Consider the following 254,728-nt stretch of genomic DNA (forward strand, 5'->3'; position numbering starts at 1 on the left):
AGATACGATGCAAGTCAAATACGTCGGGACTCCTAGTGTGTATTTTCATCTCAATCACTGAGGGAAAAAAAATTGGTTTGGGTTTCTAGCTGGGGCCTCCTGCTTCTCGCCTCGGATGGGAAGATTGAATGCTTGCAGGGAGCGGACCCCCCAGTGGTGTCTCTCTGGGGTTCAGACAGACATCAAAGTTAATCCGTTCTCTGATCTAAGCAAAATGGTGACGAGGCTTTCCTGGGACAGCAGCCTCACTAATTGTGCCACTGCAGCCGGCAGAGGTATTTTTAGAATCTTGTGGATTCTCAAGAAGTATCATTACTTTCTGCAGGAAAACAGTCAGAAGCGTGGGCTTCGGAACCAAGCGAAACTCAGGCAGGACCTTTGGATCCTGCATGTTTGTGTGATGGTGGGGACTGCTTTGTCCCTCGAGCACTTTGTGGCTCTGTATTTATACAGGTGAGTACCTGCCCAGATGTATAAATAGTTCCAATTCTGATCACTTGTGAAGCGTTTTTTCTTTCACCTGTTCTTTACTTGCATAAGCTTTACCCTAATGTCCAACTTGGTTTATTTCTCACTACACAGTGTACTTCCCAGTGTCTTTCTGTACAGGGCCAGCATTTCAACCCAAGTTCTCAGAGACACAAGACCAGTATTCCACCTCACAGATCTTTTGTTCTGTTTTGTTGTTGATTTGGCCCATACCGGCAGTGCTCAGGGCTTATTCCTGACTCTGTGCTCAGGAATCAATGCAGGCCGTACACCAGGCACCAGACACAATGCCGGAACTGAATGGAGCTCAGCCTCATGCAAGGCAAGCACCTTAGCCCTGGAATATCTCTTGGGACCCCATCTCACAGTCTTTTTTTTTTTTTGCTTTTTCAGTCACACCCGGTGATGCTTAGGGGTTACTCCTGGCTCTGCACTCAGGAATTACTCCTGGCAGTGCTTGGGGGATCACATGGGATGGTGGGAATCAAACCTGGGTCAGCCACATGCAAGGCAAATACCCACTGTGCTATCACTCCAACCTCTCATCTCACAGTCTTAACTGGGATCTTTACGACTTCCAGAACAAGGTGTCCAGACCTAGCTCATGTGCCTGGTGGATGACTTCAGAATCCAAGACATCCTTGCCTGGGCTGGGGAGCTTGCATAGGGGGTTAGGCACAACGCCAACATGGATTCAACCCCCCAATACTGTGTGATCTCTTAAGCACAGCACGGAGTGACTCCTGAGCACAAAAGCTGGCGTCACCCCCCAAGCACCTCTGGATGTGATCTAGACCCTCAACCCCTCAAGGCATACTTGCTTCTGCCTCTCTCCACCCTCACTGCACCTGACTTCCCTTCACCTCAACTTCCTAACACATGATCCAAGCCACCTCTTCCCTGCCTGTGCAGCCTCCCTCCTGGGGTGTTCGTGGCACAGTCTTCTGAAGCCAGAGTGTGGTCCTGTGGGATGGAGTCGGCTGTTACCCTGTGAGCCAGACCCTGTCACTTAGTTGCTCCCTTGCTGTCCTCCAGGCAGAAGTTGCCCAAGGACAGATTCCTGAGACAGAGCCCATTGGTAAAACTGGCTGGTACAATGCACGTTTGAAGCCCAGTTCAAGCCTCTCTATAAAGTTTTAGGATTTGTGGGGGGCTGGTACAAAGGGACAAAGCTTGTGATTAAGGTTTCTGCCTCCCCATGAGGAGAACATTGCCCTTTTCCTCCTTCTCTTTTCTTGTCCATTTGTTTCTTTTTGGTTTGGAGGGTGGGCCACATCTGGCCATGATCAGCGCTTACTCCTGGTTCTATGCACAGGGATTACCCCTGTGAGGCTTGGGGAGACTCCTGTGGTTCTGGGAATTAAACAGGGGTTGGCTGTGTGCAAGGCAAGTGCTTAAACTCTGCCTAGATCTTTCCAGCCCCTCTTTTTTGCCTCATGGTCTCTTAGGGCAGATTTAGACAACAGCATTGTACCCTAGCACTCTCCCCAAGCACTATTATTTTGCCTGGCCCTCAGGCTCTGCTCAACAAGGCCACTGCCACCTCCAAGGGTCTCTACTAGTTCTCAATATCTAGGTCATCAAATTCTGTACCCATGAGCCCACTAGATGGAAACAGTGGGGCCATCAGATATGGAACACACTCTAAGGTCCAAACCCTCTGCCCTGATGCAGACCGGGCTGGCATACCCCATTCTCCTCCTGTGGAATTTCCACTGGAAAGGTCCAGAGAGTTGGGTAGAGGGAGAAACAGCCAGCCAGCTGCAGGGGGAGCAATAGTGGCAGCGGTGAGGAGGGCCGTGAGCAAACCCAGGTGATGAGTCAGCTTCTGCTCCTTGCTGCAAGGGACAAGAATTGCCGGGGAATCTCAGGAAGCTGAGAGCAGTGGACCGGAATGAAAATGAAGATCCACGCGTCCTGGCTGCAGAGAGGCTGCAAGATGCTCTAAGCCCAGGGATGCAAGGGTTTCAGACATTCCTTCTTTTTTCCTTTCAATGCCCGCTCTGCAGCAGATACTGTTGTAAGCAGTGGACCAAGCGCTTGCCCTCAGGGAGCTTCCATTCTCCTTGGGGAGGAAACTAAGGAATAGACTCATGTTGAGTGGGACTGGTTGGTGGTTTCTTATAGAAACTTACTCCATGGGCCCGCTCAAAGACATGCTTCTTGGCATTGATCCAAAGATGCTGAAAACTGGGACAGTCCCCAAAACTGCACGTGGATATTGGTGGGTCCTCTGTTCTTAGCTGCCCAAACTTAGACACTCCCAAAAGACCCTTCAATGGGTGGATGGATAAACTAACTCTGGTACATTCAGATGATGGGATATTATTTAATGATTAGGAAAAATTAGGTCTATTGAGACCCTTCAGGGCATATGACAAGAGAAAGAAGCCAATCTGGAAAGGCCATCTATGGTATGATTTCTACTATCTGCTTCTCTAGAAAAGGCAAGATTGTGGAGACCAGTTTAAGACTTGATAGTTGCTAGAGTTTAGAGGAAAGGGCAGGACAGAGTAGAGCAGAGAAGACTTTTAGTGAAGATGCTCTGCGTGAAACAGTGATGATGGGTACACATCATGCTATCTTTATCCAAAATCACAGAATGTACTACACCAAGCGTGAACCCTGATGGAAACTATGGTCTTTGGATGTTAATGTGTTTTAATTGGTTCATGGTTTGTAACAAATGTCCCACTCTGAGGGGTGTTGATGAGGTAGGGGTGCTATACGTTTATAGGGATAAAGGACCTCTAGAAATGGCATTATCTGCCCAGTTTTTATGGGACCCTAAAACTGCTCTAGAAAATAGTCCTGTTTTTCAGGGATCTTTATCTTAATAATTTAAAATAAAGAGCTCACATAGTGATTACTGTAGTTTAAAGAACCTGTGGAGAGACTGGAGAGATAGTACAGTGTATAAGGCATGTGTACAATTCTTGCATGCAGCCAACGTGGGTTCAACCCAGTCTCATCACGTAGGGTCCCCTGAGTATCACCAGGGATTACATCTGAGCAGAGTCAGGTCCCTGAGTGCCACTGGGTGTGGCTTAAATACTTACCCCTCTAAAAAATTTAAAAAGTAAAACAATGTAAGGAGACGTGGAGTGAATGACTGGGAGAAGGGAGTACTGAGTGCTGGGAGGAATCCCAGAGCAGGTAAGGGACGTGGTGGGCCAAGGACAACTCTGGATTCTGAGTAGCTGGCGGAGCCCTGACTAGAGAGAAGGAGGGAGCCCCCGGACCGTTTGGAGAATGAGTAATCCCTTGACGGGACCCTCTCCAGAGCCCCCATGTGCTCTTCTGACAATAGTAAGGAGATTGCTGGGTTTGGAAGGAAAGTCGGTAGTCAGGACAAGATCAACAGGCTGTGAGATCCTCTGGCCTCAGAGGACTCAGGGTTTTGCATGGCAGGGAGCCCCGGAGTAGGGGAGGCCCTGAGCAAACCTCCAGGCCCCTGAGCTCCTGGGAAGCCCAGCATCTCACTGGGTTGTGGCGCAGAGACTCCTGCCTCTCTTCCTCAAGGCACTCCATGGCTTCCCGCGGAGCCCCTGGACTCAGAAGAGCAGGAATGAGCTTCCTGCCAGGCGACCTGACAGACAGGACAGGCCATGAGCCCGTGAGCCGCTCTCTCAGCCTCTCTCTCCCGCTTCCGACTGTTCCCTGGCCTCCTCTCTGAGAGACCTGTCCCAGGAGTGGGTGCTGGCCCCGCCTGCTGGCCTGTCCACCCCCTCTCTGGGGACTGCTCTAGCTCCTGTCTCTCTCAGGAATGACGTTCTGCTGAGAGCCTGTGGCCTACGTCCTCCCTCAGGGTCCTCTCCGGATCCCAGTCTGTGAGAAAACCCTCCAACATCACTTCGTTGGTAACGGCTCTACTCAACTCCCCTGTGGGTGATTTATAGATGGCGGGTGAACTCCCCCCAACTTCCTCTTTAAAAAAAAATCAATTGATTATCTCCCCAAATGCCCTGGGTCTGTAGGCCATCTGCATTCCAGCCGAAGGCCTCTGGAGTGTTCGCTGGAGGACTCACTTCCAGGGCTGAGGGACAGTTGGTGCTCAGCCAGGGTTGTTGATGCAGGCACAGAAAGGGGACACCTTTCAGCGTGATGGCTCCAAGGAAAGCATCCTTCATCCCCAAATCGGGAGGAAGCCAAAAGGCTTCTGATAAAGTGGTGGCAACATAGATGGCACCCAGAGGGCTGGGGAGCTAAGCGTTCCATGCAGGCCTGGGTTCCATGTGTCCCCCCGCCCAGGCACCATCAAGAGTGATCTCTGATCACTGCTGAGTATCCCCCCCCCCAAAATAAGAAGGCACTGGAGTCATTTCAGCTGCCTCCACTGGTCAAAGACCAGGCTGTGCTGGTCAGAGCCACAGGGCAGCAGGTAAAGCACTTGCCTTGCATGCAGGCAACCCAGGTTAAATCCCTGGCTCCTCCCATGGTCACCTGTCTCTCGCCAAGAGTGATCCCTGAGCACAGAGCCAGGAGTAAACCCCAACCACCACCCCCTGAGTACCTTCCCACAAAAAAGCCCAAACAAACAAAGCAAAACAAAACCAAAGCCAGGTTGTGGTCCAGTTTGGTGGTTGGGGAAGGAGGGGCCTGCCGTTAGTGGTGGCGGCAGTTTCAGGGGGTCCTGGGGCACCTCTAATCCAGTCCACTCTCATGTACTTCTCCATTTAGGTGATTGCAGTGTGTTATAATGGTTTACCCTGAGACTCGAGTGCTGTGATTTATTCTTGTTTGTTTGTTTGTTTTTATTTTGGGTCACACCAGCAGTGCTCAGGGTTTACCCCTGGTTCTGCACTAAGGAATCACTCCTGGCGGGCTCGGGGGACTATATGGAGTGCGGGGGATTGAACCCAGGTCGGCCGCGTGCAAGGCAAATGCCCTGCCCACTGTACTATCATTCCAATCCTGATGTTCTTGTTACACTCCAAATGAGCCTCCCCTCGACATCATCGTTGATGTTGTTGCAATGATAGTCAGGGGCTGGGGGGTGTCACACACGACCCCCAACTGTGGTGCTCACCTGGGTTGCCCACCAGGTTGCTTGTACATGGGCTTGCTGGGACCCACCCGGTTGAGTTAAGGGTGACTGTGTTTCTTGGCAGTGCTCCCAGGATTCCTCGGTACTCACACCTGTTGGCCAGAGGTCTCACTTCCTGGCTGTGCTGCTCACACATCTTTCCAGTTGTGGTGCTCATTGACGTCTCATTGCTTTCTGGTTCACTCACTCCTGGTGAGCTGCAGCAGGAATTTGCTTGGGTTCCAGTGATCACGGACAGCAGAGGCTGACAGACTCAAAAAAAAAGGATGGCGCTTGGCATACATGGAACACTGAGGATTTGAACTTGTTTGCATTTGTTTGCAAGGCAGGCATGCTAAGTCCTCATGCTATTCCTCTGGGTCCTACTTATATTAAAAGGATCATCATCATCATTATTGGTTTAGGGGCCACTCCAAGAGGTGCTTAGAGCTACTCTGGCTCTGTGTTCAGGGACCATTCCTGGCAGTATTCGGGGACCATCTGTTGTGCCAGGAATTAAACTGGGGTTGTCCACATCCAAGGCTAGCTCCTCACCCACAGTACTATCTCTCCAGCCCCTGTATTGCAGTGATTTATATCTATCTCACACGCTAGATTTAAAGTACCAGAAGAGAGATTACAGTTTATTTAATCCAATTATTTCAGTGAAATAACTTATCAAAACAGCAACGGACATACTCAGTGGCTACTATGTGTTGATGTCGTCTAGTTAGCTATATGCAAGAGCTTGGGATATAGGTCAGTAGTAGAACCCTTACTTCTCATATGCAAGGCCCTGAGTTCAATTGTTGGCATTGCGGGGGAAAAAAAAGTGTGTGTGTGTGTGTGTAAAATCAAGCACATGGTCTCATCTAATGTTTACTTGGATAGAGCTTATCCCATTGTGTAGATTCGAAAACTGAGGCACACAGTGTTTCACTCTTGCCCAGAGTCACCTAAATAGTAAATAGCTGAGCCTGGAATGGAGCCGGTGTTCTCCGTTTTTTTTTTTCTTCTGCCATCTCTCCATCTTAGCACCAAGAAAATATGCTCAAGTCATTGTGTGCCGTGGTCATCATTCAAGTGTCGGGTAGAGGGCAAGAGAGGCAGGAGGGAGGGAAGGAGGGCAGTCTGGAATGAGTGGTGAGGCTCCCAGTGTCCCTCTCACCCAGCACCTAGAGGCCTTCCCAGCTGGACAGAGCACCATGCGCTTGGAAACACAGCAAGAATGGGAGAATTGATTGGCTCTGAGTGGCCGATGCGAAACTTTCCTGCAAGATTCCAATTTCCTCTCTGCCAAGATAAGTGATGGAGGTTTATGGTTCATGTTCGAACATATCCGCCCAGGCCAGGGACCTACATCCCACTCAGAATTTCTGGCCCACTTCTTTCCGACTGGCAGGGGATAGAGATTTACTCGCCCATCAAGAACAACCATCATCTCCTCGCTCGGCAAGGTCCTCATTTAGAAGACTCGGCAGTTAGTCGGCGAATATCAATCTTTGTGTTCAAGGTCCCTCTCCATGAAGAAGGGGACAGGAAACCTAAAATCAGGGGCAGCTTCATGTCTAGGGAGATGGCAAAGGAAAGTTCAATATTTTTGCCCACCAACATCTCCATCCTCTGCTCAAGTGTTGCACCGTTTGGGTGACTATAACAAAAAGCTGTAGACTGCTGGCTGGTAAACCTCAATGTTCTTCCCTGTTCCGGAGAATGGGGAGAACAAGACAGAACTATCAGCACAGCTGGACCTTTGTCTGATTTGCAGTCTGCACTTCCTCGAGTGGTAGAAAGGATGAGGGCGCTCACGGGAGTCCCTATTACAAGACACAAGCCCAGTCAACCAGGGTTTTTCCTCTCCTGACTTCAATAACTCCAGAAGGCCCCGGCCCCTAATGCTATTACCCTGGGAAAAAGGATTTCAACACTTGGGTGGGGGGAGGGGCACACGCATTCAGAGCTTGCAGGTCCTTCCTCCTGGAGATGGGGAACAGCTAGTGCGAAACTATGAATTCCTCGGCTTCTCTCATCTGTAGCCCCACACAGATCATGGGACCCATCTCTAAGCTTGACGCCCCATTTACAAAGGACGTCCTCTCCCTGCCAAGGCTGGCCACACATTTGGATATTGCATAGCCACTGTTTCTTTGCTACTTCAAGGACACAATTTTGCAGGCTGGGTGTACCGTACGAACTACAAGAAGGCGGTAAGCTTGGGCAGTGGACACAGGCGTTCTAAACTCATCCCAGTCAACTAACCTTACTCCAGAGCCTGGAAGAGGGCACATCTGCTTCTAAAAATACCCCTTTAAGATCGCAGGGAGGTGGATATGATGGAACACTAACAATGCGGAAATCCCTTTTGAAAATAACAGTGACTCGGGTAGTAGTAAGGTCCATCTGAAATGTCACTGGACTACCTGGAAGACTACAAGCACCCCATTCTGAAAACACAGCTCTCCTACTTGGAATGAGTTTCTATGTTGAACCTCTACTTTGGGGACCTTATTTTCCACCATTGCCCCATCCTGGTTCCCAGCACATAAGTTCCCTACCAGTTCTTGAACAGTCACTTCTGGTCTGGGGGACACAGCCAGGTGCACATTGCTTCTATCCATTCATCCCCTCATTTTCTTTACTCCAGCACTCAAGCCCCCTGCTCACACGCTCATCTCCGCCCCTCACTCTGCAGATGGTCTAAGCAATGTGCTTTACCTCCTCCCTGCTCCATAACAGGGAGGGTCTCCAGAACCTTCAGGAAAACTTAGTGCATAGTAAATGCTCAATAAATATTTGTTGAATGGTGGGAGGTATTCGTTTCCTGTGGTGTACTCCGGGTATTTGAGAGATGGGATTTCCCAGGGAAGATACCCAGGAGTGAAAGTCACCTCCTCTGGGAAAGTTTAGGGATACCCTTGCTTCTCATTAATTATTTAATTACCTTCCAAGCTTGGGATTTCAGGGAGATTAAAAATCTCCCTTTTTATGTTTTCCCATTGTCACAGGGACATGCTCTCAGGCCTAATCAGAGCACCTGTGTCTCTCACACTGCTCCCGGCGTCTGGTCTCCCTGTAGGATTAGTGGCACAAGGCAGCATCTGCAGACTGTTACCAGTGGAGGTGGCATCTTTTGAGATTTTAATTAATGAAATTCCCCCCTCCCTTTTTCATTCATGGTCAAGATTTTGATTAACTTATAAATAGGAGCTTTGTCTTGTCCAGGAGAGATCAGAGGGGGATGCTGAGGGGTGGCAGAGAGGCCTGGGCTATCCTGAGGCACCAGAGAGTGAGGCTGCTCTGCCAACTGCTGGCCCTCCTACCCCCGACCACGCCTCTCGTGAGAGGAGGGACACGCAGCACTGCCTGTGTCAGGCCAGGACTGGAGCTTCTGCTTATAAGACATTTCTTTCTTTCTGTAACATCATTGCTGTGGGCACAGTGGGTGGGGGTGGGGGCTGGGAGTGAGGGGGGGCACTTCTCAGTGGGGAGAGCCCAGCAGGCCGCAGCTCGCTTTGGCGTTCTGTCACTTGGGCACCTTCCCCTTGGCATTTGGGCTTCCATCCAGGCTGTCTCAGCGCTTCAGAGCCGCCATGGCCTGGAAATAGTTCATCCACAGAGCTGACTTGGCAGCAGAGGCTGCGCGGCCAAGCGGCAGAGCGGAGCCCACCGCTGCCCTGCCAGTGGCCCTCACCTCTCCCGTCCCACCAGAGCTCTCACAGTCATGGGAGAAACTGTCTTCAGATGCAGTTTTGCAGCGGCACAGAACCTGGGCTTGAAACCCACTCGGAGCCTTCTATTGTTCCCGCGACGTGGGGGCTGACAGCTTCACCTGCCTCACCAGGGCATTCGATGGGAGACTGCATGCAAATTGTTCGGCAGAGTAAATGTTGAGTCCGAGGGACAGCTGGGGGGTTGAGCCCGTGCTTTGTGTGAGGGAGGCCTGGTTTCATACCTGGCACCGTATGTTTCCCCCAGGTACTGTCCACTGTAGCACTTTCCTCCCTTTGTTCATCGATTTGCTCAAGCGGGCACCAGTAATGTCTCCATTGAGACTTGTTACTGTTTTTGGCATATCGAATATGCCACGGGAGCTTGCCAGGCTCTGCCGTGCGGACAGGATACTCTGGGTAGTTTGCTGGCTCTCTGAGAGGGGCAGAGGAATAGAGCCCGGGTTAGCCGCGTGCAAGGCAAACACCCTACCCGCTATACTATCGCTCTGTCCCGGGCACCACCACAAATAATGCCCCCCCACACACACCCAAGAGAAGAGCTGGGAATGGATTCTGATTACCACTGGGTGTGACCCCACAAAGGTCAGCAAACGCTGCCTGTTGCTCTCAGTGTGAATTCTTGGTGTTGCACCTTAGTGAGCTGATCTGCCTCTGAAATTGGTGTCTAATTGTCATACAGCTGCATGAAGACCTGTCCACACCAATAGGCAATCCTCAGATACCTGTAAAATATCTGAGAATTCCGCTCCTCTCTGCTCCATTCTTGATATTTTCTACCCAGAGATCATATCAGATTCCACAACATGACACCTTTGCCTCCCAAGAACACCTTCCACTCCAGACACCGGTGGCAAATGGAGACTCTTCCCTTCATATCCAACCTCTGAGGTGCCTACCTCTTCTCCTTCTAGCTCAGTGAACTGACAGAACAGACCATACGCCCCAGGAAATGGTTTACTCACTAGGTCACAGATTTGTCACCAAGGATCTAACTCAGGAACCACCAAACAGAAGAGATGCAAAGGACTGGATATGGGGAAAGGGTGAAAAGCTTCCCCATTCTCTCCATGCACAGCATTCTCCCCCAAATCTCCACATGTTCACCGGCCTGAAGGTCTCCAAGTCCTCTCTTTGTAGGGGTTTGTGTAGACAGTACTATGTTAGCACGGTTGATGCACTCCTTGACCTCTGGCATTGAACTCCGTCTCTAGTCCCAGTCTCCTTCTTTCCTGAAGGGCTGGAAGTGGTACCAAGTAGCCTGGATGGTTCTCCTCCAATCAGCTCTCATCCTCGGGTGCTTCTAGGGTCAGATCAGTCACACAAGAAGAGATCCTTTCACCACTCCCAATACTAGGGAAATTCCAAGGGTTTAGGGAAAGCTTCATCCAGGATGTGGACGAAGACCAAATATGTATAAGAACCTCTATCTATTAGAAAGACCTATTGTGGGAATCTGTTTTTTTTTTTTAAATAGCTTTATTTAAGAAATGTGAGAGGAAGGTGAAGGGAGAGAGGGACACACACAGAACGGGGTGGGGGGGTGGGGGGAGAGAGAGAGAGAGAGAGAGAGAGAGAGAGAGAGAGAGAGAGAGAGAGAGAGAGTCCCAAGCTGGGATGCCTGAGAGTTCCAGGCAAGTGGGCTCAAGTCTATGTCTCTTATAAATGACAGTATCACAACCTCTCCTGAGCCACCGTTCCCTCATGAGTTCCTCGTGGGTAAAATGAGGGTAACACCTTTAGTGGTTGTCTAATGATGAAATGAGAATGAAGATAAGTTGTCGTCACTTACCTGCGCTTCCCTAGCTGGAATTCTCGTTACAGAATTTTTTCTCCCTAATAACCCATACGACAGAGATTCAGCTAAGACCGTCTATCACTTCCTCATTCACCCAGCACTTTCTGATCAGCAGCTCTTTGCTAGGCCTATGCTACACGTGAGGCTAGAAGCCAACAGGATGTGCCTGGCTTCAGCCTGTCCATGCGGAGACCTTGCTAATTTCATCAAGCAGCCACTTACATCTACCCCCAACCGTGAAGTCAAGTTGAATTCCTCATAAAACCCTGCACACGGACATGCTGTCTGAATTACTTCTTCTTCTTCTTTTTAATGTAGAGAGATGGACTGAGGAGGGCTGTATGCAAACATTGCTGGGATTTCGTTTTTATTTTTTTAAAGAGCAAATAGGAAATGATTATTGCATGAGTGACCGGACAGTCGTCCCTCAGGGGAAAATATTTCCCAGTTTGCTTAGAGTAGCAAAAAGAGGGGGGAAAAAGATTTGATGATTATTTCAAATCTGTCTCCCCCTGGGAAATTAAACCTGAGTTATAGGGTATTTTTCATAAAGCAGAGTCTCGCATAAAACTAACAAGTTTTAAAAAAAAAGAACATAGTGAGGCAGAGGGGATGGAGTCGGACGGGGCTGCCCTGAGTAGGGGTCCTGGGATCACCCCAACATGTCCTCTGACCCCACGCCACCCCACTTCCAACTCTGTGGAGCCGGGGTGTACCTAAGAGGAGTTGCCCACCCTGGCCAAGTTCCCCCTCCTTGCAGGCAGGCCCCAGCGTCAACAGCTGAAATATTGGTAGGTCTTTGCATCTCTGTCCCTCCCAGTGGCACCATCCCAGGCAACTCATAATTGCTGCTCCGTGAGGACCACAGACGGTGGGATTCCTAAGTGGCGGCCAGTTGTAATACGGAAGCCAGCATTCTGTTTTTATTGTTTTAAAAATGAGAACATAGAGCTAGAGTAATAGTACAGCGGGGAGGGTGTTTGCCTTGCACATGGCTGACTTGTGTTCAATCTCCGCATCCCATATGGTTCCTCTCATCCTCCCCCCCCCCCACCCCCACCGCCCCGGCACTGCCAGGAGTAATTCCTGAGTGCAGTCAGGAGTAATCCCTGAGCATCGCTGGTGTGACCCAAAAAAGGCAAAAAGAAAAAAAAAACCGAACAACAACAACAACAACAGAAAAATGAGAACATGAGCCAGCAGACAGCTCCAGGATTAAAGTGCATCCTGGGCATACAGCTGACCCTGGTTCAGTCTTAGGACCATATGGTGCCCTAAGACCCACCAGGAGCAAACCCAAGTACAGAGCCAGGGGTAGCCACTGAACACAACTGGGAGGGGCCCAATGACCCAGTTAATCAATCAATCTATATGAAAATGAGTGGTGGTACTTAACCCTGTCTTTTAATCTTCTGTCCTGTGGACAGTATGAAGGATTAGGGGAGCATTTTCTATTGCTATTTCACCAGAACCCCCTTTTCTGTAGAGTGCTCATGCCAGCATATACTCTTGCTGTCCAGCCCACTCACATGACCCAGAATGAATGAGTCATGACTGCGCCAGGGATGTTACCCTTTCACTACTGTGACTGGTTCCAATGGGCACGTGATCCAAATCCAGCAAATCAGGAGTTTTGGATTGTTTCTTCTGCAATGGAGGAAGCCCATGTCTTTCCAGTTAGTCTGAGGTTTCTGGGAGCCATGCAAGGAGAGCCTGCTTGGAAAAGAGAAAGTTCCCTTGACAGCATTGTTTGCATCCTGATCAAACCCTACCTGAAGCCAACTCACCATGCCTTTATGAATTCTCTGCACCCTGAGTGTTTCTGGAATGTCATTTGAATAGTGGTCACTGCCAACCAAAAGTGCTCTGACTCGTACAGTTAGAGTACCTGCCTTACTTTACTCCACAAACCTCCAAGTACTGCAACGATAGATTTAAAGCAACATAAATAACTGTGAATTAGAGGGCAGTAGGCAGTTTGGATTCTCCTTAAGAAGAACACCTCCTGTTTACTGAACACCCATGATGTGTCAGGCATTTTTAAAAAAGAAGGCACGATCGACAAAGTTGTTCATGGTTGAGCTTTAGGTGTACAATGTGGCACCCTCAGTCCCACCACCAGTGTCAACTTCCCTCCACCGGTGTCCCCAGGTTCCCTCCCACACACAGAGCAGCTTGAACTGAGAGTATGAAGTGAATACGCTGGGGCTGGTCCATCGGACTGTCTCAGGGATGACACCTCCCCAGGCTCATCACCATCAGCCAAAGGCAATCCCCCAAGAGGATACCTTGAAGCCCTGTCCCCTGGGGTCTGTGAATTCTTTGGGAATGGGGTCTAACAGACACCATAGAGTTAGATAAGGTCATGTGCAGGCCTGGCCCTAATCACTAGAAGGGGGCCCTTCAAGAGCCCAGACACAGGGAGGACAGCGGGTGATGAAGGAGGCCAAGGTCGGCTCACTCGAGGACAAGCCAGGGATCTCCTTGGGTGTGGAGTCTAGATGCCAGGACAGAGGCCTGGGATATGTCTACCTGCAACTGAAGGCACCCTCTCTGCCCAATACCCTCATTTCGAGTTCCTGACCCATGGCCAGAACTGTGCCCAGGGCTCCAGCTCTAGAAATTTGAGCTGGTTTGACTCTTGCTCTGCCCACAGCATACTCACAGAGAATGGACCCCCACACCTTCACGCACACAGAGTCCAACCTACCTGCCCATCACATCCCTCAGCCGGTCGCAGCATCCCACCCTCACCCTACCAGTCCCAGTGTGCCCCAGAGCAGAACCTGCCCTGAGTGATAAATCTCTCCTCACCTGCCGTCTGGATACACTCTGCCCCCCAGACGCCTGAAGCCCTACTATTTGCTTTGGACAGGTCAGTACCTAGAGCCGTGGACACTTAATACTGGGGTGTGGTCCTTCCTTCCATTCCAAGATGATTGTGTTTCCAGGATGCATGTCTCCTGATCACGCCTTTGTGGTTGGGTCAGAGCCATTCCTTTATGTGTGTACTTAATGACACGAGGCAGGCAAACAGCCCTGGAGACTAGGCGGTATGGCACTGTTATTTGACCAGCCCTCACCTCCTCCCTCCCAGTCTGGGCGCCTGTCCCAGGAGGAAGAGGCGAGGAAGCAGGTGGGGAGAATGCAAGTCTGATTGCTCAGTGACGTGCCCAGGCAGTGAGACGCTCGCCTCTGGACCCGCTGTCTGCATTTCCAGCCAGTGCAGCTTCCTCATTTTGACTCTCTCTCTTGAGGCCCCCAGAACTTGTGGATTCAAATACAGTCACCTGCTTCTGTATTAGAAGGGCAAAAGGTCAATGTGTGGAAACTGGCAATCCCTTAGTGGCCAAAGGATTCCCTGTGGTGGGTGAACTTCAAAGTTCCCTGCTCCCAAGGAAGGAGCGAAGTTAGGCAGCGGTTTCCCTGCCGCCAGCTTCTCCCCAGCCTGCCTCTATGGCAGGCACTTGCATTCACTCTCTCTGTATGTCTCTCTCTCTCTCTCAGTGTCTCTCTCTCTGTCTCTCTCTCTCTCTCTCTCATACACACACACACACACACACACACACACATGATCATTTCCAACTATCTTTGTCATAGCGGTCCCTTCTCTATCCCAATTGAGGAGATTTATGTTCAAGGGGACAAGGAATGTGACTCAGTAGTGGACACTTTACTCTTTGCACATGAGGGGTCCTAGCTTCTATTCCAAGCACTGTAAACTTAATATATATATGTATATATATATTTTCATATTCTAGGACCCGGAGGATAGAACAGCAGCTAGGGAGTTTGCCTCACGCACAGTTGGCCCTAGTTCTATCCCTGGCACCACCATACCGTGCTCCAAGCATTGCCAGAGATCTCTCCTGAGCACAGAACTGGGAATAGCCCCTGAGCACCCCTAGAGGTGGCCCCCAAACCCAGTAATAAATATAGACCTGCTTTTAAATTTTTTCTTTTAAATCCCTTGACAAGAGAAAGGAAAAATCTTTCAAGAGAGGTGTGGGCTTCTGCAGAGAAGAAACAGCCCCGGAAAGCTTTAGGCAAAGGGTCTATATGGCTTTTCTCCAAGTTCCCTCGGCCTGGAGCTCTTGTGTGCAGATCAGAGCCGGGGTTGCCTTTGAACTCTGCCGGCCGGTTTTCATCTTCTTCTCAGGGTCTCTGGTCCTGCAGAAACTTCTCTTCTTTTGACAGGTCCAAGCTTCTCCCCGCCTCCCCACTTTGGGCTGGCCCCTTCCAAGTCTCATCCTCCTTAGTCCCTGTGGACTCAACCCCCAGGGGAGCAGCCTTTTTGCCTTGGATCTGACACAGGGCTGTTCACAGAGCAGCGGCTCTTCAGATCCTGTCTTGGTTTTATTGCTTCCCCAAATTTATTCCCAAGGAGTCTCCCTGCCTATCTGCCTGCCTGCAGACCTCAGTTGGAACAAAGGCTTTATTCTGACTGTGCATGGTGACCCCAGGGTGCTCTTGTCAGGCCGGGGGGTTAGGAATTTGGGAAATGCAAATCAATGGGTTACCATCTCACACCAGTGGATATGGCACATACCAAGAAGTCCAGAAATGGCCTGTGTTGAGAAAGGAACCCTCATCCGTGGTGGGTGGGAATGTCATATAATTTTGCCTCTATGGAAGGCACAATGTAGATCTCTCTAAAAGATGGGAATAGAACTCCCATATGACAGAGCGATGCCACTTCTTGGCATCTACCCCCTAAACACAAAACATTAATTTGAAAGCATGTATGTATGTTCATTGCATGCTCTGAACAATAGCTAATATATGTTAACAAAGCCCACCCACGGATGAAGGAATCAAGAAGTTGTGATATGTACACACAATGAAATACTATGCAGCTGTAAGAAAGGATAAAATCATACAATTTTCAGCAACATGGGTGGACTTAAAAGATATCATGCTGAGTGAAGTAAGTCAGAAGGAAAGGAACAGATGCAGAATGATAACTCTCATGGGTGGGATTTAAAGATACATAGTAAGGTAGCAACAAAAGGTCAAAGGCAATATGAGAGAACTGCCCATGAAACTGAGTCTGTGAGCATGGAAGGATTGAAAGGGAGGAACCTTGGGGTGCTTGAGAGAGGAAGGTGGGTACCCTGATGATGAGTGCGGTACTGAAATTATGTACATGGGAAATGATCATTAACAACATTGTAAATCACAGCACCTCAGTCAATAAAAAAGAAAGAAAAAGAAAAATCTTTTTAAATGTTTAAGTGTTAAGAAAAGAGGAATTTGGGCTACCAGGATGGGGATCGGACGGCCAGTTGGCTGTGACTTTGGGAGGAATTTCCCAAATTCCTCTTTGGGAAGCTCAGTTAACCTCTCTGAGCATCGATCTCTCCTCTGTAAATCTAGTTGTTAGAACATATCAATGAGCTGGCATGGTATTGGAGTGCTCAGTATGGATTAAGAAGAGGAATATTACTGTTTGCTGTGACTGGCTAAGAGGACTGATCTGCCTCCAGAGCTCAGGATGCCAAAGTTGCCCCTTGCAGGGGTCCTGGGTACCTTATGCCAGTTGTTTCCCACCCTGGTCTCTCGTCAGTGAATGCAAGACAGGCTGCTGTACATTGGCAGTGTCACATGCATATTACTAAAGCCCTTCACAGATGCCTCAGAGAGGCCTCTCCGCCCCCACACTCATAGCCAAGAACCCCCAAAGTCCTACCTTAGATCAAGAAATCTAGGGGATACCCTTAGATTTGCCTTCTGGGAGGAAGGAGGACAGAAGAAGCTTTACAGACTCCATAAGTCTCTATTTCTCCAACCAAAAAGTCCAGAGAGATGGAAAAAGAAATAAAGATATAGAGCTATGAAGATACAAGAAGGAGGGAGAAATAGGGATAGAGAGATAAAGAGGGAGAGGGAGATGGAGAGATAGAAATAAAGAGAGAAGCAAAGAGATGGAGATGAAGTCTTCTGTTTTTATTATTCACTTGGAAAAGGGAAGTTGAGCAGGTCAATTCTGTGTGAATTGTTTTACAAGATGATGGGAAAGAAAGGAGAATAAATCTGTGAGCTATAGAAGGGAACCTGATCTGGAAGCTATTGACCTCCTACACAGGGAGGTAAAACAGAATCACTTTTAAAATCCCACACAGGGGCTGGAGTGATAGCACAGTGGGTAGGGCATTTGCCTTGCACGCAGCCGACCCAAGTTCAATTCCCAGCATCCCATATGGTCCCCTGAGCACCACCAGGAGTAATTCCTGAGTGTAGAGCCAGGAGTAACCCCTGTGCATCGCCAGGTGTGACCCAAAAAGAAAAAAAATTTAAAATACCACACAACATGCTGCATTCCACTGTGTGGTTCATTGTCTTGTTACCTGTTGTTCCGTCATAAGCCACTTCAAAGTTGGGCAACTTGCAGTGATGACTATTTGATTTGCTCCTGAATCTGGGGTTTGCAGCTGGTGAAGGGCTCAGCAGGGAGGTTCTTCTGCCTCATCTCCTCCGGAATCACCTATGACAGTTGCACACACAAGGGACTGTCCTACTCAGTTCAGGTGACTGTAACAGATATACCAAAGGTTTTATGGACTAAACCTCAGAAATACACTCCTTACTGTTCTGGAGGCTAGAAAGACCAGGGAAAAGGTATCAGCTGACTTACTGACAACTCCTCTGTGTTCATAAGACAACTTTTCTCTGAGGTCCTCTCCAGGTAGATAGAGCTCATCTCTCATGTCTCATAAGAACACTACTCCCATTCATAAGGACTCCATCCTCAAGACCTAATTACCTCCCCCCAGGACCCTAACTCCACAGTTTGAGGATTAGGGCTCATCATGTGAATTGCAGGGAAGACGAAGACAAACATTCACTCCATAGCACTGGAATAGATAGTCCAAGATGGTCTCGCTCACACATATAAGGTTGGTACTTGTTGTTCACAGAGTTCCTCTTTCTTTTTGACTTTTCAACTTCAAGTTGGCTAGTCTGGACTTCCTTGCCTGTGTCCTAAGAAGTAAGACATAAGCCCAGAATTGTGGATCATTGGGAAAGCACATGCTTTGCAAGAATGAAACCTGGGTTCAATCCCTGGCATGGTGTGGGACGGAAGGAGGCAAGTAAGAGGGAAGCTACAAAACTCCTCTTAAGAATTTTAGCTCAGGGGCTGGAGTGATAGCACAGTGAGTAGGATGTTTCCCTTGCACGCGGCCGACCTGGGTTTGATTCCCGGCATCCCATATGGTCCCCTGAGCACTTCCAGGAGTGATTCCTGAGTGCAGAGCCAGGAGTAACCTCTGAGCATTGCCAGGTGTGACCCGAAAAGAAAAAAAAAAGAATTTTAGCTCAGAAGCTGACCAAACATCCCTTTGGCAAAACAGCTTGCAAAGCGTTGTTACACTCAAGGTCAGGAGACATTGACTACACCACTTGATAGGAGGTGATGCCTAGTGATGTAAGCAAAGGGTTCTGCATGCATGTTATGGACAACTTTGCAAACAATGACATTCAAGAGCAAATGAATCTAGCAGTGCAATAGGTGAGCGATGTCTGGGCATGTCAATGGGGGTGATGATCCTGATCAGAGCCAGAGATCAGAGGACATGCAAAGACATGTTTATTTCACCTTCTGATAGAAATATCATGGGGCAGGAATTTGGACTCAGCTTGATTCAAAATCGAGTCTAACAAGAAACCCCCCTACAAGCACAACAAACCTCTACAGAAAGATGGCACAAAACCCCATGACAAAAATTTCTCTCAATGTCAATGGTCTAAATGCACCAATTAAGAGACACGGTATGGCAAAATGGATTAGAAAACTGAACCCAACATTCTTCTGCCTACAAGAAACACATCTGGACAGTCAGAGCAAACACAGACTCAAAGTCAAAGGATGAAAAACAATCCTTCAAGCAAACAGCTTCCTCAAAAAAGCTGGAGTGGCCATACTAGTATCCGACAACATAGACTTCAGCTGAAAAAGATTTGAAGGGGACAGTGAAGGCCATTTTTTAATAATCAAGGGAAATGTACATCAGGAAGAAATCACGTGCCTAAACATATACACACCCAACGAGGGTCCAGCAAAATACTTAAAACAAATTCTAATAGATTTCAAGGAGGACATTGGTAGCAACACAATAGGAGTTGGAGACTTCAACACTGCCCTATCACCTCTTGATAGATCAACCAGACTAAAACTCAGCAAGGAAAAACTGGTTTTGAAGGAAGAAATGGAAGAGAGAAGGCTAATACACGTACACAGGGTTTTATTCCCCACAAAACTGAAAATACATTCTTTTCCAGTGCTCATATGGAACATTCTCCAAAATAGACCACGTGCTGGGCCACAAAACATACCTCAATAGAATCAGAAAGTTAGAAATTGTATCAACTCTCTTTTCAGACCACGATAAACTGAAGATAGAAGTTAATCACACACAGAAACAAATAATCAAATCAAACACCTGGAAATTAAACAACTCAGTGTTGAACAACATGTGTGTCAGGGAGGAAATGAAGGAAGAAATCAAAAGGTACCTAGAAACAAATGAGAATGAAGACATGAGCTACCAGAACTTGTGGGATGCAGCTAAAGCAGTATTGAGGGGAAAATTTATAGCTCTTCAGCATTCCTCAGAAAGGAAGAAAGGGCCCACATAAATAACCCGACTTCACAGCTCAGGATCTTAGAAAAAGACCAATAAAAGGAGCCCAAACCAGGCAGAAGGAAGGAAGTGATAAAACTTAGAGCAGAAATTAACGACAAACAAAAAAAAAAACAATCCAAAAGATCAATGAAACAAAGAGCTGGTTCTTTGAGAAAATAAACAAGATTGATAAACTACTAGCAAGACTCACAAGGAAAGAGAGAGAGAACCCTAATAAACCGAATCACAAATGAAAAGGGGGACATCACAACAGAAACCAAAGAAATTCAAAAGATCATCAGAGATTACTTTGAAAGTCTGTATGCACGAAATAAGAGAACCTAGAAGAAATGGATACATTCTAGATTCTTATAACCTCCCAAGGCTGAGCCAAGAAGATTTGGAATACCTGAATAGACCTATCATTATCAAGGAAATTGAAACAGTAATCAAAAGTCTTCTCCCCCCCCAAAAAAAGACCTCAGGTCCCAATGGATTCACTAGCAAATTATTCCAAACTCTTAAAAAGGATCTATTGCCAGTCCTTTTCAAGCTTTTCCAGGAAACTAGAGAAACATAAACTCTTCCAAATAGTTTCTATGAGGCACATATCACCCTGATACCAAAAACAAACAGAGACACCACAAAAAAAAAAAAAAAGAAAATTACAGGCCCATATCCTTGATGAACATGGATGGAAAGATCCTCAACAAAATATTAGCAAATATATCCAGCAATTCATCAAAAAGATCATACATCACGACCAAGTGGGATTCATCTCGGGGACGCAAGGATGGTTTAACATTTTCAAGTCAATCAATATAATCCATCATATCAAAAAAATAAAAGAAAAAAATAATATGATCATATCAATAGATGCAGAGAAAGCATTTGATAAGATCCAGCACCCCTTTATGATGAACACTTCAAGCAAAATGGGAATTGAGGGAACTTTCCTCAATATAGTCAAAGCCATCTACCACAAGCCCTGGCAAGCATTATCCTTAATGGGGAAAAACTAAGAGCCTACCCTCTAAGATCAGGGACAAGACAAGGATGCCCACTCTCACCACTACTATTCAATATAGTACTAGAAGTACTTGCCATAGCAGTTAGGCAAGAAAAAGATATCAAGGGCATCCAAATAGGAAAGAAAGAAATCAAACTCTCACTATTTGCAGATGACATAATACTATATTTAAAGAACCTTAAAGCTTCTACCAAGAAGCTCCTAGAAACAATAGACTTGTATAGTAAAATACAGGCTATAAAATCAATACCCCAAGTCCATGGTTTTCCTATAAGCAAATAATGAGAGAGAAGAAAGTGATGTGAAAAAGGCAATCGCGTTCACAATCATGCCTCATAAAATCAAGTATCTTGGAATCAGCTTAACTAAGGAGGTAGAGGATCTCTATAAAGAAAACTACAAAACACTACTTCAAGAAATAAAAGAGGAAAAAAGAAAAAAAGAAATAAAAGAGGACACGAGGAAATGGAAACACATCACCTGCTCATGGGTTGAGAGAATTAACATTATCAAAATAGCAATACTTCCCAAAGCATTATACAGATTCAATGTGATCCCTATAAGGGTACCCATGACATTCTTCAAAGAAATCGATCAAATACTCCTGAAATTCACATAGAACAATAAGCTCCCATGAATAGCTAAAGCAGTTCTTGGGGGGAAAAGTGATGGGGGACAGCAGCGAGTCCTGGACAGCACCACAGCACTGGAGATCCACTGGAGCCCCATACTGAGCCAATTTCACTGGGGCATCCCTGATGGAGCAGGTGCATTTTCCCCAATTACTCCAGATGGAACCCCGGCGACAAAGAGCTTCTACAAGTAAGGCCCAGGTATGTGGGTTCCAGGACGAAATTTCCAAGCCACACTGCAGCAGAGGCACCAGGCTGTCCCTCTCTGGCTCTCTGCCCACTCCACGGCTTGGTTGTCACACCCACAAGCTTTTGATGGGGACCATCTTAGTGCACCAATAGCCCTGCTCCAGAGACTTCCAATTTTTTTTTTTGCTTTTTGGGTCACACCCAGCAATGCTCAGAGGTTACTCCTAGCTTTGCACTCAGGAATTACTCCTGGTGGTGCTTGGGGGACCATATGGGATGCCGGGGATTGAACCCGGGTCGTCCGCGTGCAAGGCAAACGCCCTACCCGCTGTGCTATCACTCCGGCCCCCCAGAGACTCCCAATTGAATCCGCAAAGGATATAGTGCCCTACAGAGATTTCTCTGGAATCCAGCCATTTACAGTGTGAGATTCCATAAGTGCACAGCCACAAAGCATCTCTGCGAACTCTCATGATATGCAAAATGAGCAATGGAAAATAAATTATCTAGTGTCTGCCCCTGGCAGGAATGGTGATGGAAAAATTCGGGCAAAACATAATGCCCAAAAAGTAGAGAGAGAGTATTGGGGAAATTGTCTGCCATAGAGGCAGGGTGAGGACTGGGATGGGGTGGGTGGTAATACCGGGGAAATTGCTGGTGGAAAATGTGCACTAGTGGAGGATGGGTGTTCGATTATTGTATGGTTGAATCTCAAACATGAAAGCTTTGTAACTATCTCACAGTGATTCAATAAAATAAAACAAATTATAAAAAAAGATGGGGGTATCACTTTCCCCAACTTCAAACTGTACTGCAAAGCGGTAGTAATTAAAACAGCATGGTATTGGGGAAAAAGCATATCCACAGACCATGGAATAGGGTTGAACATCCTTACACACACCCTCAAATATATGAGCATATAATCTTTGATGAGGGAGAAAGAAAGAAATGTGGAGTGGAGCAAGGAAAGGCTCTTGAATTAATGAACCTGGCAAAACTGGACAGCTACATGCAAAAAAAAAAAAATGGGCTCAGACCGCTACCTAACAGTATGCACAAAAATCAGATCAAAATGGATTAGAGACCTCAACATCATACCAGAATCCATAAGGTACATTGAAGAAAATGTTAGCAAAAGCCTCTACGACATTGAAGCTAAAGATATCTTCAAGGATGAAACACCATTGACCAAGCAAGTGGAAGCATAGATAAACAAATGGGTCTATCTTAAACTAAGAAGCTTCTGCACCTCAAAAGAAAGTGTCCAGAATAGAAAGACAGTTTACAGAATGGGAAAGGACATTTGCCCAATACCCTTCCAATAAGGGATTAATATCAAGGATATACAAGGCACTGAACTCCAAGAAGAAAACATCCAATCCCATCTGAAAATGGGGTGATGAAATGAAGAGAAACTTTCTCAAAGAAGAAATATGAACGGCCAAAAGGCATATGAAAAAAAATTGCTCTTCATCACTAATCATCAGGGGGATGCAGATAAAAACAACAATGAAATATCATCTCACACGACAGACTGGCACACATCCAAAAGAACAAAAGCAACCGGTTTTGTCGTGGATGTGGGGAGAAAGGGACTCTCCTTCACTGTTGGTGAGAATGCTGACTGGTCCGGCCTAGAAAAACTAGAAATTGAGCTCCCATTTGACCCAGCAATATTCTGGGAATATATCCTGGAGATGCAAAAAGATAAGTAGAAGTGACATTTGCACTTGTATGTTTATGGCAGCACTATTTACAATAGCCAGAATCTAGAAAAGAAACCCTAGTGCCCAAGAACAGATGACTGGTTAAAGAAACTTTGGTACATCTACACAATGGAATACTATGCGGCTGTTAGAAAAGATGAAATCATGAAATTTGCATGTAAGTGGATCAACATGGAGAGTATCAGGCTAAGAAATAAGTCAGAAAGAGATATACAGACAGAATGACTGAACTCATCTGTGGAATATATTAACATAATATGAGACTAACACCTAAGGATATTAGAGATAAGGGTTAGGAGGATCGCTCCATGGCTTGGAAGCCGATCTCATGTTTGGGAGAAAAGGTAACTGGGATGGAGAAGAGACTACTAAGCAAATGATGGTTGGAGGTATTGCTTAGGATGGTAGATGTGTGCTGAAAGTGGACTATGGGCCAAACATGATGGCCACTTAGTACGGGCATTATAAAACATAACATCCAAAAGGAGAGAAAGAGTAAGAGGGCATGTGCCTGCCATGAGAAGTAGGGGATGGGAAAAGATGGCGGGGAGGGATACTGGGAACATTAGTGATGGAGAATGGTCACTGGTGGAGGGATGGGTACTTGAACATTGTTTGGCTGAAATACAATCATGAAAGTTTGTAAGTCTGTAACTGTATCTCACAGTGATTCATTTTTAAAAAAAAATCTAGTCTATGCATTTTCTCCTATGAGATGGGATATTTAACTCAACTCTATTAACAGCAATGGTATCTGGATGGTCCTGCTAATTCATGTTCTTAGAATTTCCTTGGCAGAACTACATTTTGGAAGGGGCGTTGCCAAGGATCAAACCCAGGGCCTCACATGAAAGGCAGGTACTCAATTACAGAGTCACTTCTCCCCAATTTTTATTTTTCACCTTTTTTCTTTTCCCTTATGGATTTTATTCTCTCACAGATGGAATCTTGGGTTAATACCAAGGATTGATCCACAATTCATAAATTTGTTCTGTTGGGTTCATTGTTTCAAATTGTGACAATTAATAGATTTCAAAGACTTAATAGGAGTGCTGCCTTATCACATAATAAACTTGTTACACACATAGCCGACAGGTGGTAATTTATTATTATCCTGTCCCTGATAAGAGTCGTGCCATGCACCAGGGGTCCCTAATAAACATTAGCTGTAACAACATAAGCAGTGGAAGAAAGTTTATCCCCCTTGTATCTCAATCAACCATTCATAATGTATTCTTCTAGGATCACCGTGTCTATTTTGTGTTCATTTTATCAATGATATGTCGTGGGGAAGCAGGGCTGTGTGTCTTGACTTACCGCTAGTTTAAATGTCCCAATTAATCCTGCCACCATGTTTCACTTAGCAGGGCAAGTCATAATATTTTTCTGTCCCTGCAGTGAAAGACTGCAATAAGTTGATCTTGCTAACAAGAGATAATTATTAGCTTCCTCAAGAATGTTACCATTTATGCATTGCTAAGCGTTCCAGGAGGATTAATATGTCTATGAATTTTGGACAAGACAAGGTAGACCGGCAGAGAGAGAAAAAATAACTGTCCTCGCTCTATTTGCATATCAATCATGGGTCATTTGTTCATGTTGCCTGTATTTCAGTGGTGACACTGAGAATTAATGCCCCTCTGCTTACTAGCACACCCAATTTCAAGTCGGAACACAGACATGTAGGCAGCCACAAGGGTTCAGAAGCAACTTCTTCATGGGGGGAGTGCTTCTCTGAAAAGTTTGACAGGGAAACGGAAGACTTTTTGAATCTCAGTTTATTGATCCTTCTTCCTCAGATAAGCAAAACTTATCCTTCTCGCTCTTGAGATTGGTACAGGTCCTGTTTCTACTTTTTGTTGGTGTTTGCATCTCTGGTTGGAAACAGAGAGGGCAAGGGGATTTAAAATCCAACAGAGGATTGCTGAGGGTCTAGCTGCGGGTTCAAGATAAATGGAAATTTTCTAAAACCCTGGTATCCATTCAGACCTCACTTTCACTAGACACCCCAACCAGACTGTTTAGATGCCTGCACTCAAATCATTGCATTTATGAGCCAGACCCACACCCCACAACTGCCACCATGTAAGCTTATTTATTGGCCCAGCTTTAGACTTTTGATAAACCTCAGAAGAAATCAGCGAGCTGCAAAAATTCATTGAAGTTCAGGTCTCCTGGCTTAAAACTCTGGAGTGCCCTCAGGAGGCAGCGGGCTGAGTCCCTGTCCTACCAAAGTCCCGGCAGCTACACTCATACCTCAGCAGTTAACACCATGCCAACTGCTCAACTCTACCACCCAGGCTCTGCAAACACCGAACTGCTGAAAACCTCAGGTACACCGGGATTCAGGCTGAAAACTCTGGGATCTTCTCAGAGTGGGGGCAGGCAGCTCCCTTCAACTCCTCCCCCTCATACTTCTGAAAGCCCTGGCAGCCACACCCACACTCCACAACCACTGCCATGTAAACTCGTTGCCTAGTTAAATATTCTAGCATTTCTGGAGCACCAGACCACGTTTGTATGTGACATCTCCAAACTCTACAATGCTGACGTTTCAGTAGGAGCACACCATATTATATGAGGTATTAAATAGGTGCCAAGTAAACTCAATAAACAAAAATGTTAATATAGAAGGGTCATCTAGTAAAAACAGTTTAGCTAACCTTCAGACAAAAACTTAACATCCCCATGGTGAGATAACAATTTTCACAAATTCTTTTACCCAAGTTTTTTTTTGATAATTTCATAGTAGTTTAGTTGAAACAAGCAAAATGAAATATTTTGTGCCTGCTAAGGGCACAGGCTTGAGAGTGGTAGGAAAAATGGGGACAACAGTGGGTGCAAGGTCACATGAATGATAAGATTGGTGTTGGAATATTGAATGCCTGTAACAAATGCATCATGAATGACTTGGTAAACCAAGGTGTTTAAATAAAGGGGTGAAATAAAAGAACTGAAATTACTTCATTATATTTTCAGTGAATTCTTCTACCCAAGGAAACTTTAGATAGACCCCCACACAATGAGGCAAATGTTCAAATATCCTATATATTTGAGCTTGGAATGTGGCTGTGCTCATTGAAAGCTTTTGAAAGTTCAAGTTCAAACATTTATTGACCTTCAAAGTTCAAAGCGCGACATCTTATCAGGACATCTTTTATGACATCTTATGATCTCATTCCTACTTTGGACAAACTTGCAGGCTATCGAATGTAGCCTGCCCACAGGGCAGAGTCTGGCAAACTCCCCGTGGCGTACCAAATATGCCAAATACCAGTAACAATGATGGGTCTCATTCTCCTAAAGAGCCTTGAATATAATCTCAGGGTTAGGATGAAAGAGACGTTACTGGGGCCTGCTCGAGGCAATCGACGAATAACAGGATGATGAAATGAAAAAATGAAAGTTCTTATTCAGGCTAGATGTATGGTGGGCTTTGGGAATATGAGGACTTCGCAGTCTAGATGATGGAACTTATAATAGGGTCCAGCCGAGAGGATTTTGTTGCCCTGGTCCCAGGAAAAGGACATCAGGGTGGGCCTCCTGGAGGAAGTAACCCCTCCAGCCAGACAAAAAAATCAAGCAGTGGTGATCTATGAACTTTCAGTTCTACAGGGTTCCAGACTGTAGAGCCTGACCCAGAAGAGGCATGGGGAGCCTTCCAGAGCCTGCTTCAGACAGTGGGGTGCTCAAACCAGCTTTTAAAAGACAGTTCTATTTGCATTGGGAGGAGTGGACATGGATGAACATCTAAGGTTGGATCGCCAAGAATTTGAACCTCAACCCATTTCTCAGTAGTGTTGGAGAAAATGCTAATAGGCCAGGGGCAGCTGTGGTCTCCACTCTCCTGGAGGAGTCTTGGGTCTGAGAGCACCCCCATCCCCGGGCCTCCCCAACACATGGTTTCAGCCGAGGACTGTCTCCAGAGGGAAGGTGACACTTCCCTAGTTACTGCAGGTGAAAACACCTGTGCTTTTCTCCCAGGAAATTCCCAGGAGAAGGGAGCAGATGTCAGGAGTTACAGCCTCATTTAGGGCAGCCTCCCTCCTGCAACCCCCAGGCTCCTTCCAAAGTAGAAGCCTTTTGCATCTTCCATCGCGAGGAGGTGGGAGACTGTGGTTTGCCCTTGCCAGACGGGAAAGCACGGATCAGCTCTTCTAATGGAAAACGCATTAGGCTTTCTAGAAAGAGTGGCGAGGGAAGAGGATGAGAACAGGACATTATCGGCAGCTTTGTGGAAGGCAAGACCTAGAGATATATCCATCACCCCGTGAAGAAAAACGAAGGAAAGCATCCAGAATGCAGAATTTGAGGGACAGGGTGTGGGATTGGCATCCCTGAGAAGGAGGTGCCAGGCCAGGCAGGGACAGGGCTGTGCCACCATTCTAAAAATAAAGCAGCTCTGTTTCCACGGGAGGCACTCACGGTAATTTGCAAACATTTGCAGGCAAGAGTTCCCGGGCTGCACTGCAGGCAAAGCTCCCACTGACTTTACAGGGAGCTCCCTGGGGATGCACAGCTAGGGAGGCCGTGACTCTGGGTGATTAAGACTTACAACACCCTAGTTAGGGAGAAATCTCCCCCGGGAGAATTACCAGGTTGCAGCCCTAGGTGGGTGAGTGGGAGGTGCTTTACGACCCACTTGAGTCTTGGTTAATATTTCTCTACTTTCTGACATCAAAGGATGACCTCTTTCTGATGAGGGGGACCAACTGCACTGCCCTCAGTGGAGTCTGTGCTACTTACTGATGAGGGGGTGAGTACCCCAGTGTGGTGTGCCAGAGGAGTCTGGGAGGACAATCTCCAGGTTCTCTGTGGCCTCTGGGTTCATTCACCAATCAACTGTCCCCCTTTGGATGGAGAAGGGAAGAGAGTAAAATAGGAGGTGCACCAAGCTTCACTGTTTACCAAATTTCACCAGGTGCTAACCTCTGGGATGAGTCCAAAGGATTCTAGAGCACATTATGACCTCACAGAACCCCAAATCATGCAGAAGAGGCACCTGTCTTCCAGTCTAAAACACCTCCCAAACCTAGGGCTGGAGCTATGATAGTACAGGAGTTACGGCACTTGCTTTGCATGCAGCCATTTTTCCAACCTGCTTCTATCCCTAGTACCCCATATAGTCCTTGGAGCACCACCAGGGGTTACTCCTGAGCACAGAACCGGGAATAGCTCCTGAGTACTGTTGGGTGTGGCCCCCAAACATCCCTCCCCACTAAAAGGTCTTATTATGAACCAGAGAAAAAGCATAGGGTTTTTTCACATAGCCATCCCCAGTACAATCCCTGGCCCCACTGCATATGGTCCTGGAGTAGTGCCAGGAGAGATCCCTGAGCCCAGAATAAGGCCCGAGCACTTCTTGGTGAGGTCCAAAGGGGAGAGAATGAGAGCGAGCGAGTGAACGAGAGAGAGAGAGAGAGAGAGAGAGAATACTTCCAAACTGGGGTTGGCAGCACAACTTTGGAATTGAATCCTGGATCAGCTTTTCTGACTGTGTGACCTTAGGCAAATTGGACAAATTGTGCCCTCATTTTCTTGTGTGTAAGATGAAGATAATAATACCTACCCTCATAAAAAATCATTGTAAATCACTGAAGAGCTTAAAACAGGGTCATTGCTCAATGCAGTGTGAGCAAAGCAGCCACTTAGAGAGAATTCACTGCTTTCTTCTTTTCTCCTCTACTCCACAAAAAAGCTACCATCATCATCATCATCACCATCATCATCATCATCATCATCATCATCATCATCATCATCATCTCAAACCCATTTTCACATCAGGGAAGTGGAGGCTCCGAGAAGTGAAGTCATCTTGAAGAAAGCCACAAAGCAAAGAAATGACAGGGCTGGGATTTATATTTTGAGCCAAAGCACTTAGATCTGATTCCATACTGTGCTTCTCTAATGAAACCCCTAAGGGAGCAGTTAGGTTACATGCACTGTCTTTTTTTTCTCCTTTGATGGGGGGGGGGCACACCCAGCAGTGCTTAGGGCTTTCTCTTGGCCCTGTGCTCATGGCACACTCCTGGCAGGGCTTGGGAGACCATCTGCAGTACCGGATGGAACCAGGGTCAGCACACTGCAGAGCAAACACTTCTCCTGCACTAGCTCTCCATCCCTGTTTCTTTTCTTTTTTTCCTGCAGTGGTAAGCTCTTACGTGCGGGCCTCAAACCAGTCCTCTGGCTATTTTTTTCCAACGATAGGACCTATTCCAGGAATAGGACCAAGAGCCCCACACCTGCAAGGTGAGCTCCCTCCCCAGCTCACCACCCATCTTACGAGCCAGGAGCTGGGAAAGCTTGTACAAATGAACATTTGCAATGGACTTTGATGATAGAAAACACTGAGACTGAGCTATAATGAGCCAAAATGTTATTTCCTTCTCATACCATCAACAATTCCATCCCCCTGTTTAGCCACCCTGCCTTATAAACAACCGTTGTCAATCATAATTATAATGTACATGTTATCAATAAAACATGACAAAAATATGGCATTTATTCTCCCTCTTATTATATAAGCACCTATAGAATAGTCTTAATTTTGCTTCTTGACCTACAAAACCAGAAATACCTCCTTGCTGCCCCTTTATAGAAAGAGTCGGCCAATGTCTGGGGTTTCAAATCCCTACCAGGCATCTTTCTTATTTAAGAATAAGGGGTTTGAGTCACCGAAGGATTAATTGATGCCTGTCAGGTCACAGAGCTAGATAGAGTGGAGCTAGGATTGAAAATCCTGCAGCCTTATCCCAAGCCGAGGCTCTGAACCCCGTTCCCGCCAAATACTGGGGGAAAGAAGCTAAAGGAAGGGATGGTATTGCCAGAACTTTGGAAAAAGGAAGGAAGAGGAGACCCCATAGCTGCCCCAACGCACGGGGCTATGGATAGCATGGGGATGAACCTTGCTTCCCGGAAAAGGATCCCTGGCCTGGGCATATTCAGTGTTGCAGAAAAGCCTAGGCAGATCTGGGAACTGAGTGTGGGATAAAGGGCACTTCCGGCTTGGACTAAAGTCACTGGAGCTGCCTGGGGCACAGAGGGAGCTGCCTGGGAGGAGGATGGGTAGCAAGGCCTGGGTTCAGGAGCCAGCAGGGAAGTTGGGTACCTTGCATTAGCATGGAGGCACAAGCTCATGGGAAGTAAGACTAATGGGCAGCAAAAAGAGAGAACAAAAGGGAGTGCCTTGCCACAGAGGCAGGGTGAGATGGGGGGATGAGGGGTGGGAGGGATACTGGGATCATTGGTGGTGGAGAATGGGCACTGGTGGAGGGATGGGTACTCCATCATTGATCACTTGACTTCCCATTAATCATCGATTTGCTCGAGTGGGCACCAGTAATGTCTCCATTTGTCCCTGTCGTGTGCTAGTGTAGCCCAATGGCGTCTGTTCGTTCTAGGAACATGAAGAGCCTCAAACCGATCGTTCAGGGTCTTGACGAAGAATTCTGACCATCTGGTAGGTGGGCGGCCACGTGGTCTTTTGACGTCCCGTGGAATCCAGTTGGTAACGGCTCTAGTCCAGCGGACGTCTCCAAATCTCATTACGTGTCCAGCCCACTCGATCACTGCATAACTGAAACCCAAGCACAAAAATTTTTAAGTCTACAACTGTACCTCATGGTGTTTCACTAATAAAAATTAAAAAAAAAAAAGACTAATGGGCAGGCTTGATCCCTCTGTGAAGAATGGTTGACCACGCTTCTCAGAAGGGAGTTGAGGTTGGAGCTCCTCTCTCTTTGAGACCCTGGAGTGCCAGGCAATTGGAAGCTTAGTCTGGGTTGCAGGGATCCTGACCAAGGGAAGAAAATTTGCTTTTTTGCAAAGGGAGACCGAGGTTGTCATATAAACTCTAGACACATGCGCACACACATACTGCAATGGATCATAAAGGGTATATTTTTAAAATGCAGTGTGTACATTAATTGACACCGGATGATGTGATTAGCTTCGGGAGGCTGTCAGCTTAAAGCATGAAGATTTCCACACCAAAGCAGAGGGAAGAGGCGCAGTGTAACTGAGGACGCAGGAAGAATTTCTTTTCAGTCAAGTTCCAAAAAAAAAAAAAAATCCCAAAACAAAGGAAAAAAAGCAGGCTCTGATTACATAATTTCTACCTGAGAAAGTGAGAAATCTTTGATTATCTATTTATGCCCCGCCAGACCTGGGGCCCAGAGGAAATCAGACGAGTCTAAGAGAAACTAATTTCCACTGCTTCTCCTCCCCTTCACGGCCTGCATAACCTTGAGGAGCTGGGCTGTTCATGCTTTGCTTCGGGTTGGAGATCTCCAGGAAGGAGCAGCACAGAGTGAAACCAAATGAGGGGCAGGGTGGGACACTTCAACCACTAAACACAGGGGCCGGAGCACTAGTGCAACGGGGAGGGCATTTGCCTTGCACGTGGCTGACCCAGGTTCTATCCCTGTCTACCTATATGATAGCCCCAAGCACTGCCAGGAATAATTCCTGAGCACAGAGACAGGAGTAACCCTGAGCATTTCCAGGTGTGGTCCCCAAACAACAGCAGCAACAACAACAACAAAAGGGGAGGAATAAAGCAATACCCCCAGCTGAGGGGAGTCCCACAAACCTATGTTTCCCTGAGAATTCTCAGGCCAATGTGGAAGAAAAGAAGTGGTGTGAAGATTAGAGGTTCCATCAAGTGATGGGTGTGGGCTTGGGGGATTTGGGCTTGGCCTTTGCTTGGGCTATGAAATGTAAGTATACAAAAGTCACCTTGCTGCCTCCGCTGCCTTGCTGCTCCCCACACAGGGCTAGGACAGGGAGGGAGGTCCTGGGTGAACCACCGCTCATTTGTCTGTCTGTCCTGTGCCCGGTGATAGACGCCACCGCTCATTGGTCTGTCTGTCCTGCGCCCTGACCTGTCTGGTCATTCCTTTGCAGTTGAGCAGAGCAGCATCTGGGATGATGCAGAGGGGTTCACGCAACATCCGAAGGTGTTTCGCTCCAACCCCACCCGCCTTTGCTGGGAGGGAAGTGATGCCAAGTCTGCCCAGTCCTGCTCCGTGGATTTCACTCTGTGATGGGTCACCCCTGCAAGTGCTTGGGTTTCAGGGAATAAATCATCACTTTCATGTTCTAAATGGAACTGGGGGCCAATGAGATCAACAAGAGTCTGCAAAGAGGAAAGAAGAAAATGTAATGTGGTCCACAGAGGAAAAAAGAAAATGTAACGTGGTCCACAGCTAGTCCCAGAGCAGGCTTTTCACGTGACATCTTTCAACACACACACACACACACACACACACACACACACACACACACACAGGCTGCATAAATACCCAACAGCTGTGTAAACTAAAACAATTATCCTTCCTGATTTGAAGGGTGCACAGAATGTAGGTGGAGGAGAGATTTGTATATTTACCTCTGAACCTGATTTGATTTTAATATCATTCTGTCATTTATGAACAGTTCCCCAGCGCCTTGTCAGGAAGAGTCGCTTATTAAGCCACTGAAAGTATCTGATAAAAATAGCAGACAATCTAAACTGTGAATCATTCCACGGAACCCCAGTGGCCCGAGCTCAACCGGATTCTGTGCCGAGTGAAACAATTGTGCAAACATGTGCTCAGCATCTTTGGCGTGGATGATTCGATGCCAGCCATGGGGTGAACAAAGATTAATAAGGCAGAGCCTGATCTGAAAGGCCTTCGCAACTCAGTGGGGAAGGAGCAAATAGCTTTGGAAAATACACTATAAGGTTAAACCATTAGAGATCAATTAGAAGGACTCAGATATTGTATTGATGAAGCCTAGGTCTGTAAAGAGAGTGCAAAAGATTAAAAAAAAAAGTGAAGAAAATTAACCCAGCCCAGAGGCACTAGGGAAATTTTGAGGCAGAGACATTTGGCATCTTGAAGGGTGAGTAAGAGATGCAGGTTGAAGATTCGGCTGGGCAGAGGAAGAGCATGGACATGAGCTGGGAGCCTGGATGCGGAGCTGAGATGGGGGCAGAAAGACTGTGTTGGGGAACCTGGTGTGTGTGTGTGTGTGTGTGTGTGTGTGTGTGTGTGTGTGTGTGTGGTCAAGGATGAGGCGAGGATATCAGGGCCAGCACCGGGGGGAATGAACCTCTGCAGGTTTTCAGCCAGAAAGGCAAGAGCAGATGCATGTATTGGGGGCGCCTCATCGAGTGGCACTCAAGGGCCATTCCTGACTGTGTGCTCAGGAGAGAGCCCTGGCAATGCTCAGGAGACCTTCACTCTGCCAAGGGTTAAACCAGGCTCTGCTGCACGCAATCCCTGCGCTATGTCCCTGGTCGCAGAGGCACATGGCAGAGCCTCTCACATCACACTCGCCACAGGCCTCTGAGCGTTGGCGTCGAAAGGAAGCTGCAGCCTAGAGTTCTCTGCTTTGTCTTGGGACCATTTCCACTTAGATCAGGGGTCTGCAAACGACCAGTCACAGTCGCTACTGGCCCACCCCTCTGGTTTCATATAAAAGAGTTTGACTGGACACAGTCAAGACTTCCAGAGGCAGGATTGGCCCCTCCGGCTCTCACTCCAGCTGCCTGCAGAGCCGGGCTAGGTAGTGGCCACAAAAGCTGTTTCACGGGAAACGGGCATGATTGGGTACTTCACTTGAAAAGTACTGACCTGGCCCTGAGGTGTGTGAGAGGCTTGGTCAGTTCCCCAGCAGTCCCAAAGAGGTAACTGAAAGAGTTGGCTTTCGTTCTGCTTGGGGGGTTCTCCCCACAGTGCTCGGGAGACAATGCAGTACTAGGGTTGAATTCAGTCTACCTGACAAGCATGTGCTCAGCCCTGTGCACTCTTTGTGTGTGTGAGTGTGTGTGTGTGTGTGTGCGCGTGTGTGTGTGTGTGTGTGTGTATACAAGAACCTCTCTGTCTCTGTCTCTGGTTTCTTCTTTTCCCATGTGCTCAGAATCAGTGCTCTGTGCCCCCACAGCAGTAAGCAATGGATTCAGGCCAAGAGGGACCGCCCTCTGCTTCTTCTCTGCAGGAGTCCAGCAGTCATGCCATGGCAGGGTGGTCACCGCAGAGAGTGGCACCTTTCCCTGTGTCCTCGGGGCAGGAGGGAATGGATAAGGCAATTGTGTTGATGGTCAAACAGCGGTTCCCCAAGTGCATACGTTACTAGACCAACATCAATCCATCTTAGCCAGCTTGCTAAGGCATCTCTGAAGCTTCTCGACTTCCTCTTGGCCTGTCCGCATTTTTATTGGCACCAATAAATCGGACTCATATGGTTTATCACTGCGCCGTTTGTCCATAGGCTATAACTAAGGGGCCACTAGAATTAGTGTGTTAGGTCAGAATCGATGTTCCCCAAATTCCAGCTAGAACAGTGACCAAAATGGGCTCTCTGCCAGAGCGATGGTTTCCCCTAAGCGAGGACTCAGAGGCTCCTGCAACCCACCCCTAACACCCAGGGGGGCAGGAGAACTAAAGGGGACCTGCTGGCCTGTCACAGTCCCCCATCTTAGGAGTTAACTACAGTCAAGCTAACAAACCCTGTGCGTGTCCCCATGCCTTGACAAGTGTTCCTTCGTCACCACCTGCACATTCAGATCCAAGTTCAGAAGGCTTTGAATCCCCCGAGATTGCCCCACGGGGCGCGCCAGCCCTAAGCACCCTCCACCCCCAGCTCATGACCCAACTTGCTATTTTTGAACCTGCTCCTGCACTCCGCAGCTTCTCGCCAGTGCTGCCTCTTCACTGTGCCACCAGCCCTCGCTGTCACAGGGTGCCTGCATCCCGTTCTGCCCTCTGGCTCCAGTCGTTAACCCAACCTTGGCTTCCTCTGCTGATTATTCTGTTTCCCGTCTCTGTGGGCGAGTGTTTACTCTTGGCCCAGACCCCAGGCAATCATGTCCCTGAAGGAGTGAGACCCCCCCACCCCCACCCCTCCAACCTACCTCCAGGTTTTATTTTGTTTGGGGCCACAGTCAGCTCGACTCAGAACTTACTCCTGGTTTTGTGCTCCGGGATCACTCTTGGAGGGCTCTGGAAAACGTAGGGATGCCGGGAATCAACACAGGTCAGCTTCATGCAAGGCCAGCAACCTCCCCACTGTATGATCTACTGGTCTGGCCTCCAGATTGCTGGACTATATGAAACCCATTCCCAGTACCGAGCACACTGATGTGTCCTGAACAGACAAAAGAGAAATGCAGACTGGGGGCGGGGGGGGGGGGGGTTCTGGAGGGATAGGACAGCAGGGAGAGCACTTGCCATACAGGTGGTCCACCTGGGTTTGATCCCCAGCACACCCTACATGGTTCCTTGAGTCTCTCCAGGAGGGATCCCTAATTGCAGGGCCAAGAGTAAGCCCTGAACACTGCCAGATGTGACCACCCCATCCTCTCTTGCAGAAAAAAAAACCCCACAGATTTCAGCAAATTAATTGTCAAGTAACAAGCCATGGACCTTTGTTTTGTTTTCTAATTCTGCGAAGTTGATTTTCAGAGGGTCCTCAGACTTTTCCCAAGTGCTTTCATCACTAAAATAGGACATATGTATCACACAGTTCCCTCCTCCCCCAGGACACAAGCATGCAAAAGCAGTTTCTGAAATTATCTCCTGGCATAGGAACCCCCAGGTAAACAAGCGCCCCAGAAGCCCCAGCCTCTGTGGACCATCTCCCCCAAGGAGAGCAACTGCGCCCCTGAGTCCCGGCGCTGCTATTCCGGTCTGCCTGGTTTGGGAGGTTATGTAAATGGAACCAGACACTATTAATTGCTGCGGATGGTTCTTTCCCTCCATATGCCTGTGGGATTCCTCTCTGATGCAGGTGCAGACGGGTCCACTCATTTTCATGGCCACTTGTGCACGCTATTTATCTATTATTTATACATCGCATTGTTGGTGGGCATTCAGGGAGAAGCCAGTGGTTATTATGGCTAATACTGCCGTGAACATGCTTGTAAACATCTGTTGGTGCACCTGACATGAATCTGAGACCAGATACCTCCAGAGATGGAGGGTGGAGTGAGGGATGGCGTCTTCAGAGCAGTTGAGACACAAACTCTTTCCCAGAGGGGTTCTCCCCACCTGGGTGCCCTCCTTTCAACTGTGACAGTTCTCTTGGCTCTCCATTTTCACGGTTTTATTTTATTTTTTCAAATTCTTCTCCTCTGTAGAGCCATATTTGTTTCCATGTTGAAATATTAGACTAGGGGCTGGAGCGATAGCACAGCGGGTATGGGCATTTGCCTTGCATGCGTCTGACCCAGGTTCAATTCCCAGCATCCCATATAGTCCCCCTAGCACTTCCAGGAGTAATTCCTGAGTCCAGAGCCAGGAGTAACCCATGTGCAAAAAGAAAAAAAAAAGAAAAAAGAAAGTATTAGACTTGAGCCACAGAGATAGTACAGGAGGTAAGGTGCTTGCCTTGAATGGAACCAGGTTCCATTCCTGGCACCACAAATGGTTCCCTAACCCCCACCTACGGTCATTCCTGAGTAGAGATCCAGGAATAGCCACTCTGTACTTCAGGCTGGGATCCCGCCTCCAAAACGCTTGACGCCTCCATCCCAACCTCAAAGCATCTCGACCTGGAAATGCTTCTCAAGTTCGTGCCAAGTTTTCTTCTGTGACTTCACCTGCCCTGAGTGGCAGGAGCTGAGTTATAGGTCAATCAAGCTAACCTGGAGGTGATTCGCTCAGAGTCATGCCCTTCTTACCTTTTACCTAGTGATTCAGCGTCCTCCTGCCACCCCCTGTCTCCAGAGTTCCTCCTTCACTTGGGCTAAATATGAAGCTGACCTTCAATCCATTTTGCTGGGACAGCATTTATCTGAATAATCTCCTTTGATCGCCGCAGCTTTGTCTATTTGTCACTTAGATTAGCCTCTCAGTCCTTCCGAGAAAACGGATCATATACTTCTTTAATATATATCTCCATCACCTACAAGAATATCTGGGACCCCCTTAGGGAGCAATCAGTATTTGCTAACCGACAGACTGGCTCGGTGTAGCTTAAAATCCATCTTTATTTTTATATGATAGTTTAAGTGATTTAATGAGTGGTTGTCACTGACAAGGCACTTGGGGACTGTGCATAAAATGACATAATAATATAAAAATAAAGCTTTGCTCAGAGACCACTATGCAGGATGGCCTCCCCTCTACGCACTGCTCTTTATGCAAGAGAAAACAATCCTTGCTTGGGCCAAGTACAATTGTTTTCATTGATAAAAAAGAAGTAAATCCACAGTCCCTTCCCTCGCCTTATTTGAATGTGTGCACAAACAGGACTCATCTATAATATTCATTTCAGCAATGAATATGCAGAAAGCACTGCGTCTCTTTATTGAGGGATTTTAAACATTGCAGTCAGGTTCATCGTGGTGACTGCGGGCTTTTACATCGAAGACAGACTCATTTCTCAAAGTCATATTTAAATATCTCAAACGCTCCCGTTGGCCTCCTGGGGTTGCGCAATATACAACTGAAGAAGGAAGGGTAACCTCACCCGCCACCCCTACATGCAAAGACATGGTGCAGATGTGTTTGGTTCACCTGTACGAAGCTGAGGGCAGGAACAAGGGATTTCCAGGGGAACGGAGTCTACTGTGAGCTTGGATGAGGCTGCATCTGGGGCAGAGTGGGGGTTTGTTCCTGAGCTTAAAGACCCTTCCAGTGAGCCATACCTTTCTCCCCGCCCCTCCCCCTGCCACATGTGTTCCGCAGACAAGCTTCTCGCCTGCTCCTTTCAACAACCTGAAGAAGACCTCGTTCTGACCATCTGGATGGTTTCCTGGACTGAAGCACACCCACAGTTTCAAAGATGGGGCCTTTGCTCCCGGGCTAAGCACTTTGGGTGGTTTCTTTATTCTTTTTGTTGTGATTCTCTGCCTCTATCTTCATCTTTCAGTCTCTCTGTCTTTCTCTGTCTCTGTCTCTCTGTCTCTTTCTCTCTCTCTCTCTCTCTCTCTCTCTCTCTCTCTCTCTTAATCTCTCTCTTTCTCTCTCTCTCTCTCCCTTCCTTTGCTAGATGCTCGGACAACAAATCCGAAACATGTACTCTAGTATTGAATTCGGGGATCCAAGGACACTGCCGTGTCCCCGCCAGACATTATTCTAACAGGCACAGTCCCACGTTGCCAATCTGTGTCAGGGTGCTCAGAAGGACGGACACTGCAGGACAGGGAGGCGGATGAGGATTTATTTTACTGAGAGAGGTCCGAGCCCAGGGTGCTTGGGCAAGGAGGACTGGGCTGCTACCCATGTGGGCCAACTGATCCTCCACTAGGGGAAGTAAACTACAGCTGAGGAACTTGTGCAAAGGTCCTTAGGGGTAGAGGGCGTGGCTTCCTGCCTTTTGCCAGCAGGAGGGAGGAATGGCACACAGGACTTAGGCCAGCTTTGATGTTGTCCGAGCAGCAGCAGCGTGGACGCCAGGACGGTTGGGGGGCCGGAAGGAAGCTGATTCCACAGCGGGGATGGGGAGGGCTCGGAGGCGCTAAGGAAGGGGCTCAGGACTCCCCGCACGGCCTCTGCGCAGGCTGCCGCTGTCGCTTGATCAATTACAGGTGTCCCCCTGACAGCTGTTAGCTGTCAGGCTGGCTGGTCTCGCAGGCCTGAGTGGATAATAGGGCGGCTTCTCAGGGGTGGCAGAGGGACACACTTCAGTGGGCCGCAGCCGCTGCCATCTCTGCACACAATGAGCCCGTTTGGGCAGGGAGCGGACGCAGGCGCGGCTGCAGATGCGAGAGGTTGAGCTCAGCGGGGAAGCCTGGGTTCAATCATCGCCCCACACCCAAGAGCAGTCCACGCTCCCCTGGCAGGTAACCAACCTGCGGACCTTTGTGTGCTCAGGCTTTCGCTCACCGCTGTGATGAAAGGTCGGCACACCCCCAAACTGAAGAAGTTCTTGCCTGGATTGACACAGCTAATAATAGACACGTCGCCGGAGTATCTTCTCACGCAGGTGTGCAATGTTTGCCGAGCCCAAGGATCTAGGGAAATATTTGGGGAGCAAGCTGTGGCCATACCTTGTGCGCTGAGAAAACAATAGGGCCGGGAGACGCAAGGATGCTGGGCTGAGGAAGGAAGGGAACTGTGTTCTTTAGAGAGCAGGGTTCTCAGCTTCCGCACAACTCAGAGCTGGAATCCACCAAGTCTTGGGGTATGAGGGTCTGAGAATCAACAGGCCCCTACCCATTCTGTGCCAGTCACACACCGCCCCCACTTCCAGTGACAACCTGAGATATCATCAGATAGGGCCAAAATAGCACCCAAGAAGCCCAAGTCTGATCCCTGGCACTGCATGCCCAGCCCACTGCGTGTGGCACTGGTGGTCTCCAAGCACTGCATCAGCACATCTGAGCACCCAACCAGGCAGAGTGTTGCTGGAGTAGCCCCCCACGAAAGTTCCCCGGGGAACAAAATAGTCTCCCAATTTTGAGTCATTGTTAATAAGGGAACTGCAATGAATCTCGGTGGAGAATTCTGTGAAATAAAAACAAGAATTCACAATCATCTGGAGCTTGTTTTACTGTCTGTAGCACTGTCCTCTCGTTGTTCATCGGTTTGCTCTAGCGGGTCCAGGAACGTCTCCGTTGTGAAACTTGTTACTGTTTTTGGCATGTCGAATACGCCACAGGGAGCTTGCCAGGCTCTGCCATGCGAGTGGGATACTCTCAGTAGCTTGCTGGGCTTTCTGAGAGGGACGGAGGAATCGAACCCAGGCCGGCCGTGTGCAAAGCAAATGCCCTACCCGCTGTGCTATTCTCTAGAATGTGGCATTTCCACGTAAAATCAGTTTTCCTTTTTCCCAGGGTGTTTCTCTCATTGTATTCTCCCCCTGCATCCATTACTCCCTGTCTGTCTTCTGTACTTAGACACAGGCAGGGCAGGAAAATGACCCTATTCGAATCTTTCTCAACGTTCCCCATGAAGGGGCTCATCCCTTTCAATTCACTGTTGGATGTTATGCTTGCGATTTTGCAAGTCAACTTTTTTAACATGGAGTTCCTAATGAAAAAAAAAAGTCCTTGCCTTTTCTCCCTCTGCAGAGGAGCCAGAAAAGAAAAGTTGTTTGCTCCGGAGAGGTCAAATCTGCCTCTCTATCTCTGCCTTGGATGAGAGATGGGAAGGAATTAAAAGCTAAAACACAATCATTGGGATGCTTAGCGATGGCTGGGAGGGATTGGGAAAGCTCTGGACCACTTCCCAAGAGACTAGAGGCCCCTGCCCTCTGCTCATGTAGACATTACTGTCTTGTTGGGCTGCCCCTGAGCCAGACCCCTGGAGACACTTGGCTTCCACCTCTTATTGTGCTGTTCATGTGACCTTGAAAATGACCCAACTCTCCTTGGACCTTCCCTGTCCTTTCTCTGAAAAGAAAAAAAAATCAAAGCAGTGAGTGCAGCCTCATGGGCGAACTATAAGGTTTAATGAGACCCAGGAGGGAGGGGGGCTTGCACTATAGTTTGAGGTTACTTCTTTGCTGGATGCTGCCAAGGCCTTTCTTGGTATTTTGCCTATTTTTGTTGTTGCTGTTGTTGTTAAATTGGTTAGGTAGGCAGATGCTTCTTCAATATAATTGGAGGTGCTGGATTTAGAAGGATCATGAAAATGACAGGTAGTCACCCTAAATTTAAACCTGGTAAGTTGAGATGAAATACAAAGGACTTTAAACGTCTTTTACTTATAGATCCGGATGTCCTTATCGATGACAAAAATAAAATGTCGTAAATTATAAAACACGTGCAAAAGACATTGAAGTGTCTTTATAGAGAATTTATAGTTGTTTGCTCTCTATATGAAATATATAAAATAGATTTAAATGGTGTTTGTGTACATAATAGAGATAGCAGAATATCGTGGGGTAGTGCTTTAATGTGAATAATAGCAAAATACTGCCTGAAATATTAATAATACCATGACTTACACGATTTAAAAAAGCTTTGGGTATTTTTAGATGAGAAAGTATAAGCCGTAGCTACTCAAAATGTGAATGGCATTAGAAAACCGAATCTGTCAGAAAACCAGAGACAGAAGTTACCCCAGGCAGCTCACATGTTTATCTTGGGGAACGAGAATTTATCTACAGCCCCTGAAGGAGCATGGGGAGAGGGCTGGCTTTGTTTTGTTTTGTGGTCTGTGCTGCTGGAAATAGAAAGATTAGGCAGGAAAACGTTGGTTCATTTATATTAAGGCTGAAGACTAATCTCTAACTAAAGTTAAAATGAACCAGCTGAACCTGCAGTTGGTGCGAAGGGGATGCCAGTCAGACGAAGAATCTAGTCTCTGAAACTAGAGCTTGAGTTTGGAGCATTCCAAAGACAGCAGCGTGGAGGTTTGTTTAAGAGAATTAAAAAAAAAAAAAGGCAGGGTATGAGGCACTCAGAAGTGCACCTTGGTGCCAGGCACGGTTAAGACTTTTATCCCATGCAAAATGATACTAATCACCTCATGGTGGAATCGTTTGCAAAGCCCTTCCCGGCTGCCTTCTCATTTCATCCTTAGAACTACCCAGCAATGCCTGGCATCATTTTCAAAGGATCAAGGCGGCTCAGAAGGGTTGAGGGACTTGCTCAGAGGTGATAGGGAATTGTTAGAGAATAATTCCATCCCACACACTAAGTTGTTTTTCTTTAAAAAGAAAAAAATTAAAATTCCCTTTGTTTTATATATATATATTTACACTACAAAAGGAACCTACATAAAATATATAAAGGTAAAACTATATGTATATTATATATTGATATGACTATAAAGGAATATATATTATATTATAATATATAACAAAGGAAATTATAAAGATAAAAATAAAATAAATATTGAGGGATCAAGGATATGGTTTAGCAGTATAACATTAGCCTTGCATATGGAAGGCCCTGGGTTGAATCCCCAGCACCAACAAAATAAAACAAATATTGGAAACAATCAGGATTTCAGTGCATAAGGAAATTGTTAGTGTGGCTTTGTTTGCTTAAAACAAAACCAAAAAATTTCTTCCCTTCTAACTCATCATCGTTTCTATTTCAGTTTGAATTTCCTGCTAGTAGTCTTGGGGTAATATAGGCTTTTTGTTTCAAAAAAGGTAAGAAAAGCAGTTATGGGGGGCAGGGAAGTATGGGAGGGAACCCAGGAACACTGGTGGAGGGAAGTTGACACCAGTGGTCGGATTGGTCCTATAATGTTGTATGTCTAAAATTCTGTAGCACTGCACTGTAGCTCTGTCTTCCCATTGTTCATCGATTTGCTCGAGCGGGCACCAGTAACGTCTCCATTGTGAGACTTGGTTTTTTTTTTTTTTTGGGCATACGAAATACGTCACGGGGAGCTTGACAGACTTTGCTGTGCGGGCAGGATACTCTCAGTAGCTATAAAACTCAACTACAACTATGAATAACTTTGTAAATCAGGGTGCTTTAATTAAAAATAAAAAGTGTCAAAAAGGAAAAAGCAGTCGTTCTCTCCCGCCAAACTTCCTGCGGGTTAGTTGGCTAAACTCTCACCAAGAGTGGTCAATTATATACTGTTCAGCCATATGTCGAGGAGCATCTTGCTGTTAATGTCCAATGTCTCCTCAAAGACTCTCCCTGTCCTCCTTCACGCATGGGTTTGCGCTTCAGCTTTTCCATGCAGAGAGCAGAAATCTCTCTAGTTGACCGAGGAAGCTTGGTTTTGCAGGGCTTCTTTACCTTAATTGCATATAAGATCCACTGAACAGATTTAAAAAATACCGGAAGTGTGGGTTCCACCCTCAGAGAAGATTCTGGTGTGATTTTTGGGTTTATTTGAAAGAACATAAGGAATTTTCAAAGCTCTCCAGGTGATTGAAATAAGAAGGCGCATTCAGAAAGCTTCTCGTTTATGGTATTGAATTTTTCTCGTGGTGCTAGGTATTGAGCTCAGAGCCTCATACATGCGGAGCAAGTGTTCTACCGTTGAGCCGCTTCCCCTGTGAAGTCGTGGTCTATGAAGACATTTATCTGGGGGATGGTGTTCACCCACCACCTCTAAGCCGCTGCTTCTCTCACTTCTCGTTTGTTTTTTATTGTTTTGTTTTGCTTTTTTCCCTCCTAAGTGTTTTGTTTTTGCCCTCCAGTGACTTGGCAGATACACTTAGACTTTCTGGAGATGCTAAAACCATATTTCTTTTTCCCTTTTCTTTTACTTTATTTTTTTAAAACCATATTTCTTAAAGAATTTTTTTTTTTGTAAAGGTGTCCTGCCAACTGTGCATAGAGGATGTAATTTTAGGAGCACAAAATATGTTTGGACACAACTTCAAGTGATTGCTTATCATTTGGTGCTTGGTCTTTGCAGTTTCATTTATTTAAGGCTGCGTTCAATGTTTTGGGTTTGAAATACTGTCTTTTATGTCTTTCTTGAAGGCAATTTTTAAAAATGTGTACCACATTCAACTTTTTCTGAGTAATCCTCTTCCTCAAAATATCTTTGATTTCTAAAGTAACTCATGCCCATTTGCTATCTACCAACCACCTACCTACCCATCAATCGCCATTTGCATCAGAAATTTCCAACTTTCTTGACCTACCTCCTCCTTTTTGAACAAAAAAGGAAAGAAATATCACTCAGTGGCCCCCTCCTGGAAATCTACCTTAAGTCAACTAACAAAAGGCACCCCTGAATTGTACCTGAGACTACAGCTGATTTCCCCCTGTGCTCCCCACCTTTGGTCCAGCACCCCTGGTGGGGTGTGGAATCTCCCACTTTGGGAAACATTACTCTGTATATTCCGAAAATGCTTCCCCTGGAAGGTGTTTGGACTGAGCTGTGTAGTATTCACTCCCAGGAGCTGTTCTTGGCCATGAGGCCTCAGCCGAGTTGCCCGAGGAAGCTTCTTGCAAAAGGAGCTATGCAGTGCTGAAAGTAGGCTATAGACCAAGCATGATGGCCACTCAATGCCTCCTTTGCAAACCACAACACCCAATCGGAGAGAGAGAACAAAAGGGAATGCCCTGCCACAGAGGCAGGGTGGGATGGGGGCGATGGGGGATGGGAGGGATACTGGGACCCCTGGTGGTGGGAAATGGGCACTGGTGGAGGGATGGGTATTTCACTTAATCACTTAATCACTTAACTTCCCATTAGTCGCAGATTTGCTCGAGCGGGCGCCAGTAACATCTCCATTTGTCCCTGTTGCGTGCTAGTGTAGCTCAATGGCATCTGTTCGCTCTGGGAACATGAAGAGCCTCAAACCGATCGTTCATGACCTTGATGAAGAAGTCTGACCACCTGGTAGGTGGGCGGCCACGTGGTCTTTTGACATCCCGTGGAATCCAGTCGGTAACAGCTCTAGTCCAGGGGTCGTCTTTAAGTCTCATTACGTGACCAGCCCATCTGATTTTTGACACCTTGCCAAATGAGACAGCGTCCCTGATTCTTGATCGTCGACGGATGTCGGAACTCTGGATTCTTTCTCTCATTTGAGTGAAACGTGATATTCCAAGCATAGCTCTTTCTACTCTTCTTTGGGAGACCTGAATAGCGTTCTCATCCTGCACTACCTCCACTACCCAGCCGCCGCCACACTCCAGGATGCTTTCCGGACCCGCGCGGCCGCAAAGCGGCTGCGCGACACATCACAAGACACTAAATACCCATCTTCCAGAATTGTCGTACCATATTTGATAGGGTTCAAATATGGTAACACCTACGAGGGCGATTAGAGGTCGCCCCAAAAGCCTCTATCCCTCTCGGAAAGACTGGCAAGCTACCAAGAGTATTCCGCCCGCACGGAAGAGCCTGGCAAGCTATCTGTTGTGTATTCGATATGCCAAAACCATTAACTACAACTGGTCTCATTCACCTGATGGGTATTTGATCATTGTATAATTGAAACCCAAACACAAAAATTTATAAGTCTACAACTGTACCTCATGGTGTCTCACTAATAAAAATTTAAAAATAAATAAATAAATTTTAAAAAGGAGAGATGCAGGGGCTTGCGAGACGGTGTGGCAGTAAGGAACCTGCCTTCCATTCTGCAACTCTTGTTTTGACACTGGGCACTGCATAAGGTCTCTGAGCTCCAGCGGGAGCAGCCCCCAGCATGCAGCTGGAAATTACCCCTGAACCCTGCCAGGCATGGCCTTGATCCTCAGCCCCAAACACACACACACCATAAAACAAAAAGGGTGGCCAGAATCACCAGCACATTCTTCCTCTTACAGAGCAATTGTTGCTCCTACACTTCACGTGCATTTGAGAGTTCATTATTAAATATGTTTGCAGAGCACACGGGACTTCCTGAAAAGGCATACAAATGAATAATTAAAGTTTAAGCAGCTTCTTTGCCGCATTCTTCCTGAACTGCCCCCTTTCTCAGGGAGTGAAATTCTGTTTCTCGTTTTGGTGCCTTCTCTTCAACTACTTCCATCGGATTCTGTTGCCCCATCCAGCCCGCTCCGTGGGTGCAGAGGTATGGTGGCCACCAGGTCAATCACAGTGATTTAGCATCAGATCTATAGTAAAGACTTTCATTTACGCCTGCGGGCATCACCCAGGCTGCGAACTCTAAGGTGAGATGAATAATTAGATAATGATTGGAATGTGCTGGGAAAATGAGGAAACAGGTTAGGAAACGCCATGCAAGCATGGTCCTCGCGGGGAGGGAACCCTGGTCTCGCCGACTTCTTTTCTCTTGTCTGTTTCAAGGAAAGGAGAGCTCTTCGGTGCTCTACAAAGTCCAGCAGTCCAGTGGAATGCCTCCTGCGGGCCAGAGTCGGCTCCTGGATCAGAAGCAAACAAGGAGCTGGCCACTGACAAGCAAGGGCATGAAAGTTGCTAGAATTCTCTTGGAAGGAAGAGTGGATCCATTTAGATGACCAACAAGGACCAATGGCGTTGCTTCTGGCCAACTCTGGCTATCCTTTACCCGAGATTAGGAGGAATTAGGGAACAGTTCACATCCATCCCGCTCTACCCAATCCAGTTTATTTACACTGTAATCTTACTGCAGGGCACAAGAGGTAAGATGAGCTGCTCTTATCAATTAATAGCTGGAGAAGAAAAAAAGAGAGAGAGAGAGATTTCAAGTTCAATGTGAGAGCTATTTATTCCCAAACACTACAGAAGGGAAGAGGCCACTCCCCAGTTCTGCTGGGGAGAGGGGCTGAGGGGGGCTGAGTGGGTTTCCCCCGCTTTCCCTCTTAAGAATTTGAATTACTGTGCAATCTTGGATTTTTCTGGTGACCTGGGTTAAAGCCCTAGGGCTAAGGCAGTCCTATAATGGATCTATTTCTGAATTGTTCAGCACTATTGGAGTTTAAAACAGCAGTCATGGTACATGCATATAATGAGGCCTGGGCTCCCTCCAGCATGGGGGCAGAGGGAGGGATGGAGAAGGGTGTGGGATGGGAAAGGCCTCTGCAAGTACCAAGGAAAACAAGGCCCTCCCCGGTCCCCTTCCAGAGTCCTCTAAGACCCCGTACCAGTAGACACAGAAGTTGCTTTAGGACGATGAAGAGAATCAGCAAGAGGTTTTCACGCTCTCCCCCCCAAATCTCCCAGCCTTTCTTGCTTCGTCCCACACTGCCTGCTAGCCCCACACCCCACGTTTAAAAATTCCTTTTCTGTGTAAAGGCCTCATTCCACATATGAATACCTCTGGGAGGCATAACACATTCTCTTTACCAATCATTAATAATTTAATGTTTGTTCGACAAACATTTGTTGTTGGTTGAATTTATTCATAATGCAAGTTCATCAGAGTCCGGGAGTGAGAAGGTGCCTTGAAGCCAATGGTGCCTTGCTCCTGGTAGCAAGCCCACCACGCTAGAACCCCAGAGGACTGACTTGGGTGGGGGAGCTCCCAGCTACTTCCTGTCCCGAGTGCTCTCCCTCCAGAGTCATGGGAATGGGCACCCACCAGAGTGGTAAGGGGGAGTGACTGTGTGTGTGGTGGGGTGGGGAGGGATGTCACCGAGGAGAGTCTGAACCACAACAGAAGAAACATGGATCTTCACCAATGAGCTCAACAAGGGCCTTGCTGGATTTGTTTTGTGGATTTGGGTCATGGTTCCAGAACTCACAGAGACAAGGATACAGTGGGTGTGTAACAACGCAAAAAGCTCCAGGGACAATGATAATCTGGGTGTTGGTGTGGCAGGACCAGGGAAGAAAGAACTATAAACTGGGTGGCATGAAGAACAAAATTGTTTCATCTCTCGACCCTGGGAAGGCAGGAGTCTAAAAGAAGGTTTTAGAAGGCATTTCCTTTGGGGGACCTCTAGATAAGGACACTCCTCAGAAACTCCAGTTTCTGGGGTCCCTGGACCTTTCTTGACTGGTGGCAGCCTCCATTCCAGCTCAGCTTCCACTCCGCGCTGGCCATTTCTGCCATGTCTTCACAGTATGGGCCCTCTGTGCACCCCCTGGCCAAATTTCATCCTGTTTATGGTCAATGGTCCTCTTGAGTGAGGGCCCATCTTAGAGTGAGGCATCTAAGCTTGATGTTGTCTGGCAAGACTCTGTTCAAATAAGACCATAGTCAAAGGCAGCAGGGCTGAGAACTCTAGAGAGCCTTTCTGAGGTCTTCACTGGGACCCTCATTGGATGGAGGAGATCAGAGTGAATGGCTATGCAGAAGTGAACTCTCCTGGGTGTGACGATGGGGGACTCGGCAGGGCTCTGCAAGGGCCCTTTCTCCCAACCATCAGATCACCCACTAAGAATTTCAGCTTAGGGATGCTGAGGCCTGGTCTATGGCATGAGGACAAAGGAGGGTGGAGAATAAAGAAAAATGAGGTCAAAGGCACTAAAGACATAGCGTACGCCATCCACAGGGATGCCCGCCTCTACCTAATCCAGAGCCCAAGAAAGTCAGGTGACCTCAGCTACCTCAGGTTCTAATCTAGGATTCCCAGAGTGGGACCTGCAGTAAAGCAATACCTGGTCACCAAAGGCACAAAGAGAACAGAACTCTCAGGCTCACACATCCCTTTCTATCTTTCATCTTCGTGAGCCATGGGAAGTCACTGATGAAGAAACACTTTTCTAAGCCCAGTAAGGTATTAAGCGCTGCGCCATTCTGAGGGTAGATAAGCTTCCTGAAACACCCCTCCACCCACCCTTGGAAAATGGGCTCTGGAGGATCTAAGGACTTTCGCATTTTTCCTCTTTTTCATTTTTGGGGATTTGCCCAGGTAAGAACTACCCTCTAGTTGATTAGAACCACAAATCTAAATTTCAGTTCTGGACCGAATAGTAATTTTCCCCGACAGTTTGAATAAATCATCCAATCTGCTTCGGTTTCAACTATTTTCAGCATTTCTATTTTAATCATTCATTTTTGCTGCTTAGGACCCCAGAGTCACTGAGCCCAAATGTGACTTAATTGGGGACAAAAGGCAGGAGGTGGAGGCTGCTCTGGGCACCAAATAGGAGTTAAACAGGCTTGAACTCCAGGTTGAAATATTTGGTACCGCTCAAGTGACATGTTCTCATGAGTCACGACTCCAGGGACTTGACCTACTCTAGCCAGGCAGGTCACAGAATTTGCCCAACTGTAACTATGGTAAATTAGAAGTGCTTCTCACATAAGGAGAGAATTAAACCTTCATCTCAGATTGAACTGCAAGCAGAGGAATACGATGAACTAGGTAGCTGATCCGTGAACACACAGGTCGATGATAGTAGTAATGACTAATAAGATGGGCAGAGAATGTGTTCTGTCCCCTCTTTACTTTGCATGCCAGGAAGCTCAAAAATAACTGTATAGTTCAGGTGCGCTATTAACAAGAGCCTGGGGTGATGTTTCAGTTAGTCTTCATTATAAACCAACAACCACCCAAATCCAGTGACTCAAAGCAACCATTTATTTTTATCTGTTGGGGTTCAGTGAGTTGACCGGACAGAGATAGACATTTCATGCTTGGAGATTCTTACGTAGTTCCAGTTGGCTGGAGGCTAGGGTTGACTCATTTATAGACCCAATGAGGCTACTGGGTCAAGATGGTTTGCTCATTTGAGTGTCTGACTCCTGGTGAAGAGGTGGGCTAGGCAACTCCCCCCATTGCTAGACCGATTCCTCCGGGATGGGAGGAATGAGGATATCCCTTCCTTCAGGGTTCTGTGTAGTGTGGGGGATATGAAGGAGAGGGGTCACCTTTGGATGCTCACTCTCCGATAAGCAGATATAAATCATTTATTTATTTATTTATTTATTTACTATTTTCCATGACCTCATGCTGGATGCAGTTTCTTTGTGAGCCTTCTTTGGAAGTCAGCAATAGACAGTCCACCCAGACAGTCATTGATTCTTGTCTAGGGCCTGATCACTGATCATCTGTCCTCCTGGTCCTCTGCTAGCTGCTTTCCCCGGAACAGGCAAATAGGAACAAGGGCAATTTGGAAGTCTGCAGTTTGCACTGGCGTGAAGATGAAGGTGGGAAGACACCTGTGTCCTGGTCCACATGACATAACTGCTGGCCAGGGCTTGCCTGCTACAGCCAGTTTTACTCAAAAGCACCTGGCAAAGACCTACAGCTTTACCTTCAGGTGGGACACCCCAATGTGTACCACCTTGCTGCTTTTACACCCCCTGCCACTTTGATGGCTGTTGGGGTCGGGGAGAGAAGTGCTCATGGTGAGACAAATAGACCCCTGCCCACGGTTCAAATAGGCTCACTTCAGGCAGGCAAACACCAGAGAGCTCGAGCTGCCAAGGGGAAGCTGAGTCTAGGTGACATGACAGAATCACAGGACGCATTTAGGATGTCCTTGAGATGCTCATAGACTTGCTTGGTAACTCTGGGAATTTACTCCAAATGGGCGCATGCCCTGAGGTGGTCCAGATCCTGCTTTGCAAAATGACTCATTTGGGAAGTTCTGCTTCTGGACTGAAATGCCCCAACCCCATAACACGGAGCGCTTGCCTTTGTTCCGGGGCCCGGTCTGTGGAGCACAAGTTCAACTGTATGCTGGTGACACCATATTCTGCCTCTTCTCAGGAGTGCTGCTCGGGTTTTCACTGGCTTTTGCTGAGAATTTCTGCAACACTGGGGGCCCTGGTCTTTTGAGCAAACTTGGCCCTGCCTCCTCCTGATTGTGGACTTGATCTTTAAAAAGAGCAACTTCTTCACCTGTGAAATGAGACAGTGCCTACCTCTTGGGGCTGTGATGGTATGAAAGGAATGAAGGCAGCAAAGTCATATTGAATGACCATCTTAAAAGGACATCTCAGAACACGAGAGGTAGTGTCAGAGGAAGTAAGGGGCTTGCCTAGCATACAGCTACAGCCACGACCCTGGTTCGAGTCCTGGCATGGCATTTAATTCCCTGAGCATCACCAGGATGGCCAAGGGGCACAGAGACAGATAGAACTCCCCCAACCCAAACCAAAAATAATTTTTTTTAAAATAAAAGGACATCACAGAGGCAAAGCTGTCGAGAGCTGAGAGAAGGGTCCTCTAGAAAGGATCCTAGAGAAGCCTCCTTCTCTGGGTGAGAGACCCAAGTGCGGCTGCCCTTGACATTTCTTGTTCCTTGGTATTGTATATTATCAGAGAGACTAAAAGCTCTAAGTCGATGCTAATGGCTGCTGGAGTATCTCGAGTTCAGCTGCAGGATGCAGACACTCAATACTGCCAGGACGTGTTGATCCACCCAAGGTCCCCAAGTGTGCTTGTGAGATGGAGCTCTCTCATCCACTGCCTGAACTTGACCTCTTTGTACCCCCTCATGCTGTCCACCTGCTCCTTCCCAGGGGAACTGCACATCCTTCCCTGGCTTCTCTGCACTGCACCCCTTAGCTGCAACAGATTCCTCTTTACCTGCACACTCCAAGATAACCTTCCACTTTGGGAATCTGTGTTCTTGACCCTCCACCTTTCGAAGGACTTTTCGTCCTTCAGTATCCAGATACGTCTGTGCTTTCTCTGCCTGATGTGCCTCCCGACCAAGCCAGGACCTCCAGGGATGGCAGGAGGGGCCTTTGCAGCTGAGCCCAGGCTGACTGGACAGCTGCCTGATGGAGAGAGAGCTCAGGCGAAGAGAGAGGGTTCTAGTCAGCTGTCTGTACCCAGCCAGGGAAGCTCAGCTCACCATACTCTCTATCAGAGGGCTGAGGGGGCCCAAGAGTGGATTTCCCCCTCTGACTCTTGCCCAAGCCCGACCTCCCTCCTGAGAGCTGCTCTTTAGGGTGGGGGGGAGGGGTGAGTGCTCCTGATGCCCAGGGAGGAGCTGGGCCAACAGAAGCTGTCTGCTTTTTTTTCCAGCTCGGGATGGGGGTAGAATCCAGCTGAATACGCACCTATTCGGAAGGGCAAAGAGCCAAAAATAACTAGGAGCAACAGCATTTCATCTGACAGGCCCAGAAATAGAGCTTGTTCCAAGCATGCCGGGCTAGAGACCCAGTGAATCCAAGACCTTCAGCGTTTCTGTAGAAAGACACAGAGAAACGGGCAGCTCACACTGGTGCTCTCAGGCCCTCTTCACCACAACTTCTCAAAACAAGAGCTTGGACCCAGGGAGAGAGAGTGCAGAATCAGAGGCTTGAAGTTGCAAAGACAGGGGTCTGCCCGTGAGGAGGTTAGTGTGGCAGCTGAAGGAATGTTCCCAGGATAGAAAGAGTAAGATGTGAGTGAAAATGGAAGATGCAAACCAGGAAGAAGAGACAGAAAGTGTATATGGGGAAGAGAAAACCATGGCAAGGAGGGCATAAAAAAATGGAATCGAAAATTGTGCTGGGGGGCCAGAGTGATAGTACAGCAGGTAAGGTGCTTGCCTCACACATGGTTGACCCAGATTCAATCCCCAGCCATTCAATATGGTCCCCTGAGCTGAGCTCTCCAAGAGTGATCCCTGAGCACAGAGCAAGAAATTGGCCTTGAGCATGGCTGGGTGTGGCCCCCAAAACAAAAATAAAAATGGTGCTGAATTAAGGTGGATCCTGGGGAGCAATCTTTTTTTTTTAATTGATTCACTGAGATAGACCCTTACAAAACTGCTCAAGATTAGGTTTCAGTTATACAGTGTTTCAACACCCATCCCTCCACAGTGTACATTTCCCAGCACAAGGGTCTGAGGAGAAATTTGACCACAAAAAAAAAAAAACATTTTGGGGTCAAAATATGGAGTGTATAATAAGGAGACAACAACCTTCACCTCTTTTTTTTTTTTAAAGTAGGTGGAGGGCACACCCAGCTGTGCTCAGGACTTTCTCCAGGCTGCGCACTCAGGAATTACTCCTGGAAGTGCTTAGAGGACCACATGAGATGCCAGGGATCGAACCCTGGTCGGCCATGTGCCAGGCAAGTACCCCACCTGCTGTACTATCTCTCCAGCCCCATCTTCTTCTTTTACAATAGTTTAGTAAACATGACTACAGTGTGTTTTTATTTATGACATTGATGTACAAAGTCACTGTACCTTCCCACCACCCGGTGCCCAGTATTGTAGTCTACTCTTCTGTTTTTGTTTTCTTCTCTTTTATTTTGCTGAAAAAGGCAAAAAAGTCACGGTTCATTCATCTTTATTCTGAACGTCTGATCTTGCAGAAAGGAAGGAAGGGGAGGGTGCAGGGAAAAAGACCAGGATTTCAAAGAACTCTGGCTATGGGGGGGAAAATGAGGAGGTCATAATAAATGACACACAGAAAGGAAGATAGGAAGGAAAGAAGGGAGAGAGACAGGGAAAGGGAGAACATATGCAAAAAGGCAAGAGGAAGAGGATGGATTTGACTTTATTTCATAAATGTGTGTCAGGACTTTCTGTGGAAGGCATGGTAAATACATAGAGCTGATCGCAAAACAGCTTCTGCTTTAAAGGAGTTTACAGTTTTCAGAGGAGAACTGGTCTACCACCTAAGGCAGGCTTCAGCCACTGCACTGAGCTATAGGCAATGCTGAGACATGAGAGACAGGTTCTTAGAGCGGCTCCCATCTTCCTCGCCTTCCGTGGTCTATTGTCTCTCCAGGAGCCTTTTACTTTCAAATCCATAGTTACCTAGAAATGTGGTCTCCAAGAGCTGGTGTGGACAGTGCTAGTCCCAAGGTAAATTTCTACTGGTCTACAGCCAAGTGGGACAAAGATAAATTGGGAGCTTTCCTACAAGCAAATTTTATTCCCTTTGGAGGACTGTCTTTGCTTATAAGTAATGCCCATCTTGATTTTTCTTATTGTTGTTTTGGTAAGGGCTGGAGCGATAGCACAGTGGGTAGAGCGGTTGTCTTGCAAGCAGCCGACCTAGCTGACCCAAGTTCGATTCTTCCACCCCTCTCAGAGAGCCCGGCAAGCTACCGAGAGTATCTTGCCCACACAGCAAAGCCTGGCAAGCGACCTGTGACGTACTCAATATGCCAAACACAGTAACAAATGTCACAATGGAGATGTTACTGGGCCCGCTCGAGCAAATCGATGAACAACAGGAGGACAGTGACAGTGACAGTGACAGTTGTTGTTGTTGGTAAGGGCTAGAGTGATAGCACAGCGGGTAGGGAGTTTGTCTTGCACGTGGCTGACCCAAGTTCAATTCCTCCGCCCCTCTCGGAGAGCCTGGCAAGCTACCGAGAGTATCTCACCCTCATGGCAAAGCCTGGCAAGTTCCCCGTGACATATTTGATATGCCAAACACAGTAACAACGAGTCTCACAATGTTACTGGGCCTGTTCAAGCAAATCGATGAACAACAGGAGGACAGTGTTACAGTGCAGTGCTACAGTTGTTGGTAAAGAAAAATAAAAGGCCCTGTCTTTTTTCACAAAATCATGTGGGGCATTTTTTTCCCCCCTGTGGATGTGGAGTTTGATTTTGTTGAGTAATTTCTTTTTTTTGTGGATGTGGGGTTTGATGTTGTTGAGTACTTATTTTTGTGAAAGTGGGGTTTGATTTTGTTGCGTATTTCTTTACGTGGCATATCGAATACTCTCGGTAGCTTGCCGGGCTCTCCGAGAGGGGCGGAGGAATCGAACTCGGGTCGGCCATGTTGGCCGCTTATAAGGCGAACGCCCTACCGCTGTATTCGATATGCCAGACACAGTAACAACAAAGTCTCCAATGGAGACGTTACTGGGCCCGCTCGAGCAAATCGACGATCAACGGGAGGGCCTTTACCTTTACCTTTTCTTTACGTGGCAAGTGAATAGTTGACCTATTACCTTGGTCCCTGAGATCTTATTGACCTGCAGCCACTCGAGAGTCTGAGAACCAGTGGCCTAGAAAGCCACTCTGTGCTCACAAACACTGTCCTCCCATTGTTCATCGATTTACTCGAGCAGGCCCAGTAACGTGTCCACTTTCTGAGACTTGTTGTTACTGTGTTTGGCACATTGAACACATCACGGGTAGCTTCCCAGGCTTTGCTGTGCGGGTGAGATACTCTCGGTAGTTTGCCAGCCTCTCCGAGAGTGTCGGGGGAATCGAACCCAGCTCGGCCAGGCTGGCTGCGCGCAAGGCAAATGCCCTACCCCTGTGCTACCCTGTGCTCATGCAGCAGGCAAATTCAGTGAATGTTCCTGCGTGTTTTTTTTTTCCAGCCCCTTTCCCTCATACCCTCTGGGTACTCATACCATGGAGCAGAGCCTCGAACATCCTTCCTCAAGGCCTGGCCTCTGTGGCGATTGGGGTGTGTGTGTGATGAAGAGTGGCTCTCACTGTTCCCTGGTAGGACCTGTCATCAATGAATCAAGATGCAAATGCGCGGCCGTGCCAGATCCATACCCTCTGCACACACAGGCGTCGGCTCATTTGAGTGGTATGTTCAAACTTAATTTAAACCAATTGTCAAGGTAGAATTGTCAGCCCTTCCACACAGCCGTGGCCAAGAAGGATCTTTTTTTAAATAAAGGGCTTTCTTCTGAAATCAGACCACACCCTCCGAATTACTGACTCCCAAGCAAGAGGCCAGGGTGTTAACTGATTCTATCTTCCGGATCAAAATGTCACACTCTCCAGTGAATAGAAATCCATCCCCACTCTTCCTCTGCCCCTCTCCAATCCAGAATTAATCAGTCGGGCTGGCAGCGCTGGCCCCGGGGCCCTGCGGCAGCTTACAGGGCCTTTTTAGCAGATTGAATTGTGTTTGGGTAGCTTTTCTGCAGGCCTGCGGTTCCTCACCCAAAGGGTATTCCTGCCCCCCTCTGGATTTCCAGGGATCCAGGCAGTGGTGCTGTGGGGTGAAGAGGAGCCACCGAGGAAGTGCACACACCCAGTTATGCAACAACCCATTTCCCACCACGCTGCGACGCCAGGTAGGTAAATTCACCCCTTCTGGCTCCCGTGGCTTGGAACACTCTCAGTCCATGAATTCTGATCACAGACAACCTGAGGAAACCATATGGTTTACTGAAGACCAGCCCCAACCATGAGCCTCTGGACTCTGAGAGGCCTGGTGGAGGCCACAGAAATAGGTGCAAAGCTCCTTTCTCCAGAATTCTCCACACTCACCTCCCCTTCTCCGCATCCCATGTTAAAAAGCCTCAACTCTACTTGGACCTGAAAGGAAAACTAGGGACACCCAGATTTTTCATTCCCGTGGACATATCAGAGATGAAATGACTTGTTCCCTCACACAAGAGAACTGGAAGCACTTTGGGTCTGTGGAGTGTGGCAGGAACGGTGGAGACGTCTGTCAGACAGAGAACCGCCTCCCAGGCCGGGGATGCAAGAGGCACAGAAACCCACTCTCCTGTTAGCTAATGGGTCTGGAAATGAGGTGTCTGGGGTGGTGGTGGGTGCTGCACCCACCGAATGGAGAATTCTGGTGGGACCAGCTATAGAGTGATGGGTGCTATAACAAAGCAAGCTCTGGGGGGGGGGGGGGGGGGTTAGGGTGCAGGCTGGAGGTTGAAAGCCAGCACCAGGAGCAAGGAGCAAGGACCCCTTGGTCCCCCACTCCCCTTCCACATCCCACCCCATGCTCCACAACACTCAGGTGACCTAAAAAACAGGTCGGGATGACTCAGCTCAGCTGAGTCGGCCAGCGAGGCCAGGCTTGCACCCAGACGGCAAAGGGCATGTTCAGGCACAGGGGATTCCCAAACAGGTCGAACCACGCAGCCTGGGCATCCGTGGGCCAGCGCCACCGCCAGCCACCCTCTCCCACTTTTCACCTACCGCCGCCGTGGCACGTCCGCTGGGCAAGGGCTGTGCGCTCCCCAACTGGGAATCTATTCTTAGTTTCCAATCCGCACACATCCACCAGTGCCAAGGGAAGCCTGTGCGAACTTTCAAAGGTGCCTTAACTGTTTCAGACAGCATCCGCCGGCCCGAGTTCTCTGCGCCACCAGATCCGCGCCGCGGGGCGGCCGGCTGGGGGTCCCGCCTTCCCGCCGCGCCCCTCCACGGGGCGGCAGAGCCCCGCTGGGCTGGTGAGAGCCGCCAGTCCGCAAGGCCAAAAAGGGGGTGTCTAAAAAAAAAATCTTTTTTTTTTATAAAGCTTTTCGCACACTTCAAGAGCCTCGTCCCCCCTCCACCCCATTCCCGCTCCGTTGGGTGCTGGAGGAAAATTGCTGGGGGGGGGGGGGGGTCGGTCTACTGAATCCACGTTCATTTCGGTCCCAAGTAGAAATGGGGTCTCAGGGCTGCAAATCAAACAGGAACCCGCGTTGGGCGCCTGTACTCTGGACAATTAAAACAAAGAGCGCGGCGGCGGCGGCGGCGGCGGCGGCGGCGGCACAAAACCCTCCGGGAAGCCGCCAGATCCGCGCGCGACCAACCAGCCGGCAGGGTGGGGCGCTGCCCGCACCCCACAACAGGACCGCAGGGAGGCGGCCCCACCCTGCAGGCAGGTGGACAGGTCGACAGGTGGAGGTGGCCAGGGGTCAAAATCCACCCGGAAAGGAATGCGAGTCGGGTCCCTGCGGGGCGCGGGGCTCGGGGGGTCCCCCGCGCCCCGCGGGAACGGCCCCCTCCCTCGCGCACAGAAGCACCGACCCCCTCACCCCCCACCCAGTGCCCCGGCGGGAACCGGACTGCGCGCCCCGCCGCAGGAGTGGGTGGGAGAGGGCGAGCGGGAAAGGACGGGGCTGGAAAAGTGGGGGGGAGGAGGCAGAGAGGGGCCGGGAAGAAAGAGCGGAGAGTGGGCGCCGGGCGGGGGGGCCGCGCGCGGGAACGGGGGCCGGGGCGGGGAGGGGGCTCCCGCCGGGGCGGCGCGCGCGGGAGCGGGGCGGGGAGGCCGGGGGAGCGGGGGGCGCCCCCGGCGGGAGGCCGGGCCGGGCCGGGCGGAGGGAGGGGACGGGCTGCGGGCGGGGAGGAGCCGCGCTCGGGGCTGGGGCTGGCGGGGGCGGCGGCGGCGGGTCCGGCGGCTGCAGGTGGCCCCGCGCGCGCGGCGGCGGCGGCGGCGGCGGCGGCGGCGGCGGCCGGGCCGGCCGGGGGCGGGCGGGAAGGTGGCGCCTCGGGCGGGGGCCGGTCCCTGCACCAGGTGACCTGTTCCGGCCGGGATCCGGGCGGCCTGGCCATGCAGCGGCGCGGCGCGGGGCTCGGGTGGCCGCGGCGGCAGCAGCGGCGGCAGCAGCAGCGGCGGCGGCAGCAGCAGCAGCAGCAGCGGCGGCGGCGGCTGCCGGCACCCCCGCCGCCCGCGCCCGGCACCCGGGCCGCAGCCATGGGCCCCCCGGGCCTCGGCGGCCGCCCTGCCTGCACGCTGCTCCTCCTCTGCTACCTGGTGAGCGCCGGATCCCCGCCGGGTCCTGGCTGGCGCGCGGGGGACGCGGGCGGGGGCGGCTCGGGCGCGGCGAGTTTGGGCTGCGCGCGGGGCGCGCGGGGCACCTGGGCTGGGGCGGGGGCCGGGGCCGCGGGAGGAGTGGACGGGACTTGCCGCGCGGGGGACGGTGCACGGGACTTGCTCGCTCGCTCGGGTCCCTTCCTCGCCTTCCTGCGCTCGCGGGGGATCCCGATCGGGCTGGCCTGGACACCCCGTCCGGCCCGGGTCCGGTGCCCGCACTCCTCCCCGGAGCCTCTCGCTCTCCCGCCTTCCCTCCCGCCTTCCCCTCCCCTCCCCTTCCCTTCCCTTCCCTTCCCCGGACCCCGCGCCGCGCCGGCTGCTCCCGCCCCTCCCCAGCGCATCCTGCCGGCTCCCGGCACGGTCTTCTAGCAGCTCTCGCCCTCCCGGCGCCCAACTTCGCCTCTCTCTGCTTTCCGCGGAAGCCACACCGCCTCGGCGCGCCTTTCAGTTTCCACCCGGTCCTCACGGCCCGGACCGTTTTTTTTTTTTTTGGTTTGTTTTTTGTTTTGTTTTGTTTTCCTTCTGCCCAACGCGCCGGGCGCTGCACCTCGCCTTGCCAGCGCGCTTCAACTCCGGCGTGGTCACTCCAGCCAAGTTGCAGAGGGCCGGGAAGAATTGGAGTTCTTTTGTAACAGGCTTTTGCCGCCCTCCCGGCGACTTGAGCAGCTTCTTTGAACGCTGTCCTTTCATTGAATGCCGGTCCCAGTGTGCACACTTCTTGGCTTCTGCCTCGGTGGTCGACTAAACGGCAGGAATCTGTTTCCCCCCTCCGTGCTCCCCCCTCCCAAATCACTCCTTAAAATGCCAGAGTGATTAGACCCTCAGAACCAGGGGAGAGACTCCCCCGTCCGTTCCTTTGATGGCATTCCTTGCTCTGCTCTGAATTTCCCCAAACAATAGTACATTCACGGAAGGAAGGTGATAACCCTCGGCTAGCCAGCTACCTTACGGTCCAAGATCTTGCAGAAACCTGGGGTTATCGCGCTATATATTACCGTAAATAAATGAAATGGAAAGTGCTGAATCATGAAACTGATGTAATAGGAAAATCACAGAATGCCAAAAATAATTTTTTTGTTTTTTGAGCAATGTCATTGTCCAGAATTCTTTTTTCTTTTTCCTTTTTTTTTTGGGCATTATCATTATTTGGAGCCTCTCTGCTTCAAAGTGAAAAACTGCTTAGCAGATGCTGGCATGAGTTGGATTCGATTCCAAGGAAATGTTTCACCCAAGTTTCTTTTAACACTCTTTGCTTCTTGGGTGTTTCGTTTCTTGAAGCAAAAAAGGTGTAAAAATGCAAATTGTCATTCTGCTTGTGCGTCTACCTGTTGAGCCAGCCTTGCTTTTTCCTCTCATACAATTAGCCCTACCACGTTTTGCCTTTGGATTTGCTTCCTGTTCTCCCAAGAAGTTGTCAGTGTGCATGAATGATTTTATTTTCGCCCCTGAGATATTATTATTTAATATTTACGCCACAGGGACACAGCACACAGGCTCATAAATAAAAACTGCCAGCATAAATGACAGGGTTTCAGCTTAAACAGATGATCCCCTTCCACATGGCGCGGGGATCAGTGGTTACCCACAGAGGCAGAAATGATAGAGTAGAGCAGTGCATGAAACATGAATGCACAGGTGGTCCGGAAAGTTCCACGTGGAAACCCTAAGGCCTGGCAAGGCATGACCACTTGGTGAAGGTTCCAAGAACTTGGAGTAGGCAGAGGCTGGAGGCTTCGCGGTATGGCAGCACAGAGACAGCGACTGGAATGGGTCTGAGCTCCCTGCTGACCACACAGTGGACTTAGAACAGCACCGACAGAGGAGGAATGAGGCTGTGGCTCTTAGAGAGTGAGATGGTCAGGGAGGGTTCTGATAAGACGGCAAAGAGGACCGGAGCTTGGAAGACGTAAGCGGAGCGTGGGGGACTGTGCGGAGAGATGGAGGGAAAGGATTTGGTAACTTTCACGGGGAGATGTCTGTGATTCCTGACTCAACTGACTTCAGCTGGGCTTTGGAGATGCTGCAGCAAAAGAGAAATCTCAATAAGCAAAAAACCCACTCGGCCATGGGATATGCTTTTGCAAAGTTCAGGAGGCCTGTGGTGGTGGGGGGGCGGGGAAGGAGGGGGAGTCTTTTTTCCCAAAGATCCTGCCCTTTGCTAAGGGATTTTTCCTTTGAGGTCTGTGCTCCTTAACATACAGCTTCTCTCTCTCTCTCTCTCTCTCTCTTTCTCTCTCTCTCCTTTTTCTGGTTTTGGTGCCACACCGGCAGTGCTCATGGGCTGCTCTCTGCTCTGGGCTTTGGTGGGGAGGGGCTTTGCTCCTGGTGGCACTCAGAGAGGACCCTGTGGTGCTGGGGGACTGCATCTGGGCCTCTGACATGCAAAGCCTGTCAGCCGATCGAGCAATCTCTTGGGCCCCTAACGTACTGCTTCTTAGCCTCGGGGAGGTTCAGTGTGCAAATTAAGGAAAACAGAAGCATCTGCACGAAACGGAAGAAAACCACGAAGCAATGAAATATGCACACTTTGTGTTTGAGCTCATCAGGGAATATGAGAACGTAGAGTGGGCGGGTGGAGGTTAAAGATAGTGGAGAGTCGCCAGCAGGGGCTCAGGGTTACGTGAGCCACCACAGGGACAACGCACTCCCAGAGTCTGGAAGCCTAAAGGATAAAATGGTTTCCGCTGTGCTCAGTCCTTTTTAATACATTGTTCCATTGTTCATCTTCTCAATGACTCCACAAAGGAGCCGCAACCATGATCCACAGTGTGAGGAGTGAACTGAAGTTCAGAGAGGGTAAGTCAGTTACCCCAGGCCACACAGGAAGTCTGAGCCTGAAATCTAAGTCTTTGCCTCCAGAGCCCCAATTCTGAGTCTCGCCAGCTTATTGCCTTCTGGACTTTGCTGCTGGTAACCCAGTCCCCTCATGCATAGATGCATGGGCCATTAGCAGAGCTCCTGCAATTAGCCGCACCGTGCAGCTAGCCAGGATGTGAGGTCATGTCTAAAGTAGCCTAAAATATACAACGCAGGAAGCACCGGCCACAGAATAGGATCAGGATGTTAAAGAAGGGGAGGAGGGGAAAAAATAAAGGTAAACACAGAAAAGAGTTGGGCCTCTGTGGTGGCAAGGGAAAGGATTGGACTGGATAGGGTGCAGAGACAGCCGTCGGGGTGAGTACTTTGGGTTGGTCTGAATGTGTTGTCAAACGTAGAGCTGAAAGTTGCCGGGTGAAGTGTTGTGATGGGAAGCCATTCCCATGTGGTGTCGTCCCGACGCGTGTCCCTGGGTTGCAGGCAGAGGCCAGCTTTCTGAGCCTGCGTGCTGGAGCAGGGTCCCCGGGCTGGGACGGAGTCACCTTCCAGAGGCAGCGCAGAGCTGTGACTGTAGCAGGGAGACTGCCACCACGTGAATAATGGTGACGGGGCCTGAGAGATAAGTCACAGCCCAGGGCCGGGAGATTTCTCCTGAGAAGATGAGCCTGTTCCAGCCGCTGCCGGGACCGTGGTCCCCAGAGGTCAAGACGCTAAGGGCAGAGGGCTTTGAAAGTGACCACTAAGAACCGCTCGCAGAGCCGGGCTGCAGGACACGGCTCACTGGCCCTGCTGTCCCATGGAGGACCCTCACCTTCCTCCAGGCTTTTCTGGAATAGCTGGAGGTCGTCCCAGCCCTGGGCCTGATGGTGGCGTTGTGAAAGACAGCTCTGTCCTTTCCCTAGCACGGGTCTGGAAGGTCTGACTGTTGCCTTCAATGAGCAAAAAAACTGGATCTCGCAAAATCGCCAGTGTTGATGTCAGCTGTAGAGGGGAGATATTCACAGTGGGAATCTGTACTTGTTGGACGTGCTGATGACGAAAAAGTAAGGGGATGTGAGCAGCCCAGTGGGTCTGGGGACCTCTGGGTGGACAGCAGCACTGGCTAGAGAAATCTTAATCGGTGACCACAGTCCGTGGTTCTCTAAAAGTGCGCCTTCGACCCCTCCTCGCTGGCTGGCTGGAGGGGTGGGTTCCAGGCCAACTTGTGCCTGAGCCCTTCTGGGCGTGGAGAATCCAGGGCCTCACCCCTCCTGGGCAGACCTAGAAGGCCCCCAGCTTGCTGTTTGTCTTCTCTGTCCCCTGTTCCCCCCCCCCCCCCCCCCCCGCCTCCCTACTGCTGGAAGGGGAGTCAGGAAGGATCCTGTTTGGGAAGGAAACTGGGGGTCCGGGGGAGGGGTGAGGGAGTGGGGAAAGGTAGAAAAAAGTCATTTCACACAGATGGTGAAGGATTCGGACCATAGCAGCCTGGTGTGTGTCCAGAGACCCTGTGTATTGGCTCACGGCATTTTCCTGAGGTTGGGGGTTGGGGGGGGGGGCTGTGAGCAGAAGGGTGGTGATGAGTGAATTACCTGGTACCACTGCCTTGTCTCAGTCATGCCTGAGGGAAAGTTTCTTCCCGTGCTCAGTGTGACTGTGACTCTCCCTCCCTCCTCCCAAGGTGCAGCTGCTGATGGAATTTGAGACTTGACCTTTTCACTGCCAAGATGGGAGGGTGGAAACGGTTCCCCTAGATACCACCCCCCCGCCCCCGTACCCCCACCCCTGGATCTGTGACCAGTGTTCAGGTGGGTGAATTGAGGGCATCATGGGGATTCCTGGCAGGCAGGCAGGCAGGCAGGCAAGCAGCTGACTCTCCATGGCTTTGGGCTTGCAGTTGCTGTGGATTGGAAGTTTGTGTTTGCATTGGGCGCTGCTTTCCTTGGGACAGGCTCCTCTGCGCCTCTCAGGCCATTTCCTTGGTGATAACACTGGCCCACTCCCACCCCTCACTGAGAGGGAGAATGAGGTTCTATGAGGAAGAAGAGTTAGAAAGACTGACCCTAAGTGTGCCCAGGGCGGGCCCCGGGAAGTGCTCTGGGAAAGTTTGGTTACCTCCACAATGATCAGAGTTGGAGAGAAGCAGCGGATCACCTCGTGTGAACGCAGGGAGAGGGCCGGAGCAGGGGGTGCTGAGTCTCACGCGGATGCAGTGTACCCCCAGCCCCACTCTGGGGGGGGCTGCAGGGGCTCAGTGGTTGGCTGGCCGCGGAGGCATTCGTTCAGCCCGTTTTGGGTTTGGAGCCCAGATTGACATCACTGCCCATTCTGCCTAATTGCATGCTTTGTTGACATCAACAGAATTGGTGCTTATTTCTTGTCAGCAGAAATGGGGAAGGCAGGCCTTTTAAGCCAAGACAATTACCTTTTTGACCTATGGAAAGTTTGATCCAGCCAGTGTGAAGGAAAGGCAGGCCTGCCAAGGTTTCCTTCGGCGCCTGACGGATGGACCCGAAGGAGAACAACCCTCAGTCTTTGTTTGCCTAGCAGACACCCCCTTCCCGCCCCCCGGGCCGGTGTCAGTGAACTTTCCATCCGGAGCCAGGAAGGGTTGAAAAGGGTTTCCAGCCACTCTGTCTGTCCCCTCCTTTCTGTAACCCAGAGGAATAGGGGACAAGATCCAAGTTTGCTCCACTCTGGAGCAAGGGAGGGCGCGTGGAATAGCGTGTCTTATTGATTTTGTTGGAAGGGATCAGACACAGACATCCTAGAAGAAGTTTAGGCAGTATCGATAGATTTTCTTTCTCATCCAGGAGATACATACATTTATCTCTTTCTTGATCCCTTGGCTGAATGAAAATGCAGGATCTGTAATTCAGGGTTGGTTTTTTTTTTTTTTTGTCTGTTCTCATCATCAACACGCACTCGAGAATGTGTATGGCTCATACACGTTGACACAGAAGACACGAAGTCTTCAGGTTCTGTGACTGGGGGTGGTGGTGTCAGCGGTGACTTCACTGAGGTTTGGCTTGGGGGTAGGAGGCAGGGTGAGGGCTTGGCGGTGCTCTGAGGTCAGAGATCAGAGATCAGGGACCCCTGAGGTATACCATACTCTGTGGCTGCCTCAATGGCTCCTTTGAGAGTCAGATCCGCCCCCGCTTCCAGGCCCCGCTTCACCATATCTTGCTTAAATTTGCAGTCCATTTTGCCTTGGAAAGCCATGTCTTCCCAAAGCCTGCATAGAATTGCAGATCTTTCAACCTCCCAAACAGGTCCACACCAGCCCTGTTCAGTCCTGGTCATGGGAACTGGAAAGAACTTTGCCAAATGAGAAGGGGCCTCGGGGAGAAAGTGGAGTACAGAAAAGTTTGAACATTGAATCCCAGGCGCGGGGAGAGAGCCGAGGCCCAGGGATGCGGACTTCCTCTGCGCAAGGACCAGAGTTCTATCCCTGGCACTACATGCTCCCCCCCTGCCCCCCCCCCCCGCCTCCCGCCTTCAGATGGGGCCCTGGGGGCACCCGGAAGCCCTAGACCTGAGCAGCTTGTATTGTGGGGCCGACCACTGCATCATATGTGAACCCAACCTCCTGAGCATTGCTTGAGAGTCCCTTTCTTCAAATCCAACTTGTCTTTTTGGACTTTCTGTTAGTTGGTTTCATTTGGGGATCACACTTGCTATGCTCATACCTGTTTTACTCCTGGCTCTGTGCTCAGGGATCACTCCTGGAGGGTTTGGCAGACTGTATTGGTGCCAGGGATTGAAGCTGGGCCCCGCCATGGGCAAGGCAAGCCACCCTACCCACTGTGCTATCTCTCCTGTGTCCCCACTTGTCTTTGTGGTGTGGAGAATTAGAAAAGTTCTAGAATGTAAGGACTTTGTATCCAAAACATTTGGAGTCCATTAAAGTTGAGAGAAGTCCCCTGGCAATGGGTCAGGTGGGTGACTTCCTGCACCTTAGTCCCCCAAGTCTGCTGAAGGCCCTCCTCCAGGGCCTGGTGAGATGCAAAAGGCTGTCAGGAAGGTGGTTAATGAGGCCGGCTGGAAGAGGGAGGCTGTGGCCAGACCCGTCAGATCAAAGTTGTCATAAATATCAGAGAAGGGTGGCGGGGATCCCAGATGACAGCGAGTCCTTTGGTAAGGTCTATGTAAGGTCCCCAGAGCTCCGAACAGTGGCCAGGGGTGGACAGGTGCGGTTCCTGTATGCCCACAATTGTAACTTTATTATTTCAGTAGGAGATACCAGAATCCCTCTCTGCGCCAAGCTCACTTGAGAAGCTGGAGACAGAACAATGAATAAGACATGGACTCTGACCTCATAATTTCTAAACAAAGAAGGAGAATGTGGGTAATTTTTAGCTTCGACTAATGCAACCTGGCATGTGAAAATACCTATGAAGGTTGGACACGTGTCATGCCTGTAGCTGAGACTCTTCAAGTTAATTGCCTTATTTTCCTGGCAGGAAGCAGCTCATAACCACACACATGACTTGAGCCAGGAAATCAGCTTCAGCTTAATCAATATTTAGAGTGTGATGTGTGGCTAATCGGCGTTGGGTTTGTACATAACAGAGGTAACCACAGCTGATGACAGAGCAGCTGCCCGCTGGGTCAGCTCCAGCCCACAGGAGACCAGTTTCCTGAATGCCAAGTGACCTCAAAGGCCGCAAACTGTGATGCTTCCTGAGGGACTGGCACCATACCAGCCCCACAGGGGGACCTGAAGACCCTCCTTGGGAGAATAGCTCACCCTACCCTAATTAGACGTTGCCCCCATTCCCAACATCCTCCCTCCACAGCTACTTGGTCTTCTCTGCTTCTTGAATGATTCCTCTGAGACCATAGTTGCAGACCTACCTCTCTTGGCTTGGCCCTTGGGCCCGTCATGTGATAAAGACCTACTCAGGTCTTTATTGAGAGAAACAATAGCCAGATATTAGCCAGGGACCAGCCCTAGGGAACCTTCGCAGAGTAACAAATCAAGCCCCATTAGCAGCACATGGATGAAATTATGCCTAATTGGATTATTTGTCTCAGTGCTCCTATGTGATCATTTCTTTTAAAAACATTATCTCCTATCACTTTGTGTTCTTCAAAACGCCACCAAGAGAAGCCTGATCAGAGAGAACAGCTCTCTGCAGTCTAACCCAGGGACCATTCCAGTCGGCAACCTGGTTTTGCAGACAGAGCTGTGTGGTAGGGGCTGAGACTATCCGCAACTTACGCCTTCTCCCTGGCTGTCTTCTTGATGTGCTGCAGAATGGCGTGGTTGTGATGGACATCAGGTGACCTCAAAACCTAAAATATGTACCATATGGCCCTTGTACACAGGAAAGCATGCTGACCTCAAATCCAGAATAATGTCAGAAATACGAGGTGAGCCACAGATGGAAGCCAAAGACATCATTTCCAATGCTCCAGTAGTCCCACATGAAAAGTAAACAGGAGAAGTAAAATTAATTGGTGTAATATATTTTCTTGAATAATGCCGTAACACTATCCTGTCAACATGCAGTCAGGCTAAAGTGATGGTTCCGATATTGCCCAGCCTATTTTCAGAAAATCGTCTCTGAATTCAAGTGTCTTTCAGACTCGGAACATATAGCCGTCTGGGCCAGCACATTATGAAAGCTTAATGTGAATTGTGGCCTGTCTCTGGAGCCCAGAGGTCTTGAGCTCAGAAACAAACTTGTAATGTACTGTTTCTGCACTTTAGACTTGAAAGCAGGTGAAAATACAGTCATCTTCATATGCATAGATGGCGCTTTTCTTGAAGGCCAAATTTTGAAGGTGGGTTCTAGAGAGGGGACAGGTATTCTGTTCCATCCCACATCTTCATCCATCACTCCCGATCTCCAAACCAGTGATTCCTTGTACTGGACAGTCACGAGTTGCCAAAGAGAATTGAATCCGCACTCGGCACACTGCTCTAAGCAATACAGAAAAGTGGACCCATGCATTCTCTCTCTTTTTTGTTTGTTTGTTTGTTTTTTGGGTCACATCTGGCGATGCACAGGGGTTACTCCTGGCTTTGCACTCAGGAATTACTGCTGGTGGTGCTCAGGGGACCATATGGGATGCTGGGAATCAAACCCAATCGGCCGAGTGCAAGGCAAACGCCCTACCTGCTGTGCTATCGCTCCAGCATTCTCAAGCAGCCTTTCCCTCAGCATTCTGTTTGAAAGGGATTGTCAGCATTAAAAAAAAGGGGGGGGGGGGGAGAGAAAAATTTGAATTCTTATAAAATAAAAATGGGAATATTTGAGATATAATACATTTAGGGGCCCTGGCACAGCCCAGAAGCCAGAGGCACACACGCTGCATGCTCAAGGCCCCGAGTTGAGTCCCCTGCACCGTATGCCCCACCAGGCACTGCTGCGTGGCTCTAACCAGGGCTGCCCGGCCAGACCCCGGCATCCAACCATTCGATTCAGTCCACCAAGTGTTGCCAGAAGTGGCTCCTAGGGGCTGGAGTGATAGCACAGCAGGTAGGGCGTTTGGCCAACCTGGGTTCGATTCCCAGTATCCCATATGGTCTCCTGAGCACCGCCAGGAGTAATTTCTGAGTGCAGAGCCAGGAGTAACCCCTGAGCATCTCCAGGTGTGACCCAAAAAGAAAAAAAAAAGTGTCTCCTAGACTCCCACCTCAGGTGTTGTTACAGAGCTCCTCCTGACCCCCCACAAATAAGTAAAATTTGGGTCAGGGATATGATCCAAGTACTGGAGCACACGCTTTGTGTGCGGGAGCCCTGGGGTTCAATTCCCTACCCAGCCTGGTTCTTCGAGTGTGAGTGCATGTGGCCCCCAAACTAAAAATAAATAACAAATGATACAACACTCGAAAGTAATGAGGAGGAGGTGGGAAGCCATTCTTGGAGAAGAACAAACTGTGATGTGTTAACTTAGCACAGCATCTCCTGGGCTCGGTTCTGTGTTGTCTCGCTGATTTTCTGTGTCTCATGCGTGGCATCAGAGAAAGGAAGCACGGGGCGTTTGCAAGTGGGGAGGTCCACCGGTCACTGGCCAGGTTCAGCCTCCAGCAGCACCATCTTCCCGGGCAGAGAAGCTCTTCTGAGCGTAGTTGCTTGGCTGGTTCGCTTGGGAGGAGGGCCAGCTTCTCTAGAATGAATGAACGGCGGTGGAGAGATAGTACAGCGGTTAGGGTGTTTGCCTTCGCACAGCCTACTCCGGTTCGATCCCCGGCATCCCTTATGGTTCCCCTGAGCACTGCCAGGGGTAATTCCTGAGTGCAGAGTCAGGAGTAACTCCTGAGCATCGCCGGCTGTGACCCCAAAAATAAAAAATAAAATAGAACGGGTGAACGGTGCTGATTTGTTTTTTGTTTGGGGGAGGAGTCACACCCAGCAGTGTGACTCTCTGTGATCACTCCTGGGTCACATGTAGTGCCAGGGATCGAACCCGGGTCAGCCGCATGCCAGGCCATGGCCCTTTCCGCTGTCCTGTCTTTCCGGCCTTCTTGGCGCTTCTTTGGGGTCCGTGTTTGGTGTTACCCCGTTCCTGGAAAGGCTGACCAGGGCCCAGGAGTAGCCGGAAAGTTTTGTCTTGCTGTGGTGTGTCTGTGAGGTGGAGATGTGGGTGTGTAGAAGAGGGAGCTGCCGGAGGCAGGGCTTGGGTGTGGGGTGCTGGAACCCCCCATACCCCTATCTCCCCTTCCTCTTCTGAAACCTGGGGCGGGCGGGCGGGCTATCAGCCAGGGCTCGGCCCCTCTGAGCTTCCCTACTTATAATTATGCGATTATTTTTATATTTATTCCCCTCCCCCAGCCCTGTAATTTGCAAGAATAAATGAGAACATTAAAAAAAAAAGGAATGAAAAGAAAACCCTGTCACGGGGGCGGACAGTTTGGTCTGCGTCCCTGCTTACATCTTCCTTCCCACAGGGTTCCCAGGGCAGATGAAAAGGAAGGGCCGGCCCTTCTCCCGCCTGCCTCTGGGGGCCTTGGCGGTTTGCCTTCCCATCGGGGGCCCCTGTTGCAGCTTGCCTTCCTCCCACACACTTCCCCCTTTCCTGTGCTCGGGATCCCGTAACAGTGGGACTTCCGGGGTTGTGTTGGTGCCTGAGGATGGCACAGGATCTGAACTCGCCACCCTGTGCTTTGCTGGGCAGACGTTTTAAGCCACTGAGCTCCTTCCAGCCCCTTGCTCCAGTTTTTGGAATTTCCAGGAGGCCTCAAATTCAGAAGAGCAGGAAGGGAGTATGATCCCGGCCTTCCTCTTACCTCATCTCCCTGCACCCCTATGTGGATTCAAGCAAATAGGTGAAGTGTTTCCTTTGGGGAAAATGATCTCCCAGCCCTGCTCCTGAACCCTGCTTTAAAGGGCCAGGGTGATAGCACAGTGAGTAGGGTGTTTGTCTTGCAGGTTTGTTTCCTGGCACCCTGTAAGATCCCCCTAGCCTCCTCCAGGAGTGATTCCTGAGAACAGAGCCAGGAGGAAGGCCTCAGGACTGCTGGGTGTGGCAACCCAAACCACAAACAAGCAAAAAATGAATAAACGCTCACCTTTTGGAGGCCACCCATGAACCGCAGAGGAAGATCTTGTTTGCATAGCTGCATAGTCTTCATGGAAGGAAACACTTGTGTGGTTGTGTGTGTGTGTTGGGGGGGGGGGGGGGGGGTGTAGGTCTGGTCCACACCTGACGGTGCTTAGAGGCTACTCCTGACTGTGCTCGGGAGTCACTCCTGGTGGTGCTGAGAGATCACCATGAACAACTCAGCGGACCATGTAGTAATGGGGACTGGGCAAGAGCAACCCTTGTATATCCTCTCAGGCACTGACTCACCTCTGCGGCCCTCTTGTGACGGCGGGTTCCCCGAGCTGCAGGGAGGGGCCGTGTTTGTGCAGACTCGGGAAGGACGATCAGGCCTGAGGCTGGGTGTTCTTATGCTCGCACAGGAACCACAGGAGCACTGGCCCCAGGGTGCTCCCTGCAGCCGTGCACAATGAGGCTTGATTCTGACCTGGTCCAATGGGTCAGACATGGTATCTTGGCTTCCCTTGCCGTGAGGAAGAAGAAATTTACTGGTGAGCTGTGTCCCTTGCTCCCCGCTCTGGTTTGTCTGCACGGTTTCTCCTGGCTGTTGGTGCTTGATTTATACGCTTATTCCATTCCTCCCACGCAGTGCTCGAAACCTCACCTTGATGGCCCGACCCCACTTCCCAGGTTCCTCCTGGAACTTGTGCCTGCAGGGAGAGAGCCAGGCCCACTCTCTCAGGATGAGAAAGCACAAAAGTAAAAACAAACAAACAAACAAACAAAATAACCCACACAGCTAAGAATCGTTCTTGGAACACGTGGCAGCAGAGCACCAGGCACCCAGGAGTGATCTCTGGCAGTAAACCCCTCTGGCGGGTCTGCGCCTCCTCTGGCCTGCAGGTCCTGGTGAGAGGCAGCTCCCGGGAGGGAGACTCTGCTTGGGTCCCTCTGGGGTGCTCTGTGAGCACGCCTCATGCCTGGGTGACCTCTGACCAATCCTCCACCCCCATTTGAAGTCCGGGCAATGGCGTGAAAATGCCCGGCACCGTGGCAGGCCCACTGCTCCCAGGTCTGTGCGGAGCCAGTTCCTCCCTTCAGAAACCCTCTCTGGAGTGATGAGCACATTGTGTTGTGAAAGTCCCTTTCTGATCAGCAGATGCTACTGAGTCTGGGGAGAGACTTGAATGTGGCCTCATCATCATTCGTGTCTGCTGCGGGTGTGCCTGTTTCTGTAATTGTGTGGCCGTGATGGGGACATCTTGTACATTCATGCCTTTATGTAGAGGAAATGTGCGTGTGTGTGTGCTAACGTGTGTGTATGTGTGTGTGTGTGTATGTGTGTGTGGTGGGTGGGGGGGTGCTGGAGATGATCCCAGGTCCATACACGTGTGGAGCACACATCATCCCACTGAGTCACGTTCCTGGCCCCTGTAGATTGATTTTTTTTTTCAAAACCCAGAAAAATAATGAATGATTCATAGATGTGGTAATCTGATGCTTTTTTGGGGAGAACCTTCTCTATTTTTTTTTTGCTTTTGAGGGTCACAGCTGGCAATGCACAGGGGTTCCTCCTGGCTCATGCACTCAGGAATTACTCCTGGCGGTGCTCAGGGGGCCATATGGGATGCTGGGAATCGAACCCGGGTCGACCGCGTGCAAGGCAAACACCCTACCCGCTGTGCTATCGCTCCAGCCCCACCTTCTCTATTTTCTATGTGCTGTTTGCTTTTCAGAATTTCACGCCGTCGCTTGGCAGGCAGACGTCCCTGACCACGTCGGTGATCCCCCAGACTGAGCAGCGTCTGGCGTACGAAGACTTCATTTCCTTCACCGTCTTCGAAGGCAACGTGCGCAACATCTCTGAGGTCTCGGTGGAGTATCTGTGCTCGCAGCCTTGCATCGTCAACCTGGAAGCCCTGGTCTCGTCGGAGTTCCGGAGCAGCATCCCTGTGTACAAGAAGAGGTGGAAGAACGAGAAACACCTCCACACCAGCCGCACCCAGGTGGTGCACGTGAAGTTCCCGAGCATCATGGTCTACAGGGACGACTACTTCATCCGGCACTCCATCGCCGTGTCCGCCGTCATCCTGCGCGCCTGGATCACTCACCGCTCGCGCGGCGGGGCCCTGGACGTCAAGGCGGAGGAGAACGTGCTGCACGCGGTGGCCAAGAACTACACTCTGCTCAAGTCCGTGCCGCCCTTCAAGCGCCCGTTCAAAGACCATCAGGTGTGCCTTGAGTGGAACATGGACTATATCTGGAACCTGCGGGCAAACCAGATCCCTCAGTGCCCTCTGGAAAACGGTAGGTCCTTGGCCCCGTGGAGAGGAGTCCATTCCCTTTTATGTATTTATTTTTTAGAATAATACAGAAGTTAGTGGTGCTCAGAGGTGTCCGGGGCTGCAGCCAGTGGTGCTTGGGAAGTCATGAAGCACCGAGCCCTGAACCCCCGAGCCCCTGAACCTCCACATTAGCACTCTGGCTCCCTGCCCCACTGCCACTCCTGTTTCTTTCTTTCTTTTATTTTTTTAAATAATGTAGGGTACTGCTATTAGTTCAGCCATTGAATTGGGCATGAACTCCACATTACTGTTTTATTTTATTGTATCACCGTGAGATAGAGTTACAAAGCTTTCACGTTTAAAATTCAGCCATACAATGATGGAACACCCATCCCTCCACCAGTGCACATTTTCCAACCACCAATATCCCCAGTATATCCCCCCTCCCACCACCACCACCACACACACATATCCCAGTCCTTACCCTGCCTGTATGGCATACAATTTCCCCAATATTCTCTCTCTAATTTGGGGCATTATGTTTTGCTCGAATTTCCCCACCACCATTCGAGCCTACCTGCCAGGGACAGACACTAGATAATATATTTTCCATAGCTCATTTTGAATATCCTGAGAGCTCATGCAGCTGTGATTGTAAATATAAATTTCTAGATTGTAAATGGTTGGGTTCCAGAGACATCTCTGTGTGGCACTAATCCATTTTGGGATTCAATTGGGAGTCTCTGGGCTAAGGCTGTTGGTGTGCTAAGATGGCATCCTGAGGCAAATTGTGGGCATGACAGCCAGTCTTCTGGGCGGGTGGGGACCCGGGGAGGGACAGCCCAGGTCCTCTGCCACCATGTGGCCTGGAGATTTAGTCCTGAACTCACATACTGAGGGCCTTGCTTGTGGAAGCTCTTGGTCACCGGGATTCCATCTGGAGTAGGCGGGGAGATTGCACCTGCTCCATCTGGGATGCCCTGGTGAAACTGGCCCCATATGGGGCCCGGAGAGATCTCCAGCACTGTGCTACTCTTGTTTCTTCAGAGCCCCTGTCCCTTGAGAAGATGGCAGAGAAAATTTTATCCTAGTAAGGGGAGTGTAGAGGGCAGGGGAAGAAATGGCGGAAGAGGGAAGCCTGTCATTGGGGAGTTTGGAGACAGAGGGGTGGAGAGAGCTGGAAGGGCCATTTGGATGGGAGCTGGGGCTTGGCAGGGGAGACCCGGGCCGGTTTTTTGTGGGAAAGGTGTGCACAGACCCTGGAATCTCCCTGTTTTTGCCCCTCAACAGCCCCTCCAGTGTTGGTTACGTTTATTTGGGGGTGGGGGTGGTGCCGGGGTTCAAACCCACGGCCTTCCACGTGCTCTTTTGTAGAGCGACATCCCCCGCCCAAGTGCTGGTTATTTCTCAGGGAGGTGCTCGGTCCTGGAGGAGACGGGCGAGGTCGCAGGTCTCAGACGGAACAAGAAACAGTGAGAGGAGGAAGGTGGTCACACACACTGCTGTTAGACCACACTCACTCACCTGGGCTCGACTCCCAGCTGTTTTCCTTTCTGTTCGGGCTGTTTCTTTGAGAACCACACCTGGTTGCACTCCAGGATTAGTCCTGGCTCTGTGTTTAGGGATCACTCTTGGCTCTGTGCTCAGGGATCACCTTTGGCTCTGTGCTCAGGGATCTCCCCGTACTCTGTGCTCAGGGATCATCCCTGGCTTGGTGCTTAGGGATTACTCCTGGATTTGTGCTCAGGGATCACTCTTGGCTTGGTGTTTAGGGATTACTCCTGGCTTTGTGCACAGGGATCACTCTTGGCTTGGTGTTTAGGAATTATTCCTGGCTTTGTGCTCAGGGATCACTTCTGGCTTGGTGTTTAGGGATTACTCCTGGCGTTGTGCTCAGGGATCACTCCTGACAGTGCTCAGGAGACCATCTGGGCTGCTGGGGATTGTGCGTAGGTCAGCTGTGTGCAGAGCAGAACCTTCCCCACACTGCTCTCTGCTCCTTTCAGCCCTTGTAACTGTGGAATTCTCTGAGCTCAGTTTTCTTCTTCATAAAACGGGGATAATTACTACCCAGGCCTCCAAGCGGTCTTGCAAGAATGAAATGAGATGCAGTTTGCTCAGCCACATAATTAGCGTCGGGACAATAGTAGCGTATTAAGAGTTCAAGCTGCATCGTGTCCTAAATGCCCAAATGGCCACAGCCCCCCAAGGGTCCAACACAGGGTGCCCTGTGCCCCTTCTCACCCCCTCCCCCTTACACATCGGGGCTGGAGATCTCTGGCTACACCCACTTCCAAGGGGTCTGACGTTCTCTTGGTTTGAAGGGTGTCTCTCTGCGAGGATGCAGAGCGCCTCCTCAATCTTCTCCCCATCCTGCGTTGGGGAGCCAGCCCAAGTGTGCTCAGCCCTCGCCCCACCCCTGGTGGAGAGCATGTCTGTGAGGCTGCACCACTGTTGCCTGAGCTCTTACTGCAAATGCTCATTCCCGGGCACCCCACGTTTCCCACTCAGCTAAGACTTCCTGGGGGCACTGCCCTGGAACCAGTGCATAAAGTACATTTCCCCAAGACTGAGGTGCCCTAAAACTGGAGGACCTGGGGGGTGCACAGAACTGATGGGATTCTGGCCTATGTTACTGTCACTGAACCCCCCACCAACCCAGGGCAGGCCAGGGCAGGCCTGACACCTCCAGTCTCTAAGGCACTGGGCAGGGGGACCTGAGAGAAAACAATAACTAGGGGTATTTCAGAGACCACCCTCAAACAATCCAGCATCTAACGGAAACTTACGACGGGGTCAGAGGTCACCTGGCATTGAACCAGCACCATTTCCAAGCAATTATAGAGTCATAGGCAGTTGGGGAGGTGGTGTGGTTCCCTCTGCCCTTCCCCTAAGGGTGACGATATCCAGAACACAGTGCGGTGTGAGAACCAGGCTCTAGCTCACACCGCACAGACCAAACCGAGTTGTGCATTCTTTCAGGTCCTTCCAAGAGGACTTCTTTTCTGTCCTATGTGGTTCTGATAGGCGATTCTCCATGTCCACCTTATTCCACAGTTTGCGCTTCTTTATTGTGTGTGTGTGTGTGTGTGTGTGTGTGTGTGTGTAGCAGTGCTCAGGGGATCCAAGGGCCTTTTTCTGGCTGTATTTGGCTACTAGGCCAGTCCATTCTGTGCTTATGCCTCCTAAGGCCACGCCAGGAGATATTGGGGGCTGCCATGGGGTACTCGGGGTCTAAACTCGGGTCCTTGACCAGGCCACAGCCCTGAGCCCCTGAGCCCCCTGCTATCTTCCTGTCCCCATGTGATCCTTTAAAAATCAAGACATCTCGAAGAAGATGGATTTCCTCTCTCCCTTCCTTCCGCACGTGGGTTTTGGTGAGGGAGACTGGGAGGTCCCTGGATGTCGGAAGGTGTCAGGCTGCATTTGGGTGATCCACGTGCACTCTTCCTGCCGGGAGCTCCCCACGTTAGCTTCTGCCGGGGCTGCCTGGTATGGGGATGCCTCATTTGTTGGGGAGAAGGAGTCCTGGGGTGCAGCATACAGTCCCAGCTTGGGTTTGCTTTCAGTTCTGTCAGGCCGTAATGATTCCAGTTCATGTTTGGCAAGTCCCATATTTGTCACGGAAGAATGGCTGAATTGTAGGCTGCAAGTTTCCCGATGAAGTCCTTTACAAACTGCCTGGGTTCTGAGGGGGCCCGAACAGAACCCCCTGAGAGGGTTGAGCTGCCTTTTCTTTCTTTTGTTATTTCTTCCCCAAGTCTCCTGATTCAGGAATAGCACCATGGAATTTTTTCTCTCCACCTTCGTTAGACCATTACTTTGGGGGTAAGAAGAAATCGAACAAAAGCCTTAGAGCAGAGGAAAAATTCTTTTAGAGCCACTGGGGGGGGGGGGGGGAGGGTGAGGAGGCGGAGCTCCATGCAAGGCTGGGATCATTCACTAGAAAGGGAGGGGAACTTTTTCCTCCTCCCCCTCCCTTTAAAAGACAAGTGGAGGGGCTGAAGAGATAGCCTAGCGGGTAGGGGGCTGGCCTGCATGTGGCCAGCGTGGCTTCTATCCCAGACACCACTTATGGTCCCCCCAGCCTCGCCAAGCGTGATCCCTGAGCATAGAGTCCCCCAAACCAGTCAAAAATAAAGAAATTCAAATGAGAGGGACCAGAGAGGTAGTCCAGAGGGTAAGACGTTTGCTTTGAATGAGCCTGACCCGGGTTGGATTTTGGGCATCCCATATGGCCTCCTGAGTTCACCAAGAGTGTTCGCTGACTGCAGAGCCAGGAGTAACCCCTGAGCTCCACTGGGTGTGCACCCCTCTCTGCTCCCTGCCCCAGACAGATGAGAAGAGCACCTGTCTCAGCCGTGCAAAGTGATGGTGGCCTTGATTCTTGGCTCTTGAACTTGACTTTGGGGCGGAAGGGGTGGGTCTCTGGCTTTTCTTAGCTTCCTGACTTGGCTCCAGATGAACCAGAGTGGAATCAGGACGCCCTGATGGCATCTGGGAGCGTGTGTGCACGTGCATGTATGTGCGTGCGTGTGTGTGTGTGTGCGTGCGCGCGCGTGCGCGCGCCTGGCTCAGTCACCATCTATCTCCTCCTCCTAGGGATCTGAGTCTTGCTTTCATTTTCTTTTTCATTTAGAGAGGAGGCGTGTCCAGATTTACACACACTGGCCTAGCGGCCAGACTGTGACCCGCCCCCTGCCCCCAGACCATCGTCCCCTCTAGAGGGTGGGCAGGGGTGTGACTTGCCCTGGCGGGGCAGCTGACTACCTCCCCTCCTCCTGGGTCAGGAGGTAGCAGCCTGGTACGTGCCCAGGCCGGGCCACGTGGCTTCCAGCTGGCCATCCGTGGCTGTGCTCACTGCCCTTCGTTTCCCGGGGGCGAGGCCTCCGATGCCCGCTACTGTGCCAGTCCCGTCACGTGCGCCCGGCTCATGAGGCAAAGGAATGAAACCAAGGCCGCCGGGGTGTCCTAGCTGGCACAGCTTCCAGAGAGAGGTCAGACTCGGCTCCTGCTGCCACCTGGGCCGGGCAGCCGCTGCCCCTTCTGGTTTCTGCACGTTTGCGTCATTGCCCCATAGAGCAGCCCCGGGGAGCCGCTCCTTACCGCCCCTGCAGGCCGATCTTCCCATTGCAGGGGGAGGAGGGGGTCCAAAGAACCCCCCCCTTACTGGGCCTCCCTCAGTGCCCACTTCCGCTCACCTGTTCCACCCGATTGCACAGGTGGGCTCGCCCACCTGGAACGACCCTGTACCCCGAGCGGTTCCTCTGGCTGTTCACCCCGCCCCCCCCACACACCTCCTGGAGCCCTCCCAGGGCCGGACGTCATCAGAGGCGGCCTCTAATCTGGGGCTCCGCCCACCCTGGCGGCCAGGCCCAGCCATGGTCAGCCCAAGGTTATCCACCTAGGTTTCCCCTCCAGCCTTATCACCACCGGATATGGCAATTAACTTTATCTCATTGCTTGTTTGCCCATGGGGTGTCTCCCTACTCGCAAGCTGGCAACGTGGGGTGGGGGTGGGGGGATTGATTCTGGCCAGTGTGGAGACTCTGCCCTTTGAAGGGTAAGGGACCCTAGTTCGGGGGCAGAGGCCTTTCCTGCTTCGCTTTCTGTTGCCAGCACCACTGTGCCTGCATCTTCCTCCGTGGTCACTCTTGGGAGCGGGGCTGCTTGGGTGCTGCTTGTCGTCCTGGAGAGGGCACTGGCTGTTTCCTGCTGGACCCCCACTGCACCCATGGCCCCGGGTCCGAGTATCCCTGGTGCCTGCGCATGGGAGCTCCAGGCCCTGCCTGCCCTCCCAGCTTTCAGCCTGTGACTCCTCAGGAACTAAACGGGTCCGTTTAGGGCAAAGCTGCTGGGTCCCCTCCCCCCTCCCTACAACCCCCCACTCATAGCTTCCTGGCAGGACCATACTGATACTTAAGCGGCCAGTTCATCTTGTCCAGCTGTCTGTTTTCTGATTCTTTCTGACCCCTGCGTTGGGAGACGAACTCAAGATGGACTGTGGCTCAGGAAAGGCCCTGGGTGCCTTCCCAAGCTCTGTGACCACGGGGTGATGCAGCCACAATAATAACTATCCTCTCGTTGTTTATCGATTTGCTCGAGTGGGCACCAGTAATGTCTCCATTGTGAGACTTGTTACTTGCATATTGAATACACCACGGGGAGCTTGCCGTGTGGGCGGGACACTTTCGGTAGCTTGCCGGACTTTCCGAGAGCGATGGAGGAATCGAACCCTGGTCGGCCACATGCAAGGCAGCTGTGCTATCGCTCCAGCCCCTAATAATAACAATAATACAAGCCCTCCAAATAGAAAAGGAAAAGGAAAAGCATGAACTCTCTCTTTTGACTTCCTCTAGCCCTGTGAGTCTCCATCCCACTCTGCCCAAGGCTGTATATCGTGTTCGATTTAATTAAACAGATCCACCAAGTACTGATTCGCTACACGCTCACTATTCTTCTTCCGGCGGCCATTCCCAATGGTGTTGGGGGGAGGATACCTTTTGGGAGATTGTCTCTGGGGTGCCTACATGCAGAGATGCACTTGGACACAGGTTTCTTTCCTGGAGGGTGAAGTCTGCTCTCGTCCAGGCTGCTGGTGGAAACTGTTAGTGAGCGGGTGGGCATGGTGAGGCATAGTGAGTGTTTTATTCCACTGCCCAGTGCTGTCTTGGCATACTCAGAGAACTCGGAGAGACTGAGTCGCGTGGCTGAAGTCACCCAGCAGTATGGGATGGAGCTGGTATATGGACACAGGGAGTTTGGCTCCCAGATGCTACGTGTCACCCTTAAAGACCCAGCGGGGTGATGTCACGGGGGCCATTCATTTGCTGAATCGCAAGAGGGAGCATCCTCACCGAGGAGGTGCCCTTTGCAGGGAGACCTGATGACTGGGTAGGGCTTTCCTAGTCAGAGAAGAAATGGCCCTGGGCAGGGCAGCTGGGCAACAGGAAACTCAGGAACTGCCCCAGCACATGGAGGAGAAGAAGTAGCCTGTGGTGTGCGTGTGCGTGCGTGTGCGTGTGTGTGCGTGTGTGCGTGTGCGTGTGTGTGTGCGTGTGTGTGTGTGTGTGTGTGTGTGTGTGTGGTGGGGTGATGGGCAAGTGATGGGCAAATGCCTTTTACCTTGTGGACCAACTGGGAGTGGTTAGGGTTGGCTGAGCAGATGATGGTGTTGAGGGAGGAGAGTCTGTGCCGAGCCTGCCCCCGGCTGGGAATGGTGCAAGCAGGGTGGGTTCTGGAGGAACCACACCCCAGGCGAGTGGGCTACTGGGGAAGGAAAGTGGAGGGGCGGGTCAGGGGATCCAGACAGAGGAAGGTTCATATTTTATTTATTCAGGTTTTAATTTTATTAATTGGGGGGAGGGGGCTCCCCCCAGCTATTCTCAGCCCAAGCTGCTGGACGTGCATTGCAAGGAGCTGAGGAGGGGGTGCTGCCGGGTGCTGGAGGTCACGCAGGCCAGCCCACAGGTGCACGGGGACCCGTGGAACCACACCCTGTGGTGCTCAGGAGAGTCCAGTGCTGCCTCCTACCCCCAGAGAGTTTTTATTTCTTTTTAAGTTATCAGTTTTTTTTTTAAATTTTTTATCAGTGAAACACCATGAGGCACAGTCGCAGACTTACAAATTTTTGTGCTTGGGTCTCAGTTATACAATGATCGAGTACCCATCCCTCCACCAGCGCCCACTCTCCACCACCACCGATTCCAGCATCCCTCCCACCCACCTATCCCACCCTGCCTCTGTGGCAGGGCATTCCCCTTTGTTCTCTCTCTCTCTCTCTCTCTCTCTCTCTCTCTCTCTCTCTCTCTCTCTCTCTCTCTCTCTCTCTCCCCTTTTGGGTGCTGTGGTTTGCAAAAGAGGCATTGAGTGGCAATCATGTTCGGTCTATAGTCTGCTTTCAGCATGCATCTCTCATTCTGGGAGGATCCTCCCAATACCCTTCATTTGGTGCTCCCTTCTCTATCTGAGCTGCCTTTACCCCTAGAGTGTGTGCCTGGCCTCCAAGCCATGGAGTAAATCTCCTGGTACTTATCTCAGCTATTCTTGGGTGTAGTCTCCTATTTTGTTACTTTATGTTCCCCAGATGAATGCAATCTTTCTATGTCTGTCCCTTTCTTTCTGACTCATTTCGCTTAGCATGATACTTTCCATGTAGTACCATTTGTATGTAAATTTCTCATAACAGTCACCTGGAGAGTTTTTCAGTGCCATGCCAAGGGGTTCTGAGCTCCTGGTTCTCATCAACGCTTCCTGGATCTTTCCTCTTAGGTGGGAAGCACGGCCGACTTCTTTCTTCCCTAAAAATTCATTCTTCAGATTCAGTGCTTTGGTGTTTTATTCGTTTTGTTTTTGGTTTTGGCCACGCCCAACAGTGCTCAGGGGGTACTCCTGTCTCTGCCCTCAGGAATTCCTCCTGGTGAGCCTGGGGGACTATACGGGATGCCTGAATAGAACCCAGGTTGGCCACGTGCAAGGCAAACGCCCTCCCCGCAGTACTAGCTCTCTGACCTGACCCAATGCATTGGAAGCTCAGTTTCTCCTATTCCCATTCCACCCCAGCGGAAGAGGAGAGGTCTCTGGCAAACGTGGAGCCCGGCTTTAGCACTCGCTCGCTGCTGACCTACGGTTCATCGATGCAATGGGACTGTCCAAGCCCAGGACAAGCGGGTGCTTTTGGAAGTTAGAATAACCACCTTGTTGGCGTGGAAAGGGCTCCCCACTTCCTTCCCTTTGGTTATTGTTGTCCTGTGTGCGGCTCAGTGCTCACACACTTGGATGCCAGGCTTGCCTTGGTGGTGGCACCAGGGATCAGCCACACTGGGTATGTGGGAGGGTGCCAAGGGTCAAACTCATGGCTCCATGCCTGCCAGGCGTGCACTCTTCCCTGAGCCGCTTCCTGGGCCCCTCTGTGGCACATAAAGAGAGCAGAGGCAGCTTGACGCTTCCCCTGTAAGCTAATCACGGTAGTTTGGACTTTTCATGAACGGCCCTAACTCGGGCCTGGCACGCATGGCCCTGCATGGCCTTCAGCACCCCCCTGTCCATGCACCCGGCGGTCTCAGTTCCTTCGCAGCACGCCTTGGGGGTGGGGGTGGGGGACACTATCTTGTCTGCGGGCTGACCACCACGTTCAGGGCTGTTTCTCTGCAGTCCGTGCGTTCTGCGTCTTGGCTGGACTGCCTGCCTTCCAGGAAGAGGCTCACGCAGCCCTACCCTGGGCTCTTTGGGAAATGCTGAATTTTCTTTTTCTTTTTTTTTTTTCCTTTTTGACAGTTGCTGCTAGTATCTTTTCATTTTTATTTTTATTTATTATTTTTTTAAATTTTTATTAGTGAAACACCATGAGGTACAGTTGTAGACTTACAGATTTTTGCACTTGGGTTTCAGTTATACAATGATCAAGTACCCATCCCTCCACCAGTGCCCATTTTTCACCACCCTGGGTCCCAGTATCCCTCCCACCCCCGATCCCTCCCATCCCACCCTGTCTCTGTGGCAGGGCACTCCCTTTTGTTCTCTCTCTACTTTTGGGTGCTGTGGTTTGCAAAAGAGGCACTGAGTGGCAATCATGTTCGGTCGATAGTCTACTTTCAGCATGCTTCTCCCATCCTGGGAGGATCCTCCCAATACCCTTTATTTGGTGCTCCCTTCTCTATCTGAGCTGCCTTTTCCCCTAGCATGAGTGGCTGACCTCCAAGCCATGGAGTGAACCTCCTGGTACTTATCTCAACTATTCTTGGGTGTTAGTCTCCTATTTTGTTATTTTATATTCCCCAGATGAGATTGCATTCATTTGTATCACTGTCATCTGATTATTCATCGATTTCCTCGAGCGGGCACCAGTAACGTCTCCATTCGTCCTAGTCCTGAGATTTTCGCAAGTGCCACATTGGAAGCTCTTTCAGGGTCAGGGGAATGAGAACCATCATTGTTACTGGGTTTTGGCATATCGAATATGCCACGGGGAGCTTGCCAGACTCTGCCGTATGGGCAGGATACTATCGGTAACCTGCCGGGTTCATTTGTGGGATATGAAAAATATGGTGTGAGGCTTATGTCCAAGGCCAGGTAAAACAGGGCCAGGAGGACTGGTCAGAGGTTGGAAGCTTGCCACAAGTGTGTGGGAAACGAAGGGCAGTTAGGATGGAGAAGAAACCAGCAAGACAATAATAGTTAGAAAAAAATCACTCTGGATAAGAACCAAGTGTTGAAATTGAAAGTAGGTAAAGGGATATTACATGATAACCTTTCAGTATCTGTATTGCAAACCGTAATTCCCAAAAGGAGAGGGGGGGAGAGAGAGAGAGAGAGAGAGAGGAGAGAGGAGACAGAGAGAGAGAGAGAGAGAGAGCAGAAAGTGCATGTGATAGAGACAGATGGGGTTGGGTGCAGGAGGGAAATTGGGGACATTGGTGGTGGGAAATGGCCACTTGTCAAGGGACGGGTGTTGGAACATTACATAACTGAAACCCAATCATGAACAACTTTGTGTATCTCACTGTGATTTCACTTCACTTATCACTTAATCCCCGTTATTCATCGATTTATTCGAGCGGGTGCCAGTAATGTCTCCATTCATCCCGGTTGCGTGCTAGCGTAGCCCAATGGTATCTGTTCGTTTTAGGAACATGTAGAGCCTCAAACCGATCATTTAGGGTCTTGACGAAGAAGTCTGACCATCTTATAGGTGGGCGTCCACGTGATCTTTTTATTTACTTTTTATTTACTTTTCTCTAAATTTTCAGGGTACCTTAAAAAAAATATCTCACTGTGATTTAATTAAAAAAATATTTTTTAAAAAAATTAGACCATGCAAAGGGGTTGGGGGAAGCCTGAGGTGACCTGCACTCGGCCAGTGCTCCCTGCCTGGGACCGAGGTCTGCGCTGTCCTCTGTGCTGCTCAGGGTCCCGGGAGAGACTTTTGCTTGGGAACCAGGAGGTGCCCTTTGCTCTCGTCTGGGCTGTCTGACCTCACTGTTCTCAGGGGCTGATCCCAGGACCAGTTAACTTGGCCCGTCCCCCACCCCCACGCCCCGAAGGCCGCCAGGACAAGGAGCCCAGTGTCCTTGGACATACTCGCACCTACGTCTGGAGGCTGAGCGAGTGGCAGGAGGGTTTATTTTCTCCTTCCCAGTCCCACGGTGGGGGGTGGCCCAGGCTGCCTCAGTAACCTTCCTCACTGCCTTGTGTCCTTCGGGGTGGCCAATGGGGGGCCCGTCCTAGCCTAAATGGTGATGCTAGCAAGGTTTTTGTTTTGTTTTGTTTTGTTTTTTGGGTTTCGGGTTTTGACCATAAAGGAAAAAGATCTGGTCCTCCGAGTCTCTCTGAAGGCCCGTGTCTGGGCAGGGCTGAGGTTCCCTTGCTCCGGGCTTGTCTCTCCAGCTCACCTGCTCTTGGTTTCTCTCTTTCCATTTCTGCCCAGACTTGGGGTCCTGTCTGCTCACTGAATCCAGGCTCATCCCTCTGTGATGGCCTGAGGGGCCCAGCTGCATCCTTGGGGTGTTTTGAAGATACATCCTACCTGCGGCTTTGGTTTTGTTGTTGTTTTTGGACATACCCACAGTTGCTCAGGGCTTACTCCTGGCTCTGTGCTCAGCTATCACTCCTAGGGCTGCAAGGGGACGGGGGGGACGGGTGCGGGGAGGCAACCTCTAGGTGTGCAGTCAGTGGATCAGACTGGGTTGGCTGCATGCAAGGCAAGCGCCCTGTGCACTGTGCTATCTCTCCGGCCCCCCTACCTAGGGCTTTGGGGTGTAGAAATGATACCTCTGGTTTCTTCCGAAGATCAGGGTGGATGTGAGGGACCTGACCAGTAGATCCCAAGACTGGGCTACGGGGATCCCACCCACACCCAAGTATCTGACTCTGGAGTAATAGTTAAAGTAGTTTTCCAGGAAGATCGAGGGGTCCCTATCTGGGTGTTTGGGCACTGCCTAAAGCAAGGTCCCCCCTGCCCCATGCCCCAGAAGGTGGAGTTTGGTGCGGTGGAGCTTGGAGGTTCCAGGTGGCAAAGCCAGGCTCACCAGTATGGACATGTTTGGGTGTCATCATAGCCAGCACAACTCACAGACCGGGCCAGCTGGACATCAGCCCTGAATTCTCTGCAGGGCTTATGAGCTGGGATCTGGTATTGTACAAAGTCCGCTGGGGGTGGGGAGATAGGGCAAAGGCTAGGATGCATGGTTTGCATACCAGAGGCCTGGAGCTGATCGCCAACACACATCCCTAAGCACTCCTGGGAGAGACCCTCCTGCATTGAGCTTAGAGTAGCCCCTGAGTAGTGCCATGTGTGCTCGGTGAAAAGAAAAAGCCCGCTGGTTCACGGCAGAAGGTTTGAGTTCTTCACAGAGCCCTTATATAATCTGCAGTGAGAGATTATGCTTCCCTTATCTCCAAATGAAAGACTTTGCAGCAGTTATCTCAAGCTCCTTCTTACTCTAAAAGTTGTAGCACTGTAGCACTGTTGTCCTGTTGTTAATCGATTTGTTCGAGTGGGCACCAGTAACGTCTCCATTGTGAGACTTGTTGTTACTGCTTTTGGCATATCGAATATGCCATGGGGGGCTTGCCAGGCTCTGCCATGCGAGTGGGATACTCTCGGTAGCTTGCTGGCCTCTCCGAGAGGGGCGGAGGAATTGAACCTGGGTCGGCTGCGTGCAAGGCAAACACCCTGCCCGCTGTGGTGTTGCTCCACTCTAAAAGTTAAGGACATAAAATGGCCAAACAGTCCAGAAGGTGGGTACCAGCTGGAATGGCCTTCCTGATGACCCTGATGCCTCAGAGGCCTTTCCTTTGTCCTGGCCTCCAGACAAACCGGAGTTGCCTTTGGAGAAGAGGTAGGAAGGAGGAAGGCTATTCTTTGGGGCTGAGTCATGTGATGTGTAGTCTAGAATTGTGGGCAGTGTCAGAGGAAAGACACGGGTTCGAATTGTGATCTGACCGCATCGCAATCAGGTTCCTGCTTTCCCCCACTCTCTTCCTCGCTCACTGTCAGTGGACCCTTTGTCCAGCACTGGGCATTCTTCCTGGTTCTGGGGATGAGACAATCGGTAAAATGAAGTGCTTACAACCTTAAAACTTAGGTGCTGGAGCGAAGAGGTAAGTGACTTACCTTTTTTTTTTCTTTTTTGAGTCACATCCAGCGATGCACAGGGGTTGCTCCTGGCTCTACACTTAGGAATTACTCCTGGCAATGCTTGGGGGACCATATGTGATGCCAGGGATCAAACCCAGGTCAACCACATGCAGGGCAAATGCCTTACCTGCTGTGCTATCGCTCTGGCCCCCGCTGCCTAACCTCTTTGATTTTTTTTTTGTTTTTGTTTATTTGTTTGTTTGTTTTTCCTTTTTGGGTCACACTCGGCAATGCACAGGGGTTAATCGTGGCTCTGCACTCAGGAATTACTCCTGGCGGTGCTCAGGGGACCACCACATGGGATGCTGGGAATTGAACCCAGGTCAGCCGTGTGCAAGGCAAACGCCCTACCCGCTGTGCTTTCGCTCCAGCCCCTGCTTAACCTCTTTGAACCTCCATTTTTCTACCTGTAAATTCTTTTATTATTAATTTAGGGGGAGCTTTGCATCAGAACTGCAGTGGTGGTGGTGGTGGTGGTGGATGACATCCAGGATGACACCCAGAGGTGCTCAGGCAGCTGCGCAGTGACAGGGAGCAAACCAAGGCATGCATTCCAGCCCTTTGAGCTAGTTCTCTGGCCTTCTACCTATAAGGGTTTTGCTGCTGTTGTTTTTGTTTCATTTTGTTTTTTTTTCTTTTTGTGGGGGAGAGACATCTGCAGTGCTTGGAGGCTACTCTCTGCAGAGTGCTCAGGGGTTGTTCCTGGTAACACTCAGGGCACCATGGGACGTCAGGGATTGAAACAAACCGTGCATGCAGCACTTGAACCATGGTAGCCTTTGATGGTGAACATCCCAGCTACCCTTCCACTTCTTCCCCGTACCTCTGACAGGCAGCTCCCATCACTGATAACTGTCCAGGCAGCCCCAGTTACTAGAAATTAGCTGTTCCTGTTATCCTGGCTTCCATATCGAAAGTCCTTTTTGTTCCAGATTTCATTCTTTTTATTTCTAATTAAATGGGAAGACCATTCGGTTGAATGAAAATGAACTCCAAATCCTTGAACCACGGAAGTTTGAGGTTTCACAAGGAAACACCATGGCTTTGGTTGGGTTGGAATTGAGAGGTGTGTGCTTTTTGCAAAAGGTTGTTAGATCTCTGGGTCTTAGATTTTTCTTCCTCCATAGACTTTGGCTGCAAATTCTTCTCTTAACAGGCTTTACTTTGATCCCTCATAAAGGAGAGACTCATCAACATTCACTTTTAACTCTTTTCCCTTTAAAGTTCTCCTTCGTGAGACCGCCTCTTGCTGGAGATAGGTTGGGCAGAATCAGATTTTGCTAGTTTTGAAAAAGGTTTCAGCTACACTCTGGAAAACTCAGCAGCAATCACCAGGGAGGCCTCCTGGGGCTAATCTGGCTCTCTGGTCTCCCAAGTTCCACTAACACTCAGAGCCCAGCCAAGGTTGGCTGAAATCAACCTCATGGAGATTTCCCCCCTGGTTTCCAAAGCCCCTTTCCCTAGTTCCGTGACTAAGCCAACTCCCCACCCCACAACAGCCCAAGTCCTAAATCACAGTGGAAAGAGGTGTGAAGTATTGCTCTTGGAGCGGATCCCTCCTTCTGGGTTTCCAAATGCATCTCTGGCTACCACAAAGCAGGGAGATGGGCAGGTACCGGGAGAAGGTTGGCTTATTTAATTTTGCGAGATATATACTCAGGAACTGGAGCGATAGCACAACGGGTAGGGCGTTTGCCTTGCACGCGGCCGACCCTGGTTCAATTCCTCCATCCCTCTCGGAGAGCCCGGCAAGCTACTGAGAGTATCCCACCCGCATGGCAGAGCCTGGCAAGCTCCCTGTGGCGTATTCGAAATGCCAAACACAGTAACAAGAAGTCTCACAATGGAAATGTTACTGGTGCCCACTCTAGCAAATTGATGAACTACGGGACGACAGTGCTACAGTGCTATATACTCAAGGTTAGAGATGATGAGAATGTTGCTCATACCATATAAGAAGGTGCCAGACATCCCTGTCTTGGGGTGGGGGGGAATCGGTTCTCCCATTGAGCACTGAGAGTTGGCGTATCCAGTATCCCAGGTTGGGGCACCCATAATTCTTTTTTTCCTCCCCTCTCCTGCCCTCCCCTCCCTTCTTCTTTCCTCCCCTCCCCCTCCCCTCCCTTGTTCCTAGGATTGAACCCATACAAGGCAAGTGCTCTGTTACTGAGATGCATCCTTATCCCCCAAATACATGATTTCTTATCATGGATGTTTAAACCAGGAACTATTTTAAGGACCAGAGGGAAGTCATTGAGCTGGAATGCAGGTTTGGCCTAACAGATGCCCAGATTCCACCCCCAGCACCACATGGTCCTCCGAGTATTACTGGGAGAGACCCCAAACTCTGGCACTGAGCTGGGAGTAACCCCAGTACGGCTGGATGTAACCCTAAACTAAAAACAAAGCAACTACAATCAAACCGTATTTCAAGAAAGAGGAAAGCCCTTCCTTCTCCTAGGTTGAGTTTCGTGAGTTAATTTTCCCCTCGGCATGAAATGGCAGAGGACGAGGGGCAATGGAAAATTAAAAAAAAATTTCTCATCTGTTCTGTGTGTAGACCACTCCTGGTAGTGCATAGGGCTTATTCCTGGCTCTGTGCTCAGGGGTCACTCCTGAGGGGGCTCGAGGGTCACATGTGATGTCAGGGGATTGTATCTGGATCAGCCATGTGCAAGGCAAGCACTCTGTCCATTGTACTACTGCTCCTGCCGATAAAAGAAATATTTCTTAGCCTTACTTCAAGTAAGTAAGTAAGTAAGTAAAGGCCCTCCCATTGACCATCGATTTGCTCGAGCGGGCCCAGTAACGTCTCCATTGGAGACTTTGTTGTTACTGTGTCTGGCATATCGAATACTCTCGGTAGCTTGCCGGGCTCTCCGAGAGGGGCGGAGGAATCGAACTCGGGTCAGCCATGTTGGCTGTGTGCAAGGCAAATGCCCTACCGCTGTGCTCTCGCTCCAGCCAAGTAGTTGGTTTTAAAAGGAGCTGAAATAACTTGTCTCTCTCTGCTATCAACACCCTTCTAGAGTCACAGAATTCTTCCTCGTTTGGTAAATAAAGTGGAAGACTCCCTGTCTTGTTAGTAATCTCTGCACAGAGAACTGCTCTGTGGATGATGGAGAATTTGCAGAAAAGGGAAAGTAGGCAGTGCAGGGTTGGGTGTAGCCAGGCAGGAGAGCACTTGCTTTGCACAAGCGAGGTCCTGGTTTTGAGTCCCAGCACCACTCAAACAGCAGAAACCCCAGAACCAAAACAGTGCGATTTTAAGAGACTGAATTCTGAAACCAAACTATTCGAGCTGAATTCCAGCTGCCTCCCCTTATTATCTTACCCTTTCTGCAGCTCAGTTTTTGCACCTGTTAAGCAGGAATAATAATAGAGCCAACTAGACTGAATCACAGAACTGGAGGCTCAGTTGTGAAATGAAGTGAGAGTAGTCTTGTAATATGCTTTGTATATTGACCTGGCATCTCTGAAGCATGAAGCAAGCATGTTATTATTGGGGCAGTGTGCCTCCATTTTCCTCATCTGTAAACTGGGCTAATGATGAAATGCAGTTCACTATAATATATATTTTGCATGCACATTATGTATAGATTATATATGCTTATAGAGAGTACATGTTTTTGAATGTTTATGTCAGTTTTTACAGCATTGTGGATTATGACTGAATGAAATATTAATTTTTACATTAGAATACAAATTCAAAATACTCCCCTCTGAGCCAGAGAGATAGTAGAGTGGAAAAGGCATTTGCCTTGCTCACGGTTGGCCCTGGTTCGATTCTTGGCACCCCGTGTAGTCCCCCAAGCACCACAGGAGTGATCCCTGAGCACGAGCCAGGAGTAAGCCCAGAACACTGCCAGATGTGGGCCCAAAACCAAATCAAACCAAAAAGAACAAAATACTCTTTATTTGAAGAGGGAAAGAACGTTGGGTCAGTGGTGGAGGGATGATCACTGGTGCTGGGTTTGGAGCTGGAGCAATGAATGTCTTAAATTCTGTTACCAACAGCTTTGAAAATCACAGATCCAAAATGAAAACAAACAAAACCCTCCCCATAGCAGGGCAGTAGGGGAAGAAGCAGAAGGCATCTGAGCTGAGATATTTCTTTTCTTTTTTTAAAATTTTTATTAGTGAAACACCATGAGGTACAGTTGTAGACTTACAAATTTTTGTGCTTGGGTTTCAGTTATACAGTGATGGAATACCCATCCCTCCACCAGTGCCCATTCTCCACCACCACTGATTCCAGTATCCCTCCCAACCCCCATCCCCCTCATCCCACTCTGCCTCTGTGGCATCCCTTTTGTTCTCTCTCTCCTTTTGGGTGTTGTGGTTTGCAAAAGAGGCATTGAGTGGCAATCATGTTTGGTCTATAGTCTACTCTCAGCATGCATCTCCCATCCTGGGAGGATCCTCCCAACACCCTTTATTTTGTTCTGTGACCTGGAACAAATGACGTTGCCTCTCTCTGCCTTGGGCTTTCCATCTGTAGAATGGGATGCAGAATAGACGGTGCTTTACAGGACTGTGCAGCTCTGAGGGGTCTCCTCCGATGTTAGCAGCACCCAGCAGCTCTGCACGGTTCAATCAGTGTTCATCTCTTTGCAGATGGTTTCATTGAAATGTTTGATTGGCACTGGCCAGAGGGTTCCTGTGCTTTTTGGAAGCCCTGCTTTTCAGGAGATAATTGAAAGGCAACTCTCTTGCTGTTTGCAGATGTGGTTCCCCTCCTGGGCTTTTTCTACGCCTCCAGTGGAGAAAACACAGGCATCGTGAAGAAGTTCCTGAGGTTTCAGAACCGAGAGCTGGAAGCGACCCGAGGCCAGCGGATAGATTACCCGATGTAAGAATGCGCAGGTGGGGGGTAGGGGTGGGGAGCCCGGGAGGACCTACCTGAGCAGGCTGGTAGCATCTGGTAGGAAGACATAGCTTTGCAATTTACTTTGGGAAAATGTTGAGGAGATTTACAGTTTCAGTGGAATTTCTGGTCCTGAAAACCTCATCTTGTTCTTGAATTATTCTGGGTTTCGTAATCCTCAGCTGAGACTTTTTAGGTCAGTCCCAGGAACCATGTGGGCAGGGAAGCCGAGTGTGTGAGCCCTTGCAAAGCTCCAGGCGCAGCTAGCTAGCTAGCGGCAGGCCAGATTGCAGCCTCTTCCTTTTCCGTCTTGGAAGATTGGACCGAGCTGCTTGAAATCTCCCAGTTTCTGATTTCCTCCATTGATTTCTGTGGAAACACACACACACACACACACACACACACACACACACACACACGCACAAACATTTTTTTTCCCCTTCTACTGAATTGAAGTTGTTGCAAATGGTTCCTGTTTCACCTCCAACCGGATGGATTTAGCAGGGTGATTTAATTCTTCCCATGCTGCTGGCTGTAGAAAGATCTTGAGTCACTTTACTGAGCGTATGTTCTTGCTAAGCTTCCTTGTAATAACTTATCTTCATGAGCTTGCTCAGCTGGGTGGGTCAGGAGGGAGCTGTGTGGCTCCATCTGTTTGCATATCTTACCACTGATTTGGAGGCCAAATTACAAAGCCCAGAATATTCTAAGAAGGACTCCTTTGGATGGATTTCCCCTCCACCTGTCCCCCAGAGCTTGGAGCTGTTGCCACTTTAACCCAAACGGAGAATTAGTTACTGGGCGAATAAAGAGTTCCCTTGCACTTGTTTTGGACCCAGATCGTGTTTCATGTGCAAAATGCAATGGTTCCCAGCTCTTTCTCTTTGAACTGCCTGTCACTCGGCCGATGTGAAGCATCAAACCAGTGTTGAGCAAATATTTGTTGAATGATTGATGGTTCACATTGGTTAAATCTGTCCTAGTTCAGTTGACTACTGTTCTTTTAGTCTCACTCACAAATCACTGATGTACAGTGGGGTGTGTGGGTTTGTGTTTGTGTGTGCGTGTGTGTGCATGTATGCGTGCATGCGTGTATGTATGTTTATGTGTGTGTGCGTGTGTGCATATGTGTGTGCATGTACGTGCATATATGTGTGCGCGCGTGTGTGTTTGTGTGTGTGTGTGTGTTTTATCAACTGAAATAGCCCAGTCCAGAAATGGAACAATTAGATTAGTGGATTCATTTTGGCCAGCGAGAACTGAGCTACGGAGCACCCTAATGTGTGCATTAGCGTCTTGTATTTGTCTCTCAGCATACTGCCGTGGCATTTACAGACGATGACATTTTTCTGCCTCCTTAGGGCTTTTATCTTTGAAAGAAACAAAATTGCTCAAAGAGCCCTAATTATGTTTTTTCTTTTAATCATCAAAAATTAGAATAGCTTCTTATCAAATCACCTCTTATTAAAATCCCGCTTTTAATTCTATGTCTGGCTTTATAAGCCTTAATCAAGAATTCAGATGCAGGCATGCAAGTGGCTGAATGAGACATAGGAACAGTTTTAGGGGCTAAGGAGAATGTTGGTTTGATACAATGATGCTTCGCTCCTGTCTTCTGCAGTTTCTATAACCACCTCCTTTGTCTCAAAAATCAAGCTTTGCAAGCTGATCTCCCATGATGAACACAGAGGCAAATTCAGCCCTTCAGTTGGGAAGAAAGCAATTTTCTTGGTCATTGTTAACTCTAATTACCTGTTCTTGGATGATATCAATCTGCAGAATCTCTTCCCCTCATTCTTCCAGGTTTACGGTTTCATTGTGGCTTTATTTACTCCATTATTGCAAGGCCAACCTCTGTGGGATTCTGTACTTTGTGGATTCAAATGAGATGTATGGGACGCCTTCTGTGTTTCTTACAGAAGAGGGTAAGTACGAAACAGAGTCCTTTAAATGCTATTGGTGTCGTCTGATGCTCTATGGGACAATATGGCTGTCGAGAATAAGGACGATACTGTCAGAATGGTGGTTCACAGAGAGTGATGGTTTCCAAATGTGAGGGTGAAGTGGGAAAAGAAATTTCTTTTCTCCAGGAAGCTTCAAACAGATGTCTTATTTTCAAGAGAATGCACATAGGTCTTTTTTACTTTGGGTTGAAAGGAAGAAGGAAAATGATCTGGTCTTATCACTTTTTAGGGCAATTGTTGAAAAAAGGGTTCAGCCACTTCTTTTACTCAGAAGTATTTTGTGTCATTTCCATGAGCTGTAATTTTCCTTTTAGGCCACTTGCATATTCAGATGCATCTTGTCAGAGGAGAAGACCTTGCTGTCAAGACAAAATTCACCGTGCCCTTGAAGGAATGGTTTCGACTCGATGTCTCTTTCAACGGAGGCCAGGTACTGCACCCACGTCCCGGGGAGTCTTGGGTGACTTAGTCTCAGCCTCTCGTGGGGCGCAGCTTTACTCTCAAGTCGGGAGAGAGAAACTCGGGCCCAACACATTGGCTAAATGTGAACCGGTTTGTCATGATGCACTTTTTAAGATCCGACGTGCGTAGGTGAAAGCTGAAACCGTCAGACTCCCGTTCGATTTGCTAACTTTTAAAGTTATTCTTGAGATCATCTTTAGGAGGGTACAGAATAGAGCCAGCTCCAGAGACACCATCATCTGAGCAATTCAATCTTTTCTTCCTCGAGTGAGCAAGGCTTTGCGGAGATCAGCATTAAAACAGCACTGGCTATGTTTATATGCTATTAAGAGAGCTTCGGCTCTCCCTCCCCACCCCCACCTTTCAGGAAATTTATTGGTTAGTTCAGTCAGGAAATGGTTTGATGCATTTGGCCATTGGAACAATTGATTATGTTTGGCCTTAAACAGACAAATAATAACCAACCAACTCTAGTGATGATACTGGTGGGATGGAGGAACCGTCCCCACTTTGTTCTATAAAACACTGTACATACTGTTTTAAGCTCTCATAATGCTGATTTTATGGGTTCTGGCAAATCTGTTGTTGTAATTGAAGACAATTTCATTTCTCTGTAGACAGGATGCCAAAATCTGCCACTTCCCTCTGGTTACTTCATCCTCTCAACAGCTTTTTTTATTGATTTCGTGTTTTGTTTTGTTTTTCTTTCCCCCTAGAAACAAAACTGAAGGTAGGTTTTGTTTGTCTTGTGAATTCGATGATACACAGGCTTGCCTGGGTGTTTAGGTTTATCACGTATCTTGTTTCTGTAGAGAAAAGAAATCTGGTGGGCCTGAGTGGCCTCCTGGAGAGGGTTCTGTTCAGTGAGAGCTGGTAGTTGTCAGGGTGGGTGCACGTTTGAGTCCTTGAGAGAGTGGAGACGACATAACAGTGGGCCCTGCTGGACCTTCTCAGCTCCCCTGAGGCTCGAGAGGGCCTTCCAACCTAGAGGCTGCTGCCATCTAAGGAAATCAGCCCTGGATTTGTGTGTCTCTTAGGCATGAGATCACCCAAGTAAACTGCAGATCTTATTTTGCACCTGCTGTATGCAGGGCACTGTGCCCAAGGAGATGATAAGCTATTTCTGGAAATCACACAAAGCAGGTGAAGGCATGTTAGAAGATGTTGCACCTAATTGGCAAGTGACTCATATTGACTCAGAGATGGGAGCGCGCCTCCAATGCTGGTATGTGGGGAGGGGGGGGAGGGGGGGAGGAGGGAGACAGTTTCCTCTAGAATGTTCCCATTGAAGGGCATAATTGAAATGAATAAATGGAAAAGGAGGTATCTGAGCACCTCTGTGAGAGTTGAGAGAGTGACCTGCTCAGTAGAAATGTCCATATCCTAGAGAAGGAAAGAGGAAGAGGAAGAAGAATCTTTAAACGTGGAATGTAGAGCAAATTTTGAACTTGAAGTCAGAATAAAAGGCCAGTTAAAGCATAAAGAAGAATTAGCAAGACCTGATGGGGTCTAGAGGCAAAAGAAGAAGTGTTTTCAAATAAACTTTACTTTATCCTCACTGGTCTCCCTACTTTATGTTGCTTCCCAAATAGTAATCATTTTCCTACAGAGTATTCACTCCCTGATAATTATGGCTCTGGCTACATGGAACAAGAAGTGGGCTAAATGTAAATGGTCGTTGGCTCAGAGATACAACTGATGGAAGTGATTTTCTTCTTTAAGTCGAGATGCTGTATATGGCAGAACCTGGCTGGTCTCTGCCAGACGCAGTGATGTGGCCACTCCTTTGAAAATCTATTTTGACCTGCATATTTCTTACACACTTGCTCAGCATTAGCCTGAGGGAAGTAAAAATAATCCCTAGAGTCCAAGACATAAGCAGAAACAAGACCCATGAAAAATCCTTCTGGGGCCGGAGCAATAGCAGCAGGTAAGGCATTAGCCTTGCACACGAACAACCTAGGTTCGATTCCCAATCTTTCATGTGGCCCCTCCACCCCTACCAGGAGTGATCCAAGACCAAACATCATCACCACTGATAGAATGACGGTTCTCCTGTTCAGGGGAGGCTCAGAGCCCAGAACTTTCAGAACCCCAGAACTTTCAGCGCCAGTCATCATTCCCTCACACTCTCAGGGCAAAACTCTTTGTTGCATCTCCTTTCGGGCAACTTCCTCAACCTTTCTATGCGATGATCATTTAAATGCAAACACAGCACATGAAACTTTGGCTTGATGTTGGGAAGAATCTATAGCACACCCTGGGAAATGCATGGTAGAGATTTTTGGACTACATCAAGTCATTTGCAGGGATTACATTTCTTAAGTCTTTAAATGTATGCAGGACCAAGCAGCTGTTCAATTTTTTTTGGCAGAAACTGATCAGGCAAAATCAGTTTAATGCCCCACCTTTGATGAGTGATTTATACCCAGGATTCTGTTTATCATGTGGGATGTGCAGATGTAACTGATCTTTATATCTTTGTAGATAGAAATAACCACCAGTACTGGCCAGGATTTGAAAAGCTACCATAATCAGACCATTAGGTAAGTGTACATTTGCTTTTTTTTGGCAGGGGAGAGGTTTGGGTCAGACCCAGTGAGGCTCAGTATTTGGGGGTCACTCCTGGTGGTGCTTGGGGACCACTAGGTATGGGGTGGTATGGATGCCGGGGATTAAGCACCTTACTTTCCATACTATATCTCTGAATCCAATTGTAATTTTTTTTAACAAAAAAAAAAATAGAGTATACTGCCCGCATGGCAGAGCCTGGCAAGCTCCCCATGGCGTATTCGATATGCCAAAAACAGTAACAAGTCTCACCATGGAGACATTACTGGTGCCCGCTCGAGCAAATCGATGAACAACGGGAGGACAGTGCAGTGCTACAAATCTTCACCTTAAAAAAAAGTGGTGCTGGGGATTGAACCTGGGCTTCGTGCATGCGAGGTATGTACTTTGCCACTGAGCCACATTCCTAGCCAGGAATGTTTATCCGTTAGCCCTCAACCTGCCTGTGCTTGCACAAACCTCCCTCCGTTTCTCCAAGAGCAGAGTGCAGTGGTTACTAATCCTTATCCTTTTTGTTTTTTCCATTGAGCACAAATTCCTCCTGTTTCCCCCCACAATCTTTTTTCTATGCAAAGAAACTAGTTCTTTCTCCAGATCTCATTGTAAATTCTTCCTTTCATGGCACTTTGTAATTCATTTTCTTTGAAAATTATCTTCTACAGAGGATTCCGCAAAATAAATCAAGGTATTAATGTTGCTTTGTTGAGAATGGTTGGTACCTCTGGCCCTAGTATAAAGCATAAAAGCAGACAGTCTTCATATTTATGTTCATAATCTAAATTTGAAATGTATGCAACAATTGATATTGGTGTAACTTTTCATCCTTATATAACATTCTCTACCCGAGTTGCAGAAATGGAACATTGGGTCTCTTGCTTTGTATTTCATGATTTTTAAATTTGATTTTATACTCCCATAGAGTGGGTTTTATGGCGGCAAGACCAAAGGCAGCCTTCTTTAAGAACTCAGTTTATTTCATCCGTGCTCTACTTTATATGCACATACATATCATATCACATATACAATTAATAGAGAATCTAATAGGATATATTTAGTATAATGGAATGAGTTGTATTGTTAAATGTTTCAGAGTATGGCTAAAGAAGACAAATGAAAACGACCAGCTTTGTATGTATTATTAAAAAAAAAGTATCAGGCGTTCTCAGTACTTGACTGGTGGGTGTTAATTGTGCCCCCCCCCCCCCCCGCTTGTCTTGTCACCAGCCCAGAGCAGAAGGACACCTCTCCACACTGGGTCCCTTCTCTCAGAATCCCCATTTAACCTATTTGTATGGAAACCAATTATGAACGAAAGGAAAGCAGGGAAGTGGTGGGAAGGGGCTTAGGAGACCAACCTCTCCACGATTTTTTTTTTCCCCTTCTCCTCACCTTTGCTGTTTACAGTGAAGTCCAACTCATTTCTTTTTGGCCCTGCGCACCTAGGGCCAATAAATTCTTATTCTCACGACCAGATTAAAGGATTAGAGTTAGATGGAGAGGCTAAAGCAGTGTTATTCCATAGCCTGCAAAGCGAAGGTCAGGGGTGCCCTGATCGCTGTATTGACGCAGAGAGCCCCAAGAACAGAGTCAAAGCCTTAAATGCGCCCAGTAGATTTAGAGCAGTTGGAAAGATTCGCCGTCTAGAGGTTAGTTACATAACAGGTGACAGAGGGCTCTGAAGATTTCCAGTTCTGAGACCTGGGTGTTTGTGGTCTGCGGAGAAGCCTGTAAAATGGTGTGTCGGCTGGGAACATGGGCTTTATGGAGGATGGGGGGGGGGGGTTGGGGGTCACACCTGGCAGTGCTCAGGGCTGACTCCTGGCTCTGCACTCAGGGATCACTCCTGGCAGGCTCAGGGGGCCATCTGGGGAGCTGGGGATTGAACCTGGGTTGGGGACTGGAGCAATAGCACAGCAGGTAGGGCGTTTGCCTTGTACGCGGCCAACCCGGGTTCGAATCACAGCATCCCATATGGTCCCCCAAGCACCGCCAGGAGTAATTCCTGAGTGCAGAGCCAGGAGTAACCCCTTTGTATTGCTGGATGTGACCCAAAAAGCAATAACTAAGTAAATAACTAACTAAATAAAAAGACTTAAAAAAATAAAAAAAGAACCTGGGTCGGTCAAGTGCAAGACAAGTGCCCATACGTTCTACTCTCTCTGGCCCAAGGCTGGAGCATCTTCAAATAATCCCTTCCCCTTTCTTCCCTGACTTTCGCACACATCCTTAGGATGTCACTGACAACCAATTCCATTTCCCCCAATTGAATTTCATGGTTTCTTTTTTTGTTTTCTCTGGGAAGGCTTCCTGGCCGCTGAAATCCCAGGCCTCTCCGGGCTGACGTGATAGATGGGGGGATCGCAGTATGATTCAGAGACGCAAATGCCTTGTGCATAAAATTGAACGACACTCTCCTCCCCCCAAGCAAAAAATCCCCCAACCTCAAATGCCTCACTGTAGGGGTTTGCTAGAGCTGTCAGAAGGGAGGGAGAGTCACACCCTGGGGGGTTCCACGGCTGCAAGGATGGGGCCAGGAGATGGCTGGAGGGCTGACGCCTGCGTTGTCTGCAGAAGTGCTGGTCTGAGCCCTGGCTCTGTGGCGTTCCCCAGCAGTGCCAGCGTCTGCCTTCCGAGAGGCAGAAGCTCTGCAGGCCGCGCTCTGTGCAGGAGGCCACGGGAAGGCTCTGTCCAGGTCTCTCTCCAGCTCCTGACAGTTGCCCACTCCACACTGCAGAGGAAGTGCTTGTTCACTCTGCTGCTCGCCGAGGCTTGCGTTTGGTGAGTCGTGGCACTGGCACAGTGGGCCCCCACCAAGGGTCTCACTCTCAGGGCGACCCCACCACCTTGCTCTGTGGCTCACGCAGCATTGCGGGTGTGGTGCTTTCTGGAACTTGGACCTCTCGTTGTGGTACTCACCCACACTCGGCTGTGATGCGGTAGGAGCCGCTTTTGGCATCAGCAAAGCTACCAGGCTGAAAACAGCAGAGCCAGCCAGGATCAGGGTCGGAGCATGGGGCACATGGGGTATTCAAACTGGTCACCGTTTGTTTGCAACACAGACCCTGAGCCCTGTGCTTGTCCTTCAGGCCAGTGTCTCTGTTTCTAAGGAAGGGCACAGTATAAACGACCTGTGGTTCAGACTTAACAGAAGAGGAGATGCAATTTAACACATAATAGTAACTCTGATAAGTAATATTTATGGTTTATTTATTTATTTATTTATGCTCTTTGGGACACACCCGGCGATGCACAGGGGTTACTCCTGGCTTTACACTCAGGAATCACTCCTGGCAGTGCTCGGGGGACCATATGGGAGGCAGGGAATTGAACCCGGTCTGCCATGTGCAAGGCAAACACCCTACCCACTGTGCTATTGCTCCAGTCCATATTTATGTTTTTTTATTTAGGGGCCACACCTGCCAGTACTCAAGGGCCACTCCTGGCTCTGTGCTCAGGAACCATGCCTGACATTGCTTGGGGGCCTATATGTGGTATTGGAATTTGAACCCGATTCATGACTACAGCCTTATGCTAGGCAAGCTCCTTTACCTTTATATTATCTCTTGACCCTTCTAATTCACTGTGTGTTTTTGTTGTTGTTGGTTTGTTAGTCTTGATTTAGGGCCATACCCTGATTTACTCAGGGCTTTCTTCTGGCTCGGCACTCAGGGGTCACTCCTAGTGGGACTCTGGGAAACATAAGTGGGGCCTGGAATCGAACCCAGGCCGGCTGCTGCCAAGGCAAGCACCCTTCCCTCTGTAATCTTGCTCCATCCTTAATGCAACGTTTTAATTTTTATTATTTTTAAATTTATTTTTATTTTATTTACTTTTTGTATCATACCCAGCGATGCTCAGGGGTTACTCCTGGCTCTACACTCAGGAATTATTCCTGGCAGTGCTCGGAGGACCCTATGGGATGCTGGGAATCCAACCTGGGTTGGCTGTGTGCAAGGCAAACACCCTACCCGCTGTGCCATCGCTCCAGTGTAACATTTTTAAAAAGAAAAAAAATCGTAGAAAAATGCACAATGAACAAGATAATCAACACGTTAAGTAACTGCAGAATTGGTATGTGATCATATAGGATTTCAGCTCTCAGGACTGATTTTTTTTCTTTTTTTTTATGTAGGAGTACTGCTATTTATTCAGCCACTGATTAGCTGATTGAATTAGGCATGAACTCCACCTTGCTTTTTTTTCATGATTTATAATTTTATTTATTGAATCACCTTGAGAGAAGTTACAAAGCTTTTGGGTTTAAGTCTCGGTCGTACAATGAAACACCCGTACCTTCACCAGTGCCCATTCTCCACCACCAAAACCCCAGTATACCCCCATCCCGCACCCTCTCCCCTACCTGTGGGGCAGATGATTTTCAAATTACTCTCTCTCTACTTTGATTACATTCAATATTTTGACACCAGACCCACCATTATTATTTGGGATTTTACCCCCAACACTCAGATCTGCTGAAAAGGCAGCAGTAGACAATTTGTTTTCTATTGCTGGTTAAGAATAACATATGATGTCATGTGGCTACAGTAGTGGCCGCACGATTTTGAAATTCCAAAATTTTAACACTTAAATCTGGAGGGATTGCTGCCCAAACCTGCTAGGTTCTGAGATTTGTTCCTGAGTCTCTGGGATCAGGCCGTTAAGCAGCTTGATCAGGAGCCAGAAAGGCCGTTCATGGGTGGTGACTTGAGGTCTCGTTGGGATGGGAAAGAAAGGGCCGGCTCCACCCCCATCCTGTGAGACCCCACGTGTCTCGTCACTGCGGGCCCATACCTGACTGTTCAAGAGTCTCTGGTGGATGGTGGCCACCGAGCCGCCAAGGGGGAGCAGGTGGAGGGACAGCACCCTTTCCCCCCCTGGGGTGGCCCGGCGACAGTAACCTACTGTGGGGTTGGACGCATTTCTGCCAAAAGCCTCTGGGTTCCGAGATTTGTTTCTGAGTCACTGGCATCATGGCCATTAAGCAGCTTGACCAGGAGCCAGAGAGGCTGTTCCTGGGCGGCAACTTGGGGTCTCTTTGGGATGGGGAGGAAAGGGCTGGCTCCACCCCCATCCTGTGAGGCCCCACGCGTCTCGTCACTGTGGGCCCAAACCTGACTGTCCAGTGGCCTCTGGAGGATGACGGCCACTGGGCGCCAGGGGGAACAGGCCAAGGCACGAAACCTATTCCCACCTGGGGTGGCCTGGCGCTGTAACCTACTGCAGGGACCGGATGCATTTCTGCCAAAAGCCATTGGATTTCGAGATTTGTTTCTGAGTCTGGGATCATGGCCGTTAAGCAGTTCGATCACGAACCAGAGAGGCCATGCCTTCAATTATATAGCTGAGCCAGATGGGTGGTTTTTTGGGTGTGTCTCCCACGTACCTAACTTTTGGCCGTTTACTTTCTTGGTAAACTTTGCCCCAAGTTTTTGGTGTCTGGCCAAAGTCACAGCATCAATTTTGGGGTATCTGGAAGTCTGAAGGCTCCATCAGACTGCTGATGCACTCGCCTCACAGGTACAGATTGACCTGCTGGCGGCACCGTACCCCCTCAGGTCTGATTTTCAAGTAGCACTGCATTGTAGCACTGTAGCACTATTATCCAATTGTTCATCAATTTACTCGAGCGGGCACCAGTAATGTCTCCATTGTGAGACTTGTTGTTACTGTTTTTGGCATTTTGGATAGGCCATGAGTAGCTTGCCAGGCTCTTCCATGCAGGCAGGATACTCTCGTAGTTTGCCGGGCTCTCTGAGAGGGACGGAGGGATCAAACCTGGCTCGGCCGCGTGCAAGGCAAACGCTCTACCTGCTGTGCCATCACTTCATCCCATGTACTTGAAAAGTACATGGATTTTCAAGTACTGCCTGAAACTCATCTTCCCCGGGAAAGCACTGCTGTGATCGCAGACATTGTTGGCAGCCCCCCACCCAAGCAGGCCCCTCTGCACCACCTCGGCTGCTTTCCTGCACTCCTTGGGGTCAGCTCACTCAGCACCACCCCCAGCAGATCGATGCAGCCCCCCTGGCATCCCCTGGGTAGGCATGTGCCATCCCCCTTCCAGCCTGAGCTGTGCCAAGAACGAAATAGCTAACATTCCAGTGGTTATAGGAGATCCCAGGGACTCCGCGAAGCCTCCTGTTTTATTTGTTCTTGTCCTGTAAACATAATGATACGTGTGAGCCCACAAAGGTGTTGGAGGCAGAGCCGTAACTCGGCGTTAGGAAGTGCAGTGCTATGCAGGAATGGAAGGGTCCTGGTGACACCAGGGGACGAGTCACGAGCTCCGGGTCTGCAGAGCATTCAGTCATTCTTTCCATCATTCATTCTTCAGTCATTTGTTCACTCCCCACTTTGTCATTCGTCTGTGATATCAGACACAGTGCTGAACTCTGGGATATAATGACCCACAGACCACACAGGTGGTTCCTGTCCTCCTGGAAGAAAAAATCGAACAGAGAAAGATAGACTTTTGTTTGTTTGTTTTATTTTTTTTCTTTGCCATGTAAAGATTCAAACTCAGGTCTCCCATGCACAAGGCATGTCCTCTACCACTGAGCCACACCCCCGACCCCCTTCTATAATTTTGATTTTACTTTTTGGATGGGTTGGAGCAATAGTACAGTGGGAAGGGCGTTTGCCTTGCACGCAGCCAACCTGGCTGACCCAGGTTCAATTCCTCCACCCCTCTTGGAGAGTCCGGCAAGCTACCGAGTGTATCTCGCCCGCACGGCAAAGCCTGGCAAGCTACCCGTGACGTATTCGATATGCCAAACACAGTAACAAGTGTCACAATGGAGACATTACTGGACCCGCTCGAGCAAATCGATGAACAATGGGAGGACAGTGACAGTGACTTTTTGGACAGTGCTTCAGAGCTATTCCTGACTTAATGATTGGAGTCGGTCGGGGGCGGGGGGGGGGGGGGGGGGGGAGTCACTCTCCAGGGTGCTCTGAGGACTCTTTGTTTCTGGGAATAAAACTTAGCTCCTCATTTGCCTTGCACGTGGCTGGCTTGGGTTCAATCCCTATTACCCCCTATGGTCCTCCAACCCCACCAGGAGTGATCCCTGAGCACAAAGCCAGGAGTAAGCCCTGAGCACCACTTGTGTGTTGCTCCCCCAGACCCCCGCCCCATAAGCAAGCCAACCTGCACCCCTGCAGGCAAAACATGTGCTCAGCCTCTGGAGTTCTTTCTTTCTCACCCCCCAGATCACTTTTAACTTTTTTGAAAAATTTGTTTTTATTTCATTTGGAGCGGCTGGAGTGATAGCACAGACGGTAGGGCATTTGCCTTGCACACGGCTGACCCGGGTTCGATTCCTCTGTCCCTCTCAGAAAGCCCGGCAAGCTACCGAGAGTATCCCATCTGCACGGCAGAGCCTGGCAAGCTCCCCGTGGCGTATTTGATATGCCAAAGACAGTAACAACAAGTCTCACAATGGAGACGTTACTGGTGCCTGCTTGAGTAAATTGATGAACAACGGAAGGACAGTGCTACAGTGCTACTTTTTTTGAGACAGATACTTACATTCAGAAATAAATTAAAAATGGCACACTATGGTGGACGTTGGTAAGGATAGAAGTGCCATGGCTTGAGAAAATAAGAAATGACTTGGAATGCAGTTCCTGTCCCAACACTTAAGATGAGTCTGAGTCCGTGGGCTGAGGGGCAGCTTACTTGAGGCTCTGAGCTCCCCTACTGGAGGCCCTTGCCCTGGAACTGGCTCCTGATTTGGAGGGATATGGTCTGTCAGTGGAGAGATGCTTTGGAAGGGGCACTCGCCTCCATCCAGGGAAGGGCAGAGACAGTTGGCCAGCTTGTCTGAAGGGCTTGGAAGGGACCAGCTTGAGCTTTGAAGGATTTTAGCTCTGCTTTAGTGTCGGCAGAATTGATGGCCATCAGGCAATGTATATGACAAGGCATCTCTTGTGGCCTTTGTGCAGCCACTGGGAATTTTAGAGGAGAAAAATGAAGAGGCATAGACGTGTCTGGAAGAAGCCCAGCCAGAGAAATCTATTATTTATTCAAAGAACCTGAAATTGTAACCTGGTATCACAGGGACCATGTAATCTATACTTCCTGAAACAAACAAACAACAAAAAAAATCAAAACATGGGCTTGAGCCATGGTACAGTGGGGAGGGCACTTTCCTTTCACATGGCTGACCCAGGTTTGGTCCCTGGCATTTTAAGCCCACCAGGAATGGTGAGCACAAGGCCAGGAGTAACCCCTAAGCATCGCCAGGTGTGGCTCCAAAACAAACAATTCAAAACCAAGATCTTCCCCCTTCCCCAAATAGATACTATAAGTATTTTATTTTTATTCGAGAATAGAAACGTATGTTCAGTTGCCAGCATTCCGAGATAGGGTCTTTCCTTGGCTTATGAATCTGGAGTCGCTGTAATCTTGCATTGAACAGCCCCCATCTTGTTTCTTCCAAAGGAGGGCCGCTGGCCAGCCTCCGGGCCACTGAGATGCTCCCGCATCCTTCTCCAATATTTCCCCAGCTTTTCAAATTTCACAACACATTTAAAAGTAACTGTGCCTCCCTGACCTTAGCCCAAATATTCCACACGTTACTTTGTTGGTGGTGGTGGTATATGTCGGGAGTGGATATTTACTGTGGGTGCACCAGAGATCCGGTTAGGCACGTGGGTGGGGCTGGGCCTCAAACTCAGCCTCAGATAACTGGACAAAGAAACTGTGGTGCATATACACAGTGGGACATTACTCAGCCATCAGAAGAGATAAAGTCATAGAATTTGCTGCTCCATGGAGGGACCCGGAGAGGATCGGGCTGGGTGAAGTTAGTCAGAGGGAGAAAGACCTCCACAGAATGATCTTTCTCATATGCGGGATACAAAGACACATATAGGGGAATAATAAATACCCAAATGCAGTGGAAACAAAGAACACGAGAACTGGTATTCAGTAGGAAACATGCACTGGGTGGGGTAGGGGTGTGGTGGAGTGGGCAGTGGCGGGGGATAGGACACGGAAAATATGGTGGAGAGTGGGTGCTGAAAGGTTTTATGCATGAAACCCTATCAGCATTATTGGAAGTCACAGTGCAAAAAGAGCATTTTTTTTTTTAAAGTGCCTTTCGTAAAAGCAGGGTGGGAAGCAAATGTGAGACGCGTTGGTGAAGGGAAGTGGCCGCTGGTAAAGAATTGGGTGCTGGAACATTCTATGTCAAACCCCATCATGGATATTAACTTTGTAACTTTACAGTGACTAAATAAAAAAAAATTAAATAATACTTAAAAAATTAAAACAAAAAAACAAACTTGACCTCAATTTTGTGAGCAACACACTGCCACATCCTGGCTCTCAACTTAATTTTTTTTTTGGCTTTTTGGGTCACACCTGGCGATGCACAGGGGTTCCTCCTGGCTCTGCACTCAGGAGTCACTCCTGGCGGTGCTCAGGGGACCATATGGGATGCTGGAAATCGAATCCGGGTCGGCTGCGTGCAATGCAAACGCCCTACCCGCTGTGCTATCGCTCCAGCCCTCAACTTAATTTTTATGGGGAAAGAAAAATCTAGCTTCCACTTACCACTTATATTCTACCGGATGGCATTAGAGTTCATGAAGCCATATGATTGTAAAAAGTATACAGTTGGCACCAACAGGCTTGAGAACAGACAGATCTTCCTCTTGCTAATAAGCCTTGCAACTAAAACGACGGCAAAGTCTTCGGGCTGGGTTAATAGTGACAAATGTAGCTACCGGTGAAGGTGCCCGCTCCGTGCCAGGCCCTGCTCTAAAACGTTTTAAATATGAGTGGGGAAATTTATATGATAATCCGAAACAACCCAGTAGGGAGGTCTCGTATTATCTTCAGTTAAAAATAAGAGGACTCCGGGGATCACCCTGGCTGTGAGCAAGATTCACATGCATGCATGCTTGCACATGTATGCACACCCCCACGTGTGCACACATGCACGCTCACACTCATTCACTCACACTCCCATACACATGCATGTGTGGATGTATGCACACTCACACATGTGCACATGTGCACGCATGCCTGTACACATGCACACTCACATGCATTCACTCACACTGCTGTACATACGCACGTGTAGATGCACGCACACTCACACGTGTGCACATGTACAGACACGCCTGTACACAGGCACACTCACACGCACTCACTCACTCTCCCGTACACACGCACATGTGGGTGTATGCACACTTACACATGTGCACATGCATGTTCGCACACATTCACTCGCTCTCCTGTACACACACACGTGTGGATGCATGCACACTCGCACATGTGCACATATGCACGCACGCCTGTACACCGGCACGCTCACACGCACCCACGCTCCCATGCAGGTCTGCTCGCATGCACTCACGCATGTGGTGGGGATCAATCAAGTGAGCTGGCGAGTGTGTTCCCTAGAGTTGCCCTGAGAGCTTCCCGAGGCATCATTTCCTTCCTGTCCGCGTGTCAGGGCAGCTCTGGTATTTCTCAGGCCTTGGAAAACAGAATTCAGTTCTGCACTCCCAGAACAGCGTGCCGTCACCACGGGAGGTGTAGAGAAGACCCCCAGGCTCTTCTCAGGGTCCTCACTGGACCGCGCTCCTTGAAAGAAAATTTGCCCACAGGAGTCCTGCTCTATGGCTGTGCTGGCGCTCAGTCTGGTGACTCTTTGGTGCATTTCCAAGTCTCTGCAGGCGGTCAGGGAGCATCCATTGCCTCTCCAGGGCTCCCTCCCCAGCCAGGAACACCCGCCGCTGAGGGTTGGGGTCTCCTGTGCCAGAGCCTGCTCTTACCCGGGTCTCACTGCTGGTGCTGAAGCTTCCCTGGGTCTTTCCTGCTGCTCCCGTTGGGTCCTTCCTGCTGCTCCCATCTGCCCTCCGCGTCCGTCCTGGCTCCCAACCCCGCCTGACCAGCTTCCCGGGAGCAGATGGCGGCACCGCGCCCTGCCCACCCTTTTCTTCGCGCTCTGTTTCACGGAGGAAATGTCGACTTCGAGGACTCTTGTTCTTAGGGGACAACTTCACATCTCCCGATTTAGTTTTGAAAGGGGTCATGAAGGTGATGCGCTTTAGGAGACATCAAAACTAGACTCAGGGATGTGGAGCAGCGGTGGAGCACCTGCCTGGCACGCGTGGGGCCTGAGTTTGGTCTCTGGCAACACACAAATGAAAAAGAAGACGAGGGACCAGATCTGAGATGGCGCAAAGGGCTGGGACATATGTTTCGCATGTGGAAACCCCGGGGTCACTCCCTGGCCCCAGTCGTTCCTCCTGGGCACTGCCCTACGGTATGGCCCCAAACCAAATAAAAAAATAATTAAAACGGGTGGCACTGAGAAGTGTAGGATGATTTAAAAATACTACTATGAATGAATAAAAAGCATGACGCTGGAGGAAAAGGGAGGCAGTTCAGTGTTTTGCGTCTAGCCCTGTCTCCGTGCACACCCCAACGCCCACCAGGGAATATCAGTCTTTTGTTTGAACCTCCAGAGATTTTTTTAATGCAGAAATTTAGAAAAAAATCCATTCTCATATTTCTGAGGGTAGAAGGTAAAACTTTTGGTTCTGCATTTAAATGTTCTTTCATTTTTACGGACCAGTGCGTTTGGGACATCTCTCCAGGCCAGTACCCAGAGTCCTTTGCTCCTTTTTCAAGCTGTGTGGTTAAAAGGGCTCTTGTGCAGGGCTTGTGAGGGGTGTGGCCGGTCCTTAGCCACTCACGGGCTTTTAGGACTATAAACAATTCCGCAGGGGCCACCTCTGAGTGTTTCATTTGCATCGTGACTTACAGACAAAGGCTTGTTGCTGATGGAGCCTTCAGGCTGTGGTGCTGTGGCCGAGTTTCCCCTGGCAGGCAGGGCTGCCAGTTCCATCCCTGCACTGTCCCTCGTGCTGCCCGACACCCCCGTTGACACACAGAGGCGTGTGATCCTCAGTGCAATACCACTCTGTGTGTGCCAACCCTAGTCACAACAGCAACAATAATAACAAAGGAAGGTTGAAAGAATTAAATTTAAAATGGTGGAAGTGACTCCTCTGGCTTAACGGAAAGGGAAAGACTTTAGCACACTGTCTGATGACCTCTCATTGTGAGCTTTGACCTTGCTGTAACCTCTTCCATCTCACTCTGAATAGGTTATATTTCTCTCCCTTCCTTCCCTTTGTTGCTGCAGTGGCCCGGGATCACACACAGATAGTTTAGGGGCTCAAGCACTTGGTTGCAGTGGACCAGAGACATCATGTGTTTGGGGGCTTGTTTGTTTGTAGAATACACCTGGTGATGCTCAGGAGTTACTTCCGGCCCTGCACTCAGGAATCACTCCTGGCAGGCACGGGGACCATATGGGATGCTGGGGATCCATCTTTTGGCCTAGCATGTGCTTTTGTTGTGGCACGAGGAATCCCAAATGGCAGAGCCCTTGGGGCAGCAAGTGGCCTGTGGAGGTGTGCAGGGGTTTGAACTTGAAATTTAATGCCTGCAGGGTAGGTGCACTGCCTCTGAGCACATCCTCTGCCCTGAGTTAAGAACTGTTTCCTGGGGAGGGAGCAATAGTACAGTGGGTAGGCGTTTGCCTTCCTCATGGCCAACACGATTCTATCCCCAGCATCCTATATGGTCCCCCAAGCCTGCCAGGAGTGATTCCTGAGTGCAGAGCCAGGAATAACCCCTGTGCACCGCTCGCTGTGCCTGCCTTCCCCCAACTAGAACCAATCCCTTTTCCTCTGCAGTCACCATCTGGCCATACAACGTGGTTTTTGCCTCTTTGTGACAAAGGATTTCTAGTTAATTCCAGCAAATCCCAGTGATTCCAGTGATCCTGCTGATTCACCCAACTAGCAGCTGACATACTGAGCAGTGGCAGTGGACTAGGCACTCAGATGGACCCAGCAGGACTTTACCTTTGATTTCATCCTCTTAACCCAACTGTCACACCACTCTGGAGAAATTGTCTCAGAGGACCCATAACCATGGGTCCAAGGTTGCACAGCAAATTATGAACAAGGGGAGGACAGAGTTGGCATCCTAAACCTAGTTCCTCTGGCTCTCCACTCAGGGGTCATTCCTAGCAGTGCTCAGGGGATCATATGGGGTTCTCGGCATCAAACTCAAGTTGATCACATGCAAGGCAAGTGCATTACCTTCTATAATATCTCTCTGGCCCACGAACAATCTTTAACAACAGCAACATTGTCACTGTCCGCCACTGTCGTCCCCTTGTTCATCAGTTTGCTCGAACGAGCCCAGTAACGTCTCCACTGTGACACTTGTTACTGTGTTTGACATATCGAATACGTCATGGGTAGCTAACAACAACAACAAAATCTGTACACAATGAAATAGTATGCAGCCGTTAGGAAAAATGAAGTCATGAAATTTGCTGATGCATGAATGGACATGGAGAACATCATGCAGAGTGAAATGAGTCAGAAGGAGAGAGACAGACATAGAATGACTGCACTCATTTGCAGAGTACATAAAAAATAACCCCTTCCCCCCGAAACATGGTATGAGAATTAATACCCAAAGACAGTAGAAATGAAGGCCAGGAGGGCTGGTCCATGGTAGGAAGCTTGCCACAAAAGGGCGTGGGGCGTAGGGGCGTGTAGTTAGAACAGAGAAAGGACCACTGTGATGGTGATAGTTGGAAATGATCACTCTGGACAAGAACTAAGTGCTGAAAGAAAATAACGTGATATGCATGATAACTTTTCAGTAATAGGATTGGAAATCGCAGTGTCTACAAGAGGAGAGAAGGGGGGAAGGGAGGGAGAGGGAGGGAGAGATGGGGAGAGAGAGAAGGAGGAAGGGGGAAGGAGAGAGGGGAGAGAAGGAGAGGGAGGGAGAAGGAGGGAGTTGGGGAGAAAGAGGGAGGGAGAGAAAGGAGGGTGAGGGAGAGAGAGATGAGAGAGGGAGGCAGGGAGAGAGAGAAGAGGGAAGGAGGGAGGGAAAGAGAAACAGAAAGAGAGAGACTGCCATAGAGGCTGGCTGAGGTGAGGGGCATGGGAGGGAAATTGGGGACTTTGGTAGCAGGAAACTTGCATTGGTGAGAGTCTGGTGTTGGAGCATTGTATGACTGAAACCCAATCATGAACAACTTCGTAGCTGTGTTATCTCACAGTGATTCAACAACAGCAACAACAAATCTGGCTCCAGAGCTGGGGAGCTGGTTTAAAGGTCTGGAGCGGGCGCTTTGTAGCCCGAGCCTTGGGTTTGATGGTCCCTAGAGGACCCCTACAAGTGCCCCCCGAGCACTAAGCCTGGAGAAGCCTCTGAGCACTTCCAGAGTGACCCTCAAATAAAACGAAGCAAACAAAACTGTTTGCAGGCCTGGGATGTTGCTCCTCGGTGGCAGGGAACCTACATGTTTGAGGTGCTCTTTGGAGCCCCGCCTCACCAGCCCAGGGCTGCCTTTCTGCTTTGTGTTTTTCCAGCTTCCGGGAGGATTTCTATTACAACGACACTGCCGGCTACTTCATTATCGGAGGGAGCAGGTATGTGGCCGGCATCGAAGGGTTTTTCGGACCCCTGAAGTACTATCGCCTTCGTGCTCTGCACCCTGCACAGGTGAGCTAAAGGGATGCAGGAGGAGGCAGTTTGGGGGATGGGGGGCTCCCTGGTGACTGGGCCTGGCGTAAACAAAATGATCTGACCTCACATGGGCTGTCATCAGACATAATTAATATGGAGGCTTTTCCTGCAGCAAACGCGAGAATAGATTTCTGTTCACATTTGGTTCATTTACTGCTCATAAAATGGAAACCATTTACTTCCTCTGTTTTAATAACTACTAGCTTAATTATAGAGTAGATTTTTATCAGGCGGTTGCCTATCCCGTGATTAAGTTAATGAAAGCAGAGAATCTTAGTTATTTGGTAAAGCTGCTTTTATGTGCTGTTATTGAAAGTCTCAGAAGAAGAAGCTCTCTGGCCCAGGGCACTCTGACTTCCCTTCTGACTTTCTTCGGTCACGCGCCCAGGGCCCCGCCCCCGGCCCCTGGCACTGCAGAGGGCTGGGTGCTGGGTGCTGGGTGCTGGGTGCAGCTCAGTGGCCGGCAGGGAAGTGCCCAGCTTGGCAGGCCAGATGCTGCAGCTGCCTGGGCTGGGGGAGGCGGGCCACCCCCGAGAAGGGAGGGGGAGTTCGTCGAGAACTGTTTGGGGGCCGGGGACGCAGGTTTGAGGAGTCCTGTCCCAGGGAACGTTCCTTCATTGCTGCTACCCTGTGGCGTGTGTGCTGCAAAGAGCGGGAGGCACCGGGCAAAGTCAATTCGGGAAAATAGGGCAGCTCCAGCCCGTAGGTGCGTCCTGGAGTCCCTCTCGCGAGACTTGCGCCGAGACTCTGCGGAGGGGAGGATGCTTGCACCCGCGCGGGTGCATATGCTTGTCCTGCTCTCTGCTGGGTCAGATGCTTGCCCTGCCGGGTCAGGGCTTGCACATTGGTGCTGTCGTCTTTCTTCCTCCCCGGTGTTGTCAGTGCCCTGCAGTGGGCCCTGGGGGCAGGCACTTTGCTGCCAGCTCAGGGCCTCAACATGTGAGACAGAGGCGCTACCACGGAATCACATGCACGTGGCCTCCAAACCGTTTTATGTTTCTTTGTTTTTGTTTTTGGGACCATACCCAGTGATGCTTGAGCGATAGCACAGCGGGTAGGGCGTTCGCCTTACACGCGGCCAACATGGCCGACCCGAGTTCGATTCCTCCGCCCCTCTCGGAGAGCCCGGCAAGCTACCGAGAGTATTCGGTATGCCAGACACAGTAACAACAAAGTCTCCAATGGAGACGTTACTGGGCCCGCTCGAGCAAATCGACGATCAACGGGAGGGCCTTTACCTTTACCTTACCCAGTGATGCTTAGAGCTGACTCCTGCCTCTGTGCTCAGGTTCATGCCTAGTGGGCTCCCGGGACCATTTGAGGTGCCAGAAATTGCATTGAACCCTGGGTCAACTGTCTATAAGGCAAAGCTGCTGTACTATCACTCTGGCCCCTCAGAGTTGTTTTTGAAGGTGGGTCACAATAGGCACTTGGTTTAATGTCAGGAAGAGCGCATGCTTTGTGTGCGTATCCACACATAAGCACACAGATGGCACGTTGACCTATACAGATGATGCATGAGCTCAAACTGTGGGCCTTTTTTTATTTTTGTGCATACTAGATTTTTAAAAATTTCACTTGTTTGTTTTGGGGCCACACCTGGCAGTGTTCAGGGCTTACTCCTGGCTCTGCACTCAGGGATCACTCCTGGCAGGGCTCAGGGGACTGTATGGGGTGCTGGGAATCAAATCCAGGCCAGCCAAACGCTAGTGCCCTATCCACTGCCCAAAGGCCTGGTACCATTGTTCCAGCCCCTAAAGAGCTTAATTGTTGTGCCATTGTATCAAACCTACCTCTATGGATATGGAAATTAAGACTTAAGGTGGTTTTTATATATTATAATATTTCCTCGAATTTCTCCTGCAAGCAAACAAACAAAATTTGATTTTCCTGCCACTGCATACCCTGCTCAAGCAGAACATTTGGCGTTCTGCTTGATTATTTTTTTGAATTATGGGAGGTAGAGGGGGCTTAGGTCAAAGCTGGTGGTACTCCAGGGCTACTCGTGGCTTTGCTTGGAAGTAGGGGGAGTGCTCCCATCAGTGCTCAGGGGACCACGCAGTGTCAGGGATCAAAACCCAGGCTCTGGCATGCGAAACATGCACTCAGCCCTTCCAGCCATCCATACTGTTTGCGTTGAGCATTGAAACCGTTGCCTGACCCGCCTGTGGACTGGAGCATGGACTTCGAGGCCCTGCTCCAGCTCAGGCCTGTGTTCTGAAGCAGGAGAGTGCCAGGGAGGTGGGGGGGGATCCCCCTTTTCTCTCTTAGGTGAGTTTGGAGTTTGGAAGTTGAGGCAGTACACCCACAGGGACACAGGGGTGAGGATGGATGTTTACAGAGACCCAGACTTGACCTGGGGTGGAGTAAGCATTGGGCATGCAGGAGAGAGTTGCCCAGGCTCACGTGGGTAGCACCGTCAGATGGACTTCGTGTGACTTTGGACAGTCAGGGACACAGGGGTGTGATCTGAGCTGGGGAGAAGCCTTGGGGAAGAAGTGGTGGCAGCCTGGTGTCTGTCTAATCCCGATATTTAAGAACTGCTACCAGTGGGAGCGATAGCACAGTGGGTAGGGTATTTGCCTTGTATGTGGCCAACCCGGTTTTGATTCTCAGCATTTCATGTGGTCCGCTGAGCACTGCCAGGAGTAATTCCTGAGTGCAAAGCCAGGAGTAATCCCTGTGCATCGCTGGGTGTAATGGAAAAGAAAAAGAAAAAGAACTGCCACCAGGGTCAAGTGATAGTTCAACGGGTAGGACGCTTGCCTTGCAAGCAGGTTCAATGCCTGGCACTCCATATGATCCCCTGAGACCACCAGGAGTGATCCCTGAGCACAGAAGTAGGAGGAGACTCTGAGCACAGCCGGGGGGTGGCTGACCCAAAAGAAGTGCCACTGTGGGAATGGTGCCTCCCCCCAAAAAAGGAAGAGGGGACCAGAGCTGGCAGAGCTGAGCCCCGAGCATAGTTGTGTTCCCATTAATGCCTTTGATTTCTGGGTTTCTGTGGTGGTGTCAGTTTCCTGAGGTCCAGTGGTGGCTGAAAATGAGAATACATGAAAATATTTTGAGAGAGACCACCCCTGTATAACTCACCTGACTATAATCATGCTATTTTATTATTAGGTATTGCTGTTAACCTCATACTGTGCCTGCCTTGTTAATTAAACCTCATCATGGTGTGCATGTAAAAAAGTATTTCTCAAAGTGGGCAATCCTGCCTCCCCCCAGAATAATCTGGGAGGGGCTGCATGCTTCCCATGGGTGCAATGAGGCGGGGGAAGGGGGATGGGAATATTTTGTTTGCATAAAGGAGGTAGAATACCAAAGGAACACTGTGTAATTTGTTTTTCCTGATTGGCCAAATTATTTTGGAAACCTTTGATATATTGGGGGAGGGGGGGAACGGTATATATCGGGCTCGGCAGTCTTCACAGATTAGAACATGTCCCTTGAGGTAAAGGAGTGAGAACTACTGTAGCTCTCTTCCTGTGCACATGCCAGCCAGGGGCACCATCCTTGGGCAAACCTGACAATATTAGCAGAGAGGGAGCTCCCCTCCCATCCAGCCTCCCTAGTGCTTCTGGGTGCTGGATGTTCCTTGTTCCTCTGATTGTCTCCTAGGTTCTTAATCCCCTCCTTGAGAAGCAACTTGCTGAAGAAATCCAGCTCTATCATGAAAAGTGTGCAGAGGTTCGAGAAATAGTGTCCGTGTATACATCCCCGGGACAGCAAGGGCACGGAAGCCCAGAGGCATGTAAGTAATGCCTTCAGGAGAGCCATTTTTAGCCCCAAGGGTTTGTAGCAAAGCACGTTCGGCTTCTTCCAAGCTGGGCTAAAATAGTTCCTGGCTGACAAGTCTGAACTCCTGGTCCGGCCCAGACAGGTGTAAGCCTAAGCAGATGCATTCTAACCGGATTCCAGCAAGACCGACAGCCAACAAGCACCCAGCCCGCCTCGTTGCCCCCACCATATGTGGCAGAGTTTCAGAATACCAACGAGACTGTTTGGAGCATTGCATTACATTATTCTGCATCCATAAGGGATCTTGGGCCAGTCTGGGAAAATAAAATTGAACTGGGAAATAAATTAATCATTAGAAATGGTTTCCCCATCGGTCTGCTTTGGTCTTGGGCCATTAATATCTGAATATTAGCTTCCAGAAATGTGGAGCGATGCCTTTGCTGTTTGGGGGCTCTCGGCTGGCTTTTTTCTGAATCCTTGGAACTGACTCATTCTGGAAGCATCGGCAATTGCAGCAGAAGGAAGGAATCTCAAAGAGATTGTCCACCCCTACATGCAGCGGCTCCCTTTCACTCTTTTTATTTTATTTTTTTTAAATTTTATAAAGTAGTTCACAATATTTGATTACATTTAATATTCAAACACCCATCCCACCCCCATTACCCCTTCCCGCCACCAAACTTAGGATGTTTCCATCTCAAGCCCTGATCCCTGCCCCCAAGCACAACCAAAATCATGTATTTTATACTGTCTGTTATAAAGAACCGCTAAAAATGCTTACAAGAAAAGTATTCATATAGGAAACAGTGTGAAGATTGTTCTATTTTGGCAGGGGCCATTAAGACATTCTTTAGGGTATCACTAACATGTTAAATGTTGAGTGATGTGAGGTTTCATATATATACATATATATGAAAATATGTGTATATGCACATATACTTTCACCCTTTTAAAGCACAGTCCTGTCTTGTCCTCCCGTTTCCAGCTCGAATCTAGCACTTATAAATATCTCTGCGCTGAAGATCTCAGAAGGTGGCACTAGTGTTAGTCACATATGCTCCTTCTGGAAGGAAAATTCCCGTGGGGCCTTTGCCATCCGCCAAAGCAATTCGGTCCTTCGTTGTTCCACTCCTGGCTTAACCATTGTTGGAGCAGGATCTTCCGGTTCCAGACGGTGGAAGTTGGGAGGTGTCTTGGACAAACCCCGCCTTACAGATAAGGCTTTTGGTCAGCGGGCCCAGGAAGCCTTTCGAGACGGGGGAAGAGGTGGAAAAGCAGTGCTTTTGAGACTCCATTTAAGGAGAAGCTCTGCTGGTCCCCAGCTGCTGCTCTCACCGCTGAATCACCCAGAAAATACGATGCTGTCAGAAGAGAGGGAGGAGATATAGGAATAGTAATATCCCAAACAGGAAAGAAACCGATCGTGATCAGGGATGTAATTTCAGGACAGACTCCCCGAGGCCAGCCTGGTATGCTGATCTGTTTGGGGGGCTGATGATGAGTTCCCTAACATCTTCCACCGCTCGGTCTCCCTGGGGGTCCTCCTCGCGCTTAGCTCCTCAACTCACACTGCCAACAAAATGGCCTAGATTTTGGCCTCCTGGGGACTGGTCCAAGGCCAGCTGCTCATTCTGTAGAATTATTCAACAGCCATCAGCCGCGTTGGCACCTTTCCCCGGGATTTTGGCTTTGATTTTGTGACCTCAAGGCAAAGGCACCGGAGCCAACTCCAAATCCGTTGTGCGCCCAAACCAACGCTCAGTAGCGTTCAAGTCTGACCTCTTATTCCGACTTCCTCTTCGGAGGAGGAAGTGACTCAGAGAGGGGAGCCTGTCTCTCTCCTGAGGAGGTGTGTGTGCGCTCTTGTGTCCCTATAGGCGAGCCCCAGAACTCCTACCTGGACCTGAAGCGCAGGTACAGCGGACTCTCCACGTGCAGAGCCTTCCCCTGGGAGAAGGGCCTTCGAGAACGGCACCCGGCTCTCCTGCAGACCTTGCTGAACATGGATTTCCTGGCGGGTATGGAGTCTTTTCCTGGCCTTGGGCCCCTGTTCCATGTATTTTTCCTTAAGAAATTTTTTTGGGGGGAGGGGGGATGAGGGAGGGTATAGATACATTTCATGGCGCTCAGGGCTACTTGGTGCTTTGCAGTATTCTGATTCCATGTGGTGCAGGGGACGGAACCCAGGGGTTCCATGTGCAGAGCAAGGGCTCCGACTCTTTGAGCCACCACCCCTGCCCTGCATTCATCTTCTTTGGTGAGCAATGATGCCTCCGTGTCAGTTTTGACCCTCACGTTCCTAGCTTCACTTCAGATTGAAAGGCTGCTTTCAGCTGATCACCCCTCTAGCCTAAGTTTCTGCACCGACTCTAAATACAAAAGCTTGAATTTAGGAATCACTCAAGCGGTCCTTTGTAGCAAGCCAAGGCCACCAGCGGGCATCCTGCAGCCAGAACTGGCCCCTGATGGCAGATGGTTTGGCACAAAACGATATTGTCCGTTTAACAAGAAAATGAGCTACCAGCGTCAAGCTTGGTTATGTAAAAAAATGCAAATTTCTCACTTTTCTGGAAAAAAACAGAGATCTGGCTGTGCTGGGCCTACATCCCTCCCTCGGGAGAGAGGTTGGTCTGGGTCCTTGGTCTGGCCACAGCCCAACTCCATCTATTTTGTGCCCCCTGCCTGCCGCACTGCGCATCTTGGGTCCCTCAGGCCCTTGTACTCGAGAGCCTGATGAGGCTCGAGTCAGTGACTCCTTCTGACTGCAGCCGACCACCCCAGGCCTGGTGGCCTTGGGGTTTGCTTGGCGACTTCCCCAGCCGGCAGGGCCATGGGGGATGTCGCAGTAAGTGTACGGGGAACAGGAAGGGCCTTGGAGGTGCTCAGTGGGCCAGGGATACTAAAACACTGGTGATATCCCTACAAGTGTTTGGGAACCCCCCTAATTGTTTCTAGGGCACCCCTCACCCTACCCCGCAACACCACCACCGAACGAATTCAAGTCATAAAGCCTAACTCACCTTTTCTTTTTCTCTTCTGTTTGCTGGTTTGTTTATTGTTTCGGGAGCTATACCTGATGGTGCTCAGGGCTTACTCTTGCTTCTGAGCTCAAGGATGACTCCTAGCGGGGCTTGGGGGACTATACATGGTCCCTGGTGCCAGGGGACCCAGGCTGGCGAGGCACGTGCCCTACCTGCTGTATTGTAGCTTGGGGTCCCTAGTTCACCTTTTCTTCATTGGATACTGACTGAGGTACTGCTCATTTACTAGGCTAGACTTCAAAGGTAGTAAACTAGCATGTTCCCTGCCCTTCAGATTGGGGATGGAGTGGGGGCAGGGGTCTTTTTTTTTTCTTTTTGGGTCACACCCGGCGATGCTCAGGGGTTACTCAGGAATCACTGGCTTTGCACTCAGGAATCACTCCTCTTGGTGCTCGGGGGACCATATGGGATGCTGGGAATCGAACCTGGGTTGGCCCTGTGAAAGGCAAATGCCCTACCCGCTGTGCTATTGCTCCAGCCCTGGCAGGGGTCTTGAAAGAAACAGAACACTGATGATGTATTTGAATAAAGGCTCTGGAAATTCATGGAGACCTAAAGAAAGGGAGTGGTCTGGGAAGGCTTCCTGGAGGAGATGACATCAGATTGAGTCTTGAAGGGTTCGTAGATGTTTGCAGACAAGCAGTGTGGCACGGGGGTGGTATTGGAGGCCAAGGTTCTTCATAGCGTGCAAGGGCCGGGGCCTGGGGGGAGATGAATGTGACTGGCACTCAGACACCATCCTGAAGAGCTTTGCCAGCACAGCTGAAGAGCCCTGGGCAGTACTCGGGGGTCAGTCTGGGTTTCTGAGGCTGGTGGGGAGTTAGAGGACTTGACCCGGACCCAGAAGCAGCAGACCTGGAGGGAGACAAGCTCCAGGCTCAGCAGGGCTCGCTGAGCCCTGGGCTGCCGGACCCCCAGCACCGCTCAGCCCCCGGCCCTGTCATTTCCTGTCTGCTGAGCTGAGCTCACGTCGCCAACACCAGGGGTGTTGAGATTTCTGGTCGTTTTTAAATATAGTCCTGCTGATGGGGAAGAGGAGTGAATCACTCACAGAGCATTCGTTCTGGCGCAAGTAAATACTCTCAAGAAGAATGTTTCCCTGCTAATTTTACAGCTCAGGAGTTTTGTTTATAAGAATTCGGAGTGATTTTTATCCTCTGTGGAGATGGAATCTGATTAAACACCCCCGGTCCTGGAGACCTTCAAGTTCAAGCCTTGTGGGACAGGGACCATAGGACAAGAGACACATTTCCAGCCTCATGACTCCCCCTTCCCGGTGGGGAGGAGACCCCCCCCCCTTGCCCACCCCACCCTACCCAGGTTTGCCACTTCAGGGCTTCCTGCTGGTGCCAAGCCAGCCAGGCGGGGCCCTGCGGTGCCAAGTTTGCTTAGAACTGTGCCCGGGGGTGCATCCCCAGAGGTGCCACCTGTCCTATGGGCTCTGTCATCTTCAGGGACCCAACCTTCTGCCTCCCGCCATCGCTGCCAACTCCTGAGGTATGTGAGCGGGAGGGAGAAGGAGCCGCCCCAGAATCCACCTCGCCTCACTCTGTGCCATCAGCCACCACTTTTCTCGGCTTCTGCAGAGGGTAGACACCCCATTCCCATTAAAGCCCACCTCTACCCAGTCCGCCGCCTTGGCAGGAGGCTCGCCTAGGAAATCCAAATCAGTCCTGCTGCCCAGGTTCTAAAGCAAGGCTGAGAGGAGCACACACCCGTTTAGGTTTGTCAGGGGCAAGTTAAAAACATCGGTTCACGGGGCTGGAGCATAGTGCAGCGGGTAGGATGTTTGCTTTGCATGTGGCTGACCCGGGTTCGATTCCCAGCATCCCATAGGGTCCCCTGAGCATTGCCAGGAGTAATTCCTGAGTGCACGAGCCAGGAGTAACCCCTGTGCATAGCCGGGTGTGACCCAAATAGCCAACAACAACAACAACAACAACAACAACAACAACAACAAGACAGTAAAAACATCGGTTCACAACCTCTGGTCAGGGAACAATGCGGTGCCAGGGATCAAACTCGGAGCCTCGTGCCTGCCCAGCATGCACCCCCCGCTCTCGCTGCTCCTCCCCAACCCCCGCTGTGCCGTGAATATTCTGGGAGCAGCTCTCCCCTCCTATAAAAAGAAGCGTGATATGATATCTATAGCCGCTCCTGCTTCTCCATCTGCCCTTCCTTCCACGCCCTCCTGCCGGAAGTGGCTGCAAGTCAAGCAGGACCATCCTGCTTTTTGTGTCCCGCTGTGACGGGATAGTTCGGGGGGGTGGGGGGGGGGCTGTCTGGCCCTGGCTTAGTAGACTTGAGGAGCACATTCTCATCCACTGACATTTCTCACACCTGAGATCAGCCCCGAGGACAGATCCTCCAGGGCCAACAGAGTGCTGCTGGGAATTCTAGCTGGAGGAAGCCAGTGGGGCACTTGACCTAGAGGACTCCAATAATGAGAACCACGCAGCACCCGAACAGTAAGAGCCACCCCTCCCCCACAGTCACTCACCAACAAGTACCACCAAAGCTCACCACAGCCACCAGCACCACATAGAGGTACCTCTTGATATTTTTTTTTAGTACCGTCTCAATTGGGCAGAGCGATAGCACAGCAGGTAGGGCATTTGCCTTGCACGCAGCCAACCTGGGTTCAATTCCTCCGTCTCTCTCGGAGAGCCTGGCAAGCTACTCAGAGTATCCCACCCACAGAGCAAAGCTTGGCAAGCTCCCCGTGGTGTATTCAGTATGCCAAAAAACAATAACAAGTCTCACAATGGAGACGTTACTGGTGCCCGCTCGAGTAAATCATTGAACAACCGGAAGACAATGCTACAGTGCTACTGTCTCAGTTAGAGCAAACAAACAAACAAAACTTCACACCCTCCCCATGGGCAACATTTTGGCTGACAATCTGGCGGCGATGCAGGGAGAGATGGGTGTCAATCACGTGTACCCACGTGCCAGGAGGGAAGCAGGCGGACCGCACTGCCCTTGTGTGAACGGGCTGCGTTGCGTGTGTGGGCAGTAGGCTGGTCTCCAGGTTCCACTCCCCTGGCTCCCATAAAGGGATTTCTTTCTTTTCTTTTTCTTTTTGGGTCACACCCGGCGATGCACAGGGGTTACTCCTGGCTCATGCACTCAGGATTTACTCCTGGCGGTGCTCAGTAGACCATATGGGATGCTGGGAATCGAACCTGGGTAGGCCACATGCACGGCAAATGCCCTACCCGCTGTGCTATCGCTGCAGCCCCCCACAAAGGAATTTCATTGGTGGAATGATGATGATGATGATGATGATGATGATGATGATGATGATGATGATGTTCCCTCCCTGGCTTGAAATGAAAAGAAACGAAACGGAAAGAAAAGAAAAGACTCTCGGCAGTGTGAGTGTGGCCTGTCATTTCCTGGTTCTGCCCAGCTCTCCTCCAAGAGCTGCCCCTTCCAGGCTGCCTGGTGTGTGTTCTGGGGGGGGGGGGGGGGGGATGGCGCTGGCTCCCCATGCCCTTGGGATGCCAGAGTGTCATTGGCTCCAGCTCCATCCTGCAGCTGGCTTCCAAGGAGCCTGGCAACTATCACCAAGTGTGCAGAGCCCGGATCTCTGGTCGGGGCAGTCCCAAGCCCTCCTGGGTCCCTGGGGACTGAGCTGTCTGTTCAGACAGCAAAGGAGAGTCACCGTTTACTGCCTCACTTTTTGTGTGCATTGAGGTTCCGCTGGCGTGGGGAGCAGAGAGATCCCTCTCTCTCCCCCCACCCTGGCCTCCATCACTGTATCACTGTCATCCTGTTGTTCATCGATTTCCTCGAGCAGGCACCAGTAACGTCTCCTTCATCCTAGCCCTGAGATTTTAAAAAGTGCCACATTTGAGGCTCTTTCAGGGTGAGGAGAATGAGACCCATCATTGTTACTGGTTTTTGGCATATTGAATACGCCACAGGGAGTTTGCCAGACTCTGCCGTGTGGGCAGGATACTTTTGGTAGCCTGCCAGGTTCTCCAGAGTAAGACCTAGATAATAAGATGTTGCATGGCTGTGAATGCGGCTGTGGCTGCGTGCTTCCGGGAACAGGGTTTTATAGTCTCTGGGTCTTGGCTGTTGATGGGATTACACGATGCCGGGAGCAGTTGGTGGGTGTAACGCCTACATACTGGAAGGTGGGGGATCTGGGTGGAGGAGGCCCCTGTCCCAATCTGAGCAGGCTTGGAGATACACGGCCCGGGACCCGCACACCTGGTTTCCTCTGCCGGTTCCTTCATGCGTGAGGCTTGTCCGAACATGTGGAGAGTGGCCTTAAGCATGGCTGTGGCTGGAACTGGAGGTCTTCAGCTGCTGGGGCTCTGCTCGGGGTGGGGAGGGAAACTCAACCCACCCTCCTCCAAGGTGGCCTCCATCACCCTCTGCCAGTCATCCACACCCATCTGTTTCCCCCAGCCCACCCCTTCCCTTCCAGCTCCCCCCTCGCTCACGCCCGCACTCTTTAAGAACTTTGACTTACTCTTTTCTTTTTCTATAGTGAGATATGATCACAAAATCCCCTCTCCTAACTTTTTTATTGGGTGGGTAGAGGCACCATTTGGGCTTACTCATGGTTCAGTGCTCAGGCTCAGAGGTCATGTCTGGTGGGACTCAAGGGAACATATGTGGCACCAGGGGTTGAATTGCACGTAAGGCAAGCGCCTTAATCACTGTGCTTAGCTCTCCAGCCCTGAACTGTCTGGAAGTGCAGTACTGGGTGTTACATTGATGCATGGTGCCTCAGATCTCTAGAACTTTCTCATCTTGCAAGAAGATGGACCTCTTGGGCCTGAGCACAACAGGTAGGGTGGTTTGCCTTGCATGCAGCTAACCCAGGCTCAATCCTCAGCATTCCATATGGTCCCCCGAGCATCGCCGGGAGTAATTTCTGAGTGCAGAGCCAGAAGTCAGTAACCCCTGAGCATTGCTGGGCGTGAGCCGAAAAGGGGTGGTGGAGGAGAAGATGTACCTTATAAATAATAAGCTTTCCCTGCTGGGCACGCAGCAGCTGGGTGGCACGGCATCCTCCTCCCAGGTTGGGCCTTGACCACCCACGCTCTCGGCACCCCGAGTCCCAGCTCACACGCAACTTCCTCATCTCACCTGGCCTGTCCCGCCAGGCCCACGGCTGCCCTTCTGCAGTTGCCTGTGACAGGCCCTGTCTCATTCATTCCAGAGTGAGACTTGGAGGGCTTCACAGACAGGACGAGGATCTGCTTCTCCTCACCTTTCTCTGTCTCTCTGTTTTTCTCTCTCTGTCTCTGTATGTCTCTATCTCTGTCTCTGTCTGTCTGTCTGTCTGTCTGTCTGTCTCTCTCTCTCTCTCTCTCTCTCTCTCTCTCTCTCTCTTGCCACACCTGACAGTGTTCAGGGCTTCAGAGCTTACTCCTGGCAGTGATCTGGGGACCATAGACTGTACCAGCAGTCAAACCCAAGTTGGTCACCTGCAAGGCAAGCACCCCCTACCCACTGTACTATCTCTCAGGCCCATACATCTTTTGTTTGCTTTTTTGAAGAGGGGAGGTGTTGGAAAATGTTTTGTTTTATTTGGTTTGTTTTTGGGGACCACTCCTGGCACTTCCGAGGGCTTGCTCCTTCCCCTGCACTCAGGAGTCACTCCTGGTGCTGCTCAGGGGCCCTCTGGGGTGCCAGAGATCAAGCCTGGGTCGACCACATAAAGGCAGGCACTTTACCTGCCGTACTGTCACTCTGGCCCTCGAGTTATTTATTTATTTATTTATTTATTTATTTATTTTTGAAAAGAGCCGCAGTGTGAGCGGAGTAGTAGGAGACTGTGCCAGAGGATGAGGGTGTCATCAGCAGGGGACTAGCAGTGACCCCCCCCCCCCCCCCGAGGTTGACAGCTCACTGAAGGAGTGGGAATCTGGTTTCCGAGTTCCGGGTCAGCACCAGGCCAGCTGTGACGCAGTGGGGATGGAAGGAGTCGGGGGCTCGGACTCCTTCGTGCTGTGCTTGTCGAGCCCGGGGCCTGTGTTTTGTACTTCTTGCTTAGTGCCCACCTCTGTGGACTGGGCATGCCCTCGGGGGAGGCCCTCGTCCCCCTGCCAATGGCGTTCTGTGTCTCAGAGCTGCTGGGACACGCGTGTCCACTCCCCCTGGCATGGTGGCAGGGGAGTCGCCTCGACGCCTTCCGTTTCTTGCTTTGGGAAACCCCAACTCTAGTTTCTGAGATATGTGGGAGTCCCAAGGCTTCCTGCAAGCCCAGTTTGACACCCGGGAAGCAGCGGGTACCCGAGACGGCCCAGAAACCCACCCTGAGAGGCCACAGCATCCCACCCTCCAGCCATGATGCCCTCTGCCAAGTGCAAAGTAGGGTTTTGTGTTTACTGCTGACAGCGGGGGTATGAAAGGCAGCTTCTCCCTGCTGCTGGCACCCCTCTAGGTACCAGGGCCTGGTCCCGCCTCCCAGAGCCAGGCTGCCTTTGAATGCAAGAGCGGGGTACACTTGGGGCTGAGGGGGCAGCTCCAGGGCATGGAGGGGTGACAGAACACCCCCTGGGCACTTGGGGCTGCTGCCCTGTGTCAGGTGCCCCCAGCTGGGTACCGGATTATTAATCTGGGCTGCCCTGGGGGGCCCCTCTGGGCTCTGGGTGTAATCCAGCAGGAGATCCCCTGCCCAGGGAGCTGTTGGGGGCCGGGGAATGTGTTCTGATAGCCCCCACCCCCCGCCTCCTGTCTTTTCCCAGGGAGCCTCCAATTCCCTGGGACTAGGACTGCTGCCAGGCATAGAAATGGCCCGATTAGCATTTGGGCTTTTGAATGAGTGTCAGGGGGGCAGCTCCCCGCATGTGGGCCTTGTGGTGGGCCGCCCACTCCATCTCCTCTCCGTCCATCCTCTGTCCCTCTGTCCCTCCGTTCCACCTTCCTTGAGTGAAGTCTGGCCTCGGGATGCCTTTGAGTGGCCTCTGGCCTCAGAGGATGGGTGTGGGGCGGGGGCAGGCGGGCTGGAGGGGAGGAGGTGGTCACACAGGCTCTGCCTGCCAGGCAGGGGTCACAGGGTCTGGATGTGTGCCCCACCCCCCGCCCTGCCTTCCTCAGTCCTGGACAGGGCCCCTCGAGCTTCAGGGGCTGGTGCTGTGCCTCCGTGCCAGGGCCAGCTTGCTGGGGACGGGCAGGGTCCCAGCAGGGCTCCCCTCCCGGGCAGACACCATCTGGCTCCGGAGCGGCCACACAACGCCTGCCCCAGGCTGGGCCCCTGCCGTACCCTTGGCTGGGCCGGCTCCACTGGCTCTGCTAGCCAGGGCCTGGTGGGCTACTGAGTGCCGCAGGGCCCGTCTGAACTCTTTTTTGCCTGCAGTTGCCGTGTTTCTCTGGAGACTCTTAAATGCAGCGTGTGGAAGTGGCAGAAATGCCACGATGCTCCCTACTGCCAGGGCACCATGTGCTTTAAGAGCTCCCCCCCGCCCCTTTTGTTTATTAATATGCCGCCAACTTTATTGCTCTTCTTACTTAAGAAAGTGTATGTTATTGTCTTAAAACTCTACCCAGACACGGACGCCTGGAAGAAAACAAAGAATGAGCTATGTATGATTCCTCTGCCTAGAGAGAAAAGTGAGGAATATCCTAAAAGCAGAGAGGGAGAGAAGGAGGGACAGAAAGGAAGGGAGGGAAGGAAGGAAGGAAGGAAGGAAGGGAGGGAGGGATGGAGGGAGGGAGGGAGGGAGGGAGGGAGGAAGGAAGGAAGGAAGGAAGGAAGGGAAGGAGGGAAAATGAAGGAGGGAAGGGAGGGAGGGAGGGAAGGAAGGAAGGAAGGAAGGAAGAAGGAAGGAAGGAAGGAAGGAAGGAAGGAAGGAAGGAAGGAAGGAAGGGAAGGAGGGAAAATGAAGGAGGGAAGGGAGGGAGGGAGGGAAGGAAGGAAAGAGGGAGGAAGGAAGGAAGGAAGACGACATGCATCAAGCCAGAAAACTGGCGCAGCAGAAAGGCACAGCTAATTCTGAGAAAGAAGTGAGCGGCCACTCTTTGGTGTGTAGAACAGGGGCTGTCAGGATCAGAATGCAGATGAGGACGCCCCGGGTTTTCTCTAACTAGTAAACTTGCTGTAGATCTCTCCTTTTCCAGTTAAGTGACATTTTCTCCCTTTTTCTCCCTGCTCCCCACCCCTTTCAAACTTCTACTTTGGATGCACGACACCTTTTGGAAGCTGGAAGTTAAAATGACTTTCCTATTGATGCCGGTTCTGCTCACAAAGAATGCGTTTCCCTTCCTCCTCCTGAATTCTCAATCAGATGTCCAGGCCAGCCCCGTCAGCAGCCGGCCACCTTCTCATTTTCTGCTTTCTATTTTTCTCTCTCCCTCTCTCAGTGATGGGCATACCAGTGGTGACCTTAGGCTACCGATTGTCAGAAGGGAAAAGGAGGAAAGCAGAAACCCTGCCCTCTGCCTGGGAAAATGGCGGGGGAGGGGCCTTCCGCTTCTTTCTTTCCCTTCTGGTGCCAGAAGAAAGAAAATAGGAAAATGGCTTCTTCCGTTTTGTTTGTTTTTCATGCTCCCATTAATCTCCATAAAACAGGCATTCCTTTTAGTTACAGATCAACAGGAGGAAATGCATGCGCTAAACCAGATGGGTGAAATTAACCACTTCCTTTCGCAGATTGAAGGGGACTGGTTTAACACTGTCACTCGAGACATCAGGCTTTTGGCTTTGCGTTGGCTCAGTTGGAATCCAACCTTAAAGAATGTACGGGGCTGGAGCGATAGCACAGCGGGTAGGGCGTTTGCCTTGCACTTAGAACCCCTTGCCTTGTAACCCCTGTGCATCGCATCCCTGGGTATGACCCAAAAAGCAAAAAAAAAAAAGAAAGAATGTGCAACCTTTGCAGTGTTGCTTTAGATTATATTATTGTTGTTGTTGTTGTTGTTGTTGTTATATTCACTACTGGAGAAAATTGTTGAGATTTCTTTTGCAGAAGGGAAAAAAACCAGGATGGGTCATGTTTGGAGAGAGTTGAGAAGTTTAATATGTAAAGGGAATCATGGAGCCTTTCAACCTGCCTACTTTCCATCTGAGAAGGTGTTTTTTTGTGCTGAGGATTGGAGTTCTGTGACGGCAGTGTGCTGTTCTTCCCATTCTCCTGCAGGCCGGGCTCCCTGGGCCTCGGCACTAATGATTTCTGGGGTTTGGTGCCAGGGGTCAGCAGGGCAAGTGTTTCATTTGGAGCTTCATTTGGTTTGGAGTCTCTTGTCTCCTCTGAGCCCATAAAGTCTGTGTCCACAGCTACTCAGGCAAAACTCTTCATCTCCCTTCGACGTTTGGCAGAGCAGGTGAGGTGGGATGAATCATTAACACGATGTGAAGGCGGCTTTGCTGGGAGTGAGTGTGCACCCAGGGCCAGCGAGCTGAGTGCCAGTCGGAAAGTAAACACAGGAGGAGGAAGGGGTTGGCTTCATTTGGCAGCTCCCTGGGAGTCATGGGCCAGTATCCCTGCTTGGCTGGGACGAGGAATTCGCTTCCTCTTGCAGAAGGGGAGGGGGCGGGGGCGTGGAATGTTATTCAACCAGACCCACAAGAGAAGAGGGAAATGTTCAAAGCCATGCCCGGCTGCACTGTTGGTTCCGGCAGACCCAGTAGAAGCAACTTGAGTCTAAAAATAGAGAACTGGTTGGAAAGGAGGGCTGTGCCGGAAAGGTTGGTGCGTCTGTAGAAGTTCTAGCAAGAACGGGTGCCTGACAGCCCCAGGGAAGATACTTGTGATGGGGGTTAATTTGAAAAAGAGTCGAGGGTCAGAATCGGTGGGAGCTGTCGGGAAGGGAAATGTGTATGCACTCTGCAGAGAGCCGAGGGCTGAAGCATTGTCTGTGCACACACCTCGCTTTTCAGAATTGTTACCTTCGCTTTCAAAGCAGGCACTTCTGTTTTTATTTTTTTCACAAGCCTGCATTGTTGGGTATTTTTTCTAAGTTACATTTTATGCTGTAAAAAATGACTTGGCAATAGAGTGCTGGCTTTACATTTATCTGGTCCTGTCTCTCTGTGTGAGTGTGTGTCTTTGTCTGGCTGGCTGTCTTTCTGTCTGTCATGTGCGCGCGCGCGCACACACACACACACACACACACACACACACTCTTCCGTCCTCCCCATCCTGTATCCCCCCATATGATGGAGAGATGTCTCAGAGGGCCGGAGTGCAGTGCATACTTCACATCCAGGAGACCCAGGTTCAATCCCCAGCACTGTGGTCTCTCTGAGCATGTGCAGGACCTAACCTGTACCGTAGCCTCAGAGCACTGCTTGGTCTGGCTCCCAAACTGAAACCCACAAGCAATTGAGAAAGGTCACAGTTTATTTTTTTTAATTAAATTATTAAAAAACTTCATTGATGGAGGTCGTGTGATTTACAGTTCTGTTAATGATGATCTCCCTGGCACGGGAGTCTGGCCCCACACCCATCACCAGCGTACCCCACCCTCCCCCGAGGACCTCAGTGCTCCTCCCTTCCAACCGTCCAAGCTCATCTGTGGGGGTCAGTTCTCCCATTGTTGCGCCTTTGTTGCTACCTGGCTGCGTGTCTTCAGGTCTCACACAGGAGAGAGATGATTCTGCATCTGTCCCTTTCCTTCTGACTTATTCACACGATCATCACCACTACTTCCATCCGTGTTGCGGTACCTCGCACGATAGTCTCTCTGAGAGCTGGGTTCCCTTGCGTATATACACCTCCACTTCTTTGTTCATCCATGGTTGGGTATTTGAGTTGTTTGCACATCCTGGCTGTTGTAATAAATGCTGTGGTAAACATAGGTCTGCGTAGATCCTTTTAAATTAAAGTGTGTGTGCTTTAGAGATAGAGCCAAGCAGTGGTGTCCCTGGATTATGTCGGAGTCTGTTCCTCTTTTTGGGGGAGATCTCCATGTTGTTTTCCGTGAGGCTGAACCACACAGGGGATGAGGGGAGGGATTCTTTCTCACGGTGCCCCCACCAAACACTGGCCTGTTCCAGACTTTTTGGTATGAGAGAAGGCCACAATTGACTGATTGAGTAAGGTGAATTTTTTTCAGCCCTTGCTACCTGGGCCTTTGGGAATAAAAGGAGAACCCGGCTACCTCCTAGAGACCAGGAAGAGGCTGGGAAAGGTACTGCAGGAGTGAGGAGATGAGGCTGCCTTGGAGCAGGATAGAGGTGGCGGGGGGGGGGGGGGGGGGGGGGGGGGGGGAGGGGAAGGCTTCGTCCACAGCTCAGCAAGTAGAAGACGTGTCCCCTTTCAGGCCTGGCACATGTGCCCAGAGGGGCTGGCTGGCACCTGCTCATAACCCCTGCTTGGGCAGTTCTATCTGTGGGTCCCACAGGGCCCTGTGTTTCACGGGATTCTCTGGGCAATTCCATTGTGGGTCCCACTGGTCCCTGTGTTTCACGGTATTCTCTGTTTGGGCAGTTCCATCTGTGGGTCCCTCTGGGCCCTGTGTTTCACGGGATTCTCTGTTTGGGCAGTTCCATTACGGGTCCCACTGGTCCCTGTGTTTCATGGGATTCTCTGCTGGCTGTTGCCCTGAGTCGCATCTCATATCTTCCCATTTGCGTGTTCCTCCATTGTCTCTGTCCGTCCCTGAAGACACACAATTAGAGCTGTTAGTGACTTTTAAATTTTAGATGAAATTAAGGTAATCCAGTATGTCCGTTGGTTTGGGGGGCAGATACGAGTTCAGTCTGAAGTAAGCCAGCCATATCTGCTTCCAGCATAAATAGTGTCTGTGCAATCCTGCAGTGGCCCTGAAACACGCAGCCCGGCCACTGAATTCCAGCTCAGTGGGTGTAGCCTAAATGAACTGTGAATGGTGGAGATCCCACCTAGCTAACAAGGCCACGTAAGTGGCTAGTTTGGGCCTATGTGGTTCTCAGATGAACAGGGAGGGCGAGGGCGAGGAAGGCCGGAGAGTTGAAGCAGTGGGATCAACTCGTCCCCGTGCTCCCGTGTGTGGGTTTTATCACAGCTGTTGGCTGCTCACCAGGAGGAGGGTGTGGCCATGAGTTGCGATTCTGACTTGCCAGAGCTGCCAGGTTGGCTGGAAAGGCTGCTTCAGCCCCCAGCCTCTGCACCAGGAGACCAGCTGGGTCTCCAGCTTCCTATCCTGCCCTCTGAAAAACACGAGGCGCTAATAATAGTTCCAGCCCCAGCCTCGGTCACTGCATTTGCATCACCGACTTGGCCTAAGATGCCCCGCCCTGCTTTGCTCACGAGACCTCAGCAAAAGCACTTACTGTGTTTAGAGGGGCCAGGAGGAAAACCGGAGGCAGAAGATGGTCTGAAAACATTTCAAAAGTAATTTGGCTCCATTCTCTAGAGCAGCACTAGAAATTACCTCTGATGTGCAAAGCACATTCTTCCTCAGAGTCCTACAGGGGAAACCAGTCTCCAGAAGTTCTGGTGACCCTGATGCAGAGTGAGTCCCTGGGAGTCGATCACTCTCTCAGGCACCCTGGGCTGGAGAAGGCACATTCTTCCCCCCCCCCCCCCCCCCCAGGATGCCAGGCTGTCATTTAGTGCAAAGAAAAAGCTATTTCCAGAATGACAGTGTGGCGTCTCCCGAGGGCTTAATTTACCTCCCTGGAAGGGGTCTATTTCCAGGTACTGCAGGACCAACCATATTAATAACTCAGGTGCTTTAATTGACTTTCCCTTCCTCTTTCGAAAACCCTGTCGATCCCGTGGTAATTAATCGCATGTACTTTGGATTGTGTTATTTACAGGGCCCGGGAACCCAGGAGAATCCATATTAGAAGTCGGTGGGCGGATATTTGAGAAGGCTGTGAAGAGACTCTCCCGTATCGATGGTCTCCACCAAATTAGCTCTGTCATCCCTTCTCTGATGGATTCCAGCTGCTGTGGCTACCATAAAGCCTCCTACTACCTCTCTGTCTTCTATGAAACTGGATTAAGTGTACCTCGGGATCCGCTGCAGGTAGAGTATTTCCTGGGCTCTGGGTGCATCAACCCTGAGTGTTCCGTGTGCAGGAAAATGCTTTTCCATCCCAGGTACAACAGACATGTCCTTGCTTCCTCGGGAGCCTTTAACATCTTTCCTCTCCAGAAAAAATCGTCCCCAGACCTGAATGAAGTGCAGAATCTCCCGCTGTCACTGCCAGAATGGGACTCTGTTTCCAGATGCACGGTCGGGGTTGTGGTCAGAGCACTAAGAACAGATCAGAACCTCCATCCTTCACCAGGAAGTGCCTCTCACCCAACACTTGCGGCTGCCCTGTCCTTGGGGCCACTATCCCCTTTCACCTTTGGTCATGTGAAGTCATTAGAAGTTCAGAGAATTATTGTCCTTCTACCACCAAACTAAACATAGAAAGGACAATTTCTTTTTCTTTTTCATCCTTTTTTAAATTTGTTTTGGTTTTTACATCAATTTTTTCAATGTAGCGACTACTTGGTTCCTGAAATTTGTGGTTTCTAGATTTGCACTTGCGATTCTACATCTTGCATTTTTTTTTTATTATTTTGTTTTGTTTTGTGACCATACCTGGTGATGCTTAGGGAATACTCCTGGTTCTGCACTCAGGAATTACTCCTGGTGGTGCTTGGGGGACCATATGGGATGCTGGGGATCAAACCTGATTGGTCGAACGTAAGGCAAGCCCCCTACCCACTGAATTCTCTCCCAGGCCTCTGAGATTATACATCTTGTGTTTGGCAAAGTTCAGTCTTCATGGAGCTGTTCGGGGAGAGGGGGGTACCCTGCTCCTTTTCAGGGCCCCTTTGTGCTCTTCACTGCCATATAGAGTTTAGGGATTGTAGATCTCTCCCCCAGGGGCAATCCCACAGGGTGCCATGGTATAGAAGACCCAAGCCAGGACCCTGCCACCGGGTATTGATTGTCTGACTGTGGCCAAATGACCTCCCCTCTCAGCGTGCCTCAACTGTGAAATGATGTTGCTGGACCAGTTGGTCCCTAATGTTCCTTCCCAAGCCCCACCCAACATTTGACATTGAGTGAGGTTGTGCCATCGTGGAGCACTGTAGCTGAGCCAGACCTGGGGTCCTTAGAACAGTGAGTGGAGCCGCCTAGGTGCTGTAGGAGAGGCAGAGGGGAACCCACTTCCATTCACAAATACTCAAAAGTCGTAGAATTTCCCCCTTCTAGACCCCTAGGACACCGAGATGGGAATTTGTAAACCATCCAGAAAGCTTTGTGGACTTTCCTTCTAAGAATCTTTTAAAGAAACATGGGCCTGTTTCTGGGATGACGAGGACCGCAGAGAGGGACCAGGCCAGATGGCCACCGGCTCTGGCCATCTGAACACGCTGTCCATCTCTTTCTCGTAGGGCATGTTGTACAGTTTGGTTGGAGGCCAGGGTGGAGAGAGACTGTCATCGATGAATCTGGGTTACAAACACTACCAGGGCGTGGATGACTACCCCTTGGACTGGGAGCTGTCATATGCCTACTACAGCAACATCGCCACCAAGACCCCGCTGGACCAGCACACGCTGCAGGGTGATCAGGTACCAAAGAGGAGCAGGCGGGGAGGGGGATGCTCCTGGGGACCACTTGGGTAGGGGCCAGCGCCCATGGCCTGTGTGCCACTGACCTTCCATGTGTCCTGCCTATGTCCAGTCCTGTGTCTCTGCCTCTCCCTGGTGGACCCTGGACGGATTTCAGTTTTCTTTAAAAATGTGTATCAGAGGAACTGGAGTGATAGCACAGCGGGTAGGGCGTTTTGCCTTGCACAAAGCCGACCCGGGTTCGATTCCCACCATCCCATATGGTCCCTCGAGCACCGCCAAGGGAAATTCCTGAGTGCAGAGCCAGGAGTAACCACTGAGCATCGCCAGGTGTGACCCAAAAAGAAAAAAAAAAGTATGTCAGAAACACACGCCTCTTGTTTTTATATTCCTAGGCTGGGTGGGGCATGGGGGGGTTGAAGGTGGTAGGAGGGATGGGGCCCAGTGGAGGGGGCCGGGAAACCAAGGTCCCGCCCAGTGACAGCAGACTATAACAGCGAGCAGCAGCTGCCCCTTACCTCTGTTCTTGCCTACAAACACCCACCCCTGCCCAGGAGCCTCGCCAGCCCCCGGTTCCCAGGGAACTGGCAGCCTGTGGTAGTCGTAGATCGCTTCCTCCCCTGGATTAAGGGCTGGGGAAGGCGTGCTCATGGCAGCCTCCAATTTTGCAGGTCCCCAGGGCTTAGTGGTAAGATCTGGATAAAGAATTCAGTGGCTGCGTGCCTGCCTCCCTCTTCCTGTGTGTTGCCGTAGGCCGGTGGGTGATATGCAACAGCGAATGGAGGACAGTGACGCAAAGGGCAGTGTCAGGATACAGAGAGGGTGTGCGAGGGAATGGGGGGGAGCACGGCCTTGCATCACACCCACTTGGGTTTGATACCTAGCACCTTGTGTGATTTCCCCAAAGCACCAGTAGGGGTCACTCCTGTGCACAGAGCTGGAAATAGCCCCTGAGCCCATCACCAGGATGGGTCCAAACCTCCACCCCACCCCCACACCCCTCACGAAAGGTAAGAGGCAGCATAGAGGTGATGGGATGAGGAGAAAGGGGAGCTGCCGGGAGCTGGCGGCAGAGCTGTTTCTAGGAGGGCCAAGGCAGTCACCTGCTTGGCATCCTGGGATGTTTTTATATATCTCCCTTCTCCAGAGAAGGTTGGAATGGGTGGACTGGTCCTAGCGCTCGAGGCCGTGGGGTTGAGTTGAGAATCTCAGCGTAAGTATTCTATGCTGGAAGTCCAACACTTTCTTTTCCTACTTTAAGGACCCAGCTAGGTCCTTAAAGTATATGAGGATATGACCTTCCTGGTGTCTGTTTACTGCTTGTCCTTGTCATGGACTGTATGAATTAATGGGCGTTTGGAAGAGGGCTACCACAGATGGTGAGAAAGCTGCCAGGCTGGGTTGGATCATAAACTCTTTTATCTGTGTGTGTGTGGTGGTGGAGGGTGGGGGGTGCGGTGAGGTGTTTGAGCCACACATAGCGATGCTCAGGTGTTACTCCCAGCTGTGCACTCAGGAATTCACTTGACAGGACTAGGAAGACCATATGGGGTGCTGAGGATCAAATCCAGGCCCACCGCTTGCAAGGCAAGCTCCCTACCCGTGTATTATCTCTCTGGCAATGTGAATGGGTTGTTTCTGAATAGGAGGTCCACAGTGGGCGCTATATGGTAATGAAATAAATGACTCGAAGCCATACATCGTGGTTGAACATTGAACAGGAAGGCAGTGCACCCCCCTCAAAGTGCTGTCGCAGAGACACGCATGTACCTTTAGAAAAGGGGTTTCTCCTGAATGCGTGTGCTGATACCCCCCACTGCTATCATTGATATTCTCCGTGGGTACATGCTGTGTGCAATGTTTGACCTCCACTTGAAAAGAATTAATTTATGAACTGATAAGCTTTTCTTAAAAGACTGAATAACACACACAAAATCAAGACCAAGAAATAACAAGACCATCGCCGTTCCCCTTCTCAGCCCGGATGTGTTAATAATGTCCTATATGTATATGTTAGACTTGTAAGAATTCTAATTCAGCAAGAATTACCAATGGGAAAGGGTATGCTGCTAACAAGCTCCTTTTCTTTTGAAGATTCGGCATATGAAATGTTATGATTATGAAAGCAAATGTTTAATTGGTCAGAACCAGAGAAGATGAATAGCAAAGCTCCATCGCGCAGCTGAAAAGTCGCCGGATTAAAATCACAGATAGGAATTAGACACTTAGAAGAGTCGTATCATAGCTCGTTTTCTTAAGAATATGTAATTAATGGCTTCGTGAGGATCTGAGCAGGTGTCATACGTTGATTCAAATGTCCTTTGTTGAGGAGTCTATTCATTCTCCAGCACCTCGCCAGCGAGATAAGGAGAGCTCGACTTCTAATTAACAAACCAGAGGCCTTCTGCAGCGCCTTCCCGAAGACTCATTTCATTTCTCTTTCATATACCTCGAGCTTCACATCATTTCATCTTCTTTATTAGTGATCACGCCACTTCTTCAGGATGAAGTGGGACTCCGCTTCGGGTGAAAGAGAAAGAAGATGCCAGATCTGGTGCATATTTGGGGGAGCTTAATCTTAAAGGAGTCTCCTGCCCCCACGCCTGGCTGTCCTTACCAGGGCCCCTTGGAGGGGGGCGGGTTGAGTTCCCCCCCCAACTTCCCCCAAGCAGAGCCCCAGCAGCTGAAGACCTCCAGAACCAGCCACAGCCATGCTGAGACCACTCTCCACACGTCCGGACAAGCCTCATGCATGAAGGAACCAGCAGAGGAAGCCAGGCATGTGGTGTCCCGGGGCTGAGATCTCCAAGCCTGCTTGGATTGGGACTGGGCCTTCTCCACCCAGATCCCCCATCTTCCAGTAGGTAGGCGTCACACCCACCAGCTGCTGCCGGCACCAGGTTGGTCCCATCAATGGCCAAGACCCAGAGATTATAAAACCCAGCTCCCGGAAGCAGAACCCGGCAGGCTACTGAAAGTATCCTGCCCACACGGCAGAGCCTGGCAAACTTCCCGTGTCGTACTCAGTATGCCAAATACTAGTAACAATGATGGGTCTCATTCTCCTAACCCCAAAAGAGCATTGAATATGGCACTTTAAAATCTCAGGGCTAGGAAGAAGGAGACGTTACTGGTGCCTGCTCGAGGCAATTGGCGAACAACAGGATGATCGTGATCGTGAATCTTAAAGGATCCCTCTCGATCTTGCCCTTTCTCAGAAGTTGCTCCTTGGCCAGGCTTGGTCCTTCAGCCTTTGGTTCCTCTTTCTAGAAGGATGTGGTGGGGGTGGGGCTTCACCTATATCAGTCAAGCGCTCTCCACAGTCTGAGGACGTGCAAACCTTCTACCGTGAGGGGCTGGAGTGATAGTATAGAGTAGCGGGTAGGGTGTTTGCTTTCCGCAGCAGACCTGGGTTCGATCCCCGGCATTCCAGAAGGTTCCCCAAGCACCACCAGTGATTCCTGAGTACAGAGCCAGGAGGAACCCCTGTGTGTTGCTGGGTATGACCAGAAAAGCCAAAACAAACAAACAAACAACCTTCTGCTCTGGCTGAGGTCTCTTTCTTCCCTGTGCCCATCTGCTGGGCCCAGAGGAATAGCTCCGGGACTTAGAGCACGTGCCTTACAAGCATCAGGAGTTCAAATCCCCAGGGCTCCACATGACCCTCGTGCCATCCTACCAGCTCTCCTGTCTGTGATGCCTCACCCTGTAAGTGATTTAAAGCCAAACTACAGCCAGGAGCATGGGGACACCCACACAAAGCACCATGATCCCTGCAGGCACCTCCACTAAAAAGATGTGTGAGCACTGTGTGTGAGCACTCTGCCCAAGGACTGGGCTCTCTAGTGAGCACTCGTGGGAGAACTGCTGTCCTCCCTGGCCAGCACCACAGCTGTGACTTTGTGGACCTATAAACTGTGCTGGCCCCAGCGAGCACCCATGCCAGCAAGACGACTTCAAGAATGCAAAACTGTGAGCACTGTGGCCAGAGGCGGCCCTCAGCAGGCTCCTGTGCAGCCCCGGTCACCACGGCCATTGAGTGAGGGGACAGTTCCCAGGAAACACACTCTGCTAGCATGACCCACAGCCCGGAGTCCCAGCCTCTCCGCCTCACGAGCCTGTCAGCCCTCTGCGACACTGTATGTCCTCATGCTTCTTACCGAGGGGCGGTGCTCAGGGCTTGTTCCTGGCTCTGCACTCAGGGAGCTCTCACGGTGGTACTCGGGATGCAAAGGATCGAGCCCTCATTGGCCGTGTGCAAGACCAGCGCCCTCCCTACACACACATCCCTCCTGGCTCCGTCCCAATCCCTCTTGCATTGGTTTTCCACATTTTTTTTCCTGACATGTAGGCTTAAAGGAAAGGAGTCACCAGGAACAGGAAGGGTCAGGAGGTAGATAGGGCCGAAAAGGTGGAGTGGTGTATTCCGGGGCAGGACTCAGGAGCGTGGGCCAGAGGGTGACATCACAGGCTGAGCAAGCACTGTGCACGGGAGGTCGGGGTTTGGCCGTCGAGTGACCCCGTCTGCGCCTGCGGATGCCGATGGTGCAGACGCACAGAGAGCCTTTGTGAAGCCCCGACGCCCCACAGGTTCCGACAGAAGAAAGTGGACACCGAGTGGACACGTTTGCTGTTAGCAAACCTCCCAGTGGCCACCCCCACTCCCTCCTCCTGTCACTCAGAACCTTGTGCACTCCAGTCTCCACCAGGGGCTGGAGCAATAGCACAGTGGGTAGGGCGTTTGCCTTGCATGCGGCCTACCCGGGTTCGATTCCCAGCATCCCATATGGTCCCCCTGAGAACCACCAGGAGTAATTCCTGAGTGCATGAGCCAGGAGTAACCCCTGTGCATCACTGGGTGTGACCCAAAAAGCAAAAAATTTTAAAAAAAAGCCTCTTCCAATGCCCCTGAGGGGCTTCCTGTGGTCAGCAGAGGAGACTGCTGCAGGCTTAGGGCTTGAGTGTGGGGTTTGTGGGTAGTATTGTGAGTTACTTCACCCCTGGCAGTGCCCAGGGCTCCCCCTCCTACACCCCAGAGCTGCTGTTCTTTCCGTGTGTGGGTGGCCTGTGGTGGTCGGGGAAGGTGTGTCCAGCACCCCGCCCCCACTCTCGTTGGACAGAGGTTAGTCTGGACAGGGAAGACCATGGAACGAACAGCCTTGGGTTTGTCTGGGAGCGTAACTGACAGTGCTCGGGGCCACTCCCAGCTCTGGGCTCCCGGCTACTCTCCCCGTCCATCCAGTGCTGAGATTAAACCCAGGCCTGCCTATGACACAGACACACCAAGCTTTGGGGCCCCCTTTCTTGTCCCAAGGACCTTTTTTTTTAAACCTCTGATTGTCAAAATTTTGCCATCAAAATATATTTTTGGTATTTTGGTTTGTTTTTATTTTATTTCGGCTTTTTGGGTCATACCTGGCGATGCTCAGGGGTCACTCCTGGCGGTGCTCAGGAGACCATATGGGATGCCGGGGATCGAACCTGGGTCGGCCGCGTGAAAGGCAAATGCCTTACGCACTGGACTATTGTTTGGGCTCCTTGGTTTATATTTTGGGTCACATCCAGGGCATTTCGACCTCACTCCTGGCGGGCCTGGGGACCATATGGAATTCTGGGGGCTTAAGCCCAGCTGGACCGCATGTAGGGCAAGTGCCCTACATGCTGGACTATCTCTTTGCCCTCCGCCCTTCCCCCCACCCCCCAGTGTGTTTTATTTTCTCCCAAGGAAGCAGCTCCCGGGAAGCCTGTGCGTATCCTGAAAACATCTCTCTATCCCCTGGCCTCGGCAACTTCCCGCTCGCCTTCACAGAGTTAACACGCTGCTTCTTTTCAGGGTTGATTCAAAATATTTTTTTTTTTTTGGAAATAGCCAAAAGATATTTGAAGCTGAGCCTGCTAAATAAAAAAGGGTTAGTCATGCAGGATAATAACACTTTAGGATAAAAAAAATAAGATTATTCTGAGAAAATATCGATTTGCTCTTTCGGATGGCGCGTGTAATCTGCTCTGGAGCCCAGGTGGAGTCGGAGCAGCCGCAGGAGTGGACACGGGCTCGGACGCCAGCGGCTCCCGAGACAAATGCTTAATAGGGAACAAAACGAGCCAGTTGGAGCCATGCGAAGTGATGCCTTCATTTAGAAAAAAAAAGCCCATCTCACGGTGTTGTAGACACATTCCTGCTGCAATTATTCATAGGGTTTTTATTGGAGCAACTGCTGGTTTCAGAATCCGGTTCTATCTTTGACATACTTACATGATTTAGAGACTTTCTGTTTATTTTCTCCCTCCCTCTGTCCTCCCTCTCCTCCCTGATTCCTCCACGCCCCTTTTCTCCTTCCCTCCTTGGCTCTCTTGATTTTTCTCCTTCCTTCCTTCCTTCCTTCCTTCCTTCCTTCCTTCCTTCCTTCCTTCTTCCTTCCTCCAACTCTCCTTTCTTCCTTTTCCTCCCTTTCTTCCTTCTTCCTTCTTCCCTCCGTCCCTGCCTCCCTCTCTAGGCCTATGTTGAAACCATTAGGCTGAAAGATGATGAAACACTCAAGGTCCAAACGAAAGAAGACGGAGATGTCTTTATGTGGTTGAAGCACGAAGCTACTCGAGGCAATGCTGCAGCTCAGGTAAGAGAGAAACAGGCGCTGTCAGAGCCCATCCGAATGCCCCGATCTTGCCTGGCACCTCACGTGCTCCCAGATCACTCTGGGGCCGCTCCTGAGCCGAGAGCCAGGAATCACCCCTGAGTATTGCTGAGCGTGGCCCCCAGATTCAAACCAACCTACAAGCAAAAAAGTAGCCTAGGGGCCAGAGCTAGTGCAGTGGGGTCGGCACTCTCTCCGTCTCTCCCTTTCTCCCTCCTTCCTTCCTTCCTTCTCCCCCCCCCACGCGCCCCCCCCCCCCTGTCCCTTCCTTCCTCCCTCCCTCCCTCCCTCCCTCCTTCTCCTTCCTCCATCCCTCTCTCCTTCCTCCCTCCCCCTTCCTTCCTCCCTTCCCCCTCTCTCTCTCTTTCTCTCTTTCTTTCTTTCTTTCTTTCTTTCTTTCTTTCTTTCTTTCTTTCTTTTCTTCTTTTTGGGCCACACCTGGCTCTGCACTCAGGACTCACTGCTGGTGGTGCTTGGGGACCGTGTTGGGTGCTGGTGATCAAACCCGGGTTAGCCACATGCCAGGCAAATGCTGGACTCTTGCTCTGCACCCCTGCCCCAGTAATGCCAGGAGTGATATTATTTTTTCAAAAGCATAATTTTAGCCCAAAAATAGCCCAGAAGGAGAGGGTGCAGGTTAGATGAGCCCGGCAGAGAGAAGGCCGTCGGCTCAGCTGTCAGGCACAGCACCTAGGCACACAAGGACATGGCTTTCCTCTCACAGTGACCTGTGAGGTGTGAGAAGGCCTCCTCCCGCCCCTAAGCCCTGCACCCCAAAGAAAGTAAGTGCCAGGGCCTAGGGTGGGCTGAGGGCAGGTGGGAGGGAGGGGGAGTCTCCCTGAGGCGTGTTCTTTTCTCCTGCGGGATGTGCTCCCCTTCCCTCCGGCACCCTGCGGGCGCAGAGTGGGCAAAGGCCCCGGGGCTGAGCAGGTGGGAGACTGGGGGTGTGCGGGGACTACGGGAAGCAGGAAGCACAGAGCTCTGCCAGTCTCAGGCCTCGGGGTCCCCAGTAATCACCCGTCCCCTTCACGGGGGTCTTCCTGGTGTTTCAGAGGTGCTGAGCTGGAAGCTCCTAGTATTTGGGGGACAGAGATGGTGTGATAGGCTGGAGTATGTGCTTGGTGTGCAAGAGTCCTAGGTTCAATCCCTTGGGCTTCATCATCCCCTGAGCACTGCCAGGAACAACCGCTGAGCACTGAGCGTGGAGTAGCCCCTATTCACTGCAGGGTCCGGTCCTCAAGCAAACAGAATCCCGGAGCCAGGAGAGACAGTACAGTGGATAGGACCTTCGCCCTGTGTGCCGCTGGCCTGATTTCGAGTCCCAGCACCTCCCCTGCTTCCCCGAGCCTGCCAGGAGTTAGCCCTGATCACAGTCAGTGTGGCCCCCAGTCCAAAACGAAGCAAAGCAAAACAAACAAAAACTCAATGTGGGAAGTGAAGGAAATGAGAAGAGAAGCAGAAAGACAATTAAGGAGCTGTTGCAGCCCTTGCTGCTCATACCTCCCTCAGGAAGTCCTCCGAGACCATTCCAGGCACGGGAATTCTGGCGAGGCCACTGCTGGAGCTGTCTCCTGGGGGCCCCAAAGCTGGCATGGACTTTCCTACTGGTGGAGCAGCCTCTGGAAGCTTCTTTTGAGGTCTTTTAGGAGGGCCCGGGGGCCAGCAGAGAGCTCCCTGCTGGAGTCTCAGGGAGATTGTAGTTGGGCTGACGCTGGGGACACAAGAGGCCCGGAGGGTCCTGGGAGGTATGGCTAAGTCCTGCACCCACCTGCCCCCCGCCCGTTCTGGCCCACGGGAGCTCGCCCGTAGGCCTCGACCCCAGTGGTTCTTTCTTAGTCTTCGCCAAGAGCGTGGTGTGTCCCCCCACCGGCCAGCGGACATGGAGCCCCCTGGGCTGCTGCTGACTTCAGTGACCATTGACCGTTGTCTTGCAGCAACGCTTGGCCCAGATGTTGTTCTGGGGCCAGCAGGGGGTGGCCAAGAACCCGGAAGCAGCGATCGAGTGGTATGCCAAGGGCGCGCTGGAGACCGAGGACCCTGCACTCATCTACGACTACGCCATTGTGTTGTTCAAGGTGAGAGGCTCTTCCCCGGGGGGCGCGGGGCTGTGCTCATCAGGCTGCCCAACCGCTCTGGGTAAGTGCAGGGGGTGTTTCTGCCACTCCTGAAAGTGAGAAGAAGTCCCGGCTGTCTCTGCCTCTCCTGAGAGGGGAATTTGCTGCAGAGTCAAAAGGAATCTTCTGGTTTCATCAGGGCCATAGGTTTGGCCCCTGGATTCCCTGGGGTCTTACCAGAACCGTGGCATGCCCAAGGAGACACCTGCATCTTATAGTTGCACACAGTTATGGCCCCCAGAGCCCCACACATCCCTCCCCCTCCATGCTCCCCAGGCAGAATTCAATTGTCACTAAATTGCAGCTTAAACAAAGCTGTGTTGGGGCTGCATCCCGGGAGTCCTGTTGCTCAGAACAAAGGTCTTGGTTTTACGCCAAGAGGCACATGGGTGGGTGGGGGGTGGGGGAGAGCACCAGCTGGGGACACTGGGGTATGGAGGCCTGGGGGTCTTCTCGGAGACCAGCAGCCACTGCCCTGGGGAGATACCAGGGCTCCTAGGACACTGGGCATGGCCACAGCTGAGCAGGACCACGTGCCAGCTACTGCACACTGAATGACCGTGCGTCTGACACAAACGGTGGATGCAGGGTGGTTTGTGCTCATGGCTGCTCTGCAAATACGAGTACATTAAACCCTCACAACGGCCTGGCAAGGCAGGGCACGGGGTATGATGGTTGCGATTTAATGTGATCACAAGGCCACAGAAAGGTCTGGGGTCTCGCCAAGTTTGTACAATGGGTACCTTTCAGGCCCGGGGGGCTGGGGTCCAGGCAACCTGGCTTCTCTCCAGGCACAAGTCTATAACCTGAGAAGAGTAAAGAGCTGTTGGCTCTAGGAAGGAAACCTTGGGGCCCTCTGTCCGTGCCCAGAGCAAGCAGCTGCTGGGACCCCCCTAACCCCCCCCCCCCAGCTAACACGTGTCTTCAAACATGAATACAGGTCATGTGGCCAGATTCTGTTCCAGAAGCACAGCTGTGGCCACTCGCTGATGAATAGCCACGATTCTTGCCCCATGTCTAGCCCTCCAGCCCTAAAACCTGTCCACGGTTATTGTCCCCAAAGCCTATTCCAGATCAGAACCCAGACGGTCATCAGGCTGTCAGTGAAATGGTTGGACTCTTTGCCACGGGCCAGGGGACGGGTGTTTATAATCAGACAGCCATTCAGGCATGACAGAATGCCCCTCTCAGAGCTGGATGGAGGAACAAGGAGGGACATGCGGTCCCCAGCCTTCGGGCTCCTCCGCTGATGGAGGGGACAGAGGACAGAGGCAGAAGGGGGTCCTGGCCACTGTCCCGGGGACTGGGCAGTGTCCACAGTGCAGGAAAGTTGAACATCTGGGTTGCCTGCTCTGGCATGGCCTCTGCCTGCCCGGAGGCCACTGACCAGGGCATGAATAAATGAGTCTGGGCGTGACGTGGCACTTTCCCGGGCTCTCATTTCCCAGACCTTACAGCTGTTTTGACTTTGCTGCGTCCTCTGGTACCCTGGGATCTGGGGCAGGGAAGCCTGTCAGCAGCAGCTGCAGGGACATGTTTGTCTTGGGCCAGGTTGTTTTCGGGAGTCTTTCCTGGGAGAGCCCCATGCACGGAAGGGGCTTTGCAAATGTAAGGAACAATCCTGTATGTGTCCTTGTACGGACCCTTGGTTCTGGGCACTAAGCTCGCATTCAAGGATGGCACCGAGCACCTCCAGGAGTAATTCCTTTTTTTTTTCCTTTTTGGGTCACACCCAGCGATGCTTAGGGGTTACTCCTGGCTTTGCACTCAGGAATTACACCTGGCAGTGCTCAGGGGACCATATGGGATGCCGGGGATCGAACCCGGGTCAGCTGTGTGCAAGGCAAATACCCTACCCGCTGTGCTATCGCTCCGGCCCCCTCCAGGAGTAATTCCTGAGTGCAAAGCCAGGAGTAATCCCTGAGCATCGCTGGGTGTGACCTCCCTCCACCACCCCGCCAAAAAAAAAGAAAAAAAGAAAGAAAAAAAAGAAATGCCACGTCTCCTGGAAAATCACTGACCTTAAGCATCAGAGTTTTAAAATTTCGGTTCTCGCTCTCTGTCTGGAGGGCTTTGGAGAAGTCAGTCCCTCTGAGCCCGCCTTCTATTCTACAAAGCAAAAAAAGTTAGAGAAGAAAAACTTTCCGTTCCGTCGGATTCTGGCATTCCGTCATCCTGGTCCTGAGGATATCCTCCCAGAGGCCCCCCAAAGTGAGCTCACTGCCCCTCCCATGTCCCCGTCCCTGCTGTTGTCCTTCTCTCTTGCCTCTCCTTCTCTAATTAAATGAGGTAATGGTGCAGTTCTGAAAAATATTTTCATCTCCGCGTTGCTTCAGCTGATCGATTTCATTTAAGTAAGCAAGTCGGAGCGCGGCGAGAAGCTCGGCGTTTGTAAATGAACTTCGAGTGGGCCCCGCATACTTATATGGGGGTCCGGAAAAATGGCCCAGCCAGTGCTGCAAGGAGGGGATTATGGCTCATTATCCGTCCTTGGAGGGAGTAGCATGGAAATGTACGGGAGGGAAATACAGTCGGGGACGGATGCTGGGGTCTGGGGTGCTGTTCACCCGCTGTCAGATCCTGGACTTCCTGCCTGCTGCTCCCTACTGTTGGGTCCCGGCCAGCGTCTCGGAGGGGACAAACAGACCCCAGCGCTGGGTGGCCCCGGGGACTGGATTGGACGGGCCCGTGCTTGGTTCTTGCCAGCTATCAGAGCAGCATCTTTTACTTACTTGGCTCTTCCATCTGTGCCACCAGCGGCACAGCAGGGCCAGCAGAGATGGGGGGAGGGGGCAGGGTTCTCTTCCCACCCCCACCATTCCCCCCTCCACCCTGGTCCTGCCAACAGTGTGGTCACCAGGAGCACCTCTCTCGCAGCAGAAACCCAATGGTGCTCAGACCCTTTTTGCAGGGAGCCCTGGATTTTCCAGAAGGTGCTGAGTATCTCTCAAGGTCTGGGGTGAGTGAAGAGTGGGGTTGAAGCCCTCATAAGTGCTTCCTGGGCTAGTTCTAAGGCTACAAAGTCCCTTTCAACACCACCACCCCCATTTCTGTGAGGGTTCGGAAGGCTGAAATGACAACTAACCGTGTCGATCACCCTAACGCGCTTTATCATTATATTATATGACATATATGACATATATGACAGAATTGGTGATCCCCTACTTTGCGTTTAGGAAAGCGTCTGTGAGCAGGTTAAGGCTCTTGCCTTGCATGTGGCCGCATCCGGTTCAATTCCTAGCACCACTCAGGGTCACGTGAGCCCACCAGGAGTGGGCCTTGAGCACTGAGCTAGGAGTAATCCCCCAAACACTACCAGCTGTGCCCAGCCCCTCCCCCCGCACCCCTCCCCCACATCCCCCAGAACAAAAGAAGCCCAGCGGTAGCAGCTAAAAGAAAACAGGAAAGAGTCAGGAAAAACTCAAGGCTTTTCCCAGTGACTTGTAGGGCAGGGAATTCTTTCACTGATTAGTGAGGGGAAAGGGGGTGGCCTGGCAGGGGAGAGTGAAACCGGAAGTGGGGAGCGGGGAGCATTTTCTCTGAAAGTCTAAGCAAAAAATAAGGACAGTGAACAGGGCAAGCAGGCAAGGCTCTGCCTAAAGAAATCTTTCTGACGAGGCTTTTTAATTAAGGCCTGGGTTTTATTTTTAAAATTTTCTACTGTGCACTGGTGTGTCTGTGGGAGGTTTGGGTTTATTTTCTTCTTAATCCTTGCTATTTATCTTTGTTTAGGGTCAGGGAGTCAAAAAGAACAGACGGCTTGCCTTAGAGCTAATGAAGAAAGCGGCCTCCAAGGTAACACTTATGCCTATTGTCAGAAGAAACGTTCCCCCTTTATCCTCCCCACCCCGAGCAGGGGCTTGAGTGGCCTGGCCCTCCTCTTCCCCAGAGCCCAGGGGGGGATGGAGCAGACAGAGGGTCCCTGGCCTGGCCTGAGTAGCCAGTTTGGAGCCCCAGAAACCTGCTGCAATGGCCAGAGCCAAATTCAAAGCTGAGGTCACCTTCCCATCCTTAGAACACTCTAGGCTGGTTTTGTTTGAAGACTGAAATTATAATCATGGCTGCCCTGATAACAAGGGGTGTGTGTGTGTGTGTGTGTGTGTGTGTAGAAGAGGAGGGGGAGGGGTAGACAATTAAATGGGCATGAATGTCCCAGCCTGAGGTTAACTCTCTCCTGTCCAGTTTTTGCAGGTTCCTGGGCTTATGCTCTTTGCCAGGTCTATTACTGGGATTATTTAGATTCTTTTTGTTTTGGTTTGGGGTCACACCGGGCAGTACTCCTGGCTCTGCACTCTGGGATCATTCCTGGCAGGGCTCAGGGCTCAGGGCTCAGAGGACTGTCTGTGGTGCCAGGGATCTAACCAGGGTTGACCACATGCACAGCAAGTGCCTGACCCACTGGACTCTTGCTCAGGCCCCTGGTTTCCTCCAGGTTGTTGGTCACCTTGACCCCCCCACCCCATCCCTTGGTAATGGAGATGCCCGAGGGTAGTAACTTTCAGGTAGTGCTTGATAGATTTGAGAACCCTGACCAGCAGGACAGAGGGACAGGGATGAATGAAGAAAATAGGTTTATTGGGATGCGCTCCCAGACGGACTCTATGAACCTCGGATGAGGCTGGGGCAGAGATGCGCCCTGGGAGAGTCTAAGGGGCCTTTAAAGTTGTCTTGGGTGTGAAAAGAGGAGAAGGGAACAAAGACCAGTGGAACTGGTGTGCTTGGTCTGGCCTGTTATCTGTAGGGGTTGGGTGTGAGGAAGCGTGGAATGCAGCCTGGGGATTTCCTGTCCAGGTGGGCCATAAGTCCTGTCCGCGTTGAGGGCAGGGTGATTTTTGATTCTGGGAATTTTTCACTACTTCATCTGCAGGCTGCTATTTGGTCCCAAGCAAACGTTACAGTGAACACACACACATACACACACACACACACACACACACACACACACACACCACACCACACCACACCCCCACACACACACTGGTTCGAGATGCCCCAGAGATCTCAGGCTGGCAGCCCACATGATCCCCTGAGCACCCCCAGGAGTGATCTCTGAGTATAGAGCCAGGAGTAAGCCCTGAGCACCTCCAGGTGTGGCCCCCCACAAACCAAAAACAAAAAGAAATAAAACAAGTGTTCAGGGCAATCACCCCTGAAGAGGCAGGTTCCTCAGTTAGGGAAGGTTCCTGACTCCGTTGCAGGGGAGCAGTCAGAGGTTCAAGGGCACGGTTGATAGATACTGCAGGGTAGTTAGAGGCCCTTTGTAGACCTGAGCCAGGGGCCAGACCCAGAGAGACCATCTCCGCCTCGCCTTAGCGGGCGGCTGGAGGCGGAAATCCCAGCACCATTCAGGTGGGGCTGTGGGGGGCACCAGGGCCTCTCGCCTTACTCTTTAATGCCATCTCTCATTAAAAGGAGAGAAGGTTGTGTTCAGACTCTCAGGGAGAATTCATTCACAGCATTGATTCTCTTTAGGCTCCTTCTTCCCACCCACCGTCCTTTTTAAGTAATCTCATTCTTGTTCTGAAATCCAGGGGTTGCATCAGGCTGTCAATGGCCTGGGGTGGTATTACCACAAATTCAAGAAAAATTACACCAAAGCTGCAAAGTACTGGCTAAAAGCGGAAGAGATGGGGAATCCAGATGCCTCGTACAACCTTGGGGTCCTCTATCTGGATGGCATCTTCCCAGGGGCTCCGGGAAGGAATCAGGTAAGATGTGAGTCTCCCTCTCAACACCCCCCCCCCCCGCCCCTACCACTGTCAGTGGCAGGAATTCCAGGGGGGATGGGATGCTCTGGCCTAACCCAGACCAGGCCTCCGGGCAGGTGACACCCCTCCTCGGGGAACTTAGGGGTCGGTGAGAAAGAGAAGGTAGTGTAGAGGGACCAAGGGCAGGTGGCCCAGAGTTGATAGCTTAGACCCTAACTGTTGCCCCAGGGGTGGTGGTCCAGGTGCAGACCAAAAGGAGATGGAGAGATGGATCTTGCCAGAAGCTTGGTGACCTGGGATCAGCTGGGCTGTCCGGAGTGAGGGCAGACAATAATGTCCATAAAACAGCCACGAATGTTGAATTATCTGTTTTTTTTTTTTTGGGGGGGGGGGGGTGTTGGGAGGTGGTGAGGGGACACGGCTGCTTAGGCCACACTGGACTTGCGTCCTGAGTTTCGTGCCTTCTTTTCTGCTTACTCCTGGCTCTGTGCTCAGGGATCACAGCCCTAGTGCTTAGGGAATAATGTGGTACTGGCCATGGAACCCAGTCATCCCCGTGCAGGGACACCCGGCAGCCCTTGGAGCCATCTCCCTGGCTCTAGGGGGTTACTATGGAGATGGGGCAGAGGATCTCTGGTAGTGTGGCATTGGACAGACTCACAGAGGGGCGAGGAACCTGGCAGAGAGAGGGAATAGTCTGGGCAGAGACCCTGGAGGGCAGGAGCCGGAAGCAGGGGAGTTGGGGGAGGTGCGGGGGACACGGAGACATGCCCAGCTGCTGTGAGGATGCAGCTGCCCTGAGCACACACGGGGTCAGCTGTGAGCAGCATGTGACACACTGGCTTTTATGAGGCCCTCGCGACCACAGGAGGCACAGGTGGGAGCAGGCCTGAGGCAGCGAGTCTTGGCGCATGAGGACAGGCCAGTTCAGGAGAGCAGCCGAGATGGGACCAGTTCTGGGATCTTTTTTTTGGGGGGGGGGGGGTGTCACACCCGGTGACGCACAGGGGTTACTCCTGGCTCTGCACTCAGGAGTTACTCCTGGCTGTGCTCAGGGGACTATATGGGATGCTGAAAATCGAACCCGGGTCGGCCTGTGCCCTACCCGCTGTGCTATCATTCCATCCCCTCTGGGATCCGTCCTGAAGGTCCTAAGCCACAGGACTGGCAGATGGCCGGTATGTGAGGAGTGGAAAAAGAGGCCCCGGTGACCAGCATCTCTGAGAGGGCAAGAACGGAGGAGGCATTCAGAGCTGGCTGCAGCAGATCTGGGACAGAAACTGGATCATTTCCAGGGCAGCCCTCCCGCCCCCCCAGCAGAATATCTCATTTCACACCCCTGCAAACCCTCTCAGGGTTTGGGGACCGGCAGACACCCCATCTGCGGCAGGAGAAGCAGGTCTAGCTCTCAGCCCGAGGGATTTGCTCATGGCCACAAGGGCATCCTGGGTCGGGAGCAGAGCAGAGCTGACGCCCACCAGTCTGATGGGGAAGCTCACGCTTCCCATTGACACCTCACCGTCGAAAAGTTCTAGAAGCACGGGAATAGACACCCGTGCGCGGCTTGGCTTCCCTGCCACCCGTTTGTGTTTTTAGACACATGAGCAAATGCCTGGTCACCCACCCACAGCCCCAAGACTGTGGCGCTTTTACTGTAATATCCTCACCTTCCTTCGCAAAATGGCATTTTCCGTTTCTTTTGTGTTTTATTTAAATTTTATTTTGTACACACGTTGGAAGAAAGGATACAGCAAGGTTAGGAAAGCAAAGGCCTGGATTCCCCACGGAGCGGCTGACTCAGCCTCCCTGTCCAGTTTGCTGGTGGTGGGGGCCACGGGGTTTGTTTCAGGTGAAGCTCAAGGGCATGGCCGTGAGCGTCCTGAGTTTCGTGTCTTATTTCCTGCCTGGGACAGTTTCATCAGGCACACGTAGCTACGGCCAAGGTTGTCACATTGAAGGCTGGCTTGACTTATTTCCCTGACCCCGTCAGAGGTTGCCGGCGGCCAGGATGTCGCTCCCCTGGGCTGGGGTGGGGTTCATCCTGGAGTGATGCTGGCGTCTCTCTCCTCTGCAGACGCTAGCCGGCGAGTACTTCCACAAGGCGGCGCAAGGCGGGCACATCGAGGGCACCCTGTGGTGCTCCCTCTACTACATCACAGGCAACCTGGAGACGTTTCCTCGGGACCCCGAGAAGGCTGTGGTGTAAGGATCTGCCCCGTGTGCCTGGGTCGGAGGGAAAGACAATTCCTGGATTCAGCGCGTCTGGGAAAGTGGAATTCCTCATCCTCTATCCTCCGTGGCCCCAGGAGCTAAGAGTACTCTGGAATACTCTAGATATTTGTAGATGTTGTTTGCTTGGGGGGACCACACCAGGTGGAACTTAGGAGCCCTGCTGCCAGCTCAGGGCTGGGGGCTCGCTCCTGATGGTGCTCGGAAAAGCACGTGTGGTGGGGGTGGAAGGCAGACCCCTGACCCTGGAGTTCTCTCCTGCCTGCTCTGCACATTTCAGGTTTTGGGGGTTTTTTTGCTTTTTTTTAATGCTTTTTTGGGTCACACCCAGCGTTGCACAAGGATTACTCCTGGCTCACATACTTAGGAATTACTCCTGGAGATGCTCGGGGGACCATATGGGATGCTGGGAATCGAACCCGGGTTGACTGCGTGCAGGGCAAATGCCCTATCTGCTGTGCTATCGCTCCAACCCCTGTTTTTTGCACATTTTAAAAAGGTTGTAAGATACGGAAAGAAAAAGCAATACAGATTCTACCCAGGTATGGAGCCAACCATCTCTACTGTGGAGGGAAGAGGAAGTTATGGGGCCGGAGTGATGGTACAGCGAGGAGGGTGTATGGGCATATGGGCACACGGCCAGCTTGGACTCACATCCCTTATGGTCCTCCAGGCATTATTAGGACTGATTTCCTGAGTGCAGAACCAGGAGAAAGCTCTGAGCACCGCCAAGTGTGGCCCAAAAGCAAAAGGAAAGAAAGAAGGAAAGGAGGGTTGATAGAACCTCAGAGCACCTCATGCCAGTGCCTTGCTTTCCCAAAGATGGTTTTTTATGAGACATTTGAGAACAAATTCATCCTGACTTAAGCTCAGTCGTGAAACGTGATTTAGATATTCTTGAGGTTTGTTACTGTGTCTAGGATGTTTGGTGCAAGCATGCCTCTGTTTCACAGGTTTTCTTGTTATCCTGTGTTATTGATTTCTACTTTCAATGCCACCAGTGTCAGAGAATATATTTCAGATGACTTCAGGCCACTGGCATATGTCAAGGCTTGCTTGTGGCTGGCAGAGGGTCACTTTAGCTTATACCTTATAGTCTCTGAAAAATAGTGTGTTCTTTGAGTTAGCTGGACACCATGTTCTGCATAGATAACTAGGTGACAGGGAGATACCAGTTGTCTCAAGGTGGTCAATGATATTGCTCAGAGCAATTGCTTCTTCTCTCGGGGAGTCTGGGGTGCACTCACTGTGCTCAGGCTCTGTTCCAGGCTCCGTGCCCAGCAGTGACCTCAGCAGTGCCCAGAGGGCCGTATATGGAGCCAGGGATTTGGACTAGGTGATCAGGTGGTTAACCTTAACCCCTGGACTATCCTTCTGACCTCCCTTTTCCTTCTTTTTATATCATTATTGAAAGAAGTAAATCTCTCGTAAATGCTTACCTATTTTGCCATTCAGTTGTTATTTTTACCATTATATATTTTTAATGTATCAGTGGGTCCCAGGATTTAAAATTGATTATTAATTTAAATCTATATTTTAAGTCCTTGGGCTGGAGCGATAGCACAGCGGGTAGGGCATTTGCCTTGCACGCAGCCGACACGGTTCAATTCCTCTGTTCCTCTCGGAGAGCCCGGCAGGCTACCGAGAGTATCCCGCCTGAACAACGGGAAGACAGTGCTACAGTGCTACATTTTAAATCCTTAATTTTAAATCATTCCTAGTTGACCCATTTATCTTTATCTTTATTGCCAGTGTCGGGGAGGGGGGCGCACATCTGGTGGTCTTCAGGGCTTACTCTAGGCTCTGCACTCGGGTCACTCCTGGTGGGCTTGGGAATCCTATGTGGTACTGGGGGTCAAACTCAGGTTGGCCAGGTGCTGTTTGCATGGTCTGTCTTCCCCATCTTTTCAATTTTCGTCTTTCTCTATTCTTTCATTTTAATGTGCCTTTTACAGGCAATATGTAATTTTATCTCTTGTGTGTCTCTTCAGTCTTATAATTTTAGCTTTCAATTGGTGTCTTTAGACCATTTAAATTTAATGTAACAATCAATACATTTGTTTTTTAAGTCTACCCCTTTTCCTATTCTCTGTTTATCTAGCCAGGTTTTTGTGCCTTTTTCTCTTTTATCAGCTTTCCTTTGCATGAATTAAATTTTTGAAAATATGTTTCATTTTCTCCAACCATTAGCTTATAGTTATGTACTCCCAAAATCCTCTTGTAGGGTTGTATATCTAAACTTTACAACAGACTTGTTTATTATTAATAAACCCCTCCTGGATAAATTAGGGGCTAGAAGCAAAACAGGGAAGCTTTATGATTAATCAGGGAAGTACTGGTGGAGTGAATGCTGGAAGGCTAAGTGAAGGTGAAATTTCTCTGCCTCGCTGGGTACTTTTCCTTATGGGCTTGCCTTGTCTATTTCCATCGGTGATGGTCCCAAGTGTCCAAAAAAAAAAAAAAACCACAATGCAAAGCTCTCAAAATGCTTCTTTCTTTACCTTTTTAACATTCAGTTTTGGTTTGTTGCCCTATGAAAATTCCAACAAGCAAAATATTCCCCAAGTGGGATTTATTCAGCTCATATGCGGGAAGAAAAGCAATTATTTAATTTGCCACCATTCAGCTCTTTTCTCTTCTCTTTTCAGATGGGCAAAGCACGTTGCTGAGAAAAATGGCTACTTGGGTCACGTGATTCGCCAGGGCCTCAATGCCTACCTGGAAGGCTCATGGTAAGCTCTGGACCCTATCCCGGAGGCTCAGAATGAACTTTCTCAGCCCTGTCAGGGGCAGCCTATGAGATGGAATCTTAACATGCAGCCGTAAGGAGCATCTTGCAGGAACTCCCTCTCTCCCAGTAATGCGATTCAGCATATCACAGACTGATTGGCTGTTGATTGGAAACATAGCATTTCCATGTTTAATTATGCCCCAAAATTAGTTCTCTGGGGGGAGTGTCCACATTCATCAAGTTGAAAGACGTGCAAACGCTTTGCCTTCCCTCCCAGCTGATTCCTTTTATCTTCAGAGTTTGGAGGTGGCATAGGGCCTTGAGCTGGCCCTTTGTCTCACTGGCAGGATTCCAGGATTTCCCGGTGCCCAGAGTGCTCAGGGTCCTGGCTATACTTCTCAGTGCTATTTTGTTGTTGTTGTTGTTGTTGTTGTTTATTTGGGGACTATATCCGACGATGCTCAGAAGTTTCTCCTGGTTCTGCATTCAAATTACTTCTGGAGATAACTACGAGGGACCATTGGGATGCTGAGGATCGAATCCTAGCTGGCCGTGTGCAAGGCAAATGCTCTGTCTGCTGTGCTATCACTCTGGCCCACTTCCAGCTCTGCCTTGCACTGAGTCTTCCATGAACAGGAGCCTGGGAAGGCTGCAAGTTACTCCCCAGCCCTCCCAAGGCAGCTCCATGTAACTCCCGCTTTCCTGGCCAAATGACTGAGCACACCCTACCCTGCGCTTGGAGTTACCCCTACCCCCCATCCACCCACCCCTGGTGGCTTACAGATGCCCCCACCCCTGCCCTCTGCTGATACCTGAACAACGTACTGTTGATCTCTGCACACTTGCCGCCCGCCTCTCTCGTTTCTGTTTCCTCCACTTAAATGTTAGCGCTTTACTGCTATCCCTAGGGCCATGTTTTCTGGGCCGGTTTATTATTTAAACGATCTAGGTATTTCAGTCATCTCTAAAAGGGATATGCAAATCAGCACATATCCCTCTGTTCGACTGCCTCAGAGACATCAGGCCAGACCGAGCATCCATCAGTCTCTGATCCGAACCACAATTAGAAGTGAAAATCTGAGTCCACATGCACACCACCATTTCCTCCCAGCATCCAAGGGTATTTGCATGACCAACAAATGCCTTGGCGGTGAGTGGGACTCTTACAAGAGAGAATGAGCCTGGTGAGAATTGCAGCAGGCAATGAGGGGCTGGAGAGAGCTCAGTGGGCTCCCGCACCCGTAACTCACACCCAGGAAGGCCCCAGAGTAGAACAACAACAAAACTGTTCTCCGTATCTTGAGAAGTGTTATCTGCTTTTTTTTTTTTGATTTTGTTTTGTGGCCACACTCAGCGGTGCTGGGGGGTGCTTCTGGTTCTGTGCTCAGAGGTGGCTTCTGGGAGGAGGAAGAGGACTAGGGGGTCTCAGAGAGTGACACTGATGTAGGCAACGCGTGTGCTCCGTCCTTTGAGCTTTTTCCCCTCCCTGACCCGAAATTTTATATCTCCTTATTGATAATTATTATTAAAATACAAGGCAAGATGCAATTGCAATTAGTATTAATACAACATAATCATGTTATTCAGAATGCTCCTAATGAATGCCACAGTTATGAATATTATTTTTTATTATTCTTTACACAATTAGAAAGGCATTTTTAATAACATAATTTTTCCAGTCGATGTAATGTGATGTCTTTTCTTGTTTCCCCAGTGAGCTTCTGTTTGTAAAACTCCCAACTTTGACTTGAAGTCTCTCTCTCTCTCTCTCTCTCTCTCTCTCTCTCTCTTTCTCTCCTTCCACATTTTCTACTCTTTGCCCCTCACAGCTTCTTAGGGGAAGCCAAGCACTTAGATAACAAAGTCCTTATCAGTGGGGTCATCCTAGAGCGCTGGCCATCCCATAACAGCTCCCCACTCCACACAACCCAAGTTGTCAGAACTCTTCCTTAGAGCTGTGGGCGACACACCAACTACTGCAGTGAGCGACACCCTCACAGGTGCAGTGTCAGGTGCAATTGAGGGTGTGTGTGTTGGGCGGCGGTTGCTTTCTGTTTGTCTGCTTAAAGAACAGCTCTAGATTTCTGGAGTTGGTGATGGTGGTGGTGGTGGTGGTGTGTGTGTGTGTGTGTGTGTGTGCTGATTAAATATTTACCTGACTAGGGGACAGTAGGCTAGGAAAGTTCTGCCATGTAGTGTCTGCTAACTGCTTGGCGTGAAGTTTGAAGTTCGCATCATAGAGCACTGCAGGTAGTTTTTTCTAAAGAATGAAGGAGGAGGCAAGCTAAGCTTTTGTTGCCAGGGCTGTGTGGTAAAAATGAAGGAAGTTGAAGCCTCATCTCTCCCCACCCCCATCCCACCCAAGTGCTGGCAGCACCTCACGTGTACTCAGTGTGGCCCTTGGGCCTTTGCACATCTTGTCCTCTCTGCCCTCGAGTTCTCTCTCATTCCCTCGGTCCTTCCGTGAATTATGGCTGTTCTCTCCTCCTTGGTTGCCCGGTGATGAAAGCTCCAAAGCACAGGAAGGCTCCAAACCTGCTGAATGAACGAACAGAGGCAGATAGGAAAGGTAGCCCTGCATAGCATCTGAAGAGCCGGGGGGAGGGGGGGCGCGGGGAGTGATTCCAGGAGAAGAGGGTGTGCTGTCTGGCTTGGGGGCACTTAGGCCCATCTTCCGGATAGAAATAGCAGGTGCTGTGGCCCTGCCTGATGGACCGAGTTTCCCCCTTAGCCATCTGGGGATCAGCCTTTCAGATCAAAGGGATTACAGGAGCGGAAATGGAGAGAGAGTTCAATTCAGGGTGAGTCTAGGAAATTTCAAGTCATCTGGTTTTCCTTGAGGGTAAGACTTGTAAAAGAGAGTGATGTAGAACAAGAGCGAAGAAGTGCTGCTCGGAGAAAGTTTGAGTGGCAGGTAATTATGCTCTTGACTTCATTTGGGCAGCAGTGGGGAGCAGCCGGGAAGCTTTGGGGGATGGTGGCGGGGAGGTAGGGAGCACATGAATCTTGAGAGGCTCAGCCAGACCGCAGGAACTGAGAGCAGAGAAGAAGGAGGACGAGAGTTCTGAATCCCAGGTTCAGGCCTGAGAGTGGCTGTGGCGTGAGCCAGTCCGTTGTTTTTCTCTTTCATCATCCAGAACAGTCCATACCTTGCGTGTGTCCGAGTTCTACCTGCTCTTGTGCAGTGAGCCCCTGTGATGTTTGCACATGGATAATGTGAGTCACCCACTGACACATTGCTCAGTTGTGGCTGGAGCTGATCTAGGAAAGATACTGCAGGATCTAGATGTAAGCTCCAAAAACACCGTCAAATGAACACCTCTAAGCCTTCCACCCTGCTTGAGAGAATAAAATTGTTGTGTTTGAGGTTGTGGAGATAACTCAGTGAGCTGAGCCACATCTTTGCAGCCAAGAATCCAAGTTGAGGGGCTGGAGAGAGAGCACAGTGGGTAGGGCATTTGCCTTGCACACGGCCGACCTGGGTTCGATTCTCAGCATCCCATATGGTCCCCCGAGCACCACCAGGAGTAATTCCTGAGTGCATGAGCCAGGAGTAACCCCTGTGCATCGCAGGGTGTGACCCAAAAGGCAAAAATAAAATAAAATAAAAGAAGAATCCAAGTTGAATCCCCTAAGGATTTCCGTGAGAGGTCCCCGAGCACTGAGCCAGGAGTCACTGCCCAAACTACTAGGGTGTAATGGGGGGAAGAAGTAAAAGAGGGGCCAGAGAGAGAATTTAGGGTTAAGCCCTGGCCGTGATCCCCTCAGTCTGGTTTGATCTCTGGCACCACATGATGCTCTGAGCAACTGAGCACAGAGCCAGGAGTAACCCTTGAGCATCACTAGTGTGGCCCAAATCCAAAGAAAGGGAAGCATGCGGTGGGAATTGCAAAGTGCCCTTCGTGTCCCACTCGGACAGAATCAAACCTTCTCCCCCAGTACCCAGGAGGAGATTGACCCTGGCCTTGTTGGCAATCCCTGGAATGCTTGGCAATTTCACTCTGCATAAGCACAATCCCAAGCAATAGGCTGATTTAGGCTTCTGGGTGAGCTGCTTCCTAGAATCAGATGGAATTCTTTGTTTGTATTTTGTTATCATTTTGATTTTGGAGCCAGAGTTCCAACCTATGGCCTCATACCAATAATCATGCACATCACTATTCACTACATCTCTGGCCTGACTGAGGACTTTCATTTTTTTTTCCTTCCAATGACACATGATGCTTCTGACAATCACCTAGATTGGTGCAGATACCTGGAAGGTGATTTGTTCTGCTGCTGCCCTGGGCTTCTGCTTATTTCCCAGTTTTTCTATGAACACATTTTTGGGTTTCCATTTTTTTTTTAAGATTAGTGTAGTCATGCATGTTGTTTGATTGTTTTGTATTTTTGTTTTGTTTGCGGACCACCCCCAGTGATGCTCAGGGCTTACTCCTGTCTCTGTGCTCAGGGATCACTCCTGACAGCCCTGCAGGTCGTGGGGGTTGCCAGGAACATTGTCTGTTTGAAACAGAGCAGAGAGAAGCCCACAAAGGAAAGGCTTTAGGCTTACCAGGCTAGCACATGCCTTCCCATTGCATGTGTTCTGATATACAAGGGTCTTCTAGATGGAACCAGAGAAAACTTCTTTGAATCAACAGGTCTCAGTGGGATCGCACATTTGCCTTTACAAGCTTTTGCCGTTTGTGGAGCCAAGACAATAGTAGAGCGTTTGCGTTGCAGGCAGCTGACCTGGGTCTAATCCCCGGAACCCCTTGTTGCCCCTGAGCCTGCCAGGAGAGAGCCCTGATCACCAAGTCAGGAGTAAGCTCTGAGCACCATTGGGTTTGACACCCCCCCCCCAATTTTTTTGGTAAAGGTTATGCCATTTGTTTTCCAAATGACATCACCTGCCCACCTAACATATTTTTTCTGTTCTTCCCTAACCTTGCCAGTTTCATGCCAATGCTAAATACACTGGTATTTGGGGAGGGGGTATTTGTTTTAGTTTGGTTTGGCTTTGGAGCCATAGCTGGCAGTAGTCAGAGTTCCTCCTGACTCTGCATCAGGAATTATTCCTGGTGCTAATTCGTAAGCTTTGGGGATAATAGGGGATGCCAGGGATTGAACCCGGGTGGGCTGTATGCAAGGCAATCTCCCTCCCCACTGTATTGTCTCTCTGGCCCCGGCTGGCAGTTCTTGGATGTTGGCAGTTCACGATCCTTGTTAATCTGCATGTCAGACCGTTTTGTATCAGCTGGCAGCAATATCTAAGTGGGACCACGGAAGCCAAACCTTCTACAGCTCCCAGTCCTCCAGCCTCGCAGCCCTCCCCAGGGCCTAAGTGGGGACAGATACGTGTGTTGTCCTGCCCACCCACCCAGAGGCCTTTTTAGGGTACTATCAATTTCGCTATAGTAGAACTAAATCATCCATCAATGTCCCGAGTCCACCCCCTTTTTTCCATTTTCTGTGAGGGAATTTATTCTGGACGTTATTTTCAAATTACATGTGTCAGTTTGATGAGCTGGTGCTTTTCTGCACCGTTCCAAGATTTAGATGGGATGGCTTTAAAGAGCGCGTGATTGAGAACACGGCTTTTTTGCTGTTCAGGCGTCACCCAGAGGAGAGTCTTGTCACGCCTGGGGCTGTCTTTGGACACCCGAGGAGGTGGGCCTGGGAGAAGGCAGCCTCCTGCTGGCGTTTCTCTCCCCTCCTCCCTCCCCGGCTGGATCTGTGAACATTGTGTTTCGTTGGTCTTTGTCCTAAATACACCCCAAGTATTTAACTCTGGGGTCAGGTTAGGCTGGGCTTCAGGAAAGCTGGGAGACAAAGTTACTGTTGGGTGAAATGCCCTGCTCTGGGGCAGAACTTGGGCTTCACGATTCCACGGAGACCCCAGGATTTTTTTTTCCCCCACATCCTTCCTGCGGGAGCTGAGCTGCTCCAGGCATCTGCAGAAGGGAGAGAGGACAGAGCAAGGCCTAGAATTGTCTGGGAGCTGCTTGGATTCACAGCAAGCAGCCCAAGGATTAGTTATTAATATGTATCCCCAAACGTTCCAGAAACTGTGCCCAGCCCAGAGTGGGCGACTAGCAGATGTGTTCCTAAATTGGTTCTCCCTCTGCCCTGCCTGCACCCCAACACTCCCCAGCATCAGCACCACCACCACCCCCGCTATGCCCCATCTCCATCACAGTAACCGTCCGATGAACAAATCCACTGCAATCCATTGGAAGTATAGCCAGATGCTTTCGTGGGCTTCTCGGACCCCGAGGACATTTGGGGAAGAAGGACCAGGCACATCTTGTCTTTGTGTTTTCTCCCCACCCCCACCCCGTCCGTCTCCAAGGGCCTGTTCTGGGAATTTGCGTCTAGAAAGATCTGTAATTAATACTCGTAGGCAGTTTCTGTTGTTCCCAAGCAGAGAGCAGGGATGTGAGGGTTCCTACAGAGGTGGTTGTGTCTAGGGCTCTGAAGGCAGCACGCCTGGCCTGTGAGCAGACCTGTCCCTGCGTAGAGGACAGCTTGAATGTGGTGGCAGGGCGTGCCCAGGTCTTTCTGCGAGAGGGGAGCCAGAGCGGCCGTTCTGTCTAGGACTCGGGCCAACGTGGTGCTTCTCAGCTGCTCTGTGGATGGGCTCAGGCCTCTCGGATGAAACACGGAGAACACCCTAGAATCCCCCAGTGCACATTTTTCTACAACACGTGTCCCTCCCTTCCCTCCTCTGCCACCAGATACTAGAGAGAAAATACAGCCTTGGGGCTGGAGCCATAGCACAGCGGGTAGAGCATTTGCCTCGCACGCGGCCGACCTGGGTTCGATCCCCGGCATCCCATATAGCCCCTTGAGCACCACCAGGAGTAATTCCTGAGTGCAGGGCCAGGAGTAACCCCTGAGCATCGCTGGGTGTGACCCAAAGAGAAAAAAAAAAAAAAGATACTGCCTTTAGGAAGCTGATGAGAGCCCCTTGACAGGAATGCCAGTTTCAAGCCCCTTAACTTTCAAATCTGAATAGCTTATGCCCCTGCCATCGAAAAAAATGTCCCTGTTTGAGTTCCTCTGTATCAGGGTATAGGGAACAGAACCCAGAGCTGTGGGCAGGGCAGCTCCCTGCTGCGGAGCCCAGTTGCCACCCAAGGACAACTTCGCCCAAGGACAACTCCCTAATACTCTTGCCAATGGATGGCACCAGCCACCATCTATACCCCTCTGGCAGCCCAGAGGGGCTGGCTCTGTACTTGACCTTAAGCAGACCAGTCTACACCAGCTCCTTCCCTCATCCCTCCCTGGGGGAAATGGAGGCACAGGTGCATACTGAAGTGTCTCCAGAGAATCCTGTGCTTCTGGGAATCTCATTGCCGATGTGGGGTGAGAATCTTATGGCAGGAGGAGGGGCGGGGCCCTCCCTCATCTGGGATCCACTCTAAGGGTTCTACAACCACATGATTCCTCCCTCTCTTCCTTCCTTCCTTCCTTCCTTCCTTCCTTCCTTCCTTCCTTCCTTTTTATTTCTTCCCTTCTTTTCTTTATTTTTTCTTTCCTTCCTTCTCCTCCCCCCTCCCTCCCTTCCTCCCTCCCTCCCTTCCTTTTTCTTTATTCCCTTCTTTTCTTTTTTTTCTTTCCTTCCTTCCCCTCTCTCCTTCCCTGCCCTTCCCCTTCCCCTTCCTTCCTTCCTTCCTTCCTTCCTTTCTTCCTTTTTATTTCTTCCCTTTTCTTTATTTTTTCTTTCCTTCCTTCTCCTCCCCCCTCCCTCCCTTCCTCCCTCCCTCCCTTCCTTCCTTTTTCTTTATTCCCTTCTTTTCTTTTTTTCTTTCCTTCCTTCCCCTCTCTCCTTCCCTGCCCTTCCCCTTCCTTCCTTCCTTCCTTCCTTCCTTCCTTCCTTCCTTCCTTCCTTCCTTCCTTGTTTTTGGGGGTTTTTTGGTTTATGTGCCACACCCAGTGATGTTCAGGGCTTACCCCTGGTTCTGGGCTCCAGGACCACTCCCAATAGTGCTCAAGGATGCTGAGGATTGAACCCAAGTCACCTGTGGGCAAAGCAAGCACCCTGCCCACAGTACCACCTCATTGGCCACCACCCATGAAGAAGGGAGGAAGTGTCAAGGCCTCTTTGTGTTGTTGTTGCTACTGTGGTCATGGGCTCGTCCCCGGCCTTCGAAGGGAGAAACACTCAGCCAGCCTCAGCTCCCTGCAGCCTGAGTCACGGCCGTGGGTAACCCAGGAAAAGGAATCTGCTTGCTCAGCAGCCGTGTGGCCCGAGGCCTGCGGTGTGTCTGAGGGAAGGTCTGTCTGGCCTCATCTGACCTCCCGGTCACCTCTCCCGGTCCACAAGGAGTGGTGTGCTATGCAGGGTAGAAGGGCAAGTTGAGAAGGCCTCGGCGTCCACTCACCCGGTCCCCCGAAGCCCTCCTCTCCCTCCACCCTCACAGTTCTTAGTGAGGGGCAGAGTGAAGAATGTTATTCTTGTCAGGCACATAAAAAGATGTTTGGTTTTTTTTTTTTTTTTTTTTTTTGCGGGAGGAGGGGGAAGCTTTGGAACATCCGTTCATGGTTCAAATTAATTTGTCAGCTGGGAAACACAAAGAAGATGGAGGAAATCAGATCAATTAAAAAGCCGAGAAGGGCAGAATTACTTCTCATCACCGCGAGAGAAGTGCTGCTAGCGTTTTGGGAGATAAATTGTATTGTCATTATTAGGTGCTTCTGTGTAGCCGAACAGGCACACACATGTGGATTCAGCTTTTTGTTTGTTTCTCTGAAACGTTCCTAGTTGTTCTCTGTGTGTTTGGGGCCACACTCGGTGCTGTTCTGGCTGAGTGCTGGGGGTCCAGGCAGTGCCGGGCCAGGCCTCCTGCGACCATGGCCCGCCACTGCACTCGGCCCTTTGTTCTTTGTGTTGTTGTTGTTGTTGTTGTTTTCATTTTATTTTATTTTTATAAAGTTGTTCACAATGATTTATTGCATTCACTCTTCCCACACCAATCTTACCACCACTATACCTTCTTACCACCATATTTCGAATTTTGTGCATCCCAACCATCAAAGCCTGTCCCCAAAGCGGGACCTAAATAATTTATTTTGTATGACTTCTTGTGAGTAATCAGCTAAAAATGATCCAAAAAAGATTCCTTAGAGGAAAGTTGGGCTGGAGCGATGGCACAGCAGGTAGGGCATTTGCCTTGCATGCAGCCAACCCAGGTTCGGTTCCTCCGCCCCTCTCAGAGAGCCCGGCAAGCTACGGAGAGTATCCTGCCCGCACAACAAAGCCTGGCAAGCTCCCCATGACGTATTTGATATGCAAAACAACAGTAACCACAAGTCTCACAATGGAGACGTTACTGGTGCCCACTATAGCAAATCGATGAACAACGGGAGGACAGTGCTTCAGTGCTACAGAGGAAAGTTGTATTTCATCCTGGAGCTACTAAGTCCTTCTATAAGAGATCACTAACATGTTGTTAAAGGTTGAGCCCTTTGTGTTTATATATATATTTTTTTTTTCTGAGATTCATTGCCTTCTGCTTTGATTCACCCCATCAAATGTGGTGTTCTACTCTTGGTACATCAGTGGTGTCAGAGTATGGATGTCACATGGCCGCGATTGCCCTTTGAACCATCTCTCCTGCCCTTTTTAGCAGAATGAAAGCTGTCGCTTCTTCCCCTTCCTTCCCCTGGACAGTTCCTGTCCACAATTTTGTTGGGTTGGTTTTGGGTACTATCTGATGATGCTGAGAGGAATGGGGTGACTCGTTCCAGCAAAGTGGCTCCAGAGGTGCTCGGGGAGGGCAGGTGGGGACAGTGGAGTTGCCAGGGATGGAGTTGGGGGGATGGTTTGGATGGGGTGGGGGGCTGTGGGGGGCTCTGTTCATGCAGAATGTAAGCTCTAGCTTCTTGCGTTGTCTCCCAAGCAAGAAGACACATTTCTAAATTGTCCTGCAGTGGGGCAGTGGGGGATTGGGGTGGGGGTGCCCCTTTATCTGGTCTCTGATTGTCAGAGATTTATTGCTGTCGGTAATTTGGGAGGGTAAGTTGCTACTCATACTCTGAGCCACAAACTTGGCAGCATCCAAATCTTGGTGCAGAACTCCGATGACTTCATGTTTTTATTGTGTTTTATTTGGGTTTGGGGGCCACACATGGCTGTGCCGTGCTCAGGGAGGCTGGAGAATGGAGCTGGGGGCAGCCATGTGCGAGGCCAGCGCCTTCCCGGCTACGCTCTCTCAGCTCTGATGATGCCTTCCACATGGCCTTTCTCCTGTTCCACAGCCCTCCCCCCACAGAGGTGGTAGCCGGAGACCCCTTTCCCCAGGCCCTTCCTTTCAGGAACCTCATGCCAGCCTTCCAGCCAGCGACAAGCCGACTCTGGTCTTACGACTGATGCTGGTGGTGAAGGTTCATGTTTTTTGTGGGGTTTTTTCCCCCTCTTTTATTTCACATGTGTCTTTGGCTGTGGAGATCTGCGCCCTTGTGAATGACCTGTCCTTTGCCAAACTTCCGAGGCTCCACAAAACCTTGATGAACCATGGTTCAACAGTTGATGAACCGTTCTCAAAAACCGGAGCCCCAGAAAAACCTGTTGTGGAGCATGGTGACGGGCCCTGGAGCAGATAAGACCCAACCTTGCAAAATGGCCCAGAAGCAAAGCCTCGCAAGAGGGAGTATCTGGGCAAAGTTGGCAAGAACGGGGCATCAGCCAGCACCAGGTGTTCGGTCTTGAGCCTCGCTCAACCTCCTCATCACATGAGCCCAAGACACAGAAACCGTCACGCATGCTTAGCAAGTCATCCTAACTGCAGCATCTAGACTTGATTGGGATTAGACCCGGGGCAAAGCAGAGTTGGAGAGGTGATAGGCCAATGATGCTAAACTTTCTGTGGTTGAACCTTCCTTTTAAGCCGAGACCCTCTATAAAATATGTGTGTGTTTGGCAATAAAGTGAACAGCCATCAGCTGCTTCCAGAGGGTGTTTCTCCACACGCCCATCATTCTTCACCCTACATCTGCCCGGACCCAGTGCACAACGTGTCCGGGCACGTTGGGGGGAAACTATTCCCCAACAACCTGTCCCCAAACAGAGGATTCCAAAGCTCAGGAACTGCTTTCCGAACACCGCTGCCGCAGTTGGGATGTGGAGGTTCAGGTCCAGGAAAGCTAATAAATAAGTCGATGGCACCCCGAGCACATTACACACAGCCTTTGGCCAGTAGAGGTAGCTGTTGCCTCAACTAGTTCCCCCAGCTTTATCTGTGAGTTCAGCCTTTAAGATAGAAAATAAGTCAGCACAGGCAGTATTTTTAACAACAGTACTTATTTAAGAAAAAAAAAATACATAACAAACTCATGATTTTGCAGTTTAAAAAAAACTGCTTATTTTGTGCCCTCTTCTGTTTGAATATAAAGCTCTCTGTGAATATTAGTAAGAGCCCCTAAATGAAATTTATTATTAATTGTCTATTTTTAGGCATGAAGCTTTGCTGTATTATGTTTTAGCAGCAGAAACTGGAATTGAAGTGTCGCAGACAAATTTAGCTCACATCTGTGAGGAGAGGCCGGTGAGTACCCGGACCCTCTGAGCGCCAGCTTAAGGCTAATACCTCGGGGTCGTTGGAGACAAAATGTAGACACTCGGCCGAAATATTCACAAATTAACTTTTTTCTCTCCCCCCACCCCCACCCACTACCCTCCCCGACTCCCGTTTTAGGACCTGACCGAGAGATACTTGGGTGTTAATTGTGTTTGGAGATACTATAATTTCTCTGTTTTCCAGATCGATGCGCCCTCATTTGGTATGTATGGGCTAAGGGTGCTGCATGCGAGCGTGGCGGCTTTAGTCACAGGAGAGGAACAGCTCTGGGCTGAGCAGGGTCTCCCGGCAGTGAGGAGGGCGTGAAGGCCTCTGCTCCAGGTGCCGGGTTCCCTCGTTTCTTCAGTGCTCCTGAGCGCTCGGCAGAGAGCATCAGGAAGCTGTCCCCAGCCAGCCTTCCTTTTCTGCCCTTCGGTGTACCCCGGGAGTACACTCCCCAGCATCCTTCCTGGACCCTGGGCTTCCCACTCCCCTCAGCCCCTGGGAGATGGCATGGTGAGGTTCGAAGTTTGCGGGCCGAGGCTGGTGGCCCTGCCCGCTGCATTTCTCTGCATGCAGCTCCCTGCTGTGGACAGGACGCCCAGATGCCCACAGTCCCCCCAGCACGCCCCCCAGCCCCTCCAAAGCCCTGACCACTGTCCAAGTGTCAGCGTCTTCCCTTACACGCTCAACACGACTCCAATCCCCCACGCCACCCCATATGTGTTGGGGGTAGTTGAATGCCACCAGATCCTTTGGTGTTCCAGGGGTCACTCCTGGCTCCTGTGCTCCTGGTGGTGCTCTGGGGAGTCGCTCTTGGTGGTGCTCGGGGGAGCATGCAGTGAGCGGGATCTCACAGGCCAGGCAAGTTCCTTAAGCCCTGCATATCTCTCAGGCCCCTTTTCTGTTTTCTGTTTTTTCAATTGAAATTGTACTGGTTTGCCAGTGGCTTCCAATACTCCGTAGATTTCAGGCTGCCATCACATCCTGCAGTGTACATGAGCCCTTCACCTCACCGAGTCCCACAGCCTGACTCCTCCTTCTTCTCCCCGCCACCATTTCCTGCTCTTGATTTTTATTTATTTTCTTATTTCTTCTGGCTTTGGGGCCACACCCGGCAGCGCTCGGCAGGGGCTACTCCTGGCCCTGTGCTTCAGGGGTCAGACCCAGCAAATGCTTTGGGCAACCCTGTGCGGTGCCAGGGATCGAACAGGGACCACCCACGTGCAAGGCAAGTGCCCTACCCTGTTCCCCTTCTCTTGTAACCACCATCTTTTCCCCCAAAGACACAGGGTGGTCTGGCACGGAGAACCTTCGTTCGTTTTCCTTGGTTAGTAATATTCCCCGTAGAGGCAAGCACTCGTGAAATGTTTTCTTCAGAGAAAAAAAATTAATCCGTGATTTAAACAGTCAAGACACGCCCCCCCCCCCCCCATCAGCACCAGGCAACAGAATTTCAGGTGTGGGATCAGATGGCCCTCAGAGGTGCCCCTAAGGGTGGTCGCTGCCTCCCTCTCAGACTGGCCTCTTCAGGAGAGCTGTCCCACAGAGCAAGAGAGAAATTTGTGCTCTGCACAACAGCCCCCACCCCCACCCCCTGCCCCAGCCTGACCAAGTAAAGATGTTCTGTGTTGTGGTCCTGGCATCGGGGAACGCTGGCCACTCCCGCGGCCTCCGCTCCAACCCTCTGCTTCGCTCCACAGCCTACCTGAAAATGGGGGACCTGCACTACTACGGCCGCCCCGACCAGCCCCAGGACCTCGAGCTGGCCGTGCAGATGTACGCGCAAGCCGCCCTGGATGGGGACTCCCAGGTAAGCCCCACAGACCAGCTGAGTGAGCCCCGAGCCCCACTGTCGCCCGGGTCCCTCCACATCATCCCTTTGCACCAGCCCCAGAGACCTTTGCTGGGCTCCCGCTGGGCCCCTGCCTCTCTCCCCCCTCCCTCCCATCCCCTCTCCCTCCCTCACCCTCTCTCTCTCTCTCCCCTCCCTCCCTTCCTCCTCTCCCTTTCCCTCCCTTCTCTCTCTTTCCCTCCCTTTCTCTGTCTCTCCCTCTCTCCCTCTCTCCCTTTTTCTCACTCTCCCTGTCTCTTCTCTCCCTCCCTCCTTCCCTCCCTTCCCCTTTGTGACTCCCTCCCTCCCTCCCTCCCTCCCTCCCTCCCTCCCTCTCTCCCTCTTACTATCTCCCTCTCCCCTCTCTCACTCCCCCCCTCTATCCCCGCTTTCTCTCTTTCCCTCTCTCCCTCTCTCTGTCCCTCCCTCCCTCTCTCCCTCCCTCTTTCTCCCTCTCTTTCTCTTCATCCCTCTCTCCCTCCCCCCCCCACGTCTCTTCCACTCCCCAGGACCCCAAGAGCAATCCTGGGGCTGTGGGTGGTGATTATTGCATCCAGTTGATAGTGAAGGACACCAAGACAAGGTGTCCTAGAAATAAACTCAGAGTCACTCTAGCCAGATCTCTGACTCCAAACCTTTCTAGCACGTTCCATCAGACTTACTCACAAGGTAGAAACTCAGGAACGTAGACGTGTGGTCCAAATGGCAAATGTTTGCCCCTATTATCATGGCACCAGCTCTTCCCTGGTGGAACTTTGCTTTCAGTTATTTATTATATTTTTAAGAACTTACTGGGCTGGAGATATGCTCCACTGTCTCGGCTGCAGGTGGCCAGGGTGTGATCCTCAGTACCACCCGTGGTCTCATCCCAGTACCACCAGGAGCCATCTCCTAGCTCAGAGCAGAGAGCAGGGCCCGGCACCGCTGGGTGTGGATGAAAAACAAAACAATAACACAACAAACAAGGGACTTCTGAGGGGGGAGGAGGGAGCTAGCTCACAGGCTGGAGCACATACCTGTGTATCAGAGCCCCAAGTTTGACCGCTGGCCCCACGCACCCCCAGGCACCTCCAGTAGCCACTCCTGAGCAGGGCCTGGAGGGCTGGGCACCACTGGGTGTGGCCTCCAAACCAAACACAACAAGAGCAGCAGAAAAAGTCCGTTTTCTCCTAACGAACTGTCCGGCTTGATCTCCATCACCACACGGGGAAGGCGATGCTGTTCAGAACCATTAACTGTGCTTCTGGCTTCCCTGGGCTTCACTGGTGCTTCCTCTCTGCCTGGTTTCTGTTCCCGCAGCCCACGGTGCATTGCCTTGCTGTGTTTCCTCTGCTTCTCTGATTGGGGGCCGGGGTTGGGGTGGAGGGGACATATCTGCCTTGTCTTTCAGGAATCTTTTTTTTTTCTGCTTTTTGGGTCACACCTGGCGACGCACAGGGGTTACTCCTGACTCTACACTCAGGAATTACTCCTGGCAGTGCTCAGGGGACCATAAGGGATGCTGGGAATCGAACCCGGCAGCATGCAATCGACGCCCTACCCGTTGTACTATCACTCCAGCCCCTCCCTCAGGGATCTTCTTTACTGTTGTTCATTTATGACAGCGATGATTATTGGCTTTTTGGGTCACACCCAGTGATGCTCAGGGATTAACCCTGGCTCTGCACTCAGGAATCACTCCTGGCGGGGCTTGGAGGACCCTATGTGGTGCTGGGCATCAAACCCAGGTCAGCCATGGACAAGGCAAGAGCCCTACCCGCTGTACTATCTCTCCACCCTCAAGTTCTTTTTATTTTGCTTGGGGGCCAGGCTAGATGGGGATCAAGAACTATTCCCCGCTTAGTGCTCCGGGCTCCTAGACATGGTGGGGAACCATGTTTGGCTGGGATTAAACCTCTCTGGCTCGTGCCGCTACCTCCCTAGCCCATTCTTAGTATTGTTTAGAATTCTGATGTCAAGTGTCTCGGAGCCTATTCCGTCTGGGGTCTGTGTCTTGGGGACACGAGCTGGGCAGAGAAGCGTCAGGTCCACTGTCCCTGTGCCTTGCCACTGGGGAGGCTGAACCTCGCTACCGGGTTAAAATGGTGATCGACTGGGTTTCTCCCATGGAAAGTGAATGTTTTCCTTTTTCTCACCTATGATGTCTTGGGAAGAGTGTATGTTATGAAGCAAACGTCTCATTTCTTTCTTTTTTTTTTTTTTGGATTACACCTGGCCACACACAGGGGTTGCTCCTGGCTCATGCACTCAGGAATTACTCAGGTGGACCATATGGGATGCTGGGAATCGAACCCGGGTCGGCCACATGCAAGGCAAAAATGCCCCACCCGCTGTGCTATCGCTCCAGCCCCAAACATCTCATTTCTCCTCCTCGTTCTGCCCACTAGTAACCATGGGTGGGAGTTGCCCACAGCAGTGATTACTGTGCCCTGCCTGGCTCCCGGGGTCCTGCGTGTCCCTCTTCCCTCTCCATTGGCTCCTCGGGAACTCTCCAGTGAGGCTCACGGGAGAGGGGGCGTTATTTTTGAGCTGCGAATTCCTGCTCTCACTCTCCAGGCAAAAAATTCCCGGTGTGGCTCTGTAGGAGGGGACTGTGGAGCAGAAGTTGGAGACTCATTGTCACCTTTACTCCCTCTCTCTCTCTCTGGCCCTGGAGTTTATCAGGTGGTTCTTTGGGTTTTGGTTTCTGGAACCGCACCCAGCTGTGCTCAGGACCAACTCCTGGCTCTGTGCTCAGGGATCACTCCTGGTGTTGCTCGGGGGACCAGACGCAGTGGTAGAGATTGAACCAGGGTCTGTTGTGTGCAAAGCAAGTGCCTTCCTCACTGACTGACCAGGGGGCTTTCCAGAGAGAAACCCTATCTCTCTCTCCTTCATAGCAGCATCCACACGGCAGCTCCCTACATCACAGAGACTGTTTTTCCTCAACTGTAAAGAAGGGAAATAGCAGTACCTCTCTCTCTTGGGAGTTACAGGCATCCAAGGGCATGTTTGCTCTTAGCTTCTGAACCCAGCTCTGAGCTCACTCAGTGTGTATGATCTGGCCCCTTGTTATTTCTCAGGAACATCACAGGAGTTGATACTATATCTGTCACACTATGATATCTGTTGTCACTCCAAATTATATATATATATATATATATATATATATATATATATAAAACGATTGCACAGCTGGTAGGACATTTGCCTTACATGCTGTCTACTGGGCTGACCCAGGTTCGATTCCTCCACCCCTCTCGGAGAGCCCGGCAAACTGCCTAGAGTATCTCACCCCCACGGCAAAGCCTGGCAAGCTACCTGTGATGTATTCGATATGCCAAACACAGTAACAACAAGTCTCACAATGGAGTTGTTACTGGGCCTGCTCGAGCAAATCGATGAACAACGGGAGGACAGTGCTACAGTATACACACATCTCTCTCTCTCTCTCTCTCTCTCTATATATATATATATATATGAAGATAGGTGTTCAGTTTTGATGTTTGTTTTTGTTGAATATCAATGTTATAAAAATAAAGGGCCCGGGAACTGATTCAAAGGGCTGCAGCACAGACTTTGCATGAGGGATCCCCAGGTTCAATTACTGGAACCTCAGAGTCCCCCAAGCATCTCTTTGGGTGACTTGGAAGGAAAAAAAAAACAAAACTGGGTCGAAGAAGACTTTTAAATTTAAATTTATTTTATTTATAGTGGGTGTGGTTTGGGGATGCCCAGCAGTCTGGCTTTCTCCTGGCTTTCTCCTGAATCTGTACTCAGGTGCTCAGGGATCATTCAGTTCAGTGCTCAGGGACTGTGTGTGGTGCCCAGGATCAGCCAAGGTCATCTAGCCTGGTACTATTCCTCCGGCCCTAATGAGAATATGAATAGGGAAAAAAAAATCAGGAGCCGAAGTGATAGTACAGGAGGTAGGGCATTACCTTGCACACGGCCAACCCGAGTTCAATCCCCAGCATCCCAGCACCACATAAGCACCGCCAGGAGTAATTCCTAGTGCAGACCCGGGAGGAACCCCTGAGCATCGCCGGGTGTGACCTAAAAAGAAAAAAAAATGCAAAAAACCTAAAAACCAAATAATAATAATAATAATAAATTTTAAAAAACCCACAACGAAACAAAAAAACAGCAACGACCAAATCTGAAACTGTACCCACAATTCCATGGCAGGGACTAGACACCTCATGTCTTCACGTTTCCTCCTGCCCATGGGAAAAGTATCTTGGTAATGGTAGCTGGAGTAAATGTTTTCCAAACTGCCTCCTCTCATACCATTTAGGAAAGGGTGCGTTTCATCACACAGTCTGTAATCAAGCCTCTTGATCACTGACCTTAGTCTAAGGAGTTGATGGATTCTCATGTATCTCATTGGCAAGCATCTAGTCTTTTCTTTGCTTGTGTAGTCATTGATTTGGGATATTTTTATGTGATCCTGCCGTGTTTTAGACACTTAGACAGGGTGGGAAATAAGCTCACAGGCCAGTGCTCTTGTCTTCATGAATTTTCAGTCTCCCAAAGAGGATCAGGAGCTGATTCTCTTTGTGCTGTAACTATAGCTGGTACCATAATGAACGTTTTCATATTTCCTTTTTTTTTTCTCTCCATGTGAATCATGTTGTCATCTGAAGGACAGCCTGAGTCAAACAGCCTTAAATGGCTGCGTAGCTACACAATAATAGTATATTTCCGGGGCTGGAGCGATAGGACAGTGAGTAGGGTGTTTGCCTTGCATGCCGCCGACCTGGGTTCGATTCCCATCATCCCAGATGGTCCCCGGAGCACTGTCAGAAGTAATTCCTGAGTGCAGAGTCAGGAGCAACCCCTGTGCATCACCAGGTGTTACCCAAAAAGCACAAAATAAAAAGTGAAGAAAATAGTACTTGCCTACTTGCTCTCTGGATGGGCTTTCTGATTAATCATCACCAGGCAGGACTTAGTCAGGAGTAGCTGAAATCCTGCAAGCACTGGATGTTTTTGTGACTAATCTTTTGCTAATTGAATAATTATAATTTGATTCTTATTGTTTCATATTGCATGGTCTTGATTATTAGTGAGAATAAGCACTTTGACATACTTGCCTTTGATAATTGACTCTTAAAGTTTTCTTTTTCGTGTTTCTCTATTCTTAGTCTCTGCTCGCGTTATCTATTTGAATTTGGTACTTTTTAAAAATTTAATTCAGAATGAGCTCTTTGTACATTTGCCCAGAAGATAATGAGCCTTTAAGTTATTACACTGAAGGAAAATACTCCCGACTCTATTCCCATTTATTTTAATACTGTTATTTTTCCATTATCAGGGGCACTAACATTTTATAAAGTCCCTTTTTCCTCTAAATATGTCTTGTTTTATGAGTATCTTCCTTTCACAGAATGGAAGAAGTGTCTGCTTTTGTGTATGTTTGTATATATGTTAAAGAGCCTAACACTTTTTATCAGGTTTTTTTTTTCTTTATTTGGTACTTGGAATCGAATCCAGGACCCTTCACACTTGAATCTGCCTGAAGGCTATTTTAGCAGCACGATGGTGAAGGTTTGAGACTCTGAACCCCATCTCTTGTGTTCAAATCCCAGCTCTGCCTCTTCCCAGCTCTGTGACCTTGAACAAGTTGCTTAACCTCTTTGTGTCTCAATTTGCACTTCTCTAGAACGGTGCGCATAAGAGCTCTATCTTAGTGTTTTGTCCCGAGAATTGTATACTAGTGAAGGCACATGCAACACAGCAATGGCGCACACGGACCAGGCGCTCAGAGAGTGCTCAGGGCTAGGACTTTTGTCATGGTCACTCTACAGACTGGTGGAGAGAGGCCTTGAGCTCTGGTGGGTTGAAATTTCCCTTAGGAGCCAGAGCAGTAGGGGAGGGAGGGCTCTTGCCTTGCCCACAGCGCCTGGGTTCTGTCCCTGGCACCACCTATCAGGCCCCGAGCCCCACCAGGAGTGAGCCCTGAGCTCCGCTGGGTGTGGCCCCATAGCTAAAATGAAAATAAAATAGGAAATTTCCACTTAGCTTATTGTTGGTCACCACTGTAAGGCAAGGCCGAGGGAGGATCTCAGGCATCCACACGCAACCGTGGGCTCCGGAGGGGGCAGACCCGGCTCGTTTGTTTAACCTCCACGGTTAAGCGCCACTTCTCTGTCCATTGCCTGGCCTGGCCACCGCAGTGCCCCCCTGCAGGGGCGCCACCTCCACCCTCACAAGGCCCTGGGCCCTCAGACGGTCTGGTCTGGCTCTGCATGACCGGAAGGCGGGTCCTACAGCCCTGAGGGTCGGAATAAGGGGTACAGAGGAGATGAGATGGGGCTGCCTGTTAGCAGGACTCAGTGCTGTGAGACTCTGATGCTGACCCGGGGCAGTAGAGCCGGTCGGCGACTGTTCCTGGCTGCAGTGGTCACCGGGGGCAGCCCTGGCTGCAGAGACACTAGGTTCCCGCCCTGTCCAGCAGAGGGGCGACCCAGGGCAGAGCACGTAGGTGCCAGGCAGTGCTGAGGCTCAGCTGGGCATCCTGGCTTGGCGGGCGCCGCAAGGACGTGTTTTCCCGCCAGCTCTGTCTCGGGAGAGTGGCAGGAAGGACGGAGCCCCTGGCTGGCTGGGTGATGAGCAGATGGAGTGCGGGGCCCTCTGAAGCCTCCCGGTTCCTCTCCTGCAAATGAATGTCTCCAAAGCAGGCGTTTGGGGAAACGATTCATCAGTGATGCTGACAAACCATCTGGCTCTAGGGACAGAGAGAGAGAGAGAGAGAGAGAGAGAGAGAGAGCGGGGGGGGGGGGGGGGGGAGAGGCAGGTATGGAGGCAGGGGGAGGGTGGGGAAGAGGGGGTATACCGGGGAGATTGGTGGTGGGGGATGTGCACTGGTGGAGGGGTGAGTGTTTGATCATTGTGTGATTGTAACCCAAACATGAAAGCTTGTAACTATCTCAAAGTGATTCAATAAAATTAAGAGAGAGAGAGAGAGAGAAGGAGAGGGAGAGAAAAAAGAGAGAAGGAGAGAAAAAAGGGAAGAGGGAAAGAGAAAGAAGGAAAGAGAGGGGGAGAAAGAGGGAGGGATGGAGGGAGAGGGAGGGAGAGAGAAGGGAAGGAGGGGAGAGAGGGAGGGAGGGAAGGAGGGAGGGAGACAGAGAGGGGGGAGGGAACTATCTAGAGGAGTTGCAGGGGTGCGCTCTGACAAGGAGCGTGGGTTTGGTGATGATGGGCTTGATGACCTTGGGTCTATGACTTCCTGGCAGGGCTTTTTCAACCTGGCCCTGCTCATTGAGGAAGGTGCTATCATCCCCCATCACATCCTGGAATTCCTGGAGATCGACCCAAGTGTCTACTCGAGTAACTTCTCCATCCTCCAGGAGTTGTACGAGAGGTGAGTTCTGGCGCCGAGGGTTGGGGTCTGCTTCTCAGGCCCAGTGAGTCTTCCTCTTCGTGACCGTGCCGGACAGTGTCCAGAGGGCTCAGGATCAAGTTCCAAATGAAGAAATGTACTGGCTGGCTGGGAGGGTCGGCACTGGCCTCGGGGCTGGAGGCCTGGAGTTCGATCCCTAGAACTGCAAGAGAAATAGTTCTAGAATATTTATCATTCACAGTGTTGCAAATAACAATCAACAACAAAATAAAAACTATATATATTCAGGGACACACACATAGGAAGAATGGGGAAAGGAGCCGGAGCGATGGTGCAGTGGGGAGGGCATTCGCCTCGTATGTGGCCAACCCGGGTTCAATCCCCGGCATCCTGTATGGTTCCCCGAGCACCTCCAGGAGTAATTCCTGAGTGCAGAGCCAGGAGGAACCCCTGAGCATCATCAGGTATGACCCAAAAAGCAAAAAAAAAAAAAAAAAAAGAAAGGAAGGAAGGAAGGAAGGAAGGAAGGAAGGAAGGAAGGAGAGAGGGACAGAGAGAGAGAGGAAGCTGGACCCACTCCTTTTCTCCTCATGTCTGAGTTGCCTGCAGAATGGGTGTGATCTGAGGGCCAGGCGCTGAGCGCGGGTGTTCCCAGAAGGACATAAGGTCCTGCCAGACCCTGGACGCTGCCTTTCTGGGGGTAGGGAGGCGGTGGCCAGTGGGAGTTGCACTTACCCAGGAGCAGTGCTGCTCTGTGCACCCTGCCCGCCCCCACCGTTGTTCAGGGTGTTGCTGGACCTGCTGGCTTTCTCTTCCCCCAAGTCTGGAGTGGTGGAGATTCCTGCCAGACTCCCAGGAGTCACCAGCCGCTTCCAGCCCCTCCAACCCACCGGCCTCCATGGTCAGGGCACAGGTCTTACCAGCAGGACTCCTGGGTCTCATGCCCAAGCACCACAGCACAGGGGGCCGGAGTGATAATACCAGGGAGGGCATTGGACTTGCATGGGGCCAACCCAGGTTGCATCCCCGGCCTCCCACTTGGTGCCCGAGCACGGCAGGAGTGATTCCTGGGTGCAACGCCAGGAGGAACCCCTGAGCATCACCGGGTGTGACTCAAAAAAGCCAGAAAGAGAGACAGACAGACAGACAGACAGACAGACAGACAGAGACAGAGACAGAGAGAACACACAGATGCAAACCAGCCAGCCCTGTTTCTGTGCCACTCACCTCCTGAGCAGCCCATCCGGGGCCAGGCCACTGCCCAGGGTCAGCTGACTGCACTTTCTGCCCGCAGGTGCTGGAACCACAGCCCTGAGGAGTCCTTCAGCCCCTGCTCACTGGCCTGGCTCTACCTGCATCTCCGGCGTCTCTGGGGCGCCGTCCTGCACTCGGCCCTGGTACGTGTCCTCCCGGCCCTGCCTGCCTGCCCGCCTGCCCACCGTCCGGTCGCAGGCGCCCTCTGATGCCCCCGCGCCCCCCTCTCCTTCACAGATCTACTTCCTGGGGACCTTCCTGCTGTCCGTATTGATCGCCTGGATCGTGCAGTACTTTCAGTCCGTCTCAGGTGAGGAGCTGTCAGAAGTGGGACCAGGTTCCCACCCGGGGAAGGAGCACCCTCCCCCGCGCCTTTCCCGATTCCTCAGGGTCCAGCCGTTGCCCGGCTGGGTGACTGGGCAATGGAGTGCTGAGCCGCCTGCAGAGAGTGGGCGACACCCTAATGTCTTGCTCATGCCTAAGGCCACAGCGTCCGTTTTTTTTCTTTTTTTTTTTTAACTTTTATTTATTCGTGATGTATTCGATATGCCAAACACAGTAACAAGTTTCACAATGTTACTGGGCCCACTTGAGCAAATTGATGAACAACGGGAGGACAGTGATAGTGATAGTTTAAAATGTTTCACTGAATCACTGTGAGATAGACCCTTACAAAGCTGTTCATGATTAGATTTCAGTCATACAGTGTTCCAACACCTGCCCCTCCGCCAGCGTACATTTCCCCGCACCAGTGTCCCCAGATTCCCTCCCATCACCCCACACCACCCCATATCTCTCTCTCCTCTCTCTCTCTCACTCGCTCTCTCTCTTGCTTTCGCTATTTCTCTCTCTCTCTCTCTCTCTCTCTCTCTCTCTCTCTCTCTCTCTCTCTCTCTCTCCTTTTGAGCATTGTGGTTTACAATACAGATACTGAAAGGTTGTTGTGTATGTCCCTTTACTACTGATAACCCTCAGTTCCTATCCATCATGATCATTTCCAGCTATTATTGTCTGCTTTTGAACATGGGAGACAGTCCTGTGGGTAGGGTGTTTGCCTTCCATGCTGCCAACCCAGGTTCAATCCCTGGCCTTCCACAGGGTCCCCCCAGAACCTCCAGGAGTGAGCCCTGAGCACAGCTGGGTGTGGCTCCCAAAATAAAACAAAATCCAAACAAAAATTAATCAGGGGTGTTTTGAAGAAAAGGGGTGAGCTCTGACACTCCTTCCAGTGTGGACTTGCCCCCTTGATCCCAGGAATCGTGTGTGGAAGTAGAAATAACCCTCTGGACGGATCAAGGCATGTTGTGGTGAGGTGGGGAGAGAGCTCAGATGAGCATGTGGTTTGCATGCTGGTGCCTGTGTTCCAGCCCTGGTACCATGTGACACTCCCACCCTAGCACTTCCGGGTGCGGGCCCCAACCCCCAAACAAAATAATAACAGGGCTGCCATGTAGTACAGGGGTTAAGGCACTTACTTGCCTTTTATGCAACCTTCCTAAGGGACTGGAGCAATAGCACAGTGGGCAGGGCATTTGCCTTGCTTGAGGCCAACCCGGGTTCAATCCCCAGCATCCCATATGGTCCCCAGAGCACTGTCAGGAATAATTCCTGAGTGCATGAGCCAGGGGTAACCCCTGAGTAATGCCAGGTGTGACCCAAAAAGGCAAAAATAAAAAAGTAACCCCTGAACAGAGCCTTCCTGAGTTTGAGCCCCAGCACCACATAGGGTTCCCCAAGCACTGCCAGGAGTGATCCCTGAGCACTGCTTCATGTGGCCAGAAAGAAAAAAAAAAAAACTCAGGGCCAGAGCAATAGTACAAAAGGTAGGGCGTCTGCCTTGCATGTGACTGACCCAGGTTCGATCCCCAGCATCCTATATGGTCCCCTGAGCACCTCCAGCACTGATTCCTGAATGCAGAGGTAGGAGGAACCCCCTGAGCATCGCTGGGTGTGACCCAAAGAGAAAAAAAAAAGAAGAAAAAATAGTTCTTCAATCAACAATAATCCGAGGCGGAGTTCTTTGTCTTGAAGGCGGGGCCCTGGGGGCTGGAGGTGGGGTGGGGAGTAAGATGCCCACCTTGGGCTCGCAGGCCTGGTGCTAAAGTGCTTTCCTGGCTCTTGAAAAGGTCCGCCCGCCCCATCTTCCCTACCGTCTTTCCAGAAGTCTGCATTTTTGCCTCGTGTGCCCCCTTCTGGGTGTCGGGAGCAGGGATGACGCTGGCTCCTCCGGGCCACTTGGATGTGACCGGGGGATGGTCTTCCCGCCATCCTGATGCCTCTCATCAGTGACTGGTTATCATGGCCTCTCCTTGCCTAGGACCTCGGTGGGGAGGGGGGAGGGGGAGTGCCAGAAGACCCCAGAATGAGCCCTCCCGGTGAGTGGGAGCTCGTGTGCTTCCCTCCTCCTTGACATGGATGCCCGGGGTGCCAAAGGAAGCCTAGCTCCCATACGTCTGTCCCGCGACCCCTCCGCTCCAGGGCCAGTGGGAACTTTTCACACCCTTGGACAGCGTCCAAGAGACACAGTCACCCGTGAAAACCCGCAGGGACATTCACAAATGGATACATCAGCCTGGACACGGCACTGGAGCGATCGTTCCACCGTCCTTGGCGTAGCAGCTAATGAAAAGCGAAAGGGGCGATGTCCCCCCACCCGCGTGCACCAGCTGGGACTCTCCGTGCTGCGAAGCTAACGCTCATCATTTCTCCCTGATTTACCTGAGGAGGTTAACGAGGAGCCATGCAAACAGCCCTCCAGGCTCAGGCCCTGTCGGTGCCAGCTTATAAATTCTCCTTATGCAGATTCTGCCCTGTCCCTAAATGAGTTGCCAGGTAGAGCACAATTTATTTGGCATCTTGTCACTGTTTTCCATTTCAAATTATCTTTGTCATTTTTACTCTGCAGAAATATTGTTATGATTATTATAAATGCAATTCCGTGCGCGGAGCTGGAAATTGTCATTATGATTTTATGCCACCTGGTAGCCATGAAAATTCATGGGCTGAAGGAACAGCTTTTATCGGAAGACACCTTCCCTGCGTAGTTCTGCTTCTTCCTCCTTTCCCCTTTCCTGCTGGATTTTTCCATTCCCAGCCCTTTGCCTTTCTTGCATGTTCCTTGCACATTTTCATCCAACTCTTTGATTTGTTTCTTGCTCTGTGCCAGACTTCTTTCTTCTTGACATCTGAGAAGGATCTTAACCAGCACTTCAGACTGTGCCCTTCGCTTTAGCAATGAAAAAATTGAGGCCAAAGAGGGGGATGGCTGCCCCCAAATCTCTGAAGTCCTTGGAAAAAATGAGGCCAACCGAATCTCAAACTTTCCCAGATCCTCACCACTTGAAATTGGGGTGACTGTTGGGCACCCCAACATGCAGAAATATTCTACAGCACATGCTTTTGGACTCTGGAGTGAATGCTAATGAACCTATTTTTTAATTTTAAATTTTAATAAACATATTTTTAAAATTTTATTTGGGTTTGGAACCACACCTGGGGGTGCTTGTGCTTACTCCTGGTTCTGTGCTCAGAGCTCATTTCTGGAGGGCCTCAGGAAGGCCAGTTCTGGGAATTGAACCAAACCAGGGTCAGCTGCATGCAGGGCAAGTGCCTTAACCACTCACCGTACTGTCCCTTCAGCCCTTCACCTTAGAAAAAATGTCTGGGGCTGGCAGGATAACTCAGTGGACTGAGAACACACTTTGCATGCGAGAGGTCAGGCCCGTGGGCCCCTGAGCTCCTCCGGGAGCACCGGTGAGCATCTTGCCAGTAGCAGACCCCAAAGCTGAAGTCCCTAAGAACACTAGAAAGGAGAAATAAAAAGACAGTACTTATAATCAAAGAACTTTTTCAGTATGTAAATTCCAGCTCTGTGCTTCTTAAGTGTATGTGCTCAGACCCACCTGGGGCTCTGGCTAAATGCATTTCGGTTCAGCAGGTTGAGGCATGGGGCAAAAATCTGAGACCAATATTCCCCATTTGCTCTTGGGTGATGTCCAAGACCCCTGTTTCATGGACCACTCCTGAATCCTTAGGATCTAGAAGCAAAAAGAAAATTTTCATATTATGCTTCCAAAGGGGTAAAGGTGCTTGCTTGCATGCAGCAAACCCTGGTTTGAATTTCCGCATTGCATGTCCCCTGAGCACCCAAGAGTGACTCCTGAGCACAGAATCAAGAGTAAAACCTGAACATTGCCCGGTCTGACCCCAAAAGAGGACCCCCACAATGCTGCCTACCAGCCTTGTTACAATTCATGTAAAGAGTTAAAAAATGCTGGGCCTGGAGCCATAGTACAGGGGGTAGGTGGCAGGCAGCTGACCTGGGTTCGAGCCTTGGCACCTTCTATGGTCTGAGCCTGGCAGGCTTGATCTCTGATCACTGAACCAAGCATAAGCCCTGAGCACTGCTGGGTGTGGCCCCAAACAAAAAACAAGCAAAAAGTTAAAATATGCAGATACTGGGGGAGATCTCAAAGGACACGTGCTTTGCAAGGGGGTCCCGGGTTCCATCCCTGGCACCACATGGTACCCTGAGCACCTCTAGTTGTGGCCCAAAAACATGTCTGTGTGTGTGAGAGAGAGACTTAAAATATGTAGCCAGTGAGTGTTCTTGTTCTTAAAGACCTCATTTTCAGTCTAAAATTGTCAGGAAATGGGCTAAAGAGATAGTACAGTGAGTAGGGCACTCGCCATGCGCATGACCAGCCTGGATTTGGCTCCTGGCACCACATATGGTCCCTCAGTCCTTGCCAGGAGTGATCCCTGAGCGCAGAGCTAGGAGTAAGCCCTGAGCATTGTCAGGTGTGGTTCAAAAAACAAAACAAAAGAATGTTAGGAAATGAGGTAGGGATGACGTGGACACACTCGCAAGAAGACAGTATGGGCTGTTTCTTGAGAGGGCAAACTTCTCGTGGCTGTGTGTGCCCCAGACTCTGAAGAGTTGGCACCCGGGGTCCCAGGACCTGCCCCTTGGAAGGGGGCAAGCACCAGAAGGACTCTGAGAGCGGGAGAGAGGAGGGGTGGAGTGGAGCCACTCACTCCTGGGCAGCCTAGTGGGAGGACGGTGGCTGTACATCAGGGTCCTCTGTCATCTCCCACGTTTCATTGTCTTTCCCCAGTGGGTTGTTTTTGAATGTTAATGATTTATAGGCAAACCCTGACATGGAGCCCTGGGTCCATTTTGTGCTCAGCTTTGATTGGCTTTGTTTTCCTCCTGAGTTTATCATAAGCACTGTGATCTGTGGTCAGCACGGCCACCACAATCGCCACATGAAATGGACCTGTCCACCTTCAGGAAGCCAGAGGCATGCGGCAGGAGCCAGCAGCTGAGTAGTAGGACTCAGCTGAGTAGGACAACTCAGATGGCGTAATGGTGGGGCAAGGGCAGGCGTGGATCTGTACCTCAGTTTCCCTTTATTGGAAAAACAAAAAAACAACAGAAATACAACATTGCTAGCTTATGCTGATGTGGAAGGAAGCCATGTGAGAGCTGCCTTAGCATAGTCCTTACAGCCCTGCCAAGGTGAGAGGGGATGGTCCACGCAATCTTGTCCTTCTGCACATTTTGCCTGCAATTAGAGCCTGCTGGCAGCAGGGGGCGCCTGAGGTTCCTCTAGAAGCTGGACTCACCTAGTACCTAATACAGTGACTCGACTCTGAAATATTGTAGCACTGTAGCACTGTCCTCCTTGTTGTTCATCTATCTGCTACAGCAGGCCCAGTAATGTCTCCATTGTGAGACTTATTGTTACTGTGTTTGGCATACGGAATATGTCACAGGTAGCTTGCCAGGCTCTGCCATGCAGGCAAGATACTCTCGGTAGCTTGCTGGGCTCTCCGAGAGGGGCGGAGTAATCGAACCCGGCTCGGTTGGGCCAGCCGCTGCACACAAGTCTTTTAAAAAAATAAGTGCATATAAACAAAGTATTAATTAATCTAGCAAGAGTAGCAAAACAGGTAAACAGAACATATTGCAAGCGCCTTTTCTTTCCTTGAAGGGAATCTGCTTTGACTCTGACTCCTTTTCTCTGTTTCCTATGCTGGTGACACTGTATTCTTCTGGAGGCAGAGAAGCCCCTGGGTCCTACAGGATCCCTCAGCCTAATGGCATCACTGGCTCTGTAGCCTCTGGGCCTCCTCGTCCGGTCCTCTTAGCCAAAGCCTCTCCCCACCCCACCAGGCTGCTGGTACTCCCCACAGCTGGCACCAGCCACTTTTCCAGACTTGGAAAAGCTCCTTGTCTTGCCTCATTGCCTCTCTAAAGCACCCTCCCGCTCTCCGTCCTGATGGGAACACTGAGCATAATCTCCTTAATGGACTCCAGCTTTTGAAAAAATACAAAAGAAAGGAAGAAAGGCAAAACACAAACCCCCCAAAATCCCAAGGCAAAGGATGTCTTGAACGCTTTCTCCTTCTGTCCAGCCGCAAGCTTCCCGCACTTGGGGTAGCTGCCTGCAGGAAGGGATGGGCAGAGGCAGGAAAGGGTGGCGAGTCCTGCCTCCCTGGTGCAAGGGTCAGCCGGTGTCCAGAGAAAAGCCAGGGGGTGGCCAGAAAGGGGACAGGGTGACTCCCGATGTCAGCCTGCTCAGATCATTCACCTGTCCAACTCATCTTTTCTATTCTAGGCAAGGGAGCAGAGCGGGCAGTAGCCGAGACCCCTTGTGATCCTCGACTCACACACACACACACACACACAAACATGCACACACACACACGAGGGGCCACCCCAAGTCCCCACTGTTCTCCCCACGCCGAGGACTCATTGCTTCCTGGGTCCATTAAAACCCACGTGGGAGGTGGGGCTGGAGCCTGTTTCCCAAAGGTGCCACCAGGCAGGGAGCTCCTTGATGCCTGACTATGCATAGTGTGGGAGAAAAGTCAAATATTCTACAGAAAGTCTTACCTGCCCTGCCCTCTTGGCTTCTTGTTTGCTTGTTTGTTTGATTTTTGTTTGTCTTTTGGGGGCTACACCTGGTGGTGCTCAGGGCTTTCTCCAACCTCTGACTTAGGATCACTCTTGGCAGGTCTTGGGCAACCATAGAGAGTGCTTGGGATCAAACCCAGCTCGACACCATGCAGGCAAGTGCCCTGCCTGCTGTACCACTATGGTTCCCGTCGTAACTAGTTCTGTGCTGCCTGGAGCTAGCCCAGGACTTGAGCCCCTTGCCTCGAATGCAGCTGACCCCTGTTCAGCCCTTGCTCCACATGCTCCTTCAGCTCAGATCCGGGAGTAAGCCCTGAGCATCACTGGATGTGGCCCAAGCCCTCCAGCTGCCTTAAAGGATAAATATTTACATGACGTGGATCTCGTAGTTGTCCTGGATCCTACTGGGTCCAGAGGCGTCTGGACATAGGATAAACCATATTCAGAGCAAGTGATTTCCAGGGCTTAGCCCAGCTCATCGTATGGCACCCCTGATTGTCTTGGGGGGTTACCCACCGTGCTACCCTCACAGTCTTTCCTTTTTGCTTCCATGTGGTCAGTTGGCAAGCAGACGGCTTTGCTACAAGCGCCACGACAGCCTAGGAACCCTGCTGCGAGAGGGCCAGATCACAAATATTTGGGGGCTTCGAGGACCATCTCCGTCATAGCCACTCAACTTCTCTTCCGGTGCCAAAGCAGCCTTTGACCGTCCATGAGGCCAGAGGCCAGACTGGTTTCCAAGGCTTTATTCTAGACATGAACAGTTGAGTCCCATCGATTTTCCTTCTGGCTGGACAGAAGGAATCCTGCTCAAAGGGCTGGCTTTCATGATCTGCAGCCCCACACAGCAGGACCCCCAAGCACCAACCAAAGTGACCCACTCCAAGCACCAAGCTCGGAGTCCCCTCTGAGCACTGCTAGGTGTGACCCCAAACCTAGTGGTGAAGGGGGGCGGGAAGTGTAGAAAGTTCCTTACATGGTGAGCTGTGCAAACAGTGAGTGTGTGTGTGGGGGAGGCAGTCTGCCAACTCCTGCTCTCCACCAGGACCCTCTCCTGATCATTCTCACTAATGGACTGAAAATGGTCCCCCGAGCGGCACGGCGCAATCCAAAAATCATTTCTCGTGGGCTCCAGACAGCGCTCTGTAATTTTCTCTAAATACTGCATTTATTTTCCTGGTTACCTTGATTCTGGTCCAATAATCAAATTAGCACCTATTTCAGGTGGACAAAGACAAATGGGCCACTTTCAGGTGATGATGGGCAGTGGGTGGGGGTGGGGCTCGCCAGTGATGGCAAATCCCCCGTGGAAAGGAGAAAGGGTCTCAGACTCACATGGATGCTGACACACTCAGGGGTGAGCAGCAGCTCCCATTTTTATGAAGCTCTTTCCAGATTTGGATCATGGAAATGCTAATTCCACATTTTTGACATTCACACGTTGGCACTTTTGGGGGGGTTAATCGGGAAACTGATTGCTGATTTATCTTGTTACCATGGAGATCTAAACAGTTTTTTTTCCCCCTGCACTCAAAAGGAAAGTCTTTTGTCTTGGTCCTTCATTAACTTCCATTGAGAGCATCAGGAAAGTCTATATTCGGACCCAAATGTGTGTGTGTGTGTGTGTGTGTGTGTGTGTGTGTGTGTGTGTGTGTGTGTGTGTGTCAGTGTGTCTGTGGGGTGGGGGGAGGGAGAAGTTGGGACAGTATCTTAGTTAAGCCCTTTGGTTCAGATGAGGAAACTAAGGCTGACGAGCTTCCAGTATTGAGAGGAGAAATACCTGCAGATTTGCTTGCCTAGAAGAAAGCACAGCGGGGGCTAGAGAGAGTCCAGCTCTAGGGAGGTTGCCTTGCATGTGGCTGCCCTGGTACCCCCGTATAGTCCTCAGAACTCCTCCAGGAGTGATTACTGAGTGCAGAGACAGGATGACCCCTGAGCATTGCCAGTGTGTTCCAAAGTCAGAAGGAAGGAAGAAAGGAAGGAAGGGAGAAAAGGAGAGAGGGAGGAAGGGAGGGAGAGAGGGAGGGAGGGGGGAAGGGAGGGAGGGAGGGGGGAAGGGAGGGAGGGAGGGAAAGAGGAAGGCAGGCAGGGAGGAAGGGAGGGAGGGAGATCACAGAAGCAAATTTCTCTTTCATTCTTTCTTTTTTGGCCACACCCAGTAGCACTCAAGGGTGATTCCAACTTGGGCACCACCTCTGGCAGTGCTCAGGAGACCACGCGGTACCATTAATCAAGCTTCAGCCTCTTGTATGCAGAGCCTATACTCCACCCCACAGAGCTGTCTCTCCAGCCCCTCTACCCTGAGTTTCTTAGAGTGGTCCCTCAAAATGAGCCCAAACCATTGAGCTATCTCTCTGGCCCCTCTTCCTTGAATTTCTTACCGTAGGCCCTTGGTGTGAGCACAGGGACTTGGAGAGTTGATGTAGACATCGTATTATCAGCACGTGTTGGCACCTAAAAGTTGTTATATTTCTGGAGATGGGGGTTGCCTGGGGGAGCACATCTCTTAGAAATATCTAAAAGTGGACCCTGTGGCTGAAATTTCTGTAAGACTCCAGGTGTGCTAAGCTGATCGCGGCTGACAAGAAGCCCGGTGATAGCTGCACAGTGTTCATCCTTGCACCCCTCCGTTCCAAGTGTGGAAGAAGAAACCAGAGTTCAGGAGCTGGCGCAATAGCACAGCGGGTAGGGCGTCTGCCTTGCAAGTGGCTGACCCAGGTTCGATTCCCAGCATCCCATATGGTCCCCCGAGCACCGCCAGGAGTGATTCCTGAGTGCAAAGCCAGGAGTAACCCCTTAGCATTGCTCCGTGTGACCCATAAAGCAAAAAAAAAAAAAGAAGAAGAAACCAGAGTTCAGTCCCTCAACTGTTTCACTGGTAAATGTCAAAGCCACATGACTCAGTTTTTCTGATCCCAAAGTGTCTCTCATCAACCGTTGGGGCCGCGTAGAATTATAATCATCCTGAAAACAAGTGTACTGACTCTCATGAGCCCTGCTAGCTTGGAGCCAGAAACTAATAAATCTTTGCGCATTTCCACAGTAAACTGGGTCACTACAAGCTATCGCTAGCACTTGTTAACTATCCATCCTTACCTGATATAAACTCATTTCATCCTATAACAGCTCCATGAGGCTTAGAGATTTTCATTTTCTTCTCTTTTTTTGCAGGAGTAGGGGGGCATGGGGATGGGGGGAGTGCTCACACCAGGCTGTGCTCAGGGCTCATTCTTGGCTCTGTGCTTAGGGGTCATCCTGGTATCCCAGTGCTGGAGTCGGCCACAGGCAAGACACGTGCTATATCCACTGTACTATTTCTCCAACCCCTTCCCCTTTTTAAATTTAGTTTTTTAAAATTGAATCACTGTGAGATACAGTTACAAAGCTTTCATGATTGGGTTTCAGTCATACAGTGAATTCACAATCCATCCCTCCACCAGTGTAGACGCTCTTTCATTCTCTCTCTCTCTCTCTCTCTCTCTCTCTCTCTCCCCCCCCCCCCCCTTTGGGCATTATGGTTTGCAATACAGACGCTGAGAGCCCGTCACATTTGGTCCTTTACCCGCTTTCGGCACCCATCTCCCATCCCGAGTGATCCCTCCCACCGTCACTGTCTTAGTGGTCCCTCTCTATCCGAACTGCCCTCTCCCCCAGCCCTAGAGGCAACCCCCATTCTTTTAAGTGGCAGAAAGAATGTCAGTCACTTGCTCAGGGCCATGGTGGAGGGAACAGCACATCCCACATTTCAGAGGCCACACACCTCTGAAACAGGACACCTCGGCGTCCGTCCAGAGCAGGACGTGACAGCCAGCATGCTGTGGACATTTGTTCTGTGCTGCAGGGGGGTGTCCCATGCATAGTCGGGTGCGCCCTCCCTGCCAGCTGTGTGCCAGAACCCCCATCCTCTGCTTGTGGTGCAAGCGTTCTCTCCCAGCGTTGCCGTTCATATCCCCTGAAAGGTGGAGTTTTTCCCACCCCCCTCCATTCAGCCACTGACAAACTGGGCCAGAGAGTGACCCCTGAGCAGAGTCAGGAGTCAGTCCTGAGTACAGCCAGGTGTGGGACTAGCATCAAATAAAAAATAAAACAAGATTCAGGGGCGGTAGCACAGCGGGAGGGCGTTTGCCTTGCACACGGCCAACCCGGGTTCGATTCCCAGCATCCCATATGGTTCCCTGAGCACCACCAGGAGTAACTCCTGAGTGCAGAGCCAGGAGGAACCCCTGTACATTGCTGGGTATGACCTAAAAAAGAAAAAAAAAAACATAGATACACCTGAAAGTCACAGCACCGGTGCAGCCCCAGAGACCAAGTTTGTCCAAACCAAGGGTGCTGGCCCACGCACCCCTTTCTGACCTGCATTTAAAAAAATTTTTTCTTTTAAATTTTATTTTCATAAGGTTATTCACATTAATTGCATTACATGCAATGTTTCAATACCAATGCCACCACCATTACATCTCCCCACTACCCCCACTATTATTTTGAATTTTCCCACCACCACTCAAGCCTGCCTGCCAGGGGCAGATGCTAGACCATTTCTTTTTTTTTTTTTTTCCTTTTGGGTCATATCTGGCAATGCACAGGGGTTCTTCCTGGCTCTGCACTCAGGAATTACTTCTGGTGGTGCTCAGGGGACCAGATGAGATGCTGGGAATTGAACCCGGGTTGGCCGCGTGCAAGGCAAACGCCCTACCCGCTGTGCTATCGCTCCAGCCCCATTTTCTATTGCTTATTATGAATGTGATGAGAGGTTGCTTCTGGCATTCTAAAACTGTAAATGGTTGGGGGCTAGAGACCTCTCTGTGGGGAGCTAATCCCTTTTGAGATTCATTTTGGGAGTCTCTGGATCAAGGCCGCTGTTGCTCTTAGATGGCGCCCGGAGGCAGGAGACAGATCGTGGGCGTCACAGCCAGGACCCAGAGCAGGCTCCCAGAGCAGCAGGCTCCGAGACGGGAAGGCCAGCCTGTCTCTGGTGCTGCCGTGTGACCTGGAGTCTTAGTCCCTGATCCCTCATGCCAGGGTTTTGCTTCCAGAAGCTTGTGGCCACTGGGATTTCATCTGGAGTGGGCAGGAGGGCACACCTCCATCTGAACCACCTGCATTTTCTAGCAGAGGACTTCCTAGCCCACAGATGCCAGGAAACCGCTCCCACACTGTGCTCCGTGGTTGTCGGGGCCACAAAGCTAGGTGCCTCACTGCCGATGGTGAAGTGTGTGAGTGTGGCCATGTGTTCTTGGACATCATTCACCGTTGTTGCTTTGTATCCCTGCAGCCAGCGTGTCCCCTCGGACACCAGCCCAAGCCCCATCAGAAGCTCCTGCTGCCTCAGTCAGTCTCGCCGAGCGTACAGCTGCCGAGGCCTCTGTGCAGGACCAGTCCTCGGCCCCCACGAACCCCGAGCCACGCGGCTGACTGTGCACACCAGGTCTCTCCAGCTGAGCAAGAACCCTTCCATGAATGGTGTCAGAAAGCGGGGCCCAGGGCATTCGAACCCATAAACACCATTCATGTCTTGTCGACTGGATGCAAATTTTGCACTTGGTGTCTTTTTTGGTTGTTTTGGTTTTGGGGGGGGTGTGTATGTGTGTGCGTGTGTGTATGTGTGCACGCGCGCATCTGTGTGTTTTGTTTTGTTTTTTAATCAAAGAACTGGGAAATTCCCAGAACAGAAAGAAAGTGGGTTTACCAAAACTTCTCAAGCAAGTCCTAGGAACTCCAGGCCCTTGGGTGCCTTCCGGGGAAGGTCATTGGGGTTTAGCAAATTCTAGTTCCGAGGCATTTGCTCAGCAGCATATCTGAGTCCTGACACTCTGGGATGAATTTTCAGAATCTTCCCCCCAGTTCTTTTCCTTTGAGTAAAGAATGGCAAAATTGTGACACCCCCACCCCCACCCCCTCCATCAGTCCCATGACATTCAGACACACACATGTCCCCCTGGCCTTGATCCTCCAGTTTGGAGGGTGGATTTCCGCTTGACTGCCAAGACCCAGCATTTCCACAGCACCTCGGGGTCAAAGAGGAAGTGTGGGGAAGGAGGGGGCTTTGTACATTGATTTACGTGTTCCTCCATGCCATAGTACTTCCACATCCTCCAATGACATTGTGGGGGTCCCATTTTCTTTCCCATGGCAGTCCATACCATGTAGCAGATGCTTAGGATTCCAGGGTAGTCTCCGCGAGTTCACCCAGCCCCGCAGACGGGCTGTGGTGGGAGGTGCAGGAACCTTTCAGCTCATGTCTCATCGCCCCCTCATGCCTGCCTGAGTCCGTGCACGGGCGTGTGTATGCATGTGAGAGCGAGGAGGAGGCGCGAGTTTCTGAACGCTGTACGCTGCTACGGTCCTAGCTACACCGGTCATGCAATATTGTGGGTCCAGACTACTCTTTGCACTACTTTATTTACAGTAGTAAATAAAAATTATTTTTATACCGTTGACTCTGGGAGAGTGATCCTTTCCTTTCCGCTTCCTGGGGGTGCTTGCTGTCATCAGAGAAAATCCTAAGGAGGTTATTATACTCCAGGAGGTCTGGTGTGCTCTGAGAGGGGCACTGGAGCAATGATACAGGCTGACTCGACTTCCATCCCCGGCACCCCCTATAGTCCCCCTCTGAGCCCCGCCAGGAATAATTCCTGAGGTCAGAGCCAGGAGTAAATCCTGAGCATCACCAGATTCGGCCCCCAAAACAAAAACAAACAAACAAGAGTGCTCTCCGGGAGAGAGATTATTTCTGGAAGCCATTAACACTGGTGGATCTAAGGGCAGTGAGACTATTGGTAGGAGTTGGAACAGGGAACGCACACAAGGACCCCAATGTACAGGATTCCCCATGATGTCCTACAGTCCCTGGCTTTGTTTCCCTGTCCAGACCATCCCTGCTCCTGAATTCTACCCACAGAACCTGATGGTGAAGTGTGTGGTGTAGCCGTGTTTTCAGTCTGGGACAGGCAGGAAGTGGGGGCCACTGGAGAAATAAGAGTAGTACCCAACCCCACCCCAGGTGGGCTCTTATTTCCCCAGTGCCCCCCACTTCCTGCCTGTCCCAGAGCCAGACTGAAACCTGACCCACCTATCGTCCAATTCGGGTTCTGTGACTTTCGTGCTTGGAAACCTTGGGGAAGGAATCCATCCTCTTGGGTTGAATGGCTTGATGTGTCTTTCATGAACTAACTGAGGTGACAGATTTAACCTATCCCGCACCCCTGTCCCCAGGACAGGACTGGAGAGAGAGTCAAGCAGGCAGGGCCGTGCTCCCTGGGCATTGCAGAGTACTGGCCCAGAATAAAAGCTAAATAGGCCAAAGAGATTGTATATAGCCCCAGTCCTGCAGAGGGTCCCCTGAGTCCCGCCAAGGAGTGATCCCCAAGTGCAGAGCCAGAAGGAAGTCCTGAGCACCTCTGGGTGTAGCCCCAAACAAACAAAAAAGCCTTCATAGAATGTGGACTCCTGGTGTCACCTGCCCTGAGGCTGGTCCAAGCCATCTCTGGTCCATCTGTAGAAGAGGGTCCATCTGTAGAAGAGGGTCCAGCATCCCCCAGAGGCACAGGTGGTTCTGTGTCCTTCCGTGTCTCGGCTGCGAGAGCAGTGCTCTTGAAAGTTCTCAGACTGTATGATCTGGGTCCAGACTGTCACAGTGAGCATGACCAGGTAATTAGCTTATTTAATTGCTCCTTTTCAATCTTGCCCACTGAAAAGGTGCCAGTCAAATGGATAATAGAAATGGCTGGGAGTGGGAAATAGATATCAAAGGGGTGGGGGAAGAGATAGCACAGCCAGTAAGACTCGTGCTGGCATGCAGCTGACCCTGGGTTCATCCCCAGCACTACATAGGGTCCCGCAAGTACCACCAAGAGTGATCTCTGAGCACAGAGCCAGGAGTAAGCCCTGAGTGCTGCTGGGTGTTAGCCTAAAAAGAACAAGGAAAGAAGGGAAGGAAGGATGGAGGAAGGAAGGAAGGAAGGAAGAATGGAGGAAGGAAGGAAGGAAGGAAGGAAGGAAGGAAGGAAGGAAGGAAGGAAGGAAGGAAGGGAGGGAGGGAGGGAAAAACCACAGGTCAAAAAATGGTGGGGCTCTGGGCCTTGAGGGGCAGGCCACAGCAGACTATAGGACATCTACAACATGCTTGGAGGACTGTAGTGGACATGGACAGACAGATCAGTGAGAGACCAGAGTGGACCAAAAATGATGAACACAATGGGGACTGGAGTGATAGTACAGCAGGTAGGGCATTTGCCTTGCATGCAGCCAACCCAGGTTCAATCCTCAGCATCCCATATGGTCCCCTAAGCAGTGGCAAGAATTAATTCCTGAGTGCAGAGCCTGGAGTAACCCCTGAGCATAACTGGACGTGACTCAAAAAGCCTAAATAAATAAACAAACACAGGAGCCACTGGACAGGGCATAGAACATTGGGGATCCCAACCCATCATATTTTTTTGAAAAGGGGTCACTCACATGGCGATGCTCAGGGGGTTACTCCTGACTCTGCACTCAGGAATTATTCCTGGTGGTGCTTGGGGGACTATATGGGATGCTGGGGATCAAAACCTGATCAGCCATGTGCAAAGCAACCACCCTACCTACTGCAATACTGCTCCTGGCCCCAGCATACCATTTTCTTAAAGTTATAACTATATAAATATAGAGTTATATAACTATAACTTTATGAGCACCAGGAATTTTGCACGCAAATCTTTTGTACAGCACTCAAGAACCCACTCAGTGATAAATCCATGTCTGAAGTAACACAGACAGAGTTAACCTCCTCAGGTTCCAGCCTCCCTCGTCTCACCTTGAGTTCTAAATTCAGCTCCTGAAACCAGGTGGCTGAGATAGTAGACCTAGAATCCCTGGAAAGGCAACATAGATAGGGAGAAAGGAAAAAAGCCTAAAGGGGTGAGATTCCAAGGTGATTTGCAGTTGTTTCTCTGTTGTCCCCTCTGCTGGACATTCTGAAATCGCAGAATGCAGCTCTGAGGGCTACGAAAAAAAAAAAATCAATTTCTCTGACCCATCCAATATTTTAAAACTTCTGCATGGATTGCTGTTAACTCAAACACCGTGATTGGGGGCTTCTTCTTTAAAAATGAATGGATTTCCTCTATAAAAAAATGTTATTGGTTCAAAAGGAACGAATCCATAAACCATTCCCAAGGTTTATTCCATTGGAATTCCAGTGGATATTCCAATCAAACTCAACTCTAGCTACCATAAATATACTACTGGCTGGAATTCCAGTGGTATTCCAATCAACATCTTGATTTCATGAGTTTGTGAGGAACTGGAAAACTGATTTTAAAACTTGTGTAAAAGAATGAAGTCCCTGTGAAGCTAAATAAAGGTTGTAAAGAAGAAGGAAATGAACTTTCCAGATTTGTTATCTGACAAAGCCACAGCAGAGAGAGGACACAAACAAACAAATGGTCCCAAGAGAAAGAATGGGAAATCAGAGCAGATCAGCTCGAGAGAGGATCTGTTATATGTAAATTGTAATCACAGATAAGGCTAAACCAAGTAGAATTTAGTAGAGTTATAAAATGACTAATCATAGGTAGAGAGATAAAAATAACGATAACAACAAATATCTCATACCCTTCCTATAGAAAAATTAATTCCACCCTAGAGATATAGAGTAGGGCTTTAAGCACTTGCCTTGAATGAGGCCAACTCTGGTTCAATCCCCAGAACCTTATATGGTCCCTGAAGCAGAGTTAGGAATGATACCTGAGCACAGAGAAAGGAGTTGTAATTATTGGTTATTTACTATTAGTTGTTAATGATATAATATTAAATCGATATTATATCATCCTATAAGGCTCACAGGACGTGAGATCTGTCACCTCAGAAATGAATTTATCTCTCCCTGGGTCCTTGGGTGATGTATGAAAGATTTGATGCAAAATTTCTGGTGCTTATGAAGTTATAGTTATGAATTTATCCAATGGTAACTTAAAAATCAAGTAAAGTAAAATACATTTTAAATAAATCATTGCAAGCTGCAAGGATAGTAGGAGAATTGTAGGTAGTTTTACACCTTCTAACGTACAAAAGAAGGGACTTTTAAAACAATACATAAGTTTCCCTTATTCCCTCATTCCAATGGCTGAAGAAATAATACAGGAGTTAAGTCTCTTGCCTTGCATACAGGTGACCCTGGTTCTATCCCTGACACCACATATGGTCCCCAAGCACCTCAAGCATGACTTCTGTGCACAGAGCCATGAGTAAGCCCTGAGCACCATCAGATGTGACCCAAAGCAAAACAAATGAAGGATTTCTGTTTAAGAAGAGATACTAGGGGCTGGAGCAACAGCACAGCGGGTAGGACGTTTGCTTTGCACGTGGCCGACTCGGGTTCTATTCTCAGCATCCCATATGGTCCCCCAAGCACCGCCAGAAGTAATTCCTGAGTGCAGAGCCAGGAGTAACCCCTGAACATCACTGGATGTGACCCAAAAAGAAAAGAGAGAGAGAGAGAGAGAGAGAGAGAGAGAGAGAGAGAGAGAGAGAGAGAGAGAGAGAGAGAGAGAGAGATACTATACACAGGGCTAGGAAAAGACCTTGGAGATGTCCAACACCATGACACCATGACAGATTACTGTCTAGAATACACAAAGTACACATGCTAAACCAATGGAAAAACTATGCCAAGTTTTTGGAAGGAGTCGACCATTTATGGGATGAGAAAAATCAAATGGGTTGCGAGTTGAAGATCTGCTTGGCCTAACTTGAAGTCAAAGATATCCAAGTCCAGATAAAAACAGATATGGCATCCAGCTGGGAGGGCATTTGCCTTGCATGCAGCTGATCTGGGTTTGATCCTTGGCATCCCATATGTTCTCCCAAGTCCCACTAGGAATAACTCCTAGTGTGGAGTCAGGAGTAACCTTTGAGCATCGCTGGGTTTGAAAAAAAAAATCAAAAGCTGTCAAGACTGGACACTGGGATCAAGGCACATGCCCATGTCCAGCTGGCCCAGATCCAACCCCCAAAGCCGCAGTCTCCTGATGATGGCTGGCACAGCCCTGGAGTCTCCCAGGCACTTCAAGGTGCAGCTCAGGTTATTCCTAGCACAGGAGAGCCCATGCAGCGCCCTCTCACTGAATTGCCAGTATGACTGGCTGAGAGCCACTTGAGCACTGCTGGGAGACCCCCACCCCCAGAAACAAATTCATCATATTTGAAAAATCGAAAAAGACATAATATTCTGAGGTTATAGTTGAAACCAAAAGTCTCATTCCTAGCTTGTGGGAGGGCAAATCATGAGAATGATAAACTGGTGAACTTAATTTGTACTTAATGAGATAAAGTGTTAATTATCCAGAAACCCCACTTTCAAGCACAGGCCCCACAAATGGCGGCGCTCAAGCAGGGATCTGTAGAGACAGCGGTAGTCAAAGCCCTGCTGGAGAGAGCAAGGAGATGAGACAGCCTGGATGCTCATGCATGGGAGAGAGATATGGGTGCCCTGGTGGGAGTAAAGGAAATCCCCAGCCAGACATGGAGGAACAAGGCTTACAGGCAGCAAGAGAGAAATATTTAAAATTATATTACGGGTTGTTTGTTGCGGGCTGAAAGGGGGTAAAGGACCAAACATGATGGACCCTCAGTGTCTGAATTACAAACCATAATGTCCGAGAGAGAGACAGAGAGACAGAGACAGACAGAGAGAGGCAGAAACAGAGAGAAAGAAGAAAAGAAGGAGGAGGAGGAGGAGGAAGAGGAGGAGAAGGAGAGGAGGAGGAGGAGAAGAAGAAGGAGAAGGAGAAGGAGGAGGAGGAGGAGGAGGAGGAGGAGGAGGAGGAGGGGAAGGGGAAGGGGAAGGGGAAGGGGAAGGGGAAGGGGAAGGGGAAGGGGAAGAGGAAGAGGAAGAGGAAGAAGAAGAAGAAGAAGAAGAAGAAGAAGAAGAAGAAGAAGGACTGAAACCTGATCATGAAATCTTTGTCACTATATATTACATGGTGATTCAATTACAAAAAAAAAATAGCCATATTTGTGAGTAAGCAAGGAAACCACACAAGATCTGTATCTCAATACTGTGTATGAAAGTTCACATTCTTAAATCTTTAGTGCTTGAACGATAGTGCGGCAGGTGGGGTGGGTGCCCTGCGTGTGCCCCAGGTTCAATCATTGGCACACTATAGGTCCCCTGAGCCCTACCAGGAGCAATGCCTGAGCACAGAGACAGGAGGAAGCTCTGAGCACTGCTGGGTGTGCCATCCCTGAAAAAACCTCTTGAGTGCCCCAAATATAATAAATATATGTGTGTGTATATATATATACATATATATCTATATATGTATATATATATAGATATCTCCTTTTCTCAAGAAGCATGCAAAATCTTTCCTACATGGTCTGAAATGCTTAGCAGGTCCCTTGGCCTCTTTATTAGATGGTTACTGGCAAATAGCAGAGTTGAATATCACAGGTGCCAAGTGAATAGTATAGTGGGTTGGATATTTTCCTTGTAAGCAGGAGACCTGGGTTTGATCCCCAGCATCCCATATGGTCCCCTGATCACCACCAGGAATAACTCCTGAGTGCAGAGCCAAGAGTTACCTCTGAGCATCACCAGAAGGGGCTGAAACCTCCCATGAAAAGAACAGCTGAGTTTGGCGCCTATGGTTGATGTACCACGCAACAAACACTCGATTAACTCAAGGTACCTGATGTTCAAGTACACGAAACTAAGAGGGGCTGAGGAGATGGGTTAAAGGGCTAGTTCATATGCTTTGCACACCAGGAGCAAACCCAGAGCATAGAGCCAGAGACAGGGAGCAGCCATCCCCCAGCACTGTCAGGTATGACCCAGAAAGCAGAAGGAAAACAAAAAGCAAAGACAAAGGAAATGCAGAGCTACCAAGCCAAGGCAGATTGACCCCGCATTCAGAAGTGGCAGCTGATGGACCGAACCTCACACTGAGTCTCTCGAAGGCAAATGCATGGGGTGTGTCACGTCCTCTCTTGCTTTTTGGATTTAATGGTGACTTTAGGCTAAGAAAAGGAGCCTTGGATTTCCCATAATGAACCTATGTGGACGGACGACTTGCTAAAAAGCTCTAGTGCCAGGAAGTCTCGGCTGTTAGAGCTACAGACAGAGGAAGCATATGCCTCAGAGAGCAGCCGCCCACTCTGGGGGGAAAGGTCAGCGCCGAGGAACTCACCTGGGGGTCAGAGTCAGGAAAAGCTAGAAAGAAGCCTTTATAAATATTGCAATGCTGTCTAAGCGCAGCAGACACGGAAAACCGTACAAATGGAGAAAGCTAAAGTGCCTTTATTAATATCAGACCAAAAAGGAATAATGAGAGATAAAAAGGGAAATTTTATTTTGATGAAAGGAATGGCAGATCAAGAAGACAGAATGGATTAGAAATGTACATGTTCCCAAGTAATAGAGTATCAAAAATGGATGAAGCGGGAGACTATGAAATAAAGCTCCAGGAAGAGAGCAACACAGAACTTCCTGACCCGGCTGCAGGCTGTCTTCACCGGGACACCTAGAAGGGGCAGATTGAATTTCCCTCCCCACCCCAGCAGAACTCCGGCAGCCGAGAACCTCTAGAACCCAACCACAGCCATGCTCAAGGCTGCTATCCACAGGCTCGGACAAACCTCACCTACGAGGGAACCTGCAGAGGAACCCAGGTATGCAGGACCCGTGACTGAGATCTCCAGGCTTGCTCAGAACAGAACTGGGCCTCCTCCCCCCAGTTTTCCAGTAGCTTGGCAGTCACACCCACAAACTGCCCCCAGCGCCATGAAATCTCATCAACGTCAAGATCCAGAGACTATAAACTAAGGCTCCTGGAAGAGAGTGACACAGAACTTCCTGGAGCACGCGGCCACTGGACTTCTTATACTCTAGCTCACTGATGTACCAACAGATGCATACATTTGTTTGATTTTGACATACATGCTTGTAAAAAGTAAAGGCCCTCCCGTTGATCATCGATTTGCTCTAGCGGGCCCAGTAACGTCTCCATTGGAGACTTTGTTGTTACTGTGTCTGGCATATCGAATACTCTCAGTAGCTTGCTGGGCTCTCCAAGAGGCTTGCCGGGCTTGTAATCTCTTATATAAGGGCTTCAATGGCTCCAGGATGAAATACAACAATCTTCACATACTTTCCTCTTGTGGTAGGGGAAGGTGCACGGTGGTGGGATTGGTGTTTGAATATTATCTGTAATGAACTATTGTGAACAACTTTATAAACATAAAAAAAAAGGATGAAGCGAACATTGAAAGACAGAAGGAGAACTAGACGAATTAACAATGGAATTTTAGGTGGTAACACACTTCTTCAGAAAAAGAATTAAAATAAGTCAGTAAGTACACAGAGTTTCTGAAGGACACTGTTAATCCTAAACTTTAACTTTGGTAACATTCAGAGGACAAGGAGGTGCTTGGGATTGCGCAGGGCTGCCTCACGCAATGACTCCAGCACTTGAGCAATCATCAAGAGCCCAAATCTCCCTTTTAAAAGCACACGGAGTGCGCACCAAGAAAAACTATATCCTGGACCAAAAATATGTCTCATCAAGAGTAAAATATAGGGGCTGGAGAGATAGTATAGCAGGTAGGATGCTTTCTTGCACATGGCTGACCTAGCTTTGATTACCCCTCCCCCCACACACACATGGTAATATAGTAATACGGCCCCTTGAACACTGTCAGGAATAATTCCTGAGCACAGAGTGAGCTTACACCTAAGCACCTAAGCACTACCAACTGTGGCCCCCAAAACAAAACAAATAAACAAAACTTAAAATATAGGGTCCAGGAGATAGTATAGGGGTTAGGGTACATCATGTGCTGAACCCAGATTCAAACTCTATCAATACATAGTTCTCTGGCATCACTGGGTACATTCCCGGAGGTCCCCAAGTAGCACTAGCATGGCCCGAGTAATCATATGGTAGGGCCTAAGCAGCATTGCAGCCCCAGGCCTTAGGGCTGATTGACCCTAAGGATCAGTGCTGCTTACATCACTATCAAAAAGAGTGGCCCCCTTGTCCCTGAGCATTGCCTGGGAGGCTTTCCCCACATAACTGAGAAAAAAACATTGGAAACATAGAGTTTATAGAATTTTGTGTCTTACCATAATAATAACAAACTTGAATTGATCAAAAATAACACCAACAAATAATATATTGCTAAATAATCCATTGGTCAAAAATTCGAATTTTAAAATAAATGTTCTTTTAATTGAATCACCCTTGAGATACACAATTACAAAGTTGTTCCTGATTGAGTTTGAGGCATACAAAATCAAGCACTTGTTCCTTTATCAGTGTCTACTTTCTGTCACCAATGTCTCCAGTTTCTCCCCTGCCCCCCAGCCTGCCTATAGGGTAGACACTTTCCCTTCATTTTCTTCTTTTCTTTTTTCCTTTTAGGCACTGTTTGCAAACAGTTAATACTGTTACCAAAAATTAGGAAATATTTTAAGTAAATAATAATAATAAACGCAGCAGTAGGGCATTTGCCTTGCATGCAGCCAGCCTGGCAGAGCCGGGTTCAATTCCTCCGCCCCTCTCGGAGAGCCCGGCAAGCTACCGAGAGTATCGCACCTTGCGGCAGAGCCTGACAAGCTATGTGGCCTATTCGATATGCCAAACACAGTAACAACAAAGTCTCCAATGGGGACGTTATTGGGCCCTCTGGAGCAAATTGATACATTGAACAATGAGTTTCTAAAACCTCTGACTTCAAAGAGTTTGGATCAAGTAGTCTGACTTCACAGCATTTGCAGGGTAGCAGTGTTGGCAAGGATGTTGGAGATGGCACTAATCAGATTTGCTTTGTTTTCTGACGGAGCTGCTCATTTCCAGAAGTAGAGAGACTCATTCAGCATCACACCAAACAAAAGCGCAGCTAGACCCCAGATGGATCTCCTTCTGTTGAATGCTATTTGGACTGACTGTAAATCAATAGGATGATATTTTCACAACACTTTTGGAATTCTGGAGATTGTCTTTTAAACCAGTTTACAAATTACTTGCAAACAGTCACTTTATAGTCTTTACTTTTTTTTTGTTTTTTTTTGTTTGGGGGCCACACCTGGCAATGCTCAGGGGTTGCTCCTGGCTCTGCACTCAGGAATCACTCCTGGCGTTGCTCAAGGGACTCTTTGTGGTGCCAGAGATCGAACCTGGGTCAGCTGTGTGAGAGGCACATGTCCTACCCACTGTACTATTACACAAGCCCCAGTCTTTACATTTTTAAGTGCTGTTGTTTGTTTCCTTGGGGTCTCTTCAGTGATGGTAGGGTCCACCAAGGCTATACCTTGTGATTCTCAGGAACCTGTGTGCTAGGCACGTGCTAGTCTTTTGAGCTACCCCCCACCAGCACCCTTAGTGATAAAGTTAACTAAAAGTTTATACTAAAAAATACTAAAGAAAAACAAATCGGAGAGATATACCATACTCATGGATGAAAAGACAATATTTTAAAATCATTTTACTCGCAGAGACTCATTGTCCTTCTCTCAGAAGAGAGCACAAAACGACTTGCCATAGACAACACCCCACACCAGGCTGTTTTATTCAGGGTACCCCAAAGGGGGGTTGGGTGAGGCCCCTCCCCACCCCAAGAGACCCAGCCCCAGCAGCTGAAAACCCCCAGAACTCAACTGCCGCCATGCTCCAGCCACTCTCCACCCACTCGGGTCTCACCCATGAGTGAACCTATTCCTGGACATCTCATACCTCACACCACTCATATTCCAAGAGTAGCACACCACATTAGATGGGGTTTAAAGTAGAAGGTAACCAATCTTAGAGGGAAATATATTTTTACAAATATATATATGTATATTTATAAATAAATAAGGCCATCCCGTTGTTCGTCGATTTGCTCGAGCGGGCCCAGTAACGTCTCCATTGGAGACTTTGTTGTTACTGTGTTTGGCATCTCGAATACGTCACAGGGAGCTTGCCAGGCTCTGCCGTGCGGGCGAGATACTCTCGGTAGCTTGCCGGGCTCTCCGAGAGGGGCGGAGGAATCGAATTCGGGTCGGCCATGTTGGCTGCGTGCAAGGCAAATGCCCTACAGCTGTGTTATCGCTCCAGCCCATAAATATATATATATATATAAATATATATATATACACACACAAGACTCAACCTTTAACAACATATTAGTAATCTCTTGAGGAAGGGCTTAATGCTTAATGGCCCCTGGGTGAAATACAACAATCTTCACACATTCTCCCCTAAGGAAAGTTTTTTGAAATATTTTCAGCAGCTTGTTCATAACAAACAATACAAAAGAAATGATTTTGGTTCTACTTTGGGGCAGGGGTTGGGGTTTGGATGGAAACATCCAAAATATGGCAGTGGGAAGATATAATGGTGGGATTGGTGTTTGAATATTGAATATAATCAAATATTGTGAACTACTTTATAAAAATCTTAAAAATCATTTTACTTAACTGGGGCTGGAGCGATAGCACAGTGGTAGGGCGTTTGCCTTGCCTGGTCGAGCCAGGTTCAATTCCTCTGCCCCTCTCGGAGAGCCTGGCAAGCTACCGAGAGTATCTCACCTGAACGGCAAAGCTTGGCAAGCTACTTGTGATGGATTCAATATGCCAAACACAGTAACAACAAGTCTCATGAAGAAGACGTTACTGGGCCCGCTCGAGCAAATAGCTGAGCAACGGGAGGACAGTAACAGTTTACTTAACTCAAATTCATATAAAGATTCTATATAATACCCATAAACATTCTAGTAGGACCTTGGTAGATCTATTAGACCAAGCTACTTTCTCAAATTTATACTGCAAGTGCTAAGGCCAAGAACCACAAAGACAGCACTGGTGTGGGGTGGGGCACAAGTGAACAAAATTAGATGCTATTGGATTTTCAGAATGATTTTAAGGCTACTTCATTAAGAGAGTGCAGTGTTGTCAGAAAGGGTAAACGTATTGATAAATAGGAAAGAACAGGAATCAGAGGAGTAGATCCGTATACTTTTTATGCATTGATTTTCAACAAAGTTGCTTTTAGTTCTGAATAATCTCTTGTCTGAGCAGACCACAGTATCCTTATCCATTTACTCTCTTAAGGACATGCTGTTAATCTCCAGGTTTCAACAGTTATGAGAAAAGTCACTGAAGCATCCATGTTTAGGTTGTTTGTTTAATTTGGTAAATGGATTGTTGTTGCTGGTGTATCCCGCTAAGCTGTCTTCCAAAGTGACTTAACCCTTCTGCATTCCCACCAGCAATGAATGAAAGATGCTATTGTACCACAATCTTACAGGTGGTTGGTTGTTTACAGGGGCCTAGGTCTGGGCCACTCTTGTAGACATGTACCCTGCACATTTTTTTGGTCATTGAATTTTAAGTTTTATAGTTAAGTGAGATCCACAGGTATAGTATAATCTGTTTGGGAATCACTTGCCCGGCTGGCCTAGGACTCTGCCCCAACTCTATGCCTGCTCTTCTGGCTTTACCACTCACCCTGTCATCCTTAGCAGCCAGCAGAGCACTCGAGCTCACCTCACTGGTCAAACTCAACCACCTGAGCTGCCTTTAAAATTTGAAGTACACTCCATGGCTTGGAGGCCAGCCGCACATGCTAGGGGAAAAGGCAGCTCAGATAGAGAAGGGAGCACCAAATAAAGGGTGTTGGGAGGATCCTCCCAGGATGGAAGATGCATGCTGAAAGTAGACTATAGACTAAACATGATTGCCACTCAATGCCTCTTTTGCAGACCACAGCACCCAAAAGGAGAGAGAGAGAGAACAAAAGGGAATGCCCTGCCACAGAGGCGGGGTGGGATGCGGGGGGGATGGAGGGGTGGGAGGGATACTGGGATCCGTGGTGGTAGAGAATGAGCATTGGTGAAAGGCTGGATACTCAGTCATTGTATAACTGAAACCCAAGCACAAAAAATTGTAAGTCTACAACTGTACCTCATTGGTGTTTCACGAATAAAAATTTAAAATAAATACATAATTGTTATTTTAAAAAAATAAAAATAAGAAAATAAAATTTGAAGTACAAGGGCTGGAGCGATAGGAGAGCCAGTGGGGCACTTGTCTTGCATGAGGTGACCCAGATCCAATCCTCAGCACCACTTATGGTCCCTTGAGCCCTCCAGGAGTGATCCCTACATGCAAAGCCAGGAGTAACCCTGAGCATTGCCTGGGGTGGCCCCCAAACAGGAACAAAGCAAAAACACGATATATAAATATATGGTTGGAGCTACATATATATGTATAGAATTGGGTTCCTTTCATTGTGCTTAACCCAGGCACAGAGAGTCCTGGCTCCTCTTTCTCATTCCAACCTACACCATAGTCCAGCTCATGTTTTCTCTTCTCACACAAGTATAAGAGGATGCACATTTCTTTGCTCGTGATTGGGTTTCAGTCACAAAATTTTCCACACCTGTCCCTGTACTAGTTTATATTTCCAGTCACCAATGTCCCCAGTTTCTCTCCCCCTTCCTAGCCTACCTTCTGTCTCTTTTTCTTTCTCTCTCTACTCTCTCTCTCTCCCTCCCCCCTTCCTCTCTCTCTCCCCCCCTCCCTCTCCCCTCCCCCCCTCCTTTTGGGCATTGTGGTTAAGAATGCACATTTCTTGATTCCCTCCACTAGATTCTTCTGCTGAGCGAGGATTTATGCAGGAATCCACATCTCCATTGGGAGGGTCAAAGGGGACATCTCTCAACAAGCCCTTTCCAGGCTCAGCTTTGTATCAGCACCAGAAGCTGGCTTGACAGCTGTTCCCCACTGGGGCTCCAGCATACCTGGCTGGCTGGAGGGCTCTGGAATGGGAAAACTTTGCAAGAATTTGGAGAAAATGACTCTAGGAAGATTGACTAAGAACTGTAGGAGAGGGACCAGAGAGCGCGAGAGAGCATGGGGCTAAGGTACTTGCTTCACACAGCCGACATTATTTTGATCCCTGGCACGAATAATATCTGTCAAGCACCAGAAGTGATCCCTGCCCAGAGCCAGGACCAGGGTAATCTCTGAGCACAGCTGGGTGTGGTCCCCAAACAAAAAACAAACGAAAGCCTGTAGGGGAGAATTGGATGGAGTTTATCTCTGCAGCTGTCAGAGAAGCGCTTCTTAACCCTGCCATTTCAGAGGCATTTCACGTTTCAAAGCTCTGTTTTAATAAATCCTGACTCAAGGGCCCTACAAGCCTGTGGAGTTCATTAATTGAGTATAAATGAGGGAGAGAGCGTGTTCTCTCTTCATTCCCTTTATCAAAGCAATTACCCTTAGTCATGAAGCTGGCTTAGTGCACCACTGAAATATACTGCTCGACAGTGATGGATATTTATTGGGGAAGTTAATGAGTCAAAGTAGCCTGCATCGTCAAGTCCATGTCCTCTGCTGAATTCCGGGGAATCTCTGCTGCAGCCCCAACCCGAACTGATCGATAGATGTGGAAACCGAGCTCGGCCTGGTACCTCAGCACAACTGTGGGGCCCAGGGGAGGGCAGGGTGAAGGAAGGGACCTCGACACAGCACAACTATTACTTTCCACCTCCCTTCGGAGGAGCCATCACATCTGGAATCAATACGAATGACTCAGTTCTATTGTCAGGGCGAAGCAATCGGAGATATTCCGTTTAGAGTTCACATAGTTTCCCAATGCCATTGCGAGTAAGACACGCGTTTGCCCTGACTTAGAAATGAGCAGACTCTGGTTGCCAGCCGACTGGGTCACCAACCAGCAGTGGCTCTTAGTGTCTCAGCTACAAATGCTTCTTTTTCACACAGCTGTGGGTTAACTGTGCTTCCCCCGGTCTAGTCTACACTCAGCTGGGCTGCAGAGTGAGACCAAGTTAACCACCACCTGTCCTTTATTCCCCTGAGGCCATGAACCACTGGGATAGGCTCCACTTCCTGACCTCAGGATAAAGTACCCCTAAACATGCCACTTTGGCATAAGGACTGTTGACAATCAGCTGACTCCACTTTGATCCATCACAAATGGTCCCTGCAGTACTGCCATGGGTTATGTCTGAGCACAGAGCCAGGAGTAGCCCCTGAGCACTGCTGAGTTTGACCCAACACGTCCCTGACCCCCTCTCCCCCCGCCACTATCCAAAGAAACGTATTGACAATCAGAAGATTCAAGTCGATTTCCTCCCCCCGCCCCCACCCCCACCCCCTGGCTGTCTAAAAGGAGAGCAGGAATTTCCCCTTGTACATATGTCCCCTGCACTCCTGAACCAAGGAAGAGAAAAATCTTAGCACTCAGAGATTGAGTACTGGCGCTGAGATAAGTCTGCCTACAGACTGGGCCAAAAGAACATTCTATCCCTCCGATTTCTCCATGTATTTCCGACTCCTCCGAGCCCCAACTTCTTCCTTTTGTTGAAATGTACGTGAAAGAGACTGGGAGATAGTGCAGTGGTTAGGACACATACCTGGCATGCACCTGACTTGGGTTCAATTCCTGACATCACAGGGGGTCCTGAGAACCGCTTAGAGGCCCCAGGCACTGCTGGGATGGGTGAGCATAACAGAGCTGCAGTGACATTCTGCCCTGGGGCCCCCATGCTGAGTCTTCCACCCAGTTGGCTGCATCTTCAGTGAAACCCCCTGGACCTCCTGAACACTGCTAGAGGCGTAACTCCAAAGAAATGTCATGTGTACTACTGACACTTAGTTTTTCCTTTTCTATAAACTACCGTGTATCTAAGACAAAAAAAAAAAATCTTAGGTATCCACCCAGGCCCTGTTAATCTGTTTTTTGCTTATTCTATTTTCAGGACCCCTGTTCCTAACCATAAAAGGGTAAAACTTAGTTTCCCCCCCAAAGGCTCCACAGCCCTTCTCAAAGCAAATGTGAAGTCTTTGTTCCCATTGTCTTCTCTGCCTTTTTCTTGGCTAGAGTGAGTCTCATAGGAGCCCTGGCGGGGAGCAGGAAGCACAGGCTTCCAGTGCAGGCTGTTAACTTGCGATTTATCCACACTGAGGCTGGAGCTTGCTATCTTTGCTTGCTTGCCCTTTCTTTCTCTCCCTCCTTCCATTCCTTCTTCTTTCCTTCCTTCCTTCCTTCCTTCCTTCCTTCCTCCCTCCCTCCCTCCCTCCCTCCCTCCCTCCCTCCCTCCCTTCCTTCTTCCCTCCCTCCCTTCCTTTCTTCCTTCCTTCCTTTCTTCTCTTCCTTGATTGCTCCCTTTCTCTCACTCTCCCTTCCTTCCTCCTTCCCTCTCTCTCTCTTTCTTTCCTTTCCTTCTTTCCTCCTTCCTTCCTTCCTTCCTTCCTTCCTTCCTTCCTTCCCTCTTTCTTTCTTTCTTTCTTTCTTTCTTTCTTTCTTTCTTTCTTTCTTTCTTTCTTTCTTTCTATCTTTCCTTCTTTCTCTTCCTTTCTTCTCCTTCCTTCCTTCCTTCCTCCCTCCCTCCCTCCCTCCCTTCCTCCTTCCTTCCTTCCTCCATCCCTCCGTCCTTCCTTCCCTCTGTCCCTGCCTCTCCCTCTTCCTCCCTCTCTCCCTCTCTCCCTTCCTTCCCTCTTTCCTTCCCTCTCCTGCTTTTCCGACTTCCCCCTCTGTGGTGCTCAGAGGTGCGTCTGGCCAAGGGCTCCTCCTGGCAGTGCTTATGGAAAGCATGCAGGGAAGTCGGACTGAACCCAAAGTCTCACACGTGTAAGGCACATATTTTTATTTATATATTTTTACCTGTAGCTTAGACTTTTGTTTTATGCTTGCTTGTTTGTTTCTGTTTGGGGGGCACACCCAGCTGTGCTCAGAGTTTACTCCTGGCTCTGTACTCAGGGTGTTGTGTCCGAGTTTCAGATCTCCAATTGCGGAGAGACCAAGTCCACACATGATGCAAAGGCAAAAGAACTTTATTACTAGCCTGAGACAGCGCTAGCTCAAGCTAGGGTCCAAGTCTCACCCAATGCAGTGGAATCTTGACGAGGATCCTGACTCAAATCACAAACAGTTTATACAGCGTTCAGAGTTAAGAAGCAATTTATATTTATTTTTAGCTTTGGCCTCATTACAAGGGTGGTCAACGATTAGGCAATGGTTAGCAACAGTTTCTATGGAGGGTACAGTGACCCCTCACGACGGGCCAGAATCCAACTGACCAGTTCCTTATCTTGGCAAATTAATCAACTGGGAGTTTACCAGAAACTGCAAGTCCTGCTTTGGGGAAACAGAAACTGAGGCCTAATTGAGTCTTAATGTTGGCTGCAGCTTGTCATGACATCAGTTTCGCCCTCACAAGGGATCACTCCTGGTGGACTTGGGGGAAGTACTGGGAATCAAACCCAGGTCAGCCGGGTGCCAAGAAAGTACTACCTCTCCGCCCTCTAGGCTTTCGTTCTTTCTTTGAAATTTTGTTTTTCCATTTTGTTTTGTTTTGGTGCTGGTGGCTACTCCTGACTCAGCGTTCAGGAAACCATGAGATGCTGGGGGTGGAACCCAGACGTCAAACAGGCACAGAGAGCATTCTAGCCCCTTGAGCCCTCTCCCACCCAACCTCCCTCTTTTGAAGGGTGTTAGGGAGCAAACTCAGGGCCTCACATTGGAAGGCAAATTCACACTTTTTTTCAGCTATGTTCAGGCTGTTCTTATTTGCTTGGGCCCCTCCTCCCTGGGATTTTGCATCTCCCCCCAGTCGCTGCTAGTACACTGAGCCAGAACAGAGCAGGGGAATCTTCCTACAGTTAGCGCCCCTGTGGGGATTCCGACAAACCACATGAACCGAGCCCCAAAGTGCTGAGCATGGAACGGGCCCCCCCTTGGGAAGGCAGTGACAGCGCTTGGTTATGTCAGAGGCGCTTCCCTGGCAGGTGCGGCTGGATTCGTCAGTACTGAGTCCTCCTCGCAGACCTCATTAGCAGCTCCTTGTCAGGACCCAGTTCCTTAGTAAAACCAGACTTAAAAAAAAAATTGTTCTGAGTTCATGCCCTTAATTGCAGTTACCTTTTATTCAAACATGAGACCCACACATCACTTTCTCTCTCTTTTTTCTCCTTAAGATCGGCATCTCCTGGATATATGATGGTGTGAAGTGTCAGGTGCACGGCACGCTGGGCTGATGGGCAAATAGACTGTGTTGTAGTTACTGCCATAGCATCAGCGAATGATCATCATGGAATGATTACTGTTTGTTTCTTTTTGGTGTTGAGAACATTTAAGCTCAATCTCTTAGCAACTTTCAGGTATATATAATACATTATTGCTTTAAATTTTTTTTATAAGGGATGGAGAGATAGTACAGCAAGTTAGGCCCTAACCCTCACAAACGGTTGCATGTAGTTGATGCCTGACACCATATATGGTCTCCCCAGCACCAACCGGAGTGATCCCTATTACAAAATCGGGAGTAAACCCTGAGTACCACTGAGTGTGGCCCAAAAACAAGAACAAATTTTTTTTAATAGAAAAACCGTAGACTCTATCATTTCCACTTCTAAGTATATATATATATATATATATATATATATATATATATCTGACTGTGGTTCAACTTCTCCCCTCCAAAATTTATATTATCTGGGCTTAAATATATATATATATATATATATATATATTTGCTTTTTGGGTCACACCCAGCAATGCACAGGGGTTACTCCTGGCTCATGCACTCAGGAATTACCCCTGGCCGTGCTCAGGGGACCATATGGGATGCTGGGAATCGAACCTGGGTTGGCTGCGTGCAAGGCAAACACTCTACTCACTGTGCAATCGCTCCAGCCCCCTGGGCTAAAATATATTTTTACAATTTTTGTTTTTTTGTTTTAGGCCACACCTAACCATGCTTCCATGCTCAGGGATCACTCTTGGCTCTGCATTCAGGAGTCACTCCTGGCAGTGTTCAGGGAACCATATGGAATGCCAGGTTGGCTGCATGCAAAGCATATGACCTATCTGCTGTACTCTTGCTCCAGTCCTGTTTATACTATGTTCAATTTTTAAGAAATTACTATTATTGTTTCTTTTGGGGTCACACCCAGCGATGTTCAGGGATTACTCCTGGCACTGCACTCAGGAATTATTCTTGGAGGTGCTTGGGGACCATATGGGATGATAGGAATTAAACCTAGGTCAGCCACATGCAAGGCAAACACCTTCCCCATTGTACTATCACTTAAAAAAATATTTTAAAAGTTTTGGGCCCCACCTGGCAGTGCTCAGGAGCTACTCTAGGCTATTCAGGTAGCTGGGGGTGGAACCCAAACCTCCTGAATACAAAGCACACACTCAGCCCAGGAACTATCTCTCCTTCCCTGTCTATTCTTTAACTGACTTTGACTACTTGACAGAGATCAAAATCAAGGGGAAAAGCATTCAGTGGAGAAAGAATAGTCTCTCCAACAATTGGTGCTGAGCCATTGAATTTCTCCATGTCCCTCCTATCAAAGCCTTTCTAAAGCAAATATGCCAACAATCCGCAGCAGATAGTGAGCAGGCTCTCTGGGAACCGGGGAAGCCCTGCTCATCAAACACAGCAGCCATTTGTTCCAACCCCACAGAACTGGTGGGGCATCAGTGGATTAATCAGTGGAAGGACTAGGAGAGATCAGGACGTCCCGTGGCAAATACCCACTACTGATATCTATTTTTGTTTGTTTGTTTTTTGTTTTGGGGACACATCCTGTGATACTCAGGGTTACTCCTGTCTCTGCCCTCAGGAATTATTCCTGGTGGTGGTCCGGGGACCATACGGGATGCTGGGTTAGCCTCCTGCAAGACAAACGCCTTACTTACTTGCTGTACTACCTCTCCAGCCTCATAATAACTATTCTCCCTCTGCCCCAACACCACCATATACTTAGTATTTATTTTCAATATTAAAAAAACATATTGAATCACTGTGAGATTCACAGTTATAAAGTTGTTCATGATTGGGTTTCGGTCATACCTTGTTCCAATACCCGTTTCTCCTTTGCTAGTGTACATTTCCCACTATCAGTATCAGTGTCTCCAGTTTCCCTCCTGCAACCTCTCTCTCTCTCTCTCTCTCTCTCTCTCTTTCTCTCTCTCTCCCTCTCTCCCTCTCTCCCCCCCCCCCCACCGCTTCAGGGCATTATGGTTTGCAATACAGATCCTTAAAGGTTATCATGTGTGCCCCATTTACCTACTTTCAGCACTCAGTTCTTATCTAGAGTGATCATTTCCTACTATCATTGTCCCTTTTCATGATAACTATTCTTAATCCCCCCACACACAAGAGTTCATCAGACTTATTTCAGACATCTTTCTTATTAAGTCCTGATATAATCATTTCTTCTTTCATTTCTATTATTTAAAAACCAAATTCAGTGGAGTGAATTTGGACTTCTGGTTGACTTATTACACAATTCATGAACTGGGCAGCACCCAGTGAAATTAGTAGAAGGGTTCTCTCTTCTACTGATTAGTCGAGGGCTCAGACAACATGGAAGGGGTTTATCGGAGAGAGTGGAACGTGGAAATGACTAGCTTTTTCCAGTGAAAGCCTCCTGTGGGGAGGACTCCCTCACCAGGCTCATTATCTATCATTCTTGATGTGTTTTGCTCAGAATTCCATTCCTGGGAGGGGTAGAAACAGCTGTGATGTTAGATATTCAATTTTGGTTTGGGGCTGGAGAGATATCTCAACAGGTTGAGCAAATGCTTTGCATGCAAAAGACCTGGATTCTATCTCTAGCACTACACGGTCCCCTGGAGCACCACCAGGAACAAACTCATGAGCTCCGAGCGGGAGTACCTCCTGAGCACCACCAGGCATAGCTCCCAAACCAAAATGAGTCAACAAACCTTGGTTTGGGGACATGCACTGAGTGCAAGCCCTATTTCTAGTTTTGAAACACTAAGATCCTAAACCATCCATAGCCCTTCACTTGGAAATCAGGCCTGAACCATTTTGAAGGGGCTTTTATTGTTTTGTTTTGGCTTTGGGGGTCACACCCAGAAATGCTCAGTGGTTACTCCTGGGTTACTGGTTACTCAGGAATTACTCCTGGCAGTGCTCAGGGGACTGGGATGCTGGGAATCAATCCCTGGTTGGCCATATATATGTAAGGCATAATGTCCTATCTGCTGTACAATTGCTCTGGTCCCAAGCCCCAACCATTTTGGATGGAACTGGCAGCAGCCATTGAAGGCACTTTGCAAGGGCTACAACGTCCATCCTATCACCTGCTGGGCACATGGACAGTCCCTGTTTGTAGAGCTGGGGAAACCGGGGCTCAACAGATCAAACAGCTGACCTTGCCTTGGGCTTTAGAAATTTTTAAAAGAAAGGGAGACAACAAAATCTCTTTGGCCTAGCCAGGAGAGGGAGGTGGGAGTCTTCTTATGGGGCTGAGGTCTACTTCTGGCTCAGCAACCTCAGGTGGTTAGGGATATATTCAGAGTTCAAACTCAGTCTGGGGCTGCAGATACAGTGTGGGGGCTGAGGCAGGAAATGGACCCCATTTCTGATCCTTGGCACTGCATATGGTACCCCAACACCACCAGGGGCTCAGTTCTGAGTATAGAAAGGAATAACCACTGAGCACCCTGAAGCTTCCACACATGCTCAGAGCCACTCCCTGGATGATCAGTTGCACAGTGTTGAGAGGCCGAGGTGAAAGCAAGGCCCGGGCACAGGGATCTTCCTGCTGGCGGGGGTCTCAGCCCTGCCAACTGGTGTTCCCAACACGGCTGGTGTCTGCGTGGCCTCGGCCGCATTCTGGAGTCCTTTCATGAGCCATTAATCTCAAGCACCAGACTGGGACGGGCCTGATGGGCTTTGGCCCTGCTACATTAACCTGCTGATTTGAAAGGCGTTCTGGAAGGCTGGCCAGCACAGATGCACGCTAAAATCTGTGAGCTTGCTGCATCCTCCCTGTCTGCCTCCCCACCCCCAAGCCCCCAGCATCAGCACCTCAGAACAGAGAAGCCCCCGCTTCTGCAGGCCAGGACCACCAGCAGCAGCATTCTCAAAGCCCCACCTCCTGCCCCGTGGGTCCATGGCTGCCAAGGAACCTGCAATGAGGGCTGGGCCCACGGCAGGAGAATGGAGCCTTGCTTGCTTGGGAGAGCTACGGGGCTTAGCTAAGGCCGAAGAAGGTACAGGGCCGCCTTTAATACTCGATGGTGGGGCCGGAGTGATAGCACAGCAGGTAGGGAGTTTGCCCTGCATGCGGCTGACCCCGGTTCAATTCCCAGCATCCCATATGGTCTCCCAAGCATCGCCAGGAGTAATTCCTAAATGCATGAGCCAGGAGTAACCCCTGTGCATCACCAGGTGTGACCCCAAAAGAAAAAAAAACTCAGTGGTGACACCAAAAAGTCAGCCCAATAGGATGGACTCAAATCCTGCCCTTGTGTCCAGGTGCTTGAGAACCCAATGCTCACCCCTCCCCGACACTGGTGTCCCTGAGACACTAACCACAACCCCACCCACCTCGTTCTCCTCTCTTCTTCCCACCCTTCGGTTTTAGGGTACCTAAGTTGCATTGGCGGCCACTAGCTCACCTGCTTTTTACACGCCAAGTCTGGTTCTACACTCAAAGGACAGAGGGTAACAAAGCAGGTTGTACCTCCACCCCCTTTGGAACCAGAATTTGACTTTGCCCCAGAAACAGAGCATCTCCTCCAGATGCCCCGGCGGCTTCTCCAGTCTTGCCCTGTTGGTTGGCTTCCCTGTTCTGCATTCACAGAAGGAGCAGGTTGAACTGGACATGGTGGGGATGGGGAAACAGACCCCGATAAATCCTGTCCTGGTCACTTCCGAAGAAAGCCCTGTTGGGGTTTAGTTTGGTTTGGGGGCCACACCCAGCCATGCTCTGGGAAATTCCCAGCCTGGTGCTTGTGAATCCCTCCTGGCGCTTCTTGGGGATCATGTGGAACCGGGATGGAACCCTGGTCTCTCACACACACTCTAGAACCCTGTGTTACCTCTCTGGCCCCCAGAGGTGGGCTTTTAAAGCAGCTGTGGTTTTCAGAATGTGTGGGAGTCAAGTGGTATGAAACCTCAGAGGAAGGGCTTACCAGGCACTCTTGGATCTGGGGCCTTGAAATTTTGTGGCTGCGCAGTTTAGGAATCTGGATCTAAGCAGTGGAGTCTAGTTTGGAGACTGTTACAAAGCACTGAAGCCAGAGATTTAAAAAACAAAAATGAAATAAGAGGGCTTGGGGAGAGAGTGCAATGCACCCCAGCACATGGTCTGGATGCTGGAGGCCTGAGTTTGGAACTCAGCACCTCATGGTCCCAGAGCAGTGCCAGGGGTGACCCGCAACACTGATTGAAAGTTGCCCTCAGCACCTCTGGGTGTGCCCCAAAACAAAAGGAAGAGGGGGAAAAAAGCAGGGGAAAGAGAAAGAAAAAGAAAAAAGGAGGAAAGGGGAAAGAAAGGGGAAAAAAGAAAGGGGAAATAAAAGAAAGGAAAAGGGAAGTGGAGTGTAAGGGAGGGGAGTGGAGGGGAGGGGAGGAAAAGGGAGGGGAGGGCAGGGGGAGGGGGAGGGGAAGGCATGCATTGTCAGACACTGGAATGCAGAGGTGAGGCAAGATGGGAATGAGACCTGCTGGGTATCGAAGAGACAAAATTGACCCTGTGGGGAGGTGGCTACGGGAGACTGGAGACAGCCCCAGGTTTTGCCAGAAGCACCACTGTAACTGCCCAACGCCAGAGGTGTAGGAGGGGCCTTCCCGGCAGGGGGCTCTCTCTGACAAATCTCCCATAAGGCCTGTGTGTGTGTGTGTGTGTGTGTGTGTGTGTGTGTGTGTGTGACTGTGTGTAAGTATGTGTGTCTGTGTGTGTGAGTGTAAGTGTGTGTGAGTGTGTCTGTGTGAGTGTATGTGTGAGTGAGTGTGTGTGATTGTGTCTGTGTGTGCGTGTGTGTATGTGAGTGTGTGTGTGCGAATGAGTGTGTGTGTGTAAGTGTGTGTGTCTGTGCTCGTGAGCATGTCTAGAATGTGCTTGTGGGAGCTTCTGGAGCTGCAGCCTTCTGCCTTGCCCCCCGAGCCTTGGAGGAACCGAGGGCTGCAGACGGCGTCACTAGCTTCTCCTTCTTCCCATGTTCTGGGCTGTCATTTTCTTTGCTTACAGTTTAGAAAAGAAAGACAGCATTGCTGAGCATTGGCATATGATGCTGCAGGCCTTGCCTTTAACTCTCCATCTCTTGGGTCCCTTGCCCCCTTCCCACCACACAGGTGAGAGCTCTGAGGCTCAGAATCTGAGTCAGAGGGGCTGGGTGGGCTCAGAAACGCCAGGGAGACCCCTGAGTCTAGACAAGAGTGGCAGGCTGGAGGGCGGGAGCGGGAGGGATCAGGGGACAGGTAAGTATTTATTAGTGTGGGGGCCACGCCTGGTGGTGGCTGGGGTCTACTCCTGGCTCAGTGCTCTGTGTCACTCGGGAAACCCAAGCATGAGCTGCAGCCCAGAGAGCTACCTCCCGCTCTTGCAGGAGCCTGTAGCCCTCTTCCCTTTCCGGGCCCAGAGCTCATAGCTCAGATCAAAGCCAAGCTGACAGCCACAGAGCTTCCTCGGGAGTCCCAGGAGTGAGTGGCAGTCCCGGGAGGCCAGCGGAAGAGGAAGTTGATTGAACGGGAAAAGGCCCAGTAAGGCCAGTTTCTCAGTTACATGGGGACTGTTCAATTTTGCTCCCTGAACTTAAAAGGAAAAAAAAAAAAAAAGAAGCAGAGGAGTGGTTAAGGAGCTGGCGCGTGGAGACATGTTTTTGCTTATACAGGTCCTGGATTTGATCCCCGGGGCTGCATGAACCCCTAAGCACCACTACCAGGTGTGGCCACCCAAAACAAAAATAAATAAAGAAGTTAAAAAGTGAGGTTGGGTCTGGAGTGATAGCACAGCGGGCAGGGCATTTGCCTTGCAGGCGGCTGACCCAGGTTCGATTCCCAGAATCTCATATGGTCCCCTGAGCACCGCCAGGAGTAATTCCTGAGTGCAGAGTCAGGAGTGTCACCAGGTGTGATGCAAAAAGCAAAATAATAATAATAATAAAAATAATAATAAATAAATAAATAAATAAATAAATAAATAAAAAGTGAGGTCAGCCAAAGAGAGAGCCAACAGGTTAACACACTGGCGTGTGGCTGACCCCCCAGTTAGATCCCGGGACCTTGAATGGGCCCTGAGCACCATCAGAAGTGGTCTCTGAGCACAGACCTGAGGAGTGAGACCTGATCACTCTGGGTGTGGTCCAAAACCCCCACCTCTCAGACCAAAAAGGAAAGAAGTCACCAGAAAGGGCCTCACTCACTCACTCCTCCGACATTGAGACAGAGCCCAGAGTCCTCCAGCTGGGCACAGCATCTGTCGATTCACAATAGTCACTGTCCCAAGAGGCAGTGCGGGGCAGGACGCAGGCCCTAAAGCAGGACAACCCAGCTCCGCCTAGGCAATGAGCTGGGAGCAACTCCCCCTATTTTGTGTAACCCCAAACCCCAGAATAAATAATAAAATTAGAAATGTTTCACAAAATCAAAATTAAGATCCCTTTCTAAACACAGCTTGTCAGCCCCCCCTTCTCTCTCTCTCCCCTCTTTTCCCCTCTTCTTCTCCCTTTTCCCTCTCTCTTTCCCTCTTTTTTCTCCCTTCCACATACCTTCCTTTATTTTTTGATCTCATTTCTAAAACAATAAAACTAACAGCTTTCTTGTGATAACTTTCAGGTGATAGGTGCTGGAGCAATAGCACAGCAAGTAGGGCTGTCTACCTTGCATGCAGCTGACCTGGGTTCGATCCCTGGCATCCCATCCCATACCCTGAGCACCATCAGGAGTAATTCCTCAGTGCAGAGCCAGGAGTAACTCCTGAGCATTGCCAGGTGTGACCCAATAACAAAAACAAAACATTTTTAGGTGATAAAAATATTTATAAAGATGAATAGATATTTGAGTATACATCACCATTATATTTATGAATGAAGAAGACGTTTATATTTTTTATCCTAGTTATAATTTTTGGGGGGAGATCAATCCAGTGGTGCTTGAGGCTACTTCTGGCTCTGAGCTTGGGGTCCCCCCCCTAGATGAATGCTGGGAATCAAACCTGGAGTTCCTGCATGCAAAGCCTGCACCCAGTCCACTGAGCTATTTCTCCAGCCTCAAATTTTACTTTTTACCATGATGCTTCAGTGATTTCTTATTTGTAAGAAAATAAAATGAAGAAAAAAAAACCCTCACTTTCACCCCACAAATATGTCATTGTAGGGGACAAGAGGGGCTTCTGCTCAGGACACACCTGCATGAGCCAGCAAACCAAACCAAAAACCAGACAAAAATTTGGGGTTTGAACCTGTAATCTCCTTCTTTTTTGTTTGTTTTTGGGCCATGCCTAGCAACGTTTAGGGCTCACTCAAGGTTCTGTGCTCAGGGCTCACTCCTGGCTCTGTGCTCAGGACTCACTCCTGACTCTGTGCTCGGGGCTCACTCCTGGGTCTGTGCTCAGGACTCACTCCTGACTCTGTGCTCGGGGCTCACTCCTGGGTCTGTGCTCAAGGCTCACTCCTGGGTCTGTGCTCAGGGCTCACTCCTGGCAGGCCAGGGGTCCATATGGGGTGCTGGGGGAGGAACCAGCATCAGTCACCATGTGAGGAAAGTGCCCTACCCACTGTGCTATCACTCTGACTCCCTTGGAGCTGCAAATTTTTGGTGTCAAGGAAGCCCGTTCTGCCTTTTTAAAGATTCCTGGTTTTCTACGTGGAAACTCCCTCCCCTCAACCAGGAAAATAAGATAAAAACAATGAACACAGCACAGAAATCTGTTTTATTTTTTTAAATATTAGAGTGCAAAGAAGCGTGCGCACACCCAGCTCCTTACATGTGTACAGTGTGTCCTATACCACAGGGCATGCTTCAAAGGCAGAATTACAAATACACAAAGGCCTGCTTGAATGTGTATTAGAACCTGGCCTCCTTTCCACTACAATACACTATAACATTAACATTTACTAAATAATTTATATAAAAATAAGTCACTATATGAAACGTGGGACGCTTGCATGACTATAACCATAAGGTACAAATTGTTCTGCTTGGAAATCAGCATCTACATATTGGGAAGTGGGTTTGGGGACTCAGTTCAGAATTCCCACCAAGTAAAGGTAATGGGTAAGTGAGTAGTGATCACAGATTCCCCTCTCAGATGAGGCTGAGACTTACTTGCTCACCAGGGAAAGGTTGTTGAAGGTGAGGGACAGTGGAGTAAGGAGATACCAACACAACCAGGGCCTCTCGAAGTTGTAGAGAAGGCATTTGGGGCAATAACAACAAAAATGGCACACCAACAAGGGCCACAGGTACACAAGAAATCTACTGTGATGTCTGTGATATAAAGGTCACAACACTGACACTCAGTCCTACCTTAGTTTCTACTACCTGGAGCTTAGTAAACGTACTGAGAAGAGTAAACCATAGTCTATTCATGCAGGGGGATGTGGAAGTAAGTTTAGAAAGAGATTCAGGCTTAACAGGATCAATAAATGGATGAGCGGACGAATGGGATGATGATTGTGGATGAATAGATGGATAGGATAGATCTAAGAGGGGCAGGGGTGAATAGATGAATGGATAAAATAATGGTGGCTGGAAAGAGAGAGGAATGGATGGGATAGATAGAAGGGAAGGATGGATAGAGTGATGGATGGAAGGAAGGGGAGGTGGAAGGCAGGAGGGCCGGATATGTGGCAGATGGTTGGGTGGAAAGGTCAGTAAGCATATCTACATCTGGAAGCTAACTTCCAAATCTCAATAAGATGGTCGTCTGGCACAGAGAGAATGTAAACCTGTTCCGTGTTCAGATGCTCCTGGGATTCCAGGTGACGGAAACATAAGAAAGTCAGAGAGTCTGCATCTTATCCCACTCAACTCAACAGGGATGAGGTGGAGTGCAAGCCTAGGCTTTGTCACAAATGTCCATTTAGCTTCTAGTGTCCACGCGAAGAAGAACCCTGGTCCCTTTAGCACACGAACCATCTGACAAGGTTTCCATTGCCTCGCTCTCATCCTCCTACCCTGCCCCAGAACAGGACGACTATTCGTAGGGACACACGGCCACAGATGAGACCAAACATATCCTGACCTGAACTTTGAGCTCATTCTGTAAGCAAGAACTTGGTAGGTGAACTGATTGAACTAGCTATAGCTGCCTAGGTGGGGAGCCCTCCCAAGGGATTTGGGGAGCACTGAGAGGCAGAAAGGGCCTTCTCCAAGTCTCCCAACAGGTCACACAATTCCCCTTGATCTGGGCTGGGCTGGATCCAGGACCCCTCGGAGCAGCTATTCTGGGTGAAGTGAGTCTTTGGAGAAAGAAACGTCAGTTTGATCACAACAAAGAAAAGTACATGTGTCTGGATACATACGTACATATAAACATGTACCTTTGAGAAAGTTTGACAAACCCTGCCTTGAGGCCTTTTTTTTTTTTTTTTTTTTTCAGAAAAATAGTAGCCTGAAACTGAACCTAGGTCCCATTGGCCATTTCAGTTGCCTGCCGGTGGGTGTGACCATCCCTCCGGTCATTGTCCCTGTTGAATCCTCTCCCGGGTGACTCTGCACTACCCTGTGTGGGGGGATGCCGTCAAAGCACCAGGCAGGATGATTGTCTAAGCTAAGGGTGAGTCAGGGCTGATGTCAGCCCCGCTTCTCAGTGGGGAACAAATCCCTGTTAAGGGGAGAGACGGGCAGAAGAGGAACATGGATACTGTCCCTAGTGACCAAGGCAGCCCCTACAAGAACACAACAACACTCGTGTTCTGGGCATCCATGTGGAAAGTGGAGAACCTGGCTCGGGCCCCTTGGTCTACGGAAAAGTCATCAAAGGCCTCTAGGGCTCTCATGGGCTCTTTCTGCACCTCCTCCAGATTCCTGCCACGCCTGTCGCCACGTTTCTGGAAGCAGCTGATGAGCCTGGAGACCACCTCATCCCAGGGCTTCAGCGAGTGCAGCCACAGGGGTAGAAAGTCCCAGTTCTGGAGCTTCTTGGGCAGGAGCCCCGGGCAGCGGGACTGCAGGAGCCCGATGAACACGGCCAGCACAATCACAAAGATGATGGGCACCCCCACGGCCACCAGCACCTGCCAGCCTGCCAGCGAGAGCCCAAACACGGCCAGCGGAGTCAGGAAGAAGAAGACGATGATGTAGACGACAGCAAACCAGCGGTACTGGGCGGAGATGTTGCCCAGCCCCTTGGCCAGGTGGATGGGCAGGCGGGTGAAGGGGATGGGGTACCACAGCAAGAGGCCAGAGATGTTGAAGAAAAAGTGGCACAGGGCAATCTGCAACACAACACAGAGGGGGAAGGGTGAGTGGGGCTGTGGGGGTACAAGGAGGTCACCCACAAGGTATACCTGTCGCAGCATCACTGTCCTCCTTTCAGCCCAGTCCAGCCCAGAGGACCCACTATGTCCCTAGGGCCAGCATTAGCTTTATTACATCCCCATCTCCAGGGCCTGATATTCTCTGGAAAGACACAATTTCACACATGAACTTCATGAATGTGCCTGAGCAGCCCAGGATCCTAGTGCCGCTTACTCCCAGCAGGTAGGAGCAGGTAAGAGCTGGTGGGCAGAAGAAAGGCGCGCACAGTGTGGCTGCTGACTCATGGGCCCATTTCTAGGGAGGTGGGAGAGCCAGGAAGAGCATCCCCAATGTTAAACAAAAACAAAGAGTCCACCCCAGATTGTATAATTTTAATTTGTAAGGTAAAAACTGGTGTTGGAGCGATAGCACAGCGGAAGGGCATTTGCCTTGAGCGCAGCCAGCCCGGCTGAGCCAGGTTTGATTTCTTCGCCCCTCTTGGAGAGTCCGGCAAGCTACTGAGAGTATCTTGCCCACACAGCAATGCCTGGCAAGCTACCCGTGATGGATTCAATATGCCAAACACAGTAACAACAAGTCTCAAAATGGAGATGTTACTGGGCCCACGCAAGCAAATTGATGAACCACAAGAGGATAGTGTCTGTTTGAAGGTTAAAACTACCCTACATACTTTCTTTGGGCTACTCCAATCAACCAAAAATATCCTACGAAATGCCCACCCCTATCGTCGCCATTTGATGTGAAAGGAAATTGGAACAGCAGGTTAAGGGATGTTTTCTGGAAGTCATATTGATAGGACCTGCTGCAGCTGGGTTTCAGTTGCTTGCCTTTAGAGGTCGCACACTTCACCGTTTTTCTCTGTGTGCCTGCCATGTACCAGAGATCATGATAGGAAGTTGGTGCATCCTATCTAATTCCTTAGCAGCCAGTCCCCTGCACCAGCTGAGAACTGGAAATAGGCACTGGAACGTGAGACCTGTGTCCACGACGGACTGCTGGTCGACCAGGAGGCTCAGGGCTCTGTATTGAGAGGTAAGTGCAAAATGTGCTCGGAGTTTCAAAGACAGTCAAAAAAAGGTTGTGAAATACCATATCATTTTAATATCAGTTATAAGCTATAATAACACAGACATTACCAGTGGAAGGATGGAAGATATCTGTTTCTTTCAACTTATTATTGTTGTTGTTTTTATTGTTGTTATTTGGGGGCCACATGCAACAGTGCTCAGGGCTTATTCCTGGCTCTGTGCTCAGGGCTTATGCCTAGTGGTGCTCAGGTGACCCTAGAGGATGTTGGGGATGTGGGGATGGAACTCAGGTCTGGGGGGCTGGAGTGATAGCACAGCAGGTAGGGCGTTTGCCTTGCACGTGGCCCGACCCAGGTTCGATTCCCAGCATCCCATATGGTCCCCCCAGCACTGCCAGGAGTAATTCCTGAGTGTATGAACCAGGAGTAACCCCTGTGCATTGCTGGGTGTGACCCAAAAAGCAAAAAAAAAAAAGAAAGAAAGAAAAGAATTCAGGTCTGCCCCATGTAAGGCGAGACCTTCGCACTGCACTATCACTCTGGCCCCTCTTTCCACATTTTAATATGTGACTATTAGAAAACTTATGATACATTTGTCACTCCTATTTATACTCTTTTCACATACTGTAGCTCTTTGAAGAATCAAACTTTAGATGTCCTCATGAGATCTTTATAATATTCCTTATGAAGTAGGGATTGTGAGTCTTATTTGTCAACAGAGGAAACTGTTTCTCAAAGGTTAAGGCACAATGCATGGAAACGGTGGCATAAGATACAAGACCAAGGTCCCTCTTGCTGGAGCACACTTAACTGTTTTACGCAAGGAAGGACCCTCTGGTTCTTCCTGCAATACTGACAAATGGCCTTCCCAGATCCATCCAACGTCCCCTAAGAGTGATATGAGGAGACAGAAAGTGGCGTCTATCGTTCCTGGAAATGCATTATTTCTCCATCAAGTGCTACCTTGCCTGTGCTGACATCCCTGCAACTGAGACCCTATCTACTTGTCTAACAAGAAGGTGCTGGCTGTTCTCAAACCTGCATCCCTTCATATCAGCTTTGGACGTGCCAGAGAGAATGTATCTCTTGTCTGACACTATCTACCTATATGACCACTGATGGACTGTATTCCCTGCTCCCACAGACCCCTCCCCACGCGGCACCCTCTTACCTGGAGCGAGCTCCTCAGAGTGTTGCCTGGGCTGGCCAGGGCAGCCAAGATGGCCGTGGTGGTGGCGGAGATGCTGGAGCCCAGGGTGAGTGGATATGCCCTCTCAATGGAGATCACACCGAGTCCTGGGGGAGGGAGAAATACAGAATCCAGAGCACCAATGGCAGGGAATGATGGGGACTGCAGTGGTGGCCAAAGGGACACTTACCAATCAGTGGGTTTATGGCAGATGTGAACACGAAGCTGCTCTGCACAATGAAGGTCATACCCGCCCCCACAAGGATGGCCAGGTAGCCAGTCAGCCAGCCAAAGGGAAAGGGCAAATCTGAAGGACAGAAGACAAGAGAAAGTGTGGGATAGAGCCCAGATGGCACCTGTAAGGACCGAGGAGGCACAGCCTGAGTGGGGTAGGTGTGACCCACCCCACACCATACTCTGCAACTGAAAATTAGCCTTTTTTTTTTGAACACCCAAGGCATGCTCAAGGACCCCCAACATCCTTTCCCGGTGATTCTCAGGAAACTGGGCCAATGTGAAGTCCTGAGGAGGTGTTGCTGCTCTGACTCTGGCGCTAAGAACACCAGAACCGTACCTGGAGGTGCTCGAGGGTCAGGAATTCCAAGGCTATACCCAGCAAGTCTTGGGGTGAAGTGGGGCATTGTAGCAGGGCTTGAACCAGGGTTAAACTGAGGTTCAGTACATGCTAGGTATATGCTCTTATGCCTATCCAATCTCCCAGCCCTTCAGAATATTTAAAATCACAGTACCTTCCATATTGAGATGACAGAACCAAGGGCCAGGTGATGTAAAGACAAAACTACATATTCACTAACTGTCAGAAACTAAGCATATTAAGCCCACTTTTTACAAACTGAAAATTTGTTTTCTTTCAAATTTCCTACACTGAAATCCTCCTGGTGTGATAATTGGAGGACTTGGGCCTTTGGGTAATTAGGTCATGCAGCAGGACCCTCGTAAATGCATTAGTGTCCTGATAATACAAGAGAACGTTTGCTTTCTCTCTGCTGTGGGCATCTGTAAACCAGGAAGCAGGTTTGCAAATGCACCCAACCCGAGTGACACCTTCATACTGTTCCTCCAGTCTGCAAAACTACTGGATATAAGATTCCTCTGAGCCTCTACCTGGCTCTTCCATAGTAATTCAGTAGATGATGCAATGACACAGGTGACACCGCACCTACCAGTGTTGAGGGTCTTCTTGATAACAACAGCCACCTGCCCCTTGAGCACGGAGCCCAGGAGCTTGACAATCATGATGAGGCAGCCACAGAGGACCAGCAGGGAGACAATCACCAAGATGATGCCCACAGCCAGATCCGGGAGGTTGAAATTCACAAAGATGTGCTGACCTGAGGAGATCACGAGAGGCCTTGTTAGGGGACAAAGAGCAACCCAAGGCCATATAGTTACTTATCCCCAACACCGTTGGGTAATTGGTGCTCCCTTGTAGTAAATCCTGCTTATGAGCTAGACCCGCGGCTACCCAGAAGACAGGCCGCATCCCAGACTCCCTTGAATATGAAGGCAGCCCCGAGGCTGTTCTCTGGGGCAGCCCCAGAGGCTGGAGATGAAGTGAAATCCCTGAAGAAGTCACAGGCTAGGCAGGGGCAGAGCCAGGCCTCCCGCCCAGCTGACCTGCCTCTGAAGCCTGTGCTGTGCCTCACTCATGGCCTTGAGGATAATGACAACAAAGGGTCTTGGGGACAAAGCGGAGAATGGTGACCAAGTCAGAGAAGAGTGTTGCTCATTCTGAAACTCCTCGTCTTCCAAACACCTGGGCGTCCCCACCAGACTCCATCAACTCGTGGCTGTGCCACTGGATCTGTCACTGGGCTACAGGAATGGTGAGTTCTCTGGATTCTGAGTGGTTACTATACCAGGACCCTGAAGGTCTTTTGCTCAGAGCTAATGAAGGTGCAGGGCTGAAAAGGAGAAAAAGCAGACACACCAGAGACGTTTCCCAGTGACTGATGTTCAGTTCCACTCACATTTTTCGATGTTCTCCTGGTAGTCCACATTCTGAAGGGTCCAGGTACGAGAACCATCAGTCCAACAGAGGTCAGGGGAGGTGCAGTTCTTAGGTGAGGGCACAGTGACATTCATCTGGGTCTAGAGTGTACATGAGAGATAGGACATACCAGTCCTCAGTCTCGATGAGAGCACTGGGCACCGTGTGGGGCAGAGAGAGATGCCCACACTGTATCTATACACCTGATACCTCCAACAATGCAGAGAAGCAGCCAAAGTTATGCCACGAGACCAACCAATAATGAAAAGGCAGCAATGACACTCAGAACTTTAGTACGTTCTACTCTTCTCTGTGTCCCATGCATTTCCTCGCATTCAACATGCAAGAATACACCTTAAGGCTCTTCCTTGTATTTGTATTTTTAGCTATTCCCCCTTTTCTTTCCTCACCCCTTCTCTCTGAAGATTTGCCTAGAGTACAGATACAAATGTTCCCTTCTCCAGCAATATTCTTACAAATGTACCGTGTTGATAATTGTTTTGCACCAAATCTTGATGAGACTCTTGTTTGGGGTTTCTTCATCATCATCCAATGCCAATTTGTTGACAACGTTTTTATCCAGCTGAAAGAGGAAAACAGGAGAGGTGCAGGGCTGATGAGGGAGAGCTGCTGGTTCAGACACTGAGATTATGAACCTGACTTTGAACTCCCCTGGCAATGAGCCAGGCCCCTCCAGCTGCACTTCCAGGGTGGATCATGCCTCCTACCCTTTAGCAAGGACTTGACAAATAAACAAATTTTTTTTTTGTTTTTGCTTTTTGGGTCACACCTGGTGATGTGCTGTCACTCCAGTCCCCCATAAACAAATTATTGTATGAACAAAATCCAATACATAAGAGCGTATGTGGTGCAGCTTCCATGGACCACTTTACAACAGAGAAAACCAGGTTGTCCAGTACCAGGATTTCCTTCTCCCATGCCAAAACTCACCAAATATTTTTGTTTGCTTTCTTGTTTTTGCTTTTCAGGTCACACCTGGTGGTGCTCAGGGATTACTCCTGGCTCTGCACTCAGGAATTACTCCTGGTAGTGCTCAGAGGACCATATGGGATGCCGAGGATTGAACCCAGGTCGACTGTGTCCAAGGCAAACACTCTACCCATCGTACTATAGCTCCAGCCCTTACCAAATCTTTTTTCATTGATTAAATAAGGTTAATTAATTTGGAGGAATTTAGGTAGGCCATGCTCAAGCATGCTTAGCATCTATTCCTGGCCCAGTTCTTAGGAGTGACACTGGTGTTGTTTGGGGATCACCTGTGGTGCTGGGGACTGAACCCGAGTTGGTCACGTGCAATACACACACCTTTCATCCAGTATTCTCTCCTCAGCCCAATCAATGTCTTTTTGGTTGTGTGGGCCATACCCAATAGTGTTCAAGGGCTACTCTCGACTCAGTCACTCCTGCAGTGCTTGGAGACAATGCAGTGCTAGGGACCAAACCTGTGTCTCCTGCATGCCCAACCCGTGCTCCAAGCTCAGTGGTAGTGCAGTGGTTAGGGCTCTTGCCTCCAGCATGTGTTCCAGTCTGTTAAGCTATCTCCCCAGCATTCACTGGTCCCAGTGAGAATAGATGCTGGTGACCAGTGGCTTCAGAGGACCCTTAAAAGGAGAGGGAAGCTCCCATCTACTCTGGGTAGGAGTGAGATCATCCTTGTCAGTGACCAGTGGGAACAAAGTTGCCCCAGGTTCACCGTGGAGTCCTTGGAAGCACTGCCATGTACTGTTCCCTCTCCCAATAAAGATGGCATGTGTTGAAGTCAAGAAAACAAAAACAAAAGTCTTCTACTTAGGGGCTGTAGTGATAGTACAGTGAGCAGGGCTGACCAGGGTTCGATCCCCGGCATCCCATATGGTCCCCTGAGCACTGTCAGGAGTAGCTCCTTAGTATCCCCAGAGCCAAGAGTATCCCCTGAGCATCTCTGGGTGTGACCTAAAAAAGTCAAAAAAAAAGAAGAAACAAACTAAAGTCATCTACTCTGTCAGATATCCCTACAAGTTCTGTCTCTGGGCCTTTTTCAGAGAGATCCAGTGAGTAGTTCCCAGGGGGTCTTCCCCTCTATTATTTTTGGTCCACCAAGTAGGGGAACAGGGCAAGCAAGGGTATGAGGAGGCTTCCTGCTCTGAATCGAGCCGGGCTACCTGGATGATGAGCTTCGTGAAGGGCTCTGTGATGACTTTCAGGAGACTTGGGGTATCTCTTCCAATCCTGAAGGGGAAGGTATTGAGCACCAGGTGGGCCAGCATCTCCAGGGAATGGGTGGTGACCTCCAGGGGCAGGAGCACCAGCACAGTGAGGCAGCTGAAGAAGTCATCAAGGGTGGCCCCTGCAAAAGCCCTAGAGCGGGGAGCCCAGCCCAGCCCAACATCCAGGTGAGTCAATGGGCCAGAGGGCACAGGCCCCAGTGGCACATTACTGTATCCACTGCCCAGTGTCACCACTGTGAGGACCGGCATATGTGCCACTCCCATGTCCAAGCTAAAGATGGGGTCTTGGACCACACCTGGTGGTACTCAGGGTTAATTTCTATCTTTGTGCTTAGGAGTAACCCCTGACAATGCTCAGGGATCATATTGTGATGCTAGAGATAGAACTGAAGTGGCCACAGGCCAGGCAAGTTCCTTAACCTCTACATTGTACCTTTGGCCCAACAAAGGGTGATTCTTAGGACAATCTCCTGAGTGGGTGTTGTTGATGGGCAGTGGGAAATGTACACTGGTGAAGGGATGGGAGTCAGAACATTGTATGACTGAAACTCAATCATGAACAACTTTGTAACTGTGTATCTCATGGTGATTTGATAAATATTAATAATAATAACAATAATAACTCCCCAACCATCACTGGGTGTGGCCCTAAAATCAAAAATAAAGAGAAAAAGGAGAAAGCCAAAACAAAAGTGTATATAAAAAAATTTCCAATCAAAATAGGACAAGAGCACGAACAAATGGAAACTAATAAATATCTAAGGGAAAATGTTTTAATCATGCTAATAGTAAGAGAGTTTAATTTGCAATCCCTATTTGTAAGTACAAATTTTTACCTTTCCTGTTACCTATTTTTTTAAATATCTCATTTTCCCTAGATATGGTGATTTAGGTAGTTTTATACAAGTGATTGCAAATATTTCTTCAGTTTGGTAAAATGTTTGAAGAGTCTTAGAGATGTCTGATATGGTAATGGTTCTGGGAATCAATAAAGATGTAATCCCAACTAATTGTAACCAAAGCCAGCCCTGAAAGCAGTTTGTTTCAATATTCTAATAGAATGTGAGCTACATCAGTAATGTCCCAACATGCAGGAACCTTAATTGATTGTTATGTTTGTGTTTCAGAGATTATCCAGGGGCAAACATTAGCATAAGAGGGAAAAGAAACCACAGTCTGAAATCGGGAAGCCTGGATGGACTCCCTGTTGAGACACTCAGCAGTGCTACTGAAGAGCTTTGCATTTTTACAGGAGTGAAATGAAGCACAGAAAAATCTATTTAGGAGCCCAGCAGATAGGGCAATGGGCTATAACATGTGAGATACTTTTTTGGGGCGGGGGTTGTTTGTTTGTTTTATTTGTTTGTTTGTTTGGGGGCCACAGGTGGGGATTCTCAGGAGTTACTCCTGGCTCTACATTCAGGAGTCATTTCCTGGCAGTGGTCAGGGGACCCTATGGGATGCCAGGGATTGAACCCTGGGTTGGCTGTGGGCAAAGCAAGCACCCTACCTGCTGCCCTACCTCTCTGGCCCCTAGAGCATGTGATTTTGCCTGCAGGAGGTCTCGGATCCCTAGAACCTCATGGTCCCTCATACAAAGCCTCCGAGGAGAGCCATGGTGGCACAAGAATCAAAATAGGAAAAAAAAAATCCATTGAATTTCTTGGGTATTTATGTTCTGGGGAAAATCTGAGGGTGTTCAGGGACTACTGCCAGCTCAGTGCTTGGGTGTCATTCCCTGTGTTGACAGGGCGATCCTGGGATCAACCATGAGGCTTTGCCTGCCGAGGATGACCTCAGTCCATTGCGCCACCTCTTCGGCCCCTCTTCTCAGTTTCCTGGGAAGATCCGTCAAAGTAAAATGCCTATAACATGATTTTTGTGTGGGGGTCACCCCTGGCAGTGCTGGAGAGACCATGAGGTGCCTGGGATCAAACTGGGCCTCCTTCATTGAAAAATCTGTGCACTATCTCTTTTGACCTCTGCCCGGCCCCATCACAGGCACTATTATAGACATAGCCCGCTGAAACGAGATGTGAAGGTGACTCATCAGTCAGAGGATATGAGGGCCTCTGCTGCTGCCAGTCACCAATGAAGGAAGTTGATGTCCCCTGGACCCTTGGCTATGAATAACGCCTGCGGACCAAGCCCAGAGGCACAGGGAGGCTGGACACTGGTTATACTTCAATCAAATCTGAGAAAGCCCAGGAGAGTTAGAAGAGAGGCTGGGAGAGGTGCTGGCTATTCACTTCAAGCACTTGGAGGGGAAAAGATTCCCTCTCTACAACCACCCCATTCTCAGACCCCACAGCCGTGAGGGTGCACGGTTCACCTTCTGTGGGCATGTGGGTGAGGACGGGGGCAGAGGACTGTGTGGGGCGGCCCAGTGGGGGCTGTGGATGCTGTCACTACTCTCCGTGGGGCAGAACCCCCTGTACTGAGTGGCCTTGTTGGAGCCTCATCCCCTTCAGGTCAGCCTCCAACTGGTGCTGTTCTGAGGGAGCCCAGCTTGGCTCCTGGCAGCTCTCTGAACTCTTACCTGGCGGTGTTAATGCAGCTTTCAGTTGCCCCAGGATTCCAGCTCTGCAGATGGGGCCTGGGTTGAATCTCCAGCCTTCCTTCCCCCCTGGCTCCTTTCGGGAGCTCCAGCAGGGCTTGGTGAGAGCCCACTGGCTAGGGGAAGAGGGAGCCCATAATCTGGCCAAATCCAAGGAGCTGGGACAGGGCAGAGGATGTGTGTGGGGGAGGGGGGGAGGTGGAGCAACAGCACAGCAGGGAGGACGTTTGCCTTGCACTCGACTGACCCAGGTTTGATCTGATCCCAGGCATCCCATATGGTCCCCTGAGCTTGCCAGGAGTGATTCCTAAGTGAAGAGCCAGGGGTAAACCCTGAGCACCACTGGGTGTGATCCAAAAACCAAACCAACAAACGGGGGAAAAAAAGCAAAAAAGCATACTGACCCAAGGAATTAGGCCGACCTGGGTGGGTTCGGCGCCTCTTACCTTCTGAACTCATTGCGGTCCCCGGCCTGCATGAGCGCCACGATGGTGTTGGTGATGGAGGCGCCAATGTTGGCCCCCATGACGATGGGGATGGCGGCCCGCACGGTCAGCACTGAGGGTGGAGGGCAGGGACTGCATTAGGTTAGGAGGGAGCAGCCTGGCTGGTGGCCCCATGCAGGAAGGTCTCCCTCTCTTGCAGCACTTGCTCATCTCGGGGTGGCTGAACCCCACTGGGCTCTGATGAGCATGTGGGCTGATGGGCATGTGGGCTGATGCCCATGGAACTGTGCCCAGGGACCTCCCACAGTCCCATCACGCAATTCCAGGGAATCCACAGACTGTGCAAGACCCTTTAAAATGTCATTATAATTCCTCTCTCTCTCCCTCTCTCTCCCTCCCTCTCTCTCTCTCTCTCTCTCTCTCTCTCTCTCTCTCTCTCTCTCTACTATATTTAAGGACTTGAGTATTTATAATGGCAAAATCCTGGCAATACAATTTTCTTTCCTAGAAAATTAATACTTAGCCACAATGTTCTGATGAAGGAAGGTCAATTTTTTTAATGGAAGTAATGTTTTTTTCTAATTTGATCCAGAAAAGTTTCTAGTTTATTGCTTAAAATGTGATTGGACTGAAAATGGACCCTTTCAAACTGGTCCTCCCAATCTAACAAATATCGGACAGCCTCACACTTGCACATCAGCTCCTTAAGTTCAGCTGTCCCGACAGTCAACCTGTCATGTGCTTACATGGCATCTTTATTCCTGACGCCCGGGGCAGCGATGGACACACATTGAATAGCTGCACTATTCAATACAGTGGCCTCTCGTCTATTTTGATTATTGATGGCACATTGATGTAGTTGCAACAACCAAATCTAGTATTTTCAAGCAGAATCATTTCAATCAAACACAATAGACACCTGTGTCTAGTCATTGCTTAACAAGAGAGCAGCATTCCTGAAAGCGCAGAGCTAGATGCACAGGGTGTATGTTCAGCCTGAGGTGGAGACGGAATTCATCCTCACCAGACACGATCCCCGGCTCCCTGAGGGTGTGTGAAAGGCCTGGAATGTGGTGGCTCCGGGCAGCTGCACTCACATGACGAGGCCACCATGCTGATGATGACGGACGAGGAGGTGCTGGAACTCTGGATCAGGGCGGTCACCAGCACCCCGATCCCCAGACCTCCCAGAGGGTTGGACACGATCGAGTTGTTATGGAGGAACTTCTTGGTCATCTTTCCTGAAAAAGACAAAAAGCCGGGTCATAGGGTGGGGACTAGGTAAGTGGGGAGTGATCATGTCATAGCAAGACTGACCAGTGACAGCCTGGGAGCCCCGCCTGCCCTCTGGGTTCTATGGAATATTCTTATACTTCCTCCTGCTGCTGACATAGTACCATCCAGACATAGCTCTCACCTGCCCACAAAAACTCAGCCTCTCATTCCCTCTGCCCAATTCCTCCCACAGGAAGTCCCCCTCCAGCCTTCTTGGGAATAAGCCGTTCTGGCCAACTCAAACCCATATTAAAGGGTTTACATTTTCTCTCCTCTAAAATAGGTGCAGGGTACAGGAACAGTTGCACAGCGATAGGGCGTTTGCCTTGCACGCACCTGACCCAGGTTTGATTCCCAGCACTTCATATGGTTTCCTGAGCACTGCCAGGAGTAATTCCTGAGTGCAGAGCCAGGAGGAACCCCTGTGCATCGCCGGGTGTGACCCAAAAAGCAAATAAATAAATAAATAAATAAATAAAAAGGTACAGGTCTAGAGCAGTGTAGGGCTCATGCCTTGTGCACAACTGGTTCAATCCTGGGCACCCCATTTGGTCTCCCAGAAAACCAGCAGGACTGACCCCTCAGCACAGAGTCAGGAGTAAGCCCTGAGCACTGGCCAAGTGTACCATCTCCGAAAGACTTCCTCAGTGATCCTCCCCAGTGATCCATAGACTTCCCCAGTGATGTGGGGACGGGGTTTCAACCTTAAAGCATCCCAGAAGGCTGCCACTGGTGGGGCTTGATGAGCTGTAAGCTGTGACCGTCGTTCCCCGCCCCCACCAGCCCAGGCCTTTCCTTCCTACCTCCCAGCAGCTGGAAGGCACTGCTGAGGACGTCCAGGGAGCACACGAACAAGTAGAGGAATCCCAGCAGCAGGACGAGCTTCCCAATGCCTTGGAGGACACAGAGCAGCTTCCCGCTGGCATTGCGCTCTGGAGGGAGGGAGGGAGGAAGGGAGGGAGACTCAGCATCTGCGATACTTCAGCCCCCACCACTCCCCACTGCCAGCACAGGGCCCAGGTGGGGTTCGTCTAAGGCTGGGGTCAGTGGCACTCCTGCTGAGGTGGGGCAGGGAGAGGGGAGCCCACTGTGGGGGCACACGCAGCCCTGCACCCCAGGGACCTGGGCGCTGCTCAGAGGCCCCGGCAACATCCAGCACCCCAGGGCCCATGTGTGCCTCCCACCAAGGCCCCACCCACTGTCCTCAGCACACACCCGGGCCTCCGGGTCCTGGGGGTGGGCACCCTCGGCTGCTGGATCCCCACTTCCCGCTCAGGTGGGTCCCACCCGAGTCCCCCTGCTGGTGTGCTGGTGCCTGGCTCCTTGGGCTCCTGGCTCCTGTGCCTGGATGCACAGACAACCCTCACCTCAGTGGTGCCCAGGGGTTACTCCCAGTTCCATGTTGCCCCCATGCCCTGCTTAGAGGACCAGACGATGCTGGGGATCTAGGCAGGTCTCCTGCAGACCAAGTACTCAGGCCACAGCCACTCACTCCGAGCCGAGCCTTCCCTGGGCTTGCTGAGACCCATCTCCGCCCATCCCAGGAGCTCTCAGACTGCGCCTCTACTCAGCCTTCCAGCCTCCCTATGGGGGAGCAGGCAGCACAAAGGGGTCCCCACTTGTGTCCCCCAGAGCTGGTTAAAGGAGGGGGGGCAGAAGACAACGAAGAATGAAAGGCAGAACCAGAGACCTCAGGGTTCCCACACAGGGCCTGGGCCTGAGTCTCCTGGCGGGGGGGGGGGGGGGGGGGGGCGGGGGGTGACACGGAGCCCCAGCCCTGGGAATTAGAACACAGCCCCAGTCCCCCTCATACCTGACCACTTGAGCCCCGTGTCCTGCAGTGTGGGCAGGTCCCAGGGGTTGTCGGCGGTGTCCTCGATGAGCGCCACCGTGGAGTGGGACGGCAGCAGCTCCCCCTTGGGGGCACAGGTCCCGCTGTCATCTGGGCAAACGTGCGACAGGGGCCATGAGGGCAGGTGGCCTCTGTGGGGTCCCTCCCGGGAGCTCTGGGGAGGTGTCCCCACACTTACTTTTGTCGGACTCCTTGCCTCTCTCCGACATGGGGGGCTGGCGACCCCCTTCGATGTATGTTCCGGGGTTTGCCTGGGCATTCTGCAGCTCAGGCTGAACAGCCATGGTCTGTGGGTGGAATCAAGCATCAGGAGACAGCGGGGAGAGGCTCAAGTCTGAAAATCAGACCCTCCTTGGATTTCTGTTCTGGGCGCTGGTCCCACAACGCTTGCATGCTGGCTCTTTGAACTATTGACCCTCATTGGTTTCTTGAACTTTCCTTTCTCTGTCTCTGACTGGGCCTAACGAACACTAACATACTTATTTTTTATTTGTTTGTTTGGGGGCCAGACTCAGCGATGCTCCTGGTTCTATACTTAGGGATCATTCTGGGTGCTCATGTACAGCCCCCAAACAAACCAAAAATTAGACCAGAAAGTAATAAATGAATAGCTATATACTTCTGACAACCCCTCACTAGGTTCCCCCAGAATAACAGAAAGAAAGTTCTACAAAAAGAATCAGAAATGGGACTGGAGGGATAGGGCAGAGGTTATGGTTATTGCCTTGCATGCGACTGACACCAGTTTGATCCCCAGCATTGCCTATGGTCCTTTGAGCCCTGCTATGAATGATCCCTGAGCACAGAGCCAAGAGTAAGCCCTAAGCAGACCTGGGTGTGGCTCAAGAATTACAACACAACACAACACATACATACACATAAAATAATCACAACACATACGTGTATGCACACACACACACACACAATGAGGATGGTGAAGTCATAATTGATAGATACTACAAAAACAGGAGGCTACATTATGGAGAGCTCTATGATCACCTCTACCACTAAGCAAACAAACCTAGGCAAATGGATAAAGCATCAGACTCACACAACTTTCCACAACCAAGCTAGCAACACTTATAGAAATCAAAATGGTAATTAAAAGTTGCTTAAAAGCAAAAGGCCTAAACAAATAACCTCACCAGTGAATTCTATACAAGCTTCAGAGAATGCCCTCAGAGGGTGGCTTCTCAACCACCCTCTAATTGAATAGGTGGGTACTGCCTCTAACACATTATCAGGTGAATTTAACTGAGATTAACCCAGTTAACCCAATCTAACCCAATCTGGTTGTCCATAACTCAGAAAAGAACTAAACTAAAATAGAAAAATGATGGTGATGATAGATGCCACCAAACAAATCCTTAACAAAACTCTGGCCAATCTAATCAGCAAAACTTCAAGAAAATCATTGATCATAAATATGATTCATCTCACAGATGCAAGGATGATTCAATATATGTAAATTAGTTCATTTATCACATCCACACAAAGATTTAAAATCTCATGATCATAGGCATTGAAAAAACATTTGACATTTGAAATGGTTTCAACATTCATTTGTGTTTTTTAAAAAAGAACTAAAATATTAGGAATATACTTCCCAGTCTATTGAACATATTTCAACAAAATAAAAGGTCATAGATGACAAACCCATAGATATCAGTATGAAAAAACTCAATCATGAAAAGCTGAACACATTTCTCATGAAATATGGAAAGAGATAAGGATGTGCACTTATCCTTGCTTTGCTGCATAAGTTTAGAAGTCCTATACAGAGCAATTAGGCAAGATAAGACATTAAATGAATACAAATTAGAAAAGGCAAGGTGAAAATATTGCATGGCAAGATAATGGACTAGAAAATTCCAAAGACTTAACAACAACAACAACAACAACAACTACTACTACTAGAAATGAATAACAAGTTTACAGAATCAGGATACAAAATCAGCAATATAAATCTGCTTGTGTTTTAGATGAAACTAATTGAATGACGGAAGAAAGGAAAATGAGGAAAGGAGGAGGAAGATCTTCGCACTGCAAATTGTAAGAACGCATGAAATAAAATGGAAGAATACACAAAGAAAAGGAAAGATGGCAGCATTCGTGAAGTGGAAGAATAAACATAATGAAAATGGTCAGCTTGGACCAGAAAGATAGTTAACTGGACTGGGCACATTTTATGTGCAGAAGCCTGGTTCCCTCCCTGGCACCCCACAGTGCCCCTGACTGCTAAGAGCGAACCCTAAACAATGTTCCCGGAGTAGCCACTGAGTTCCACCAGGCAGGAACCAAAACCAGACATAAAACAAAGGAGGGGGGCTGGAGTGATAGCACAGTGGGTAGGGCGTTTGCTTGCACGCGGCCCACCCGAGTTTGATTCCCAGCATCCCATATGGTCCCCTGAACACCACCAGGAATAATTCCTGAGTCCATGAGCCTGGGGTAACCCCTGAGCATCACCAAAAAAACAAAACAAAACAAAACAAAAATAAATAAAGGAGGAACAAGTCTGTTGCCTCGGGGACCTCCATCCTGTGGGGCTCTGGGCTCTGGGGCCCTGGCAGGCAGGTGCACAGGCCTGGAGGTTTAGGAAGAGAAGTCCAAAACTATCCCAGGAGGCTTTTAGCCTCAGGTCCAGGTGGTCACGTGAACAAATGAGCTCTGCTGTTTTTGAGACGGACGCTGGACGCTTACCCATCCTCTTAGGTTTCCGATTTGCTCACGCAGTGGTAGAGAGTATCACAGTGCACTCCATGATCCCTCCTAACTTTTTTTTCTTTTTTGTCACACCCAGCTGTGCTCAGGGGTTCTCCTGGCTCTGCACTCAGGAATTACTCCTGGCAGTGCTTGGGGGACCATAGGGATGCTGGGGATTGAACTCGGGTCAGCTGCATGCAAGACAAACTCCCTACCTGCTGAACTATCGCTCCGGCTCCCCCCCTGTGTTTTGTAGTATCAGGTATGACTTCACCTTTCTCATGATGTGTGTGTGTGTGTGTGTGTGTGTGTGTGTGTGTGTGTGTGTGTGTTGTGGTTCTTGAGCCATACCCAGCTCTGCTCAGGGTTTACTCCTGGCTCTGTGCTCAGGAATCACACAGGTTAGGAGAAACTGTTGGGACCCAGAGGATGGCCCCATAGGCTGAGTGCAACCTTCAGGTGTGGCTGGCCAAGGTTCATGCCCTGGTACTGGACATACTGTCTGATGTGGGCCGCCCCTTCCCCCTGGGAGATAAAAACACTGAAACTGTTCTATGTGATTTTTCACATTTTTAATCTAATGTGATTTTCACAGCAGACACTGTGGTTCAAGCGTCCACCTCTCGACCCACCTAACGCTGGGTCCCTTAGCTGGTGTCTAGGGAAGGAAGGACAACTTCGAGACTCACTGTCAGTTAAGTCCTGGCTGGGGTCCACCCCTGATTCCCACCCCTTTGAGCTTGAGCCAGCACTGCCCAGATTCCCACGATGTTGCCAAGTCCCTGGGCTACCCTAGACATCCAGGTTCCAGGTGGGAAATGGGGTCTAGAACTGATTGCGGGGGAGGAGGTGCGGGGGGGAGCTTGGGCAGCTTCCAGGGCCTGATTTCTGGAAGTGCTTCCTCAGGATGCTTCCGGGCTGTGCGGAGGTGTGTGTCCTTGTCCAGAAAGCCAATACCCCAAGGAAGAGTATCAGAGTGCCCAATCCTTCACCAGGGTTGGAGGTCCCCTGCTGATGCTGTCACCTGCCCCAAGCCAGAGGGGCCACTGAGAAAGGTGGGGAAGAAGGAGAATGAAAATAGCATGGAGTTTAATCCAGGGCCAGAAGAATAGTACAGCATGTCGAACACTTACCTGGCATGTGACCAATTGGTCTTCCATTCCTAGTTCCACATGTGACCCCCTCAACCCTGCCAGGAGTGAGCCCTGAGCACAGAGTCAGGACTGAGCCCCGAGCACAGAGTCAGAAGTGAGCCCTGAGTAGAGACAGGAGTGAGCCCCGAGCACAGAGTCAGGAGTGAGTCCTGAGCACAGAGTCAGGAGTGAGCCCCGAGCATAGAGCCAGGTGTGAGCCCCGAGCACAGAATTAGGAGTGAGCCCTGATCACAGAGACAGGAGTGATTCCCGAGCACAGAGTCAGAACTGAGCCCCGAGCACAGAATCAGGAGTGAGCCCCAAGCACAGAGTCAGGAGTGAGCCCTGAGCACAGACCCAGGAGTAAGCCCTGAGCACAGAGCCAGGAGTGAGCTCTGAGCAGAATCAGGAGTGAGCCCCAAGCACAGAGTCAGGAGTGAGCCCCAAGCACAGAGTCAGGAGTGAGCCCTGAGCACAGAGCCAGGAGAGAGCCCCAAGCAGAGTCAGGAATGAGCCCCGAGTACAGAGTCAGGAGTGAGCCCCGAGCACAGAGTCAGGAGTGAGCCCTGAGCACAGAGTCAGGAGTGAGCCCCGAGCACAGAGTCAGGAGTGAGCCCTGAGCACAGAGACAGGAGTGAGCCCTGAGCACAGAGCAAGGAGTGAGCCCTGACCTCAGAGACAGGAGTGAGCCCCGAGCACAGAGTCAGGAGTGAGCCCCGAGGAGAGACAGGAGTGAGCCCCGAGCACAGAGTCAGGAGTGAGCCCTGAGCACAGAGCAAGGAGTGAGCCCTGACCTCAGAGACAGGAGTGAGCCCCGAGCACAGAGTCAGGAGTGAGCCCTGAGCACAGAACCAGGAGTGAGCTCTGAGCAGAGACAGAAATGAGCCCCAAGCACAGAGCCAGGAGTGAGCCCCGAGCAGAGTCAGGAGTGAGCCCCGAGCACAGAGTCAGGAATAAGCCTCAATGCAAAGTCAGGAACAAGCCCTGGGTGCAGTTATGGGGGTGAGCACTGGGCACAGAGTAGGGAGTGAGCCCTGAGCACTGTGGGTATGACCTCCAAACCCTGCTCTCCAGAAACTGCTTTCTTCATTAAGCCAAATTCATATCAACTTCACCTCGAACAGCAAGAACACAGACGTCCGTCTCCTAACCCTGAGACCTGACTCCGGGGGACTATTGAGAGGATTCCAGTGGGTTTGGAGAGGGCAATCTTCAACATTCCGACCATGGACCAGATATGTCCAACCAGTCCCCAAAGGAGGAAAGCAGAAAGAGATCTTCATCTTGACTGGTTCTAACACGGCAACCACACTCCCTGCAGTGAGGCACGTTTCCTAAATTCCCAACAAAGAACTGATTCAGGAACAGCCTGTGCAGGAGAGCTGGGGAGAACGGAGAAAGCAAGTCCCCGGCTCGTTGGGATGGCATGGACACCTGCAGGGCTGACTGAGGGCAGGGCAATCCACAAGCCCTTGTCTCAGTCCAGCTCTGGCCTGGGGACCCGCCCCTCTCCGCTCAGCACCCCAAGGCACATCCATTAAGCCATTCCTCCCACTCCCCTCCGGCCCCCTTCTGCCTTTTATCTCTGGGCAACCATCCAAACCTCAATTTTATTTTTATTTTATTTATTTATGTATTTCTTTCTTTTGACTTTTTGGGTCACACCCAAAAAAGTGCTCAGGGATTACTCCTGGCTCTGCACTCAAGAATTACTCCTGGTATTATATGGGATGCTGGGGATCGAACCCGGGTCGGCCACGTGCAAGGCAAATGCCTCACCCACTGTTTTATCCCTCCAGCCCCAAACCTCAGTTTTTTTTTTTTAAAGGACAAGGAGCAGACAGAAGAGAATGTGCGTCAGATATAAGCATGGCTTCTAAACTAAAAAAAAAAATTAACAAAGTTAACTTTTTAACTTTTATTTTATTGGTTTTGGGGTCATACTCAAAATGGCGGTGCTCAGGGGTTACTCCTGGTTCTGCACTCAAGGAATCACTCCTGGCAGTGCTCTGGGGACCTTGTGGGATGCTGGGGATCGAACCAGAGTTGGCTGTGTGTAAGGATGCAACTTAACTTCTCTACTATCTTTTCAAACCCCAAACCTCACTTTTCAGCACAGGAAACATTCTTGAGACACTCCCCTTTTTCTAAAGAGGGGAAACTGAGGCACAGGGGCTCACAGAGCTAGTCACACAGCTAGTCAGGGTACAAAGAAAGGGAACTGTCCTCCTACTCCCAACGGCTCCCTTCCACACCGCTCTTCTCCCCCAAACATAAATCACATTCGATTTTAGCCACCACCCCCCCCCCCCCGCACCGTCACCACCACCATCACCAGTGCAGGCTACAGGGAACCCCAGCGGAGGTGGGGTGGGACCAGAGGTAGCCACAGGAGGAAGGACCCAACATCTGGCACTGCGGAAATGTTCTTCTTGTTTCTTTTCTGCAGCCCAAAGCTTACCAACTCTCTTGAGATCTTGGGGTCCCTGGAAGGATTTGGGGAATGAGGTTCTCCGCGCCAGTGCAGGCACCCAGCCCTGCAGAGGTACTTACCGCGTTCGTGCAGGTGCTGCTCAGGGACAAGAGGTGATAGCCACTGTGATCGGGGGATATATAGGGCTGGAGGGCCGGAGATGGACAGACACACCAAGGGGAGGCCTGAGGCGACTGCTGTCCTGGTCCCTCAGACATTCCAGCCAATGGCGCCGAGCAGAAAGATGTCCCCACAATGAGCTCATCATCTACTAGGGAGGACAGGGGTCAGGCTGATGGCAGGGAGCAGAAGGACCTGGGGCTTCAAAGTGCTCCTGACTTCTGGCTCCCACTGAAACCCCAGCAGGAGGGTGCGCCTGGGGTGCCTGCAAGCTCCTCCCTGGTGGAACAGGCAGAGGAAAGCCTCCAACTACAGCAGGGACCAGCCAGGTCGGTACGGCCTGCTCAGCCACGGGGGCGTGTCTGCCCCCATCCCACAGCCCGGCTTGCGTGCAGTTAAGACCCTCGGCTGCAGTTCCCGGGCTGCGCTGGGTCAGGGGACAGCACCACGTTGCACCAGGGGAAGGGGCTTCTGACAACCTGAGACCCGCTCCCCACACCTCCGCCCCTGAGTGTCTTTCGGCCTTGGCACCATGCTGCCCTCGCTGCCTGTTCCTCATGCTGGCTGAGCGTCCCTCAAGGTGGACAGTGGAAGCTGAGGGCAGCTGTTTCTGCCCATCTCCAGCCCTCAGCCTCAGGACCTTTGTTTTGTTTTCTTTTGTTTTTGTTTTTGGGTCACACCTGGCGATGCACAGGGGTTACTTCTGGCTCTGCACTCAGGAATTACTCAGGAATTATGCTGGGAATCGAACCCAGGTTGGCCGCACCAAGGCAAACGCCCTACCCGCTGTGCTATTGCTCCAGCCTCTTTTTGCTTTTTTTTTTTTTTTTTCTTATGGGGCCTTCAAGCGGGCCCAGGGCCAGGTTGGTGACACTCCAGACAGGGGCAATCAGACTTGACAAGCTTTAGTGTTCTGTGACCCTGCAGTGCCAGGTACCATCAGATACATACCCCGGGGTGCCTGCTGGTGGTTGTGAGGCTGGGGGACGCCCAGCCCGTCCTCATGGTGCTCTGGCTGGGGTCGGCTAAGCCAGTCTGTGCTGACTGGGTTCAAACTTCATCTGCACACATGCCAAGACAACCCTCACTGCTGAGCCCCTTCCCCATTCCCAAGGCCCTCAGGATACACTCAGTTCCCACCCAACCCTGGTCCTGTTTCAATCCCAGTCCCTGGCCCTCGCAGCCCGCTTTCTAGCCGCATCCGGCCGGGCTGCACTATTTGCTGGCTGTTGGGCTGCCCCGTAGGAAGGTGAATGCCTGGCCTGGACGCGGCTGGCCTCGTGCCCGGAACCCAGCGCTCCTTCCAGCACCCGCAGCAGGAGAAACTGCTTCCAGGAACCCGCAGCCCTGGCTCTGGCTCCTCCAGGTGCACAGACACATGCACCAGCTCCCGGCCAGACTGTCTCTCCCTGCTGTTAGTGGACAGGATGGACCCAGGTCGGAGGGCGCAGGAATGGGGTCTGGCCTGCGAGAAGCATCTGGAATGCGGCAAACAGCGGTTTTGTTTCTGAGTTGCTGATGTGTGTGTCTGAGGGGGAGTGCGGGGCTGTGCCTGAAGGGCTCCCCACGGCCTCAGAGGCCATCACAGAAGCCCACAAGCCCGGACATGGGTGTGAGCATGAACACCAAGAGCTGCATGTGCCAGGCGGCTCTCACATAGGGGAAGGTGGGGTTTTGGGGTGTGCGGATGGCCGGAAGAGTCAGCCCGGAGACAGTGCTCTATGGCCCCTTCCCACAGAGCATCCTGTGGGGTGAGACCCATGTGGGTTCGCCAGGGCAGGCCTCACGTGCACAGTCACACCAATAAGCCTCCCCCCGTCCCTGGGGGTGAGAGGAACAGAGCCCCAGTCCTTGTCACAGGCCTTGTTCCCCCTCCCAATGACACCACATGGAACCTAATTTCAGGGATGTAGAGAGAATGAGTTTCCCTCTTTCTCTCCCAGTTAGAAAGGTGAAATGCTGGTTGAGTTGGGAGACTTTCACCTTTGATGTGTCTGCTCTCAGTGATAGAACAGCAGGGCTGTTTGTTCGATTCTTTTTTTGTTTTTTTGCACTGAAGCCAAAGAGTTTTATTGAACAAAACTTACTTAGAAACATTTGAAGGGGGAGAGAAGGAAAGGAAGATGTGTTCAAGAGAGGACACGAGCTTGAAAGAGCAAGCGAGCCAAGAGAGACAAAGAAAAGCAAGAGAACACAGGCTGGGAGATAAAGCTTGTTTGATTCTAATTTGGGGGCTACGATCTTTTGTGTTAGAAAGACCATGTAGAAAAAAAGAGAGAGAAGAAAAAAGAAAATAAAAGAGAAAAAGATCATTTGGGGGGTCATGCTGGTTTGAAAAATATATATATTTTTTGGTTCTTCTCTCTCTCTCTGTCTCTCTCTGTTTCTGTCTCTCTCTGTCTCTCTGTCTCTGTCTCTGTCTCTCTGTCTCTCTCTCTCTGTCTCTCTCTCCCTCTCTCTCTTTCTTTTGGAGGGAATATTGGGTCACATTGCCAGTGCCCAGCGGCTACTACTTTGAATTTTAGGGTCATTCCCAGTGGTGCTCAGGGAACCATGCATGTGGTACTAAGAATTGAACCAGGGGTGGCCGCATACAAGGCAAGAGCCTTAACTCTGGTATTATCGCTCCAACTTTAGACTATTTCTTTAAGGGAGAGCATTAGAGAAGAATATTTTTCTATCTTCATTCCATCTCACTTACAGAAAACTTGTAACATTTATTACAGGCATATCTTGTCATACTCTTTTCGCTTTATTGCAGGTTCCAGAATGTGCCATAAAAATAAAAACAAAAACCACTCAAGGTCTGTGTTGAAAAGATTATGACTCATTGAAGGCTGGCCTCTGTCTCAATAAATTACTTTGAAATGAAGAGATGTACACTTTTTTAGGGCACTATGCTCTGTGTGCTTAATCAATTACTGGACCCTGTCAATATACTGTGCATTTTACAAGGAGCAGCAAAGTATCCCTGTGTCTGGCCTGATGATGCCATTGTATTATTTGACGGTGATGATCCAAATCCCAACCTCAGTGTCTGCGGGTGTCATACACTAAAGGAGCAGCCTCTGTTCACACATGGCTCTAGCCCACTTGCATGCCACAATCTTTTCATCAGTGTCTCACTGGTGCTAAAAAGTGGAATAGACTAGATTCGATGGCAACATTTGGGTGAATTCCAAGCCTACCTAGGGGCCCTTCTCCGGCTCGCCTGAAGTCACAGAGCACTGAGTGTCCGCACGCCTCACTGAGTCCAGGACATCACCCAGGGTCTACAGTCCCAGCGCCCAGCTTACAGAGGGACACTCCATGGGACCAAGCAGCACCCTCTGAGCACACCCGCTGATATGGCTCTTGCAAAATGAAGATCACTGATATCTAAATAGAGACAGTTGATATTTTTATGTCCTTTCAGGTTAGGGCTTGGCCACAAATGCACCTTTAAATGGCAGATAGGGATCTTCGCTCTACTGATAGTGTACTTATCAGTCCAGTACTATCAGGTTTTGTTTGGTTTTGTTGCTCTGGTTCTGGGATCACACCCAGTAGTGCTGCAGGGACCTTGATAGGTTGGGGGAGTAAACCCACAGCTCTGAGAGTAAAGCCTGGCCTTTAGCTCTTAAGGACTCTCCCAGGGCCCCGTATATACAGAGAGCTTTGCATGCATAAGCTGAATAATCTTTATGACACTGTGAGCTAGACACAGGCTACAGTCAATGGATCCTGGGGAAGTTCTTGCTCACCCAAAGTCACGGAACTAGCAGGTACAAAGGTGAAATAAAAGCAGTTCCTGGGGCAGGAGCGATAATTCAGCATGTTGAGCACTTGCCTTGTGTGTGACTGACCTGGGTTCGATCCTTGCTTGGCACTACATATGGTCCTCAGGCGTGATCCCTGAGCTCAGAGTCAGGAATAAGACCGGAGCACTGTCGGGTGTGGCCTCAAAACAAAACAAACCAAAAATGCCAACAACAACAACAACAAAAAGGGGCTTCAGCAGTTCTCAATGTCATCTACAGGGTTAGTAAAGATTTGTAGTGTTGCTAGTTGCTTTATTGCCTTTCCGTGGGGATTTCATGTATGAGGAGTGGCGTGAAACCAGAACTCAGAACAAGAAGCTCAGTGCACGGTGGTCAGTAGGCAAAGGTGGTCCGTGTAGAGAGTAGATGCTGGCAAGCGAGCTTTGACCTTCTACCCCACCTCCTCCTATACACTATCTGCACGTCAGAAGCAAAGCCACAGGATCTTTCGAAGCAATGTGGCAAATGTCTCTCAACTCAGGGCACAGAAAGACAGCTTTTTATGGGGGCAGGGGGTAGAGGGGGAAGATTTTGGCTTTATCGAGCAGTCTTGGGTAACTCCAGCCTTAGTTCTCAGTGATTGGCCCTGGTAGTGCTCGAGGGATCTTGTGGTACTGAAACTTGAATCAAAGCCTCTGATGTGCAAGGCAAGTTCACATTCTTGGCCCAAGAAAGAGTTCCTAAATTGGATACTGGTGCATTACTTAGCTCAAAGGACCGTTAAGAATGCAGAAAGGCAAATTAGGGTGGAATGAGCAGGAAAACATACAAGTGGCCAAGAGCCCATTTCCAAATATGTGAAGAATGTCCGTGTTTCAAAAAGAAACCAAATTCCAAGGAAAGAAGGTTGAGGAACTGGAAAAGATGCTCAAATGACGATCAATAAATACATGAAAAGGGGCACAATATCGTCATGGATAGAGATGCAAATCAGAAAGCCAGAGCCATAGTACAGCAGGGAGCATTTGATCCCCAGCATCCCACGTTGTGCCCTGAGCACTGCCACAAGTAGTCCCTGAACACAGAGCCAGGTGTCATCCTGAGCACCACCAGGTGTGATCATAAAAAATGAAGAGGAGGAGGAGGAGGAGGACAGGAAGGAGAAGGAAGAGGAGAAGGAGAAGAAGTAAGAGAAGAAATGCAAATCAAATCTCACTGAGATTTAAAACCCATGTTTGTAGGAATCAGATCACAGATCACAGATCATCCTGTTATTCGTCGATTGCCTCGAGCAGGCCCCAGTAACGTCTCCTTCATCCTAGCCCTGAGATTATATTCAAGGCTCTTTAGGAGAATGAGACCCATCATTGTTACTGGTATTTGGCATATTGGGTACGCCACGGGGAGTTTGCCAGACTCTGTCGTGTGGGCAGGCTACATTCGGTAGCCTGCCAGTTTGTCAAAGTAGGAATGAGATGTCATAATAAGATGTAGGAATATTGTGTATATGTTTGTAGGAATATTCCAGGCATATCTGCAAGAGAGAGGTGCACATCGGGTCTGGATAGTCTGGGGTATGGCTCAAGTGGTAACATACAGATCTTTCATGTGGGGGTCCTGACTGAATACTAGTATTGGGGTTGGGTGGAGCACGGTGTTGGGCCAAGCCCCACAGTGCTCAGGGACCAGGTCTGGCTCTGTGCTCAGGAGTGACCCCTGGCGGTGCCTGTGATTAAGCCACACAAGTTTAGTCACACTGTCAAACACTGTCCTCCCATTGATTTTGCTCGAGCCCAGTAACATCTCCATTTTTTTGAGACTTGTTGTTACTGTGTTTGGCATATTTAATACATTGCGAGTAGCTTGTCAGGCTTTGCCGGGCGGGTGAGATACTCTTGGTAGCTTGCCGAGCTCTCCGAGAGAGGCGAAGGAATCGAACCCGGCTCGGCCGGGCTGGCTGTACGCAAGGCAAACGCCCTACCGCTGTGCTATTGCTCCAGCCCAGGTTAGTCACATCCAAGGAAAATATTTTATCCTTTGTACTGCCTCTCCAACCCCGGTCCTGGATTTTTTTCCTGGTACTGCAGCAGGGTCACCCCAAATACCACCTAGTACAGCCACCACAATTAACAAACGAACACAGACATACACAAAGAACCACACTTCATTAATGAAACCATTTTTTTTTTTTGGCTTTTTGGGTCATACCTGGCTGTGCTCAGGGGTTACTCCTGGCTCTGCATTCAGGAATTACTCCTGAAGGTGCTCAGGGGACCATATAGGATGCCAGGGAGTGAACTTGGGTCAGCTGTGTGCAAGCCAAATGCCCTACCTGTTGTACTATCACTCCAGGCCCAATTAAACAAAATATAAACTGGCAAATTCCCACTCCATGAAATGCTCATCAGAGACACACACGATACTCATATCATGGAACAGCCATGTTCTTAGTCAAATGCAATTGCAGTGTAGAAAGCAAAGTATTCATTTATTGTTACTGAAACTAAATGGATGAGCTTCTCTCACACACAGAATGTGTGTGACTTCAGTGACACCAATAGAGTTTATATTCCTTATTGCACTTGTGTAAAACGTGTAAAACCCCCAAATCAGATTGTGAATGGGATGGAGGGAATGTCTGAGGTGGGATGAGGCTTGGTTGTGGTGTTCATGTGCTGATGCATCCTGGAATCCTACATTTTTTCTATGAATATTCAGCATTAAAAGTTTAAAACTAAAAGAAGGCAGAGAGCTAGTACAGAGGCTGGCAGGACATTTGCCAGGCATTCGGTGAAGGGTTCGATTCCCTGGCACCCCATATGGTCTCCTGAGCCAGCCAAGAGTAAATCCTGGTGCAGAGAGCGAGTGCAGAGGATAAGACATTTGCCTTGCACACCGTGACTGGGTTTGATCCCTGACACTGAATCTGGTCCCCAGAGCACCACAAGGAGTAAGCCCTGAGCTCAAAGTCAGGAGTAAGCCTCAATTACCACTGAGTTTGACCCCAGAACCAAAAGGGTTCATGGTTTGGGAGCAGGTGTGGGAAAGGTCAGGCTCTGACTTACACCACCGTTCTCCAGTGTGAATCCATTGGCAGCCAGTTGGCTTGAGTCTGTACCTGCTCTCACCTAAATGCTGCCCATGAACACCAGCACAGCAAACCTTAAATAGATTTGGTCTGAGCTGGCATTCCACCCATGTGTGAACAATGTTTTATTATTTATTTATTTTATGGTACGGGGATCCCACTTAGCAGTGCTCAGGGCTTCCCTCTGGCTCTGTACTCAGGGATCTCTCCTGGCAAGCTCGGGGGAACATAGGGGACACTGGGAATTAAACTCAGGTCAGTCATGTGCAAGGCCAGCGCCCGACCCAGTGGACTATCACTCCAAGTAGCTCCTGGTCAATGTTTTCAATCTGATACACACATCCCTCCGCATGGAGCGACCTCCTGATAATGATCATTCTAAATATCTAAGACATTCATAATTCCTTAGCAGCCTTGAGTTTTCTTGTCTAAACAGGACCGGATAACTACGCTTAAACTTTTTTTCTTTGTTTATATCGTCCAGATGCTTATCTATAACTTGGGCCAAATGTCACTTCTTTTCAGAAGCTGCCCAGGATCCTCCTTCCTTACCAAGGCCCCGGTACTCACTGAGACCTGCTCCCCAGAAAGCCCTGCCCACACTTCCCTCTTGGCAGGCCCTCGGGTCCAGTCAGCCTGTGCCCCCCTGAAGCCTCTGCTCCAACAAAGTCCAGAGCCAACACCATCTCCACACCATGTTTAGGGGGAACCTGCTCGAGACCTCAGGCCACGGGTCTTCATGTTGACACAGAGACTCGTCCAAACAGGATTGCTGGGTGGATCCTACCCACCCACTCCACCCACCTGAGATCCTTCACTTCCTGATTTCACCTGCAGTGCTGGAGCCCCAGGGAGCATTAGGAAATATTGGGATTCTTAAATTTCCTTTGGAAACCCCATCACATCCTGTTTCTGAACAGAAAAACAAAACAAAACCCAAAAACAAAAACCCTAGGGGCCAGGAGATACTACCGGCAGACATCAGGGCACATGTTGGAATGCAGTCAACTTGGGTCTGAGTCCCGGAGCCGCATGGCCCCTCAAGCAGCCCTGGAGACTCTCCACTCTCCGAGGATGGCCCGGCTCTCCCCAGAACTGCAGGCCCTGGACAGTAATGCATCATCCTTGGGTTCTTGCATTGAGCCACCAACCCAGTTGCTCAAGAATCACCAACAGGGCTGTCCCCTGGACCTTTTGAGCACCCCTTGGGAGGACCATAAAAAGAGGGGAATGGGGTTAGAGTGGGTAGGGCGCTTGCCTTGCACACAGCCTACCCAGGTTCGATTCCCAGCATCCCATATGGTCCCCTGAGCACCGCCAGGAGTAATTTCTGAGTGCAAAACCAGGAGTAACCCTTGTGCATTGCTGGGTGTGACCCAAAAAGCAGCAAAACAATAAAATAAAAATAAATAAAAAGAGGCGGGGGAAAAGGAAGAAGAAAAGGTTTTTTTTTTTCCTGGCTTCTGAATATTTCTATTGTATAAGGAATCTACAGTTATTGAGGAAGTAGTGAAACTCCATAGCAGAAAGGATAGTATTACCCATGAATGGCCACTCCAACAATGCTGGTGCATTTGCTTTCAGTATTTTCATTTTCCCATGCACAAGGTTTTCTTTTTCCTTTTTGTTTTATTATGATTAGTTTTTTAAAAAAAATCTCTCTAACCAGAGGGAAGGTGCCTTTTGCTAACTGATACCAAAATGAGTCAGTGGATGAATTAGTGCTATGCTCTGTTTTCCTTTTGAGGAGAGCCATACCCAGCAGTGCTTGGAAGTCACTCCTGGCAGTGCTGAGAAACCATGGGGTACCAGGGTCCAAACCTAGGGCCCTGTGTACAAAACACGTGCTTAGCCTGATGAACATCTCTTGGGCTGGGGAGATGTTGAGTGCCAGCAGGATGACCCCATGAGTCTGTCTTCACTAGCTTTGAAGAGTCCGTGGCACTTTTTGGTGGCCTCTCCTTATTTAATCTGACTTTATATTGTTCTATTTTGTTTTGGGGGGCCACATCTGACAGAGGACAGGGACCACTTTTTGTGCATTACTCAGGGACCATGTGATACTAGGGTCAACCATAGAACTCTCACAGGAAAGCATGGGCTCCAGTCCTTGAACCAATTCCCTGGTTCTCTCTCTCTCTCTCTCTCTCTCTCACACACACTCTCTCTCTCTCTCTCTCCCTCGCCATATTTTTTAATATCAGGGAGCACGCATGGCAGACATGGAGGAGATTAGCTGGAAATAAGCAAGCATGAACCCCACATGGGGCAGGGGGATGTGCCCATCATATAACTGTCCAAGCTTCCTGCAGCAACTGGGCCGGGAAGGCTTTGGGCATCTCCTGGGTAGGTTGCCAGCCCTGGGAGGTCTTGGTGGAGTCAGTGAGTGAAAACTCTCATGCCCTCTTCCTCATTCTCAGCGGATGATACTGTTTCTGCTCTTTCTGAGGAAACCCAAGGAGAGACTTTCCCATTCCTGTGAACTCCCCACCTCAACACCCTTCTGGGTTTGTCCAGTGAATGAGAAACGCTAGTCAGTGGGCTCCGCGCATAGAAGACACCAAATGATGCCTACTGACAGACGCACCGTGGATCTGCACACACGTTTCCTCTCATAAAATTCACACCAGTGTTGGTCTAAATTCACATCCAACTCTGTCTTCTTAACATGTACATTGGAAAATGCTTGATGTGCTCCAGTCTCCATATTTGATTTATTTTAAGGAATAATGTTGATTTGAAGGAAAAATTCTTTTCAGGACAAGAAGCATCACCTCAACACCCACAACTCACCAGCATGGCAATCAACCTCTACTTAAAAGCGGGGTCCAGGAGCATTGCCCGTAAATCAGAAGCAAGACAGAGACTCAGGTTACCACCACAAGGATTAACCATCTTTCAAATTGAGGATAAAGAAATATCACTTATCGCAGCAGTGCTATTAGCTTCCCAGCAAAAAACAAAACAAGAAACAGAAAAATGTGGGAAAAGAAGAAACCAGAATGACATCTATTATCTTTAATAAATGTTTGAAGATGCATCGCTAATGAGCAATGTTTTGGATATTTACCTAAAATTTCAATTTAACATGAGCATAAATGTGTGATCAGAAAGTGATAGGCAACAAGAAGAAAGAAATCAAGAAAGAAAAAGAAGCCTTGGGGCTAGAGCAATAGCACAGTGGGTAGGGCATTTGACTTGCATGCAGCCAACCCAGGCAACCCGGGTTCGATTACCACCATCCCATATGGTCCCCCAAGCATTGCCAGGAGTAATTCCTGAGTGAAGAGCCAGGAGTAACCCCTGTGCATCTCCGGGAGTACCCGAAAAGAAAAAAAATGGAAAAAAGAAGCCTTGAGGGACTGGAGAGACAGTGCAGCAGAAAAGGAGTTGTGGGTGGCCGACCTGGGTTCAATCCTCGCCGTCCCATATAGTCCCCAGAGCACCGCCAGGAGTTATTCCTGATTGCCGAGCCAAGTGTAAGTCCTCAGCACTACCAGATGTGCCTCCAAAACCAAAAGAGAAAGAGAATCTTTGCTCTTTCAAACCCACTTCTCCCTTGAACATATATTTCTGCTTTTTTACCAGTTGGAAAAACCTGTGTTCTCTCTTGAACACAAGGTCCTCTATCTCTCCCCTCACGTGTCTCTCAGTCAATTTCTTTCAATAAAAAATTATTTTGCTTCACTAGAGAAAGAAAGAAAAGAGAGAAAGAAAGAAAAGGAAGGAAGGGAGGGAGGGAGGAAGGAAGGAAGGAAGGAAGGAAGGAAGGAAGGAAGGAAGGAAGGAAGGAAGGAAGGAAGGGATGAAGGGAGGGAGGAAGGGAGGGAGGATGGAGACTGAAGGACGAACAGGAAACCCCATGAGCAAAGCTCAGGGTTAAGTAGGAAGCTGAGAGACTGGCCGTGGCCTCTGCACACGGCCCTCTGCTGGCCCTCAGGTCCCCTCCCGGCGGGGCATGTCTCTGCCCTCTCATTGCTGCATGGGCGTCTCTTGCACAAGACTCTCCCTCCTCCGTGGTGCGGGCTGAACTCAGGACAGTCAGATGGTGCTCGGACCCTGGGGTGCACTGCTGGGAGAGGAGCTTCCCAGGGCCCCAGAGGGGCCAGGTGTTCCCCTGGGTCACTCTCGCAGGGCCTTCCTCACTCTCCTCAATGAGCTTCTGGTGCAGCTCCAGGCAAGAGGGAGTCTGCTGCTGCCCACTGAATTCTTCACTTGGAGCTCCAGTAACCAACCTGGAAAATTGGAGAAAGGCAAGGTGTGTTGTGTGGTGCACTGTGTGTGTGTGTGTGTGTGTATACATGTCACTATAGTCACTAGTCATTTCCTTTGAAACTCATCCTTTGCAGAAGGTAAAGCACTTGCCTTGCTTTGGGCCACCATGGATGGATCTCAAGCATCACCTGTAGCATGTGATTACCTGAGAATGGCCAGGAGTCACTCCCCAAAACCGGGCCAATGGCCCCTGAGCACCTCAGGGTGTGGCCCCAAACACCGAAAAACAAATTCTTTCTCCCTAAGGTCAGGATTCCTGGTTCCTTCCTGTTTACTGTGAGGGTCTCCAGGGAGGCGGTTACCTTCTGGCTATGAGTACTGCCTTTCCCACACCCTCTGTCCCCTGCCTCCTGAGTAGGGCATTACTATCGACTCAGGGAGTGTCACTTCATGTTTTCCTCATGGCCCCAAAGGACCAATACTGTGGCTTTTTTCCTCATAGGCTTTATAAAACCAAAGGTTTTCTGGGTGCAGAGCAATAATATAGCAGGTAAAAATGTACACCTGGCTGACCACCCGGGTTTGATCCCCGCCCCCATATGGTCCCCTGAGCCCTGCCAGGAGTGATCTCTGAGTGCAGAGCCAGGACTAAACCCTTAGCACTGCCGGGTGTGATCCCAAAGCAACAACAATAATAATAACTGAAAGATGAAGTCCTGACATTTGCAGCAATTGTGAGGGAACTTAGAGGATATTGCGTTTCCTGAAATAAGTCAGACCGAGATAAGTACTGCACAATTTCACTGCATGAAAACCCTGGCGAGCATTACAGTGAAAAAGATCATGCTCAAGGGCTAGAGCATTATAGTACAATGGATAGGGTGATTGCCTTGCACACAGTCGACATGGGTTCAATACCCGGCATCCCATATGGTCCCCTGAGCACACCGGGAGTGATCCCTGAGCACAGAGCCAGGACTAAGTCCTGAGCACTGCTGGGGTGGCCCAAAAATCAAAGAAAAAAAAATGTTCAAGCAGCAAGGCCTGGAGTCATTGTAATAGCCACATTATCATCCACAACAGCAAAGGGGGTGCAGGGAGAGGAGAAGGGACGCAAAGTCAACCGAATCATTAATTCAGGAGGAGAACTCAAAGGCCTGGAGCACATGCTTCGCCACATTGTTCAGGTTGAGTCTCTGGCAACACACAGTTCTTGGAGAACCGCCTGAGCCTCTTCTGAGGATAGAGCAGACAGGGACTAGCCCACCCCCACACCCCCACGGCTCTCACACCCCCACAGCACCTCTGGGTGTGGCCCCCAAACCCTAATAAACAAACAAGGAATAAACAGACATTTCAGGATAGTCTACATAGTAAGGTTGGTTTTTGTTTGGCGAGACGGTTTATTTCAGTTACGTTTGCACACGTGAACTGAGTCAGATCAGAATGTAAAGCGTTCTATTTCTTCCTTTTAAGTTTGGGCCACACTGGGCTGTGCTCGGGAGCTACTCCCAGCTCAGTGGTTGGGAGTCAAGGCTGGCAATGTTCTGGATGGGATCCTGCAAGGTAAGGAATCAAACCCACACCACACACAAGACAAGCGCTCTACTGCTGAGCCATATCCCCGGCTCTAAAATATATTTCGGGGCCAGAGCAATAGTACGGCAGGGAGGGTGGTTGCCTTGCATGTGGCAGACCCAAGTTCAATCCTCAGCATCCCATGTGGTCCCCCAAGCACTGCCAGGAGAAATTCCTGTGTGCAGAGCCAGGAGCAAACTCTGAGCATCTCCGGGTGTGACCCCTAAAGCCAATACACGCGCGCGCGCACACACACACACACACACACACACACGTATTTCCTACAGCGATTATGATCGTTAGGGACATCTGAAGGTCACTGGCCAGTGGGTGTGGGAGAGAGCTGAGATGTGAGTCCACGGTCACTGCTACCTAAAGGTCAGGGAGACTGAGGAGTGGCCAGATGACAGCCAAGCTTTCCCTACTCTGGAGATGCCGTGTTCTCTCTCTAACACGGACTGCTCTCTTTCTTGTCTCCAAGTTTCTTTCAGCATGAATGATTTCGCTTCACTGAAAGCGAAGGGAGCAAAACTGCAGAGGGACGGGCCCCCTTGAACGCTGCCACGAGCCCCAAGGCCTGTTGGATAGCGACTCAGCAGGTGCCTGACCTGGATAAGAGCCCTGGGAGTGTCCGGCTAAAGGCTGCCTCCAATGGGCTCCGAGGAAAGAGTGGGGTTGGAATGTGGAATACTGAAGCACTGGACACTGGGGCAGTAGCCAGAGGCCACAGAGGTCAAAGGTGAGGGTGGGTCTTGGTTTCCAGAGATAGGGGAAACCCAGCCGGTTGTATGCTGATGGGCCCCCGGGGGAAGAGAGAAAAGTGGTCCTGGGGCAGGTGAGGGGAGGGACTAGGAAGGGCGTATCTGTGATAGGAACTGAGACTCAGCCTCTGGGATCAGCAGGGGTGCAGAGTATGGGGCACAAGCCCTGGAAGGGCACTGAGAGGGGAGTCTCACGGAATGGGAAGATCTCAGCTTCCCCAGCAAGAGTAGAGGGGCTGGATAGTACAGTAGGTAGGGCATTTGCCTTGCACATGGCCAACCCGGGTTCAATTCCCAGCATCCCATATGGTCCCCCGAGCATCGCCAGGAGCAAGAAAAAAAAAAAGAGTAGAAACAGTGTCATCTGCTAAGAATGAGGAAGGGGATATGGGGAACCCCTTCACCCCAACTGGCTCCACCAGAACTATCAAGTGCTCCCACGGTTGGCAGCCTGCCCAGGAGATACCCACGGCCTGTCTTCCCAGCTCAACTGTCACGAAAATCCTGGGCCACCCCCCACACACATGGGGTTCCCAGTGGAGCCTTCTCTCTAGTCGATCTCCCCAGGGACCCACGGTGCCCACATCTGCTCCCTGACACTAAAAACATGAGGTTGAAGCCGGAGCGATAAAGTATAGTGGGTAGGGTATTTACCTTGCATGCCCTGACCCACTTTGATCCCTGGCATCCCATAAAGTCCCCCGAGCACCATCAGGAGTAATTTCTGAGTGCAGAGCCAGAAGTAATCCCTGAGCGTCGCTGGGTGTGACCCAAAAAGAAAATAAAATGAGATTGTCCCAAAGGGCCATGGAGGCTTCAGACAGAAGGAAGGCAGGGCTCTGGGAGCCCAGATCTGTGCAGGTACAGAACACTGCCCCACTGGGTCACTGTGCCACTAGCCAGGGAGGGGAGTCTCCACTCTGGATACATACAGACACGGGCTAGACATAGACACCTTAAAATCAAAGCCCCAAAGCCTGTGCGTTGGAAAATCAAAATACTGGCTGAAAATCCACCCCGGTTGCAGCAGTGGCTGTTCATGGAGAGCTCCTCTCTCTTCTGAGAGCATCGGGGTTATGGGTGCAAGGAAGTGTCACACTTTCCAGCGATTACTGGTTCCTTTTCAAACAGAAATATGCAGTAGCCAGGATTTGCTTGTTTGGGTTTCCAACTGCAGCTCAGGAATGCCAGCCTTCCTGGGTGCCCGCAGGGGGTGAAGGAGCTTGGGTGGGTGGGGTTGGTGAGGAGGATCCAACCGGCAATCCTGTTTGGACGAGTCTCCGTGTCAACATGAAGACCCGCGGCCTGAGGTCTTGAGTGGTTTCCCCCTGAACATGGTGTGGAGATGGTGGTGGCTCTGGGCTTTGTCGGAGCAAAGGTTTCAGGGGGGCACAGGCCAGCTGCACCCGAGGGCTTGCCGAGACGGAAGTGTGGACACGGCTTGCTGGGGAGCGGGATTCATCGAGTACTGTTGGGGGTGGGGGCGATAGTACAGCAGTGAGGGCACTTGCCTTGCATGTGGCTGGCCCTGGCTCAAGGCCCTGCACCCCATATGATCTCTGGAACACAGAGCCAGGAGTGAGTCCTGAACGCAGCTGGGTGTGCCCAATGGCTGGCCTCCTAACAGCCTTCCTCACCAGAGGACTAATAGGAAACTTTATTTTATTGTTGTTGTTGCTGCTTTTTGGGTCACACCCAGTGTTGCTCAGAGGTTACTCCTGGCTCTGCACTCAGGAATTACTCCTGCTCGTGGTGTTCAGGTTTACTCCCCTGAGCCCTGACAAGAATGATCCCTGTACAAGAGCAGGTGCTCGTGGGATCATTTGGGCTGCCAGGGATCTAACCCAGGTCGGCCATGTGCAAGGCAAACTGCCCTTTCCTCTGTACTCTTGCCCCGACCCCAGTAAGGGGAAACTTTGGCAGCTTTTGGAAAAAAAGAAAAAAAAATGGCCAGGACTTGCTATAAAGGGGAAGGGCTGGTGATTTGTGCAGCTACCCCCAGCTTGGGAGAGGCCCACTCCTTGAGACAGCAAAGGACCAGGTAGACTAGGTGTGCCCACCCAGCTCTGCCTCCTGGCTGCATTTTCGGGTGCACCGCAAACCCCTCCTGCCCAGATCTAAGGCAGGCAGAAAGGGTTGACGATAATGGTCAGAAATGATATCTGGGGGCTAGAGCGATAGCACAGCAGGTGGGGCATTTGCCTTGTACTCGGCCGACCCAGGTTCGAGTCTCAGTATCCCATATGGTCCCCTGAGCACCACCAGGAGTAACCCCTGTGCATCACCAGGTGTGACCCAAAAAGCAAAAAGAAAGGAAAAGAAAAGAAAAAAGAAATGACATCTGGTAGCAGTTACCCTTTCTTCAGGATAATTAGGCTACTCGCTAGGGAGAACAAAGTTCTGCTGCATCTCTTTAAGGGGTGCACATCATTTGTGTTCGCAAGTGGCTGTTCCCTTGGGTATTTGTCTTGCATGTGGCTGACCTAGGTTCGACCCTCAGCATCCCATAAGTTCCCCTGAACACTCCAGAAGTAATTCCTGAGTACATGGACAGGACTAACTCCTGAGCATCGCTGGGTGTGACCACCCCCCAAAGAAAAAGGACAAGTGTCTGTTGCAGACTATTCTCTGACTCTTAAAGGGACAAGCCCACAGCCATTGCTAGTGGGAAGGTCTTGGCTGTGGCACTGGGCTCCCTGCCATCAGGAAGCATGGTAGGATGGTGCGGTGAAGTGGGCTGGACTGGGGTCATTCCTCAGGTGAGTCAGCTTCTGCATGGGGGAAATGTGTGAGACTGGCCCTGACCAGTCGCTGGTGCAGAACTGACCTATGTTCATAGGTGCTTTCCACAGACGCCAGCTGGGCTTGGAGCCAGGTTTGGGCGACAGAGCTGCGAGCAAAAGAAAACCTCCCCTCCCTGCAGCCCCTGGTAGGTTACCGGACACTATACCCCTTCCTTCTGGTACAGCAGCTCGGGCACTTGCCTTGTGTGCAATCAACCCGGGTTTACTCCCACGAGCCCTAAGAGGAATGATCTCTGTACAAGAGCAGGTGAAAGGCCTGAGCATCGCACGGCCAGGTGTAACTCAATGACACACAAACCCAAACCTAGGTTCTAGGAGGAATAATGTGATGGTGGGCAGAGGTGGCAAGTGAGCTTTTGAGTAAACAGCACTTGGCCACAAGTTTTGTGTGTGGTGTGTGTGTGTGTGTGTGTGTGTGTGTGTGTGCATGCATGTATGTGTGCACAAGTGACTGTGTGCACATGCCCATACACGTGTCTTTGGGGTGGGAAGTGGTTTGAGGGCAATACCTGGCAATACTCAGGACTTACTCCTGGAGGGCATCAGGAGTAGCAGGGATGGAGCCAGCGAGGGTTGCATGCAAGGCAAGTGCCTTTCCCCCTATGCTGGCCCAAGTGTGTGTATCTCTGGCACTGTGAGGCTGGACCCAGGGTCTTGTACATGCCAGAATGTGTCCCACCACGGAACTAACTCCCCAATGCCTTGAAGATGTATTTTTTCCCCTACAGTTGGGGTTTCAGAGTGGTTGGTTGGTTGGTTGGTTGGACTTCTTGCTTCCAGAACTGTACTTGGGAAGGACCCAGGTTACTCCCAGCACTACCCAGGCAGCTATCACTAAGGCCCAGGGACACAGTGCTCCCTGCACTCAGCAGTGCTTTCTGCACTCAGCAGTGTTCCCTATGCCAATCCCACCACCCACCACCACCACCAGCTCACTCCCAGCTTCCCCGGTTCAGAGCTCCCTGGGTGCAGACTATGTCCTTCACCAGCATTCTGGCTCAGGAGATGTCCAGGGAAGTCCTGCTGAGTCCAAGTCCTAAGGTCCACTTTGATTCCATTACTACTCAGCTGAAGGAGCAACTGCCGACAACTGGACCTTGGACCTCTTCTCTTGGCAGTCTTCCTGGAGGAGGAGATGCAGGGGAGAGAAGAGACTAGTGCAGGCCAGGGTCTAGAGTGGGTCAATGAGCATGGATTTTGCCTTGATTTCCCTAGGCCAAGAATCCTCAAGAAGGTGCACGTCTAGGGTCCCTGTGAGGTGGCTGGGGGTGGGGTGCTGTCTCCAGGGCTCCCTGCTGAGAGCTCAGGACAGGACATGGCGCTACCTATGAGCTGTGGTGCCATGGTTCAGGGCTGTGACAATGACAGGGAACACATAGGTGGTTCTCTCTTACCATCTGACCTGGCTTTTTTCTTTCTTTTTTTCTTTTTGGGTCATACCCTGGTGCTCGGGGGCCCATATGGGATGCTGGGAATCAAACCCAGGTCTGCTGTGTGAAAAGCAAATGCCCTACCTGCTGTGCTATCACTCCAGTCCCCTCACCTGGCTTTTATGGCCAATATAGTGCCTGGAAACGACTAAACTACTGGAAAACTACTGGAAATCAGCTCCTGGGGGCCAGGAGAGCTCAATGTCCTGTAGCCATCCTTTGCGCCCAGGCAGCACCAAGCCTGAACCAGCTCCCTGAGGGAGGGGCTTGCGGGCACAATACACAGTGAAAAGGTGGTGAGACCTGAACTGGTGTGCATTTCAGCACCTTTTCAGATTCCTGAGAAACCACTGGCAAAGCAGGTCTCCATGCAGCCCCAACCCCAGGGGCCAAATGCACAAAGAAGCAAGTTTGGGGCAGACACAGACCCCTTCCTGCATCATATTTAACCTGAGAGAGAGAGAGAGAGAGAGAGAGAGAGAGAGAGAGAGAGAGAGAGAGAGAGTTGTAGAACCAGTCCAGATTTGTAGAGCCCTTTCTTGGTCCTTAGTGGTTCTGCAAGTTTTCACTCTGTGTGTGTGTGTGTGTGTGTGTGTGTGTGTGTGTGTGTGTGTGTGCACCTTATGGCTTCTGAGGCTCAGCTGAGGAGGCTCATCTCGCCAATGGGCACAGAACTAATTGGAGGGCTTACAAATTTCACCTTCCCACCTCCACCCACTTCCCCACCTTTTTTTTTTTTTACAAAAGAATAGTGAGTATGGGGATATGTGGTCACAACTATGCACTCTAGAATGTTCCCCTCCAGTACTTGCAGTATCTTTTTCCTTCCCATGTAAAATCTTTCCAAGCCTGTGCTCTGCTTCCTCGCTGATATTCCACGGCTCATGGCGGGTGTAATACAAGGATTCCGTGATAGCAGGTGACATGGTCACTCTATGGTTTTGCCTACATTATCGGCCCGTTGTGGCCCGTTGCATGCCGTTGTCGAGAAGGAGCTAATATGTGGAGGCTTTTATGCGTTCATTCAAGCTGCTCGACAGTTTGTGTTCATGACCATTATCATCTTTAGGCACATCTGAACTCAGTCTACTGGGGAAGAGTCTGAGGCAGCCAGGTTAGCTCAGCCCCGGAGAGGCCAACCTCAAGCTCTGTGATGTCACTGGCAGCATCTTCTGAGATGACACACAAACAAACATCCTTCCTTCCCCAGCGCCTCCCACTGTCGCTTTCGCCTTTGTGTGAGCGTGGGCCTCTGTGTGGGGGGCTGCATGTAGGGGTGCAGGCGGTGCCCTATCAGACAGCAGGGATAGTTCCTGTCGGCGGGTGCTGGGCCCATGCTCGGTCTCCTTTCGGCATCTTCCCAGGCCCTGCAGGACCAACCCACCGAGAGCAGACGGGAGAGATTGGGCTGAGGTTCCAGATGTGACTTTTTCCTTCACTTCTTTTCCTTTCAAATCTCAGTGTATTTATTCTTGAAATTTTGGGCCCGTAGCCAGCAAAGTTCAGGGCCTATGACCAACCCTGTGCTCAGGAGTCCCACCTGGCCAGCTGCTTAGCTACTTAAGAATTAAAGGAGTGATTAAAGTAAGGTGATAAAAGTCACATGGCTGAGGGCTGAAGTGCTCCTTCACCAGGCTGAGTGCTGCATGTCCCAAGTCTGGGCTCAGTCCCTAGCACTGAATGGCCTCCCATGAACCACTGCAACTGAGCCCTGAGCACTGAGCAGCGGTTAACCGCGGCGTCCCATTAGGTGTCATCCGCCCCTAGCCCCAGATACAAAAGCTATTCCAGAGCTGGAGGGACAGTACCGCCGGCAGGACATGCCACTGACCAGGTGGGTTCTCTGAGCACTACAGATGGTTCCTCGAGCAGCCCTGAGCCCAGAGCTAGGGTAATCCCTGAGCATACCTGGGTGTGCCCCCCCCCAAGCGAAACCAAAATATCTATAGCTTAAAAGTTTCAGTTCCTGCGACTAGAGCAATAGCACAGCGGGTAGAGCCTTGCAAGTGGCTGACCTAGGTCTGATTCCCAGCATCCCATACTGTCTCCTGAGTATCGCTAGGAGTAATTCCTGAGTGCAGAGCCAGGAGGAACCCCTGTGCTTTGCCGGGTATGACCAAAAAGCTCCCCCCACACAGTCACGATTCGGTCACGGTCCTCCTGTTGTTCATGGATTTGCTCGAGCGGGCCCAGTAGCATCGTGAGACTTGTTACTGTGTTTGGCATATTGAATACGTCATGGGTAGCTTGCCAGGCTTTGCCGTGTGGGTGAGATACTCTCGGTAGCTTGCTGGGCTCTCCAAGAGGGGTGGAGGAATCGAACTCGAGTCGGCCATGTTGGCTGCGTGTAAGGCAAATGCCCTACCCGCTGTGCTATCGCTCCAGCCCAAAAATACTTTCAGTTTCCTACGTGAAAAAAGTTGAAGTCAAATCTTCAGGGAAGCACATGAACCCTGGATTCCAAGCCCTCACCTCTCTGGGGGTCCATTAGGGAACAAATGATCTATCAACCAGTTTCTGAAGGAAGGAGAAAGAAGGGGACAGTGGTTACAGTCAGGAACCAGCTCAGGGAAGGTCTCTGAGATCTGAGCACTAAAATGAATGTGAAAGAATGTTCCAGAGAGGCAAGGGTGAGCAAAGGCCCTGGGGTAGGAATGGAATTGGAAGTAGAAAGGCCAGAAGGGCAGGGCTGCCCCTTTTTCTGTAAGTCCTCTGATCATGCATGGTTGGCCTTATGAAGTCTGGGTGGGATGAGATGCGCAGAAATAGGCCCCTGCTTTTCAGACTACCTCTCACTCCACACAGATTTGGTTTTGGTTTTGGTTTTGGTTTGGGGGCCACACTTCGTGGAGTTCAGGGCTTACCTTTGGCCCTGTGCATAGGAATCATTTTCGGGGCGGGGGGTTCGAGGGTACCAAATGCAGTATAAGGGATTGTACCAGGGTTGGCTGTATGCAGGGCAAGTGTCTTACCTGTCCTCACACACAATTTTATTGTTTTATTTATTTCATTTTTGGCCTAAAGAAACATTGTAATCATATGCAACGTTGAATTAAAACCATCAGATCTGGAGAGTAACATGTTGGGTGAAATCAACCAGTGGGACATAATTATTTATTTTTAATTAAAATAATTTTTTTTAGTTTTTGGGGGACCCATTTGGTGATTCTCAGGGGTTGCTCCTTGCTCCGCACTCAGAATCACTACTGGCAGTGCTTGGGGGGTGATGGGGAGGGGGACCATATGGAATGCTAGGGATTGAACCTGGGCCGGTCCCATATAAGGCAAGTACGCTTCCCACTGGGTTATCCCTCTGGCCCCAACACTCATAATTTTAATGGCTGGTGGCTGGAAGGAACCTCCTATGAAACAGACGGGCAGACTGACACCCTCTTTCTAAACTACCATGAGGAGGAGAGTTTTCCTGGTGAAAAGCGCACTCTGACCCTGCAGCCCGATCTGCATCCCCATGGGAGGCCCTGAAAAAAGATTGACTTCTGATTTCTCCTTATCAAAAGAATGCAGGTGGGCTGGTCTCACCTATCAAAGGCTGGAGTGAACATTGAACCCTTCCCTCCTCCTGGGAGAGACAGCGGACCATCACCAACTATTACAAACCCCCCATCTTGCAACATTTTATATAGTTTCCTCTTTCCAGCCAAAATTTTGAATGAGTGACTCGATTTATACCTTTCCCTGCATACTGGGGTGAGATTCCTCTGGAAGCAGAGAAAAACAAGCGCTGCTGATCTCACTCATCTGCGGTGTACAGGGAAATGCAAGGAAAGAACTGAGTGACCAGAGTGATAGTAGAAGCTGCCTTGCATCTGGCCAACCTGGATGCAATCCCTGGCATCCCATAGGGTCCCCCAAGCCTGCCAGGGGTGATTCCTGAGTGCAGAATCAGGAGTAAGCCCTGAGCATTGCATGGTATGGTTTCAAAACAACAGCAACAATACACACACGAAGAAGAAAACTGACTATATATTGTCATTTTGGGGGAGGGGTCACACCTAGAAATACACAGGGCTGCACTGTCTCTGCACTCAGGAATCACTCCTGGCAGTGCTCAGGGGACCATATGGGATTCTGGGAATCGAACTCGGGCCGGCCATGTGCAAGGCTCCAGCCCTGAAGATTGACAATACTAATTGATCACAAACTCTGAAAATTGGAATATGATTGAGAACTCTAGATTGGGGGGAGTAGGTGGATAAAGGTGACAGAGTAAAGCCCGGAGAAAGGGTGGGATATGGGGGTACTTTGGTATTGGTAGTGAGA

General features: G+C 50.2%; 2 protein-coding genes across 2 annotated transcripts; one reads left to right on the top strand and one right to left on the bottom strand.

Annotated features, from left to right (window-relative positions):
- Positions 1-57,525: 57,525 nt before the first annotated feature.
- On the top strand, positions 57,526-185,014 carry SEL1L3 (SEL1L family member 3). The gene is made up of 24 exons (XM_056125590.1): positions 57,526-57,809; positions 70,892-71,462; positions 89,304-89,430; positions 91,249-91,370; positions 91,724-91,839; positions 94,359-94,417; positions 108,873-109,005; positions 112,651-112,783; positions 114,648-114,788; positions 128,521-128,732; positions 130,103-130,282; positions 136,777-136,896; positions 138,849-138,989; positions 142,761-142,823; positions 144,560-144,736; positions 146,811-146,938; positions 149,614-149,697; positions 161,137-161,227; positions 161,378-161,462; positions 162,943-163,052; positions 170,294-170,421; positions 171,695-171,797; positions 171,892-171,964; positions 183,852-185,014. Exons 1-24 carry the CDS (start codon positions 57,606-57,608, stop codon positions 183,989-183,991), a joined length of 3,441 nt encoding a protein of 1,146 aa, XP_055981565.1. The 5' UTR covers positions 57,526-57,605; the 3' UTR covers positions 183,992-185,014.
- A 28,208-nt stretch (positions 185,015-213,222) lies between these two features.
- Positions 213,223-226,683, bottom strand: LOC130033981 (sodium-dependent phosphate transport protein 2B-like). Its single transcript, XM_056125576.1, has 12 exons — positions 226,578-226,683; positions 226,361-226,489; positions 225,351-225,479; positions 224,370-224,513; positions 223,273-223,384; positions 220,204-220,399; positions 218,526-218,624; positions 218,022-218,142; positions 217,215-217,382; positions 216,221-216,337; positions 216,013-216,137; positions 213,223-213,771 (listed from the first exon to the last, which is right to left on the bottom strand). Exons 1-12 carry the CDS (start codon positions 226,681-226,683, stop codon positions 213,223-213,225), a joined length of 1,995 nt encoding a protein of 664 aa, XP_055981551.1.
- Between the last annotated feature and the right edge of the window lie 28,045 nt (positions 226,684-254,728).

This window comes from Sorex fumeus, unplaced genomic scaffold, assembly GCF_029834395.1.
Source record: "Sorex fumeus unplaced genomic scaffold, SorFum_2.1 ptg000055l, whole genome shotgun sequence".
Taxonomy (NCBI): Eukaryota; Metazoa; Chordata; class Mammalia; order Eulipotyphla; family Soricidae; genus Sorex; species Sorex fumeus.

Coding starts and splice junctions, on each gene's coding strand:
- SEL1L3 (XM_056125590.1), top strand. CDS start 57,606: ATGCAGCGGCGCGGCGCGGGGCTCGGGTGGCCGCGGCGGCAGCAGCGG. Junction 91,371..91,723: donor TGTGTTTCTTACAGAAGAGG/GTAAGTACGAAA, acceptor TTTTCCTTTTAG/GCCACTTGCATATTCAGATG. Junction 112,784..114,647: donor GCACGGAAGCCCAGAGGCAT/GTAAGTAATGCC, acceptor GTGTCCCTATAG/GCGAGCCCCAGAACTCCTAC.
- LOC130033981 (XM_056125576.1), bottom strand. CDS start 226,683: ATGGCTGTTCAGCCTGAGCTGCAGAATGCCCAGGCAAACCCCGGAACA. Junction 218,143..218,525: donor GCAAAACAATTATCAACACG/GTACATTTGTAA, acceptor TGTACACTCTAG/ACCCAGATGAATGTCACTGT. Junction 216,138..216,220: donor TGCCATAAACCCACTGATTG/GTAAGTGTCCCT, acceptor TCCCTCCCCCAG/GACTCGGTGTGATCTCCATT.